The sequence below is a fragment of the Odocoileus virginianus genome, chromosome 3, assembly GCF_023699985.2.
Source record: "Odocoileus virginianus isolate 20LAN1187 ecotype Illinois chromosome 3, Ovbor_1.2, whole genome shotgun sequence".
NCBI lineage: Eukaryota > Metazoa > Chordata > Mammalia > Artiodactyla > Cervidae > Odocoileus > Odocoileus virginianus.
In genome coordinates, this window is record NC_069676.1 from 24298125 (window position 1) to 24528364 (window position 230240).

At 42.5% G+C, this 230240-nt stretch overlaps 2 protein-coding genes, 2 long non-coding RNA genes and 1 pseudogene across 11 annotated transcripts; 4 read left to right on the forward strand and 1 right to left on the reverse strand.

The window, feature by feature from the left end:
- Positions 1 to 6660: 6660 nt before the first annotated feature.
- Positions 6661 to 9398, reverse strand: LOC139032201 (uncharacterized). The gene is made up of 3 exons (XR_011484725.1): positions 9338 to 9398; positions 8293 to 8366; positions 6661 to 6997 (listed from the first exon to the last, which is right to left on the reverse strand). It is a non-coding gene; the product is annotated as an uncharacterized lncRNA (long non-coding RNA).
- Positions 9399 to 9501: 103 nt separating this feature from the next.
- LOC139032203 (uncharacterized) lies at positions 9502 to 17111 on the forward strand. Its single transcript, XR_011484727.1, has 2 exons — positions 9502 to 9803; positions 16814 to 17111. It is a non-coding gene; the product is annotated as an uncharacterized lncRNA (long non-coding RNA).
- A 3553-nt stretch (positions 17112 to 20664) lies between these two features.
- C3H5orf63 (chromosome 3 C5orf63 homolog) lies at positions 20665 to 47827 on the forward strand. 8 transcript variants are annotated; one of them, XM_020902971.2, is made up of 5 exons: positions 20665 to 20753; positions 23131 to 23176; positions 39222 to 39342; positions 46463 to 46519; positions 47188 to 47827. In XM_020902971.2, exons 3-5 carry the CDS (start codon positions 39229 to 39231, stop codon positions 47362 to 47364), a joined length of 348 nt encoding a protein of 115 aa, XP_020758630.1. In that variant the 5' UTR covers positions 20665 to 20753; positions 23131 to 23176; positions 39222 to 39228; the 3' UTR covers positions 47365 to 47827. The 8 variants fall into 8 exon arrangements, with proteins under 8 accessions (XP_020758630.1, XP_020758629.1, XP_020758634.1 ...); XM_020902970.2 differs by lacking the exon at positions 20665 to 20753 and adding an exon at positions 21568 to 21663; XM_020902975.2 differs by lacking the exon at positions 20665 to 20753 and adding an exon at positions 21608 to 21694.
- A 98-nt stretch (positions 47828 to 47925) lies between these two features.
- LOC110143374 (transcription factor BTF3 pseudogene) lies at positions 47926 to 50221 on the forward strand (annotated as a pseudogene).
- A 21573-nt stretch (positions 50222 to 71794) lies between these two features.
- On the forward strand, positions 71795 to 216519 carry MARCHF3 (membrane associated ring-CH-type finger 3). Its single transcript, XM_070465086.1, has 5 exons — positions 71795 to 72030; positions 178645 to 178888; positions 181805 to 182009; positions 209049 to 209258; positions 215572 to 216519. Exons 2-5 carry the CDS (start codon positions 178701 to 178703, stop codon positions 215728 to 215730), a joined length of 762 nt encoding a protein of 253 aa, XP_070321187.1. The 5' UTR covers positions 71795 to 72030; positions 178645 to 178700; the 3' UTR covers positions 215731 to 216519.
- The last annotated feature ends 13721 nt before the right edge of the window (positions 216520 to 230240 follow it).

Below are 230240 nucleotides of genomic sequence, written 5' to 3' on the forward strand. Positions count from 1 at the left end.
TGTTTCTGAGATGACATTTACTTCGACTTTGCACAAATTGTGGAGTCATTAGGTATCTAGCTCTTCATGTCAATGAAAAAAAGTGCAGAGATATACAACACCACGGGTGTCCAATGAGATACTCTCACTCCCTCTTCATAGTAATCTCCACCACTTGCAGACATTTCTTCCTTTGTAGACTTTGAACTGGCAGAAGAAGGTAGATTTGCCTATTTAAGCAGCCTATGCCAGAGGAGGCACCCTGTCCTGGAGCTAAACCTGAAAAAAGCCAGGGGGAGGAATCCAGAACAGAGGGGTGTCTGGGGGAAAGTGACTTACTGCTCCATAAAGAGGTTGTGTTCACAGCACCTTCTTGGATACAAGAGAAAGGACCATACTGCCCCAAGTCCAGTTGCAAACAGATAGCACAGGCATATGTTGAGGAGTCCTGAGAAATGACAACTTCTTCAGTGAGGAAAAATAGATAGGTGATATTTACTGAATATTCACATGATAAGAACTATAGTCATTTATTAAGGACATATGCAGACTCTATGCAAAAATTACCTCATTTATGTGCACAGTAACCCTATAACAGGTGCTATAGGTATTGGTTTGCTAGGGCTGCCATAAAAAAATAGCACAGACTAGGTGGCTTCAACAACAGAAATACATGATCTCACAGGTCTGGAGGCTGGAAGTCCAAGAAGAAGGTGAGGGCAGGTTGGTTTCCTCTGAGGGTCATAATAGAAGAGTCTCTTCCGGTCCTCTCTCCTGGGCTTGCAAATGGCCACCCTCTTGATGCCTCTTCCCACAGACTTCCCTCTGTGCATCTGCATCCCTAGAGTCTGTTTTGTGTGTCCAATTACCTTTTTCTTATAAGGTCACCAGTCAGATTAGATTAAGGTCTACCCTAACACCTTCATTTTAATTTAATCCCCTCTTTAAAAACTCTATCTCAAAATCCAGCCACATTCTAAGGTATTGGGGGTTAAGACTGTAATATCTGAATTTGGTGGGGAGAAATAATACAGCCCAAAACAGGTACTATGATTCCTGTCTTAGGATTTTAAAATCTGCTGCATCGAAGATAGCTTATAAATGGTAAAGGCAAGACTTGAATTTGGGACTAACATGAAAGTCTGTTATCTCTACCATGTAACACTGCCTCTAAAAGTGGATGAGCAGAGAAGACACAAGACTACAAGTGACTTCAACATCTGTATTTATATGCTGTCTTAAAGGTTTTGGTAGATGGTTTTCTTAGAAGCTTGCTTTGAAATGCATAATAAGTGTTAAGTCCTACAGTTGTGGGCTAATTTACATTGCGTTCCTCTGTTACTAAAGAAAATTTCTCTAAGCAACAGAAAAATCTGTGATCCGCCCCTGCATAAGCACATACCTGCCCTGGCTAATTATTTAAGACATTGTTCAAAGCTATGCTCTTAATTAACACTGTGCATTGCTTATGCCAAAACACAAGCCCAGCATCTCTCACAGTTTGTAGTCCATCTGGTCCCCAGGCCCATGCTGCCCGTGTCAGGTGTGGCTGACGGTCGCATGTCACCTCCCTTCCTGTGTGGGGTGGGAGGAGGGATCCATGGTAGGTAATGAATCAATAAGGCTCAGCCAATTTTCTAGACTCTGTTGACATGCATGGCCAGTTTTCTGTTGTGATTAATTACACTTGCTTCTGCAGGAGGATTAATTTACTTTTCTGGAGTGCTTTTCTGATTTCTGCTGTTAAAAATCGAATCTTCACAATCTCCCAGCTCAGAAAGAATGGAGTCCAGTTCAGGGTGGGTGATGACAATGGTCAAAATCCAGAGCTTGAAAGGGTTACAAATTGAAGGATGTATGTATACGTATACACATGTACATACATGAGCATAAACATAAATCTTGTATAATTGTGATGATGTCTCATCAAGGTGACTATATTCCCTTTTTTCATGGCTGCCACCTATTCAAAAAAGCATACTAAAAATGGTACAAGCACATCAGATACTGCAGATTTCAGATAATAACACAGAAAAGAAGAATAGATAATTGGAGACGTATTCACAATTAGACAAAACTCTCTTCAAACAAAGAAGTGCCCCCAGTTAATTAATGTTTGTCAAGCACTTTAAAGTCATACAATTCAACATCCTAGACATTCCCACCTAAACACTGGAAGACAAAAGGTGGGTGCTCAGGGAAGCAACTTAGGATGATTCTGTCCTTCTCAGTTACTCATCAGATTTACCAAAAATGGGAGGAATAATATTACAGAGACACGCAAAGTAGCTAGAGCTAAATTTCCTTAAAAGCTATTGCTCTGTCTCTACCTCTCATTTTTCTTCATGAGTAAATAGGGGATAATTCTTCAGAAAATCATTTCACAGGAGCAGTAACATGAAATCTTAATTATTAATATCACAATTTGTTATTTATTGGGTATCCATAGTGTATTAGATGCTGCACAAAACTCAGAGAGCTCCAAATCATAAATCAAATTGACTCACTCAGAAATGTGGGCCTTTAGCATTTGTTTTCTGTGTTTGGGTTTTTTTTTAATGGGATTTGGGACAGTGAGCTGGATAATGAGGTGCTACCTGCCCTAGGGGAAACAGTCTTTCTGGCACTTAGGTTTTATCACCTACCAAATAAGAGCCGAGAATTTACTTGAGAATCAAAGATTCCAAATTAGGGAATGGACTTTGGAGGGTGTCACAGCCAGCAGTCTCCAAGCCTTCAACCCCCTTCCAAACTTGGCTGACTATGGGCCCATCTCAGTAAACAATCTGAACAGTCACCATGTTATTTTTATGCATTTTTATATATTTACTTAAACGTTTTATACATACACACACACACACACACACACACACACTATTGGATGAATATATTACAATCTTTAAAGTGTGCAAAATGAGAAAATTCTTAAAGAGAACATGAAGATAGGGGCTTCCCTGATGATCCAGTGGTTAAAAAGCTACTTTGCCAACAATGGTCCATCTGGTCAAGGCTATGGTTTTTCCAGTGGTCATGTATAGGTGTGAGAGTTGGACTGTGAAGAAAGCTGAGCACGAAGAATTGATGCTTTTGAACTGTGGTGTTGCAGAAGACTCTTGAGAGTCCCTTGGACTGCAAGGAGATCCAACCAGGCCATCCTAAAGGAGATCAGTCCTGGGAGTTCATTGGAAGGACTGATGTTGAAGCTGAAACTCCAGTACTTTGGTCACCTGATGCTAAGAGCTGACTCATTTGAAAAGACCCTGATGCTGGGAAAGATTGAATGCAGGAGGAGAAGGGGACGACAGAGGATGAGATGGTTGGATGGCATCACCGACTCAATGGGCATGGGTTTGGGTAGACTCTGGGAGTTGGTGATGGACAGGGAGGCCTGGTGTGCTGCTGTTCATGAGGTCACAGAGTTGGACACAACTGAGTGACTGAACTGAACTGAAAAGCTATTTCTAATTTTCTGTTTGTGATATGGTTTTTAAATTTACACACTTATATACAGCTTTGGCAACAGAAATAATTTTAATAATGAAAACATTTTCAGTCATTATTTTTAAATGCTTTCTCTCAAAAAACAACCAATTTCTCGTTTTAGTAAATTAGTTGAGTGATTAAAGACCATGTAAATTCCACTCTTTAATTAACTGAGTGATCTTGGGGAAGACCCTTCACCTTTCTATGCCTCAGTTTCCTCATCTGTAAAATGGACTTAGTAGTCTCTACCTTCTAAGACTGTGTGAAGAGTCAGTGACTTAGTTCATTAAAATAGAACATCTGGCTCATACTAAACCCTATGTAAATGGAATGTGTTAAGTGATAGTTTAGTTTCACAAAAATTTCTGCCAAGAGTTCTATTACCAATAGCTACTTGTCATCACAGAAGATCAGCATAATTGGACATATGTCTTTTTATTTTTAAAAAATATATAACATTATGTTTGACTATGCCTTAATTATTCTGACCCAAGATAACCTACAAACCTCTCTATGACACAAAAGATTGCCATGGTTATTCCCCATTTCATTCAAAATACTGTAAAGCCTCTACTCTTTGCAGTTCTGTTACTTAATATAATATTGCCCCAAAATTCCTTTAACAGAATACAATAAACTACAACATATGGAAGCATCCTAATATGTGTGAACAATGAAGATAATGCTGCAGCTTTCAGTGCTGGGGTTCTCCTGTCTGCACGCAGTGTCCTATGTGACATCTCAGTCATGAGACGGGATCCGATTTACTAGATCTCAAGTTCCAGTGAGCTTGCTTAGTTTTTGTTGTTCAGTCAGCAAGTCATGTCTGATTCTTGGCAACCCCATAAACTGCAGCACTCCAGGCTTGCCTGTTCTTCACTATCACTTGGAGTTTGCTCAAATTCATGTCCACTGAACCAGTGATGCTATTTAACCACCTCATCCTCTGCCACCATCTTCTTCTTTTGCCTGCAATCTTACCAGTAAACTTGCTCCCTTTTTTAAATGTTTAGATACAAGTAAATATAAAGGAGATGTCCTTTTCATTCTTTCCTCCACTGTGGAGTCTACTTACTTGGTCCAGTGGTTTCCCAGCAGAGATTCCACGCAGAGCTGCTGAATCAGAACCCTGGGTGCGGTCTGCTTCTCAGCCGGCTCCCAGCCAGGGATGGTCTGACAGCTGATGAATATCTAACCTCCTCACGAGGGAGCCTTCCTTCCTGTAGCCTTGACAGGTGGTCATCTTCTTGCACATTTCCAATGACCAAGAGTTTATTACCTCCAGTTCAGTGCAGTTCAGTCACTCAGTCGTGTCTGACTCTTTGTGGCCCCATGGACTGCAGCATGCCAGGCTTCCCTGTCCATCACCAACTCCCGAAGTTTACTCAAACTCATATCCATTGAGTCAGTTATGCCATCCAACCATCTCATCCTATCGTCCCCTTCTCCTCCTGCCTTCAATCTTTCCCAGCATCATGGTCTTTTCAGATGAGTCAGTTCTTCATGTCAGGTGGCCCAAATATTGGAGTTTCAGCTTCAGCATCAGTCCTTCCAATGAATATTCAGGACTCATTTCCTTTAGGATGGACTGGTTTGATCTCCTTGCAGTCCAAGGGACTCTCAAGAGTCTTCTCCAACACCACAGTTCAAAAGCATCAGTTCTGGGGCACTTAGCTTTCTTTATAGTCCAACTCTTACATCCACACATGACTACTGGAAAAACCATAACTTTGACCAGATTGACTTTGTTGGCAAAGTATTCTTTGCCTCCCAGTGTCTAGAATGCCTCCCACTCTATTACCTCCCAGTGTCTCTGCTTTTTAATATGCTGTCTAGGTTGGTCATAGCTTTACTTCCAAGGAGCAAGCATCTTTTAATTTCATGGCTGCAGTCACTATCTGCAGTGATTTTGCAGCCCAAAAAACTAAATAAAAAAAGAAAGAAAGAAAAATTTTTTTAAAGTCTTTTACTGTTTCCATTGTTCATTCTATTACCTCCCAGTGTAGCTGATATCTCATATACGTAGCTAATATTTTGCATTCCTATTATTGTCAGAACACGTTTGCTTCCACCTCACTGTAATTTTCTCACTGGTGTATTTTACTCTCTGATGTCACATAGAAAACACTTCACACCATCTCTCCCCACCCTCATTTCTCCTCTCTCCTTCCCAGACTCTTTAATCCATCCCCATGTGACTTGGTTTCTGGGATTTCTTCCCTCCCGATTCCCTTCCCCTTGCTCCTCTCCTACTTGGGAATGTTGCTCAATATCCCATGTGTCATCCGACCAGGTCAGGGTGCTGTGAGTGTGTGACCTCCTCACCCCTGCTGTGGTAGCATCTTCAATGCCAAAGAAATTCATCATCACCAGTTAAGCTTCCCATGTTAACTTCATATGGGTCCTTCATGTAGCTGCACCATGTACATTCATTGATAGTAGAAACACCTTTTATAATTGAATGGAGGTACTCTCAATTCTAGACATTTTCATCTAGAATTTCAAACTCTCATCTCGACATTTCTTTTATGTTTTCTCTTATGTGATATACTGGTTTGCATTGCAAAATCTTAAAGATTTGATATCATCTATTTAATCTATCATAGTCTTATTTTATACCATAAAAAATATGGCATCAAGAGAAATACTGAACCTACAAGTAAGGTCAGCTGCTACCAGGTAGACCCAGTTCTGCTGAATAACATGTTTTAATATTTATTCTTATTTACTTATTTGGGCTGTGCTGGGTCTAGTTGTGGCACATGGAATCTCTGATCTTCATTGCAGCATGTGGGATCTTTAGTTGTGGCAGGTGAACTCTTAGTTACAGCATGTGGGATCTAGTTCCCTGACCAGGGATGGAACCTCAGCCCCTGCATTGGGAATGTGGAATCTTAGCCACACTGGACCACCAAGGAAGTTCCTCCTGAATAACTTTTAACAGGTCACTTCCACTTTCTACATCTCTCTGCACTCACCAATAAAATGAGAATAGAAATGCCTACCCTCCTGAACTCAGAAAGTTTTAGCAAGAGTTAAATGAGTTACAAACTGAGAAAGCCTTTTAAAATGGCTTTTAAAATTATACTATATTATTATTATTACATGCAACTTGTAAGCATTTAATACATATTGATGGGGAAATGAAACAGATAGATAAATGATGTAGAGCAGACTGAATAATTACAAAAAGGCAGGATTAGAGGGAAGATAAGATGTAACATTAGTTCAAGCTCCTGGCATTGTAAGCTAGTGTCGTCACCAATGGCAACACAGACAGAATCAATGCTTAAGTCCAGTGCAGTGTTTAAAGAATGCAGGGCTTAGTTTCTGGTGAGAGATTATCTCACCTATGATTTCCATACCTCTGTGCAGTTAATGAGGCATCTAGTAGCACCTGTTCAGAATTTACCCAGGAAGAGATGAAATGGTGGGAGGCAGGAGCCAAGAGGCAGGGCTCACATTCATCAGTGCACATTGCTAGTCTTCCGGGGACAGCGACATATTTAACTGCTGAGCGGCAAATCCCATTTGACTGTTTAAGTAAAAGGTAATGATTAATATCAAGCTAAAAGTGTGTGCCTTTCTATCTTTTATTAAATAAAATACACTCAAGGCATATGTATGAAACGAAATTGCATTTTTAACAAGTTTTTCATTCTCCCATGAATTTGGCGTCACGGGATATTTGGTCCTGTGCATTTAGTCATTCATCCATTTATTCAAACAAACATCTCTTAAGTGAATTTTATGTGCCAAGTTTTCTCACAGATAGAGCAGAATTAAAAGATGAATAACCTCACAGCCTGAGGTCCCAGGGGTGGTGGGAAGGAGTGGGAGAGATGGAGAGAGTGAATGATTTAAATGCAACATGATGTGACAGAATATGGACTGACTCGGCATGCACTGGGCTCCCAGGTGATCTTTGAGCAGCAGATGAGTTAGGACTCCACTGCAGAACAGAGAAACCACTCTAGCGAGTGTAAGTAGGAAGAAATTTAATACAAGGAACAGGATGCTAACAAAATCAATGAACAGTCAGAAGGAGCCATCTCTATGCTGGGCCTGGAGAGAAGAGCTCTAAAACAACACTACAGAAGTCTCCCCACCCCTTTAAGGGGAGTGCCCTCTCTGCCAAACTCAGGAAGCTTGGAAATAAGAGGCTGCCAATGCAACATTGTCTCCAAGAATAGGAGGCACCAGCAGCTCTCCAGGGATGACAGCTGTTGGCTCCAACTGGGCCATTGTTGGGAGTCAGGGGTGGTGGAGGCTAATATGCCTCCATTGCACTCACCATTTGACTCAAAGCATGTTCTAGAAACCTGCACTTGTGATACAGACATAAAGAAATGAGCGAGCCAGAGCTCTGCAGTTTGCCGGGCCTTGTACTCAGCCCTTGGTGGCCCAGATGCTAAAGAATTCACCTGCAATGCGAAAGATTGGGCTCAATCCCTCAGTTGGGAAGATCCCCTGGAGAAGGGCAGGCCAATCCCCTCCAGTACTCCTGCCTGGAGAATTCCATGGACAGAGGAGCCTAGTGGGCTACAACCTGTGGGGTCGCAAAGAGTCAGATATGACTGAGTGACTAAGCACAGCACATAATCAGCCAAGGTGAGTGTCTGGCAAATGGTGGATCTTCCATTCAGAAGTTTTCATGAATATGTAATTCATCTATTCACAATAGATGTATTTCATGCAATTTGGATAGCCACATGTTATTTCCTTGCAATAATGGCCTCCTCTGCCCCTGCTCAGAGAGGAAGAGCTGCTGAAGGCCAGGCTACACTGAGTTACTGAGTTATAGCACGCAAACAGTGGCGTGCAACTCACCTGCAAAAGTATAGGTGCTATGAGGTGGCAATAAACTTCAAATACCTCTCTCTCTCTCTCTCTTCCTATCTTTCCTGTCCAAGAGGAAAGAAATTCAAGCAAGCTATGAGAGAATATACAATCAGATAAGCTTTTCAAATAGGTGATGAGCAGAGAAAAATGCAGTGCAACATGAACTGACCATTCTACTTACTTAGGTTCTACCTCATTATCTACACTTATGTGACAGTCAATGATGATAATACAGGAGACCAGTGCTAAACCAAGAAGTCACAGATAACCCTAGAATTAGACACTGGGGGGCAAAAATCCGTAAGTAGATGTCTTCACAAGCAACCATCTACTTCATTCATGGTAGTGGAAGCAAAGAGTAACTCTGAGTTATGAGCTTTCCCCAGATGAATGGAGCTAGTAATTTAGGTCCCTGCTGTGTTTCTGTTTATACACTGGCGCACACACACACACACGTGTGCACACATAGGAAGAAAGAAATATCATAAAGATGATCTACGCTTTAACCAATTAACAGTTACAAAATAAGACATGTGACTATACTATAATTGAATTGTCACCATCAGTACAAGAGGGCAATGCCAAAATTTCCTTGTACTTATAATGAGTTTTTTTCTTCTATTAAATATCTTTTTTTCCACCAAGCTTATGCCAATTATACCTCTCTTGTCTCTTTGACTAATGGGAATAACTGATCCCCACTTTCTAACATTTGTATCTGCCCAAATAATGTATTCTTCAGTCTTCCTCCTTTGCCCCAGAAAGTAGCTAACACTCTTGATTTTAGAAAGAATCTTTTAAAATGTATCACTATTTCAAGAGATTTCTGGATCCTGGCCAACTTGACTTGCTGTTATTAAAAAAAAAAAAAATGAAATGTTTAAAACTTAAGAATACTTTATGCCTGCAAGGTAACTAGCACCAATGAGCTTGTTCAAGGTGAGATTTTTTTTTTTCTCTGCTTTAATCTTTTGAACATGAATTAGCCACTGAGAGTTTGTATAGAGTTATGAGAAGATGGACTGGGGCTTACAATGTGGCCAAAACATGGATGTCTCAGAAGACTGGCATTTCTTATACCTGCTGAATAATTGTCATGAAAGGGTTGCTGTGAGAATTAAGAAGGGCAGAGCAGGAACTATGGAAACAGAACCTTACAGAGGAATTAAAGAAAAGAACACTATCCAGAACTAAGAGCCCAGCACACGGCCTTGGCCTTGGGTCCAGCCACAGAGGCCGCTCCTCTGGCATTCTCTGGGACGTCTCAGAACTCCTGGCCCTAATGTGGAGGGCACGTCCTCTGAGGGGGACATCTTTCCTCTGCAGACAGGAGTCATGCAGACACAGCTGGACTCAAGGGGGAGACAGGCTGGTTCTCAAAGGCTAAAGGGGATGACTATCAGGTTCACCAAGAGAGTTCATCTTCCCTTAGTGTCCAGAAGACAACTATTTCAAGGCATAATGTGAGGAAAAGGATGGGTGAGCCAATTCCTTCAAGGGTAAGTGAAAGTGAAAGTCACTCAGTCGTGTCCAACTCTTTGTGACCCCATCCATGGGATTCTCCAGGCCAGAATACTGGAGTGGGTAGCCTTTCCCTTCTCCAGGGGATCTTCCCAATCCAGGGATCGAACCCAGGGTCTTCTGCATTGAAGGCAGATTCTTTACCAACTGAGATATCAGGGAAAGAAGAGTATTATCCAGCTACTCCAGCCAACAAACAACTTATGCAGGATTCACAAAGTAAGAGAAGACCCTAGAGATCTGTTGCCTAAATATCCAACCATAACTTCATATGGTGTTCATAATCTCTGGATAATTGCTCTGCTTTTTGCTTTATTTTGCCTGAGCAGCCTCAGCACTCATGAAATACCTACCATAGTGCATGAAAGCCTGCACAGAGGCATGATGGATTAGCCACAAATAATGCCTTGGCCGACTGCAAAATTTCCCGTTTTCTTCAAGCTTCTTATGGTGGGGGGCGGGGGGGGGATGGTGCAGGAACCCTGCTTTATGAATTATTCTTTTGCCAGCTACTTAGGTTTTAAAGGGGCTTTTATGTATTCTAAAACCATGTTTATGTTAAATACCAGCGTAAATGAAGCACAGAAATAAGCAGCAATGCTATCTTGTGGGATCATAGTTCATGGAGATGGTGGTTCTTCCCCCATTTCCACTGTTTCACTCAGAGGACATTAAACTATTATCAAGCTTGCCTTCCCTTCCAGGCCTCAAGGACGGATTTAATTTTGTGCTACACTTAGACTTGATGGCTAAGAGCAATAATGCTAGTACAAACATCTGGACTCACTACAGGAAATCCTCTCCCTCATTTTAAGAGCCGGCCACCAACTTGAGTGAAAGGCGGGTAAGAGGCTTCTGCACCTCAGCCACCAACAGAAAACTGCAACTGAAAGGTATTCTAGGAAGGAAGAAGGGAAACTGACAAGAAATGAGAACTGAACTTCAGAGAACATTCTAGAATCAAAGTGACAATCCATGTGGAGTTTTTATATTTAGAAAATGCTAGGGCAAGAGATACAGAAGACAGGGTTTTTTATCTTTTTTTAAAAAGTAACTCACAAACATTCCTAATTTAGCTAAAGTCATGCATATACCTTGAAAAGGCTGACAGTACAAAGCGAAACATGAGTTTTCATAATTGTATTTGAAATCCTGGTGCTAGCTCACTAAGATAGAGATAAAGTTGACCGAAACCCTCATACTAGAGACTGGGGAAGTCTAATAGTTCTCTGAGTATTTGGGGGTGGGAGTGGGGAGGAGTTATAGTCACAGAAGTACTTTTTTTTCCAGCTTTTCAGACTCTATTGAATTGTTCTGAGGTTTCCTATGTGGTGGCTCAGACAGTAAAAAAAACCCGCCTGCGATGCAGGAGACCCAGATTTGATACCTGAGTTGGAAAGATCCCCTGGAGAAAGGAATAGCAACCTACTCCAGTATTCTTGCCAGCAGAAACACATGAACAGGGGAGCCTGGTGGGCTACACTCCATGGGGTCGCAAAGAGTTGGATACCACTGAGCGACTAACACTTTCACTTTATTTCATTTCCTGTGTTTACACCCTTGACCCAAACCTGGGACCCAAATCCTTCTCCATGACTCCACTTGTCATGTGTTCCCTCCCCTCTACCACCAAAGCATCAGCAAACACAGGTACCAGAACTTCCCCCGGAAAGGTGGGAGCCTTTGGATACAATGGGGGAGATGCTTTGCAGGCTGCTGCATCTTAAACTGTAAGAAAAGCACTTGAAAACCCTGAGTGAGTCCCTTCCACCATCCTTGCACCATCAGTTTCTCAGTAGCTGTGGCCCCTTAGCCATACGACCTCCCACCATTTTACTAAGCCTCGCACCTCTCTCCCATCACATCTATTATGGGATGAATTATGTCCCCTCAAAGATACATTCAGGTCCTAACCCCTAGTATCTGGGTATGTGACCTTATTTAGAAATAGCATCTCTGCAGATGTAGTCAAGTTAAGAAGAAGTCATGAGGGTGGGCCCTAATCCAATATGACTAATGTCCTTATAAGAAGAGGAGAAGAGGCACAGAAAATGCCATGTGACCATGAAACCAGGGACTGGAGTGATACAGTTGCAGACCAAGAAATCCCCAGGATGGCCAGGCACCACTAGCCTCCTAAGAAGCTAGGAAGAGGCAAGGAAGGATTCAACCAAGAGCCTCTTAGCAAAAGCGTGACCCTGCTGACACCTTGATATCGGATTTCTAGTCTCCCAAACTGTGAGAGGATAAATGTGTGACACTTTAAGCCCCATTCTGTTATGACGGCCCTAAGAAACTAACACAATATCTAATTCTTCCTTCTTTTTCCCTTCCTCCCACTTTCTCAGCAGAGATATATTGCATCTCGTATGATCTTGACACCTATCCTTATATCCTCAATTTTGACCCACTAGTAGTTGTGAAAAGTGAAAGTGTTAGTCACCCAGTCGTGTCCAGCTCTTTGTAACCCCATGGACTGTAGCCCTGTAGGTTCCTCTGTCCACCAGATTCTCTAGGCAAGAGCACTGAAGTGGGTAGCCATTCCCTTCTCCAGGGGATCTTCCCTACCCAGAGATTGAACACAGATCTGCATTGCAGGCAGAGTCTTTACTATCTGAGCCACCAGCAGTCGATGAGTGTATTTTCCTATTCAGGGACAGTTTTATCCCTAAGAGATAGTCTGGTGCCAGAGATTAAGAAAATATTTTTTTTCCCCTCCACTATCTGTAGTGTATTTAGATTGTAAAAACAAATAATCCAAAGTCCCCTAATTAGATTTGGAGGTCAAAACTCCACAAACTGGCAGCTGCTCTTGATCACAGAAGCAGACTTTTGCTTCATAACCATTGACAGCTTTCCATCGTCAAAGGGGAGGAAGGTCTTCCTGCTTTTCGGAGCTTGTGATGCTGCTGTGACCTGGCCTCTTCCTCCCCGCACCTCACCCCAGAGCAGCTCCCCAGCCTCCGCTCTTGGCATACTGGCTTCTTTCACTTCCTCCTTTTCAATCTGTGCTCCCTCCGCCCCCTCAGCTGCCCGGAACTCTTTTTCTCTGGACCCCTGCCCCAGCCCCTTTCTGAGCAACCACCTAATCCTTTTCTGACCTCACTCAACTGTCAAGCTGTCTGCAAGGCCTTTCCTGACACCCGGAGACTGAGTCACATCCCCCAGTTACAGACTTCTACGGCACCCACTGCTTTTCCTTACTGGTGTTTATTAGTTTTTAATCATAATAGAAACACTTTTAATTGAGCTCCTCTGGGAAATTATCTGATGTTTTCAAATCCATCTGGAAAACGTATTGACTGATTGCCGGAGTATGATAAATGCTTGTGACTTCTGCTGCGTAATGCCCTCATCACTTCTCCCCCGCCTAGTAGTGCCTTAGAAGAGAGGGTTGTATTTGTTCCCTAACTTGTTTATGGCAGTTGAACTTGATTACTATAATTACATAGTTTAATTAAATATCACATAAGCTGATCAAATGTGAGCATAAAAGAGAGAGTCACTGTTTCTATGAAAACTTAAGTTCAATGCTATTGCTATGAAAAGACTTGAAAAAACTGGGGGAAAATTGCTCTTAAATTGTAGGCAAGATAAGTATAAAAGATTGGGGGAAAATAATAAGTTCTAAATGAATTCAAATTACTTCACAAGTGTCTTTAAGTTCTCCCTCTACTTTAATGTGTTTGAAGCTGGAAATTATAGATGATATACATTTTGAGTGGGCTTTATGCAAGAAAGATGATGTTAACCTTCAGTTATCAGACTGATCCTCAAAAGAAAGCACCTGGGCCCTACCAAATTCGGCAGATAAACATTTGTTTACACATTTTAAGTAAAAAATAAAACTGTTCTGTTCGTGTATACATATATACACACACGCTCCTTCTGTCTGCATTTCCCAATCACCTAACCAGCTACTAGTCTTGCTCTCTGGATAAAAGGACTTCTGCAGTCAAGATCAGTAAATATTTATTGATGAGATCATTTGATTAACACCCATCTCCCCCACTTTGTGAATTCCATTATAGCAAGGGGCATGTCTACTGGGTTCAACCCGAGTTCTAGTGCCCAACATTGGCATGTAGTACCTACTCAGTAAGCATTATTCTGAATAAATGAATGAAAGATAATTTCCCTTTACTTGGTGTTATGCAGGTATAGTAGATAACTTAGCAAAATATCTAAACATATTTCTAAAAGATGCTGAAAGCAGTGGGAAAAAAGTATCCCTCAGAGTTCTTTTAAGCAATAAGTGTTAACTTCAAGTCTGTGAAAGACTGCTCAGTGTGTTGGGGCGTGTTTCTTTCTGACCAATGGGCTGTACAGGGCTCCCTGGATAGGTGTAGATTGGAAGCAGGGAACGAAGGAAGCACTTTTTACTCTTCTCTGCTCTCTTTATGTTCTGAGAAATCTATTCTCTTCCATGATCGAGGTTTAGTGAACATAACAGATGGGTTTAATCCATAAAAGTGAAAAACTTTTCCCATTTCAAATCCATTTCCTGCTTCTCTAGGTAAAACAAAGCTTTCCCTGAGGAAATGATGTAAATACACTCAACTGTTCTTAAAAGATGCCACATAGCACAAAATATTGCTATACACTGAACCATGTTTTTTCTTTCATTTACATTTAAAAAGAAATATGAATTGTGGTAGTGGAAAAGCAAAATACAAATAAGAGTTAGGACAGGTTTTTCAATCCCTGCTTCATTGTGTTCTCCCTCCCCAAGCAAGAATTTCCTAGAAAACAGGTTTGGTAAAAAAAACATGCCCTACCTCTGTTACAGAATTCTTGCGAAGGATCAAAATAAATCACATACACGAAAACCTCCAAAATACTACAAAAGGTAAACACACATATCCTGTCATTGTCACTATAAGCTCCCCACACCAGATTTCTTCAGCAGCGTCAGTCTCTGCCTTTCTTTGTGCCTGGCAGGCTGCACACCATCCACTGACTTTTGCCCACTGCCTTTTGCCCAGACATAGGCTGTCTTCTGTTACTACATTCAAGAGGTACTGGAGTGTACCAATTGGGGGTAGACAGTCAGGTCCTGCTCCAGCAAACCTTGTGGGGAAATCCATAGGACACTCAATCCACATCTCCTCCCATAGTCTTTTCAAGACAGATATAGAGAGGCAGGGTGGGTCCAGGTTCCTGTGAAAACCATAGTTTCATTGCCGGTGTGGGTTTAAACTTTAACAGCTTTGGTATCCATCTGTAAAATGTCATTTCTCTTGGTTCCATCCTAGTAGCTCAAACAATAGAAAATCACAAATCCACCTCCCTTGATAAAATGTAAAAGACTGTAGTCTCTGATAATATATGTGCACTCAAGCTACACTAATTTATTCTACAATTACTTTTATTTTTTAGCATTTTTATTTGGCTCTTATACTACATAATTAATGGTGTTTACATGGAAAGGTTCTTTAACTAATGTAAATAGCATAAGTGGATTACTGAGCAAGGCTTAAAACAAATAAACATTTTTCTCCTTTTGAAATTTTCTTCACTCTCCTCTGAATCTCTGGCATGAGAGCAGAATTTTTTAAATGTCAAGAGGAATATAGAAATCAGGTACCTGACACCCATTGTCCCCTGGTAAGACAGACTTATAATTTTCTTTCCTGTAATGGTTGGCCTAGGGGAGTCAACAGTGACCCAGCTGACCCAACACATCCAGATTCAGAAGCTCGTCTTTGGGAAGTTGCCACTCTTCTTTTCAATGACCTTAAAGATAACACAATATCTGGTCCCTACAGATGATTCCTGCAGAGTTTGCAGTACTGGGGATGAAACACTCAAGAGATAAACAAATCAGCTCACTATAATGGCCAGAAAAAGACCAGGTTTCTAAACACCTCTACCATCATGATCACATCGCTAGTTGGGGCAGTTATTAGGGCTGTCCCTCCTAGTCAAAGTTCAAACTACATCTTTCTTCAGTGACAGCGCAGAGCCGGGTTACTGTAAAATAGAGTTGGCATGATAGTCACTAACTGTCAGGACTTAGGTTATTTTTCTAAGGTGTTCTCCAGGGAAGGCACTAACATTAAAAGCCATTTCTTTGCTCCTTCTCTCCCAGAGGCAAAGCCTGGCATATGGAGGGAAGATGCTTCACTCTTCACCATACATCCAGCCCTTAGGAGGCCTTAAAAGGAAGCCTGGCTCCAGGCCATCTCTGGAAGAACAGGCAATGTGTTTTCTAAAGCATCCTTGGAGTTGAGGAGCTGTGCACCAAGCTATACCAGCAGGCTTTCTCTAGAGCAGGCTTCTGTCTCAGAACTGATCACAGAGCTGGCAGGGTCTTGAGACGGAACAGACAATTCAACCCAAGTGAGTTCTGACCGGACATTCCAGAACACAGAGATCCTTGCACCACTTCTATCCAGATTCCAAGAGCATAGCTTGGAACTGCAGTCCAGACCCAGATGACAAGATCAAATGCCTATGACAGGACTTCCCTGGTGGTCCAGCGGTTAAAAATCTGCCTTCCAATGCAGAAGATATAGGTTTTATCCCTGGTTGGGGAACTAAGATCCCACATGCCATGAGGCAACAAAGCTTGCCCACCACAATGAAGACCCAGCACAGCCAAAACTGGAAAAAAAACCACAAAAATCCCCATGACAAGCCAGTTTTGAGTGAACAGAGTTGCTTAAGACCCATGGCTGCACTAAGACCTTCAGATTCTCTTAAGACTCTTCCTTTCACATCACATGAACCATGTTAAAATCTGTATACATCCTACACTTCATAATTTCACTATAAGATTTTATAATTTTACTTTTGAAATTATTTAGCTAAAGTAACTAAAATATGCTGTAATTTCTCAACACTCACTCAGGAAGAGCATCTCATCTAAAAACTGTTTTCAAATATAAAGAAATTGTTATGAACACTGAATCCAGCAATCAATGAACATGACACAATACTGCAGTTTGTAATCATTAATAAATGTTTATTAATTTTGCCTTGGCAGATGTTTTTTATTTTGGAGACAATTCTTCCTGGTGAGACTTCAGACATTTTCTCCAGCTTAACTCATATGCCCAGCACTGTGAGTCCTACTCCTAGAGGTAAACTGGTCCTCTGAGCTCCTGGCACTCAGCCAAGCCCTCCTGGAGTGACTGGGCATCAATTACAGCAAGTCAACAGGGATGCCCAACCATCCATGGGACTTCCACTCTCAACTAAAAACATCATGAGGAGGTCTCATACCATCACCTGAATGACCCAAGAAATTCTTAGTAATTAAATTCTGCTTCAGAATTTGTGAATTTTGGGCTCCATGGAGATATTTACCTTTAACCAATACTAAAAGCCTTCACTGTTGGCTTTTGGTGGAGTCATTCTTCTCATTCAGCAGATGAAATCAGGTTTCACGAATCCAATTATATTTCCATTCTCCAAGAAATGAGATTTGGAAGCTGATTTGGAGTTGCATTTCTAGGAAGTTTTCCTACTACACCACAAAATGTGAGTTACACAGATTCCACCAAGGTGTTTATAACTAGACCCAGGATAACTTCTTTAAAGATAATATATCAGCAACTGTTAGGTGAAGTATACTTTGTCGACTGACTTCTTTTTCATTTTCTTCAGAAAGACTGGGTCTTATCAAAGTGTATCAACTCAAAAATAATCATAGGTAGTCTTAATGGATTGTTCTCAGGATCAATCAAGTTATAAGTGTAAAGCTGTGGTGAACAAATCAACAAGTGTTAGCTTTAAAAATTATTATTATCCACCATTTGATCACTATTTACAGTAACAGCTTCTAGAACTAACACCAAAAAAAAGATGTCCTTTTCATCATAGAGGATTGAAATGCAAAAGTAGGAAGTCAAGAGATACCTGAAGTAACAGGCAAGTTTGGCCTTGGAAATACAAAATGAAGCAGGGCAAAGGCTAGCAGGGTTTTGCCAAGAGAATGCACTGGTCATAACAAACACCCTCTTCCAACAACACAAGAGACGACTCTATTCATGGACATCACCAGATGGTCAATACCAAAATCAGATTGATTATATTCTTTGCAGCCAAAGATGGAGAAGCTCGATACACTCAGCAAAAACAAGACGTGGAACTGACTGTGGCTCAGATCATGAGCTCCTTATTGCAAAATTCAGATTTAAACTGAAGTGCAGAAAACCACTAGGCCATTCAGGTATGACCTACATCAAATCATTTATGATTATTTAGTGGAAGTGGTAAATAGATTCAAGGGGTTAGATCTGAAAGAGTGCCTGAAGAACTATGGATGAAGGTTCATAACACTGTACAGGAGGCAGTGATTAAAACCATACCAAAGAAAAGAAATACGAGAAGACAGAATGGTTGTCTGAGGCAAAATGGCCTTACAAATAGCTGAGAAAAGAAGAGAAGTGAAAGGCAAAGAAGAAAAGGAAAAATATACCCAACTGAATGCAGAGTTTCAGAGAATAACAAGGAGAGATAAGAAAGCCTGCTTAAGTAAACAATGCAAAGAAATAGAAGAAAATAATAGAAGGGGAAAGAATACTACAGATCTCTTCAAGAAAATGAGAAATACCAAGGGAAAATTTCATGCAAAGACAGGCACAATAAAGAACAGAAACGGTAGGGACCTAGCAGAAGATATTAAGAAGAGGTGGCAAGAATACACAGAAAAACTGTACAAAATAGGTCTTAATGACCCAGATAACTACCATGGTGTGATCACTCACCTAGAGCCAGACATCCTGGAGTGTGAAGTCAAGCAGGTCTTAGGAAGTATTACTATAGTTAGTGGAGGTGATGGAATTCCAGCTAAGTTATTTCAAATCCTAAAAGATGATGCTGTGGAAGTGCTGCACTCAATATGACAGCAAATTTGGAAAACTCAGCAGTGGCCACAGGACTGAAAAAAAGTCAGTTTTCATTCCAATCCCAAAGAATAGCAATGCCAAAGAATGTTAAAACTACCGCACAACTGTAGTCATTTTACATGCTAGCAAGGTAATGCTCAAAATCCTTCAAGCAAGGCTTCAAAAATATGTGAACCAAAAACTTGCAGATGTACAAGCTGGATTTAGAGAAGGCAGTGGAACCAGAGATCAAATTGCCAACATCCGTTGAATCATAGAAAAAACAAAGGAATTCCAGAAAAACATCTACTTCTTCTTCATTGACTATGCTAAAGCCTGTGACTATGTGGACCACAACAAACTGTGGAAAACTCTTAAAGAGATGGGAATACCAGACCACCTTACCTGCCTCCTGTGAAACCTGTATGCAGGTCAAGAAGCAACAGTTAGAACCGGACATGAAACAATGGTCTGTCTGGTTGAAAATTGGGGAAGGAGTACGCCAAGACTGTATATTGTCAACCTGCTTATTTAATTTATTTGCAGACTTGGAGAAGGAAATGAAAACCCACTTCAGTATTCCTGCCTGGAGAATTCCATGGACAGAAGAGTCTTGCAGGCTGCAGTCCACGGAGATGCAAAGAATCGGACACAAAACGCTGGGCTGGATGAGGCACAAGCTGGAATCAAGATTGCCGGGGGAAATATCAACAACCTCAGATACGCAAGCAGATACCAGCCAAATAACAGAAAGTGAAGAGAAACTAAAGAACCTCCTGATGAAGGTGAAAGAAGAGAGTGAAAAATCTGGCTTAAAACTCAACAATTCAAAAAATGAGAATCATAGCCTCCAGTCCTACCACTTCATGGCAAATATATGGGGGGAAAAATGGAAACAGTGACAGATTTTATTTTCTTGAGTTCCAAAATCACTATGGATGGTGACTGCAGCCATGAAATTAAAAGATGCTTGCTCCTTGGAAGAAAATCTATGACAGATCTAGACAGCATATTAAAAAGTGGAGACATCACTTTGCCAACAAAAGTCCACATAGTCAAAGCTACGTTTTTTTCCAGTAGTCATGTATGGATGTGAGAGTTGGATCATAAAGAAGGTTGGCACAGAAGAATTTGTTGCAGGGAGGGGGACCCCTTCCAGGGCCCAAAACTGGGCGCTTGTCTAACACTCGGAAATGAATTGTCTGAGGAGACACACATGCTGACAAAGCAAGAGATTTTATTGGAAAGGGCACCCGGGTGGAGAGCAGTAGGTAAGGGAACCCAGAACTGCTCTGCCTCATGGCTCGCAGTCTTGGGTTTTATGGTGATGGGATTCGTTTCCGGGTGGTCTTTGGCCAATCATTCTAATTCAGAGTCTTTCCTGGTGGTGCACGCATCTCTCAGCCAAGACGGATGCTAGCGAGAGGGATTCTGGGAAGTGGACGGACACGTGGTGTCTCCTTTTGACCTTTCCCGAACTCTTCTGATTGGTGGTGGCTTATTAGTTTCCATATTCCTTATCAGGATCTCCTGTCATAAAACAACTCATGCAAATTGTTACTATGGTGCCTGGCCAGGGTGGGCGGATTCAATCAGTGTGCTTCCCCTAACAAATTGATGCTTTTGAATTTTGGTGCTGGAAAAGACTCTTGAGAGTCCCTTGAACAGCAAGGAGATCAAACCAGTCAATCCTAAAGGAAATCAACGCTGAATATTCATTCAAGGACTATGCTGAAGCTCCAATTCTTTGGCCACCTGATGGGAAGAGCCAACTCATTGGAAAAGACCCTGATGATGGGAAAGATTAAAGCAGGAGGAGGAGAAGGTGGCAGAGGACTAGATGGTTTGATGATATCATCAACTCAATGGACATGAGTTTGAGTAAGCTCTGGGAGATGGTGAAGGACAGGATAGTCTGGCGTGCTGCAGTCTATGGGGTCACAAAGAGTCCAACATGACTTAGTGACTGAACAACAACTATAGTAACACATTCAGGCCACCAGACCTCACTCCTAGACTATTTATCACATCCTGCCTTTCCTGTTCCAGCTCTGCTCTCCTCTACCCCATCCCCTTCACATGCCCTCCCTAAAGGTGAGTGATCTTTTCATAATGGAAAAGCAATCAATTCAACCTACAAAAGCAGTAAAAAACAGTAAAACAAAAAGTCCTCCAGCTGCCCTTAGCACAAAGCTGAAAAGGCCTACAGGGTCTACTCAGGCCTATCCTTTCCAGCTTGTTTCCAACCCGCCCCCAACTCCGGGACCCCTGCCCCCATCCCTCAAGGCTTCAGCCTTGCTAGTGCCTCTTCTGTGCATTGCCCACATTCCTGCTCCCTCAGTGTCAGCAGTCCCTAGGCCTGGAGAGCACAGTCCCTGCCCAACCTGACCCTGTATGTTCCAGTCTAAAAGTTACTTCTTTACCTAGAGTACATTCCTGTTCTTCCAGAGGTCCCTTTCACAACAGTTAGCCACATGACTTGTAAAGCTCAGTTTCCAAATGTTTGACTTGCCTACACAGCCCTGAAGTTTGGGTGGGTACAGGTGCCCAAAGGGCTGTGTAGGCAAGTCAAACATTTTGTTCATCATCCCCGTTCCCCATAACCTAGCTCAGCCGGGACTCAGAGAAAGAGGGCAGTAAACAATAAATGAATGAATGCGGGGAGAGGGAGTTAAACCGGCCTTCACTGCACTTTCTCTCACATCTCGTTATTAAATGGTTCCCAAACCTGCCAGGTCACTTTTCCGTGGTCTTAAAAAACAAAGAAAAAGAACAGTGTGGCCTTGGTTTTCGCGCGTTAACAGCCCAGGCGCGGCCACCGTTCAGAGGGGCGATTGGCTCGGGTTTGGCCTCCACTGACACACTCCCTAACGGCTGAGGGCCGGGGCGGAAGTGCGGGAGCCGGAGGGCGCCCGCGGCTGGGGCGGAAGTGCCGGGCGCGGGGCGGAAGCGGCGACAGGGGCGGCTGAGGCTCTGGTGGGTCCCAGCGGTCTGGCGCCGGCAGGTGGGCGCTCGCGGTCCCCAGCCCGGAGCCGGTACGCGGGCGGGAGAGGAGGTCACAGGAGCTCCACGCTGTGCCGCACGCTGCCGATTTCGATTGTCATTACAGGAAATTTAATTAAACCGGGAGCCATAAATCCGTGAACCTCCGCGGGCAAATTATAAGCGTGTGTGTATGTGAGTGCGCGCGATGGCGCTTTGGGAAGTGAACACGGGTGGGAAGAGGCAGCTTTTTAAGAGGAAGCAGAAAACATCACAACTTCATGCCTCTTCCCTGATTAACAGATGCTGTGTTTCGCATTTAATTGAGTTCTGTGAAGTGGCAATGTAATCTCAGTTGGCTGAGATGACTGCCTTTTGAAATAAACGTTTTTGAGCAGCCATGTTGACCTTTAACTGAGGGCCAAAAGGTTTAATCATGAGTGCTGTGGGGAACACTGTGAGTCCTGGGGTTTTCTGGAGCTCCTCTCTTCCTTTGCTGGACAAACGCAGCCTTCTGGGTGCTGAACTATGAGAGAATAAATCAAAGCCTATACAATTCTCAATAAATATTTAGCCTTGTCAGTCACCCCTGACAAATATGACTCATATTTTTTTTTTTTTAAAGAAGTCCAGAGTTACAGAAGTCCCTACTGGATTGTTACTAATATGAATAGGCAAGTGTCTTTCTAAGGTTGTCCTGTTAAAGAACAAGGAGTTATTTTTCTTTTTTTTTTAAACCTGGCTGATCTTTATTCTTCATAGAAAGTATTTTATGTAGTACTTTGTATTTTAGAACACTTTAAAAAAAAAGAAATTCACAGTATGACCCAGCTCAACCCCAAGGTTCTCAGCTCCTGTAGCCCAGAGCTAAGAGCTGTTTCTAAGATCTGTTATGCCCCCCACACTCTCTGGCACATTTCCCAACATAAGTAGGTTTCCTTAACCACACACTGCCTTGGTTAAGCAGCAAAGAGCTGTTTCAGTTTGTGACTGCAAAAAGATGAGGTGGCTAGTTATCTCAGGAATTCTGTATGAAAGTGCTTATAATGCTAGCAATATTTGGAGCTATACACATTGAAACTGAAAACACTTAGAAAAAGAGATGTGCCCTGGAAATACTGAGTGGTTATAGTAATGTTGGGGGTAAGGCAGAACTAAATCATGGTTCTGTGTGAAATGTCCTAACCTAATAACCTGTGTCTTGCTCTGCCAAGGAACTGCCTGGAACCAGAACAGGTCCTGGTGTGAGAATTAAAGCTGGTGGGCCTGGTGTTTTAGATAGGCAGACTCCCCAGAGTTTTTTCTTCATGCTTACTGTGGTCAGTAGTAACTGCCTGCCAAAGGAGGATCAATATTTTTTTTGTCTCCTTTACCAGAGGAAAATGTGGCTATGTGGTTTTCTTTAGATGGATTGATGGCAGGTAAGGAAATAGAAATGAGGATTTTCCAACTTGGGAATTTATTGGACTGTATTTCTATTTTATTCCAGATGCCTGTTTCCAGCAGACTCTTAAATACTCAGAGGCAGTGTGGAGGTACGCCTTCAAGATAAGTTTTCTTTTTCTTGTTATTAAGGTTTTTGTATTTCATAACATGCAAACTCCAGGTGGCTGATGCCTTTAGTTACTCTAATGCCAGGGCTCAGGGTTGCACACAGCAGGACCTTGAGGTGAACTGGTACAAGTAGTAAGGTTTTTTATGTTCCTTATTTTAAATCTAATTTTGCCACTGCTTTATTCAAGGGGTGTACATCAGAGGAAGCCAAAAGCCAGCTGGAATAGTTCCTGCTTGCAGTTTTAATCTTGTTTGCAATTATTTTGAAGGGAGAAACCATCTGGATCCAGGGATGTGTAGTTAACCAGGTAGCAGGGACTAGGTGAGCTTCCATCATCCTTCCCCTAGTATCATGGCAAGTTCTAGAGACAAAAAATTATTTGAGGAAGAACATGCAAAGTGGAAAGTTTTGGCTAAGTTTCACCTAGATATTATTCCACATCCCTACCTCCCCATCTCAGTTACAGTGGCAGGGAACTGGAGGCATGAAAACGTTACTCTCTTTTTATTCCAATCCTTACCCAAGATAAGATTTCCAGAGATAGAAGTAAAACTCAAAATATCTTCTATTTTAAGAAAGTATCCATCTCCAAGGATTTCAAAGCATTTTACCAATATTTAGTAACAACCATTTTACTGCTGTAGACTTCATCACTGTGGTATTGTATTATTTGTTTGTAAATCTTTCGCCTACCCAAGGTGTGAGTTCTATAAAGGCAGGGAAAGTATCTGAATCACATTTATATTTCTAGTACCTGGCCCAGTGCCTGGCACATTACAGACACTGAGTACATGGTATAAAGGGGAGGCTGGATCTGTAAGGAATATGAAAGCATCAGTGGGAATCAGCAATGTAGAGAAAAGAATGTAAAACAGTAATCTTTCAAGGGGCTACCAAATGCAGTTTTAAATGCTACAGTTAATGCCTTAATAAATAGCTTAGAGTAAGGAAGGGTATATTTGAGAATCTACAGATGGTCACCAAACTGCCATCCAAGGTGATCTAGTCTGGTGAGTTGCAGGGTCTTTCTTATACTGAACAGAATATGCAAAGTAAAGGACCCCACCAGCCCTATCTCCATTCTCTCTCAAGGCCTGCAGTGTCCAACTCCTCACTCAAACACCTGTTGAGTGAATATCTGAAAAGTATCCATTTGAAGGTATACTAAATTATTAGCCTATCTAAGCCACTAATATCTTGGTTTGGTCCTGCCTTAAGGATAAAGGATTTTGTTCATTATTTTAAGGCTAGGTTACCCAAATAATATTGAAGGAAAGCCACATCATCTTTTCTACTTAACTGACATTTCAAAAGACTTCAAACTTGTCAGCTTTTTGTATTGTAATAGGGCAGGCATGTGGTCTATGTTGCTTCCTTCTGTTGCCAATGGGAGTCCAGCAGAAACCAGAATGTTACTGCTGGAAACAGATGACCTTCCTCTCATTGCTCCTGTACTTTTTCATATCAATCATGAAATAATGGGGAAGTGGCTTCTAGTTTAGTCAGGGGTAAGGACATAAGACTGAATTATTTGATTTTTTAAAATTCGTTACTTCTTAAAACATGTAGTTCTTCCAGTCAGCCAAGAGAAAGGATACTGTTATTTAATAGAAATTCAGGAAAAAGAAAAATTAATAGAAATTCAGTCAGCTGAAGCAGCTTAGTTCATAGACTGAAAAAAAAGAGAGAGAGAGATCTAAATTCACCTCTGTTTCTCCAAGTTCAAAAATGAAGTTAATCTGTATCATCTTAGATTTAGAGATCAGAACCTCATTCTTACCGCAAAGGAACTCTGCCATCTGAAGCTGAGACTTTTCCTCATTCTCTCCATCCTTAAATCTTAAACAAAATGTGGTATCCATTACTTAGTATACTCTGAGGATTAAGATATAAAGCTTTTGGAGACTTTTTGGAAAAAAAGAGAGTTGACCTTGGAGATCCCTTTCTGTTCTGAAAATTCTGTGCTGGTCTCTTATGAAAAATAAGCATTGTTCAAAGAGAAAATATAGAGAAAAAAATTATGAAAGTCTTTGGTAAAATTTCTTTATCAAGCACAGGCATCTCCAAAGTCCCCTGGAATCCAGCTCCAAAATATTAAGATTTTCTATCAATGTCAGCTCCTAAGTAACCAGAATAGGACTGAGAGAATTGAGGAATCTCATGTATCTGAAGGTTACTAGAGCAGGACCTCAAGAGTGGATAGTCCCTAATGTTCTGGTATTAGTGTCACAAGTCCAAAAAAGTGATGGATTTAATATCTCAAGTGTTCCAAAGCCATTTACTACAAAATGGCTAAAAATGAATGAAACATCTTTCAGGTCTTGTGTGGTCATGTGGATAACTTCACCTCTTTTGCAAGATGAATTGGAAATGGTGGAGTATTAGCGACAAATAGGAGACATTGCCTGGATGGATGGAATTTGAATTGCAAACAGTTGTTTTTAGAAATGAAATCGTATGCTTTTTAAATAGCAAGGAAAAATGGCATTACTAGCTGGGTACAATAAGACTTAAGATTTTTTAATGAAATTTCCTTCTTTCTGGGTCAGTAGTAAGCATTAGAGATACCTTCAAAGGGAATGGGTCATTTTGGTTAAGAAGGATAATATGGAAAGGAGTCTGCATAATTCCTTATGCACTTTATCCCCAACCCTTGAACTAGCATGATTTTGCCCTCATCTTAATGCTATCTTTATGGAATGAAGGAATTTTCAAATTGGTTTTTAAACTCTATTAAGCCCTCATGTATGATATAACCCAACCACATTATTCAGGCTTTCTTGGCTTTCAGGAACAGCTTTGCAGCCATTATGTCCTAATTGTACTGAACATTGTTGCATGCTCTGAATTCAGAATATACCTCTGGCTCTAGGCCAGATGCTGAGTCAATAACTTTGGAGTTGAGGATGAGGGGATGGGTACAGTGTGTGCAAGCCCCATTGTGTTAACAAGAATTAGTCTGGAATCCCTTTTGGACCCCTGGGTGCTAGAGAGAGGGGTCCTCCCTCTACTACTATTCTTGATCAGCATCTTCATTTTATTTTTCTTAGCTAAATGTTTTTCTGGTAACTAACCCTATTACCAAGTAGGCTCTTCTGAAGCAACGATATGGAAAATGTGACTGCTAAGGTCCAAAGATTCTAAAACAAACTCTTGCTTACTCAGAAGATTCCTCCTCCCTCCCATTTCACATTTGTCAGCTTGCTATCGGCCTCGGCAAACACAGCCGCACTTCTGGAAGTGGAGGAGAATGCCAAGATGATGAGGGTCTGTCATTAAAAATCATTCTTTAAATGTGTCTGTCAATAGGAAACATTATTCTTATTTTTGGAGGCACATTCTTTTTTTTTTTTTCCATTTATTTTTATTAGTTGGAGGCTAATTACTTTACAACATTGCAGTGGTTTTTGTCATACATTGAAATGAATTAGCCATGGATTTACATGTATTCCCCATCCCGGTCCTCCCCTCCACCTCCCTCTCCTCCCGATCCCTCTGGGTCTTCCCAGTGCACCAGGTCTGAGCACTTGTCTCATGCATCCCACCTGGGCTGGTGATCTGTTTCACCCTAGATAATATACATGTTTCGATGCTGTTCTCTTGAAACATCCCACCCTTGCCTTCTCCCACAGAGTCCACAAGTCTGTTCTATACATCTGAGTCTCTTTTTCTGTTTTGCATATAGGGTTATCGTTACCATCTTTCTAAATTCCATATATATGTGTTAGTATACTGTAATGGTCTTTATCTTTCTGGCTTACTTCACTCTGTATAATGGGCTCCAGTTTCATCCGTCTCATTGGAACTGATTCAAATGAATTCTTTTTAATGGCTGAGTAATATTCCATGGTGTATATGTACCACATTTTCCTTATCCATTCGTCTGCTGATGGGCATCTAGGTTGCTTCCATGTCCTGGCTATTATAAACAGTGCTGTGGAGGCACATTCTTGGTATACTTTTTGGAGGTACTTTTCCATCTCAGATGCTTAAACAATGCAAGATCAATGTCACCTCCCCCATTTTCCTGCAGGGTATTTTTGGATGCCAAGGCTTCCCAGTTATGATCAAGGAGCTAGAGAAACAAGCTTGGGATCAGCAAGCCCACGTACGCTTCTGCCCAGATCTATTTGAATGAATTTTGCCCAGATGAATTTTGGTCCTCTTTAAATGGGCTTAGCATTTTAGACTCCTACAGCTGACTACTTCTAAGGCTTTCTTTGGAGCCTTTTGACATCATGAGCTATTGCCACAGCATCTCTTCTGTATGTGATTTCCCCTTCTCTGATCTGGAGGACATTTGAAAACTAGGACAGTTTCTCCTAGTCTCTGTAAAATGAGAGAATAGGACAGGAGATCATAGTTCCATATTACAGTTGATGAAACTGAGGCTTAAAGAGACGAGGAATGGCCTAGCATCAGAGAACTAATTGGTGGAGTTGTCTGTCTTTGGGGTTTAGATTTATGAAATGCTCATACAGGAATGCACCCAGGAATTTAAACGTGCTGAATTCCAACTGAAACTCTATAAGAAAGAGTAACTTTAAAGATGAAGAATCATGCCATTTGTGCTTAATTCCCCTGACTGATGAGTTAGTGAAAGCTATATTCCTTTACATTTACTTTGACCTCTCTACACATTTATTCAAAATACTTTGGAACAAGTTTTGTCTTTAAAGATCATTAATAAATCCAGCTTTACCGCTGCCTAGGCAGCTTCTGTTTTGATATACAGGAGTTGGGTTGAGGATATCATTGATAAAATAACAGTGGTACTGAATTTTCCCTTCTTTGAAAATATAAAGGCAAGTATTAGGAAGGAATAATGGGAAAGGAAGTGACCTTTGTTCAAAGCCCATCAAGGGAAAATCTCTGCCTCTTGCAAAATGAATTTCATTGTACTGTGTGGGGCCTGAGTAAGCTAAGCCAGAACCTGGTGCCAGGGTATTTGCTGGTCAAGATATTAAGTCTTAGTGGAAAATAAATGGGCTTCTCTGGTGACTCAGACAGTAAAGAATCCACCTGCAATACAGGAAACCCAGTTCAATCCCTGGGACTGGAAGATCCCCTGGAGAAGGGAACGGCTACCCACTCCAGTATTCTTGCGTGGAGAATTCCGTGGACAGAGGAGCCTGGCGGACTACAGTCCATGGGGTCGAAAAGAGTTGGATACAACTGACCAACTAACACCAGAAAATAAATATGTTGGGTCTTGAATCAGTTATATCCTGTCTTAGGAATTCCCATTTAAGTAATGTTCACAATCTGAAACTTTTCAGCTATTTGTTTGAAATGTTTTTCAGTTTTCAATTCCCTGTTTCTGAAACTATCACTCCTAGAGTTTTAGATCCTCCTTCTGGGGCCAGTAAAAACACATTTCAGTCAGTAGACTCATCATCATCAGTATTATTAATAACAGTACCTTATCTTTGTATTTTTTCATAACAAATAGCTAAGCTTTATTTCTCTATTCTGCTTTTTAGCTTGTACAAAGATTTTTATATTTATTATCCCTTCTTAAGTCATCCATCCAACTTCTGCTTTTATTCTTCTCCTTACCCCACTGCCTCCATCTTCACCAGAAATATCTCCTTTTGTTTAAGAGGTGAAATTAGGCAGGGATCAGACAAGGCCATTCATTTTAGGGGTTGGCATTGGTTGTAAGATTTCATTCCTTTGGAGGGACATCAGACACATCTTATCTGATTCGTGGTAGATTCTTTGACTGTCCCTTTTCCAGTCCAAGCCCTCATCACTCTTTTTGACAATCTGCCACTCCTATCTTTCTGGACACTTTCTTCTGCTGGCTTCCATGACAACCCACTTTTCTGATTTTCCTCCTACCCCATCAACCTTTCTCTCTGCCTCCTTCACTGGCTCCTCTCCACACTACTTCTGAATGTTGGATTGCCTGAGAGGTCTCTCCTGGGCCCTTTTCTTTTCTTAGCTATTTAGATGATCTCACAATCTCAGCTGTAATAGGAGCCTTCAAACTGAAGGAGTCTTGAATTTTATCTTCAGTCCTGGTTTCTCTCCTGGCTACCAAACCTGTACATGCCACTTTCTACTTGAGCTCCAGCCTGTCCCTCACTGAGCTCCCAGACCCATACCCCACTCAATCTGTTCCTGCCTCAGCATCCCTCATTTTAGTAAACTGGCACCACGACCCACCCAGAGGCTCACGACCGAAACTAGGATAGTCCTTACTGTCATTTTTAATTACTCAAATCAAGTTCATTGGCAGGTCCTTTCACGCCTGTCCCTGCAACCCACCTTTCTGCCCTGGACTACTGCAGTGACCCCTAACTGGCTCCCTGGTTCCACTCTTGCCACCCCAAGCCCATTCTTCACACAGTGCCAAGTGAAAGTGAAAGCCGTTCAGTCGGCTCCGACTCTTTGCGACCACATGGACTGTAGCCTACCAGGCTCTTCTGCCTGCTCTTCTCCAGGCCAGAATACTAGAGTGGGTAGCCGTTGCCTCTCCAGGGGATCTTCCCAACCCAGGGATTGAACCCAGGTCTCCTACATTGCAGTCGAATTTTTGACTGTCTGAGTCATCAAGGAAGTCCACACAATGCCAAAGTCATCTCTTTTTTTTTGGCCGTGACATATGGCTTGCCGGGCTTCCCAGGTGGCACGAGTGGTAAAGAACCTACCTGCCAATGGGGGTTTTCTGTCTCCTGACATAAGAGATGTGGATTCATTCCCTGGGTTAGGAAGATCCCCTGGAGGAGGGCATGGCAACCCACTCCAGTATTCTTGCCTGGAGAATCCCATGGACAGAGGAGCTGGCAGGTTACAGTCAGACATGACTGAAGCAGCTTAGCACTCACATGTATGTGGCTTGCAGGGAATCTTAGTTTCCCAACCAGAGATACAGCCTGGGTCCCCAGCAGTGGAAGCACTAACCACTGAACTGCCAGGGAAGTCCCTACAGTCATCATTTTTAAATGTACATGTGATCATGTAACTTCCTTCCTCTAAATCTAATTATGCTTAAAACCTCAATTCTTTAACATAACCCCCGAGGCCTTAGGTGTTCCAACCCCTGCTGACCTGTCTCCTCCACACTTCCCCATGCTTACTTGCTTTAGCCACACTGTCCTTTCTGTTTCTTCCACTAAATCAAAGTTGTCCTCAGCCTAGCACCTTTGCACTTTCTGTTCTCTCTCCCACAATGCTCTTCTTTCAGATCTTTGTGCCTTCTTAACCTTTAGTCTCAGCAAAAATGACACCTGCTCAGAGCACCTTATTTAAAGGCCTGCCTTGGTTGCCGTCACATCAGCCTGGTTCACTCCCTCCCCTCTGCTTACTGCTGTCTGATGTCATCTGACCTAAGGGTCTCTTTAATGTGCCCCGTGACAGTGGACCCCATGAGGGCAGGGACTTAACTGTTCAGTGCACCACTGAACCCAGTACCTAGGAGTATCTCATACGTGGAAAACAGCAGGTAATTGTTGAATGAGTGACTTTCATCCCACACCTAGATTTTCATAACTCTTTCCTGCCTCCATTCTTCTTTCCTTTGCAGTCTATCCTCTCGCTGCTGCCAGATCAGTCTCCTAAAATACTGATTTTTCGCATCACTGTCTTCTTTAAAACCTTTCTTTGGCTCCCATCCAAAAGGCCACAGCATTCGTACCTCATGCCTTTGTGTCTAACCCTGACTTCAGAATGCTTTCCCCTTTTCTATGTATCCAAATCCTATATAACTTCGGATCCTTCTCTCGTGAAATCAGTTCCAATGTCAGCCCACAGTACTCTTCTCTACTTTTCTCTATGACATCTGAAGTTGCCCATTAGATGCCCCTGTTGTGATCTCTCCTGTATTTATATTGTTTCAGTGAAGAATTTAACTCCCTCCTAAATCCACTGCAGCGTGTCTCTCTCTAGTTGCTTTTATCCAGAATGTAGAGTTGATTTCTCCATGTGAGAGTTTTATTTGGAGGGAAAGAAATGGGCTAAACACCAGACAGGATGAAGAAAAAACAACAGGGGCTTAATTTTACTGATAATTTGAAGGGAGTGGGATAGAGGAGCAGAGTGAACGTACTAAGTGATGGACATGTGAATGCCATATACCTTTGGAGGAGTTGTAATCTTATTGGCCAGTCCAGGGCCCACACTTCAAACAGTTAAAAAACTTTTTGTGCAGACCAGTGTGTTGAATGTAAATGAACGGAGCACCCATTGCATTCAAACAGTGGAGTGGAGACATCCAGATACTTGGAAACCCCAGAGTCATAGTAGTCATTTAAAAGAAAGTTAGAAAGGGGGCTTTGTCTCTAGGAACTCATGTGACCAGTCATATCTTTCTGGAACTGCTTATCTCTGCAGGCTTCTCTTTCCCCCGTGTGATGAACCTGTTGCCACTGAATCCTAGAAATAGAAGCTACAGGGAGCAGGGTGGATGTGTGGGTGTGTCTGCTCAGGATCTCATGTGTTATGTGGGATCAAGTCAACAGTCCAGATCACAGACAGATGAGGCTGTGATAATCATCTCACAGTATGTGCAAATATCAAATCAGTATATTTTATACCTGAAACTAATACAGTGTTACATTATTTAAAAAAAAGAATGGAGCTGAGCATGAAGCCATGTACAGGTGGCCCCGCAGGTGCATGGTGAGCCAGGGGTCCTTGTTGTAACATCATGTCTGAGTTGGGGCTATCTCCTTGGCAGTTCCCCTGGCCAGTTCCACTGACGGCTGCAGCTGAGGTGCTGAAAAGCACCTGAGATCCCACCCAGGGAGTGAGGGCCCCCCTCCAGGCGGCCTGCCACCCCCTACCCTCTGTTTCTGTTCTGCAGCCTCATTCTAACCCTGCTTACTCTTGGAACTGACGCCTCAAAGTATCAGCTCCATCTGCAGCTTTGACTGTGTCCCTATACACCGCCTCACCTTGTCACTCTTGGCTCCACCCTTGGACCCCAGATCCCAGGCTAGGCTCCCACTTGTTTGGGAGAGAGGGAGCTTTGGACACCGCTGACTGACCACAAGCACATAAGACCCCTGGGGAGGCATCATTCATCCCTGTTTCTCTGGATTAGGGAGAGCCCAGTGACCCAGATGAGTGGGTCACTTTCACCTCATTACATGAGCTCTCAGTAATCTAAAATAGTGGATTCTGTTCCCAGTAGAGGGGTGTTTATGTGGGCCTGTGTGTATGTGTGTGTGCACACACACATGTGTTTCTAGTCACTGGATAACAATAGGAATGTTATACTTAGATGGTAGTGAATGTGAAATGGAGCACTTAACATCTCACGTGGCATGAATGACTGAACAGAAGCCCTGAGCCTCTCTTTCTGGAACTCAGGTCCAGCAGGAGCGACGGTAATAGTCTTAGGTTAATTCCAGCTCAGTATTAAATTTACATTATACTCTTGTGAAGAAGCTCCAACGTTTGGCCTTAGAGAACAAAATGAAGCAGGGCAAAGACTAGCAGTTTTGCTAAGAGAACACACTGGTCATGGCAAACACCCTCTTCCAACAACACGAGAGACAACTCTGCACCTGGACATCACCAGATAGTCAACACCAAAATCATATTGATTATATTTTTTGCAGCCAAAGATGGAGAAGCTGTATACAGTCAGCAAAAATAAGACCAGGAGCTGACTGTGGCTCAGATCATGAACTCCTTATTGCAAAATTCAGACTTAAATTGAAGAAAGTAGGGAAAATGACTAGATCATTCAGGTATGACCTAAATAAAATCTCTTATGATTATACAGTGTAAGTGACAAATAGATTGAAGGGGTTAGATATGATAGATAGAATGCCTGAGGAACTATAGACGGAGGTTCGTAGCATTATATAGGAGGCGGTGATCAAAACCATCCTCGAGAGAAATAAATGCAAAAAAGCAAAATGGTGGCCTGAGGAGGCCTTATACATAGCTGAGAAAAGAAGTGAAAGGCAAAGAGAAAATGAAAGATATATCCATCTGAATGCAAAGTTCCAAAGAATAGCAAGGAGAGATGAGAAAGCCCTCCTCAATGATCCATGCAAAGAAATAGAGGAAAACAATAGAATGGAGAGACTGGAAAACTCTTCAAGAAAATTAGAGATACCAAGGGAACATTTCATGCAAAGATGGGCACAATAAAGGACAGAAATGGTATGGACCTAACAGAAGCAGAAGATAAACTAAGAAGAGGTGGCAAGAATACACAGAAGAACTATAAGACCCGAAACAGACCCTTAAAGACCCAGATAACCATGATGATAGTATGATCACTCACCTAGAGCCAGACATCCTGGAGTGTGAAGTCATGTGGGCCTTAGGAAGCATCACTACGAACAAAGCCAGTGGAGGTGATGGAATTCCAGCTGAGCAATTTCAAATCCTAAAAGATGATGCTGTGAAAGACCTGCACTGAATATGCCAGCAATTTTGGAAAACTCAGCACTGGAAAAGGTCAGTTTTCATTCTAATCCCAAAGAAAGGCAATGCCAAAGAATGTTCAAACTACTGCACAACTGCACTCATCTCACACTAGCAAAGTAATGTTCGAAGCTAGGGTTCAACAGTATGTGAACTGAGAACTTCCAGATGTATAGGCTGGATTTAGAAAAGGCAGAGGAACCAGAGATCAAATTGCCAACATCCGTTGGATCATAGAAAAAGCAAGAGAATTCCAGAAAAACATCTGCTTCATTGACTACGCTAAAGCATTTAACTGTGTGGATCACAGCAAACTAGAAAATTCTGAAAGAGAAGGGAATACGAGACCACCTTACCTGCCTCCTGAGAAATCTGTAGGCAGTCAAAAAGCAACAGTTAGAACCTGACATGGAACAACAGACTGGTTCCAGATTGAGAAAGGAGTACGTCAAGGCTGTGTATTGTCACCCTGCTTATTTAACTTAGATGCAGAGCACATCATGCGAAATGCTGGGCTGGTGAAGCACAAGCTGGAATCAAGATTGCAGGGAGAAATATCAATATCCTCAGATATGGAGATGACACTACCCTTATGGCAGAAAGCAAAGAGGCGCTAAAGAGCCTTTTGATGAAAATGAAAGAGGAGAGTGAAAAAACTGGCTTAAAACTCAACATTCAAAAAATGAAGATCATGGCCTCCAGTCCCATCACTTTGTGGCAAATAGATGGGGAAACGATGGAAACAGTGAGAGACTTTATTTTTGGGGGCTCCAAAATCACTGCAGATGGTGACTGCAGCCATGAAATTAAAAGATACTAGCTCCTTGGAAGAAAAGCTGTGACCAACCTAGACAGCACATTAAAAATCAGAGACATTACTTTGCCAACAAAAGTCTGTCTAGTCAAAGCTATGGTTTTTCCAGTAATCATGTATGGATGTGAGAGTTGGACTATAAAGAAAGCTGAATGCCAAAGAATTGATGTTTTTGAACTGTGGTGTTAGAGAAGACTCTTGAGAGTCCCTTGAACTGCAGGGAAATCAAACCAGTCAATCCTAAAGGAAATCAGTCCTGAATATTCATTGGAAGGACTGATGCTGAAGCTGAAGTTCCAATACTTTGGCTATCTGATGTGAAGAACTGACTCATTTGAAAAGACCCTGACGCTGGGAAAGATTGAATGCAGGAGGAGAGGGGGATGACAGAGGATGAGATGGTTGGATGGCATCACCAATTTGATGGACATGAGTTTGAGCAAGCTTTTGGAGTTGGTGATGGACAGGGAAGCCTGGTGTGCTGCAGTTCATGGGGTTGCAAAGAGTTGGACATGACTGAGTGACTAAACTGAACTGAATGAAGGTGGTACCTGAGCTTAGATAGACTTTTTGATTTTGCCCATGAACTAACAACACTGCAGCTTGCTGATAAGAGATCATGTGAGCTTGGAGATTCGGTTTGCCAAAGGATTCTTTGAATGAATAAAAATTCTGATCTGTGAAGGTCAGTTTCTCTACTCAAGTGAGAACAATGTTGTTTGCCTTCTAATCAGACACACACAGCATTTAAAGAATCCAGGAGCCCCACAAAAGTGATGTGCAGCCAGGGCATGGGCAGCTCCTTATGCAAGAAATGAGTAATCCTTAATAAAGGTGCAAACGACCCTGGCTTTTTTCTGTCCTGTGATCAGTTGCTTTAATGATATGCCCTTCAGTGCTTCACAGGGAAAACACTATAAAGTTTCCTTTCTTATACTGCTTCAAGGAGGACGGAATTGAGTCCAGTCAGCCCTCCCCCATGCTGTATTTGATTAGGCGATAAGACCACTGAAGTTGGCCTCAGTTTTGTTGAAAAGCCAGCATTCCCTCTCTCTTTTGGGGTGATCCATGCCTTTGAGCAGCCATGTACTTGAAACAGCAGGAGTCACCATCTTTATCGTTAGGCTGTGGAATTTGTTTTAGACAAATTGTAAATCCAGCCTTATACTTTTTTTTTTTTTGTCTGTGACAAAGGTGACCCAACTGTGCTTTTTTGATATTGTGCACACAGCTCTTTTTGCTTATATTACAGAGACATGTAACAGAATACAAAGGATAAAATTGTGTGTGTGTATGCGTTTGTGCATGTAGTAAAGACACACATTTCATGACTAAATCCAATGACATAATCAAAAAGATGTTGTCCTCCTAGTCATGAGCCAACAGGTACAGATCACCTTTCAGAACATTTCTTACAGTGCTGAGATACTGTTCAAAAATAATAGAACTATGAAAACATCACATTGACAGAGTAGTCCATATTAAGATTTTACTTAAAGAAGGCATGATTGGGTGAATATGACATTGACAGCAATGGCATTAGGGTTTACAGAGTTAATAAAATATTCTAAGAAGAATATTATAGGATTCCAATTGGAGTGTACCATTTTTCATTTTCCTTTTTATTTCTAAAAGTAAGTGAACTCCAGTGGTCAGAACTTTTGCCTTAATACCTTATTTCTGCCTAGGAGAGAGAGGTATAGGGAATTTTTTTTTTTTAGTATATATCAGACTCCAATATAATTTTATAATACAGTGCTTACAAAGAAATAAGTTAGTTTAACAGTGTGGTAAAATGCATGTGCCTCAGGGCATTTGGAAAATATGCAGGTAGTAAAACTGCATAATGCTAATGCATTCCTCAATAAACAAATGTTCCATGTTTAAGTGATTAAATTTACATGGGAGAAAAAAAGGAGAAATGGAGACTAACATGGAGAAGAGAACTAGTTTAGGCAGAATGGTAGTGGCATCTCTGAAGACTTTATTTAGCTTTCTGGGTTAGTTGAACAAGTATTATTGCAAATCTGAAATGAATAGCAACTCTGTTTACTATGACAGGTTTTATTTGTCTTGGGTGCAACCAAGACCGCATGCTGTGTTTTGTCATGTTGGAAATACTAAAGCAGATTTCCACTGTGACTGTGATTTTTTTTTTTTTTTACAAAAGCCTTAACACCTCAGTCTCAACTTAGCCAGCTAAAAGCAATAAGTTTTCTATTCCTTACCAGACAGACATCAATAAATCTTAAATCCTTCCACTCAAAGCACACAGCTGCTGTTCACTATCCTGGTTGTCATCTTAGGTCACTGCCTTACATGGCCTGCTCCTTCTCATTTCCAGGGCTGCCTTTCTGTTTTTACTCTCACAAAACTGATCTTCAGAATTTTCTTTCTCTTTCATTTAATACAGCTTCTTTACCTTCATACCCTAGGAGGGTGTGTCACTATTAGCATAATGCCTTCCCCAAACCAATGACGCAGAAATTTGTACCTAGTGTAAACATGGCTAGCATTCTACTTTCCCCCTTCATTTATATCCTCTAGACAGAGACATGTTTTGAAGCTACTGTCTCCAACCACATTCACCTATTGGAGTGCTGATTCTGCTGAATTTATGGAAAATATATACACTGGGGCTTATCACTTGGTTGAGAGTAGCACAGCATATTGTGAAACTGTTTAGATCTCCTTTCCACCTTAGAATAATGCTGGATCCTTGCAGAATTCTTATCACATTCTTTTTTATGCATTATCAGATTCATTTAGTTAGCAGGGAGATCCAGGAAGAACTGGAAGACTAAGAGTGTAGGAAAGAAGGAAAGATTATTGTTTCCACAGGTCAGAATTCAGTCCTTTTGTCTGTCTTTACTCTAGTTTGATATGGGTTCAGTGCTTTTAAAGTCATATCATTCTGTTTGAAATGAGTTTGAAGCTAATGTTACACTGAAAAGCCTGGTCACCAGTAGAGACTAGAGCACGGTTAATACAGGCATGCCCTGTGGAGTCGAGCAGAATGAGACTGAGACGGTGGGGAAGGGCTGGGACCAGCTGCAGTGCCCTGCCTGCTTCTTGTGGACACGCGGAGGAGCGCTCACCTTTAGTTATGATATGAGATCTCCCCAAACAGTGACTGCTCTGCACCCTGAGTGTCTGATGAGGGGCAGAGGTGAAACTGGAAAGGGGGATAAAAAGTGTTAGTCCTTCAGTTGTATCCAACTCTGCAACCCCATGGACTATAGCCCGCCAGGCTCCTCTGTCTCTGGAATTCTCCAGGCAAGAGTACTGGAGTGGGTAGGTAACCATCCCCTTCTTCAGGGGATCTTCCTGACTCAGGGATCGAAGCCAAGTCTCGCACATTGCAGGCAGATTCTTTACCGTCTGATTGACCAGGGAAGCCCCAGTGGGGACAGCTGTGCACACTGGGTGTCTGATGAGGGCTCGAGGTGAAACTGGAGAGGAGGAGGAGGCTCACTCTAATACTGCTGACATTCAAACAGCTATTTAAACAGCTGCTGCATACCAGGCTAGCGGCAGACACTCGGGGACTGCTGCAGTGAGCGAGTGTCTGCTCCTGTGGAGCGCATGTCGCAGCAAAGGGAACATACAGGTAAAGAAGCAGTATTAGATAGTGAAGGACAATAGAAACTAGAGCAAGATATGAGGAAGGAGAGTGGTGGACGGGCCCATGTTGATACGGCAGTCACTAAGAGGTGACATGTGCCCAGGCCAAATGAGAAGCTACTTGAGAGTTTTTCACACAGGGAGACAGGAAGTGCAGAAGTCCTAACAAACACATAATCTCTGGTTATTCAAGGCACAGAAAGAAAATCTTTGCTCTGCAACTCACCAACATAAGGGAGGGGAAAACTGATATGTGAAGTTGGAGAGATGGAGTAAAGAGAAGTTAAGAAATGAAGATCCCAGGAATGAATTCATGCTAGGAATATTGATAAGCAATAAAGTCGACAGTGCATATGTTTTAAAAGTAAAATGATCATATATGTAGTTTAAAGGACAAAGCTGGAGGCTCAGAAGAATAACTAGAAATAAGTAGGGTGTCTTATGTCATGCAAAGTAGCAGGATGAGAGAACTTCAAAGCCTAGTGTTTGACATGCTGCTGTTACCGCGCTGTTCTTATTGGAATATCTCCAGCAGAAACACTAGTACATTTGTGGATGTTTTCACAAATGATGGCAATCTCCTTTTAAAATACTTCTTAAAAGAGTTGAGTAGATTTTTGTGTTTGACAAGTTAGCTCAGCCTAATTCTCCCTCTAAGTTCCTCTGAGTAGCGCTCTGTTTCCCCACCTCTTGCAGCAGAGCACAGATCTCATAAGTAATAGCCTTAACCTTCAGCTGGAGGCGTGTGCTGCTTACATACTGTTCCTTTACCGTGAAGGTGGCTGGGCACTGTTGATGCCCACCAATAAGATAAGCTACCTCTGCAAATAAAAACCATCTCAGGAAACGTCCACATTTTAGAAGATCATCAGGATGCTAGCAAAACCTACAGGTGCAATTTAATTTTTTATTCTAATTAACACATGCATGCAATTTGCTTACAGAAACCAAGTGATTAGACACATAGTTAATTCATACATTTGGATTTTTCTCCCTAAGTTCTGTTTTCTTTGGAATACAGTGCATATTGAGGCATCATGGAGACGTGCCAAACATCTTGGCCTCTCTGCCACTCTTGGACTCCAAGAAGTACATCTGAAGTCTTCAAATTCCATTACAGACTTGCAGCTTACTGTTCCTATTATAAAGAGCAATGTCTAGGGCACATAAGTTTACTGCTCTATTTTTCTTTTGGCAGAATTAAGATGCTCTGGTTTCAAGGAAATAGCATGCAACTTGCCAAACACTCCTTTCAACTGCTCTTGAGAAATCTCTCTGCCTCAAAGACTGCTCTGCCTGTGCTGACCTTATTCACAAAGGTACAGAGGAAAAAGTAAAATTACTACTTTAAAAACATAAAGTATTCAGATGTTGGGGAAGAAAGTTGTACATTTAAAAAAGGGGGGAAATGTTGAAAGGAAAGCAAGCAATGGTATAAGTTTTCTTCAGACTCTCTCATCAGTTTACAACAGTGGTAACTCTCACCCTACCCAGATACTTCATTGTCTCACTGTTTTCAGAGAGTAAATTAATATATGTGTCATCTAATCCTTACATTGAAAGAAAAGAACTGATGTTTACAAGTGTATCATTTAGAAATATAGTCAGTTCTTGTTATTTGTGATAGTCATAGTCTATAAAGTCGCTACAAATACTGAATTAGCAAGTACTGAACCACTGCTCCTAGGCTGACTATAGGGTTAGAGTCCTTTGAGCATCTGGTCACAAAGGTTTGTCAGCTGATCAATACATAACCTTTGTTTTAAGGAAGATGGTCGGCTCTGCCAAATACTGCTGGTAGTTTGAAAGAATGAAGTCTGCAAACTGACCAATGGATTTGGCAACATGAAGGTCATTGGAACTTACGAGCATTTTCAGAGAAATGATGAGGAGAAAGCTCTAGGGAGTTGGTCAAGAGAGGATAAGAGGAGGGGAAAAAATACATAACCTTGTTTTAGGTGTGTCTCTGTTTAAAGGCACCTTATTTAATGAACACTGTTGATCCATTACCACCGAGCTCAGGGCCAGCAGCACCATAACACGTGCCTGAGCGAAGCTCATCGGACACAGCACTTTCTCCCTGAGGCACAGCACAGCCTTCTTATGCTTAGAAACAATGGACAGCACTTCAGCACTGCACTTGGGCTATTTTAAATGGCAGGAAAACACATAAATGCAAGAATCATGGCACTCAGTAGATCATGATTTGGCCACCTGATGCGAAGAACTGACTCATTGGAAAAGATCCTGGTGCTGGGAAAGATTGAAGGCAGGAGGAGAAGGTGACAACAGAGGATGAGGTGGTTGGATGACATCATGGACTCAATGGACATGAATTTGAGCAAGCTCCGGGAGTTGGTGATGGACAGGGAAGCCTGACATGCTGCAGTCCATGGGGTTGCAAAGAGTTGGGCATGACCGAGTGACTGAACTGAAGTAGATCATGGAAAGGTCACTTGTTTACAGTATGAGAGCTAGAAAGAGCATCATCTTGTTGCAACTCAGCTGGAAATGTACACTTTGGGCACTCAGATTTTTTACTGCTCTATGCAACTGCACATCCATGAATGACTGCAAAAGTTTGGGTGTTAATTTTAGGGTTACAAATAAGTTTTAGTGAATAGATGAATTTGCAGATACAGAATCCACAAATAATGAGGACTGACTTGTACTTATTTTCTTATCCCTAACACTAGTTTTAAGTCTAAATTTGGCAATAAGGAGTTCATGATCTGAGCCACAGTCAGCTTCCAGTCTTGTTTCTGCTGACTGTATAGAGCTTCTCCATCTTTGGCTGCAAAGAATATAATCAATCTGATTTTGGTGTCAACCATCTGGTGATGTCCATGTGTAGAGTCTTCTCTTGTGTTGTTGGACGAGGGTGTTTGCTATGACCAGTGCGTTCTCTTGGAAAAACTCTATTAGCCTTTGCCCTGCTTCATTCTGTACTCCAAGGCCAAATTTGCCCGTTACTCCAGGTGTTTAGTGACTTCCTACTTTTGCATTCCAGTCCCCTATAATGAAAAGGACATCTATTTTGGGTGTTAGTTCTAAAAAGTCTTGTAAGTCTTCATAGTACCGTTCAACTTCAGCTTCTTCAGCGTTACTGGTCAGGGCATAGACTTGGATTACCGTGATACTGAATGGATTGCCTTGGGAACGAATAGAGATCATTCTGTCATTTTTGAGATTGCATCCAAGTACTGCATTTTGGACTCTTTTGTTGGCCATGATGGCTACTCCATTTCTTCTAAGGGATTCCTGCCCACAGTAGTAGATATAATGGTCATCTGAGTTAAATTCACCCACTCCAGTCCATTTTAGTTCACTGATTCCTAGAATGTCGATGTTCACTCTTGCCATCTCCTGTTTGACCACTTCCAATTTGCCTTGATTCATGGACTTAACGTTCCAGGTTCCTATGCAATATTGCTCCTTATAGCATCGGACCTTGCTTCTATCACCAGTCACATCCACAACTGGGTATTGTTTTTGCTTTGGCTGCATCCCTTCATTCTTTCTGGAGTTACTTCTCCACTGATCTCCAGTAGCATATTGGGCACCTACCGACCTGGGGAGTTCCTCTTTCAGTATCCTATCATTTTGCCTTTTCATATTGTTCGTGGGGTTCTCAAGGCAAGAATACTGAGGTGGTGACATTGTACAGGAGACAGGGATCAAGACCATCCCCATGGAAAAGAAATGCAAAAAAGCAAAATGGCTGCCTGAGGAGGCCTTACAAATAGCTGTGAAAAGAAGAGAAGTGAAAAGCAAAGGAGAAAAGGAAGGATATTCCCATTTGAATGCAGAGTTCCAAAGAGTAGCAAGGAGATATAAGAAAGCCTTCCTCAGTGATCAGTGCAAAGAAATAGAGGAAAACAACAGAATGGGAAAGACTAGAGATCTCTTCAAGAAAATTAGAAATACAAAGGGAACATTTCATGCAAAGATGGGCTCGATAAAGGACAGAAATGTATGGATCTAACAGAAGCAGAAGATATTAAGAAGAGGTGGCAAGGATACACCGAAGAACTGTACAAAAAAGATCTTCACAACCCAGATAATCACAATGGTGTGATCACTCACCTAGAGCCAGACACCCTGGAATGTGAAGTCAAGTGGGCCTTAGGAAGCATCACTACGAACAAAGCTAGTGGAGATGATGGAATTCCAGTTGAGCTATTTCAAATCCTGAAAGGTGATGCTATGAAAGTGCTGCACTCAATATGCCAGCAAATTTGGAAAAGTCAGCAGTGGCCACAGGACTAGAAAAGGTCAGTTTTCATTCCAATCCCAAGGAAAGGCAGTTCCAAAGAATGCCCAAACTACTGCACAATTGCAGTCATCTCACACACTAGTAAAGTAATGCTCCAAATTCTCCAAGTCAGGCTTCAGCAATACGTGAATCGTGAACTTCCAGATGCTCAAGCTGGTTTTAGAAAAGGCAGAGGAACCAGAGATCAAATTACCAGCATCTGCTGGATCATCAAAAAAGAGAGTTCCACAAAAACATCTATTTCTGTTTTATTGACTATGCCAAAGCCTTTGACTGTGTGGATCACAATAAACCGTGGAAAATTCTTTAAGAGATGGGATTACCAGACCACCTGACCTGCCTCTTGAGAAACCTGTATGCAGGTCAAGAAGCAACAGTTAGAACTGCACATGGAACAACAGACTGGTTACAAATAGGAAAAGGAGTATGTCAAGGCTGTATATTGTCACCCTGCTTATTTAACTTATATGCAGAGTACATCATGAGAAATGCTGGGCTGGAAGAAGCACAAGCTGGAATCAAGATTGCTGGGAGAAATATCAATAACCCCAGATATGCAGATGACATCACCCTTATGGCAGAAAGTGAAGAGGAACTAAAAAGCCTCTTGATGAAAGTGAAAGAGGAGAGTGAAAAAATTGGCTTAAAACTCAACATTCAGAAAACTAAGATCATGGCATCTGGTCCCATCACTTCATGGGAAATAGATGGGGAAATAGTGGAAACAGTGTCAGACTTTATTTTGGGGGGCTCCAAAATCACTGCAGATGGTGACTGCAGCCACGAAATTAAAAGACACTTACGCCTTGGAAGGAAAGTTATGACCGACCTAGATAGCATATTAAAAAGCAGAGACATTACTTTGCCAACAAAGGTCCGTCTAGTCAAGGCTATGGTTTTTCCAGTGGTCATGTATAGATGTGAGAGTTGGGACTATGAAGAAAGCTGAGCACCGAAGAATTGATGCTTTTGAACTGTGGTGTTGGAGAAGACTCTTGAGAGTCCCTTGGACTGCAAGGAGATCCAACCAGTCCATCCTAAAGGAGATCACCCCTGGGTCTTCATTGGAAAGACTGATGCTGAAGCTGAAACTCCAATACTTTGGCCACCTGATGTGAAGAGTTGACTCATTGGAAAACACCCTGATTGGGGGCAGGGAGGAGAAGGGGACAATAGAAGATGAGATGGCTGGATGGCATCACTGTCTCGATGGACATGAGTTTGAGTAAACTCCGGGAGTTGGTGATGGACAGGGAGGCCTGGTGTGCTGTGATTCATGGGGTCGCGAAGAGTCAGACACGACTGAGCGACTGAACTGAACTGAACACTAGTTTTAAGTCATAAAGCAAGTGTAAATTTTTTAAGAGATTTTTCCTGTAAAACTTATAACACAAGCATTATGGATTTCCTTTTACTAATTAACATTACTTTGTGTGATTTATAATCAAAAAGGAAAGTGCTGGATAACAGAATAACTTTAGTGAAAAATACTGCAATTCAAACAAAAAAGGTCTCTTGTTTAATAGACTTACTCAGATTTCAGGCATTTTAGGAATTTGAATATATCTGAAAATTACCTAATAAAATTTTAAAGTTAATTTCTTACTGAAAATAATCTTAACTACTTTTCATATTCATAATAATATATTGCACTATTATGGAACAAAAATATTTCATAATCTGTGTCTACTATGAGAAATGCATGTGAAAATTAACCACAAAAATAAAATAATCCATTAAGGTTAATGGTGCTCATTCGGCCTAACTATTCTGCACAATTTTTCAGTTTGAACAACAGCCAAGTAAGCCAAGAAAGAAAGTGAAGTCACTCAGTCATGTCCAACTATTTGTGACCCCATGGACTGTAGCCTACCAGGCTTCTCTGTCCATGGGATTTTCCAGGCAAGAGTACTGAACTGGGTTGCCATTTGCTCCTCTAGGGTATCTTCCTGACTCAGGGATCGAACCCGAGTCTCCCACATTGCAGGCAGACTCTTTATCATCTGAGCCACCAGGGAAGCCTAAGTAAACCAAAACATGTGCCAAAAAAAAAAAATTCCACTAATCTTCTGTTCAGCTTAAAGCTTGTACTGAACCCTTCATTTGTGTCAATAGACATACAAGATATTACTGTCACCTCCAGGAGTTCCCAGTTCTCTGAAAGAAAGTACATATCAGGTCTCTTCCATTTATAAATAATAGAAAGTACTTCCCAGAATGGCTTAAACGAAAAAGGGATTTTATGGGTTAGTCTAGTTTCAGAAGTAGCTTGATTCTGCAACTTAAGCATATTACCAATCTCTTCAGCTCCACATTCTCTGAGTTAAATCAGTGCACACTCTGGCTCTTCAGATGGATAACTGCAGCAATCCCAATCCCAGATCTCACATTTCAGGTATCTACAGAAACCTCAGCAAAAGCCTCACATTATCCATTGTCTATGACTGGCCAGTCCCTGAGTCATCTGTAGTCGAAGAGCTAAGGTGTGTGTGTGTTAATTGGTCAGTTGTGTCCAACTCTTTGCAACCCTATGAATCCTGCCAGGCTTCTCTGTCCATGCAGTTCTCCAGGTAAGAATACTGGAGTGCACAGCCATTCCCTTCTCCAGGGGATCTTCCTGAACCAGGGATCAGACCCAGGTCTCCTGCATTCTTTACCATCTTGTCATTTTTCAGTTCAGATTTCTTTAAAATTTGATGAACACTTCCTCATAAAAATACATACACATGTGATAATTTGCCCAGACGTCCATGGTCCCTGGGTTTTAAAAAAAAAAAAAGTGATCGTAGATCTACTAAAGTTCTTTATTATAAAAGCAAGAACTTCTGCAATTTCACTGGTTTTTGTTTTGCTTTTGCTTTTAAGATCCTCTCTTGACTTTTTTGAACTTTTTCAGAAAATTTTAATGTGGTTATCTTAAAAATCACAGACTACCCATCATCTGTTTATTATAATGCTAATAATAACATAATGAGCCAAATTCTCTGAAGCAGGAAAATAGGGCCAGAAAGACCTTTCAGAAGGAAAATGTCTTTTGATGATCTGGGCTCTTATTTCTAAATATGGTGAGTTAAGCTGGAGGAAGGGCCTCCGTAACAGCTCATTGTTTTCTATCCTGTTAAAAAGCAGGTTTTATATAAGCATCAGTATGATATCAGTATGTTGATATATAAGCATCAGTATGTTGAATCCGTTTTTAGCTCATACAAGAGAACCTACAGTAGTCCTTGTTCACTGAGTTGGGGACTCTTAAGCCTTTAAAATCTGCCAATGGTCCATAGCATTCTCAGGAGACGTCTCCTCTAGACAGAGTGCAAACAACAACAGCCAAGAAACTTGCTTGTACAGTGGAGTGACTCTGGGAAACCTACTGCTGACACTTAGAATGAGAAAACGGACAAAACATTACAGACTTGGTAAAATCAGCACCCAAAGTAAAGAGATTTTTCCCTTCTAAAGACGGGGCAGTAACTATCTAACTCCATCCCACTGGGTTACTAGGAAAAACAGGCTGGGGACTTCCCTGGCAGCCCAGGGGTTAGGACTCCATGCTTTTGCTGCTATGGGTCCAGGTTCAATCCCTGGTCAGGGAACTAAGATCCCTCAAGCCGCATGTCATGGCCAAAGAAAAAGAAAGATAAAATAAATGGAAAAACAGGCTGGCAAAGCTCAGTGCCCCCTGTCAAAACAGATTTTAAGAAATTCTGGCAATGTCAGCCAGGCCTAGAAAGTGCTCCTCATCTAGGAAGGACAAAGCCCTAAAACTATAGATGTTTTGAAAATGATCTTCCCAGGTATCAATTATACTAAGCCAGTAATAAGAACATATAAACATCTAAATGTATTGTGTGTACATATATATATATACACATATATGCACATATATACATATCTATGTGTGTAACATGTAAGCATCAACATTTATTAGATAAATATGCTTGTAGAGAAGAAAATCAAAACACAATTAAAAATTGCCAAAAGCCCATTTACCATGAAATACCAGCTATTTATAAGATTCTGTAGCAGTGTTTTGCTTTGGAAATAAAACAGTATTATTAACCTGGGAGAAAATAGTCTTTTAAATTAAGTATAATCTGCTTCTTGTGGCTTTTGTCAGGCTGAATGCCATTTCTCTGGGATTAATGGCTTTTTTCTTCCTATAGGATCCATGTCCCCTTTGTGATGAAGCCAAGGAAGTACTGGGGCCTTATAAAAACCGGGTAATATGATACACTATAGCTTTATGTATATGGAATGGATAGTATATGTAGTATAAGACAAAGCATCTGTCTGGATCCTTTCTTTAGGAAAAGACATTGAATGATTTTTCATTTAAATTTTCTTTCTGTTCTTTAGAGAGACTTTAGTGCTGATTTCCATAAAAGTCATTACACCTAAGTGTTTTTCTCTGAGCAGCATTGGTTTTCTTACTCTGACTGTTAAAATGAGTCAAAGTTAACCAGCAGGTACAGTATTCATGCTTTAAGCTTTTGTCCCTATTCCTTTTATGTTATTTTGTCATTTCCATGGAAGTGTTTTCCAGTTGCAAACTGTGACACCTTTCCCAATCTTCCAGTCCAAACATGTCTTTCTTGAGTCTCAGGCAGCTTCCCAGTTGGGGACATAGTTTATTTCATTTCAACTGAGTAGTAATGCTGAACCTCACAGATAGAACAGAAAAGTAGCGAACTGGAGAATTAAGGAATATAAAGAAATAAATCAGGTTGGGGAAATCAAGGTCATTAGATGACTGTGGACCTCAAGTAAACAACAACAGTAAAAAAAAATCTCTGAGTGTTAGACCTGGTCTGGGGATCAGTTTGTCACTATAACCATTGCATTGTTCCATGTTGCTGAAAAATAGAGCTTTACTCTGTCTCTGTTTCAGTTTATTTTACAGGAAGTGGACATCACACTTCCAGAAAACTCTGCTTGGTATGACAGGTATAAATTTGACATCCCCGTCTTTCATTTGAATGGCCAGTTTCTGATGATGCATCGAGTAAACATCTCAAAACTTGAAAAACAGCTCCAGAAACTTGAGCAGCAAGGTGCAAGAGGCTGACAAACACCCTTATGATTTTCTACCTTCTCTGTCCAGAACGTGTTTTCCTAAGGAAATGACCGTGGCTTCAAACTCCTTTTGTCATTTTCACACAGCTCTACAGATGTTCTGAACTCAGTGGTGCCAGATAGTGATATTCCTCTTGTGATTAATGGAAGTACCAATGTGGGAACTGTTTACGTGCTGGCATTTTATAAAATAAGTGGAGTGTATTGGCAGGGAGGGGATAATGGAAGGCAGGAGAAATCCACTTGTTCTATTTATTTTACTCTTTTGTATTAATATGGAAGCATCTCACTTTCACCGGACACAGCCGTTTATAAGAAGAAGGCTCTGTGTCCCTGCTGCTGCCCTAAGGGCTTAACTTTTTAATGAAAGAATAAATGTTCTTCCACTTGGTAGATAAAGTGAAATGTGAATTGCTAATAAGTGTACACAGTCAATAAAAGGATGTTTTAACAAATACATCTGCATGAAGTCTATTTCAGAGGAATTTAATAATACCTGTTTAAAATTAGAGCTCATTTTTTTGGACAGAAGAGAATAAACTATCCTAGCCAAAGACATTCCATTTGAGAAAAACAAAAGGCTTGAAGCCCAAAATGTATGTAAGGATTTCAACATATTTTATACATAGTCAGTGAACTGATTTGTAATATTTGAGTACTGCCTTTCAGAGTTTTTCAGTTATTATCAATTGAGTTAATTGAGCATATTTTAAGATAGTGGTTTTGTCAGGTTTTAATATCTTGGGGAAAATTCACATCTGACCATAACTGAACAGATATGTCACCTAAAGACAAGATACTCTTTACCACCTTATGTAAAGTATTAAAAATGTAGTTTTGTTCTCTTAATTTGTAGTCAGGTTCAGCCGATAGAGGAATCAATTCATTTAGAAACATAACTGCCTTTTTCTCTTAAAATCACATCATTGCAATTTCATCTATAATGAAATTCTTTTGTGAACTATGTCAATGAATTTGGGTATTGTGAGTCACTTAGCTGGATTTTAATTTTATCAGTATAAGTTAGTCTTAGAAATTAGAGAATTCTAAAGCTGGCCAATCTTAGACATTGTTTAGATCTACCCCCCTCATTTTATACACGAAAAGGACTCTGACATTCAGAGTTTCAGGAAGTTAACTAAGTCACACAGCCAGTCAGATGTTAGACTAGGTCTTGCCACACACCCCACATCTCTAGTACCACCTGGGTGGGGGCCTTGTGTTCTCTCAGAGAAAGCATTCTTAACCATTCTGGACCAACACAAATTAAGAAACTTTAGAAACCTTCCAAAATAACAACAGGAAAAAGAAACCTTACAATTGAATGTCAGTGTTCCTAATTTATAAATTTTGGAACATATGTCATTTGATTTTATAAATACTCATTGAGCCCTATGGTAGACAAAATTCTAGGAGGACCCTAATGAACCATTTACCCTTGTATTCTCTCCCTTTTGAATATGGGTGAAACTTACAGATAGGATGAAATATCCCTGCTGTGATTATGTTACATTACAGGGCAAAAGGAAGATGAACTAGGGTGAGCCTGGTCTAATCAGGTGAGCCCATTAAAAGCAGCCTGGTTCTCTCTGGCTGGTTGCAGAAAATGATATCAAAGAGATTTGCTCCCTCTCTAGCTGCCGTCTTGCGTCCCCGCATGTGTGTGCCTAACCTCAGCTGATCTGCCCAAGACCACCTGAGCACCAACCCTAGTCCCATGCACGCCCCCATTTCCGCTCCAAGAAGATGAAAGAAACTATCATGAATCAAGAGAAACTCACCAAACTGCAGGCACAAGTGTGCATTGGTGGGAAAGGAACTGCTTGCAGAAAGAAGAAGGTGGCTCATAGAACAGCCACAGCAGATGACAAAAAAACCAGTTCTCTTTTAAAGAAGTTGGGGTAGACAATATCTCTGTTACTGAAGAGGTGAATATGTTCACAAATCAAGGAACGGTGATCCACTTTAACAACCCTAAAGTTCAGGCATCTCTGGCAGCAAACACCTTCACCATTACAGGCCATGCTGAGTCAAAGCAACTGGCAGAAATGCTCCCCAGCATCTTAAACCAACTTGGCACAGACAGTCTGATCAGTTTAAGGAGACTGGCGGAAGCTCTGCCCAAACAGTCTGTGGATGGAAAAGCACCACTTGCCACTGGAGCGGATGATGATGATGAAGTCCCTGATCTTGTGGAGAATGTTGATGAGGCTTCCAAGAGTGAAACAAACTGAACTGAGTTAACTTCTGAAGAAAAGAAATCTTGAAGAAGTTACTGGAAGCTGCTATTTTATATTATGACTGCTTTTTAAAATTTTGTTTATGGATCTGATAAAATCTAGATCTCTTAATATTTTTAATCCTAAGTCCCTGGACACTGCAGCTCTTTTCAGTTTTTGCTTATATACAATTCATTCTTTGCAGCTAATTAAGCTGAAGAAGCCTAAGAATAAATTTGAAACAAAGATAATAAAATTCCTTGCCTAGTGAAAAAAAAAAAGAGAGAAAGAGAAAGATGTGCTGCTACCAGCCTGGAAAGAATCAGACATCAGTGTTGTGAACTGCCAACAAAGCAAGGAACTGGGCAACCTCTGGGAGCTGAGTAGTACCTGGCAAACAGCCAGTAGGAAAATGACATCAGTCCTACAGCTTCAAGGAGATGAATCCTGTTAACAATCTAGAAGAGGCCCATGAAACCCAGGTGAGAATCACAGCCCTGGGTTATTTATATCTTGGGTTCAGCTCAGTGAGAATTTGATCAGAGAATTCAGCCACACCATGCCTAGACATCTAGGCATCTGATCTACAGACACTATGAGATAATAAATGTGTATTATTTCAAGTGCTAAGTTTGTTGTAATTTTTTACACAGCAATAGAAAACTAATAGAAGTCCTTACAACACTGAAGCTCAGTGGGAGATGGTAGGAGTATAAAAGTGAATCAGGCACAGTCCTTGTCTCAGAGACACTCACTGTCTCGGGCAGCAGCGAGAGGCAAGTTAACGAAGCACTACGATGTAGCATTGTGAGAGCTGGAGCTGAGACGTGAAAAATGGTACAGCAGCCAGATGGGGAAAGTGGCAGGAAGACATCACAGAAAATTAGACTTAAATTAGGTGAAGAGTAAAAGAGTGTGGAAGGGCATGGCATATTTAGAAAATGGCAGATGGCTTTGTGTGGCTGGCATGAAGGGGAGGGAAGTGAAGGGCATAAGACTGATGAAATAGATAGAGGTCCACATTGTGAAGGACCTCAGGTAAGGTGGTGTTTTCCCTGCAGCAGTGCCCTCCCTTCCTCCCTGCCCTCGCCCAGAATCAGCCCTTCTGGCTCCTGAGTCCTCAGAGGTATCTGGCCTCTCTACTCCAGCCCTGCTCAGTCCTCAAGCATGCTAAGCTCAGAAGTCCCCCGAGGAGCCCTACAGGACATTGACATCTTCCGTACAACCAGGGCTGAGGGGGCCATAGACAAGATTGCCCTCTCATGTGTCTGGGCACCTGTGTTCCTCCCTCCCTGCTCCAGGCAACTTGAAATCTACACGCCCGTGTCCTAGGACTGTTGATCCAAGAGCTTCAGGCTCTGCTGAGCTAAGAGGGAGAGAATCCACTGGTTCCCTTCAGAAATCGGGGCTGGCCAGAGACCCTGGAGGTTGTTCTCTTGGACCACTTTTTGCTTAAGGATAGCCCTGTAATCATAGGCATGGAGGATCTGCAGGGACTTCATCCAAACAACACATTTCTGACATTAGGATTTCAAACAAGCAAACAAGAGAAAGGATATTTGGAGGATGTTTTAAAAGAAAAATATGCTCTCACTTCCCACCGAAGTAAAAAGTTGGGGTCACATATTGTCAAGAACAAGGGACATAAGTGCAATTCATCAGAAAGCCTAATATATGTCCCTGGGTAGGAAGAACACAGTGATCTAGTTCCCTTTTGGACAATCACGTGAAAGAAGAGCTTTCAAGCATTTCTGGTGTGGAGTAAAGGAGGACAGCTGCTGCCCCAAGTTTGTCCAGGGAAGAAGGGGTAGGTGGGTGTATGTTCAGGGATCAGATGTGTGCCAAACATGAGAGAAGGCGGGCTGGGGAAAGCCTTGGGCACAGGCAGGCCTCAGAGGAGGCCAAGCGGAGGGAGAAGACTGGTTCCTCGGGCTGAGGAAGAAGGTGGCTGCTCAAGTGGAGAGCGCATTTGCCTGAATCAAGGAAATAGCAGGTGAATGATACCAGCTAGGATTGCAGCCTCCCACAAACCTGCGGAAGTCTCTGTGAAATGTCTGCACCACAGCTCCAGAAGGGTCAGAACCTGGCAGAAGCAGGAAAAGACCTTCTCCTTCCTCAGCTGACTGACGACACGTGCCTTCTCGCTGGGGTAAGACGTAATTTTAAACCAAGTTCCACATTATGCAACATAGGAATTGATGCACTAAAGGTGATTTAGAGTGACCAAGGATTTTCTGTTGCCTGTTGTTCAGTCACTAAGCTATGTCCAACTCTGTGACCCCATGGACTGTAGCACGCCAGGCTTCCCTGTCCTTCACTGTCTCCAGGAGTTTGCTCAGATTCACGTTCACTGAGTTGGTGATGCCATCCCACCACCTCATCCTCTGCCATCCCCTTCTCCTCCTGCCTTCAGTCTTTCCTAGCATCAGGGTCTTTTCCAATGAGTTGGCTCTTTGCATCAGATGGCCAAAGTATTGGAACTTCAATTTCAGCATCAGTCCTTCCAATGAATATTCAGGGTTAATTTTCTTAGGATTGACTGCTTGCCTAAGATTTCTGTTGCCTAAGAATGCTCAAAATAGTCCTAATACTACCTAGTTTTTATTTTGCCCTAAACAGAGGAAGAAACTCCCAATGAATACATTTTATAGGGATAGAGGGAAACATAAATAAACATGCTTTCTAATTGTATTCCATATTCAGAGCATTGATTGCATGTACCTAATGTTTTTTACCGATAGATCTTCAATGAATTTAATTATGCTTATTTGAGAGAGGAATCCAGTCCTATGTCTAAGATTCCTGGAGAGCTTCAGTAATCCCTCTGGTCTCAACAGCTGGAAAATCGAAAGGCAACGCTCTGGAAACATGTCATCTAATTATCCCACCATTGCTAAGCATCAGACAATGTTATGTCACTTATTATAGTCATTTTTGTATCATATTTGTAGCAGCAATTACTTTTCCTTTCTAAAATTATGTTTAGGGATCAATTTCTTGACTGATTTTGACACAAGAAGCTCATAATATTCTCCCACTCCCAGAGGAAACAGTGAAAAACCTCCTCTTTTTTTCCTAAACTAATGTTTAAAAATGAAGTGGAATGAACACTGGGTTTGGGACTGCACATTGCTGCTTTTGGTTACAGCGCTGCTTTCTTCCAGATGTCTCATCAGAACACGGTAAAGGCTTACTGGAACACATAACTCTTGGGCCAATTTATTGAAGGAAACAGGTTCACTCAGACTAGGGTTGTTGGTTTGTTTATAATAATGTCACGACTCCTGAAACTCTGACAATAGGAATGAGAGTAGGGACAGGCCCCGGGAGTTACTCTTAAAGAACCACCAGGCTTTTACAGAGATGTAATGTACAACATGATAAATACAATTAACAGTGCTGGATGTCACATACGAAAGGTGTTAAGAGAGTAAATCCTAAGAGTTCTCAGCACAAGAAGAACATTTGTATTTCTGCAGTTTTTTGTATCTATATAAGATGATGAATATTCACTAAACTTATTGTGGTAATCACTTCATGATGTATGTAAATCAACATGATTCTGTATGTCAACTGTATCTCGGTAAAAACTAGAAAAATAAAGCACTGGATTAACATGAATCTTTAAAATTGTATTAAACATAAATGATTTTTTTTTTAAAAAAAAAAGGATAGTAGAAACTGAGGCAGCACCCTGCTCACAGTGCCTCAGCTTCTTTCTTGCCCTGTTCTCATCTTGCTCACTGGCTTCCCTCCTTAGGTACAGAATCTGCTTTCTCATAACCATAGCTTGCTCACACCCGTCATTCCAACTGACCCTTCTATTCAGCAATGCAGTGATCCCAGTCTCTCAGCTTCTCTATTCTGGAAGTTCCTCCAAAGAAGGAACTTGACCAGCTTGTATTTTGCAACCAGCCACTCAAGTAATATGTTGGCTGATCAAGCCTATAGCAAGAACCACCCTTGGATCAGGTACCCATCCCTAGCCCAATCAGCTATGGGGACCAAGATCATGTGATGCAAATTATAGTCACTGCCCACTCAGCAGGGACTGAGAGCATGAATGGGGATCAGCAGCTCTGGTACACAAGCAAAGAGTATGTCATTCTACCATATTCAGGAGAAGTCAAGAGGAACAGTTTGGTAAGTTCATTTATCTCCTATTGTGGGAGTGACGAGGACTTGAACCATGGCAATGCAAGTTAGACAGAAAGAGATATCAGGAGATATTTAGCAGTCAGGTTGACACAACTTCATGACTGACTGGAGCGGATAGGGGAAGAGTGAGCAGAGAGAAAGTATGAAGTCTGGTATGGTTCCCAGTCTTCGTGCTGTGGCTATTAAGTAAATCCTGGTACTTCCCATTCCCTGAGAGAGACTATAAGGGGAAGGGGAGGTTAGTTTTTGGTGGTACTTGGTGGATGGGAAGGATGGGACATGGGGAATTTGCCATGCTTGTGGGAAATCCAAATTAAAGATTAAAGTTGGAAGTTCAAATCGGAGGTCTGGGCTTGTACAGATTTGGGAGCCCCCAGGATATGGTTGGATGTGGTTGGGACTGCATCTACCTGGCATGCAAGGAGAAAAGTAGACTAACACCAAGTCCTGAAGGGAACACCAATCTTGACTGAATGGGCAGAGGAAGGACCACTGAAGAAAAATAAGAATGAGATGTGATAGAACTATGAGTGGGAAAGTTCATCCAATTAGTATTATTCAATCTCTTTCATAGTAGTAGTATGTAGTACTACTATCTCTTTGATAGTAGTAGAGACTATTCTAATCACTGGGGATAGAGCTTAGAAACAAGAGAGCCTAAATTTCTACTCAGGAGCTTGCATTCTAGAAGGAGAGACAAAATAATATCAAACAAGAAGAACAAAATAACCCATATCTTGAGGTCAGAGGAGCAGTTTTTCCCAGAGTAACTGACAGTATCAAATGTCATTTGAGCAAGGATGGGAATAAAAAGAAGACACTGGGTTTGAACATTAGGAAATCAATGCTACAGTAGTTGAAAAAATGGCCTCCAAATACCTAGTAACTAATCCCTGGAATCTGTGAATGGTACCGAATATGGAAAAAGGACATTGAAGATGTAATTAAGGATCTTGAAATGAGGAAATGATTGTGGACTATCATGTGGGTTCTAAACATAACCCCAAGTGTCCTTATGAAAGGCACAAAGAGAGGGATTTGACTGCAGAGAGGAGGTAGGAAATGTGCCAGTGGAAACAAGAGGTTGGAGTGATGCAAGAAAGGGGCCCTAAGCCAAAGAATGCAAGTGGCCTCCAGAAGCTAGAAAAGGCAAAGAAACAGATTCTCCCCTAGAGACTTCAGAAAGGGCAAGTCCTGCCAGCCTCTTGACTTTAGCTCAGTTAAACTGATTTCAGACTTCTGGCCTAGAGAACTGTCACAGAATAACCTTGTGTTGTTTTGAGCCAACAACTCTGGTAATTTGTTACAGGAGCAATAAGAAACTAATACAAAAAGGTAACTTGACCTTACAGAGAACAATTTTGGTGGGAGGAAGACACAGACAAAGAAAACTACATATGGATGATGAGTGGGAGGTTCAGAAGAGATGGCAGACTAACTTCCAGGAAGTTTTCATACATACCTCAATTAATCCTCTAAGAAAAAGCATCAGAGAAGCGCTGAAGGCCTGATTAACTGATGAGCTCAAATCCTCAAAATGGTAAGCAGTGTTGGGAAGCACTATAAGCTTCAACCTATCTTAGAAGAGTTAAGCAGCTGGAGAGAAGAATTCAGGGGCTCCCAGTGCAACTCTGCCACTGGTAAGTGGACCACAGCACCACATTCTCATCTGCAGACATGCAACAGACCCGACTCCTGCTCATCACAGAGACCAGAATACTTTGAAACTGTGACCCGAAATCCTGCACCTGGCACAGATCTTATACTTCTCCATTAACACAGGAAGCCACACCAACCACTGATTCAACAGAGAATGGCCTCATCTGGCCAGTCTTCAATTTCGGCCCTGATGCTTTACACTTAGCCTCCCCTCTCAGGTTCAAAAAGGATGACTACCCAAGCCACAGGACTTCTAAATTCTAAAGCCTGAAAGAGCATGTAATTTCAGGAAAGGGGGGAAATACTAAAGTCATACAGAAGATGGAGAGCAACTCATACAAGCAGTGGCTGCCAATAGATTTAGACACCACAAGAGAATCCAGTGTCTCACACCAAATGTTGTATTTGAACTCTTGCTGGTGGAAAGCTTTCTACCCTCAGAAACAGGGTACACAGCATAATATCAATTTAGGATTTTAATGATTCAGAAACAAGAAGTAGAAAAGGCACAAGTTAAAGGCAAATTCTGCCTAAGGTCTCATTGTGCTACTCACCATGTACCAATGTGACCCGACTCCCCTGAGAAACACTGATGGCCTTACAGCAGCACTGCATTGAACAGACCCCAGCAATGATTCCATGTCCTCCTGACAAGGTCAACCCATGCTCTGCCCACCAAAGCAGGAGAAACAAATTGTAAGAAACACTCCCCTCAAAACTGGGTTAAACATGAGACTAGGTTAAATATCAGCTGAGAAATTCCCTTTTTCAGGACAACCTATAGCCTGACCAGGTAAGGAAGATGGTCTTGTACGTTCTTTGTTATGAATTTAATGTCGAGAAGAGAAAATGGGCATCTATTTATAATCTGGGTAATAAAGAGGCATTAGAAATTGGGAAGATCCAGAAGAGCTAGGTCGCTGGCAGAAGAGCTAAAATTCAGGAATTATTAATAAGTCCACCTGTCCCTTACTTCTCTTCAAAGTAAAGCCAGCATCACTCTTTTAAGATTGGAGAAGATTAAGACATTCGGAAACCACAGTTTGTGGGATTTATTCCCATTGTGATTGCTGACTTCCAGTATCGGCCTTCTGTTCTGCATGATAGCTCTCGTCTTGAAAACTAGCAAGACTCCTGAATTTGGCAAGGATCCTGCTCTGTGAAGCATTTCCAAGTTAGAGTTTTTAACAATGTCACATTTCTCTAATCCAATAATAAAGAAAATGTTGAGAGGACAAAGGATGCCACTGAGTTCTCACCTAATAGCAGAAAACAATCTCCCAGCAGGCAGATGCAGGCCATGACCTTTGAATTACAAAAGTTTTTTTTTTTTTTTTAATTTCTTTACCTTAACAAATGACTTTGATAGATAAAACTGAATTTAGAGATCATCCCTCCTCCCTTTTGTTCTATTCATTGAAGGTGGTATTTTCTATTTGTATATATTGTGACTACATGAAAAATACAGTATTTCACTTCTTGATATGTTTTATAGCCTGTACACAAAGTGAAGTCAAAAGGATGCCTTCAAGAGAAATAAAGGATACTACAATCACTCTATGGAGGAGGAAATGGCAACCCTCTCCAGTATTCTTGCCTGGGAAATCCCATGGACAGAGGGACCTGGAAGGCTACCATCCATAGACTGCAAAGAATAGGACATGATTTAATGACTAAACAACAACAATAGTCACCCTAAGTAAATTTTCCAGGAGGAGGAAGGAAGAGTGGAACAGATGATTACAAAGACTTAGGAAGACGCATCACCTTGCCAGTGGTGCAGAGCCTACAATTATGTGCAATTCCCTGTTTAGACTTTTTAGTTTTGCTGAATATTGGAAAAAGCTAAATGATGGGGAGAAGAAAGAAAGGGGGAAATTTAAGCATTCTCTGTAAGGCATTCATTTAAATGGAGATAGCACTTCATCATAAGGGGGCAGATAATTCTGCTGGTATCCTGTTATCAGGGGCTTCCCTGGGAGCTCAGCTGGTAAAGAATCTGCCTGCAATGCAGGAGACCCCAGTTCGATTCCTGGATTGGGAAGAGTCAAACCTTTTTTTTTTAAACCATGAATTTGGGATACTTAAAAATACTCTGTATAATTTTGAAGTTAAGATTGGTTCCTCCTGCTCACAAAACATGATCACTTTTCATTGATATTTTTTAATGCTTTGACTGGTTTTGCATAGGCAGAAAAGATAAATCTTCAACTCTTGGAAATAAATCTTTTTCCTCCCTGCCAAATCCATAATATGATCCCAGTCTATCAATGACAGCACCATCAGATAAGTAGATGTGTCTTGCTTGGTTAGAGGTGTGCTGTGGTTTCCAGCAAGAACAAGACTGTAGTTAGAGATCCAGACTGAGACATGTTCGGAGTACATTACAAATTCTTTTCAATTCTATCCTAAAAGTATCTCCTGGAGCCCCAGTTTGACTGTGTGACTCATTCAGGGCTGACGTCCCCTGGAATCGAGTGTCTCAGGGAGGGGAGAGAGGAGGCCTTTGGGACTTGGGCTTCAGGAGGTGACATTGCAATTCATGACCAGGTAGCTGTAGACCCTTGGCTCTTTACATTCCTGGGGTCTTCTCCACCCTCAAACTGAAGATGAGTTTACACCAGAATTGGTGCTCTGAGGAGGGAGAGGCAAATCTGAAGACAAGCAAACCACAGAATCACTCAGAGGTATCTGAAAATGTAGTGTGAGATTCTACAACAGGCCAGGCTTTTTTTTTCTTGTTCCCTTTCATCATTTCTAAGTAAAATGTGGAACAAGCGACAGGAAATAAGCTACACTACCTAGAGTTATATCATATTTTCTATGTTCCCCCAACTTTTATTTTTAACATATGTTTTTCTTTTCCTTCTCAGAAATCCTGAGATATAAATAGGGCCACTATTATTATCTTTATCTTTGAGATGAAAACAGTGAGGCCCAGAAAGCGGAAGTGGCCTCCATCAGGTCATGCAGCCAGTCAAAGGAGGCCCAAGGAATGATACTCAGTTCTGCTTTCATTTAATCCAGAACAGTCACCCTACCAGCTTTCAGCCTCCCTTTCCTCCTTTTCCCTTTGGAGGTTTTCTATTGAACGTGATCCCTCACCAACTGAGGAGTGAAGATAGATCTGTGTTCACAGCTGCAGAGAACTGTTGTTTAAAGGTCCCCCAAGGGGCCTGTTTCCATTGCTTACCTGCAAAACCAAAGTTTGAATGTGTGACGAAAGACCCTTAGAGGCCTCTGTTGGGCTTCCTCCCGTCGGAGACTGCTGCAATTAGCTCTGCTAAAAACTGTGACGGAACACAGCCCCTTGCAGCCATCGTTCACTGGCAGGCACAGATAAGGGCGCATGTCAGCAAGCGGTGTTCTAAGTGGCGCGCGCTCCCTGCTTGGTTAAACTCATGTAAGGCACTTATCAGAAACGCTGTTCCCAACTTCAGCTGACAGCAGGCAGTGTCATTGCAACGCCTTCCAAAGCCTCCAAAGGAGACCTCCAGTGAGCATAGCCAATACCAGGCAGTGGGAGAGACTTGGTCGATTTTGACCTTGCCCGGGACCTGGCTGCCCTCCTTCTAATGGAAAACATAGGTGGGGCCCTGCACAAATATGAGGAAAAGCAAACTTCATCATCCTTAAGACTCCCACAGTCTCAGATCTCCCCTGTAAGAACACTGGTAAGTGAAAGTGACAAATGTGTGGTACATTCAGCCTATGCTTTTCAGAGGCTGTGCTCTCATTAGAAGCAAAACAGAACGCTGCTTGCGAACACCCGCTGGTGAGGGCAGAGCCGAGAGGCAGCGTGGGCGTTGGAGGGGAGGTGTTGCCCTGGCAGTAAATCCAAGCTGCTCACACCGAGGGAAGGGTTTCCAGGGAAGTTATCTGAGCAAGAGGTAAATAAATACTTAGTCATTCAACAGGCCATATGTGCCTGCTTCACCTCTAAGGTGGCGAGGTCTGATTCCAATGAGCTCCCAGAATGAGGGGATAGCATTTCTTTTCCAGCCACCCTTTATTCACAATATACATTCCTTTGTTAAGAAATGGAAGAATCTCTGTAATCAAACCCTTGTTGACAAGGTGTTAAAGAGCTACAATTTGGCTGGTTGGTGTTATTTCAACAATATGAATTATGATTCTAAATTATATAAAAGGACCCAGCCTTTCTGTGGCCCAAGATACCCTGTTGTATATATCCTGTGCCTTCTCACCTACTCCCCAGTGTCACAAAATTCTATGATTCTACTTCTTAAATGTTTTCTCAAATCTGTCCTTGTTTCAGTGCTCACTGCTGCTGTCAGAGTTGAGGGCTGCACCATTTCTTGTCTACACGCACTAAACTAGCCACCTAAATGGTCTGCCCTGCTCACTGCCTTCCCACCCCATCTCCCAGCCACCTCAGCACCACCTTCAATTACCCTTCCAAATCACAGCCATAATCAAACCACGCACAAACCAGTCACAGTTCTATAAAAACGAAACCAGTAGTAGAACAAGTATGGTAGTGAACGCCGTGCATCTAGCCCCCATCGACTGTACCCTTCATGCATCCCAAACTGCATCTTTTCCAGATAACTTGCCTTTGCATAAAAGTATCATCACTCAACTATCTTTGAGCATGTCTTCCCTCCTTACAAAAATCACTGTTTTGACTGAGCTCAAATGCCATTTCCTCCAGGAAATTTTCTACTACCCTCTTCCAGTCCAAATTAATTAACCACTCTTCTCATTAAGTCTATATAGCACTGTATACACACACACACACACACACACACACACACACGGACTTCCTACATGGTGCTAGTGGCAAAGAACCTGCCTGCCAATGTGGGAGATGCTGAGGAAATGCAGGTTCGATCCCTGGGTTGGAAAGATCCTCTGGAGGAGGGCAAGGCAACCCGCTCCAGTATTCTTGCCTGGAGAACCCCATGGACAGAGGAACGGCAGGCTACAGTCCATGGAGTTACAAGGAGTCAGACACAACTGAAGGGACCTAGCAGTAGCCACATATATATATATATATATATATATACACACACATATATATACACACACACACACACATATATATATGTATACACTTTACTGAGATATGATTCTCATACAATTCGCTCATGTAAAGTATATGATTTAATGGTCTTTTAGAATAGTCACAGAGTTGTGCAGCCATCACCACAATTTTAAAACATTTTAATCAACCCCAAAAGAAACCCTGTACCCGCTAACAGTTCCTCCCCACTCCTCCCCGACAAGCCCCCAGCCTTAGGCAACCACTAATCTATTTTCTATCTCTATAGACTTGCTTATTTAGGATATTTTATGTAAATAGAATCATACAGTATGTGGTTATGACTGGATTCTTTCATTTAGCATAATTTTTTTAAAATTCATCCATGTTGTAGTATGTATCAGTACTTCATTCCATTTTATTGTTGAGTGATAGATAGCTTATTGTGTAGACATACCACATGTTATTTATCCATTTATCAACTGATGGACATTTGGACTGTTTCAACTTTTCAGCAACTACGAATAAGGCCTCATATACACTTTGACTATCATTTAACATGTGAAGCTTAGTATTATAGGATTTTGGTTTGTTTGGCCTGTGTCTATTTTATCACTTGATTATAAACTCCTTGTGAGCCAGGACCATTTTTACTCTGCAACTCCACATAGTAAGTATTCAATAAATGTTTGAAAAATGGATGAAAAGATGGAGATTATAGGTTCTTAATGTGCTGATTATCATACAAGGTGATCAGAGTAAAAACATTAGGGTGGACAAAATAATAATCCAAGAAAGGATCCAGTAAGTTTACCCAACAAATTATAGCATTCAAACCATATCAGTTCTCATGTAAACTTTCATCTTTGTGTTATTTCCTGGAATTCCACGCATGGATACTACAGTCAACTATTTCATGGAGGCAGTTTCTTTGCTAATAACCTTTGTGAACTGGTGGATAGAACCTGGGAGATTTCTCCTAAATTGACTCCACAGTGTTACTGTTATTGTTATTGTTGCTTAATTGAGATTATTATTCTGATCCAGAATAGTGGCTCTCAACCTTAGCTGAATATCAGAATCCCCCTGGAGCTTTTTCAAGACACAGATCACCTGGGTCCTCTGCCCAACTGTGATTCTGTTCTTCATGTAGGAGGCCAGGTGCTCACATGCTCTCAGAGCTATAAAGATGTTTCTGATACAAAGCTAGGTTCAAGAATTCCTATTTTGAAAGTTACTCTGTGGTTAAAAAGAATTAATTTCATAGAGCATGTATAGCACTTTACTCCTGGAGTGTATTTTACTCATCCTGGGATCATGCCCATTAATATTACCTAACAATCATAAGGCACTTTTTATTTGGAAAGAGCTTTGATGTTATCTTTTACTAGCTAAGTTAGCATGCTGGGTGACCTTGTACAAATCACATAATCCCTTAGTGTCATAAAGTTTCTCAACTGTAAACTGTAGGCAGTAATACTGACCCACCCTCAGGGGGTATTGTGTAGACTAATGGAAGACTATAAGGCACTCAGCAAACATAAAAATGTAACATGCATGGTTATTAGACAGATATGAAGTCCCAGTCACAGTCTCTTAAGATGAGACAAATACCAAAATAAACTGTTAAACAAGACTTCCTGCAACCTTCATTGTCAACCAAAAAAATCCTTTCCCAGCACTAAGATACAGCAATATTTCCAATATTGCTTTCCACCAATATTAATAAGCAGATATAATTTGCAGTCACAAAAAAAGAGCTAATAATGGCAGCAAATAAATATATAAAACAGTCCTGAAATATAGTTTGCTAGCCTTGTTGTTTATCATTCACAATGCAATTAGAGATTGTATCTATAAATACACTTTTCTGAAAAATATTCTTAGAAAATATTTGTACATGTTCACACAAGTCTTCAAGCTGATACTACATACTCACTGTTGGCATTAAGCTTGAAGTTGTTTTTGCTGATAGTTATCACGTGGCTATATTTAGCTTCTCCTCATTTCCACCATGTAACTGGAAGAATATATGGTCAAAATGAGACTTTGAGATCTATCTCAAGTTGGGGGTGGGCAAAAATGGGGAGGCAGAGGAAGAGCCTCCAATCTTGGAATCAGAGACAAGTCTCATAAGGATGATAACCCACAACTAAAGACTCCATGACACCATATTTTCAGCTTCTTGGTAAAGGGGGTCAGAAAACAGACATGGTTTTCCTTTTATTTTCCATTTTACTTCGAAAGGGCCACAAGATTTTAAAGGGCCAATTACATATTCCAGTTCATTTACAATTGAATGGTTTCTGTGATTCTGAACTTGAATTTGTGTCCTCATGCCCGCCACAGCTGATCTGAACCAGGAATCCTAAGCAAGCGTGACCTGTCTGGGGCCACTTGACATTTGACTATGCTCTTTCCTCTTTGCGCCTTCTGAGGGTTTTGGTTTTGTTCACAGGGGAAGTTGTCTATATTGATTAAGCTTACCACTTGCTAACAACTAAACTTACTGCACACTTTTATCTGTGGATAATATTACAGTGCTTACTGTGGAGGCTACCAAGAGTTCCTTGAGAGGTTTACAGGATTGCTAAAACTCCATGACCTTGGATCCTTGAGTCAGGACAAGACCAACATCCTCCCCACAGAGACGCCTAAGGTTTGGTCAGCTGACATGCTGGTTTCTTGGGGACTTCTGGACTGGCCTTCACCAGCAGACATCAGGTTGAAATGTCATTCAGCTTCTCACACATTTTCCTACCTGTGATACCCCATTAGACTTCACTAGAATTCAGAAGCTCTTGTGAACAGCCTCTGTACAGGAAGCCTGTTGGTTGGGGAAATTATCTATTATGCATAGTTATTGTTTTTTAAATAAGGTTAATTCCAGCATGTGTCTACCCCAATAAGCTGGGAGAGTCTCAGCATTTTTGCTGAACATCTTAAGGGAAGAAAGAGCCATGTAAGCTTCATTTCAAAAGTTAGGAGAAATTAATGTTAATACGTACCTTCAATGGGATTCACTTGGTACTCTGAACCCTTTCTTCCATCAACATGGAAAAATCCCCAGACATACACGCTGTGGATTTTTCCTCTATAAAGAGATGCAAATGGTTACAGTAAGTTGTCTGATTTCCTCTGAGTCTTTCAAAGTCCTGTTTCCTCCATAAAAACCCCTGCTCTGTGGATCTAGAAGTTGAGATTCTGTGACTTAGTTTCATTGTGTTCCTCAGTGAAACACAGGCCACCACACCTCAGCCCATTGCTTTCCTTGACATCAGAGGGAAAAGCCATGCATTTTAAGACAGAAGAAACCAGCTACAATTTTCTGGTCTAGTGTTTGTTTTCCATATCTTTCACAGGGGAGCCTTACGATCTTATGATCTGAGATGTAATTTAATCATTCTTACCTGTTAGCTTTACTTTCTTTCAACTTCTTAAACACACACACCAAACATGAAGAAACACTCAACCATTTACTCATGAATCTATGAATTGGGTCATATAATACAATCTGGGCAAAGCAAACAAGGCACCAGAGGGTTGAGAAATAGGAGAATGTTGTGCATTGCATCTAGAATTTTAAAATGTCCCATTTTAGTGGTTCCCATTTGTTTTCAGGCAGAAAGTTAAAATTGGCCTATCATTGGTGGTAGATATTTGGCCTAAAGGAAGACTTCCCTGACTAATCATGAATAGGCATTTTCGAAGAAAACTCTCCCACAAAACCAAACTGATTTAAAAAAAAAATCACCATGTTAAAAGTTTTAATTTTTAATTTTTATGTCACCTAAACATCCACCCACCCCCTTAGAGCACTGCTTTATTCCTTTATAGAAAGACTTAAGTAAGCAATCTGCTTCCTTTCTAAATATTTTTGGGTTAACAGTCATTCTTCTCTCACTTGTATTTTAGTCCTGATAATTAAACAGTAAAAATGCTAATTAGTAGCCTGTATCTGGAGAGAAAAAAGCTTATTTCTTGATGAGCAAAATTCAAGCTGAAATGGAGACCTTACAGGGCACTAAGATAAATGGGTTAGGTTACAGGCTAAGGGGAAGGAATTAGATCAAATTGACCAACTCCAGAAAGAAATTCTGGTTTAGTAGAAACACTAAGTAGAAGTCAAAATATATTAAAGACACTTACAAGACTAAAGTTATAAAACTTGAGGCATTTGTTGTTAATTGTAGGGCAGAGAAAATAGGAGAACACACCGTTTGTCTTTTAACCTGGAGCTAACTTTATAACATAGAATAACTTACATGTTAAGAAATTAACTTTATTTCTCTCTTAGGTATTTTTGTTTCTAGAAAGACAATGAGCTAGAGAGAGGGGCATACTATCAGCTGGCTATCTTGAGTACATTGTCCGGAACCTGCACTTATTCTTCCCATAAGTACATACCCATGAGGAAGTGAAGAGTGCTCCTTTCAAATTCCTCATCTGTCATTACCTACATGATCATTTTTTCATCCACTTAAGGAAGAATAATAACTTGTATCTTCCTGGAATGCTATGAAGTTTAGAAAAGCTGATGTATGGGAAAATATCTGGAGACTAAGCACAAAATAATAGCACCCAGTACGTGTTAGAATAATGAGTGAATGCGAGAAGTCATAGATGAGTCCAGTCCCCATCACCCACAAACTAAAATCTTTAACTGGGAATTCAGCGCCCTGGAAAATCTGTTCCTTTCCACTCTCCAGCCCTTTTTCCTCCACTGCCCTGCTACAGCCAAACATTCTCTAAAACATCTTGAATTTGCCCATCTTTGTGTCTCTCTGTCATTCCCATCACTCTCAGTCTCTATTTTCCAAAATTCTACCCATCTTTCAAGGGTCTCAAATCCCATTATCTCCTGGAATCTTGGGAGACTCACCTCGTCCTCCTCTAAGCCCTGATCCTTGCCATCTAGATCGTTCCGGAAGACATAATCCACCAACCACTTATTGCTCCAGCAGATCACAAGCTCCTGCAATGCCGGGGCCTTGTATACAATACCCACCTCTGCACACCACAGACCGTGGTGCCTTGCCAAGAGTAAGTGCTGAATAGACCCGTGATTGAATGGATGTGTGATTTGTCACCCTGCCCCTGTTGTGTTCTTGGACAAAATGCTTTGCCTCTTTGAGTCTCAGCTGCCTCAGCTGTGAACAGCGGATAATAGCATGGAAGTACTCCCCAGGTGTGCTGTGAAGAATAAACCAATGACTGAAAAGCAATTTGAAAATGTGAAATGAAATGCTATATATAAATGTTGCATAATCAAAATCGTTTCCCTCTGTATTATGTTTTATTTGGCTTTATATCTTGGAATCCTTTGTGAGTTCCAGAATTTCACAGATGCAATACCATCCACATTATCACCTAAATTCTCTTGGGTAATAAATGATTGTGTGTATTATAGCTCACGGCTACTTTTCTCTGGCATACTTATCTGTGAATTTTTCATAATTTGGGGTATTCATAATAACTAATGAGTGAATTCATTTTTAAGGGATCATCCATTTTTTTCCTTCTTTGGCTAGCCAGTTATGATTCCAACATTGTTGCCTCAAGGGAGCTAACTTCCATTAAACCAAAACCCAGATGATGAGCACACAGTTGAGAAGCCCAAATCTTTTAGGAGATTACAAACCAAAGACCTGGAAATTGATTTGGAGTTTTGAAGCACTTGTTTTCTATGGCCCTTTTTGTGCTAAACTCTGAATTCCTCATTTGCTTTGCTATAACATATGTGCCACAGAGTTTCATGGTAGCCTCATTTTCTGGATACCAGGAAAGGCGGTATTAGACCACTCCACGTGAAAGCAAGACAATGGTAGTTTTAAATGTTATTTTCTTTCTTAGTATGCTCAAGAAAGAGGTTGCCTATATAAAAATAAATTTTTTGGACTATCTCCAGTACCTATAAAAAGAAGATTTTGACTTTTACTGCATAGCAGGATACTATTCCTAGAATAGTCCTTCTACATAGACAGAAACTGAGGAAGAGATGGCAGTGACATCAGTTGCAAGGATTAAGTGAAGTCATTAGATGAAAAGGCTGAGAACAGTGCACAGCACTAAGTGTTGCTCAATAAATATTAGAGGTTATTATTATTGGTAGAGGACCCACTGGTTTGATCTCCTTGCAGTCCAAGGGACTCTCAAGAGTCTCCTCCAGCACCACAGTTTGAAAGCATCAATTCTTTGGCACTCAGCCTTCTTTATGGGCCAACTCTCACATCCATACACGACTACTGGAAAGACCATAGTTCTGACTATAAGCATCTTTGTCAGCAAAGTGACGTCTCTGCTTTTTAATATGCTATCTAGATTTGTCATAGCTTAATACCAACCAGAACATCATCAACCCTGAATATTCATTGGAAGCACTGATGCTGAAGCTGAAACTCCAGTACTTTTGCTACCTGATGTAAAGAACCAACTCATTTGAAAAGACCCTGATGCTGGAAAGAATGAAGGCAAAAGGAGAAGGGGGCTGGCAGAGGATGAGATGGTTAGATAGTATTATCGACTCAACTGACATGAATTGGAGCAGACTCTGGGAGATAGCAGAGGACAGAGGAGCTGGCATCCTAGAGTCCATGAAGACACAAAGAGTCAGACACAATTTAGTGACTGGACAACTAGAGGGCCCACTAATCAGCCTGGCCCTGCGCTCAGAGTTTGAGACTCATAACAAACCAGTAAGAAAACCCTTATCACCTTCCACCCCCACTCCATCTGGCTCCAAGAGACTATTACTTATCCAAGGTCTCAAAGTGAGGAAGCAGTGGAAAGAAAATCCAACCCTCGGTCTATGGTATTTCCAGAGCCCATATTCTTTGTCCAGTTTCTAGCCTCACTGTTCTTAAATTTTACGTATGTTGGGAGTCCATTTTTCCTTCCTGAACACATGGTCCTCCCTTCCCCAAAGTCTAATTCCTCGGTTTTACTCATTTTGTTATGAAACGTTTAAATTAGGACTATTTTTTCTAGACCAATTTGTCTAATTTTTATGTCAGGCCATTTTTCCATAATCTTTCTTGTCTTTCATCAGACTAGTGCTCACTCAGTGGCATTCATTTTTTAAAAGTTCAATGTAGTTCTTCTTCTGGGGTATGTATGAGCAAATCCCACGTTTCTGTGGAATAGAGGCTTTTCCCTTCCCCACCCATGTCTGCTATCACATTTTTACTTAGTTGGGTCTGTGGCAATACACTCTCATATGGAACAGCGGCACTGTCATTCAAATGCAATGAGACATCATTGTTTTTTAGGTGGTATTACCCTGGCCACAGATACTATACCAGAACACTCTGTGTTACAAAAATATCTCCTAGTTGTCGTGTACAAGCTAACACCATACTTCAGTTTGCCAAAAAAATCTACATGATATTTTGCAGTCTACACTACAATTAATATTGCAAAGTGCCTTATCATTTGTTATCTTCTCCTACCTTTGTGATATTAATCAGAAGTATCACTGTAGTTTCATAGATGGGAAACCGAGGTATGGGGAATGTTAATGGTTTGCCTAAGGTCTCAGAATGAACTCATAGCCTAGCTGGTATTAGAATCTGCTACTTCTGACGGCATTTCTTTGCTCAACCTGTTCAAATTCTGACTAAGTTTCTAAGTTAAATATATGCTGAAAGAGGTGGTAGACATGGGAAAGGGGGAAAATACTGTTCACTAAGTAAAACTTTCAAAACATTTAGTAATCAAAAAGAAGGACTGTGAGGGCCCTTTGCCCTCATTTCCATTTGCAGAATGGAAGAACAGTAATCCAATGAGATTAAAATGAATAGAAATTGCAAGTGTAAAAGGGAATTGTTCAGACCACACTATTTTCCCATTTCAACATTGTTTTGTTCTCCTTTTCAGCAGCCGGTACTTTTACAGTGCTGTGTCACCATTGGCATGGTGTCCGCCTTAAGGAGATAAATACAGTGGATTCAGCCATTGCTGTTTTACAATCAAGGAAGCAAGGGTAAACAGAGGTTAAGTGACTGCCAGGAGCACTCACCACAGCAGTCACTCAGACTAGAACCCAGTGCTCCTATCAGTCACACCCTATTGAAATTTAGGAGGTCCCAAAATATTCTTTGTGTCAGAGATGGGTGAGAGTGCCTGAAGGCAAATTTGCTCACCATCCACAAAGGGACCAGACCTGCTTGCATGGTCCCACCTCAGTCTTCTCATTCTTCCCTTCTCAATCTTCCAAGCCATTCCACAAACTTCCTCATTCTTTTGAGAGAGACAATATTTCTTTTTGGTGAAACAGGAAGAACTAAACAAGAGATTTCCAAGTCCAGATTTCCACGGTTTTGTTTAGTTTGTTTCATACAAATAGGACCATAATGAGTTCTTAGGCAAGTAATAGGTTTACTTTTCCTTGTATTAATAGAATAAGGGGATGACCCCAACTCAAGAGATCATTAGGGGGACTGGCAACTAGTGAAGTAAGTCTGTGCCTGAGTGGTAAGCTCCTGTCAAGTACCAATTATCACAGAACATGGCGTGGAAATATGAATGCAATCTAGACGTGCTCTGCCTCTTCCAATGTCATCCATCCTATAAGGGAAAACAAGACCAGTTGCTTGTCTACGAATTCATGGACGGGAAGGTCTCTGTGAAACAAACAAACAGAAAACCCTGGAAATTGGGACATGGAAGTTACTTGTTTGGTTGTTAACTTATTTCATGAAAAGACATTTCCTATTTCCTTTTTTCATCATTTAACATAAATACTATATCAAGTGTAGTCAACAGACAATATTTGGCTCCTATTACCAAGGTGATTTTTAAAAAAATAATTATTAGCATCTGTGCAAAACCTTCACAGGGTATGATAAACACTGGTAGAAAACTTTTTCTCCAGTCATCCAGGAGTTGAAAAAAACATCCAAGGAAAGACATTTTTCCTGTATCTCCCATCCTGACCTCAGTATAGACAGACCTAGTATATATTCCATTCACATGGTCTACATCTAATTCCTTGTAGGAAAAGGCCATTCTCCACAGTACACTAAACAACTGTTGGAACTGGATGGAATGGTCTTCCTTGCCTGTACCAGTCTTTTGGTTCATTAGATGAAAGTGGAAAAGTGAAAGTTGCTCAGTCGTGTCCTACTCTTTGTTACCACATGGACTGTAGCCTGCCAGGCTCCTCTGTCCATGAAATCCTCCAAGTCAGTACACTGGGATGGGTAGCCATTCCCTTCTCCAGGGGAATCTTCCCAACCCAAGGATCAAACCCAGGTCTCCTGCACTGCAGACAGATTCTTTACTGTCTGAGCCACCAGTGAGGAAGGGCTTAAATATGCACAAGTTCTGCATGACTAATCTACATTTCAGGGCTTCCCAGGAGGTGCCTAGTGGTGAAGAACCTGCCTGCCAATGCAGGAGACATAAGACACACGGGTTCGATCCCTGGGTTGGGAAGATCCCCTGGAGAAGGAAATGGCAACCCACTCCAGTATTCTTGCCTGGAGACTCCCATGGACAGAGAAGCCTGGCAGGTTACAGTCCATGGGGTTACAAAGAGTCAGACATGACTGAAGTGACTTAGCACAATCAATCTTTCAGGGCCTACTAAGGACTGTCCAGACCCTGATTTTCTTGCCCCCCTGACAGCCTGCTTTCCCCACTGAGATGGGGAGATGAAGTGAACCAATTTGAAACTCAGTCCAAGCACATAGCTCCCCTCAGAGTTGCAGCCTTCCCTGCTAGAGGGGCCATTTCACTGCTTTTCAGCCACAGGCCTTTTCCTTCCTTCCTTGCCAATGACCCTCATCAGAACCTGCTCTTGAGAGGTGGGCTACTTATGATGCAGGTCCTTATGGGGGCCAGTGAAAGTTACTCAGTCCTGTCGGACTCTTTGCGACTCCAAGAACTGTAAGTCCATGGAATTCTCCAGGCCAGAATATTGGAGTGGATAGCCATTCCCTTCTTCAGGGGATCTTCCCAACCCAGGGATCGAACCCAGATGTGTGGGAGACAACAATCAGTGATGGAGGTGAGTGTCAGGGTGCCAGGGAGCTTGACCCCCGTTCTGCCATGCACATCTTCATTTCACTAACATGGGTTGGGTGTCTACCTGTGGAAGGCATACGGAGGTTGCTCCCCACGAACAGCTTACAGTCAAGGGCTTGCTAACATTGTAGGCCTCAGACTGGAAAGTAGCACCCAGCTCTGCTTTGTGACTCGACACCCCCAGCTCTGTATGTAGGTGTGCAGCAGAAAAGGCAAGGACTTAAAACCCGGCTGAGGAGCTGATCGGCCGAGAAAATGAGCGACAGTGACCTGGCTGTCCAGGGAGGGCAGAGCCCACAAAGCCTTCCTTCGAGGCCACTCAGCCACGGATTGACCCAGCGAGCTCAGAATGCCCCCAAGTCCAGGCCCTACAACGGTGTCTAACTAGGACCTGGGACTTCCGAAGGAGAGGGGGCAAGAGCGCGCAGTCTGAGACAAGCGGGGCTCGTTCTGCCCCGTTCCTGCTCGCCAAGATGGTATGGTCCTGGTCCATCCAGCAGACCCCAGGGACAGCGGCAGGGGGAGCCACCTCTGCGGAGGTCATTCCGCCAGACAGCCCCACTATCGAGCGCCCCAAGCCTTCCTTTCGCCCCCGGGCCCTGTGCAGGTGCCAGGGCGCCTCGGGTCGGGAAGGGAGCCTAGGCACCTGGTCAAGTCCCTGCTGCCGGTAGTGTGGAGGGTCGGGATGAGGAGGAACGGTGTCGGGAACTCTCCGCGGGGTTGGCGGAGTTGGAGATTTATTTCGTAGATAACATCAGACCTTAGTCAGAACCTTTTCAGAAAACCCGGAGCTCGCAGTTCCCGTCCCGGATGTCCACCGGCGGCTCCGTGATCTAGCCCGGGCTTCATCATCTTTGGGTCTCAGTTTCCTCCAGCTGACCCCCTTTGGGAACGCCAAGTTCCGCACCTCCTGCGGGCGCCAGGGGTGGACGGTGTCGACCCAGTCTCAGCCCACGGGGCGCTCGGGCTTCCTGCTCCACAGCGCGCCAACTCAAGGTGGTTCCAGGCGGCCCCAGGCCCACAGGAGCCCTCCGGGGCCTCCACTTCCCTTGCGATGCGTCGGGATCCAGCCGCAACCGCCCCCACAGCGCCAGCCCGCAGTCTCGGCTCCACACCTTTGCCAATTTCCCCGCCGCGGGCGCGTAGCCCAGCCAGCCCTCAGCTGCGGGCGATTGGACGGCGGCGGCAGGGCGGAGCCAGGCGCTCAGCAACGCCCGCGGCCTCCCCGGGCCCTGACGCAATTGCGATTGGCTGCAGGCACCGCCAGTCACGGTTGGCAGGGCGCCCCGCCCCGCGGGGCTGGCCCCGGGTTGGCTCCGCCCCGCCCGCCTCCTGGCCCCGCCTCCCTCCGGAGCCGGGTTGCCTCTACGCGCCTGTCCGCCTCATTCCCAGAGCAGGTCCGTGAATTGTCGGCGCGCTCCGGGCAGCTGCTGAGCCGGGGCTACCATCGGGCTTGTGCTCCCTCCGAGGTGCCTGCCGGAGCTAATGTGCCCTGGTCGGCCAGGGCGAGAGCTGTCGCCGGTTCGGGGCAACTTGGGATTCAGGACTCGCAGCAGGGGCGTCGGTTTGCGATCAGGACTCGGCTACGAGGGTGAGTGGCCGCGCGCAAGGAGAGCGGCTCCCCTGGCGTCGCTCGGCGACCGGGGGACGGCGGGGTCCTGGACGCGTCCTGGCGCGCGTCGATCTGTCGGTGCGAGCGTATCGGCTTGTTGCGAGGTTAGGGCTTGGCGGTATTCGCTCCTTGCCAGCACCCCCCACTCCCGAACTTCTTGTTTCAAAGCGTTCCAAATCGGCCCAGGACGCGGCTCTGCGTCGGCGAAAACTTGGTGTGTTGTAATTGCCATCATTAGATGGGGTCCGAGGACGCGTCCCCTGGCCCCCACCGATGTAGACATCGGTGACACGCGCGCTAGGGGCTGTCTTCGCGTCAAGTGGCGTGCGGACAGTAGTTCCTAGATGCTTGAAGATGGGTTCCTGAAAAATTACGCGCCGGAGTCGGCGGGAAGAGGTAGCCCTGTGCCTGATGCCAGCGATCATCCGGCTCGGGGTGGGTCTTTAGGGCTCAGAGAACTTAAGTACCAGCCAGGTTCCGTGGCAGCGGCTTTAGTGCTTTGCAGTTATTCAAAGGAATTGACAGCGCAGATATAAAACTTTGTAATTACTTTCCATTAGCACTTGAATCCACATCCCTCATGAGGTGCTCGGACCTCTACATCCTTATGCAAGGTGTGCCCGAAGGACTTCGTTAGGACCGGGGGTAGCTGCTGTCTGTCCCAATGCTGAGAGGCCCCGGGGAATCCAAAAGACTGTGAAAACGACCACCAGGCTGGTCGGTTGGTGTTTGAAGTTGTGACAGGAACTGACAGCAGAAGATTCAAGGTTAAACCTAACACTTAATGTCTGTGACTCAGTCTGGGATAGATTTCTTTTTCCTTCTGGTTGATAAGGGGTAAAAGCAGCTGTTTTTGTTTTGTTTTTGAGGGTGGTTACATATATGTGATTTATATTATGTGTGGACTAAATAGAATTAATTATCTTCTTGTAATTATTTAACATGAATGAGAGAGAGCTTATTGAGAGTACTAGGTAGAGACTTAGGGACAGGATTGGAGGATATTTTGATCCTTGAGAATGTATAAAAACATTGAGATATATAGCTATCCATGCATATGTAGATGTGCCATGTATGTGTGTATTTATATGTGTGTGTGTATAACTGATAAGCAAATGAAAGAGATATGGAGGGGGAAACTGCCTTGAACGTTTTCTGATCTGTGGGGTGTATGTTGAGTGTGTGTGTGTTAGCATGTCTGGATCTGCCTAGTCTGTCTGGGTCAGCGTATGTCCATGAACTTTATGAGCATTCAATTCAATACCACTCCAAGCAGATTCCCAGTTCCTGTTTTATAGCCCAGCAGTCGCCAGCCGGCCCATCTGTTAAAACATAGCATGTATACTTCCCTGGGAGCTCTAGGGTGGAACATGGGTAGGGGGCAACCCTTAGTAGAAATGACAGGCTACAAACAAAGCCTCCTCTCAGGCCCATTTTCATTCACAGTTCAGCCTGAACATGTGATTTTTGGTGAGGGGGAGAAGGAGTGCTTGATTCTTCAGAAATGGCAAACTGTATTTTGTGAAATAATTATAGGCATGGTTTGGAAAGGAGGAGTATATAAGGAAGAAAAAAAAAATCCCTCTAGAAAAGAAATGTGGAGCTTGTCACATAACCATGCAACACTGGTTTACTGCTTTGCAGTAGCATGTATATCAGAAACTGTTTCCTTTTGCTCCTAAGAGAATGAATTAAAACTGAATTGTTTTGCACCCCCCCCCAAAATCTTAATAGAAGTAAACAGAACGTTACTATAGAGGCTATTTAATCTACTAGCTCTGACTGCCTTAATAATTCTAATGAAACATATTTTTAAGAATGTATCACTCGGATATAAACTCATATTCAGCCTAATCACTAGGTGCAATGGTTCACAATTTATACTTTAATAATAACAAAAAAAGCCTTATCACTAAACTTTTGATGACTAAATAGCTATAGGAGGAGTGGAACAGCTTATTAAGTTCCTGCAGCCAAGTGACTGATACTTAAAAAATCTATAAATTCCTTTAATAGCATAATTACTTTTGGTGACAAAATAAAGGCAGTGTTTTTGAGAAGCAGGGTTGATATTTTACCCAATAATTTTTTGCTTGTAATCACATTTTAATAATGGTGCTTATTATACATGGGTAGAAAATACTGGCATGGTTCTTAAGAACTTATAACAAATATTGTTTTCATTTTTATGGTACTTACACATTAGGGGGAAAATATCCTAACCCCTAATCCATACATTTCTGATGGACTGCATAGACACAATAATTCTCCTGTCTTGATATGGGTCATCTGAGTTAACTGGGCTTCTCCTTAAAAATTCAGTTCATGGGCTGGACTTCAGTCTCCAGGGTTAGATTCAGGAATCTGGGGTGGGGCTTAGGAATCTACATCTTTAACAAGCACCCACAAGTTACTCTGATGTCAGAAATCCTCTCACAATATTTTGAGTAACACTGCAACGGCATTTATAATATAAAAGAACAATTACAGTCTGTGAGTTGATTCAATAAATAATTGTTCCAAAATTTCCAGGTGGCATTTACTAGCCGTGTGAAATTGATAGGTAAATTTATAGGTAAACTCTTGTGTCCTCAACAAGGATACCTTTTGTCCTATGTTCACAAGTGTCTGGGGACTCCTTAGGAATCCCTGTTCCAGGTTAGCCCCAATTCTGAGGAAGTCTGTCTTGGGAAGCAAGATAGTTTGAGACCTCACCCCAGCTGGATCCCTTCCCTCCTCCAGGTCCAGTGGGTTCCTGGGGTGCTCTGGGGTAACCTTACGAGTCCTAACTCACATTGCTGGGCATTTCTCCCTGGAGGGTACAAGGCTTCCAGTTCTTAAGAGCCACCTTTGACTCACTCCAAGCTTGGGAGCTGGAACCTCAGTGGGGCTACAGCAGACTTGTCTGAGGTCAGAGATCTCCTTAGGAAACTGTAGCTGGTCTGCCTGTTGGTCAGGAGAGTGTCCCAGGCCACAAGCCAGAGGCTCAGGGAGTCTCGGTTTCAGAAAGTCATCTTCAGTATTTTGAGGTATCCAATTAATCAGGTACACAGATTTTCTTAGATCACAGGGAGAAGGATTGAGAACTGACTGCCACCTCTCCTTTCAAATCAGTGTGTGGACCTCCCTTGTGGCCCAGTGGTAAAGGATATGTCTGGCAACACAAGGGTGTGTGCGTGCTAAGTCCGACTCTTTGTGACCCTATGGACTATAGCCTGCCAGGCTCCTTTGTCCATGGAATTCTCCAGGCAAGAATACTGGAGTGGGTTGCCATTTCCTTCTCCAGGGGATCTTCCCGACCCAGGGATCGAACCTGCATCTCTTAAGTATTCTGCACGGACAGGTGGGTTCTTTACCACTAGCGCCACCTGGGAAGCCCACGGGGCAAAGGATGCAAGTTCAGTCCCTGGTTGGGGAACTCAGATTCCAAATGCCATGGAGCACGAAGCCTGTGGGCCACAGCTACTGAAGTCTGTGCATTCTGTACACTGCAGTGAAAGACACCACGTGATTCAACAAAGATCCTGCATGTTGCAGCTAAGACCCGACAGAGCCATATAAATAAATAAATTAGTTAACTTTTTAAAAAGCAGTTGTTAAAAAAAATCAGTGTGATTTTGATGTATTAATCATTGTCAATTAGCTTTTCTGTATGTAGTTTGATCCCTTCAGATTCTGTTCTTCCCTTTCAAACTGGCACAGTTCTCAGTGTTTAACACTCCTAGGTAAAGTTTAAAAGAGAAAAGATCTGTTGGAAGTTGCTGCCCTTCCCTCTTCCTACCCTCCAAGTACCTAAATAACCAGCTGACTTCTCTGAGGTCAGATGTGCCCAGAATATTTATTTCACTGCTGACAAAAGGACCTGTATAGGCTAGAACACTGAACTTGGATTCTTCCAGGCCACCGGATCGTTACTGGTACTTTTATGGAGCAATTTATGTTCTGAGGAACACTTGGCAGGCATGTTTATAGGTTGCTTATCTTAACAATCCTTTGTGTGCAAGGATTTTTTCCCCACTTCGTTACAGATGAGCAAACAGCCGCCACAAAAGAATAATAATACAGTCATCCATCAGTATCCTCATGGGATTGGTTTCAGGACTCCCACCCCTGCAGATACCAAATCTGAGGATGCTCAAGCCCCTTATTATAAAGTGGCATAGTTCAGTCGGCATTCCATATCCACGGGTTCCTCATTCGAGGGTTCCTCATCCCCAGATACCAAGAGCCAACCTTATTTAGATTTTTTTCTTTCACATCCAAAGATGACACCAATAACTGAGAAGTTGGTCTTGTATTGGAATTGTTTTTATGTAACTTTGTGATGAGATGATAGAGTCATGCTTAGTCATTCATATCATCTAAGGTTTTTTTTTTCACCTCTTCAAATTTTTTATATTGCATGTTACCTTGGAACAATTTTCTTTCTAAAGCTAACCAGCCACACACCATACATTAATATGATAATAATTCAATGATCCTGACCTTAACCATCTAGGTTTGACCCAGAATGGCAAATAATTTGCAAAAGGTCACAGAACCCAAATGCAGCAAAGCCTGTATGTAGAATTTGGGAGACTTAATATTTTAGAACTGTACTATTTTAGAACTGTATGTTGCCTATTGAGTCATGTTGCATGGCTAATAATGTTAAGCTGGCAAAAAGAACTTGCCCAGCTTCTGTGTGATTGGATGGACCTAGAAAATGTCCAAAGCCTAAGGTATAATCACAGCCCCTGGTTCTACAATGGTATTGATTTATGCCTAGTTAAAAAACTACAGTAGAATGCTACTTTTCTTGAAACTGGCCATAGGTCGTTGCAAGGTTCTAAGCAACAGTTCTCACAATTTTTTTTTTTGGGGGGGGGTGCCCATGACACACTTTTAGCAAAATTTTTTGGCAAAAAAAATTTGACAAATTCAACTTTTCGACTTTTCTTTTCATATCCTTATTCCCATGGTGAAATCTACATATAAAAAATTGACTTTTCAAATCAATCTGCCTTTTTAACATCGCCTAATACTTAAACCTTCGCCATTTTGACTTTTTCTCCTCCGTAATGCCCCCTTAAGTTCCTACCTTCACTTTGGTTTTTGGATTCAGTAATATCTTCTAATAATAGAATGGTCATTGAACTATGGAAGTTCTACTCTAGCTTTAACTTTTGTGGATTAACTATAACAATATTAAGAAAAAAGAAAAACTAAAAAGGATAATATGAAAGTCATGTTGTTACAAGTATCTTATTAAATATTCCCAGCATAAAGTTTCCATGGGAAATTTAAGATCCAGATGAATAAAGTGACAGATTCACTCATCTGTGTCCTTACATAATACAAGCTGAGAAATATAACTGAATACAGCATCCTGGGTTAGAGAAGAAAAACAAATGTTAAGCTCTGAGAAAAGAATTGGCAAAGAAGTGAAGGGTCACAGTTGGGATGGGATGGAAAGAAGGGTGGGAAAGAAATACCTCCAGTAAAATGCCAGATAGGATGGTAAGAAATTTATAGAGGTGCTGATGGTTTGGGGTTTCTTGGGGGCATTGATTCTGTTTTATATTGTCTTCACAACCCACTAGCCCTGCTTGCTTTAAATAATTTATTATAGCACAAGCCTTCCATGGTTAGTTTCTTTCCCTTTTTATAATGTTTTCCTCCTCATCTCTGAGTCTAATCAGAGGCATTTATGATAGTATGGCTGTTCTAAAATACTTTGGAAAATCCATGATCAATATCCCTACATTATAAACCCAAGGCTGTTCTGTTCTCTTTTGCAGTGTTTTCTTCCCTGCTATATTAACTCAGGACCTATGTTTTAAACAGTATTTTATTAATCTTTGCACAATGAGACTTCTGGGCTTGTTCTTCTTGGCTGGAACTATCTTTTGAGTAATCTATCATCCAACCACCATTGATCTAATGATGTATTTATTGCTCACTATTGCAGCACTGGCAGGAAACCCAGTATGATTCTAAAAATTTGATTAAAAAGAAATCAAGTTTTTGCAAGGCGTAGCCACCCAATTATGTTAGCAGCTGCCAAGTATATTTTATGCTAAAATATACACACATATTTCAAGTGAACAAAATGTGATCTTTTCAAAAGCTTTTAAAACTTTTTGCCATGAAATAAGTATAATGAGAAGACGTCTTGTAATTAGAAAAATTACAAGTGCACTCCTCACCTCAGCCAAAGATAAGGTATAGTAATTTTCAGATTATACCCATAGACACTAAACCAGATAGGTTTATCTTTTTGATTCACAGTATTAAAAACAATGGTGATAAGAACTATCTCCTAGTCCTTGAACAATCTTCCAGGCAGTCCTCACAAACCAAAATGAACAGAAACAAATTAGCAAGTAGTAATTGAATGTCTATCACAGGTAGCGCCTGTTCTCAGCTTAGCCAACTCAAAATGCAGTTCAAGTATAAGCACCTTTGGGAACCTTTTCCATGCGCCTCTTTGGCCTGGTTGTATACGACCAGCAGAGCCCTTACCTGCTGTAATCCCTCCCTCCAGCCTGGGAGCCCATTAAGAGCAAGGACCACACCTGGCATCTTCTAGCTTCTCAAGAGATGGTATTCAAGAAAGAGTTGCCAGGTGCACTAGAGACTATGAAGAATTATAGGTGAATACCTGCAAGGCCTTAAAAGGACTTGCACAGGCTATTTACCCAAAGTCTGCATGATAGTAATAACTGAATTGTAGTCCCAAACTTTCTGCTATAGCCCAGTCTTAGAAATTCATAAAACTGTCATCCATGCCTGCCCATTGCATCCTCAGGGTCTCTCTGCTCCATCCCTGCCTTGCCTTCTTCTCTTACCACCTCCCTGTTGTGTCTTTAAGAATGTCTCCAACTACCCACTGCCCCAACCAGGCCATCTCCCCTGGCTCCTTTGATGTTCCCATACCCGTTGGCATATCTTGACAAAGCAGCTGACTCATGGGTCCCACTTTGAGACTAGGGACAGCCTCACGCTTGCACCGTTTGAAGTCTCAGATGCCTTGGTCTCTTGCCATCCAGTGTAGGTGACTGTGTACAGTCACAGTGTAGGTACAGTGTAGGTGACTACCTAGGTTTGGCCATAGGAGATTCAGGGGTCTTGCAGGAACTAGATGGTGCTGTGCCTAGAGGCTGCTAGTATTAGTAGTATGCTAGTATGCTAAGCCCAGCATCATGGGGGAACTTGGCATTTGAGTTAAGCTTTTTTTTTTTAAATTCCAGCAGATTTTTATTTCAGAAATTAACTTGCATAATATTTTTCATTGATAAATCACCCTTTGTTCAGGAAGCATCGTCCTTACCGAGTCAGGTTTATGACACAGTCTGAGGACTTAGATAAATGCCAGCTCTCACCTCAGAGCTGGGTTACTAAGGTGGTATACATACTGTGTGTCCAGGCAGTTTATGGATCAGCTGAGTTAAGCATAACTGCCTGAGGTCAGGGCCTGTTAGGATAGCCCTTTTATGTTAGATCTTAACGGGCTTTAAATGACTGCAAGAGATCAAGGACCCCTATTTTCCATCTCATCGGGGAGATTAAGCCTCTCTTAATATAGGTGCTTTCTTCTCATACCTGCCAAGAAAATATCACTAGAAAATTGAGTGATTACATCTAAAAGTTATTTCAATGTTCAAGGCAAGAGAGAAGATGACCACCCTAGATTAAGTCATGGACTCAACCACTGGTTTCTTTTGGATCTTGTGTCGGGAGCACCTGTCCCTGCATACCCTGGGGCTGTGGCCTTCCCCTGGGAGCCGGGACCTGGGATGACTTGCAGAAGGCTTGGGTGGAGGGGTGGGGGCTGAGGCAAACCTGAGTGCAACACGCAGTTCATCCCCTTCCCCACAGTCAGTGTCGGTTCTCCCTGTGTGCAGGGCTTTGGCATTTTCTCAGATCTGCTTCTGAGCATCTCTAAGAGCCAGTCTTCTTTCCCTTACACTTTGTGAGTGTGTTACCCAACAGAGGTTCTCACATTCCGCAAGTTTTTATCCTTAACCTTCTAAGTTTTCCTAATTTCAACTTCTCTCTCTCCTATAGCCCCACCCTGCAATAATGTTTTTCTTTCTTTAATATTCTCTTTCCCTTCTGTTCAGGTAAGAACTCTACGTTATGAAAGTTCTTCTAATCAGTGTTACTATTCATCTTTTCCCTGCAGGAGTAACTGCATTTTTGACCATTTTCAAAGGAATTTCCTAGAGCATTCCGGTGTGTGTGTGTGTGTGTGTTTCTAGTGCTAAGAAAAAGATCACAATAGCACAGCTCCTCCTCGCTGGGATATTATAGCCTTCCACAGTGCAAAAGTAATTAGCCTCACAAAACCTCACTTTTCATCAGCTTAACCCATGCTTGCCAGTGACACCCTCCCTCACCTGCCTGATCACTCTTACCACCTCCTGTTCACTTTTTCTATCATTAAGAAACAAGATCACATCTCTATTAACACTAGACATATTCATTACAACCAAAGAGATGAAGCTTTCCACAAAAGCCAAACCTGACGTACTCAGAATAGGGAAAAGAGGGGTAGGGTCACCCTGATTTCTTTAAAAGAAGGGATATGTGAACTGATGCATCTTTTATTAAGTCCTTAATTTGTTGTTGTGACAAACCTCGGCCTGTTTCTCTTTTGAGGCTGGGTAACTGCCTTATGGAGAAGGAAATGGCAACCCACTCCAGTGTTCTTGCCTGGAGGATACCAGGGATGGGGGAGCCTGGTGGGCTGATGTCTATGGGGTCGCACAGAGTTGGACACGACTGAAGTGACTTAGCAGCAGCTGCCTTATAGCTAATGTCAATAACTGTCACTTTTTTCTTTCCCTTCAAAATTGTTGCCTGCAACAGTTTCAGTTTTGTCGCCTTCATTTATTTAATTTTTATTTTTGGTGTTTCAGGTTATTTATCGTGACCTACTTAACACATGTTGTTTCTAACTCCTCAAGATATCTTTCCCCCACTTTCCTGCCCCTGACAATGTCTCACAGCTAAACCTAGTCCTTATGTTGAATGAATTCCCATTTTTGCTGCAGATTAGTAATGAAGACATTAAGTGGGATTCTGATAGCAACTCTTTCAAGAGCTAAGGCACCATTTACTATTCTGTTTTAATTATAATCTTTTAGCAAATTTTCACCAGTTATAATGTTCACCCCATTTTCTAAGTAATGTTTCTCAAATACTATGCAACATTATGAAATCTGTGTGCATTACCCTTTCTGTTCTCCATTATGAGCTAAATTTATAATTCTATAATTTTCTCATAGGAAAAATGCCTATTAGATTGGAATGGTTACTTTGGTTTCAAGCCATACTGCTTTTTTGCTTATTGTGAATCATTGTAGACATTTATGTAATCTTTGTTTTACTTCATTCCCAACCCCCACCAGCACCTCCATAAGCTGTAATCCCACTGTATCCCTTCCCTACATAGTTAGTTATCATCTGGGCCTTTTTTCCAAGATGAATATTTTATTTTATGGGTCTTTAATATTTTCCATTTAAAAATAATCCTGCACAGCTAAAACAAAAACAGGCAGGATCCTATCATGGCCATAGCATTTCCTCCTTCCTTTTCAGGACAAACCCCCTGCCTACAAATTGCCATAATGCACCTCCTCTAAGTGACTAAGTCAAGTCCAGTTCTTTGTGACTCCATGAACTGCAGCACACCAGACTTCCCTGTCCTCCCCCATCTCCTGGAGTTTGCTCAGATTCATGTCCATTGAGTTGGTGATGCTATCCAACCAACTCATCCTCTGCCACCCGCTTCTTCTTTTGCCTTCAATCTTTCCCAGCATCAGCGTCTTTTCTAGCGAGTCAACTCTCTGTATCAGGTGGCCAAAGTATTGGAGCTTCAGCTTCAGCATCAGTCCTCCCAACAAATATTCAGGGTTGATTTCCTTAAGGATTGACTAGTTTGATCTCCTTGCGGTCTGAGGGATACTCAAGAGTCCTCTCCAGCACCACAATTTGAATTGGGATCTGTGTTCATCCTGCATGTTCTCTGCTCATATTCTTGTATTAGATAAGGGTTCACAATCGGCAGCCTTATTGGGGTGGGGGGGGCAGGGAAAGCCAGTGAGAGCTGTGCTTTATTTGGGTCTTGGGGAAAAAACAGTTGTCCTAGGCAAGTGGGAGATGATAGTCAAAGTTTTTGAAAGATTGGGAAAGCCAGAGGCAGGCCATTTGGTACCAGTTATACATGCCCAAGTACTGTCTTCCCGTGGTGATTTCTAGGGTGTTTTCCCCTTGAGCTTTTCTAGGTGACTATCCCAGTGTTGCATCAAAATTAAAATGCTGTATCAGCTCATATCCACGACGGCTGGAGTCCACTGGGCTGGAGTCAGAAGTCCTAGTTCCATTTGCAGACCTTCCCAGAGCCAAAGGAAGGAGTGGTGTTTCCAAATGGAAATGTCCATGTGGAGATTACGTGCTTGGAGACCTTCCACACAAAACAGAATTCCCTGACCCAAACGGACCTACGTGGTAAGGCAGTGTATTATATCATATGAGAAGCAGGTCAGGCGGCAGGACTGGTTGACTCAGTGACACAAAGACAGTGATACAAGCTTTATTCATCTCTTTCACCTTTCTGCCACTGTTGGCCTCCAGGACCGTAAATTTTACCTAAGACCAGTCCTTTTCTTCTGCAAGATGGTAACAGTAGTACTGACATGTCATTGCAGGCAGGACAATATCTATGGCACGGAAAACTGATCCCCCCTTCCAGGTTCTTTTGGAGAGCATGGAAACATGACCCAGAAGAACCCAAGAAGACCCGTCTTTTCTTCTCATTGATTACAATAGGATTCTATGCCCCATCTCTACATCAGTCACTTGCAAGAGGACAATATCAGGATTCTGTTAGTAAGAAAGAAGTATGTGTGTGGGAATGAGGGGGCAGTGGAGGCTATCAGGCTGTTATCACCCACTCCAGTACTCTTGCTGGAAAATCTCATGGACGGAGGAGCCTGGTAGGCTACAGTCCGTGGGGTCGCTAAGAGTCGGAGATGACTGAGCAACTTCACTTTCACTTTCACGGCACTCAGTGGCTTGAAAAATAGCTGTGAAATTCGCCCTTATGACTGTTGTGTAGGTGATAGATACCACTGAACTGCTACACAGTTCTGGATACAAAATGACAAGGCTATAGGTTGACAAGGAGAGAAAGCCACAATGCAGACTAATTAAGGACAGAACTGAGCCAAGATCAATAATTATTCTGATTAGAACCACAATAAGCCCTAATGAATTTGAATATACTAATTTATGTCTATTTGTCCTCAATAAGAATATGATCTTTACAAAATAAAAAAGATTTTTTTTGCTTATCTCTCAATAATTCTGTATTTCTGATATATCATTTCACAGTATAGCCTTATTTGAATGGAAAAAAATTTTAACAACTTTATTTACATGTCAGAACAGTAACAATAATGATAATTATTGATGATTATAACTGGTCATTATGTGTTGAATGCCTTTTATAAATTAGGAATTTATTAATAGCATCTAAGACACGCCAGCAAGTTGCTTATGCCACATAGTGGGCAAGCTTGGATCGAGACTCAGGTTCATCTGCTCATGCTTCTTCAGCTCTGGGGCTTTCCTTTGCCTTGGAGGACAGTCTCAAGACTCTTGTAGCCTGCAGGGTCCCGCCCATCTCTGTGGCATCCCCACTTACCCTCTTGCCCTCACTCAGTTTTCCAACCACACCAGCTTCCTTGCTGTCTAATAAACCAGTCTCACTCCCACCTCGGACCCTTGGGATCTGCTGTTCCCTCTGCTTGGGTCACATGTCCTTCTTTCACACAGCTAACCCTTTTCCGTTCAGGGCTTCTCATCGCAGGCACCTCCCAGGACTCTTCCATCTCATCTGTTTAGGGCGCCCACTCAATTCCTTGTTTCTGTCCCATTTTTGTTTCCAATATGGCTCGTGACCAACATTAGGTAATTAACCAATTTGTCTACTTGTTTTTGTCTGTTTCCCCCATTAACTAAGTTCCATGAAGCCAGAGGTGGTATATGTAAAAAGAATGATCAGGGGAGTAAGTTAATGAAGGAATTAATGTTTAGAAGTCTTAACCTCTAAGAATCCATGGTCAGTCTTTTATCTCCTACACTAAGAATAAGGTAGGATAGTAATCATCAGTGAGCTAGGTATGTACACCTTAGGTTTTTTTCCTGTAAAATTTGAGAACTGAAAAAGTCTACTTTTTTTCCCTTCTGTCTTTGAGGGAAAATAAAATATAGATATCATAGGTTTTTGGAGAAAAGATAGATTTACTATTACAATAGTATTACATAAAAGTTCAAGAGCTTAATCTAAGACAGAAATCTGAGTAATACTCTTAACTCTAGTTTTTGTATTGATTTTAGTTTTATGGACTCCAACTCCTTTCATTTTAGGGCATGAAAACGCAAAGTGTTAGCCTCTTGGTCGTGTCCAGTTCTTTGTGACCCTCTGGACTGTAGTCCACCGGGCTCCTCTGTCCATGGGATCTCCCAGGCAAGAGTACTAGAATGAGTATGGTAGGAAATGGAAGGAAGGAAGTACTGGAAGGAAATGGCTATTTCCTTCTCCAAAGGATCTTCCTGATCCAGGGCTTGAACCCTGGTCTCTTGCATTGTAGGTAAACTCTTTACCATCTGAGCTGCCAGGAAGCTCTAGGGCATAAACCCTTAAAAATGAAAGTATACATATAAGGCTAGGTTGTAAATAGGGAGAATAATAATTGCATGATAATTTGGAGTGGCAAATTCACTTAAAATTGTTTTCTCTGCTTACACATAATTTTTCATTTGAACTCATGTAACTACTAAAATGATTTATTCTTAGAACTGTGTTATTAATTATCCTGAGGTAATTAGGAAGGTGCAAATTGAAAAACAGCTTTCCCTCCCATATTAACTTGGATGGGATTGACAGAAATGAAACAAGAGTGCCTTCCTCTGATCTTTGGCTTTTCAGCATCTACATTTGAGAGTAACTTTTCATCTAGTTCTTTCAGTTTGTTTTGTTCTGTACCAGAGACAAGTCAAAAGGCAGGTGGAGCAAGGAGAAAAATGTTTTGATGCTGTTCACATCGCACTTCCTTGGTGTGTATCCTGGCAGGGACCCCTTTCTTCCTCACTTTGTAACCTGCGTAGATTTGGGTGTGTGATTGGGTAAGAAACCATCAGGATCCAGGTGACAATGGGATCAGTAATTAAGGAGCTGGGTCAGTGTATCATCATTACTAAAGTTAGACAGGTGCATGGTCTGTATACACCCTTGAGAGCCTGCCTTCGATGGGGTAGTTTTCATATACAGTAGATTGGCCCTTTCATGGCTCAACAAAGGCTTCTTTCTTTCTTTCTAAGCTGTGTGGGTGGGAAACAGCATGTGGTTATAGAAAATGTATAGCGAAAGCAGTAGCAATGAGAAAGAATCCATAATGGGTACACACACATAGCTGGAATATTTCCCAAGGATATGTTGGGGGGGGGGGGCGGGGAGGGCAGGCAGTGAGGTTTCTTTGGCAGAGGCAAAGTAGAACATGTGCTTTTCCATGTGTGAACACTGGGCTTTGAAAGGTCCTTTATGATTCACAAAAGCAGCTGCTTTTGAATTGATATAGCTATAGAGTTTGGGAAATTCACTTTAAAAAGGTGTACTGCAGACTCCTGACATGTGTTTTGGAGACTTGGTTGAGTGTTGGGAACTTGCTTATTCACAAGTGACATGGCACGAGTTTTCATTAGAGTGTTGGATCCTTTGTTCATTTCTTTAGGGTGTGTGGATCAAAGCTGACAAGACAAGACGTAAAATTTTGAACAGTCATTTGCTATGTTACATACACACTTACATATATTTGCAATGATGGCTTTTTTCTTAATTTATAAAACTATGCATGGCAGTTTTACTTTGCCTAGCAAATCAACTTTCCTGAGTTACTTTCAGACATTTTCTGTTGTATTATAAGGCTTTCTTACTCAGTATTGGTAATCTTAACTTGCATTTTTTTTGGTGACTTTTAGTTTTACCTAGCAAATTCTGTGACTCTTTTTGTATACTTCTGTTGCATTTCTAGTGTTTCATCATCATTATTAAGTTATTTCCACTTTTCTAAGAATTTCAAACCTAAATAATACCAGCAGTGTTGTTTCTTGTCACTTCCAACAAGAGCCATTTGTGTCCAGTTCTTCAAACAAGATAAGTAACTAGGACATACGATTCTTTTACTTTCTGCTCATTAGTTTTCAATTTATTAGATACTGACATAATGTGGCATTTTCACATTTAAGAATAAGGCAAAAACTTTATTTTTAATGTGTTATAACTGTTGTTATTTTCCTAAATGACAAAGCAAAAAAAGATTACCACCAAATAAGATTACTGTGGATATCTTGAACTAGAAATCATTTGAAATGTTTCACAGCTACACTTTGTGCTAAATATAAAAATAATTGTGTTTCCCATGTGTGAGCATTAAAAGACCCAGTTGGAAAGTCACATAGTATAGCAAGTAGGTCACTATTGATGGTAGAACATGAGACAGGAAATGTCACAGCTAAGATTAGAGGCCAAGCAGTATGTCTCGCCATGCTCACTGCATTGTTCATCCTAAGAAGTGGAAAAACTCAACAGGGTATAACTAACTTTAGCCCAATTTAAAAGTATTAACAAGGATACCCTTTTAATCTGTCATTCCCATTTGTTTCTATATAACTCACTTTCCCAGTTGGGCAGACTAATTGAACTGCTTTGGTTTGCACATGAGCAGACCTCTGAATACCAATTATAATGGTAGCCTTCACATTTTAGAAGTATAAATGGGAAGCAGTAATCAGCTATGTACAGTTATAGTAAAAGGTATACCTGGTGTTTGAAATTCCTAACAAGGAGTAAGCAGTTAAAAATGAATTCTCAAAAAAAAAAAGAATTCTCTTAAAATCTCATTTATCTTCATCTTTGCATGTAAAGTAGTATATGGATACGGGAGAAAAGTATACTCTTAGGGACTCCAGTTGCTTTTTACTTTTGTTTTTGGCATCATATGAGGAAGACCTGGGCTTCCCTGCTGGCTCAGATGGTAAAGAATCTGCCTGCAATGCAAGAGACCCTGGTTTGATCCCTGAGTTGGGAAGATCCCCTGGAAAAGGGAATGGCAACTCACTCCAGTATTCTTGCCTGGAGAATTCCATGGACAGAGGAGCCTGGCGGACTACAATCCACGGGATCGTAAAGAGTCGGACACGATTGAGTGACTAACATTTTTATGAGGAAGATTTAATATTTATATGTAGAAATTTTCACCACAGAAAGTACCTAATTTTGCATACATTTGCATATTCTAATTTCAACAGAAGATTAGGGGGGAAAAAAGCAGTTCCCCCTGGCATCTGCCCTACACCTTGTTGGGAGGGGCCAGACCAAGATGGAGCCTTGGATTATGAGAGAAGCCATACCCTCATGCTAGACTGAAAACTGAACACAAGCTCAGAGTGCCAGCACTTATTTGGATGAATAGATGGAGGCATGCCGAGATGACTGAATTTGAATCTGTCTTTAGAGCACTGAGGATTCATTTACTTCCAGCACAGAGTCCTTCACAGAAGTACCCTGGCTCATGGGTTCCATATATTCTGCGTAGATCATTTCACTGCTTGAATCTCAAGGTCTTCCTAGACTCACCTTTTCAAAGGTCATTAATGCAGATTAATACGCTCTGAACTAGGATTATTTCAGGCAGGTTGTAACTTTCAAGAGGTGAGCTGAGTGGTGTGGAGGCTCAATGAAAAAAAGTACCTTAACAGTGTTTTTAGTCTTTATTCCTTCTCAGCTTAAGCACAGAGTCTACATTTTTATTCCTGATCCAGGGGAAGTATGTTGGAGAGGGGTTGGAAGCACAGCTCTCACAGATTCCCCTCTGGAATGAAAATTCTGGGAGTGGTTTTCCTTTGGCAGGAAGAGGTCTGTTGGCTTCTGATTGAAGCAAACACAAGTGATGTGGCCACGGGGTCTGGTTGCATCACTCTATGTGCCGGGTTCTTGCCCAAAATGATGCAAGCTGATTGTGAGTGGTAAAGTTAGCTCATCTTCTAGGCCTCTGTTGACAGAGGTTGGTGGGAACATCCTAGAAAATATTTAGGCGTGCCTGAAATAGATTTTTGCTTTGAAAAATCTCTTTTCTAGTTTCAAAAATGTATGAATAACTAATAAATATTTAAATCCTTACGTGCATTGTAGAACTCCTTACCACCTTATGAAATTGGTTATCTAATTTTAGGTACTGCTACATGAGATTCCTCTTTGATATCAGTGTAAATCACCATAGAGTCGGGTATACCATTCTAATTTGACCTCAGTCAGAGCCCTGAGCCTGCCTGTCACAAGAGGTAAATATAGAATAAGTTCCTAGGATCCTTTGTAAACCTTGTATCCATCTTCTAGGAAAGGAACAGAAAAAGTGGATCATTTCTATGGACTTGTTCCAATCTAAATAATTTATGATATTATTCATCTTTCAAGTCTGTTTGCTTATTTTTCCTTTCTGTAGTGAGAAATACATAAAATTTTCTTGTTGGCAACTTTTAATTGTAGCGGCAATACTCATCAGGCTACTGGTTGTCTTTCTGAGTGCTTTTTACGGCTGTTTCTTTTATCTGTGTTTGATTTTAGTGTTTATTTATTTATTTGACTGTGCTGGGTCTTAGTTGCGGCATGGGAACTCTTAATTGGGATCTGGATCCCAAGCAGGGAATCAGACCTGGGCCACTCACACTGGGAGCACAGCATCTTGGCCACCGGATCACCAGAGAAGCCCCAGTGCGGATCACCAGAGAAGCCCCAGTGTTTTGTGCAAGAGTTCAAGTACAATCTGTCTGATCACAGATTTCAGCAAGGTTATCGGTAGGCTTTGCATTTTAACACAAGAAGGGCATAGATGGGGGGAAAGGTGGGGTGGTTGATAATGGTGGGGTGTGGAGGGCCTAGTTTCGTGGGGAAATACAGAGAGGGAATCCATTATGCAAACATGTAATAGGAACCCAGTCACGATCCACACATTTAATAACCTCTGTCCCCACATATAGGAAATACAATACCAATGCTTATAAACCTGTGTGCAAGGAAGTGGCACAAATAAAAGCTTCATTTATAAGAGCCATCTTGTTACTTTCTAAAGGGCCTACTGAAAAGAGTTTATATAATATTAACTGAGATACAAATAACCCTTTACGTTATCTTAGGCTTTCTGATGATAGATAACATTGGTGGAATCTCTAAAATACAGAAAACAACCTATACTGGATTATTTTTCCTGTTGTCTTTTTGTCAACAAAGCTTTCTTTGCAAAGAAAGAAAGACTGAACATCACCTGTAGTCTTTACACCATCCTGTCCTCAAATACAGACATAGCCAATCAAGGTTACTTTCATAAGTGTGATTTATCCTTAGTTTTTCTGAAGGACTCTGTGGTTGTGAGAGTGGTTAATGTCTGAAAGGAATTAGAGGCTTTGGAATCTCCTCCTTGGGAGTTCTCAGACAACACAAGAGAAGCTAATTTTCAGGGAGGAGAGTTGACTGGACAAAGTTCCAAAGATCATCTTTTGGTCCTGTCTTTATTTGAAAACCTACCTATGTTCTTGAGATTTTACTTAAGGGTAGCCAGATCTTGGCACTGTACAAATAATTTCTTCTAGATGTTTATGTGTGTCCTTCCAGACTCTTGAAACAGGCTCTGGGCTCTGAACTGGGTTGTCTGGCCCGCTGCCCAGCGGATGACTGTTACTGCTGGCTGCAAAGAACACACTAGAGTTCCGGAACTCCTACCCCTCAGCGGGGCAAATGTAGAAAACAAAAATAATCCAGGTGCTAAAAGATTCTAAATTTAGAAGACTTTTCCCTTCCACATAATAGAGTACAGTTTGTTTCTTCTTCCCACACAACCTGGAGCTGTCCAGAACAACCATGAAAACACATGACCCCCCATCCCGTCCCTCCCGCTTGCAGCTGTCCGGGCTTGCAAGTGAAATTTGTGTGTGCTGAATTATTTTGCTTGGAGACACATCACAATCACCTGTTTTAATGTTTGTGGAGGCTGAAAACTGCCAGTTCATTTGAGGGGTACGTGACTGTAGTCTAATCGGGAGACAGAGACTGGCCAACCTTACCTGGTTCTTCTGGATGAATTCAAGAAGGCTCTTTTCCAAGTGACAGAAGACGACTCAGCCAGGTAACCCATCTTCATTCCTCAGTACACTGTACGTGGTGGGTTTTTCTAGAGCTACCAAGAAACATGAGTTTGGGGGTTATCTGGGAGTTGTTTGAGCAGTCAAACAATGAGAATACCTTTCTAGCAGAACATCCGTTAATTTTTAATTTTTGAGTTGGAAGTGGCACTGGAGATTGTCTGAATCAGGGTTTAGAAAGTGAAATTTCCATGATAAACCAATGGAGCATGAAGAAGAAAATACTAGAACTCCTATTCACCTTTTTATGTTCCAAAAATAAGAAAAATTAAATTTTACTATGATATATGGATTTATATGTTCACCCTCCCCTGTTGTTCAAGTCAGGAGACACTATATTCTGAAGAAGGAGTAAGTTTCCCTCAACATACAAGTGTTGTCTGGCCCCATTTGTCTATAGTATGTTGCATTGTATTGGTATATGTCCAGTTAATTTGCAGAATATTCTTAGTTTCAATTAAACTACCTTTCAACAATAACAACCTGCTCCCCACCATAGCCAAAAAAAAAAGGCAGGTAGCTTAAACAGATTCTGACAAAGTGTGAATTAAAGATATCACGAATTTGAAAGCAAGCACAGGGGAACAATATGAAGATGGAGGAGCTGACGCTTCATTCCTGGACACGCTCTTTGATAGCTGCATTGTAAGTTAAAAACAGTAATGGTATGATCCGTTCTGATCAGAAACCAGCCCTCAGATTTCAAAACAAATAACTGAAATATGGGCTGATAGCTACTATCATTAAGAGTGAACACTTTAGAAGGAGGTGTAGACTTTGCCTTGAGAAATTTCCCGATGATAAATGAAGGTACCATGATTAGAACAACTTGGAGGATAACCTTTGCAACTTTTTTAAACCAATGTTTATAAATTCACCTACTAATCTTTATGAAATTTCATTAAATTAAATGGTGGTTTGAACTTCTCTTGACGTCTTTTACTTGTACCCAAAAGTAGAAAAGCAACATATCTTTAGGAAACACTGGTTCTTCCTCCTAATACAAGACCAGATAAGATATGTTGAAAACAATCTAAGATGAGTTTCCTTGTCAGAAAATACTGCTGAAAGTATTAGTGCAAATATTGCTGAAGAAGCAAATGCTGTATTAGAACAAGTTAGGGGTAGCAAAAGGCTTGTTCTACGTTAGTAAGATGTTAGATCTAACCTGTTGTATTTGTTCATTTCTCTTTAACTGATGACATATACTAAGTGCTTCTATTTGGTGAGCCACCACTAGGTGAGATTTATTCATAATCTTAATGAAAATATTTTATGAAAAAAACTGAGTAGCGTTTCCTCTTAAGCAGCAGCTGTTGCTTAGAGAAGGATTGCTGGGTAAGGTTACAAGAGATAAATTCATTCACTGCATCATTCATAAGCAAGCAGCCAAGTTGTTGAAGCCAGAAGAACACAGAATGCCACAGGATGCTACTTTGTAGTTAACTTGATAAAAATAAAAAGCCTTTAGTATACGGTATAGCAGAAGCAGTACAATATTTTGTACAAGGTTAAGAAGAGACCATGAAAGTTCTCTACCTCACAGAGCTTTGCTGGTTATCTTGTGGGAAAATACTTCATTGTCAAACTTACAGATAAGTTATATTCATTTTTATTTTATAAAAAGGAAATGGCTTTGTATTTTGTAACCACTTCTGTGATAATAGGCAACTTGGATAGTATGCTACCTAGAGATCATTAAAAAACAGTTAATTTGTTCTTTCAAAATAAAGGTATCTTACTAAGTAAGAAAATAACTGAATTTGAAAGAAACTCTTGTAGAAAAAACATTGTGAAAACAGTGTTTGGAACTGTTTATGTTGTTATGTGATTTTATTGCTTAAAATTATGACAGCCAAAACCCATCTTTGTAAAATAAATTGAAGTTAAAACTAGTCCTTCAAAGTAACATATCACAGATAATAAAATCTAGATTTTTAAACACAAAGTACATTCAGTCATACTACCCTTGACAAAATGATGATTGTTTAGTAAGATGAAAAAAGTTTTTACTCTTAGATATAAAGAAAATATTCTTTATTTCATATTTACCTTGTACATCTGTCATTTTGATGTTTATTTTATAATGTACCTAATATAATACATGTGTGCATACCTAATACATGATTATGGTGTGCATGTTCAAAGGCTTTTTAGTGTTGGAATTCATGATTCAGTAATTTTGGAAACTATTGCTGGGCTAAAGATTTTTAATCTTTTGGGGGCAGTAACAGTCACAGAGTCTTTGAAACAATAAAAGATATGCACCTTCTTCTCAGAAATATTATACACATATTCTGCCAAATAAAATTTTGCCCAGAATTTTAGGGCAGTCACATGCCTACTGATGGTTATTGTCATGGACTCCATTCGATCCCCAGGATGAGGACATGAATAACCTAAGGAGTTATGCAGCTTACCCACAGTCACCCAGTGACATGATCTGATCTTTCAATCAAGACTACCTGAGCATATGTCATTCTAGGCTTTGGTCTGGTTGCTGAGGATGCAGACATGGGGGTGGAGTTCTAGTTGGGCTCCCAAGAAATTCACAAGCTCCCTAGCAACTCCAGCGTGCAACAAATAATCATGATACAGTTGATGTCTAGGAGAAACTTGTTTATTTGACTGGCCTTAAATAACACTAACTATGTGAGGGCCTTGTGTTGCACTCCATAGGAAATGCAGAGATGGGCAAGATAACCCTTGTAGAAAATCAGGTCCCAATTACTTGCTCCAGCTTCCAGGGCTTTTTCTAACGCACCTTTTATATTGCTCAACCCAGTGATGCTACTCATTGGGGTTTTGCAGCTTCGTGCACTAAATGACGATGTACAAGTAGAGAGGTGAGGCAGCAGGGTCACACTCCTCCCTATTTCTAAGCAACCAAAGGCTCTCTTTTTTAGCTTATGTGCACTAAACTGCATGCCTTTGTGCAATAGAGAAATGAATTCTTAAATAAATTGGCAAATGGAAGAAAACAGGGAGTAATAAATGAGGTATAGAATTTTATAAGCTTCATGATCTCCTTCCCCAAAGGCCTGAATCTATGTAATAGGGTAGTAGGACAAAGTCCTGCTGAGTCTGAATTTATTCCTATAAAAAAGGGAATGATAGAAATAAAGTCAGTGTACATTTTTTTTTTTTCTGCCTAGGTCATTAGTTAGTAATATTCTTGAAGGTGATATAGAGTTTTTTCCTACAAATATTGTGCTATGTGTAAGGACTAAGAATAAACAGAGCAGCACAGGGAAATCAGCAAGCATTATTGATCGCTGTCAGAGCCATTTCCACTTTAATGTCTGCAGAAGGTACAACCTGGTGTTGCAAACCTATTTATAGGCAGCAGTTCGTCCATTGGTCTATATGGGTGATAAAAAACAAGGTGAACTGTCAGGTAAATTTTGGTTTATATTAGGAAATAGAACTAGAAGGGATCTCTTGCAGAATTAGTGAAGAGGGCTCGGCCCCTGTATTCCTGTGGAACAAAGGAAAGACCTGTGGAGTCTGGCTTCGGGGGCTCCCAACCCGAGTGCTGCCTCTAGTTGGACTTTGCTCCATGGGCTGCACCCAGCCTCCCTCAGCTGCAACTTGCCACCTCCTGTCCTGGGAGCGGGCTAAAAACCAAGAGGGCGCCTCCCAGACCCCTCCTTCCCTTCAGTGCTTCTAGCAAGCTCTATTCCCCATTGGTGTGCATGCTTGTGTGCACAGGTGTATGTATGTGTGTGTGTGCATACCTGTGTATGAATGGAGTGTTTTGTAGGACCCTCTCTTGACATTTGGTTCTCCATTCATTTTTGGTGAATTTCTGTAATCTTTTTTCTTTCCACTCATTTCTTACCAGAGTCATTTAGTCCTCACATACTCCTGCAACCCTTATTTTTCTAATTTCCTTCCCACCCTACTCACCAGGCTTCCACCCTTGGGCTTCTTCTTCTTCATTTTTTTAACAAGTGTCAGTTCAATTCAATAAGCGTTAAGTGAGGGCTGGTCACAGCTTCGAGATTTGAGGCTAAACAGACAAGGCAGAATCTTTGTCCTCAAGCTGCTCGGTCTGGGGGACTTGTGGTCTGTGCTCTGCCTTCTTCTCTCTACTCTACTTATTGATCGCTCCCTCTAGGCAGAGTTTCTTGCCAGTGTACTCCACTGTAGGAATAGCTAAGCATTGGTTCAGTAGAAATGAATTCCATCTAAAACCCCCGGTGACATCTGATTTGTGAAAAGAACTGGCTTGTAGCAGGCTCACCCACCTTGAAATGTCATTTAAGAAGGGCTTGGATTCTATGTGTTAAAAATGCCAAAGGGATGCTAATAAGCCTGACCACCTTCTACCCCTCTGCAGTGATGTTATTTCACTTGAGGGCATGGCTGTCCAGGCTCTGGGAAATGGTCTGTGGACTGTTTTCACTCTGATGTGCTGGTTTTAGTGCTATCGCAGCACTGGAATGCTAAAATAACTAACCATTTTTAAAACAGTACCAAAAACAGACAAGCAAACCAACTCTGATGCTGGGAAAGATTGAGGGCAGGAGAAGATGACGACAGAGGATGAGATGGTTGGACAGCATCACTGACTCAATGGACACGAGTTTGAGCAAGCTCCGGGAGATGGTGAAGAACAGGGAAGCCTGGTGTGTTGCAGTCCATGGGGTGGCAAAGAGTCAGACATCACTGAGTGACTGAAAGACCAACTCTGACTGTGCGTGGGAACAGTTTACTTCAGTTTGGGGCTGGGAAAATTGCTTTCCATCATCTCTATCCATCTCTTCCCTTTAGATCTTTTCTAAGGTCCTCTGTTCATCCAAAAACAACGTCAGTTTATTTTCAATGAAAGGGGCACCAAGATAGGCAGTTCATCTTCCACAGTCACAAAACTATGCCAGTTGTATATAGGCCAGACTTCAAAGAAGCAATAGGGATGGAACTTGAAAACTAATAAACATCTTAAATATAACCCTCATCTCTATTCCTCAGTCTTTCTGATAATCTCCAGACAAACGTTATCAGGGCTATCAGGGCTAAGATAATGTGAACTCTTTACCCTTCAGGGCCTTGCTGTGTGGATGGAATTCTTAACTGGTTTCATCACTCATGACAGGGTTAATATCTTTCTTGTGGCTGGGTATTGTTGGTTTCCCAGATTCATTCTTGAAATCCTTTTGCACCATGTCACTCTTCACTAAGTCTACTCAATTCATCCTTTGTCTTCCTGTGTTTCTCACGCCATACCCTCTGGAATATGTCACTGTGTGTGGTGTCCATTCTCTCATGTCTCTGAGTGGCATGCCTCCAAATGATTACAGCTGTCTTCCTAGAACCTTATATAGAGTAATTCATTCTTGCCTCTTTCAAAGAGCAGTGATGCTTTGAAGTCACTGGCATTGCCAACTCCAAATTATTCCTCATTTTCCTTCATGTTATATCACTGCCCAGCATTCCAGACTAATAAAAGTTGCTGGGGCCAAATTCACCACGATTTCCTTGCATGTTATAAGCACCCTGATCACTGGTTGTTGCATGGCAAGTAGACTATAGCTGGACAAAAGTGGAAGCAAGGCAACCAGTTAGGTGGTTACTGCAGTAATTCAGGTAGATCTATCAATGGCTTGAATTAGGTGACAGTAGTGAGGCTGGAGAGAAGTGTGTAATTTCAAGGTGGCAGAACAAACAGGCTTTGAAAGTGAACTGAATATGTGGCATGAGGAATGGAATGAGGAAGCAGGACACCTCCTAAGTTTTGGGGAGAAGGAGGTTAATAAAGGGGCATGTGCTGAAGGGAAGGGGAATAGAGTTAGCACAAGTAAAGTTGGTGAAATGATGTTAAGGATCTCTTTCAATTCACTAGTGAGAATTTGACTTAAGATCATTAATATTGAAATATATATATTAGCCTCTTGAAATCTATAAAGTTGAGAATGACTCTGAGGCATTGTTACTATTTTGCTTTGGTTTCATAATATGGCTGCCATGGAGTGGGCTGATTTCTATGCAGTGTGGGGCATTAGTGATGGGTAAGTTCTTTGAGGCTGAGAGCAGGCCTTATTTGTTGTGTCTTCAGCACCAGGAGTCTTAACAATCATAGGAACTTCCACTTCCACTGCAGGGGCCACGAGTTCAGTCCCTTGCCAGGGAAGTAAGATCCTGCATGCCACATGGTGTGGCCAAAAAATAAAAAGTAAAGATCTTACTTAACAGTCTTACAATCATAGGTGTTGGAGGTCTGTCGAAATAAATAAATTAGGTTGTATATTCGATTTACAAAGAACTTGACCATCTAAACAAATAGCATGTCTTGAAAATACATCTCTTTGAGGGGAAGTAATGCCCCCCGAAACTGCCAGGGACCAGAGGACCAGGGGCTGAATCAGCAGGGAGTCATTACTGCAAAAGGACTGGCTGGATAGATGCCGTAATGGGGTAAATTTAGGCCAGGAATAGAATAGTGAGGGCCAAATCTGAAAGTCGGTGACAGAGTAGCCTGCAAGAACAAGGATTAGAGTTTGGAGCTGGGAGGCCCAGCATGTAGGTCAAGTCATCCAGGACCTTGCCCTGTAAATAGCCTCCCTGTCCCCAAGGTGTAGGCTATCCACGAGGTTGTGCTGGGCTGGCTGCTTCTAATGGGCTGACTTGGGCATTGTATAAGGGGGGAAAAAAGTCTGCTGTCTGGAAAAAAGGAAGAAAATGAACCCATTTTCTGCAGCATATACGTTAGATAAAAATTTCTTATCCCCATTGGCAATATTTTATCTGTTTGCCCCAACTGAGGCCTACAGCTCATAGACCTGCCAGTATTATAGGATCAATATAAAAATCCCTGTTGGTTTGCTGACTTCGGGATTATTTGAGAGACAGACCTGGAAAGCAATGATATGGCAAATTCAATATGCTAGTTCTCCTTGAAGAGGGTCTCTGAGAGAGGACTTTCTGGGGGACCCTCCAGTTTTCAGTTCCTCCCCATGTCTGGTGGCATGTGGTAATGTTTCTTCCAGTTCTTAGTTTTTTCACTTCAGTCCATCACTTTGGGGCCTCTTTAGGTAACATCCACAAATATCTTGGAGCTCGTTCTTTTAACCAAGAATCTTTATAATATTTCAGCTTGTTTTGGCATGGTCTGGGGATTGACACAGAAGAAATGGTGCAGGGGAACAAGTGAGACTATTGTTTTTTTAAAAAATGGCTTTTCTCAGCTTGATAGCCAGGGGAATACCCATTTGTTGTCTCCTGGCATAGATGTTAAAGTTGTCATGAGGTTGCCTTTTCTCCATCCCGTTCTTCACTTTTTTGCACCTCATCTTCCCACCTGTTCTCCCCACCGTGAGAAAATATGTTTCAGTGGAGCCATCTCCACCTGATGGCGTCCAGGAGTGGCCTCGGCCATGTGCCCTTCTGGGGTGGCTGCTCTGGTTTTGTCCGTGACCCAAGCTGAAGTACGTTCTCCAGGTTGAGGAAGGCCAAGGAGTGGCTTGAAAAAAGAGCCGGAACTTTGTGCTTTATTCTCAGCTATGAGAGCCGAATTCTGCCTCACTGTCAGCACTTTCTGCTTTCTGATCCGCAGGTGTAGCCAGACCTGGCTGATCCCTGGTTACCCAGCTCCCTAGCTGCCACATGGGCCGCTTGGAAGCTACGATGAATACTTCTGCACTTCCATGCACCCTCCTTCACTTGCACATGACGTTTTCTAACTTCCTTTGGGACCTACACAAAATAAAAGAATAACCCACTAACACCCAAGATTTCCCATGTTGTGAGATATATTATTATTTCCTGCCATTCAAGAGATTGTTTTATAATGCCAGCCAGGAGAATTTTTAGGAATAGGCTAACATTCTTTTTTTTTTGTCCTCTCAGCATTTCCTCATTTAGTCTTAGATTGCCAGCAGCCTCCAATGGGTTTCTGTAATAAAAGTTCTTCAGTGTTTTCTTTGCAGTGATAAATAAACAATCAGCCAACTAATTTGTTTTCTAAAGTCACCGGCAGTGTTCCTTTGCTATATTGATACCAGGGTACAAATGGTTAATTCCCCAAGAATGGTAGCAGTGAAGCCTAGGCTGATCAGATGTAAGTGGACACAGGGGATGATCGCTCATCTCACAAACGTTCTTCAGAGAGAGCGAGCTCTGAAAAAAATGATCATCTTACCAAAAAATAAGGTATCCAGTCATCCTGGCTAAGCTGGCATTTAGAAGAATAAGCTGAATAGGTTATTCTATAATTTCTGTTAGAAAGAGAATCTGAACTCACAGGAAAGGCTGCCCTGAGTCCCCTGACCCTTCCGCTTTGGGGTACCAGTGATGGTGAGAAAGAGTAAGCCTGTCCATCAGGGCAGAGGGCTTCCTCTTCCTACTCCTGTCCCCACACTTGCAAAAAGAAGAGTGTTTCTCGAGAAGGTTCTTGAGATAGAGCACCAGGCATATACACTGGTAAAGAACAATCATGTGAGAGACTGGCTGCTCTGGTTGAATATTATTCATATATGTACCAATGCTTTTTTACCACTGACAAAGAAAGGGAGATGAGAATGTGTTTTAAAGCGCCCATGTACACACTCCAGCATGTTCGTGAGGTAGTAGTTCTTTAGTAGTATTTTATTAGTAGTATTAGTAGTATTTATTTAGTAGTATTTTCTCATTACTAATTCCAGTTCTTGGGTCTTGGTCCACATAGCTTCAGTTTTTAAAGCCTTTGATGGAAAAATATTAGCCCTTGTGACTGAGAGGGGCTGAGATTTTCAGATCTTGGAATTTCTTCTTGCTTCTAATACTGATCAGATCCAAAACAGAAATAAGAAGGGCAGATGCCTCGATGTCAAGTGAAGGGCTTGCCATAGTATTGTTTTCTCATTCCTGCTCTTTTCTTGCTCCTTCTGCTTCACCCGTTCAGACCCTAAGCCATGCCTCCACCAGGAAGTCTCCTCTGCCTGGCTTTCCCACACATTCACATTATGTCTGTTGTGTTTCTCCCTGTCTTAACTCACTGCTGCACTCTACTACTAGCTGCTCAAGAACTAAAACAATGACATATCCAGTAACCACTGCTTAAACTGTTTAATAATTATTGAAATGAACCTCTAGTCTCTGAATTGGCCCTCTAACAACAGTAGTCAGTGGTCTTCACTTTATTTTGCAAGTCAGTCCAGGAACCATTATAAGTATGAATACTTTATGTGGTCAAAATTATCATCATCTGCACAAGTAATTAAAAACAAACTAAATAAACTCAGTTACAGCAGGGTAACAGACTGGTTCAAAATTGGGAAAGGAGTATGACAAGGCTGTATATTGTCATTCTGCTTATTTAACTCACATGTAGAGTACATCATGGAAAATGTTGGGTTGGATGAAGCACAAGCTGGAATCAAGAATGCCGGGAAAAATATCAATAACCTCAGATATGCAGATGACACCACCTTAATGACAGAAAACAAAGAGGCACTAAAGAGCCTCTTGATGAAGGTGAAAGAGGAGAATGAAAAAGCTGGCTTAAAACTCAATATTCAAAAAACTAAGATCATGGCATCTGGTCCCATCACTTCATGGCAAATAGACGGGGAAAAAATAGAAACAGTGACAGACTTTATTTTCTTGGGCTCCAAAATCACTGTGGATGGTGACTGCAGCCACAAAATTAAAAGAAGCTCGCTCCTTGGAAGAAAAGCTATGACAAACCTAGACAGTGCATTAAAAAGCAGAAAAATCACTTTTCTGACAAAGGTCCATATAGTCCATGTGATTTTTCCAGTAGTCATGCACAGATGTGAGAGTTGGACCATGAGGAAGGCTGAGCACCAAAGAACTGATGCTTTTGAGCTGTGGTGTTGGAGGAAGACTCTTGAGAGTCCCTTGGACTGCAAGGAGATCAAACCAGTCAATCCCAAAGGAAATCAACCCTGAATGTTCATTGGAAGGACTGATGCTGAGGTTCCAATACTTTGGCCACCTGATGTGAAGTGCTGACTCATTGGAAAAGACCCTGATGCTGGGAAAGATTGAGTGCAGGAGGAGAGGGGGCAGACAGAGGATGAGATGGTTGGATGGCATTATCAACTCAACAGACATGAGTTTGAGCAGATTCTGGGAGATAATGAAGGACAGGGAAGCCTGGCGTACTGCATGCAGTCCATGGGGGTGCAGAGTCGGATACAACTGAGCAATTAGACAACAACAGAAGGGTATAAATTGAAAAGTAAACATTTCTCTTTCTCCTACACTCATTTTTCACTCTCCAAATATAACCAATGCTAACAGTTTTTATGTATCCTTCTAGAGGTTTGTGTGCAAATGCAGATATAGCAGGGAGTCTATTATACATACTCTTCTGCACCCTGACTTTTAAATAACATGAGTAATTTATCCTAGAGGTCTTCCTGTCTCCTCACACTATTTTTTCTTACTGACTATAATATCCTATTGTGTAAATGATCAGTTATTGATTTAAGCAGTTCCCTATTGATGAACATTTAGATGATTTTCATCTTATCAGTAATGACAGTGCTGCAATGAAGTTTTCCCTGCATTGATTACTGATGTTTCTTGCCAACACCACTCCCCAAGGAGATTGAAGATCCTGGATCCATACCCCACTGGAGAGGGACAAGGCTCCACTTCCTCTTGAAGCCTGCCACCAGTGTGCCTTCTTCTCCCTTTCCCGTTCATTTTATTTTAACTTTTCACTCACCTCTTCGTAACTAGCTACTCAGCCACAATCAATCCACTTAAATGCCTTATAGAGAAGGCAGTAACTTAAGTACATGAAGTTGTCATGTGTGAGAAAATAGGGTGCATTGGGATTCGTGGAGAAATGGAGAACCCCAAGGCCTCAAGACATGGCAATTCCAGAAGAATTTTAAATAGTCGTGGTTTTCAGGCTCTAGGACGCTAGCTGATGATAACCGATTTGAACAAAGTTTCTCTTACAGGACCCTTTATGCTAAGTAGTTCCTCAGCCTGGACTCTCTGCAGTCTCAATCTTCTCCATCCTTCTGGGGCCCAGCTTAAATTCCACTTTCCCAGAGGGTTTCACCTCACCCTTGCTGCCTTAGCACGGTATTTTAGCCTCTGCTTGTAACACATCACACTCTACCTTCCATGGGAGGTTTTGAATAGCTTGATGTTGGCGATCCAAGAGCCTGGGTCTTTGAGTTTCTTATTCTGTCTGCCTGAAGCATTTATTTCCATCGAGTGGACTCCTAACAGATGTCAGGAGAAGGACAGAGAAGAAATAAAGCCTAATTTTGGAGACAGTATATTATGGTCAGGGCATCCAGGAGAAAACCAAACAAAATCCTTTGACTATCATGGACATAAATATTTTTTGGCCAAAAAAAATTCTGTACAAGGAATCACTAAATTAGGGAAGTCTGTCTTCTTTGTGTTATGTCTGGTTGAAATAATAAGGTTAATTTTCTTTATCATAGAAAACACAGACAGAGGGCAGGCTTGGATTCTCAGTCTGAAATAACTTTTAACTGAAGTGGTGATAAAAGCAGTGACATCCAGGCAGTTAGAACATTAGGCAAAGCAAGGTAGGAACACAGGCAGCACCCTGCAGTCAGCAGTACCTTCATGTCCAAATGTCAGAAGCTTTCTCATGAAGTACAGGCTTGGAAACATCCTAAATGAGTAACCCTAGACATGGGGACATGCTGACACATTGACTTTATTGATTTACGTATTAGTGCTTTATTTATGTGTCCAAGAGTGAGTGCCTGGTTTCTGAGCACCCCTAGATCCATTTTGGGAGAAGGCCCCCAGATCCTGATATAGGTAGGAAGTTCATCAGCAGTTTTGAAGGCTGCCTTTCTTAATCATTGAACATTTTCTACTGAGATTGTATATTCAAGTTGCATTTTTTGAGGCATAATTTCCATACAGTAAAAGTCACTTTTTAGTGTATAGAACTATGCATGTTTAACAAATACATATAGTCATATAACTAACACCATAAGCAAGATATGGAATGGTACTATCATCTCCCCAAGTTCTCTTTTTTTTGTGACTATTTTTGGTAGTTGAGATTTTATTTCTCAAGCCCTTTTATAGTCAACTCACTTTTACTCCCAGCCCCTGGCCACTGGTGACCTGTTTCCTGACCCTATAGTTTGACTTTTTCCAGGATGTTACATACATGGAATCAGGTGATATGTAGCCTTTTGAGTCTGCTTTCTCTCATGCAGCAAAATATATCAAGATCCATTCATGCTGTCATGTGGATCAGCAGTTATTCCTTTTCTGTTGCTGAGTAGTGTTCTGTTGTATGGATATACTGCAGTTTATCTCTTCACCAGTTGAGGGACGTTGGGGTTGCTTCCAGAGTCGAGTCATTGTGAGTAAAGTCACTATAAACATTCACATACCATTTTCTTTTGGTGTGAACATATGTCTTCATTTCTCCTACCTAGGTGTGGGATTGCTGGGTTGAATGACAAGTGTGTGTTTAACTTTTATAAGAAACTGCTGAATCATTTTCAAAGTGGCTGTTCTATTTTGCATTCTGAGAAAGGTCTAGAATTAAGGTTACATCTATACCATCTTAGATCACTTCAGTAGGATTATATATTTCATGAGGATTAAAAGTCACTTAAAGGTGTCCATGAGGTTGTTCTGCTTCAGCTGTGGTTGAGTTGAGAGGAAGGGAGAGAAGTGGAAGAGGGATGTAGACCCTATCTCAGTGGGTTAAACTTTTTATTTATATACAGAACTTCTTTTTTTTTTTTCCCCTGCCTGAAAATGATTAAAGTGAGTGAGTGCTTGCTTGGCAAGCCACAGACCTGATATTCAGGGAAGATTAGAGCAGCTTTGCAGATAAGCTCAGAAAATCTACTGGGCCACACAGTCATTTCCCACGCCCCTCTGGGCAGTCCCCAGTGTCCTGCTGTGATGATATTGGATAACGTCGAGTACTGGGAACCTGAAGATGGCGCGTCTTTTAAGGATGATTTTCCAAGTTTTATTCAGATTTTCAATTGCCTGGTAACTGATGTAGCACTTCACCTAAATGCTTTCAGATTCTGACCACTGGGCATACTCTCTGCAAAAGGCTACCTATCATCTAGATTTTATGTGGTTCGTATAGGGGAAGTGTGGATCTGGCCTCTCCCACTGGCCTTGGAGCCTCAGCCCTGACTCCTGAGAGCTGTTTCTGTGGGCTCTCTGGCTTTTGCTGTCATCAGCAGTGCTGGGCTCAACAGGAAGATCAGTTCAAAGGCTCTTCAGGTTGGAGGCCTCGTCCTCCTACGGCTTGTCAAGGGTCATGCTGGTTTGCTTTAGAGTCAGCTGGGCATCAAAAACAGGAAGGAAAAAAAAAAAAAAATCAGTGACGTGGGGACCTCTAATGCCCTTTTGTAACCTTCAAAGTTCTGTAGTAATTGTATCCAGCACCTTGACCTGGAAATCCAGCCCGTGCCCTCTGGGGACCAGTTCCTTGCAGTGTTTGAGTAGGAATTAATGCAATGATCCTGACTAAAGGCAAACTTCCATCTAAGGACACAATGGGGGTTTTGTATTTTAGCTCAAGCTTCTACTGGAACAAAACAGAGAGGAGATGGAAAAGCAAATGGAAGGATGATTTTTCTGTCTGATTTTGCTTCAGGGGGACTGTCCGCTCAATGCTTTCCTCTTGGGGGTCACAGCTTCCGGCTCCCCTTCCCTCCCTGAGTCTGTGTGTTCAGAGGTGCTGTGGAAGGTTTTTCAGCATCAGTTGGCAGGTCTGTGTTTTTGGAGCTGATGTGACAGTCTTCTTAGTGATGCCAGTTTGAACAGAATGTTAAGGACCAATGGACATGATACCTGAGGTATTGAGAGGAAGCAGCTTGTTTTCTTTCCACTATAGATGTGACTGCAGGTGAGCTCTTTGGAGTTGAGTTATCAGAATTCGAGAGAGAAGCTGGGGCAGTGCAGGAAGACAATCACAGGTTCTGATTGTGCTACATACCCTGGAGCACCCTGCAGCTTTGTAACTTTTCAGTTGGCATTAACTAAACCCACAGGATGGCTTTCCCTATTATTGTCCAGGAAATTGTTTCCCCAGGGCTGCTGGTGTTGGCAGCCCCAGTGAATGGTCCAACTTTGTGTACTGCACGTGGCCCAAGAAAGACCCAGTTGGCAGGCCCTACACATCAATTCCAAAAGGCAGAGAGTAAATGGAAACATCTTTGGGGACTCTTGCTTGCTAGGCATATGGCGAGTTCACAAAGCTAGGCATCTTATCAGGCCAATAAAGACATTTGCCAAGGAAAAGAATACAGTGCTAATGGATGTGAGGGAGAAAAAACTCAGAGAAGCAGCCTGATGCTGCTAAATTTCATTCTTAATAAGGGAAGTTGCTATCAGTGCAGGAGACACTGAGGATGAGAGCATAATATCATAGGAAGCTGTTCATAATTATCGTTGATGTACTTTAAGTATTATAATTAATATATTCATACTTGTTCTATCAGTAAAACATTTCTCTCCACGATGTGTATTATAATTTATGGTTTGCTAGGTCACAGTAGTGCTGAATACTCCACAAATCTCATTCCTCAGCCAAGAGATGGTGTCAGTAGACCAGCTTATAGGAGGTTTGGTCCATTTTTCTGCTTAAATTTATGGTGGACCAGTGCTCATACACTGACAAAATCCACAGCATCTGGGGGAGAGAGAGGGGCTACTAAAGTGCTTTTTAAAAAATTCCTTTGCTTTTTGACAAAGAGGATGGTTCAGAAATTTCCTAATCATCTTCCTGTTTGAACTTCTCAATCTGCATTTGAAATTGTTTCCCTTTGGTCCTATTATTATAGGCTTTTTTTCTTCTACGATGCAGTGTGTTAGCGATGTCAGTGAGTGTCACCTACATAAAAAACATCTCATTCAAGCCTGAAAGAATATTTTTGAAGAAACTCCTTTTAAGTTTTTATGAAAATGATACATGTGTAAGTTAAAAAATAGAATATCACAGAAATGCTCATATGAAAAGCCATGTGCCACCTCCCAACCCCCAACACTAAGAAGGGGCTAGATTTTAGACAGGAGTTTGGAGGTGGTATTCCAAATGTCCGAGGGAGGACTTTATTCTAGAATGTTGGAACACATGCTAGCCCTCCTACACCTTTCCAGACCATATTTTTAGGGTTTTATTTTGAACTAATTTTAGACCTAGAGAAAAGTTACAAAAATAATAGAGTTTCTGTACATTCCTCACTCAGCTTCCCCTAATGTTAATGTCTTACATATAGTACAGTTTCCAGGCAGTTCTAAGTTTTCTCTATAGATCAAGAGTTCTCTGATAGTTTGCACAAGTCAGTTTTTGAGTTTCTAGCACAGCGTGTGGACCTAAGGCCCGGATGGGGAGGAGAGTGAGGGGTACCTGCAGGCCACAGGTACATCATTGTTGTTTAGTCGCTAAGTTGTGTCAGACCTGCGACCCCACAGACTGTAACACACCAGGCTTCCCTGTCCTTCACCATCTCCCGGAGCTTGCTGAAATTCACATCCATTTAAGTCAGTGATGCCATCCAAGCATCTTATCCTCTGTCGCTCCCTTCTCCTCCTGCCCTCAGTCTTTCCCAGCATCAGGGTCTTTTCCAATGAGTTGGCTCTTTGTGTCAGGTGGCTAAAGTATTGGAGCTTCAGCTCTAGCATCAGTCCTTCCAATGAATATTCAGGGTTGATTTCCTTTAGAGTTGACTGATTTGACCTCCTTGCTGTCCAAGGGACCCTCAAGAGGCTTCTCCAGTACCACAATTCAGAAGCATCAGTTCTTCAACACTCAGCCTTCTTTATAGTCCAACTCTCACATCCATACATGACTCCTGGAAAAACCATAGCTTTGACTAGACATACCTGTGTCGGTAAAGTGTCATCTCTGCTTTTTAACATACTGTCTAGGTTTGTCATAGCTTTTCTTGCAAGGATCAAATGTATGTTAGGTAGATTCAATGAACTTTTCTGTTTTTCATCCCCTTCAAAATCCCAGTCTCTGTTGCAGCTGCCCAGTGAGCCTGGGGTTTTTACCGGTACATTGCCAAACTGCTCACTCCCACCCTCCCACTTATCCAAAGTTTTCTCCTACATGTTCTAGACTCTTATATTCTTTTTCCATATCAGTCAGGGTTCTCCAGAGAAAAAGAACCAGGTAAATACAGATATACATAGAGTGATAGACGCAGAGGTTGATTTATGTTAAGGAATTGGCTCACATGAATGTGGAGGCTGGGAAGTCTAAAATCCACAGGTCAGGCAAACAGGCTAGAAATTCAGATGAGTTGCTAGTGTGGTCTTAAATCCCAAATCCATAGGGCTGGCTAGCAGCCTGGAAACTTGGGCAGGATTTCTATGTTAGTGTTGAGGCAGAGTTCCTTCTTCTCTCGGAAACCTCAGTTTTGGATCTTAAAGTCTTCAGTTGATTGGTCAGACCCTGTCTCCCCTCAGCCCACCACATTATGGATGATGATCTCCTCCACAGAAAGTCACATGATCATCAACACTCATCACGTCTTTAATAGTAACATCTAGACCAGTCTTGTTCCCCAAACAACTGAGCACCACAGCCTACCCAAGTTGACACAAAAAGTTAACCATCATCTGCCCAGTTCTGTCTGCCATCGTCTCCTTGACCTCCAGAAATCTGTTGAAATCTTTCTTCTTTCCCTGATGTTTCTTTCCTGATTGCTCCACTGTTACATCCCTCTTCCCCCAGTATCATTTTGCTAGCGTCCAGAGAGACAAATGCTTGTATATATTCTGTCCAGAGCGACAAATGCTTGTATATGTCCCGCTATTAGTGGACACCCAAGTTTCTCTGTCAGAGACTAACGCTCATGCAAGTTCCTGTGCCATATACTGGCCTGTTGGCAGAGATCAGCAGCCCTCTTAAGGTGAGAGGGGAAAAAAGGCATCACGATTCATCTCAAATTTATTTGCTTTACACATTACTCGATTTACTAATATTGATTCTTAGTTATCTATTATATTGTACTTATTTAGATTTTTTCAAGTATTTATTTTATTTAATCTGAACCATCTAAGTGAAATTATTTATTTTCCTGTTCATTTGGCTGTAAGTCCACCCAACTTTGAAATATATGAAAAAAAATCTTCATAATGTGAATTCTGACCCTTAATTTTCTTATTTTAATTTTTAAATCATAAGCAAAGCTCTTTGAAGGACTTATATTCACCTCTGTAATTCATAAGACCTAAAAGTACTTTATTCAAAATAGGCACACAAAAAATTTTCAATATGTCCTTTAGCTTTGTATAATAATGTCATAGTTTCATATGGTACTTTAGAGATGTCAAATGTTTTAATTTCTGATATTTCATTCACTGGTCACATTTGATACTGCTGGGGGTAGGGAGGTTGCAGGCATTTTTAGTCTTACTTACTGGTAGGACACTTGTGAAATGGTTAATAATTTGCTGAGGTCATGTAACTTACAATTTAATTTCTGAATCTGCTTGACACCAGGTCTTCTGACTCCCAGTTCTATGCTCTTTACTTAGGATACATTGCGGTTGTGCTATATACATCCTAATGGGAACATTAAACAGTGGGCATATTTCTATAAATCCTAGTGCCATGAGATATGCTTGTGATGGACTCATACTCAGGGAATGTTCTGCTAATGATCTAAACTATTTCTTTCTTTTGTAAGAAGCTAAATTTCCTTGGACAGTCAGTCCCTCTCACTGTGTCCTTACATGTTCTGTACCCATGGACCAAATAGAGTCATGCATGAAAAATGCTCCTAAGGTCAGACTCTCTCAGAGCAAAGGCATGTTTAAGAGTCAAAAATCACTGTGTTTTCTGAACCAGACCCTCCTTGCCACCAGCAAAAATTCATCCATACAAGAAATGCTGTAGTATTAAGACAAAAACATCCAATTAAACCCATCACAGAATTTATGAACAGAAAACAGACCTGCAACTCTCTTCCCCTCAAACCTTCCAAGATGCAGCTTTTCAAAAATAAGGTTGTGGTTTAATTAAATGAGTAGAGGAAAAGTATCAATGCCTTGTTCAGAAAAGAACATCATTGCAATATCAGTATAGGCTCACTGGTGCAAGTAAATATTCTCTTTTTTTTTTTTTTTAAAGAAATACCATGTGTTACAATTTAGTATAAAGCAAATGTGACAAAGGCCAAGAATGGTTCCTAAAAGCAGAGTCCCATCATGCAGGGCCATTTACCATTGTTCTGAATAAACTTCTCCCACCACCACCTGGGGATAAATGAGGGCGTATTTTCCTTGCAAAATACTCCCTACCTCTGGTTTCCCAATTTTTCTTTATTCCACTTTTTTTCAGGGCTGCCTCTGACACTTCTCTCCTGCCCTTCCAGTCCCCACCTCTCCACTGGACTCATGTACTCACCATCAGGTGAAGTATCTTAACTAATCCTAGTTGTAAATTATGGATTATTCGGACCAGTTTCAGGCCAGGTCTCATATTATTCCACTGAGTCTGGCAGAGGCTTAAAGGATTAAACAATCCTTCAAGTATTTCCTGTTATCGCTCCTCTTCTTTCAGTGTCTAGGATCATCCTTAGGGCCTGGGGCTCATAACCATGGATGGGTATGAGACTTGGCCTATGGTGACCTGTGAATCTCTAGACGTGAAGGTGGAATAACATGAGCATAAGTACATTTTCCTGGGAACTAGATCTAGTGTTTTCCTCAGATCCTAAAAGGGACCCATGACCCAAGAATATTTAAGAAGCACACCTGGCTCTCAGAGGCCTGTGAGCTTCCTCCAGCTGCTCCCGTTTTCACTTGAGGCCTGGGCTGGGCCCTGGCATTGATCCCTCGGGCCCTGGAGCAGCTGCCTGTTTGCCGCCTCGTTTCCCCAGATGTTCTGGGCTTTGCTTCCTGCACTTTCTCTCCAGTGTGCTGCCTGTTGGCTAGACCTAACCTCTGCCTGACTTTTCTTACTCCTTTGCACATCCCCCCTGTCCTGGTGTAGAAGGTATTTCTGCCCAGTTTCTTTCCCAAGTAGTTCTACTCCAGCTTGGTTATCCTAGAATATCTTTTCTGAATATAGAGCATCACCAGGAGTTTTCCTCAATCCTCTGCCCCCTGATATGGCTCAGTTGGTAAAGAATCCACCTGCAATGCAGGAGACCCCGGTTTGCTTCCTGGGCCAGGAAGATCTGCTGGAGAAGGGATAGGCTACCCACTCCAATATTCTTGAGCTTCTCTTGTGGCTCAGCTGGTAAAGAATCCGCCTGCAACATGGGAGACCTGGGTTCAATCCCTGGGTTGGGAAGATCCCCTGGAGAAGGGAAAGGCTACCCACTCCAGTATTCTGGCCTGGAAAATTCCATGGACTGGATAGTCCATGGCATTGCAAAGAGTCAGACACAACTGAGTGACTTTTACTTTTCACTTTCACTGCCCTCATCTGTTCCATCCCAGACCCACCGCCCTCCTTAAGGGTGACACATAGGGGCTTCCGTAATGGTTCAGCTGGTGAAGAATCTGCCTACAATGCAGGAGACCCAGGTTTGATCCCTGGGTTGGGCTGGAGAAGGGAATGGCCCATTCTTGCCTGGATAATTCCATGAACAGAGGAGCCTGGGGGGCTACAGTCCATGAGGTTGGAAAGAGTCGGACACAGCTGAGTAACACTTTTACCTTCTTAGGGAGTCTTACTCCAGGGATCAGCAGCCTCCCCTTGCCCTGAGAAACCCTGGCACTGGCTTCCCTCCTATCTCCCTACAACTGCAAGGTCCTACACTAACATTATATAACATCCTGTCACTCCCCCCCGCCCCCATCAGTCCCATCCAGAGTCAGCTGCAGGTCACAAACAGGTTTTACCTTGCTTCAGCCTCACTTTAACAACTTCTTTCTCTCTTGGTTTTATGATAGCAGTTCTACATTTTCTGGTTAATTTTGGTTTTTTTTAATGTTCAGGATTGGAAAAAATAGCCAACACTGATTAAATTTGAAAAACGGGAAGCTGGACAGAGATAAAAGATGAGAAAAAGATCAAAGAACCAGAGAGTTGAGTGCTCTCCTTTGGTTAGGGTCTGTGCCCTGGCTTGGGCCTCTTCTAAGAGCCCCCTTCGCAGGCTGGGCACCTTCTGGTCCGCCCCCCGTGAAGGGCCTGGCATACAGAGGGGGCACAGTTGGAAAGGAAGCTGAGGGGTCTGGCTCCTCGGCCACAGGAGCCTCAGTGGACGGACCCCAGATCATAAGTCTCATTGGCAGTGAGGAAGGTTTGGGGCCCCAAGTAACCGCCGTTCTAGTCCAAAGTGGCTCCCCGCGAGGTCTGCCTCCTGAGCCTGCTGCCATCTCCCATAGCCAGCCTGTGCTGATTCCCAGATGAGAGAATTCCCCCTGCCGTCTTTAGATGCCTGCTGTCAGTCAGAGTTCTGAGCTGTCCTTTTGCTGCTTGTGATACTCGACCCCCAGCCGAGGAAGCGAGCCGCCTGTGGCCTCACAGACTCACAGGAAAGCTGAGTCATAGGCACAGGGCGAGTTCCTGTCCTCAGACAGCAATGGGGGTGCCACGGCCCCACTAGATCTCTTGCCCAGGCCTTCCCTCTCACCCCGAGGCCGGCTTTTCAGAAGGGATCATCTGTCCCTTCACTGCCGAAAAATGAGCAGTTTTCTTGGGAAGCCACAGCCATCTCCTCCTTTGGGGCGTGTGGCAGCATCTGGGCCATCTACTTCTGCATTTCCTCCATGGCTTTCTTCATCCAGTGCTTCTCCTGCCCAGGGAGAAGAATCAGGTGTGCACAGCTGGCTCCATGAGAAGGCTTTGTCACCGTTAAGACTTGTTAATGAGACCTTGCAAAATAAATGAGAGCCCATGGCTACCAGGTATCTCAGTTTAGTGTATACAGTGAGCCCATGGGAGGAGAAAAATGATGATTGCATTTAGTTGGCTGTGGAATAGGGTGTCAAGAACAACCTGAACCGTGTGTGCCCTGAGCACGGATCACCCTCAGTTCTCCTGTCTCATAACCCGGTGGCCCTCTGCATACCACACTGCCTGCGTGACCGCGCCGCCCTGCATTGTAAAACACTGATGCCAAACGTTGGGGCTAGGCCCTGCACCTGGGCTCAGATCACTTTAAGAGCCACAGTGCCCTCAGCCAGCTGTCACGTTGCCTTTCAGCAAAGGAGTCACCCTGAGGTAGGCCCTTGTAGGAGACATGCAGTGGTTCTTGGTTGGCACTAGCCATCCGTGTATTCCCTACTCTGCTGTCCACTTTCTGAGCACCTTCTATGTGCCAGGCACTCGGCTGTGTGCTTCATCTGATTTCATCCATACTCAGAGCAGTTCCATGGAGAAAGTGTGTTTAGCCCATGTTACAGGTAAGAGCATTGACAGCACAGAGTTAACATGCCCCAGATTTCACAGCTAACCTCTGGTAGACCAAGGCCTTCTAACCCAAGAGCCCTTGCTTGTCCTACTAACACCATGCTATTGTGACAGTCTGTAAGATCCCAGAATGCACGTGAGAGTCACCTGGGGACTTTGAAATTAATGTCAGAGCCTCTTGGGATGGGGCCCAGGCGAAAGCTACCGAATACCCAGCTTCCTCTCCAGCACTGAGAGGCCAGCCTGCCTCACTGTCGCCCCAGGCTCAGCATAGGTCTGTGCAAAACCACCCGCTCTCCTGCACTTCCTCCCCTCTCTTTTCCCCTAAGACAAAGCCATTCAGGCCGTCGTTAAAAAGTCCACAAGCAATAAATGCTGGAAAGGGTGTGAAGAAAAGGGAGCCCTCTTAACCCTGTTGGTGGGAATGTAACTTGGTGCAGCCACCATGGAGAAGTATGGAAGTTCCTTAAAAAACTAAAAGTAGAGTTGCTATATGATCCAGCAGTCCCACTCCTGAGCATATGCCCAGACAAAAGCTATAACTCAAAAAGATACTTAGCCAAGAGCAGCACTACTCACAATAGCCAAGACATAGAAACACCTAAAGGTCCATTGACAAATGGATGGATAAAGACGATGTGGTACATCTATACAATGGAATGCTATTCAACCACAAAAAGAAATGATATAATGCCATTTGCAGCAACATGGATGGACCCAGAAATTATCATAAAAAATAAGAAAAAGACAAAGATCATATAATATCACTTATATATGGAATCTAAAATATGACACAAATGAACTTATCTATGAAACAGAAATAGACTCACAGATACAGAGAACAGGCTTGTATTGCCAAGGAGAAGGCTGAAGGGAAAGGATGGGGATTAGCAGATACAAACCATTATATGTGGAATGAATAAACAACAGGGTCCTACTGTATACCATAGAGAACTATATTCAATATCTTGTGATAAGCCATAATGAAAAAGAATATGAAAAGCTGTGTGTGTGTATATATGTGAGTCGACACATACATATGTATGCATTATATATATGTATATGTGTGTATATATACATATATATGTATGTATATATGTATATGAATCACTTTGCTGTACATGGGGAACTAACTCAACATTTTAAATCAACTATACTTCAACTGAATACATTTAAAAAATTAGATCCATTCGCTGCAGTTCATTCAGGCTAGGGCTCAGCCATGGTGCAGACTGCAGCAGATGACTGCAGGCGGAGAGCCAAGGAGGGTGGCCGTGAGGGGGCCTGAGACCGGGAGTGAACCTGAGGACGCAGAGGCAAGCAGGCAGGAGAGGCTGTGGAGGCATCTGGCACAGGGATGGATGCATTCGACTTGAATGAGCGGAAAATGGCTGGGTGTTCAAGTTTGTGTGGGCAAAAGGCTTTTCATTAACAAAGATGAGTGGACACAGAAGAGTGTTATGTTTGGAGACGGAAAGTGCTGAGGTTTTATGGTCCACCCTGAGTGTGAGAGGCTGTGAGAACCAGACCAGAAGATGGCTACTCACAAGTGAACATCTGCAGTGAGAGACCACAGGGCCTGCTTGATTTCCTAAATGCACTGAGATGTGATGCAGTCTCTGGAGAAGGTGAGGCAGTTATCAGCAGGACAGTGCTGCCCAGGTGCTTCTGGAGCATTCAGACAATACTCTTGTGTGTGTAACATATGTATAGATCTCTTAGAAACCTTATGACAAGTGGAAAAAACAAACAAGACACAGAAGGCTACATATTGTTGATACATTGTATGTAAAATGTTCACAATAGCAATCCATAGAGACAGAAAGTAGGTTTGTGATTTCCGGGGACTGGGGGCAGAGAGGAGTGGAGAGTGACTGCTGATGGATGTGGAATTTCTTTGAGGAGCGAGGAAAATGTTCTAAAATTGATTATGGCAATGGTTGCAGTACTCTGTGAATATACTGAAATCCACTTAAAATCGGGGACTTGTACATGTATGAATTATATCTCAATACTCATATAAGGGTATATACATATATTCTGTTCAAATTGTCATTATTTGCTTGACTAAAAATAAAATCCAAACCAAAAACTAGTTCCAAATGGTATCCAATCTTTAACTCAAGTATTATATGGGCATCTTGATTTCTTATGCAGAGAAAATACACATCCTTACTTCCCTTTCATACGTTACCTTAATTGTCAGAGCAAGAAGCAAAAACCTGTGAATTCGGAGATGGGAAAGCAATCTAAGGAATAATTGGATTCTTTATTTAAAGAACCAGAGTTGCTTGCAGGAGAGAAAAGCCCATGATCCTTTGCTGTCTTGTTTGTTCCCTGGGAGAACCATTCTTCTTAGCCTCTTTTTAACATATATGCTCTTACATATTTATGATTTGAAAAAGTGAGATAGAAAAGGAGAGATTGAACAGATTCTGTCTTTGAGATTTACACTAAAATATGTATTTGATCTTGGTCCCTCATTTTTAAACCTGCAAAGTACAGATACTTGGACAGTGGTATCAGATTTCATGATCATTGGTATTTCCTTATAACAGGTTGGGACTGGGTATGGGGAAATCTGAGTTAGCCTCAAACTTAGGCACAATTTATCAAGTTGACTTGAAAGTGTTAACCAAAATGGAAAGTACTGTTTGGAAACAGCCTCGGATATTTCACGAAAAACCTTGGGAATACTCCAGGATAGGGATTCTAAATACCACAGTAGTCGAGTCATGTGCTCGCCTTGTAAAATGAAAATGAGCCTGCCTGGCAGCCCATGAAGAACTAAGCTTCACTCCAAACATAATATTTGATACTGTCCACACTTTAGTGCTTTGTTACTGTTGGCCCAGGTATCTGATATGATATTTTCCTTTGTTGCTGTTCAAAGAAAAAATGTTGGAAAATTCTCCGATTGCTGGTGTGATGGGAGGGAAGTTCTGTGGGTGCGCAAATAGAAGTCTGTCTCCAAACTAAACACGTACAGTATACAACATCTTCGGTATGGAGAGAACACTGTGTTCAGTATTACTTCCCAAAGCCTTGCAAAATACATTAATATGCTCCTTCCATTTCACTAATGTATTTGAAGAGAAGGTGGCTCTAAGAAGTTTTCTCCACATACAAGTCTTAGATCTGAAGTGGGACCTGATGGAAACTAATGCTTAAAGTTCTCCAAAATCTCATCTTCTTTGTTATGTTTTGGCATGGTTTCTTCCATCAGACCTTCAGAGGCTTTGCTGTCCGGGAAGTAGGGTGAGGCCCCAGGTGCTCCAATGCTAGAATAGTTGATTCCTGAATGAGCCTAGATTTATTTTTCATTTTGCACAGCCTGGCTTGACAAGAGAATAAGGTATAGTAGGGAGCCATCTTTAAGGAGAAGGTCCGTTCTTCGGAAGGGCTGGTCTTCCTCACTGGACTGTGACTAACTGGAGAAGTCCTGGAAAGACTCATTTGTTTGCTGCTGGAGGCTGATCTGCTGCCCTGCAGAAGCACACACAATGCAAGAAGGCCTCCGGCGGGTCGTGGGTTTTTCTGCAGATTCAGCAGAGTGCTGCATGCTAACTACCAGCTGGAAGAGTGCTGAGGTCACATGTCAGTGCATCCGAGGATGAGCCTTGCCGTGGAGAGCTCGACTGGAGCTTAAGGAAGTCACACACAGCTTGATTTTCCATTTGGGGCCATGGATGGCTTCTTTCAAACCCACAGATGGTCTGAAACTTGTAGCCTCACTTTTAACCACTTCCCTTACAAATCTTTCAATAAAGAATTGAACAAGCAGCAGAACTCAACTCCCCTCCATACACTCAGTCTGCCTGACGGGATCAGACGAGGGTCCCAGATATTTCCCAAATGAAAACCAGGTTTGCATACTGGTGGCTCACAGGCCCACCCAGCCATAGATGATGTGTTTTATTTGGCCTATATAATGTTCTTTAAAAAATACTTGAATGAGTTGTCAACATCTAAAACTCAGGAAATTCCATATTTAATCTACGTTTCTGGTTTCTCTTAAAATTCGGAAGATGTGACCATCCCAGGCCAGTGTTCTTACATGACGGTGATGTGGTGAGTCCAGGGGGGCAGTTGTGGCCTTCGGATTAGATATGGCTCCCTTCTGGGTGCCCCAGTTCTCACCCAGCCCACTTGCGGCACTTCCATTATCTACTAATCCCTTTAGATGTTCGGGTTTGGGACCACCCAACAAGAAAAGTCACCTTGTTTCTTGATGTTTGGACAGTGGTACCAGATTTTTTGACAAAGTGCCTGTCAGTATGAAATCTGATCTAATGATAAACAAGATTATCATACACATGCCTGAGTCCTGAATTCAGAGACAGGTAAAATGAGTTCAATTTAGGATATAAGGTTCCACACTCAGGTCTAATAAGGTATAAAAACTATTTCAGACAAAGAGATGCATATGGAAAGGCCTATAATAGAAGACAGGTAACCTGAGTTTTTGACTCAACTTCCCATGCCCCATGCTGACAGAGCTCAGCTTTCTTACCTTCATGATGGAAGCATTTGTAACCACCACCGTTATTCTCATTCAGCATTCGTTCAGTGTTTATCGAGTGCACATGACATCGAGGCTTTAGAATCTTGCAAACACGGATCTGCACATAGGACTTCATTTTCCTCGTCTAGAAAATAAGGAACATGATACTAAACACCTCTGTGTGAGCTTCAGGACCAACTGTATGCCAAGCTGGGTGTCAGGCCTTAGAAACATCAGATTTTTTTTTTAAAGAGGAGTTCCATATCAGACTTCTATATCAGAGGTCCTTAGGGGATCAGCCCATTGATCCTTGAATCAGAACATGATCCCCTGCTAGAAAGTTGTCCACACAAATAGTTTGCATGACATTCCAGGGGTTGGGGAGCCCACCCATGCGGCCGGCTTCATCTCTAGAACCTTCTCACTGGGTTGGTCACACAGGATGTGGAAGCAGCGGTTCCAGAAGAGACAGAGCCACATACCAGCAACAGTCAGACAGGGCAGCTCTGGTGAGGGCAGGGGGCTGAGGTGCACAGAGGTGAAGCGGGCAGTGAAGGGCATTTTCCGCGAAGGCGTCATAGCGTTCTGTGTATCTGTCATGCGAATGACCGTGGCTCCTCTGGCACAGTCACAAACTGTGATCCTTTCACAGTTTTTTCCTAAATTGCTATTCGTCATCCTGGGTATGAAAACTAACCTCGGTATTTACTAAGTCAGAACGCTGCTTCTGCAGAAGGCTGGTTGACATTACTGTATTCCCCGCCCACCCTATATAGTTCCCAGTATGTCCTGGACTGATTGCACAGGAGACCTGGTTATCTGTTGATGACCCAGATGGTCACTCTTGGTGGTCTTTTGACCCTCTCTGACCTTTGGGTTGGATACAACACTTTATCACAGTCAGCACTGGGAAACAGGTAGGTTTTACTGACAGTTTGGCAGACAGGGTGAAAAGAAAACTCATCGCACTTCACTCCCAGATTCCCAACAGACAACTCTCAGCTGCCAAAGCTTGTCTCTGTCAGAGGCCAGCCCCCTCACCTTTCCTCTTCACCCCTCCTCCCCCTATAGCAGGGGCTAGTAAGTCAGAGAATGGAGCTCCCTGAGCTTCTAGCGTTGCTTCCTCATTCCTGTTATCTAATACTGCCCTGAATATGAGAAAGCCTCTGTGCTGAGGCTCACGGCTCTGTTTATACCAGGCAGCCAGCAACAAGTCCTTCTTAGTGTTCATTCTGTCTGTGGTGGGGTTGGGAGAAAGTTTAAATAACAAATATAGCCTCCTCTTCCCTCTTGCCACAAGGTAGTTTTTGTTTCCCCTTAGCACGTTAAAGACATCCTTTAATGGGTTGAGCATGTAAACTCATCTCTCATTTTTTAATAGCGGCACAGTATGCCATCGTATACAGCAGCATGATGTGTTAATATTTCACCATTACCGAGCATTTACTTTATTTCCTTTTTTTCTATTACAAACCGTGCTACAGTCAAATAAATATTGTACACTTGTGTGTGTCTGAAGGATGAATTTCTGGAATAGGTATTTCTGTTTCATGAATATGTACATTATAACATTTAATAGTTATTGCTGTCCAGAAATTTATCTTCCCACCAACTGTGTAAAAGAGACTCTTTCAAGTTGCTGTAAAATTACCTCATTCTGCATGTTTGTTTATACATATCCCACCTTGATTCAGGAAGGGTTTAAAGTGGCTAGCAGGGGAGGTAAATGAGAGGTAGATGGGAGGAAACATGAAAAACAAAGATAAAGACATAAAATGGACTGATGAGTAAGGTTATTATGAAAATTCATTCAAACTCATGGTATGCCCCAGGCAACCCTTGTGTTTGGCACTAAGCTTTCCAGTAGCCAGTGCAAAGAGGAAACCCTGGTCAATTATAGAATCCACACCCGAAAACAAAGTCACAGCTTGGCGGCCTCATATAAAGGACCTCGTATGGCAAGACAGTGTTCTTAGCAGTGCAACCTCATGTGACCCCAACAGCACCCCTGTGTCTGCCCATTTTTCTCAGACCCAAAACACGTTGCCCAGGAACAGAGCCCTCTCTTAAGGTGCCCGTGTGCTGATTATGTTGGGTGGGGACCAGGCTGGCCAAGACTGATACGCCAAGCTTCTGCTCTGAACGTGGCCAGATAGCAAGGCATTCAGAGCAAGTGTCGTCACTCAAACACGCAGACCTTCCTTTCTCCCAAGAGCTTCTGGGAATTGCCTCGGAGCAAGAGACCAGAAGCGAATCTGGGCCAGTGTGCGTAAGGCTAGTCAGGAAAACACTCCAGGGACAGCCCCCGGGCAGGACGCATGGGCTGCCTGCCAGGCAGGCGGGCAGGGTGCCAGCCGGCCGTGTCTCTCTGTGCTGCCCAAGGCTGAGGGCGAGGATCCCGGAGGGAGTGAGGAGCCAGGGGCCGCCAGTGCAAGTTTACCCTAAGAGTGGGCTCATGAAGGGGCCGGGGGACATTCAGACCTCAGACCTTGGAGAGTGGAGACAGGAGGAACCCGAGCGAGCTCACCCGGGAGGGAAGACTGTGCTAATTAGCCCCCCAGGTGTGGAGCCGGCGGAGAGCAGATGGAGGATGTGAGGAGGCCTGAATGGAGAAAGGAGATGAGCTTCCCTGAAATCACCAAGGACCCGAGTGTCCCTATGCAGATGGTCAGATGGCTCTTCAAGGAAGCTCCGACCTAGAGCAGAGGGAATGAAGCTAGATACCCAGCCGCAGGCTTGCTAAGAGACAGCTGGACTTGGACCTGGCTTTGAAAGGAGGGCAAGCTAGCAAGAAAAAAGGGAGACTCCAAGGGTCAGGACTGGCAAAATATTTAGAAAGCAAAACTGATTGAGTCACGTAAGACATTGTCCCCAAATCCCAGTGAGTTCTGGATAACTTTACCCTCAAGGTACCTGCAGTATAGTCCGGACACCCAACCACATCCCATGGAGGACATATCAGGAATATATCAGGGGCAGGAAAAGAGAATTCAGAACACGTACTACAGCCCCATGAATGCAGAAAGGGAGATACCTTCTTTTGTCATTCCCTGGTTGACAAAGTAGAAAAAAAGGAGGGGAGAGTTATCCAAGGGGAAGAGAAAAAGACAGTGAGAACCTGACTGAGGGAGCTTTAAGTGTTGCCCTGGGGAGTCACAAAAGAGAGATAAGGATGTAAGAACAGCGGACACCTCCGAAGGCAGTAAACAAAACCAGAAGAGAAGCTGGGACAGGCCTGCTGGGGATGTGACATGGCACAGGGAGAAGAGGAGGCACATTTCTTGTCTGAGAGGATTCATCTATTCGAGGGGTATTAAATTTCCTTGATTCCTTTCAGGTGCTTCCATGTGAAAATTTGCATTTCAAATCATCCTGAGTCTCGGCCAGTCAAGTTGTTGGGTTTGAGCCTCACCCACATAGACCCTGATCAATTATTTAAAAAACCTACCACCTTTCGCATCAGTTAGCTAACATACTGCTTTTGCTCTTCCTGGGAGAAAGGCTTCCCCATTCCCATATTCTGCGTCCCTCTGTTGTTGTTTTGTCCAGTTACTAAGTTGTGTCTGACTCTTTGTGACCCCATGGACTGTAGCTCACCAAGCTCCTCTGTCCACGGGATTTCCCAGGTAAGAATACTGGAGTGGGTTGCCATTTCCTTCTCCACAGTATCTTCCCTATCCAGGGATCAAACCCACATCTCCCGCTTTGGGAGGCAGATTCTTTACCACTGAACCACCAGGGAAACCCCTGGTGATAAAGAGCTTCCTGGGATATCTGGCTTACTGTATTGGCAGAATGTGGTTGATGAGAAAATATGACCCCAGTTTAGGTTCTAGTATATTTCTGGTATAAGTTTACCAGAAATATCATACAAGTGAAAATATAATGTGAACCTATATACGGGAAAACAGGAAAATGTAATAATAAAGTTTTAGTGTTAGAATACCATATTCTATTTTAAAATAGATATAAGGGTGTGGTTCAGTGGTAAAGAACCCACCTGCCAATGCAGGAGACATAGGAAACATGGGTTCAATCCCTGGGTCAGGAAGATTCCCTGGAGGAGAAAATGGCAACCCACTCCAGTATTCTTGCCTGGAAAATTTCATGGACAAAGGAGCCTGGTGGGCTGCAGTTTCTAGGGTCACAAAGAATTGGACATGACTGAGCACACAAACAGATGCAATGATAACCAAATGACTTCAACTGTCACATATAACTTAAATAGCTTTTTGTTAAGGCTTCTAAGTCTTAGGTAAAAATTAATTTTTTGTAATAAAGTAATACTCAGGATGTGACTGAATATGCAAAAACTTAGTAAATGGAGTGTGTCTTATGAAAAGATACCCATTTCCTTATTGTCTAAATAGCCAGTTTCCATGAATTTAATGTGACCTGAGGTCTTGGTCAGGACTCCCTAAACTCCGTTTGCAAATGGGCTCATCATATGAACACTGCTACAAAGGTGCCACCTCTGATTGGTGTAATGCTTTTGATTTGAAAACCCCTAATTAAGGACCTTTATCATTTCCTTGGTAACAGAGAGTTTTGAGCAAAATACCAGAGCAGGAATATTATAAAAAGGTTATTTATTTTTCCCTCTGCCTCTCATTATCCAGAGAATAACACTGCCCAAATACGGAGGAAAGCAAGGCCTCTTTGGGCCAAAAGAATAGAATTCAGAAGCAGAACATACTGATGAGGCCTCTCCCTCCTAGGGTGATGGCTTCCAGGAATTTTTTTCTTCTGCTCAGTGGGGTGTAACTTTGACAGAGTAAGGTGGGAGCCAGAGGCCTGGACTGCCATCCCCAGCAATCAGACCATTTTGGAGGGCGGAGGGTTCCCTACCCATCTTTTCTTCATTCTAAGCCCCCACCTTAAAAAATATCTCTTGCTCTCTTATGAATATGAAGAATATATTCCTCTAAGACATCCTTCAGCCCCCCAAATTACAGTGTTTTCAATGAATAGTCTTTTCTGCCATCAACTTTAGCCACCTTTGTGTAGTGATTAACTGCAAAAACATATACATGTTCTCACTAATAGAGATCACTTTATATTTGATAGCCATAATCCATACCCCAACATTTCTTTTCTAGCGCTGGAAACTGATAGTCATTACAATGTCTTTTAGGCAAAAGGGATGTGAGAGTTGAGGACTGCTTACTCCGGCTCTCTCTGTCGCCTTCTTCAATCTCTCTGGGATTGCCTGCTTTAGCCTCTGATTAGGAGAGAGGCACAGAGTCTTGTGACCTCCAAGCTGCCAAGTGTGTAGGTGCATTCCCCTACAGGGAGAAGCCTTGCTTCCTCTGGCTCACCCCAACTGGCAGGGGCCCCCCAGAGGTGGAATGCACTGGGGTGCCCTCACTCAGGCCTCCACGCGCTACAGGCTACACAGAATGTGTTTACCTAGTTACAGCGACCCCACCTGCAAACATGTGGACACAGAGTCATCCTAACTCCCACAGCAGCCTGAAGTATGCAGGTCAGGTTGTGAAATAGCACCCCTGGTGATTTAGAAGGGCGTTAGGAATTCACAGGGAGGCTGGTTTTGTTTTAAGCTCTGCTTAACAATAAATATTGAATACCCTTTCTTCCCCCTAACATTAGTGATTCTCAAGGGAGATGCTTGCAGTGTTATTCTCCAGGGAGCCATGATGACATGGACTTAGGTCCTGTAACCCGGTATTCAGCAAAAATAGCAAAATAAAGAGCCTGAAACATATTGAAATTATAAGGGAAAGTGTGAAAATACAGTTTTGAACAAAGGTTTCATTTGTATTCAAGGCAAAAAGAAACTATTTTAAAAGTGACATGATCATATGATGTAGAGAAATAGGTATATAATTTCTGCTGGGTATGGGGGAAAGGCAGTATACAAATTATGCAGGAAACAAATTTTCTCCATTGCCTGAGGGTATTTGGGATTCATCTCTAAATCCTCTTGAATTTGCAAGTTTTATTTGCGGTGCTGTTTCTCACATTCTGTCTCAACAACTAGGTCCGAGTCATCGGACCTCCTTTCCCACGATCTGGATACATTTTCTTGCTCTTCTCATTTGTTCCAGGAGGCCAATGAGGGCTTCCCAGGTGGCGCATTGGTAAAGAATCTGCCTGCCACCGCAGGAGACACCAGAGACAGTTTCGATCACTGGGTCAGGAAGATCCCCTGGAGGAGGAAATGGCAACCCACCCCAGTATTCTTGTCTGGGAAATCTTATGGACAGAGGAGCCTGGCAGGCAATAGTCTGTGGGCTAACAAAGAGTCAGACACAGCTGAGCACAGCTTAGCAGCAGCAACCGGTGAGAATGAATTGGAGCGTTCAGTAGTAAAAGCCTCTCTTTCCCTCCCCTCACGTTTTGACAGCAGTCCCAGAAGATGAAACCTGCTAGGGATGAGCGTGGTTGGTAGTAAGGTGGCACCAGGTGGGAGGAATATGCTGATGGAGGAATCCGGCCCTCAATTAATGAATGACATCAATGCCTTTCATGTTGAATGGCACACCCGAGGGCTATGTGAGACAAGCAGGCAAGAAGAGAAAGATCATATCTTGCTAACTGACCTAATCACACCTCCTCCCCAGAACTATGGATGATTTATAATACGGAACTTCCTTTAATTTCATCAAACCGCCTCACCCAGAAACGAAACACGGTAGTGATTATGAACAGTGATTACAGACAAGAAGATATTTTGCTCCTGTCTCTTGCCATTATTTCCTCTATGAGCTAACTTTTTTTAGGGAAAGCTGAAGTGAAGCTCATTTCTTGTTTTGTTTAGGGTGGGGTGTTTTTTGTTGCATTTTTTTTTTCTTTTAATTTTAAGCAGCCACACCCTTTGTTCCAAATGGAGTGCAAATGCCATCCCTTATATTCTTGGTGTTATAAATGCCGGGCTCTGCAAAAGTAGCCACAGTAATGGTGGAACTGGTATGGATAATAAAAACTTTGGGTCTTAGAAAGGAAAAAATGAAAAGACCTGTTCAGAATCACAGGGCCAGGGAGTCTGGCAGTTTTTCCTCATATTTCTAGATGATAGACAAATTGTTAGTTACCAAATGTATAATTTATTAGTAATTGCTCTAATTTGCTTCAGGTTTCTAAATTGCCAGTTCAATGAGATCAACTATTTAGTACCCATAAAATAGGAATCATGTGGTCATTAAATGAAGTAGCTAACCAGTTGGGGTGATTTCTGTGCGAATGCAGTTATTGCCATTGTAATTTAGAAAAGTGAGGGGGGAATAACACAATCAACTTCTTAGAAGCCTAGTGACTAATACCACTCACTGGGATTAAAACACTGCACATATGTTTCCCTCTGGTGGATGTATATCCGGATACTGGGATGACTGGTTTTCGTTGGGTTGTGGTCTATTTAAAATAAAAAGCTTCCTTCCTCCTTGAGAGGGTTGCTATGGGGTGGAAGATGAATCCCTCCTGTGGGTGGTTGGGTAATAGAAGGCTTGAGAGTGTGCAGATGAAGCTTGGAGCGGAGCTGGGCATGCAGATGTTGCAGACAGGGTTGGCATAGAACTTTTGTTTCTTCTCAAAACCAATGTCCCATTTATCTCAAAACATGATTAACAGACTTCAGGGATTGCTATAAGAATCTAAATGCAAAGTGTCTTCTTGTGTCCAGCCTGTCAGATTTCTCTCTGTTCCTGGATCACCTCGATTGACCAACAGAAACATTTTCTACTTACCTTTTCTGCCAAGAAGCCAAATAAGCTGAGGTCTCATTCTGCCACCCTGCAATCAGCAGAACTGTAAACTCCCTTCTGCTTGCTGAACTCTGCCCCTGCTGATTTGTGAGAGACAGGAACACAGCTTAACATTCAGTTCTCAGGTTTAAGCTTATGGTCCTGGAAATGGCAGAAAATAGGGAAAAATGAAGTTTTTAGCTGACCTTTCAGAAAGTAGGAAGTACAGGTGACAGGGTAAATGTGGATTGTGCAGGACATTTTAGAAAGTCACTCTTTCGCCCAGCTCAGCTGGCAAACATCCTGGGACTGATAAAATTCCTTTGCAGTTCATCAGAATTTAACTTTGGCTCAATCTGTCAAAGTCACAACCACATCTCTCAAGAGTACTGTTTGGCCGTAGGTCAAATCCATTATGGCAAACACAGTGAATGTTCTTGAATAGCGTTCCTAACCACAGCTGACATATACATGCATCAGGCAAATCAAATAGCAAAGAAAAAAAAAATCAGAAAAACAAAATAATTTAGATAATCCCTGCTAATTTTATTGAAATCAGGATGCATTCAAATCGGGATGCATTCCCAAGTGACCAAATGGCATTTGGAAAAATGATCAGATTCTTGGAACCTGAAATGAGACTTTCAGTGACTAAGAATTTAAACCAAATTTGGAAAGTATACTCACAGCCTCGTGACTTCCTTAGTATACTATTAGCATGTGCCTGACCGAGGTGGAGCACAGCGGAGTCTCCTGGCTTAAAGCTTGCTTGCTCAGGGTTCACTAACCAACAGGGCGGGATGGGCAGTCCATTTACCCTCAAAGTGGGATCTTAGGGCCAGAATCTCCTAGCCTATCAGAAAGGCACATTTTGGGGCCCTTCCCCAGCCCGCTATCCACCATTTCTGGGTATGGGACCCAGGAATCTGGGTTTTTACAAGCTCTCCAGGTGATTCTGATGTTCATTTAAGTTTAAGAACTACTAGTCTCAGGGTCTAGAACAAACTGTCTACTAACAACTGTGAAGGTTTGTGGATGTATCTGGGTGAACATGAACTTGGGCAAACTCGGGGCAATGGTGAGGGACAGGGAGGCCTGCAGGACAGGCTGCAGTCCACGGGGTCGTGAAGAGTCGGACATGCCTGGGCGACTGAACAACAGCTGGGTGTCTTTCTACAGTTGAAAAGTGTGGCCATCATGCTGTCCTCTGTGGTTAGAAGCTAGGTCCCAGCTGCTGTTTTTTGCTTTCTTTTCTCCCCGACATTTTCCAATATGTGGATCAGAACAATGGGGCACCCTGCACTGAAAATGACTTTAAGATGATAGTCTGTGTTTTTAAACTTGGAACTATATGGAGCATCTCCTAAATATATTTGCACTGTTTTAGCTTTCTGGTACTAAGAGGTCACCATACACTTAAATAGTAGTACACACTTTTCCTGATTCAGCTCTCCGCACATCTCAACATTCTGCAATATAGCAAAACACCAAAAAGGAGATTAAAAAGAACTCTCATTTAACTTTTTAAGAAAACTGTGCATGAAAGTTCATACTTAAAAAAAAAATTCTTGGAGGCTGCCAGAATCTACTTACTCTTACTTTCCAAAACTAGTTGTACCTCAGAATCACACAAGAAGCTTTTGAAAAATTCAGATGCATGAAACCTAAATGTAGGAGCTAAAACTATGAAACTCTTAGAAGCAACTTAGGTGTAAATCTTTGTGATCTTAGATAGGTAACAGTTTCTTAGACATGGCACCTAACTCACAGGAAAACTAGGAAAAATTCAGTTCAGTCCCTCAGTCGTGTCTGACTCTGCAACCCCATGGACTGCAGCACACCTGGCCTTCCTGTCCATCACCAAGTCCTGGAGTTTACTCAAACTCATGCCCATTGAGTTGGTGATGCCATCCATCCATCTCATCCTCTGTCATCCCCTTCTCCTCCTGTCTTCAATCTTCCCCAGCATCAGGGTTTTTTCAAATGAGTCAGCTCTTTGCATCAGGTGGCCAAAGTATTGGAGTTTCAGCTTCATCATCAGTCCTTCCAATGAATATTCAGGACTGATTTCCTTTAGGATGGACTGGTTGGATCTCCTTGCAGTCTAAGAGACCCTCAAGAGTCTTCTCCAACACCACAGTTCAAAAGCATCAATTCTTCAGTGCTCAGCTTTCTTTATAGTCCAACTCTCACATCCATACATGACCACTGGAAAAACCATAGCCTTGACTAGACGGACCTTTGTTGACAAAGTAATATCTCTGCTTTTTAATATGCTGTCTAGGTTGGTCATAACTTTCCTTCCAGGGAGTAAGCATCTTTTAATTTCATGGCTGCAGTCACCATCTGCAGTGATTTTGGAGCCCCCGAAAATAAAGTCTGACACTATTTTCACTATTTCTCCATCTATTTGCCATGAAGTGATGGGACTGGATGCCATGATCTTTGTTTTCTGAATGTTGAGCTTTAAGCCAAGTTTTTCACTTTAATCAAGAGGCTCTGTAGTTCTTCACTTTCTGTCATAAGGGTGGTGTCATCTGCATATCTGAGGTTATTGATATTTCTCCCGGCAATCTTGATTCCAGCTTGTGCTTCCTCCAGCCCAGCGTTTCTCATGATGTACTCTGCATTTAAGTTAAATAAACACAGTGACAATATACAGCCTTGACGTACTCCTTTTCCTATTTGGAACCAGTCTGTTGTTCCATGTCCAGTTCTAACTGTTGCTTCCTGACCTGCATACAGATTTCTCAGGAGGCAGGTCAGGTAGTCTGGTATTCCCATCTCTTTCAGAATTTTCCACAGTTTATTGTGATCCACACAGTCAAAAGCTTTGGCATAGTCAATAAAGCAGAAATAGATGTTTTTCTGGAACTTAGACAATTTAAAACTTTTATGCTTGAAAGGGCACTATCAAGATACTAAAAAGATAGTCCACAGAATAGAAAATAGTTGCAAATTACATAACTGAAAAGAGTCTAGTACCTTGGTTTAAAAACTCAACAGTGAAAAATAAAACTCAAATAAGCCAATTTAAAAAGGGGCAAAAAACCTGAATAGATATTTCTCCAAAGAAGATATGCAAACGACTGATAAGCACACAAAAAAGACACTAAGCACCATTTATCACTGCTGCTGCTAAGTCACTTCAGTCGTGTCTGACTCTGTGCGGCCCCGTAGATGGCAGCCCACCAGGCTTCTCCGTCCCTGCGATTCTCCAGGCAAGAACACTGGAGTGGGTTGCCATTTCCTTCTCCAATGCGTGAAAGTGAAAAGCGAAAGTGAAGTCGCTCAGTCGAGTCCAACTCCCAGCAACCCCATGGACGGCAGCCCACCAGGCTCCTCCATCCATGGGATTTCCATTTATCACTAGAGAAATGCAAATCAAAACCATGATGAGATACCACTTCACAATAGGAATGGCAGAAATCAAAATGACAGCAAGCACTGGGAAGAATATGGAGAAATTGGCAGCCTCATTCATTGCTGGTGGGAATGAAATGATGCAACCACTTTGGGAACAGTCTAACAGTTCTTCAGAAAGTTAAACATACAGTTATCATCTGAACCAGCAATTCCACTTCTGGGTGTATACCCAAGAGAACTGGAGATATAAAAACTTGCACATGAATGTTCCCAGAAGCCTTGTTCATAACAACTGAAAAGCGGAAATAACCCACATGTGCATCAACTGGTGAATGGATTAATGAAATGTGGTGAATTCTAGAATGGGATATTTATTCATTCAGAAAAAGGAGTAAAGTATTGATACATGCTACTACATGGATAAGCGTTGTAAATACTAAGTGAAAAAGCCAGACACACAAAAAAAAACTTGCATATTGTGTGATTTTCTTTATATGGAATGTCCAGAATAGGTTAAGGCCATAGATGTGGAAAGTTGATTCGTGGTGATCAGGGCCTGAGTCATACTACTGGGGATGGACCTGATGATGATGCTGTAGAAGGAGATAATGGTGAGGATTGTACAACTTTATAAACTAAACCACTGAATTATATACACTTAAAAGGGTGTATTTTATTGTGAATGAATTATATCTCAATTTTTTTAAAACTTGCAGCAAGTTGGATTTGGCCTGTGGGGCCAACTTTTTGTTTTTTGTTCAAAAAAAAAAAAAAACATGGGGAAGGAGCAGGTACATGGAAAAGATCAACAGAATGTTAATAATTGTTGAGCTGGATGATGTAGAGGTGCATTGCACTGTTTTTTTCTACTTTTGTGATCAATATACACAAGCATATTTCCATAATTTAAAGAAAGGTGATATGGGATGCATCCTGAATTAGATATTAGAATCACTGAGGAGGGTGCCTGGACATCTGCAGTTTTGACAAGTTTCCGGGGATATATTTGAAACCAGTCAATTGCTGGTTTGTAAGTCAATAGGTGGGAACCACTGCTCTATACATATATGTGCTGATAATTTGATTATCTTAGAAGTTAGAAGAGAGGAAAGCAACTCCTACAGAGACACAAATAGGCAACAGCAAAAAAAGAGAAAAAAAAAACAACTTGCTGATAGCCCAACAAGAGAAAAATAGGAAAGAATAAGATGCAAGCACAAAAACTTAAAAAGCTCAGTATTCTGAGGCCATTTAGCATAGAAGCAAATAGTTCTATGTGCAATAACAAACTGAAATCATCACTGTATTACAGAATAGCACAACTTTTTATATTCATAATGATGACCTTGAGGCATTCAGAGAAGATTAAACTGTATTCAGTAAATGTTATTTAAGGCATATGGAGGTAAATATTCATTTTAGAAAATAGCATTTTAAGAATACCCTGAGTGGTAAAACTTCAAATATAGAAGAAATCTGATTATCCAGGTAAGAAGTTTTAAAAATTCTAAATAGCTTTATTTTTAAAGTCTAATAATTTTTTTCCACTTGGCTTTTATGAACAAAATCTAACTTGCAACTAAGGAAAAATAACAGGATATAAACTTCCTGAAACATTCCTGTAACATTCTGGTTACAGAAAACATTGTGGAAGAGAGAAACTGAGATGGAGGTATTTTTGTTTTTTAATGCATGCTCTAAGCCAGTAATCTTTTTTTTTAAGTCAACTTTATTGAGTTATAATTTACAAACAGTTTAAGTCTATCATCTGAATACCTTGACTCATGTAACCACCACCCCTTCAACACTCAGAACATTTCTTGGCAAAATTCTGTGCCTCTTTGCAGTCAGTTCCACACCCCAATACCCACCTTGCCCTGGCAAACCACTGAGTATGAATCAACTGTCACTGTCTATTATTTCTGCCTCTAGAATTTCATACAGACTTGTACTGTATATATTGCAGTGTCCAATTGCTTTCAGCATGATAACTATGAAACACATGTATGTTGCTGCATGCTATGAGTTCATTTCAATTTATTGCTAAGTAGTATTCATTATGTGAAAGTGAAGTGAAAGTGCTGGTCACTCAATCGTGTCCAACTATCTGCGAACCCAAGGACTATAGCCCGCCAGGCTCCTCTGTCCACGGGATTCTCCAGGCAAGAATTACTGGAGTGGGTTTCCATTTCCTTCCCCAGGGATCAAACCCGCATCTCCTGAGTCTCCTGCACTGGCAGGCGGATTCTTTTTCACTGAGTCATCATTTTATTAGGCGTATATTAATTATATACAGTTTTACTTATATGTATGTTTCCAGGTGGCTCAGTGGTAAAGAATCCACCTGCCAATGCAGGAGACACAGGTTCAATCCCTGATCAGAAGGATCCCACATGGCGAGGAGCCTGTACACTACAACTATTGAGCCTGTGCTCTAGAGCCTGAGAACCACAACTACTGACATTTTCATGCCCTAGAGCCCATGCTCCACACGAGAAGCCGCTGCAATGAGAAGCCCACACACCACAACTAGAAAGTAGCCTTTGCTCATTGCAACTCAAGAAAAGCCCACACAGCAATGAAGACCCAGCACAGCCAAAAATGAATAAATAAGATTATTTTTTAAAACAACTAAAATTTTAAACACAAAATATTTTTCCCAGCACTGATAGCCAAAAACTGTTTCTGAAACAGCATGTATCTTCCTTTCTAATAAGTAGGCAATGACAACTATTTAAAATCTTGGCAATTTATGTTATTTATGCATTTGAAAGTCGACTTTCTATGGAACCCAGGGTCTCTGATCATGAAAGAAGAGCAGTGCAGTTTAAAGATAAAGAGCTCTAACTTAAAGATTGTCAGACCAGGGTGAGAATCTTGGCATCTTTCAGGAGCACATTCTTTAACATGCAGTCTCAGTTTCCTCATCTGCAATCTGGGGGTGGGAGGTGGGACTCATAATTATACACATCTCACATGGGTGTTCTGAGGACAGTGATCTTGTGTATATAAAGCCTTTGGCAGTATTCCTAGTCCATATTTATTTCTCAACAAATGGAAGCTTTAAAAAGATGTGTTCATTGAAGAAAAGCTCATTAAAAAGATGTGTTCATTGAAGAAAGGCTCATCACAGGAAAAGACAAGAGGTTCTCTAGAATGTGAATTCTCTCTCTTCCTGGCTTTGACCAGGATCATGTTCCCTCTCTCCCTTTAGAAGTCAGAGAGACTCTGATTCCATTAGCTTCCCACAAGCCTCACCCTCAAGGTCATTCCCTCCCAACCCTCTACTCCTCCTGGGGCCATTTCGACTGAGGCGGGGGTGTGACCCTTTTCTCACCAGTTCCAGTCTGGTTCGCCTGCTCAGAAGCCTGGATTCAAGGCTAGCTTACCATGTTGCACTCTGCCTCAGCTGTTTCAACTAATCTCACACTGAAACATCCTGCTTCCTTCCAGAATTCAGCCTTAAGTAACATCCCACATGTTCAGGAGAATTACACGGGATTTGTATGCAGCTGCTATGTGGACCCCAGCCTCAAACAACCATAATAGGACAATAGGGAAAAAAAAACAAAAAACTCACTGGACTCACATCTTAAAATTCCAGAAAATCTCTTTTTTTCCCCCCTCAGTTTAATTTTCCAAAGTCATGAACCATAAGAAAGGAAAACTTCCCAGTCTCAGGCTTTCAATTTAAACTGTGTGCATGTGTGTGTACACGCACACAGGCTAAGTCATGTCTGATTCTTTTGCAACCTGATGGACTGTAGCCCTCCAGGCTCCTCTGTCCATGGAATTCTCCAGGCAAGAATACTGGAGTGGCTTGCCATTTCCTGCTCCAGGGGATCTTCACACCCAGGTATCAAACCCACGTCTCTTGTGTTTCCTGCATCAGCAGGCGGATTCTTTACCACTATGCCACCTCAGAAGCCCAATTTAAGACCACTTGGTAAATGTTTGTCTTTGCATCTGCACATAGGGCCTTTATGGAGTAGCCAGTATTGCATCTTCCCTAGCTCCTGAGTCTGGAGAAACTGAAATCTGTCAGGAGGTGAATGAATCATAATAAGGAGTAAGTTAATTAAGAAACTGTGTGTGTGTGTCTATGTCTGTGAGTCTGTGTCTGTGTGTGTGTGTATATATATATATATATATATATATATATATCAAGCAAATAGAGTAACGAGAGAAATCAGGTTGAACCAGCATTATGACATCACACTACTCGTTTGAACCTCCTATTGAGGCAAATTTTGTCATCCTCACCTTTGTGTGTGCTGTACCCTGCACCCTAGGGTGTTAATTCCACCTTCAGGCCAATGACTGATGAGGTGCAGCACAGAGAAAGTGGGGAGGAAGGCAGAGGTTATGGTCTGGTAGTACTGGGGTGAAGTCATGCTAACCTTAGGTCACTAGTCAGTTCAGCTCAGTTCAGTCTCAGTCGTGTCCGACTCTTTGCGACCCCATGAATCGCAGCACACCAGGCCTCCCTGTCCATCACAAACTCCCGGGGTTTACTCAAATTCATGCCCATCGAGTCTGTGATGCCATCCAACCATCTCATCCTCTGTCGTCCCCTTCTCCTCCTGCCTTCAATCTTTCCTAGTATCAGGGTCTTGTCCAGTGAGTCAGTTCATTGCATCAGGTGGCCAAAGTATTGTAGTTTCGGCTTCAACATCAGTCCTTCCAATGAAAATTCAGGACCGATTTCATTTAAAATTGACTGGTTTGATCTTCTTGCAGTCCAAGGGACTCTCAAGAGTCTTCTCCAACACCACAGTTCAAAAGCATCAATTCTTCGGTGTTCAAGTTCTTTATAGTCCAGCTCTCGCATCCATACATGACTACTAGAAAAATCACAGCTTTGACTAGATGGACCTTTGTTGGCAAGGTAATGTTCTGCTTTTTAATATGCTGTCTAGACATTTTAAAGACAGCATATAGTCTTAGCCACTGGACAACCAGTGAAGTCCCTAAAAATTTACTAATTTTAAAACTAGTTTTTTGTGAGCTTCTAGTTCTAAAAATGTTTAGTGTCTAAGATCGAATTTATCTTACATTAGTTCTACCTAATAAGTCAGTCTCTGTAGCAAACATCTTTTATGTCATTTGTTCAGGCAGAAAATGTATGTGCTTGGTTTAACTTTCTTTTCCTATGTAGCATTCCCCCTTCCACCTTTTTCTCCTCCAATTGTTAGCAATAACATTCTTAGGTTGGTTTGTTTTTTTTCCCTGATAACTTTGGCAAGTTACCTAAGATTGGTCATATCTTCCATTTTGGTTTATATGGATATTAAAATCAATACTGTCTGGGCTTATCCTACAAAGTAGCAAAGTCAATGTGTAGTTACTCTAGTTTATCTTTTAAAGGAGGATTGCATTATTTTAGGATCTCTTCTTTCTGTTGAAAACATGTATTTCCGAAACTCAGATGCTGCTTCTCTGAATAACTGTAATTCATTAAAAAATATTTTTGTAACAGTTCATAGTTTCCCTTCCAATTGGATAATCATAAGACTACTTATTCTTTATTTACTTGTTTTATAAACAAAATAGAGAGGGCTACAAAATAATATTAAAAATGTATCAAGTACTTACTGTGTGCCCTGCACTAGGCCAAATATTACATATATTATCTGGGTAATACTCACAACAGGCTATAAACAATGATATGTGCTATTATCAACTTAATTTATATAAAAGGAAACAAAAGCTTGGAGAACGTTAACATGCCCAGAGTTACCTGGGCTGAAAGAAAATCCTGTTATTAAAAAATAATAAGCCAAATAACAAGTTACAGAATCTCAAGCTCATATGAGTTTTAGTATTATTGCTGTTGTTGGAAGCATATATATATATATATATATATATATACACACACATAGGCACACACAGAGATAATCCTTGTTGTATAACCTTAAACTGGAAAGGAAGGCAACCTCTTATACCCTTGTTTTCCAAATGATGAAGTTAAGGTTCCTGCAAGTGAAATGACTGGCCCCCAGGGACACAGCCAGTCACGTGAATTTCACACGTAGTCAGCACATGTGCATTGGTACCTCCTGTGAACACGAGTTCCCCAGACATTGTCAGTTTGTCCAAAAGTTCCTTCCTTCCCCGAGTTCTCACACTGCAGAATCACTGTGCTCACGGCATAGACCCATCCTTGTTTCTTCACATGCTGCCGCCTCCCTACCTCGATGGACAAAGGCACATAGTGCATGCTGCTGTGCCTTGTTGCAGATGCTTGTGGGTTTACATTGTCAAAGAGTAACCTGGGCAGCTTCAAGGTTCTCACCATCCAGACTATCGATGTAATTGTATAGTAGTATCACTGGAATTGGGAAACAAACATTAATATCCACTCCTTGTGTTTATATTTAGCAGTGAGTGTTAATGGTGTGATTATCGAATGTAAACAAGCTCCACCCAGAACGAGACTGGATGACTAAATGATTGCCTGGGGGACTTAGGTTATCCAGTGCATATTGCACTCTGAAATGAAAATATCCAGCATAGACAACTTTATTATGTCTATAAATTTGGCTTCTTACTATCACCATTTCAAGCCAAATTATGTATGTTTGATGAGGCATAATTTCTTATTAGATCGAGAGAATACCAGGGCAGAATACATCACGATGGAATTATAATTTGAATTTTAATCAAGCTTTGTTCATTTACCAATACTAGCTAATGAAATAAACTCAATACTGTAGTTATACAAATGAACAGGGGAAAATACATAACAAAAAGGGAGCAAATCATACTGCTTACCATAAATATTTTTTATAACAGTAAGCATAACTTTTGGCATTTTTTCCCCTGACCTTTCCATGAACCCTCTTTCATCAGCCTTATGGTAGTCACTCCTGAAAGACAGATGTCTGACTCTGGGTTTTGGCATCTCTGATTAAGGATTTAACATGCTGTATTCAGCCCTTTAATGATTCTCTAAAATTTTATTTTGATAACCTCTATGTAAACCCTACATGCAGATCAATGTTTCTCATTTCTGACAAAGAGAGTATGTTGAAACCCTTCCAACAACACATCGTTAGTGAAGTGGAGAGGGAACTGATGTGGTGGACTTTGGTTTGCTTCATTCTGCTTGCTGTTTCCTCTCTTCTCTTCATCCAGCACACCCGAAATTCAGATGTTTGAAGCAAGTGTTTATAACAAGAGATGCCATTGGATGAATGAAGTCATAGCTGGAATTGCCTCTAACACATCATTTAATTGTCTGTACTGACCACACCATCAGCTCCATAAGAATGATATAAATAATACAAAATTCAGTTATCTGAATAATGAGCCATTTTCCCTTATTCCTAGGCACTTCAATTTAGTCTGGTGAGTAACTTCTAACCAGAGTATTTATCGCCTGGTCATTTTTCTTAATCAGTATAATAAATTTGAGTATATGAACAATTAGAGTTTTGTAAAGGTTAAAGATTCAAGTGGCCAACAGACACAAGTTGATATAATTTTGAATATTAAAACTGTGGTATTTGCCACATGCCAGACACTTCTCTCTTTAATCGCAAAAAGCAGGAAAATATCATTGCTGTAAATGGCTTGGGGGCCTGTTAAAACGTTGTTTTTCTAAAATATTTAAGTCATCAAACAGGTAGCAGGAGGTCAGTGTCTAATAATGTTGCTTAATAGCTGGAGGCAGATCACAATACGCTTAGATTTCTTTTTCAAAACATTTTCACAAGGGCAAATATTAATAAAAAATGTAAAAGCTTTAGAGTTTGCATAAAATAAGCAGAAATAAGATTTACACTTTGCCTCTGTAAGGGTGTTGAATATCATTTCAACTTGCAAATATTGGTACAACTGTCATATTATTTTCACATTGTGACAGTTTTGCATTTTCTTCACTTGAAACATTGTCCCGGGGGCATTGTGATTGTTAAACTAATCTTTATTCATGATTTATGCAGCCTTAACTCAAATCTCTGGAACAAAATTAATAAATCATGTGTTGATAGAATGGCAGAGACCATAGATAATTTGATGAACAATTTCTATGTGATCAGTACCACTTATGCCAACTTATAGTTTATGTAAATTTTTTCCATAAGATATAAAAACTCTTAGGATCTTCTGTAAAGTATAGATATTCAGTTTCTTGCCTGATTTACTTTCAGATGGGCTGAAGCCAGGCTGGACCAAACCAATGTATGGTCAACTCACCCTTAAAAGATTAACTAGCAAAGAATATCACATAACTTGAATTCACAGCATACCAGAACTCTTAACTCAAAACCCTCCTGCTGCAATTTATGTCCATTTGTTCTTGCTGTTGTCTCAAAGGAGCTCTTAACAGTATAACTGAGTACCCTCTGTGGAACTATAACTAAGCAATAACCTAGGAGAAAAGGTGCATTGGTAATTAGTCCAGGAAGTGATGCTGGCTGGAATACCAAGCAGGGCTAGCTGTCTGTTACTGAGTTTTCATGCCATTATAATAATTGCAGCTTTAAGGACACCCAGGTATTACTGGGTATAATTACTGAAGGTAAGATTATTTTTTAAATAAACTTTTAGAATAGTTTTATATTTACAGAAAAATTGCAAAGATATTACAGCATTCCCATATATTTCGCACCTGGTTTCCCCTATTATTAACATTTTACCCAGCTGGACAACTTGAAAGAAATGGATACATCCTTAGAAACATACAATCTTCCAAGAGTGCATCATAAAGAAGTGGATAATCTGAATAGAGTAATTACTAGTAAGGAGATTGATCAATAATCAAAAACCTCCCCAAAAGCAAAAGTCCAGAACCAGATAGCTTCATCGGGAATTCTACCAAACATTCAAAGAATTAATAGCAGTCCTTCACAATTCTTCAAAACAACTGAGGAGGCGAGAATACTTTCAAACTCATTTTTACAAGGCCAGCATTACCGTGATAACAAAACCAGCCACATACATCACACACACACACACACACACACACACACACACAAAATTGTAGACCAATATCCCAGATGACCATAGAAGCAAAGATCCTTAGAAAAAATCAGTCAACTGAATTCAGCAATATAGTAAAATGACTATACACAATGATCAAGTGGAATATATTCCAGGGATGCGAGGATGGGGTCAACATCTGCAAATCAACCTGTGTGGTACACACATTAACAAAATGAGTAATAAAAATCTTATGATTATCTCAATAGGTCCAGAAAAAGCATTTGGCAAAATTCAACATCCACTTATAAAAAAAAATCTCAACAAAGTGGGTATAGAAGGGACATACATCAACATAATAAAAGCCATATATGACAAGCCCACAGCTAACATCATACTCAATGGTGAAAACCTGAAAGCATTTAAGATCAGGAACAAAACAAAGATGCTCATTCTGGCCACTTTTATTTAATGTAGTATTGAAAGTCTTAGCCGCTGCAGTTAGGCAACAAAAAATAAAAGGCATCCAGACTGGAAAGGAAAAAGTAAAACTGAGATGATTTAAGGATGACATAATTTTATGTATAAAAAACTTTAAAGATTCCACCAAAAAAAAAAAAGTTAAAACTAATAAAAATATAGTAAAGTTTCAGGATACAAAATCAATATGCAAAAATCTATTGTCTTCTAAAAACTAAAAGTAAAGTATAAAGATAAGAACCATAAGAACAATCCCATTTATAATTGTATCAAAAAGAGCAAAATACCTGGAAAGAAATTTAACCAAAGAAGTGAAATACCTATACACTGAAAACTGTAAGACATTGATGAAAGTAACTTAAGACAAATAAATGGAAAGATATTAAATGTTCATTGATTGAAAAAATTAATATTGTTAAAATGTCATGGGGATGGACAGGTACACACTGCTATATTTAAAATGGATAACCAACAAGGACCTACTGTATAGCACACAGAACTCTGCTCAGGTTAATGTTGGGCCTGGATGGGAGAGGAGTTTTGGGGACGATGGATATGTGTATATGAATGACTGAGTCCCTTTGCTAGTCACCTCAAACTTATCACAACATTGTTAATCAGTTTTAATCCAATACAAAATAAAAAGTTTTTTTCATACTCCCCAAAGCAATCTACAGATTCAGTGCCAATTTCCCATTTTTCATAAAAATAGAACAATCCTAAAATTTTTATGAAACTACAAAAGACCCCCAAATAATCAAAGAAATCTTGAGAAAGAAGGACAAAGCTGGAGGCATCATGCTTTCTGGTTTCAAACTATATTATAAAGCTGTCATAATCAAAACATCATGGTATTGGCATAAAAACACAGAATAGAGTCCAAAAATAAACCCATGCATATATGGTCAATTAATTTTTGACAACGGAGCCAAGAATATATAATGGGGAAAGAGCAGTCTTTTTAATAAATGGTATTGAGAAAACTGGGCAGTCACATGCAAAAGAATAAAACTGGACTACTCTTACACCATACACAAAAATTAACTCAAAATAGATTAAAGACCTGAAACCAAAGAGCTCTTAGAAGAACACCTAAGCAGTCAGCTCTTTGACATCAGTCTTGGCAATCAGCCTTGATTTTTAATTTGACACCAAAAGTGAAGATAATAAAAGCAAAAATAAGCAAGTGAGACTTCCTCAAACTAAAGTTTCTTCACATCAAAGGAAACCATCAACAAAATAAAAAGGCAAAATATGGAATAGGAAAAAATATTTGCAAATCATATATCTTACAAGGGGCTAATGTCCCCAGTATAAAGAACTCATATAACTCAATAGCAAAAAAGAAAAAAGAAACAATCTGGTTATGAGCAGAAGATCTGAATAGACAGTTTTCCAAGGAAGACATACAAATGGCCAACTGGCACATGAAAAGATGCTCAACATCCCTAATCAGAGAAATGCAAATCAAAACCACAATGAGATATCACCTCATACCTATTAGAATGGCTGTTATCAAAAAGATAACAAATGACAGGTGTTGGTGTGGATGAAGTAAAGGAACCCTTGTGCACTGTTGATAGGAATGAATTGGTGCAACCACTATGGAAAACAGTGTGGAGGTTCCTCAAACAATTAAAAACAGAACCACCATGTCATCCAGCAATTCGACTTCTGGGTATCTATCCAAAGAAAATGAAAACACTACTTTGAAAAGATCTATGTACCCCCCACCATGTTCATTGCAGTAGTATTTATAATACCAAGATATTGGCTAAGTGTCCATTGATGGATGAATGGATAAAGGAAATATGGTATCTATACTGGAATACTACTCAGCCATAAAAAGGATGGAAGCTTTCCATTTATGACTACATGGACAGATCCTGAGGGCATTATGCTATATGAAATAACCTAGAAAGACAAATACATATGATTTCACTTATTTGTGGAATCTAAAAAACAAAAAGAAAAAAAACCCAAGTCCAAAAATATCATATGACATCCCTTAAATGTGGAGTCTAAAAAGACTTGATACAAATGAACTTATTTACAAAACAGACTTCACAGACATAGAGAACTTAAGGTTGCCAGGGGCATTGGAAGGGATAGTTAGGGAATTTGGGATGGATGGGTACACACTGCTATATTTAAAACAGATAACAAACAAGGACCTACTGCATAGCCCAGGGAACTCTGTATAATGTTATGTGGAAGCCTGGATGGGAGGGAATTTGGGTGAGAATAGGTACATTTACATGTATTCCTGAGTCCCTTTGCTATCCACCTGCAATTGTCACAACATGGTTAATTGGTTCATACTTGAATTCAAAATTCAAATTCAAATTCATACTTGAATACAAAATTAAAAGTTTAATTAAAAAAATAACAACAATAAAAAACCAAGCCCATAGCTACAGTGAACAGTGGTTGCCAGAGGGGAGAGGGGTGAGCAGATGAAAGGAGTAAAAGGGTTCAAAAGATACAAACTGCCAATTATAAAATAAATAATGTACAGCATGGTGACTATATTTAATAATACTCTATTTTGTACTTGAAAATAGCTAAGACAGTAAAAAAAATCTTATATTAGTTGTATATTTGTTACAACAATCAACCAGCATTGATACATTATTACTAACTAAAGTCTATACTTCATTCAGATTCTTTAGTTTTCGCCTGATACCCATTTTTCTGTTCTGAGATCCCACGTTACATTTAGCTGTCACGTCTCCTTAGGTTCCTCTTGGTTGTGACAGTTTCTCAGACTTTTCCTTGTTTCTGACAACCTTGACAGTTTTAAAGAGCACTGGTCAGGTACTTTGTAGAATGTTTCTCAAGTGAGATTTGTCTAATATTTTTCTCATAAATGGACTGGGGTTATGAGTTTTGGAGAAGACCAAAATAAAAGTGTCAGTGTCATCAAATATGAAGGGCACATACATTGATGCTTATCTTGATCACCTGTCTGAGATGATTATTTGTCTGGTTTCTCCAAGTAACGTGACTGCTACATACTCTCTGGAAGGAAGTTGCTAAGCACTGCCCACACTTAAGGAGTGGAGAGCTATGTTCCACATCCTTCAGGTGGGAGTGTCTACATAAATTATTTGAATTTTCTCTGCACAGGAGATTTGTCTCTTCTCTTGTCCCCCTCCCATTCATTTCTTCAATCAATTATTTATATCTGTATGAACTCTTAAACTTTGGGTTATAATGCAATACTGCTTCATTTTGTTTCTCAGATTATTCCACCTTTGGCTACTAGAGTTCTTAACACTTGGATCCTACATCTCTTTGACATAACCCCTCACACTGTGGGTTTTTGTTTTTTGTGGGGTTCTAGTGATTTGTTTTCAAGTTAATTGTTTCCTGCACTGAAAATCAGTTGAATTGGTATTTACCAACTTTTCTCCTGTATTCCAGTATTCAATCATTTTCTATTCAGGTAAACAAGTAGGATTTTTAAAAATCAGTCATATTTGATTAATAATCAGATTATTCAGTACCGTTGATCTTTCTCCTCCTTGTATATACTACCAAATCATGAGACCCTTTTTGGATTTAAAGATTCATTATTTTAAAAGCAGTGACAAACAGATTAGATCAGAAGTAAATAAGGACAAAAACTGGAATATGAAGACTCAGATAATGAAAACAAAAACAAACAAAAAAATAGAATACAAAAGCAATGGGCTTTTTCAAGTAAAAAAAAAGGAACTCTGTGAAAAATGAGCTTAAAATTCAAGATAAATACCCTAGACCATTTATTAAACTAACATACATCTTAATATAATCAAGAGTGTCTCAGCCAGAGAAACAACTTAGAGCATACTGAATGGTAAGCTGGAGACACTGCATTAAAATCAGGAGTGAGACACTTTTCACCATGATCATTCTGTATTCTACTGGAAGCTACAACCCCCTCTAAGAGAAATCAAAGGAAAGGAGGAAAAAGATAATCATTGTTTGTATGTTATATTTCTATTTATCTAGAAACTTAATAGAACAAAAATAATAAATAAAAATGTCTTAAAAAATTAAAATCTATATACAAAATAAACCAAAATCAGTAACTCTTCTTATGAACAATAAGTAATTACAAAATATAATGGAAAAAAATCTCATTTACTAGAGTATAAAATAATAAATAGTAATAAATTATAACTTGGAAATTAAAATACTTTATGGGGAGAAATAAAAGGAAATTTTGCATAAATGCTGTATTCCTAAATGGGAAGATTAAATCACATCTTGAAAATGGGGACTAAAAAAAAAAAAACGGCAAGAATAAACAGAAATGATCAGTAAAGTCTAGGGGACAAGAATGTTGGAGATCTTCCTCTACTAGTTATTAAAATGAATTATAAAGCTATAATAACTTTAAAACATGGTATTTTACGAGAATGGAGATTACTGAGACAGAACATAGGAAGAGATTCTAGTATGTGTAAGAACTTACTCTAGATAAAAGTGATACATAAATGAAGAAGTTATCAATAAATAGGATTGAACCAACTGCTAAACAATTCATAGAAAATGAAAATTAGATTTTGACATCATACCATACACTAAAATAAATTATAAATGGATTGAAGAGTTTATGAAGTCATAAAAGTTATAGAAAATCTAAGAATTATTATTTGCACTTGGAATGAGAAGACCCTTCTAAGTAGAGGAGTAATAGAGGAAACCACAGAGAAAATAACTGATAGGTTTAAATTCTAAAACCTCCAAGTCAAATAGACTATAAACAAGATTAAAAAATAAATGACAGGATCTTTTTTAAGTTAAACATATATGGCAAAAAGTTACTTTCGTGTGTGTGTGTGTGTGTGTGTGTGTGTATACATATATAATTTCTAAACACCACTGATAAAAAGGCCAAAAAAAAAAAAAGAATAGAAAACTGGGGAAAAGGCATGAGTAAACAAATTAGAAAGACAGAATACTATGGGCCAAGAAGTTTTTAAGGAGTATTTATTTACTTGATATTTGTGTATTTACTTATTTATGTCAAGAAATTAATAACGAAATACTATCCTTAATCTGCCAATTTGAAGAGATGTTTTAAAACAATGGAAACCCAGTCTTGGCAAAGATTCAGCGAAATGGGCAATTTCATTCACTGCCAGTGGAAGTAAAACCTTGACAGAAAATGGAAATTCATAGGAGAGGTAGTATAAGTGGAAAGACGATTGGAATGCAGGCCGAGATCCTCCTCTAAGCTTCTGTCTTGCAGTGTGAACCTAAACAGCAAGTATAAGATCTCTGCTTCTTTGTTTTCTCATCTGCAAACAGAGAGGTGGGTTTAAAAATATTGTCAGTTTAAGTGAAGACAAGAGAAGCACTGATACTGGGGAAAAGATGGGAAATTTAGAGATCAGAAGAGAGAATCTGTTTGGAGAGGGAATCTGACTAAAATCTCAGATCTATTCATTATAATAACATAGAAACCCCAGAAACAACTCCCCACATCTATGAGGGTAAATTAAAGCATTAAAAATAAGTGGGAAAAGGATTGTTTGATAAATTATTTCGCTCTCATTATGAAGAAAGAAAACTAGATGTCTCACCCCATACAGATGGATAATTTTAGATGGATTAAGGGCCTGAGTGTGTAAAATACACCCTTAAATGTTTTACAAGGAAATACAAAAGGATATTTTGATGACTCTGGGGGATAGATTATTTCTCAGTCAGTACACAGAAAGGAAAGTTCATAAAGGAAAGAATACATTAAGAAGTAAAACTATTATGCAAGAGCCACTACAAATGAACTTAAGGACACAAACCCTGGACTGGAAATATATCATGTTAACACATAAAGCATAAAGTATGTTGGTTTCCAGACTATATAGGTGGAGAATCCTTGATGAGTGAGTGAGTGAAAGTCACTCAGTCGTGTCCCACTCTTTGTGACCCCATGGACTATATAGCCCGCCAGGCTCCTCTGTCCATGGGATTCTCCAGGCAAGAATACTGGAGTGGGTTGCCATTCCCTTCTCCAGGGGATCTTCCCACCCCAGAGATCGAACCTGGGTCTCCTGCATTGCAGGCAGATGCTTTACCATTTGAGCCACCAGGGAAGCCCAGAGAATCCTTTCAAATCAGTATTAAAAAGACAGACAACTGGCTACAAAAATGAGCAGCAAAGATACTTTCAGGAAGCAAACAAAGGAGGAGATTTAAAGGACAAATACATATAAGAAGAGATGCTGAGCCTTACTAACAATTAGGAGAAATGCTTACTAAAATAGGCACCATTCCTCACCCATCAGAATGACAAATTATGAAGTATGACTGTCCAAATGTTGGGCAGGATGAATGGAATGGAGCATTTTCTCAGCTTGCTAGGCATGCAATCTGGTATACCTTTTGGGACAGCAAGCTGACAGTACCTGCTAAAGTTGAAAATGTGGTCTGTTGAGCAGCAGTTTCACCCCTAAAAATATTCCCTAGAGAAGCGCTTGCAGCAGAAGCCCTGCAATAAGGACATTCACTTGTCACAGCAAAACCTACTGTCTCTTAATGGAGTAAAGATGAAATAAATTATGCTACGTTCGTGTTTTGTTTCCTTCGTTGCTGTGTCCCTAGCCACCAGAATAATACCAGGAGCACTGTTGGTATGCATAAATATTTCTTGAATGAATGACTATGGAGGACACTTCCAGCATTAAAAATTAATAAACTAGGCCCATATGTATCAATATCAGTAGAGTCTAGAAACAGTGTTGGGTGGACAAAATGATTTTTGAACTTGCATATTGTACAAATTTAGTACACAGGAAACAATATTACATAGATACCTACATATAGTAAAACATAGTCTGGAAAATAAACACAAAATTTTCATGGTGGTTGCCACTGGAAGAGAAGGGAAGGATGATAGCAAAGAGAAAAGGAGAAGAAGGAATTTGAGAGTAGGAGCTGGGAAACAAAGGAGACTTCAGTTTACCTCTGTGGTCTTATTTCTTCTAATAAAAATTCATCTGAAGCACAAATGACAAAGTGTAAACATTTAAAAAAAAACCCTGGCTTGGAAATACATGTTTATTTTCTCTGCTTATAAAACTTTTTAAATAGAGAATACTTTTAATTCATAAAACAAGAAGAGATAACTATATAAATGGGAGTAAGGAAAAAGAAACAGTGGATATTCAAAATACAGTAGATGAAATCAACTCATTTACTGAGTTTAAAATAAAATCAAGTAAATCTCCTAGACTTTAGACCAAAAAGACAAGAAGATAGAATATACAAGAGAAAATATAATGGGCACGGACACTCAATCCTAGAAGTCTAACATCTGATTAAAAAGAGCTCCAGAAAGAAAACAAAGACAAAGGTGAGGAGGTAACAGGTATTTAAAGAGATAACAAAACATTTCCTAGAGCCGAGAAGAAGCAAGGGCCCTCAGATTTAAATCAGAAATCATTGTGAAATTGGAAACTCAAAGAGAATATGCTAGTAGCATTCAGAGGAGAAAGAGAAGTTACTTACAAAGAAATGAGAATCAGAGTGGCATTTTATTTCCAATCAGCAACACTTTAGAAGAATGAACTCACAGTTCTTAGGAAAAATGATATTGAACCCAGGCTTTATATACCATTAAGCTATTAGTCAATGGAAAGGCAAAATAAAGATTTTTTTTTGGAAGATTCAGGAATAAAGCTCTCCAGGGGAATACTTGTTTGAGAACATTTTCTAGGAGAGGAAGCAGGGAACTTGAAGGAGAGAAAAAAGAACATCATTTGAAAAAATATTGACATCTCTCTCAAAAAGTACAATGAAAAGAAACCCAAAGTTGTGGCATGTTTAGATAACACTATGTCTGAATTACCGCATAAAGTCAGAAAGCAACAGGAAATCCTCAAGAAGAATGTGAATTTTCTGTATTGATTTGATTAACCAGCCATATGAAATTAGTATTAAGGCAAAAAATAAGCTGCTTCTGTCAACAGAATAGAAACAAAACAAAAATAGAAGCAGTTCATACTGTCAGGAAAACAAAAAGCTTCACAAGAAATATAGTCCAACTATGAAACAAATGAAAATGTGATTTGATTTTGAGCAACTGGTGGAATATAATACAATTTTTTAAAGTTTTGACCTTGAGGCTCAGAAGATTCTCTTTCAAGCAATATGGATTAAGCAACCCAGTATCGTCTTTTCTCAGGAGCTGAAGTGAGTAGTATCTATAGAACTGTAATACTGAAATGTTTTTTCTTGGTTTTCATTTTCTGCAGTTTTATTTGTAGAGAATTTGTGGAAGGCAATTAAGGCTACCAACAATTTAATTATAAGCCCTACAATGCAAAATGTATGCTATGGCCGAGAGAATTTAGGTGATGGAAGAAGAGAAGTGCAATGGAGGGAAGTGCAATTGTGCCAGTTCCCTCGAGATACACAATTAAGAGATACTGGTTTAAGTTGATGGATTAAGAAATAAATGTTTAGGCATGTTATTTAAAGTTCTAAAGCTAGCAAAGAACTTAGAAGTAAAAAATGTAGCAAAATTTGGGGAAAGGAGGAAGGAGGGAAGGAAAAGGTAGTGAGCTAGATTTCTAATTTCTTAAAAACAATACTAATTGAAACTGCTAAAATTTGATAAATCAAGAGAGGAGGATGTATAAGTACTGCAAGAACAACTGAAACCAGTAATCCTAGCATCTGGTCCCTGGGACTAGGGGTGGTATATAATCTGGAGGTGTTATAAATATCCTTCTTTAGTGAGTGAATTTGTATAACCATGAAAGTTCGTTACTTTTATAATAAATTTTAAAAAGGCGATAAAAAAAATTGTAAGGCTCCCTCTGCCTTGCTGATGCCTCCAACACCACTCCAGAAGAGTCCAACCAGAGGAAAGGGCAAGAGCTTGCTGTCAAAGTTCTTTGTGTTATAACTTCTGTAGTCTTCTTAGAGAGTAAAAGAGCCTTGATTACAGTTTGGCCAAAACTCAGAAATCCTAAAGCAAACACTGAACAATGTACAAAAATGTCCAAGAACTCTAATGGAAACATTTAAGGTCACTGCTTTACAGACGATGCTCTTAGTGGTACATCTAATCCACTACTCTTATCCAGATGCATCAAACGTTACCCAAAACTATCAGGGAAAAGAGTGAGTTCCAGGAACCCAGACAGCAGAGAAATGGATGGACGATAGTATACAATAATAACAAAGCTGAAACTCTATACTCAAGTTCATTGTTCACTCAGAGGAAGTCAAAGCATGACTCAAAATATTATTGTGAAGAAACCTCCACAAGTAGTACAACATTTTGAATTCCCTTAAACATAATAGCTAACATTTTACTAAACGCCTATTATATGCCAAACACTGTGCCGAGTGCTTTATGTGTATTATTTAATCTTCAGAAGATTCTAATGAGGTTAGTACCATTATTATTCCCAATTATAGGTACGGAAGGGGCTTCCTCCGTGGCCCAGCCGGTAAAGAATGCGCCTTCCAGTGCAGGAGACATCAGCCCAGGGTTTCACCCCTGGAATGGGAAGATCCCTTAGAGAAGGAAACAGCAACTCACTCCCTGGCAGGCTACAGTCCCAAGGGTCACAGAGAGCCAGACTCGACTGAGTGACTAAGCACGCAAGCATAGATAAGGAAACTGAGTCAGTGAAGGTTCAGTAACTTGCTCAGAATTACACAGACAGTAGGAAATGGAACATATGTCCCAAATCTGCCCAGTTCCTCTGAGTTTAGAAAATATGAACACATTGTTAAGAAGTGAATTAATAATTATAATCCAACACCCTGGGATTTTTATGTACTTTTATACATCTCATCTTCCCAATGTATTTTCTGAGTGTGATGCATTTTCTGTTTCTCACCAATTTGGGGGTCATGAATCTCTTTCTGTACTGTGTGTGCTGTGCTTATTCGTAGCTGACTCTACTGTGACCCCATGGATTGTAGCCCACCAGGCTCCTCTGTCCATGGGATTCTTCAGGCAAGAACACTGGAGTGGGTTGCCATTTCCTCCTCCAGGGGATCTTCCCGACCCAGGGATCAGAACTTCATCTCCTGAGTCTCCTGCATTGCAGGTGGATTCTTTTTGGGGTTTTTTTGCAGGTAAATTCTTTACTGCTGAGCCGCTGGGGAAGCCCCTTCTATACTATATAGATAGATGGATAGATTTCTATATCTATCTATATCTATATATAGTGTGTGTATGTATATATGTATGTACAGATATACACACACAAAGTATATATTGTTCAATAATCTTTTTTCACTTAAAAATAATTGGATATTATTCCATATGATTCCATGGTCTTCTGCAAATCTGCTTGGTGTTAATTTATTCATTCACTCGATGTTTACTGATGAACAAGACACTATTCTAGACACTTGTATTACACAAGTGAACAAGCACACACAAGTCCCCAAATTTATGAATTTATGGAGTTTACATTTCACTGTGGGGAAAGACAGGAACAGAGTAAGTGACGTGTATATTATGTTGGAAGCTGAAACGTACTATTGCTCTTAATCCAATATATGGATTAAAAGCTATAGCAGGATAAGAGGGATCAGGAGAGCTAGGAGGGTGGTAAGGTGACTGAAGTTTTCATTGAGAAAATGACATTGGAACAAAGTCTTGAGAGAGGTAGGGGGGTAACCCAGGCAGCTATCTGGGGAGAAAGCTCTTATAAAATTGAGATATAATGCATGTATGATAAAATTCACTCTTAAAATATATAGTTCAGTTTAACAGAAAAATTAAATTCTTTAGGGAGGATTAATGTGAGACACTGTATCATTTACTAGCTGGCTAGTGCTTTCTTTTAACATACGTACATGAAGGAGTTGGAATATGGATTTGTGTGTATTTATACCTTTATTTGAGCTTCCTGAGTGGCACTAGTGGTAAAGAACCTGCCTGCCAATGCAGGAGACATAAGAGATGCGGGTTTGATCCCTGGGTTGGGAAGATCCCGTGGAGGAGGGCATGGCAACCCACTCCAGGATTCTTGCCTGGAAAGTTTCATGGGCCTTTCCAGGTGGGTTACAGTCCATGGAGTTGCAAAGAATCGGACACAGCTGAAGCGATTTAGCAGGTACGCACAAATACCTGTGTTTGCCTCTTAAGCCTTGTCTTTTAAGGTATTTCCTCCACCGGGATTTGCCTTTAGAAAAGCTAAAATTGACTTCAAAAGAAAGAATTCCATTATGCTGCTATCAGCCTTGTTGATGACCAAGTAAGATTTTCCTTCATGGTGGGAAAAAGCCTTTCTGCCCTTTACATGGCCACATTCCGAGTTATATCTGCCTCCCCACCTCCCCAGCTGCACACCAACAAAGGCACGCGCATGGAACATGCACAACAGATGGTGCCAAGTCAAGAAGCCCGCCCTCACTATGAGCGCTTCCTCAGCCTGCTTCCACCAGGCACAGATACTGAAGATACTGACTTAGGGAGGATCCATCCACCTTTATTAATTCTCTCTTTTCCCAGTGTCTCCTCTGCACACTAGCGTCTGTCATCCATAAGTGTCATCAAGTTCCAGGCTGCTGGCCTGTGTCACAGACATGATGAAATCCGTGAGCACTTAAGAGATAACCCCCACTGGACCTGGCTTCAAGATCATTATGCAAAACGGCACATAACAGAGAAGCTCCAATACCACAATTAGGGACTATTTTTAACTGTCTCATGCATTCTTTCATTCCATGTGTTGTTTTTCCAAGGAGCATAGAGATGAGCAGGGCAGCATTTTCTCTGTGTCTTTGTGCATTTCTGCATAAGCCCTGGTCTGGTGCACAGAGTGGATGCTCAATTATTAACAGCCTTGGTGAGAAACTGGGCCGTCCCACGGAAGACAGCCCGCAATGCCTTGCGGTGGCCGCCTGGAATCGGGCTACAAGGGGCTGTTCCTGGTGCTTGGGGAACGCAAGTGGGCAGTTCCTGGCCTGGCATTATTTTGTCGCTATAGGATGTATATATTGCTTTCTCCCTCCACCAAAAATATTATTTTGGTGAGTGAAAAGCCTTGCAGGAAAATGCTGTTAAGCCAAGAAGTAGGTACCTGCAGACACTGCTGAAAATGTCTTCTGACCACATACACAGTTGTCATGTTTAGGGTGTCTGCTATCCTATTGCTGATGCCTCCCCACATCCCCACCCGAGAGAGGTGGTTTCCTGATAGCTATGGTTTCAGTGACTGTCTGAACTGGGCACGTGAGAGCTTGCACACAGGGAAAGATGTCCTTCTGTTCTTTTGCTCCCTCACCTTCCTCAGTGGAATCAGGGTTTAAGAGGTTATTTTTAGCCACTTTTGTCAGAAGGAAAAGGCAAAGTGAGGAAGCCCTGATGTGCTGTGGCAACTTACTGTAAAGAATGGGCTTTAAAAAACATCATCGGTGAAGATTAATTCCTTTGTCGATAAACGCCGGCAGCTAATCTAATGCCGATTGCATATGCCTGGGGAATGAGCCCTGTGGACACTCAGGAAACTAAATCATTGTGTGATGCAGCACTTGTTTTTTCTCCCAAACCCTAACCAGGCATCTGCCATTACTTTCCATTTTTTAAATTGCAGAGCAAAAAGAAATGCCAAGCAGTTCTTGCAGCTCCAAAGGGCAAATTGGATATGTTTTGACATAGGGTGAAAATAAATTATTCTAAAGTCTATTCACATAGAGAATTATCTTTCCAAACTAAATATCTGTTTCACCTCTCAGTTCCTTTCTGCACCAAGCCTTTGGGCAGCAACCTGATTGGATGGTGTTAGTGAGTTTGACTCCTTTAGGGCTGAGTTTAGTGACCACAGGGCAGCTGGCGGCCCCGAGTACCCTTACCCCCCAATTCACACGGCCACTCCTGCTTAGAAGAAACACTCCCTCCCTGGTCTTTGGCTTGTGGTCACTTTCAGGGGCTACTAGACAGCAGACAACCTAGAGCTAGGGTCCCATCTGGGACCACAGTGCATCAACTTTTACTGGAAGCAAAAAAGCCTTGGAAACTCAAGGGAACAAACCCCTAACTCAGGCAATCCGAGCTCCTGAAATAGGAGAAAGCTGGGCTGGCCCTGTTTTTTCTCATCCTGCCTACACTAACCCAGAAAGCTCACGGGAAGTTTCCTGTGGAAAACTTTCTTACTTTCTAACTGTAGTCCTCAGGAATAAATTTGAACAAGGCAACCCAGTACACACAAACACAAAATAAAACTTACCTTGCAACGTACGGTGGGCTCCAGTGCTTTTTTTTTTCCCTAGCTCCAGTTAATTCTGATTTCTTTTTCTTTCCTTTTTAAGTGCTGCCCAAGACTCACTAAATTCATTTCACAACTCACTAGTGGGTCACCACCCACAGTATGAGAAACACTGTCCTAGACGAGCAGTGTTTTGAGGTGGAGAGAGCTGCAGACACAGCGCCTGTCCTAGAGAAGGTGCCGTCTGCTCTTGTGTGAGCTGCCCTGTGCTGGGATGCCTGCCCAGCAGTTGCGAGGAGCCAGGCCTTGTGCTGAGCACCTGACCTGCAGGGCTCCAACTGCAGGAGGTCTGAGCGCTGTAATCACTCACAGATGAGGCTCAGCTGAGCTCAGATGCTTGCCCGAGGATCCCCAGCTGGTGGAGCCAGAATTCAAATGGCATGGCTCCGACTGAACCCCACACTCCTAACCTTGACCCTGCCCCCAAGCCCACTGGTTGCCCTCGGGATCAAGTTGAACCTGTTACCTGCTCCAGCTTCATTCTTTTTTCCTCCCTCACACTTTGCATTGTAGACCTTTCTTCAGCTGCTCTAACAGGCTGGGTCTTTACACAAGTTGTTACTTCTGGAATTCTCTTCTCTCCCCTTTGCCTGCCTAGTCTCCCTCATTATTTAGGTCTCGTTGTTTATGTAAACCTCATTTCCTCCAGGACACCTTCTCTGGATGCCCTGCTCACTGCCCTGTTCACAATACCAAGTGCCTCCTTTAGGCTCCTAGGTCACTCTGTACTTTCTCCACCCCAGCACCTGTGCTATTTTATTATTTTGCTTCTGTATCCAGTGGTGTGCTGGCAAAAAGTTCAACAACCAGCTTCTGGGGAGTGGGGAAGAAAGGAGAAATTTGTAGCGTTTGCCAGTTTCCATAGTGTAAATACTTCCACTGTTGCTAATTTCAAGCTACCAACATGGCTTCACTGAATATGCAGTTGGAAAGAAATTGGTGAGAGCTGTTGGAAAGAAGCCGGCTCCAGTCCAACACTGGACATCTGTCTTGTCTTCTCTGACCGGGGGGAGGGTAGAGATCCTCTTTGTTTTGCTGACCCTTGTGTAACTCCTCCGTGGATAAAAAGAAGAGGAGGAAAAGACTGGCAGGAAAAGGGACTGATATTCTGAGAAATACTAAGATAGTCACAACAAGTAAAGAAAGAATGAGAGATGAAAGGATAAACGCTGTGTGTGCTGAAAATAACCAGCAACAATAACCCCTTCTTTGTAGTTTATAGAATGCTTTCCACATGCTTCGTGTCATTTGGTCATATCACAGAATATTAGGTTAGGTGCTACTCAGGAGATGAAGAAACTGTGTCTCTTGGAGGTAAAGTGATCTATGTAGGGGGTCACACAGTTCACACCTGAACTAGAACCAAGGTCCCGAGTTCCAGCCCTACATCCCTTTATTATTTAGGGTGACTTCCCACATGAACATACCTGCTCACAGCACAAAAACAGATAGCCAGACACATGCACGGACTGGAGTGAGGCAGGAAATGGGGCAGGGAGAGGCAGAGACTGTCTGGGAATGATGAATGCTGCGTGTGTACGCATGTGTGCATATGTGTGTGCATGCATGCACGTGTGTGCGGGCGTGTGTGTGTGTGTGCGCACTGGGGCCAGTGACACAGTATCTTGGGAAAGGAATACCAAGGGAGTGACAGCTATTAGTGTCAGATACCCTGTATTTGAGAGGTGGGATTGTGAGTGGCTAAGAGCAAAGGTTCAGGAATCCGATACCTGGATTCAAATCCTATTCCACCTCTACACTGTGGGATCTTGAATCTGTAATATTTTTATGTCATCATTTCCTGCTACTAACAATTCTTTTAAGAAGTAGTGCCTCCCTCCAAGAATTGATATGAGGATTAAATGAGATAATTCGTGCTAAGTAAATAAAGCACTGCTTCTCCTAGAGTGAGCACTCAGCGTTGTTTCTATATCTCTTGTTACCTTCCCTTTATCAGTCTTTATTTTTTATGACCCTGAAGTGGTTATGCGTCTTTTATTGATGTAACTTATAGGAAAAGAAAGCCTTGCCAGCAGTGCAGTGCTGTTAGTAAGGCTACAATGCCACCCAGCCTTCCAGCTCAGGAATGTCTTACTGTGTTTCTGAGGAAGTTTCAAAGCATGTCAAAAAAAAAAAAAAAACTGATCTGAGACAGTCACAGAGTTAGAATGAAATCCAGTGACCACTTGGACTTGTCTCGTAGAAAGCTCTAATGATTTCCCTTCTCCATGTCAATTCACCAGTGGCTTTACAAGGCTTAAGACATGCTTTGCAAAGTACCATCCTGAGTAAAACATACAGAACCATTAAACTCCATCGAATACAAATGATTTACCCTCTCCTGTTTTCTTACTATGTCTGGTGTATACTTATTTCTCTGTGTCTTGTTTGTTTCTCTGTGCTCACCATCATCACTAGATATTAAACTCCTAAGCAGTTAGACAGGGACTGCGTTTGAGTTTTTGAACCAAGAGTATGTGTTTACATTCTTAAGTTATTTTTAACAAAACTAAAACAAAAACTACTATTTTATGATATGTGACTATCACATGAAATTCAAAACTCAGTGTCTATAAGTAACATTTTCTTTAAAGGTTTTTCATAGCCATGCTTATTCATGTAGTATTGTCTATGACTATTTTAATGTTACAGTGGCAGAGTCAAGCAGTTGTGACGAGTTTGAATGGTCTGCAAAGCTTAAAATATTTACACTTTGTCCCTACAGAAAAAGTTTGCTGACACTTAGCCTAGGATAACTAGCACATACGTGCTAAGTCACTTCAGTCATGTCTTATGAACTGTAGCCCACCAGGCTCCTCTGTCCATGGAATTTTCCAAGCAAGGATACTGGAGTGGGTTGCCATGCCCTCCTCCAGGGAATCTTCTCCACCCAGGGACTGAACCTGAGTCTGTCTCCTGCATTGGCCGGCGGGTTCTTTACTGCTAGCACCCCCTGGGAAGCCCAAGATAACTAGTAGACCCCTTAAAAAGGTAAGGTTTCATCAGCAAATACCATGATGGTCATATTGAGGCTTTCAAGATTTTCCCTGCTTCTTAAACATGGGGCATGGTGGAGACTGTGCTGTGATGCTGTCTCTTTTTAAGCCAAATGCGATTAAATAGCTCAAAATGCTCCAGAAGGCTTGCTTTCAGAAATACCTGTGAAGTTCGTTTTCATTAAGAAGCACAAGGCAGGAAGCCTGCAACATTGAATTTCAGACAGCCCCGGGATTCCACAGGTTAGCAATAATAACTGGTACCGCACAGGGCTGTTTAGAAGATTAACTGGGGTGGTCTGTTTGTTGTTATAACAATTTTATTTATTTATAATATTATAAACCCTCATTGTGTGCTCACACCTTATAGCACTTAACTCTCCTTACTGTCCTGAACTTCTTCCACGAGTGGGGTGCCTGGGGATCTATCTGGGATAAAACAATAGCGGGGGAGTGGGTCAGGGTGACTGTTGGCAGTACTACCAACAGAAGGACCCTGAGACACTTCCTCCATGTGGTTCCTCCAATGATCCAACTAATGAACGAACGGATGTGCTTTCCTGGGGTCAGGGCCCAAGTGCAAACAGTGACCCTGCCAGAATCTTAACTCTGTCCTAGACATAGACACAAGCCAGTCCTGCCTTATTCAGGTTCTACTCCATGGGACACTTAGCACACACAAACGTGCTTTGGCTTAAGTTTTGAAAACCCAAGCACAATTCCGAAAACTGTTTCTAACAAATGTGAATTTTCCCACCTGGTTTGTTTTTTGGTTTTTTGGTTGGTTGGCTGGGTGGGGGCGGGGGGGGGGGGGGGTGTATTTGTTTTTCTTATTTATTACACCTGCTTATTGAGTAGATGGTGTCAAAAATTTTCTCCACAGTTAGAGAAGATAACAACTTTTAAAAAATAGGTTTGAACTTCTCATCTTGCCTGGAGTGTTAGAAAGTTCCTGAAATGCAGTTCAGGGTAAAAGGTTTAAGAAGACCAAGGCCTCGTTCTGATATGTTCAGTTCAGAATCTCTCCCTTTCTAGAACATTTAGGAGTTGGTCATGATTCTTCTACAAAATTCTGAGCATACCATTTCTGAACCAGAACAAGTTATAATGCAGTACTGGTAGTTTTACTTGAATTACAAAAATTGACTGCTGTATCTTTTCAAATCAGAACTCAGATTCAACACTATCTTTTACTGTAACAGGGTACTGGAGGACATTTTGTGCGCTTGTAGTTTTATACTTTCTACCACTCACAGTAACACTCATTAGTTTTTCAAAATCAAATCTAACATTCATCTACTTCAAAAAATAAAATAAAAACAAGCATATAAATAATATACAGTTGCACTACAATTTTAACAGCCCCCAGCATAAAGATATTTTTCGGTGTTCAGCATGAGAAATCACTTTAATTGAGACTATCAGTTGTTAGGAGAAAAAGAAATAAACAAAGCATGATCTGCTATTGCATGAGAGGCAGAATTTCTACATTTGATCCTTATTATTCATGGATTCCATAGTTGAGAATTTACACCTACTTGTTGAAATTTACTTGTAAGCCTAAAATCAATAAATGTAGCATTTTCACTGCAATATGCAGGCATGCACAAAGAGGTAAAAAATTTGAATCACTCTCTGAGTATTAATATATTCCCAGTCACGGTCAAACAGGCAACGCTCAGCTCTGCCTTCTTGTTTCAGCTCTCATATTGTATCTTCTTTATAATATACTCCTGTGGTACTTGTTGCTCCTTTTGCTCTTTAAAATGGCCCAAGCACCAAAGATCTAAATAGACATTTCTCCAAAGAAGACATACAGATGGCTAACAAACACATGAAAAGATGCTCAACATTACTCATTATCAGAGAAATGCAAATCAAAACCTCAATGAGGTAGCATTACACTCCAGTCAGGATGGCTGCTATCCAAAAGTCTACAAGCAATAAATGCTGGAGAGGGTGTGGAGAAAAGGGAACCCTCTTACACTGTTGGTGGGAATGCAAACTAGTACAGCCACTATGGAGAACAGTGTGGAGATTCCTTACAAAACTGGAAATAGAACTGCCATATGACGCAGCAATCCCACTCCTGGGCATACACACCGAGGAAACCAGATCTGAAAGAGTCACATGCACCCCAGTGTTCATCGCAGCACTGTTTATAATAGCCAGGACATGGAAGCAACCCAGATGCCCATCAGCAGATGAATGGATAAGGAAGCTGTGGTACATATACACCATGGAATATTACTCAGCCGTTAAAAAGAATTCATTTGAATCAGTTCTAATGAGATGGATGAAACTGGAGCCCATAATACAGAGTGAAGTAAGCCAGAAAGATAAAGACCAATACAGTATACTAGCGCATATATATGGAATTTCAAAAGATGGTAACGATAACCCTATATGCAAAACAGAAAAATAGGCACAGATGTACAGAACAGACTTTTGGACTCTGTGGGAGAAGGCGAGGGTGGGATGTTTCGAGAGAACAGCATTGAAACAAGTATACTATCAAGGGTGAAACAGATCACCAGCCCGGGTTGGATGCATGAGACAAGTGCTCAGGGCTGGTACACTGGCAAGACTCAGAGGGATGAGATGGGGAGGGAGGTGGGAAGGGGGGGTCAGGATGGGGAAAATAAAATAAAATAAAATGGCCCAAGCAGAATGCTGAAATGCTGCCTATGTGTCCCTGAGCACAAAAGCTTTGTGATGTGCTTTATGGAGAAAATACAAGTTAGATAAATCTCATTCGGAAAAAAAAAAAATCTCATTCGGGCATGAGTTACAGCATTGTTGGTACTGAGCTCAATGTTAATGAATCAACAATATATGCTAAATAATATATCTTGAAACAAAAACACACATAAAACAAGGTTATGTATTGATCCATTGATAAAAATGTGACCAGAGGCTCACAGTAAACTGACCCTGTATTTCCACTAGGAGCAAAGGTCTGCTCTTCCCTAATTCAGTGTTCTCAACAATTTATAGAACTAACTGCCTCAAATAACAAGAAGCAGCTGCTTTTGGATTTATTTTCAAGTCTTAGATTTGGAGCGTATGTACTGTTACTCCAAAAGAATCTCTGGCTGTTAAAATTATAACTATATTTTATAATTACAACAGTTATTCTCAAGGCACTAACAGGAATTTCTTCCAGTCCTTCCGAGATAATTACAGTTCTCTATTTTATTAATATTGTACCATGTTCAGAAAGGAATCATAGTGAAGGCTGAATGCCCAGCACAGATGATATTGAAAGAGGTAGGGGATAAGAGGGAAATGAAGAAATGAGTGGCAGCGAGGGAAGTATTAGTAAGTGATCTCCCATCCCAACCACTGCTGAGACCTTTTGCCCACCCTGGCCAAACAGTTTATACCACTAGGAAAGCTTTCCTGTCAGGAAAGGGCATGAAGGGAAGGATTATATGGATGAGATGTTGATCCAACCTATTCATACAAGGAAAGTATAGCCAAGAGGATAGATTTGTCAATGAATAAGTAATAGTGTTTAAGTTGTTAAAATCAACCCTAACATAAGGTTATGTTTGTAAAAGAACTGGATGCTAACAGGAGTTTGTACATGCACTGTTATTACACAGTATCCAAAAAAGTGGAAACCTCTGGCTATCTTTATAAGCTTCTCTAAGAAAAAGAGCCATTTGCAACTTTAGTGATTACCATATTCACGGAATTCACTTTCATTCAATGGAAGAACAATCTGTGATTTCCAGCCCCTACTCCCAAAATACCTGATTTGAATAGCAAAGGAGATCAGTGTGGACTTTCCTTGTTGTATGTAAGAAAGGAGAAAAATTTATTTTGGCTTCTGTGAAACTGAGGAAATATTACATTTTCTTCATTGTAATGCACATGTGACGTTATTTCCCTCAAACCAGATTCTAATTTTCTGTAATTCAGTAGGACAGCTCACAGAACTTTGTAGCCTACAGTTCTGAAGTGCTGTGGGGAAAATTAAATCATTGCACAAGATGGGAAGTAGATGAATTGTGATGCTTATAAAAATGTGTGATGATTCACAGATAAGAAGAGAAATTTCATCCGCAGTGTGAGCCTTTGGGAATAGTAAGGAAAGTGATTCAACTTCAAGGTTTTTTAATTTATTTTCTACTTTTGTGCCCTACTCATTAAAAAAAAGTTATATAGAATCAGATCAACAGAGCTGAGAATTATGTTCTATTCACCTCCAAGTAAAATGTGTTTTGAAAACACCTGAGGTGTACATCAATGTGATAGCCACTACAACTGTCTATCATAAGATTTAATCATGAAATCTTGCAACCATTACACACTGCCTTGCCCAACCATTTGAAATACCAGGAATTCTTCCAGTTTCCAAATTTGAGCCTAATCAAAAGAGCATGTACTTTCCCTTGAAGCATCAACCCTACTCAGTGTTATTAGGATACTCAGGAATTCTTTTGTGGAATATGCTTGTCGTAACTGGAGAAATCACCTACTTTGTTAACTTTAACTTTGGGGAAAAGCGTTTTCACTTTTTAATTTCCTTTTTCCTACTCTTCCTTCTCACCCACTCTCACCCCAGCTGGAATGACTAAGGGTGCAGAATATGCAGGCATGCTCAGTCATGTCCGATTCTTTGTGACCCCATGGACTATAGCCCCACCAGGCTCCTCTGTTCATGGAATTTTCCAGTCAAGAATACTGGAGTGGGTTGCCATTCCCTTCGCCAGGGTATCTTTCTGACCCAGGAATCAAACCTGCATCTCTTGTACCTCCTGTATTGCAGGTGGATTCTTTACTGCTGAGCCAGTGAGTACCTTGCATCATATATGCATTTGATCCGTGTTAAATAACAATAGTGGTAACAAGGCATAGAAATGGGAGTCAGAGATGGAGTTATCAGATTCTTCCATTAACTGGAGGGTACAGAGAAAATCATAAAATTCCTGTGCTTTGGTTTCCTCATGTAAGAAACAGAGGTGAAAACGCTCACCGATTCTCATAAGGCCATGTGGCTTAAATATACAATTGATGGCCAGGCAATTATATCAGTTCCAAACAGGAATGATAAATGATGTTTTAGAAAAGCTTGGCTGGTTATTACAGCTTCTGTTTATACATTTGTCTTCTCTAGCAAGGATATGACTCACAATAAGTATATGGGGTTTTAATCTAAATTGGCATGTTTTCTGGTTAAAAAAGAAAAAAGTCAACCAAATGTTCATTTAGGGCACGTTATATTTGTGCATGAGGGAAAGTATAGAGAGAGAGAGCATCCTGTCTGGGTCATTTTGTGTCTCCACTGTTGACATCTGTGAGTGGCACCAGGGGAGAAGGAGGGGCCGTCAGAAGATTCAGTCGCGAACCTCGTGGTGGGGACCAGCGATGACTGTCACACCGCAGGGCTTTGTACTTGGGAGTATTTGTGAATTTACTACTTCATTTTATTCTGACAAACCCCACTGTAGCTCATAGAAATGGATTTAGTTCTCATGTATTCCTGATGAGAGAACCGAAACGGAGGGAGAGTAAACGACACGCTAGTGACCCAGCCAGTCAGCAGCAAAGAGCCTGGGGCCTCTGAGGTCCAACCCAGGGGCCTTCGCACTAAACTAGCTATTTCCTAGGGCAGGCTGCTCTGGACAGGGGTTATCTAACTTTCTTCCCTGGAGATCTGTAATGTCACGTCTGCACCTATGGAATACAGGAAATCTTTCGAGCTGCTTTTTGGATTATTTATGAGGAAGGTATGTGGTTTGGGGTTTTTTTTGTTTTTTGAGTTTGGATTTGGCTGGTTTGGTTTTTATGTTTATTGTTTACTTTCTCAGGAGGTGGTTTAATATACTTCCCCACTTGAGGGTTCTAAAATGTTATTCACTTGTCCTTTTGTTCTAAATAAGATAAAAGTATTTTTTATTTTAGGAAATACAGAAAGCATAAGCATTAAAAATAAGAATGACTTATTACCCAGAAAGAATCACTGTTCACATTTTGATAGACCTCCTTTCTGTCCTTGGTAGTTGAAATCATCGGTACCAATAATTGTATAGTCCCCTTGCCCCCGCCGTAGCCTTATATAGTATTTTCAGTGCCACTACACAATTACAACAGTAATACTGATGGCTCCACCAGCGGTTCATTTTTGGATGTACTCTATTAGTTTAACCTTTCCCCAGCTGAGAGACGGGCTTCCCTGGTAGCTCAGCTGGTAAAGAATCTGCCTGTGATGCAGGAGACCCCAGTTGGATTCCTGGGTCAGGAAACTCCCCCTGGAGATGGGATAGGCTACCCACTCTGGTATTCATGGACTTCCCTGGTGGCTTAGATGGTAAAGAATCTGCCTGCAGTGTGGAAGACCTGGTTTCAATCCCTGGGTTGGGGAGATCCCCTGGAAGAGGGCATGGCAACCCACTCCAGTATTCTTACCTAGAGAATCCTATGGACAGAGGAGCCTGGTGGGCCCCAGTCCATGGGGTCTCAAAGAGTCAGACACGACTGAAGCAACTAAATACAACAGCACAGTTGTAGGGCTGTGGTCTTGCATTACTGAAAGGAATCCTGCACTGTATAAAAGAGCATGCAGGTTGTGCCTAAGTCCTTGTTTGCATTTCTCATTATGTCACTAAAATAGATTCCCTAAGAAGAGGTTCAAACATTATGTCTTAAAAATAGATTCCTAAAAGGAAAGCCTCAACCATTTTAAGACCATTGAAACACACTTCCAAATTGCTTTTCAGTGTGTGTGAGGGCTCATCACATGCTGAGAAGAACTTGTGTCTTCTCTGCCCATCACATCCCTGTTATCCACTCTCTCAGTGTATGACTGGGATCATGGGTTACGTTTTTACAATAGCCTGAGCATCAACAAAATAGACAGAAATTTGCTTAGATTTTGCTTCATGGATTTTAAAGCCATAAAGGTCTATATAGTCAAAGCTATGGTTTCTCCAGAAGTCACGTATGGATGTGAGAGTTGGACCATAAAGAAGACTGAACGCCAAAGAATTGATGCTTTTGAACTGTGGTGTTGGAGAAGACTCTTGAGAATCCTTTGGACTACAAGGAGATCCAGCCAGTCTATCCTAAAGGACATCAGTCCTGGGTGTTCATTGGAAGGACTGATGTTGAAGCTGAAACTCCAATACTTTGCCTACCTGATGCAAAGAGCTGACTCATTGAAAAAGACCCTAATACTGGGAAAGATTGAAGGCAGGAGGAGAAGGGGATGACAGAGGATGAGATGGTTGGATGGCATCACCCAATCAATGGACATGAGTTTGAGTAAGCTCCGGGAGTTGGTGATGGACACGGAAGCCTGGTGTGCTGCAGTCCATCGGGTCACAAAGAGTCAGACACAACAGAGCAACTGAACTGATTGATATATATATGTATACACATATACATACACACATTTATCTATTTTTAGGTTATCAGTTCCTTGGTGCTTCCTGCTATGTTAGTCAGTATTCTCCAGAGGAATAAAACCAATGGGATAGGAGGAAGATAGAGATTTATTTTAAGGAACTGGCTGACATAATTATGGATGCTGACAAATATCAAGATCTACAGGGTGAGTTGGCAAGCTGGACACCCAGGAGAGTTGATGGTATAAGTTTGCTTCCAAAGGCTGGCAGGTTTGAAACCTAAGGAGAGCCAGTGTTTTATTTCAAGGCTGAAGGCAGGAAAAAAAATGATATCCCAGCTCAAAAATAGGCAGGTAGGTAGAATTCCCTCTTATTTATGGGAGAGTCAACCCTTAGTTTTATCCAGATCTTCCACTGATTGGATGAGGCCCACCCAGATTAGGAAAGACAATCTGCTTGTCTATCGATTTAAATGTTAAACTCATCCCAAAATAACCTTCAGAGAAATACCGAGAATAATATTTGACCAAATATCTGGACATCCTGTGACCCAGTGAAGCTGACACATAAAATTAACCATCACACCTCAGGTGACTTATAAAATAGGAGCTTTTTTTTTTCTTTAGGACAGTAGCTTTTTCTGGTGATTTTGCTACTTCACATCATTCAGAAAGAGAATGGGCAAGCCTTCCTTAACTTGTGAACATGGGGTGTGGTGACAAAAAGAAACCTGATGATGTGATGGTTTCCAACACCAGCTCTTAAGAGCCCAATCACGTAATAGTGTTTCTGAATGTGAAAGTAAGGGTACCATTTCAACTCTAACTAGCCATTTTATCTCCACTGGGAAAATGTACCCTCAAGTTCCAAATCAGGATGCCAAAAACATGCAGCCTGCACCATGCTTCTGCCTCACGCAGCAAATCAAGCGCACATAGACAGGATAGGATCGTTGACCTGAGATCCCCCTTTTCTGCACTTTCAAAGTGTCCTGAATTGACTGGGAAATAGAGATTGCTTTACCTCTAAGTATTAAGGACCTGTATTTACTCATTCAGTCCTTTCTTCACTACATTAATTCTTTAAGGATACTTATTTCTCAACAGTATCCTCCATGCCAACTTCATACTACATGCCTGGGGCAAGTGGGGAAGGGGATTAGAAATTCTTCATTTTAGAGATGCTTGCAAGTCATATCCAGGTTAAGAGTTCAAATTCATGGTCTGCAGGTTACTTTTTCTAAACAGTCTGTAGATTTCAAGTTTGGTAATAAAGATAAGGATTATCCGAAATTCAAGAAAAAAAAAGTTAAAATATAGGTAACTGTCAAGTAATAGAGGGGAATGCTAGACTGCTTGGAGGTTAAATGAGATAGAGGGTATTGTATTTCTAAATAAGAGGTATCAGCCTTGATTTAGAAATAAGAGGTATCTGGATCCAGAATTTGATATCAAGATAGTGAATTCACTTATTCATTGAATGAGTCAGCAAATATTATATGCCAGATACTTGTGAAAAAGAAGTGGGTTTTAATAATATTTTTTAAAAAAGGAAAGTAGAGAGAGGCTAGAAGGCAGCAGGAAGATCTATAAAACATACCTTTTAATTCAGTCTTCCCAATGACCACATTGCCATTAAAGAAGATTGCTCATGTAAGGAAACTGCGTATGTTTTGTAGTTTAAAAAATAATGCAGTTTACTGAAGCAGATTGGAGCTTTATTCCTTGGAACTAATAAAAGAGGCTTATGGGAGTTGGAAAGAAATAAAGAGAATGACTTTACAATCATTTGTAGATACACAAGTATCTTTAAATGGCCTTTTTACTCTTTATAATGAAAATATCCAAAAGCCTCCACAGTAATGGGTAATTCACCTAGGAACTCATCTTCATTATTTGTGTAATTTTTAATTCCCCCAGCTTTTACCTTCATGTACATCAGAACCACTTAAGGGCTCTAAAAAGTTACTAAAGAGAATGCCATGTTTAGAGCAGAAAATTTTGTTATTGAATTTACCATAGTGATCATCGTTTGTAAATCTAAGGAATGAGTCCAATTTATGAACAGACCAAGCTGGAGAAATCAACATGCCTCATTTTGCATCCGTACACACTGTCATCGTGGATTAGGTTTCATTGCATTTTCTCCCCTAGCAGACACACATATTTTATGTCACCTTGAAAGTAGAACTTAATAAAAACCATGAGGCAGTATATTCTAACCTCTTTCAAGTGTGCAGATCCTTATGACCCCAAAATCCAAAAACTTGTAAATTTCTCCATCCACATATCCCTCTTTTATTAAAAGAACATCCCTTTCTTCCTAATGTACCTAGTAAACATCTGAGCGGGCCTTGTGCTGAATACTGTGTAAACAAGATAAAGACCGTGCCAGTTCTGGGAATGTTGACATCAACAGATGGAAGTGGAATTACAAACTCAATTTGATTCTCCCTTTATTGTTAGGAAAGTGCAAAGACACATCTTCCCCAGAAAAGAATGGGACCATTCATTTCTCTGTATCCATGCTGAATACTTCAGAGTGGCTGTATCACTCTAGGGCCAAAATGGTCCCTGGCTCCTTAATAAACCCAAGGAGGATAAAGGGAAAGTTCCCAGAGCTGTAGTGGGCAACCTGGCTCCCCAAAGCCTCCTACATGCCCGCCATATGAAGGGAGACAATCTTACATTCTGTGTTCTATTGATGCAGTGTTTTAAGATAATAGGCTCTGCACACTTCACTTTCCAGTAACACTTAAGTTCTTTAGACTGCTGATATGCCTGGGGATGTGTGTTCAGCCCCACCCTGAAGTTCCCCTGGCAAGTTCTGGCATGTCCATTACAATATCACAGCATCTAGTGCAGGATTCATCAGGCCCACCTCTGTCTCTCTCCAGAGCCTTATATATTATTCTAATAATTCTGGGAGATACTACTGAGTGGGCTCTCACTGGGTAAGGCTGTGGGCTCACCACACAATGACTGTAGGAAAGTCAGCCACCCTCTCCCTTTTCAAAGATGAGCGGCTTGACCTGAAGAGAAGCATCGTATCTAAGGTTGAACCCTGGTAACTGGTGGCAGGAGCCAGTATTTAAAGCCAGGTGCTTGATTCCTAAGCTCATGTTTTTTCTGCTTCTCCATTTTGCCTCTCGGTACTGCACTGCTTCCCATATTACAATCAGTATTGTGATAAATTGGAAAAGGAAATGGCAACCCACTCCAGAATTCTTGTCTGGGAAATTCCATGAACAGAGTGGGCTACAGTCCATAGCATCGCAGAGTCAGACACAACTGAGCGATCAAACACACACATGGTGATAAATGTCTGTTGGCTTGAGCAGAAATATCGAATAACATAGATTACCCTAGAGACATTTGAAGTTGCTGTGGCCCTAGCACAATATTGCGGGTAGCAGTGTTTGCTCTGTGCAAAGCTCTATGTTAGGCACTTTACATGCATCATTGCACTGAATCCTCAAATAAGAGATGGGCACAATTTTCTTTCCACTAATTGGGAAGATAGAACTGATAGATGGAAACTCTAGGATTCAAACCAAAGGTGTTCAGTTTTCTGGCTCACATGTTGACTCGTTGAAGAAAATAACCTTCCCCCACTTTGCTTTTAAGAAAGAAAATTGTAACACTGCGTCACTGGTGAGGCTAGTGATTTCTGGTTTCTCTCCTAGTCAAGCTGACTGCCGCCCCTGGACACAATGGCACCTGTTTTCCTCCTACCCATGCCCATCTTAGAACTTTACGGTAGGAATTATACTTGAGTGGGCTCTAGGTTCCGTGGCTCAATCCTGGATGGTGAGATTTTACAGTGAATTGTTAGCATAAACGTGGCATTCTATTACAATCATTAATTGAATAAATTAAAGTTCCACTGGATTGAAAAAAAAAAACAGTATTATACAGGGCGTGTGTGTAGGATATGTGTGTGTGGGATATGCTTTTATTTGCATTAGCCAAGAAGTCAGGACCTGAACATACAGTTGGAGATTCAAATAACTGAGTAATGGTATTACTTTCTGACAGAGAACTATTTACTAGAAAGATTCTCAGTAGGAATTGAATTGCTTTTATTAGTTTATTTAAAGTGTGCAGTTCCCTTTTCACCTCCTTTTCAAAAGGAAGTATTTATGCTATTTCAGAATGTGTGAACATCCTCCATTTACAGAGCCACGGAAGATGTTTACTGCCCGTTCTGTGGTTCAGCAGCTCTCAGAGAGTTCCAGTGAGGCAAGGGAAAAAAAAAAAAAAAAAAAACCCGCTTTCATCCTGCTCATCCTCTTTGGCATGCATTTCCTGACCAGTCCCTCTCCTGGGCAGAGCAGCGGTCTCTGCTGGTGTCTGCAGGGCCATTTAGGAATTTCTTCTGATCCCTTGTCTCTGTTATTTCTCTTCTCACTGCTTTGGTATCCTCCACTCAATTTCCAACTTAATAGAAATGCAGATGGGCACATAAGTTTCTAGGTTTCCCAAAATACACATTTTTCATGAACGCTTCCTTCTTGAAGTGTGTGGACAAGCCGTTATCTTCCCATTATCACTGTGTTTTAATGTCTAACTGACAGATGCCTGTCAGTAAAACAAGGTGATAATGGGCAGAAAATATCTCTGCTCCTAGAGAGCAAAAAAGAAAGCTCCTGGATTCCTGTCAGTCTCAGAGACACTTGTCAGCCGTCATTATGGAAGACCTATGAAGGGCCCAAGTGTTTTCGCCCTTATTAGTGAGAAAACAAGAAGGAGCTGTTTCTAATACATGTGCAGAGTTCACCCACATGTAGTTTCTTCCCCAGGGGAAGCTTGCCCAGTGTCTTAAAGCACCACCTTTGCAGCCTAGAGCTGGGTGTGGTCATGCCAGATGGCACCTGAAGGCTTTATGGGACGGGAGTGGCTTCCTGATGGATCATGGAGAAAGCCCAATAATGTGATTTTTTTTTTACTTGATAGCCTCAGCTATTCAGTCTGAAGTCGTTCTGCTGATTGCTTTCAGACTGGAGGCATCTTCTGATGTGTTTAGTAAATACTAGGATGGTGGAAATCCACAGGGGCAAGTTGACACTAAGTCATCTGTGCCACAATTAGCAGAAGAGGGGAGATTTTATGATTGTTCTCGTTTTCCCAAGGGATCAGTAAGGCAGACAATCACTGTCTGCAGGGAGTGTTCAGCCAGCTCGGGAAAGACTTTATCAGACCTAAAGAAGAGAGTCATATACCAAAGCAGGCAAGGGAAACAGTGCCTGGCCCTCCCGTCAGAAGACAGCTACGAGATGACAGGGATTTGTGCTCAGACTTAATTTGTGTCATTGTAAATTACAAATCCAGATCTCTGTACTCAAGCAGAAGGGTTGGTTATAGGGTGGTGGTTTGATTTTATTTTTTTAACTTCAGTAAAAGCAGATGGACCTTTAAGGATAATATGAAAGTGAAAAGTGAAAGTTGCTAGTCATGTCCGACTCTTTGTGACCCCATGGACTATACAGTCCATGGAATTCTCTAGGCCAGAATACTGGAGTGGGTAGCCTTTCCCTTCTCCAGGGGATCTTCCCAACCCAGGGATCGAACCCAGGTCTCCCGCATTGCAGGTGGATTCTTTACCAGTATAGACAACACAAAAACAACTTAATAACAGGATATACATAAAGCACCAATCCCTTACTCTGAAAATTGGCAAAGGAAGGAATGAAGAAATGATTATGCCTTTTCTGTGCAAACTGTTTTTCAGAATAACCAGATTGAAAGGATTGATGAAGGGAAGTTCTTCTTCACATGAGAATTCTAGCCACTAAATGTGGAAGGGAAGTTAGAATTGAAAAGGCATAATTTTGTAGACCCCAAATGAAATCATTGATTCAAGCACCTGTCATGCAATCTAATGCATCTAATGGATGCAATCATTAGACCATTAGAAACATCATGAAGAACTCCACAATGCAGGAATCAGCCTGCCATTACCTGAAGCCACTGAAAATGGATCATTATTATATTAGGAGCCTTCTGCAATGATGCAGTAAATAAGTACACAGTGCCACCAATGAGTTATTGTTGCAGAAGAGTTGACAGTAAGTTTCCAGAAAATACAAGGGATAGAAGAACAAGTTAAATGATACTACAAGAAAAATTAAGAATGTGGCTATTGAGATGGGCTCGTGTGGAGCCATGCATGAGTTTCTTCAGTGTAGAGATAAAAAGAGAGGTGACTGTGTGCCAGTGAGAGGGACTTAGATGTATCAGATGTTGTACCTTGTCTGGATCATTTAAACAAAGCAACCATAACCTACTGTATAGCACATGGAACTCTGCTCAGTGTTATGTGCCAGCCTGGATGGGAGAGGGGCTTGGGGGGAAATGGATATATGCGTGTGTGGCTGAGTTCCTTGAAACCACAACATTGTTAATCGGCTCTGCCCTGTGCTGTGCTTCGTCACTCAGTCGTGTCCAACTCTTTGAGACCCCATGGACTGTAGCCCACCAGGCTCCTCTGTCTATGGGGATTCTCCAGGCAAGAATACTGGAGTGGGTTGCCATACCCTCCTCCAGGGGATCTTCCCAAACCAGGGATCGACCCCAGGTCTCTCACATTGCAGGTGGATTCTTTACCATCTAAGCCACCAGGGAAGCCCAAGAATACTGGAGTGGGTAGCCTATGCCTTCTCCCTGACCCAGGAATCAAATTGGGGTTTCCTGCATTGCAGGCAGATTCTTTAGCAGCTCAACTACCAGGGAAGCCCTGGATATACCCTAATACAAAGCAAAAAGTTTAAAGTTGGAAAAAAAGATTTTTCAAGATAGTTGGAGAAATTTGAGTACAGTTTGGATGACAGATGATACAAAGAAATTATTGAGTTTGCTAGGTATGATAATGGCTTTGCAGTCCTGTAAGATATGTCCATGTTTTTAGAAATTCATATTGAAGTATGTAGAGGTACAATGACAATTTCTGAGATTTGCTTAAAAATTTTAATAGGAAAGAAGGAAGGATTTAAGGGTGAAATGAGTGTGGCAAAATCTTGATTAATTATTAGACTGAGATGATGGAAAACATGTGGCTTCCTGAATTCTATTTGTTTGAAATTTTTCATGATAAAAATATTTTAAAAAGAGTAACAGCTCTCTCAGAAGGTGGTGGGGATCCACTGGAGATGTGATTAGAGAAAGATCATTCTCTAATGATAAAAAAAAAATTTTTTTTTAACATCCTTTATTAAAAAAAAAAAAGTTTTGTTAGATTTCGGAGGTAGTTACTAGAAACCAGTTTCATCGCTTTATGTCAAGCAATTGGAGGAGAATTTGGGAGACAGATAGTCCCCTGTGTGAAAGTGAATGCTGATCTTAGCTGGAATAACTTGCTTTCTTCAGCATCTGCAGTGTCTGGTCTCTAAGCGCCTATCTGGCCACATGTGTTTTTCACATTTATTAGTGAAATTGGAGATTCAAGAGTAAAACACAGTCCTCGGGAACATTGTGTTAATTTGTGACACACCAGAGATTTTTTAGCCCATAAAGCAAATGAATGAGCTCCGTGGGGGTATAACTGTTATTTTCACCCTGGAAGGCAGTAAAGACCCACTGTATTTATTAAGTACTTAGAGAATGGAAAGTGAATAGTGCTATGAAAATAGAAAAATACACTCTTGCCATTAACAGTGTAATTTTTTCGTCTGTTCTGAAGGAAAACTACCATCAGATGAAAATTTGCTAAACCTCTGTATATTTCGTTGTTTGATCTTGGGTAATAATTCAGTGTCCATGTAAAAGTTGTTTTTGTTTCTGTCAAACAGGTGGGATGAGGTTAAGGAAGCTCACCTGTTATTTTTGCAAGGATGAATATACAAAGAAATGAACAGATCAGATACTTCATTTAGGTCCTTCCCTCTGAGTGGTTGAGGGGCCTAAGGGAAGACATCCCTCTGTGTAAGCTGATGCTCTGGGGCGTTTCTCGCCAACTGTGAAGGCTCGGCTTCCCTGGAGGCTTAGGGAGAGAGTGGGCTGGTTCTCACACTGAAAAAGTCCAGGTGAAGCTGGTGCTCAGGTCGGGGCTGTGTAAGATGCAGGGACCAGTGTATCCATCAAAGTCAGGATGCATGGCAAGATGGGACAGATAGCCGGAGAAGCAAGTGCAGGAGGGGGCACGTGCTGGTCTTAGAAAACATAAGGCCTCGGAGGTCCCTTTGAAGGGGTTCAGAAGTGCTTTGCATTGAGGTAAGTGGGAAGCAAGCACAAATGAGGCCCCAATCACCACCAACTTCATGGTCCACAAAAATCTAGGATATACAACTGTGAAGAAATGAAGTGATAAAGACAGCTCAGATAACTTGGTCCTGGGCTAAGTGTTAGTTTTTTCCCATGCTTGTTTATATCTTGATGGTTTAAAAGACTGGACACTTTTAGGGAACCAGTGAAAAGAAACTGGTTTTTGTGTGTACATGTGAGTGTGTGTAGTGAAAGGATAGTGGTGTCCAAGAGCAGAGTAATTCCAGGGGACATTGCTGTGGTTTTTTACCTCTGTTCATACAAGACTGTCAAAGCATTTCAGCCCCTACAAGACATTCACTTGGGAAAATGGAAGGGAAGTGAGGAGGACTGCAGAGAGGTGGGCTCGGCAAGGGGACTAGAGGTAGGGTCTGGAAGGGACCTCTCTTCCTCACCCTGGTCCTCAGCTGTTGTGAGATGACCCTGCAGCCCTGCAGTCTTTTTGGGGGGGAATGGTTGCTTCACAGTGTTGTGTTCGTTTCTATTGCACAGCAAAGGGAATCAGCCATAAGCGTACATATATGTCCTCTTTTTTGGATTATCTTTCCATTTAGGTTACCGCAGATCACTGAGTTCCCTGTGCAATACAATAGGTCCTCATTGGTTATCTATTTTAGACATAGTGTCAATAGTGTATATATTGAGGTCAATTCCAACCTCCCAATTCATCCAGTCCCTCCCTTTCCCTCCTTGGTATCCATGCCTTTGTTATCTTCATCTGTGTCTCTGTTTCTGCTTTGTAAATAAGATAATCTATAACAATGTTTTCAGATTCCACATATATGCGTTAATATGCAGTATTTGTTCTTCTCTCTCTGACTTACTTCCCTCTGATTGACAATCTCTGGGTCCGGCCATTGCGGTCTTAAGCACTGCCCGTTACCAAGTGAGCACCCCAGGCCAGGCACATGCCTGCCCCAGGGCCACGGTGTCGGGAAGGAAGCCGAGGCTCAGTGCCAGGTGGGTGCTGGGTGGCAGTTCAAACCCTCGACTCCTTGATCCGCAGCCAAGGCCCTGTCCCCTCCCCCGCAACGTCCCCCAGAGCGTCCTCTGAACCCAAAGCCAAGGGTGTACAAAGCTAACACGAAACACCTAGAGACTCTGACCATGTGAGAAAGAACCAGTGGGGTTTGGGGGCCTTCAGCAGGATGAAGCATATGATGGGGAGCCTGCCCGTAATGCCAGAGACACAGCTAAAAAGCAAAAGCCGAAGAGCGTTGGTCTTTGCCCTTGCCTCGCTATTCCTCGCTAGCTGAGTAAGCTCGGACATCCTCATGTGTAAATGGAGGTCAGCCAGCCACGTCTCCTGGGGCTCCAACAAACACTGCCGGGAGGCCTGGGCCCCCGAGCCTGGCAGAATGCGGAGCTTGGACCCTGCCTCCTGAGAAGGCAGGATGGCAACCTCCCCGTGCCGTGGTGACATGCAGCCCAGGAAAGGCCTGGGGAACGCTGGGGTTTAAAATAAGTCCCAGCTGGCTTGATTCCAGGCTGCGGGAGGCTGGGGTCAAGTTGGAGCACATCTGTGTAGCTAGTAGGGAGTTGTTTGTACAGAGGAGAGTGAGACACCAGTTTGAATGAGTCTCAGCTTCCTTTAATGATGGGCATTCAGTTGGATGCTGGTGCAAGATGTGTATGAACCTAATCACAAATCCAGAACTTGGAGTCCTCAGAGCATCTTCAGCCCTCACTTGTAGCTGAAATAGCTTCCTCCCGTATCCTCAGACATCCTGGTCAGGGTGCCGGCCCCTTCCTACCTTCCTTATGCCAGACAGGTAGCCTTTTATTTGGCACAGGGCATACTGCATGTCATCTGAACCACACACTTCTATTGCTCACCTCTGAATAACATCACATGAACATCTCATTCTACTTTGCCTGCTCCCATCTGTTTTTCAAACTTGACATTTAAACTTTTCTGATGTGCCCTGATGGTTGACAAGCCCCCAGAACTCAACCGGGCAGCTCTGTTTCCCCTCGGTTCCCCCAACTCAGCGGGGCATCCGGACAGGACCAGTTGTTATTTACAAGTGTGATTCAGCTGTCCCTGTGTCTTTGAACACACAGGGTTGTTGCTGTGGGATTTTAATTGCCATTTTCCTCTGTATAATTAAAATAAAATAAAAAAATGGGATAGTCTCCAAAATCTGAATTAATTTCATGAGGACTTCTTGAGGGGGAAAATACGTACAAATATGATAATTGTTACTTGCCTTTAGCAGAACTAGAGAATGTTACCTGGCTGAAAATAAAATATAGTCATTTTAAATAGAAGAAAAATTAGTCTGATACTTTGTGTGGCTGAGAATCAGAATTAATAACATGGATGGGAAATGATAAATAATTCTGGATATAAGTTTCAAATAGAACACAGGGAACAAGCTGTAACTCTCTCTGGAGCCAGCTTGCCTTATGCTGGTCTGGGCTTTTTTCTCCCCAGGGTTCATCGTTGGTATTTACACATTTCTCAATAAAATGCCATAACCCCCAAATCAAACATTCCTTCATGCTTGGAAACAGGCATTTCACCTGCTTGCTCTGCTCTGTAAGTGTGACAATGAGCAAGTAGCAGAGAAAAATGAAACGACAAAAAGAGAAGGTTTTTTTTTTCTTTTCTTTTTTTAATTCACTGGGCCCCTCGTGTTTGACTCTGCAGACTTACCAAGCACCTGATGGGCATGTTTATAAAGACTTGGATGGTCACTTTATTTGGAATGACAAACTCTCCGCTCTACATAATGAGGTCAGTGAAGCATCCAGAAAAGAAATGTATAATTTGGTAGCTTGGGTCTGTAAGCACAGCCCTGCTGTGGCTATTTAAGTTTAATGAAGCAGCTACTTTGCCGCTAACACGCTCTTAGTGAATAGCCTCCTTGGCATGTTTTTGAAAACTTAAATGTTGCTGGTAATCATGTCCCAGCCATCTCCTTGGAGAGCCTTTGTGCCCTGTTCTCAGAAGAAATATGCTGCTTTTTACATGTTAATGGTTTTGAAATTAGTCATTTGCTCCATTTTCATTGGAAAGGAAGGTCAGTGTGTGATTTCCTGCCTGCCTTCATTTTCTCTGAGCATTCAGGATTCTAAGTCAGTTCATCAGCCATGCAGTGCACTGGTTACAACATGCCTGAAAACCCAGGGAAATATTCTATCAAAGAGTGTTCCTGTTCTCAGAGACTGTTCTTAGAATTCAACTCACAGGGGAAAGTTCCTAGACAGGTCATTATTGCTATTTTTTCCCCTTTCAATTACCAACCGACTTGTGTCATCCATTCCTTGGCCTCATTAGAGGAGGACTTGCTCCATGAGTATACAACTCCTAGAAGAAGGCTAAGGGACACTTTAGAGACCCTTTCTGAAGCGGATTTGCTCATGTAAAACTAAAGTCAGTTTCTGAATCCTGGATCAGCATTAACGATGCACACAGCACTGTGGGAGCAGAAAGCCACCTAGCCATGCCATAGTTCTGCAATTTCATTCCCTCAAATTTAGGGCATGGAGTGGTGTCCTCTGAATTAGCAAGCACATGATTGCTAGTGTTGTTATTGTCGCTCAGTCACGTCCGACTCTTTGCAACTCCATGGACTGCAGCACACCAGGCTTCCTTGTCCTTTGTTATCTCCCGGAGTTTGCTCAAATTTATGTCCATTGAGTCAGTGATGCCATCCAACCATCTCGTCTTCTGCTGCCCCCTTCTCCTTCTGCCTTCAACCTTTCCCAGCATCAGGGGCTTTTCCAATCAAAAAGTGAGTCAGCTTTTCACAATAGGTGGCCAAAGTATTGGAGCTTCAGCTCAGCATCAGACCTTCCAATGAATATTCAGGATTGATTCCCATTAGGATTGACTGGTTTGATCTCCTTGCAGTCCAAGGGACTCGAAAGAGTCTTCTCTAGCACCACAATTTGAAATCATCAATTTTTTGGCGCTCAGCCTTCTTTATGGTCCAATTCTCACATCCATACATGACTACTGGAAAAACCATGGCTTTAACTATACAGATCTTTGTCAGCAAAGTGATGTCTCTGCTTTTTAATATGCTGTCTATGTTTGTCATAGCTTTCCTTCCAAGGAGCAACAGTCTTTTAATTTCATGGCTGCAGTCACCGTCTGCAATGGTTTTGGAGCCTAAGAAAATAAAATCTGTCACTACTTCCACTTTTGCCCCTTCTATTTGCCATGAAGTGATGGGACCAGATGCCATGATCTTAGTTTTTTGAATGTTGAGTTTTAGGCCAGCTTTTTCACTCCCTCTTTCACCCTCATTAAGAGACTTCCTCTTCACTTTTTGCCATTAGAGTGGTATCATTTGCATATCTGAAGTTGTTGATATTTCTCTCAGCAATCTTGATTCCAGCTTGTGCTTCATCCAGCCCAGCATTTCGCATGATGTACTCTGCATATAAGTTACATAAGCAGGGTGACAATACATAGCCTTGACATACAGTGGACTCATGTACAAAGCCCACTCTGTCAGACAGAGCCTCATGGCTCTGCCGCCTTGGAGAGAGTCTGGGAAACACTCCAGACTGTTTGGTGACCTGTGCTTTTCTTTGGGAAATGAAAAGCAGGACTTGAAATGGTTAGACTCCGCACCACCAGAAACTTCATAGGAATACACCGTAAACTCTCAAAAAATGCTTGTTTGAATGCATGAAAGAATGAGTGAATCCTTTTATTGAAAACTCTGGTTGCGGAGATGATACAGGACCCTTCCAGGTGTATTGTGACCTGAGGAGCCTATTTTTTTAAATCTCTGGAATTATCATTAGGGTTGAATTTGGAGGTCCAGGCTAGCTCTGGAATGCCCCTCTGAGCTTAGGCCTGTTCAGCCCACTACCCAGGCAGCCTACATGACCAGGTTAGTGCCAGCGTACACACAGCATTATGCTCATTTACACCTTTAAATCCTGTGGATAATTTTTATACCCAAATAGAGTTGCCGACATACCAGCTACCTCCCCCAAATAACTTTCTCATCTTACATCTGAGAAATTAAAGTTGACTTAGCACTGAAAACACAGTTCTGATAGAAGCAGGCTTGAAAAAGTATCTGGAGTGGCTTGTGTTTTATTTTTCACTGTATTTATCATGCAGTAGATTAGCTAAGATAAAGGTATGCATGCATTCTAAGTTGCTTCAGTCATGTCCAACTCTTTGTGGCCCTATAGACCATAGCCAACCAGGCTCCTCTATCCATGAGATTCTCCAGGCAAGAATACTGGGGTGGGTTTCCATGCCCTCCTCCAGGGGATCTTCCTGACCCAGGGATAGAACCTGCATCTCTTATGTCTCCTGTGTTGACAGGCAGGTTCTTTACCACTAGTGCAACCTGGGAAGCCCAAGATAAGGGTAGCTACTGTAACAAATAGATATGAATACCAAACATAATAGCAGTTTTTCATCATGGATCTTTACTAAACATTTTCACAGAAAAGTGCAACCTGTGTAGGGGCCTGTGGAAGTGACAGGTCTCAGGAGAATGAGAAGTTGGGTGCAAGGAAGATTCCCTTTGTACTTCCCACTGGGAGAAGACAGAGTGGTACGAAGTCAGGGCTCAAGTGTGATCTAAAGGATGCAGTGGGTACAAACTGACCAGTGATGGAGGAAGAAAGTTATAGAAGACAGAAACAAGACGTAGCTCAGGCCAGACAAAGAACAAGAAAGACGGCTCATGTAGTAATAAAATGTGCATATGCATAGCTCTGAGTGCAAGGCTCATCCAACTTGCAGAGCACGTTCACGTGTCTCATCTTATTTTAGGCCTCACAAATAACCAGAAGAGGTGGCTCAGGAGGTATCAATACTCTGATTTCAAATGCAAGAAATCTCAGCAAAGTCTGAGAGACTGTGTGGTTTACCCTGGTGAGTGATGAGCCAGGGCGCAGGCTTGGGTGTCCTGCTTCTAAGAACAGAGCCTTTCCTGTAACTCCATGATCTTTGTGGAGGTTCCGGGGCTGTGGGGCACGAAGGCTGCAGAGGTGAGCACGGTTCGCTTCCCTGCCCGTCCCCCACATCCTCTGAATGCATCCTCATGATGCCAGCCATGTTCCCATGGAAATCACGTACCTTCCGCAGCCTGTGCAGCCACGTGTAGCTGCAGCCTGGTTGGGTCCGTGCTTTTATGAAACTGTACTCTAGCCTTTAAAGGGGTCACAGTTTCACAGACAGTCCTTTTTATCTTCACAATTGTCTAATCAGGCTTTCATTTCTGTAGCCACTCCTCCCTTTTTTATTTGTCTCCCTCTCACACACCTATTCCCAGTCCGCCCAAATTTGGCCAGTGCCAAATCATGTTTTATTCTCAGCCTAAGGAATTATATAAGGTGTCAAACCTAACCAACAAAGAACTCCCATCAGTGTAATTTGAGGTTTCGCTTTTACAGGGACACTGCTCCCTCCCAGCATCAGTGTTTTTGTCCTGAGAAATCCAGAGAGCAGAATTCTTGGGGGAATTTCCTAGGAGCAGTATTGATTTTAACAACAACAATAAAAAAAGACGATCAAATGGCACTTGAAATTTTTCAGGAAAATCAGTGGAAGATCAGTGCTAGGCTACAGACCCATAGCTTGACTATTTTTAGCATCCTCAGCAATAGCCTGCTGTTTTCCTAGGTGGCTCTGGAAGAGACAGGGCAAGGCAGTGGGCCATTTGTCACTGCCCCAGGTGCAAACATGTGCATGCCAATTGGTGCCCGCAGCCTGAGAGAACCACTCCTGCCCCATGCCTTGATCTCAGCCTCAGGGCTTCTTTTTTACTGAGGTTGGGGAGACATGCTCCCCTCTCTCTTCTTCCACCTGATTAGACTCCCTGTTCTGGGGCTGGCACCCACTCAGCCCTTCCCACCAAGGTCAAGGTGCCCATCCTCCATGTAATCACTCCCGCCGCAGTTGCAATTCAAGACACAGTCTTTGAGGAGCATGGGGACTCACCTCTGGCACGCCGGACTTAGTACGTCAGGATTATTCTGGTATGTGGTGATCAGCGGACGTGCCAGTGTGTTCTTCAGCCAGTGTTGGACGCGAGTATCATTTCAATCAGGTGCTAGGTTGGGTGCAGAGCATGAGGGAAAGAGCCAGGGCTTCCTTGCAGGAGAAGGCAAAGCAGAGGAGGAATCTTTTTCCTTTATGCCCAGTTCAATGCCTGGTGCTGTCTGTGAATGGAATAAACTCATTAGATGGTGGGTAATAGCTCCATTGCCTTTGAGAAGGCAAGTGAAATGAAGAATATCATCTCAAAGTAAAATAATACTTCTAAGGAAACTCTACTTCCAGAACTGTTTTAAGGGCAATTTTATTGCAGATTTAGGTCATACATTTAGAACTACTACCTCTGTGTGTGTGTGTGTGTGTGTGTGTGTGTGTTCAGTCACTCAGTTGTGTGACTCTTTGTGACCCCGTGGACTGTAGCCCGCCAGGCTCCTCTGTCCACGGGATTCTCCAGACAAGAATACTGGAGTGGGTAGCCATTTCCTTCTCCAGGGGATCTTCCAGACCCAGGGATCAGACTGCGTCTCTTGTGTCTCCTGCATTGGCAGACAGGTTCTTTACCCCTAGTGCCACCTGGGAAGCCCTCAGTGAGGGCTTAATCTAAGTTTATAAGTAAATGAACTTGGGGACCTCATGTGTCTGAGTGGCAGTTCCCTCAATAAGGGCAGCCTCAGTGCTGACCGGCCTGGCCTCCTTTTCTCACTCTGCATCCCTTCTCCTCCTCCTTGCAGCTCCATGGAGTAGAGGGAGGGAGTGCTTGGTCCTCTGAGTTGGAGTTATGCAAAACCCGAAAATAGACTCTCAGCACGCACCCAGACATAATGATTTCGTGCGGCAAGAAGGTCACTGTGTCTGCTTTTCCTGCCAACACACCCCTGGCTCTTAATCTATGACTGCCTTGTGAAGCAAGAGAGCTGTGCCAGGAAGTTACACTTTGTGACTGTCAGGCATTATGAGAATTTAAAATCATGTCAATGGGGTTTTATCAGGGCAGGCCAAGGAAAAGGGGTTAGACATAGTTTTCGAAGCTGACCTTTGAACATCCTTTTTGTTCTGCGGTCTGAAAACTTTGGGGAAAAAAAAAAAAGATAAAACTATCTGACCCCAGTTACAAATCAACTCCACCCTGCCAATCCTGCCAAAACTTAAAAAGCTATCCACACAAAAAGTTTACTGTGGTTATTCAAGTGGCGGCATTTTGAGTGAGTTTTATTTTCTTTGTGCTTTTCTGTACTTTCTGTAACATATATTTCTTGATCTTGTAATGTGAGAAAAAAATAAAAGAGACAAATCCTATTTAACAAGCAACACTATACTAGCTAATCAGCTCACTGGGTTTCTTGAATGCTCGGTACCTGGGGGTTGAGAAGGCCCTAGGGTCGTGAGAGCAGGAGTTCCTGCCACTGCCTCACATCAGGCCTCAGAGCATGGCTGCTGTCCACAGCCCCGGCCACACTGCCAGTTTTCAAAGGGCTCCTGGGAGAGGCCAGACCGCAGACCCCGCGAGGGCTAGAGGCAGCCAAGGAGGACAGGAAAGGGAGGCCAGCCAGATCCTCGGCAGGAAGGAGAGGATTCCATTCCCACCCGCTGGTCAGGGCTGCGGATATGTGCTTGTCAGCAGTGACCGCGTCAGCTCAAGTTCTTCTGAAAACCCGGCATTCTCCTCCTGAGAATGTCCAACGGATGGACATTGTTGGCAGACCCTATTTTCCAGACCTGTAGGAGTCAAGTAAAATGTAATAAATAGAGACAAATATCTAGTAGAAAATAACCCTTAGAGGAATTCCAAAAATCTCTTAGGGTTGGGAGGCAGATTTATTTACACTTGGGGCCTTGACCACCCAGACTACTAACTCACAGGAACTTAGTCTGTCTGCCAGCCCTGCCGCTGCCCACTGGGTCCAGGCTGTGCTGGGCTCAGAAGCTCGAGGTGAGCAGGCTGGGCAGGGACGGTGTGTATGGACCGTGAAACTGTGTCCTCTCATCTTTAGACATAAAAAATGCCTCCTGCGAGTTTCTCTTAAGGCCTCTATTTCTTACACATCACATGCAAATCTATTATTGGATGCAGTAGGGTTCCTTACTCCACTGGGTCTGAATGCTTTGAACTTGAGGTCAAGTTGAAGCTTACACCGCACAAATTGGGAACAGAATTTCTTGCAGTCTATGTGACAGGCTATATGTCAGCGAGGTTAGGTCCTTATTAAGAATGGATTATTCTTAATAGGTGGTAGAGACCTCAATCGCCTATGCGATCTCCTCTGAGAAGGCAGTGTCCCTAGATTTTAGGTGGTACACAAAAAGAACCAGAAGCTTAATGTCCATTAAAAATATATATAGGGACTTGCCTAGAGGTCTAGTGATTAAGACTTTGCCTTCCAATGCAGGGGGTACTGGTTCAATCCCTGGTTGGGGAGCTATGATCCCACATGTCTCACCACCAAAATACCAAAACATATTTTAGCAATATTGTAGCAAATTCAACGAAGACTTTCAAAATGGCCCACATCCAAAAAAAAAAAATCTTTAAAAGAAAATTGGTATAACAAGCTCATCAAACTCATCATTTCATGAATAACTTTAAGACAAGGCTAAAATAGGTTAACTTTTTAAAGGAAGCTAATTTTCAAGACACATTAAGTAGATAATTTTGTTACGGAACACAGATATGGGAAAAGTCAGAAAGGTGGTTCATTAATTGAGTGATTCATGTTTGGCAAATACTGCCCAGGAAGGTGCTACCTGGCCAAATTCACATGGGTTGTGTTTTTTTTTTTTTTTCTCCTTTCTTTTGCCTTTCTTCACTCTCTCTCTCTTTTTAATCTTAGCATCTCAGAATGAAGCTGCATAGAGAATAAATTGCTTCGAAGAAAAAAAATAGTTGCCAACGGTTTTAATAAAGGTTCTAGTAACTCTGAGAGAGTGTCAACAAAGACTTATTGCCTCTTTGGCCCAGAGCGGGAGAGCTGCTTATCTTCTCTCCAGATCTGGCTGCCGGGCCCACCACGCCCTCCCTTCTCCGGTGTTCACATACACTGACACGCTCACTGTCCTGTTCATAATAACCATATCCGCTGTTTCTCGTGGGCCCAGTGTATGCATGTGCTCGGTAAATGGTTGCAAGATACAGTACCACCTGTTATTTCTAGTAAATCATGACACGATGATGGTGGCCATAATTCTCCGTTTTCTATTAAGTACCCGGCCCAAGTAAACTGTTTTCTGATCTCTCTTAGATGGAAATCCTGTATGAATGTGGAAGCCATTAGCAGAGTAATTGCTGTCTGTTACCATGACAACCAGCCGCTGCAGTCACCTGCCCGAAGTGCTGCCAGACTGCACCGGCCCCGCCGCGCCCGTGGTGAAGACCGTGGAGGCCTGCGGCAGCCTGGTGAATGGGCAGCCGCAGTATGTCATGCAGGTTTCCGCTAAGGACGGGCAGCTGCTGTCAACAGTGGTGCGGACCCTCGCCACCCAGAGGTAGTACCACCATTAAAGTCAATGAATCTGCAATTGATCCCGAGCGCTTTCTGTCAGACGTGAAATGCTGAAGGGAGTGTAATGAGTGCTCAGGTCTTTGTGTCAGGTGAGAGGAGGTACTGGGGAGAAAAAAACAAAAAAACTACACAAGTTCTGTTATTGCCGTTTCTATAGCAATGGCATAAAAAGCTAAAAACTCACACTGGAGTTTTCTGCTTAAAGTCACACTCGCAGAGAGCCAGGCAGAGAAGGATCCCACAAGGCGCCAGGGTCACTTGCTTAACATTTGTTATTTTGACCTTGCAACGGTAATGACTTTCTTGTCGACTTCAGGTACTAACAAAGGTAGCCCCCTTTGTTAGGACAGAACCAAGGAGGCCTCTGGGTCTCACGTGACTGAGCCAAAGTGATTGGATACGTGGGTAAAACTTCTGAAGTGACGTTCTGGTGTGCAGGGTAGTCAGCACCCCGTGACGGGGGCCTATTCAGCGCAGCTTCCTGGGGGACTCCTCTGGCACGTCCCCATTTGGGAACCTCTTCTGCTGCCTCATTTGCCCTCCACATGCCCCCTCCACGATGCTTCACACACACCCTGCCCTGTGAAGTACTATCATTAGCCGCCCGCAGCGCGTCTCCCCTGAGAGATGAACCAGGGCCAGACTGAAGGCTTGGAGCAGCCCAGACATGGTTTACCCAGGCCAGCCCTGTGTCCCTGGAGCTCTCCTCCGGCGCTCTTGCCGCCCAGTGGAAGGTGGAGAGCCACAGGCTGCCTGGCCACTAAGTGCTCCTCGGCTTCTCCATTTATTGCAGAATGAGTAAGTGGGACCTGACTTATGACTGTAAAACGTGTTTCAATACTAGACATGCCCTATGATTTCACTGCTGACACGTCTGACCCTGAAACTTCGGGTCAGTCACTCAGACCTTGACTGCTTACCTTGATCTGAGCAATTCAGCCAACTCCTCCAGTGCAGATACAGGCTCATCAACCCCTTACGTGCAACAGGACCCCTGGGGACACCACAGCACTAATACCACCCCCAACCCCCTGGCCCCACATGTGGTGGCCGCCAGACATGGACTCACCCACCCACACCTGTTATAAACATTATCCATGTGCCTTCTGCTGTCCATCTGTGTGGCTTTCACAAAGGGAAGGGGAAAAAAAAAAAAGGTCAATAGATATTTTTCTACCTCTGGGAAAACTTGTAACAATTGGTTAGGACTCAGAATACAAGGGGGCAGTGAGTGTTAGCGCTCAGCGGTGAATGAGACAGATAGTTATCTGTCTGCATGTGCCCCCGTCACCCTCGAGCCATCAAACACCTCATCTGATCAAGAAGCACGGACTGCAGAACGGAAACGACTGAGAGCTGGGAGCCAGCGTGTGTGTGTGCACACGCGTGTGTCAGGCATTCTTACATGTTCTCCTACCATACAGTAGTGTAAACCAGAACTTTTACAATTTTATAAGCATTTGGCTCAGTGTGAATGATGGAGGCCAGGGATGATGAGAGAAAAAAGTCAACTCTTTCAACTTTCTTTTCCCGCCCCCCTGAGCATGTGGGGCTCCTCTTGGCAAGGGGGAAGGAGCTCCTTTCCTCTTTTAATCCCCTTTTAGCCTTCACTCAGTCCCAGGATCATCCTCAGAAAGGCCTTTGGGAAAGAGCAGTGTTTCCATGGCTGTTTCCACAAAGATGGAGCCAGTGAGATGGGGGTGAGCATAAGCTTGGGTCACTCTCCGCTTTGGGGGACAGGAAGAAGTGGGGAAAGGTGGGTAAAGAGGCTGGTCCTTGGGTTGGCCCATACAGTGATGACATTTAAAAATCGAATACCCTGTAAGGACCTCTAGCAATATGAGAAGACATTGATCAGAGGCAGATAGCCCTCCAGTATCCATTGAGAACAGAGGCCGTCTTGGAGCTTTCCCTTGGCCTTTGACATATGTGATGAGGGCCACGTCATTTGGTTTTCCCTGACCTGAGTTTTTCTACAAGTGAAAATAGTGAGCATTAACTAGGCACTTTACTACATGCTGGTCCCTCATCCAAGCCTGTAACCTGGATTACACTTGCTCATCCTCACAGTCACCATATGAGGAAGGTACCCTGCTTTATGCCCATTTTAAGCTAAAGTCCAGAGAGATGACATTACTTGCCCAAAGTGAGCCAGCTCACGTGCAGCAGAGCTGGGGTTTGAGCCCAAGTGGCACGACTCCAGAGCCTGCCTCACGAGCCACAACACCATGCGTCCTCACAGGGGTGACGTTTCCAAGTTAAAGGCCAAGCCCTGGACGGAGGCCGCCTTGGTAGGACATACCTTTACCAGCTTTCTGCTGAGTGTCCTCAGCAGCCCAAAGCGCAACATCGGAAAGCTCCAGCTCTGTGCTCCGGCTCAGGCTGCAGTTCTGCGTGGCAGCTTCAGGGCCGGCTGCCCATCTGTTTTCCTCCTCTCACTCTCCCATCCCACTAAAAAGAGAAAGGCAAAGAACCTCTGGGTATTCAAAAGTGTCCCGGCCTGGTTCGAAAGACTCAGTTTGTCTAGAAACTATAATCGGTGCTGGTTGCAAACCATTTCTTACTAGCAAAGGATGATTTTTATTTTTCGATTGGTAGTTTGCCTGAACTCCATCGACATCCAAGGCAAAATTAACACATTGCTCCTTTGCCCTCACTATATCCCTGGGTCCGCCTACTCTGGTATTAGCCACCCCCTAGTTCGCTGTTTTGACAAAAGTAGATGCCCAAGGATCCCGGCCCCCACTGCCAAATGCCAGTGTCGATCTCGGGTTTTAAAGCAGATGTATGTTCTGAGCAGCTGCCGCGGGGGAGGGTCCGAAGGCCCAGAGCCGGAGGACCGTGGCGTGGCGGTGGTTACCAGCCCGTGACCAGCAGGTCGCCCCTCCTTCTCTTGCAGTCCCTTCAATGACCGGCCGATGTGCAGGATCTGCCACGAGGGCAGCAGTCAAGAGGACTTGCTCTCTCCGTGTGAATGTACAGGGACCTTGGGGACAATTCACCGGAGCTGCCTGGAACACTGGCTGTCGTCCTCAAACACCAGCTACTGTGAACTCTGCCACTTCAGGTTTGCAGTCGAGCGCAAACCCAGGCCGTTAGTGGAGGTCAGTAATTGGGGCACGTCTTGAAAACTTAGCTCTAATGAGCAAATGATGTCTGCTTTTATGCCCAGCTCACAGACCCTGTGCCGCTTCATTGAAGCATGGTAATACTGTGTGTGTATGTGTGTGTGCGCACGCATGCGCGCATGTGTGTGTGTGTGTGTGTGTGTGTGTGTGTGTGTGTGTGTGAGATGTGAGACACAGATTCAGCACTCGGGAGCCAATGGCAGAAAGGTGACCTCTATGAAGTGGAGATGAGAGAGTAGAAGAAATCAGTGTGAGGAGATAGGGGACGTTTTAGAGACTTGATCTCCATGTTTCCATTCCTGTGACACGGAGCAAGCAGATCAAACACTGTTCTCTTTGCACACCGTTGCTCACCTTGAAGCAACAGATAAATGGGAATTTGGGTTGCCTAGTCTGAGAAATCTTTGTAGAAAAGTATAATGGCATGTGTGCTCAGTCGCTTCAGTCATATCCAACTCTTTGTGACCCTATGGACTGTAACCTGCCAGGCTCCTTGTACATAGGATTCTCCAGGCAAGAATACTGGAGTGCGGTGTAGTATAACGCACAGAGACCTACACTTTTGGGTTTGACTAGTTCTACACCTTAGGTAAGTGACTTCACCTCTTGGAGTTACTATGAGGGGTAAATGAATTAATATTTATAAAACACTTGTAATCTTAGGTATACATGCAAGACTTTGAATAAAAAAACAATCTCTCCTAGGAAATTACACACAAGCTTTTTTCAACTAATAACCTAGTATTTATCTCTTTTCTTAAAAGTGATGCTGTCAACCCAGCCATTAAAATGGCAGGACATTATCTTTCCTATTTTAGGAGCCACGCGATTCTTCTTTAGACCCAGGGTCTGGTCTTATATTATTGTTGTTAAGTTCCTAAATTGTGTCTGGTTCTTTGCCACCCCATGGACTGCAGCATGCCAGGCTTCCCTGTCCTCCCCTGTCTCCCAGAGTTTGCTCAAATTCATGTCTGTTGAGTCAGTGATGCTATCTCATCCTCTGCTGCCTCCTTTTACCTTCAGTCTCTCTCCACATCAGTGTCTTTTCCACTGAGTTTACCTCTTCACATCAGGTGGCCAAGGTTTTGGAGCTTCAGCTTTAGCATCAGTCCTTCCAGTGAATATTCAAGGTTAATTTCTTTTAGGATTGATCTTGTAGTCCTAGGGACTCTCAAGAGTCTTCTTCAGCACCACAATTCAAAAGCATCAATTCTTTGGTGCTCAGCCTTCTTTGTGGTCCAGCTCTCACATCCATACATGACTACTGGACAAACTATAGCTTTGATTATATAGACCTTTGTCGGCAAAGTGATATCTCTGCTTTTTAATATGCTGTCTAGGTTTGTCACAGTTTTCCTTCCAAGGAGCCAGTGTCTTTGTATTAACTGGAGAAACTGGAAAAAGTTATTAGAATATTTTTGCCTTCTCTCCTACTCCCCAGCTGCCAGTCAATCAAAAATTGCATATTGGCAACAGTAAATATTCTAATACACTTGAACCAGAGCTAGCTGGAAGGGGCCAAGACATTGTGCCTATAATCCAGTTGGGCTGATAACCTCATTTCAGCTGACTCAGTGGAACTTTGACACTACACTAAAGCTAGAAATCAAGAAGCCCTTCTTGGAGGCTATTTAAAACAGCATGTTAGCGTGTTGGCACTAAGGTTCTAGAGTGCTCTGTTTATACATTTTCTTGGTTCTGACCTTGAAAATCTAATCAGGATCTATAACTGGCGGCTGTTTTAGCTGTGACCTCCTTGTCAAATGGCACAAAATTTATTTGACTTGCCCCAATAAACTCAATACTCCTTTTAAAGATTCTAGATCAAGTGACCTCTTAATTTAGGTGTCTTGCTGCTTGACATCTACTTCCAGAAATTCATTTTTGCAGAGTGCCATGAGTATTTAGCTCACTACCACATTCCTTGGTATTTTCATTTCAGAACTTCTCTGCAGAGGAGGAAATATAATTAAATAATAAACAAAGGAGGCAAAGATTTTCAAGCCCAATAGCAAAAGTTAAAAAGAAGCCTATTTCTCCTTTCCAGAAACTTTGTGGAACCTCCCCAGCTTGATATTGCAGCTCTTTCCAGGGCAGTTGGCTTCCCAAAGTAAGAAAATCTTGCTTCGAATTGGGCTATATCCAGTGGTCTTTTTTTCAAACTGGTCTCTCCCCATTAGAGAAGACTTTTTACTTGGCAAAAACCCCAGTGTGTGTATGCATAATAGCTAACAAAGGCTGGCGTTGGGGGTGCATGCGTGTCAGATAACACACATGTGTCAGGTCATGCAGTGAACCCTTGCAGGCTCAGAGAGGCACATGGACCCCCACTCAGAGGTTTCTTCAGAGCCACGGGTGTCAGGCTATAGATGGACTCTTGGATCTCAGGCCACTGTCATTAAACAAGGAAACAAGGCAAAAGACCTTGAGAATGTGTGAGGTGCTCTGCAAGATTTAGGACCTCGCCTACAAAAACTTCACCCAAACGGTCACTGGTGGTGAAATTTTCATTGCACAAATGGAATGTGACATTTTTCAGAGTTAATGATGATTGAACAAGTTGAAAGTGAAAGGCGGGCCTTCTCAAGCTGGGGGAGGCTGGCCGTTTGATCATCCGATGGCGAGATGAACTTGTTGTTTGACCACAAGCAATAAAAAGAAGTTGTCTTTGGTTTCTCAGCTGGAGGACAAATGAGAACCAGGTGCAGGCAGATTTTTAAACAAATGACATTACTAATTGACTTTTCTCCTCTTACCAAAGGGCAAGTTTATTCACAGTGAGCATCGCTTCTCAATATGTTTACTTCAAGATGAAAATGAATCTTTTCAGCAAATCAGCAAAACCTGCCTATTTGGGTTTCACCATTAGGAGTATTGTTACCTTATTTATCATTTTCCCTCTTTAATTGCTTTAATCATTACTTTATTTACCAGTTGGTTCTGCCTTCTCATTAAAGCAAGAAAATTCCATAACATTTCATTTCAAAATCAATGTGATAGTAACAACTCCCATTGCTAGAGGAAGCGGTTTAAAAAGCCATTTATAAATTTTATTTGTCAGCATCCAGACATTACATCAGTCGGAATTGCTTAACTCCACAGACTCCCATTCTTTAGGTAAACTCTCAGTCCTTCCCCCACCGCAAGCCTTCATCTTCCTCAGTCCCATTCCGAAGATACTTCTTCTTCTATTGTTTCTTACACTGTCTGCAGCCAGCAGCTGGATGTTCATTTTTTAACAGATCAGGAACCCAAAGCTATCTTCTACACAGGCTGCTATTTAAAGTCTTTCTTCCCTCTCCTTGCAAAGAATGAGTTTCTACTCAAAATGGCCAAGTCAATAGACTGATTATTAATAGTATCTCCAAACTGGGCATCACTTCTCCACTTTCCACTGACCATCTGGGTGACATACCTGTTTCTCTGAGCTGCAGTGTGGAGGGTGAACTGCAGATTCCCCGTGATCTCTTTGGTCTCTAAAAGGCTCAGATTCTTGTGCAAAAAAAAAAATACATTCTACACTTAAAATCAGCCCACTGTAAGATGAGTAAATTATATTGTGTTGGCCAGAAAGCCCATTCCGATTTTTCTATATGCTGTCACAGGGAAACCCAAATAAACTTTTTGGCCAACCCAGTGCTTCAGTAAGTTGCTGTGTGTATCTACTTACCTACCTTCCTAGATGGCGAGACTAATTCTTTTCGTCTTTTTAATTCATTGCCAGTTTTATACCCTAAATATTTTCTTGGTGCTAAGTAAGCTAGTATAACAAGTTAGTTTCAACCCAAGAGAGTAGGTTGGGTTTAATCAATTATGGGTGGATTTCCTCTATGGTCCAGCTAGTGTAAATCTCCTAAAAGATCTGTCTACTTGGGCAAAGTTTGAAAGGAAGGCATTCGAACTGTCCATAGCAAAAAGGAAAACAGACATAACCCATTTACATTTCATACCTACCCAGCCAGCACTTCTCTCAGGGAGGCTACATATTTTTGTTGATGATGGAAAATGTGTCCAGTGGCAATTTGTCAGATGAATTAGCCCCAAGAATATTGACCTTGTAGAATGCAGTAAATAGACATCCACTAACCATAACAGGGTTCACAGAATAACCAGCCTGGGTGGTTTTATGGTCTCCTCTCTACTCATTTTCAGTTTTCCTCATTTCCATCTGTAAGATGAACTCTAATACCTTTCTTTTATAAGGGCGAAATACAGCAAACCAATAAAAATAGCACAATTTGTTCCCAAAAATGTGTGCCTTGACTTCCGCCTTTTGCCGTGATTGCATATCTGATTGAGCAGTTTGCCAAGGAAGTCCAGCTCACTATGTGCAGATAGCGCGCTTACAACATCAGCTTCTAGGATGGGAACATGTGCCACTGGGCTTTCCTAAGACGTATATCAGTAACACCTGCCCTTGCCCAGGAAATTCATGAGGTAATAGATCAGCTCAACAATGTCAAGATTAAAATGAAACAGCCAGGAAATGGTGGAAATCTGCAGGAAAGGTTTCCTAGGATCTGATCTGTCTCCAAACAGGAAAACATGGTGATTTTTCACAGGAGTGATTAGGTTTCTGTATTCCTATTTCCTTTACACAAGCCCAACTGATTGATAGGAATTGTATGAACAATTTAAAAGCTGTTCCCGGTTGAGTCTGAGGTTGAGCTAAATTGAAACTGAGAGTGTTTTCACACATATCAGTTACTCAGAATAATGGAATATAAAGCTTGGGAGATGAGGATTAAAGACTTTTTTTCCCAAACTTTTCATTTATAATTTTTCAAGTCACTGGAGGAAAATGGTTTTAAAGTGTGCCTAGGATTCAATGTCATCTTCAGCTATACAAAAGAGCAGAGTTGAACTGCTGTGAAGAAATGACTTTGTACCTTGGCACTTGGCTATTTAATAGATTTGAGACTTCACTGAAACCCTCCTGCTATGTTTCTGTCAGGCTTAGGAAAGGATGTTGCTCACTTCATCGTAGTGGATTTGGGTTTGTTTTGTTTTTTTTTTACTTTATTTTATATTGGAGTGTAGTTGATTAACAATGTTGTTAGTTTCAGGGGCACAGTAAAGTGATTCAATTATACATATACATGTACCTATTCTTTTTCAAATTCTTTTTCCATGTAGGTTATTACAGAGTAGTATTGAGTAGAGTTCCCTGCGCTATACAGTAGGTCCTCGTTGGTTATCTGTTTTAAAATACAGCAGTGTGTACATATGTATTCTTCTAGGTGAAAATGTGCTGGCATGCTGCAGTCCATGGGGTCTCAGAGTCAGACATGACCGAGCAACTGAACAACAAGTTTAAAATGTGAACTTTTGGTTTCAGAGTGTTGTTTTCATCAGCAAAGCCCTGTAGCCTTGGGATAATTCAGGAATGACACCAGAGAGGATAGGAACTGATGGAGGAAGCTTCCCAGGCATGAGGACCCCTGCGTCCTCAAAGGAAGGCGGGCAACCTCCCCTCTGCATTCTAGCCAGTGAGCAAAGCACAGCCCAAGAGTAAGGTGGCTGGACTGTAATCACAGCATGTGACAGGCCATCACAAAGCCTCTGTTCATTAAACAGACGGATAAATGGAGAATCTTCCTCCCAACTGCAAACCATATATCATATTTGGAGCCTGTGGTGGTACATCAAAGAGAATGACCCTTTGCCCTTCAGTTCAAGACAGACACAGTTGGACAAGGGCTTGTATAATACAAACCAGCACCACTGCTTTGAGCCACACAACAAATGTGGTGATTCTGACAAATTCTGCCTGCCTTCTAGTCATCAGTCCTCCGTCAGGTTTTCAGGAAGGCAGGTGGCAGGAGCCCTGTTCCACCAGCAACCAGTGAGGAGAAAACTTGTGCTTCAGAGCTTGGCCAGGAGACGCTGACCAGAGTTAGAGGAGGGAGACTGGAAGTGGGGAGGGTCAGGCCGACTGGGAAGATCCAGGCCCAGCTGGCCTTTGTCAAGCTTTTTGGAGTGCAAGCTCTGGACAAGCAAAGCCTTCAGCATGGTCTGCAGGGGAAGAGATGGTCTTGCCCATGTGGTGGATGAAGACACAGGTTTGCCATGGGCCTCACTGGTGGCTCAGATGGTGAAGAATCTGCCTACAATGCAGGAGACCCAGGTTTGATCCCCTGGAGACGGCCATGGAAGTCCACTCCAGTATTGTTGCCTGGAGAACTCCATGGACAGAGGAGCCTGGTGGGCTACAGTCCATGGCATCACGAAGAGTTGGACACAGAGTGACTAACACTCACTCACGTGAGGTCAGAATCCCCTCACGGAGCAAGGAAGGTCTCAGGTACCGCTCTCAGGGCTTGCTCTCCTCCTGTGTTCTGGAGGGATGAGGAAAAGCCACATGCAGTGTCTGAGCGGTGGGGTGGGGGATGGATTTACCTGAATCCACCTGGAGCTCCCACCTCCCTCCCTCCTGCCCACCAAGCATGGGGCCTCAGCTTCCCCAGGGCTGATCAGGCCCTTCCTCTCCAGCCCTGTCTCCCGGAGGCAGCTCTTCCAGCCACTTCAGGCCAGGTTGAGGCTCCCGAAGCCAAGAGCGAAGGAAAGGTTACGTAACAGAGAGGGGGCGTGGTGAGAGACTCTTGTGTCTGTTTTTCAGAGAACACAACCAAAGCCCCTCACACTGAGTGACATCTGTGCTGGTGACTTTTCCTAGCAGGGCTTACCACCCCGGCTGCGGCTGCAGTTATAGAACCACGAGACAGCCAGCTGGCCGCCCACCGCCTCAGTGAGAACCTGAACAACCATTCCTCCTCTGAATGCGTCAGTCTTCTCCCCAGTAAAACAGAGTAGAACTAGCCAACGGGTGACCTCATTCTTGCACACAGGTGTGCTTTATTGAATTAACATTCTTTTTTAAAAATTGAATGCCTTCAGGTTGGACATGCAGGCACTGTCTAGTTCCCGAGGGTCTTGCCTTTTACTTATTCCCACCCAGTCCTCTTCACCCTCTGCAGCCTGTGCCTGCTTTTTACATTTGAGATTCCAAAATTGGGTGGCATCCCCTACCTTTAAAACCTAACATTAGACAGTGTATTAAAAAGCAGAGACATCACTTTGCTGACAAAGGTCCGTACAGTCAAAGCTATGGTCTTTCCAGTGGTCATGTATGGATGTGAGAGCTGGACCATAAAGAAGGCTGAGCACCAAAGAATGATGCTTTCAAACTGATGCTGGAGAAGACTCTTGAGAGTCCCTCGCACTGCAAGGAGATCAAACCAGTCAATCCTAAAGGAAATCAACCCTGAGTACTCACTGGAAGGACTGATGCTGAAGCTTAAACTCCAATACTTTGGCCACCTGATATGAAGAGCGACTCATTGGAAAAGATCCTGATGCTGGGAAAGATTGAGAGCAAGAGAAGAGAGTGGCAGAGGATGAGACGGTTGGATAGCATCACCAATTCAGTGGCCATGAACTTGGGCAAGCTCCAGGAGATGGTCAGGGACAGGGAGCCATGGCATGCTGCATGCATTGAGTTGCAGAATCAGACATGACTTAGCAACTGAACAACAACCCCACCTTTAAAAGAATTTGCTAAAAAAAAAAAAAAAAAAAGAATTTGCTAATGGTATGTGATTTCTTGCTACCAACATCTTTCTCCCAAAGTAGTACAGACTGAACTTAATGATCTCCTCCCATTGTCCCCACATTATGAGTGAGCTGAAATGGCTGGTTCAAAATCACACAATTAATGAACCAGTACTCTTACTAGCACAGACACTGGTGAGAACTCCCGTGCACCGCAGCATGCCTTAGTGTTGGCCAGGCACTTCCTTGCCTTCCTTGTCACCAGCCTCCCTATCTTTTGTCCAGTAGTTGAGATGACCTGCCTGATGACTGAAGTCTAGAGATGCTTAATCCTACAGTTGTTCGGCTTTGGATTTTTCTCTTGATTCTGGTGGCTAATTTGGCAGTTGCTTCGTTACTTAAAGCTTAGTTACAAAGAAGCTGTTTTAAGGTATCTATTAAATTCACAGCTTGCTTCATTAAAAATCACTTCATTAAAAAGGCAAGCCAACTGAAGTGTTCACATGGCCATGCCAGATGGAAGGGAGCTAACTGCCTGGTGCCTGGGTGTTCAGCCCATCCACTGCTGGGAAAGGACTAATTTGGAGGGGAAATCCTGTTTCATGCATAAAAAGAATTACAGGACCCATTCTAGCCTTTTCAGTTGTATTGATACTTGCAGTGACTAGGGTTGAAATACAAATCAGAAATCATGCTTTCAAAAGGACCTTTCTCAGACCTCTGTGGTGGCTCAAGTAAATAAGAATCCACCTGCCAATGCAGGAGACACAGGTTCGATCCCTGACCTGGGAAGATCCCACATGCCTCGGAGCAATTAAGCCCGAGTGCCACTACTATTGAGCCAGCAAACTGCAACGACTGTGCCCACGTGCTGCAGCTGCTGAAGCCCATGCTCCACGACAAGAGGAGCCACCACAAGCAGCAGCCCAAGCACCGCAGCAAAGAGTAGCCCCTGCTCACCACAAGAGAAAGCCCGTGCGAAGCAACGAAGATCCAGTGCAGCCAAAACCAAATTAATTCCATTTTTTAAATACAAATTTTAAAAAAGGACCTTTCTCAGTCCTGGTAGCTGCCTTCAACCTCTCCCTATCTGAGGGTCCCTGGAACAGAGGCACAAAGATGCAAAACACTAGGAATTGGTTCACACAACTTTTTGATTTTAATTATTCTATGTTATAACACATAGAGAGGAGGGGGAAAGAAAACAATATATAAACAGGTGTGTATCCACCACCTAGAACTAATGAATATCACCATTTTGTGAGCGACATGTCTTTTAAAGAACAGCCTCTTGAGAGGGCAGGGAGAAAATGTCTGTAGTCGTCACTAACTTGGGCTTCTTTTATGGCTTAAATGGTAAAGAATTTGCCTGCAATATGAGAGACCCGGATTCGATCCCTGGGTCAGAAAGATCTCCTGGAGGAGGGCATGGCAATCCACTGCAGTATTCTTGCCTGAGGAATTCCATGGACAGAGGAGCCTGGTGGGCTACAGTCATGGGTTGCAAAGAGTCAGACACAACCAAGCAACTAACACACTTGTCACTAACTCATCCTCAGGTAGTATCAAAAACAGGAGAAGATTGAGCCAAGTTTCCCTGAAGCACATCTGGGCCAAGAACAAGCAAACAGAAGGAGACAGAAAATCCTGAAAAATCCCAGCCCCTTTGAGCTCCCTCCACATGTAAGAACAAATAGTACAGTAGTGCTGGCCAGCAAAGGGTCCACTTCTTTGAAAGGCAGACAGTTGGAAGCTATTATATGGGAGTCTAGGGGGTTGTCGGGGGTAAAGGAGAAAGTGTCCCTGGGCAGCTGGCCAGAGAGCTTTGTAAAGGCGAGTGTGATCAAGAAGCAGTGAAATGTCACTGCGTAACTACACCAAGTAATCATCTCTCCGCTAAGTCCTGCTGAAATAACAAGGCACAGTTAGCCCAGAGGAGCGGCCCTGTGCTGGTGAAGGCACCAGGTTGAACTGAAGGGAGACATAAATTGCATGAGCCCTGATGCAAATTTCAGACAGAGTTATCAGATACGCATAAAACTCCACACTGAGGGCATCTGCCCGCCCTCCTCTTGCCTTTTCAGTTTTAAGTGTCAACACCTGACACTTTTAGCTCCAAAGAAAGAATACACATTTTGAAATACATAATGGTCTGAAATATTGTGAGCAGTACATGATTATGGTTAAATGGTGCCTAATGGACAATTACATTCGAATGAGCCAAGTAGAAAAGTATCTTCAGTCAGGCAGTAGGAGCCCAGTGGTCATTTATTCACTGAATAACACCCTTCTTTGCCCATTTATGCGAAGATCTCCATTTTCTAGCATAGGCACAGATCTTGACATGATATTCCAGTCCAGTGGCATTCATTAATTTCACTTTGAATCCATCTATTTTTATCCTTAAGATATTCACACCCCAGACTTATCTCTTCTTAAATTATTTAACCATTTCCTAGTTAAAGGAGAGATGTGTATGGTGTACATTTTATATAGCCATCTTATTTCAGAGTATCTGGTATCCTATAATAGATATTATCCCATTTTATAGATAAAGAAGCTGAGAGTCTGAGATGTAGTCACTCCTCAGAGATCTTAAAGACTTTTGGCCACAGGGCAGTAAGCAGAGAAGGCAGAAGAAGAATTCAGGTTCCTCTGGCTCCAGAGTCCATGCACTTGCCACCATACCTGGCTTCTCCCTTCCTGGCTCAAGAGGTCTTTCTTCCACTTGTTCACTGACATGTTAACACAAGCACACACGGAACTGAGGGCTTCTCTGCCAATAGCCAGAGTTTCTAAGGCACTGTATGTACTTTAGAAAGGGAAGCATGAAAAAAGTGATGACTAAAGCCCGGATGTGCCTCTTGACATTGACCCCATCTATTAAATACAGAGCTGTTAGTGAGGAGGAAGAGATAAGCAGGCAGAGCAGAGAGGATTTTTAGGGCAGTGAACCTATTCTGCATGATACCACAATTGTGGCTATGTGTCATTATACATTTGTCCAAACCCACTGGGTATACACCAAGAGTGATGTACATTTATGCTGCTGTAAACTATGAACTTTAGGTAACAATGTAGGTGCATCAATTGTAACAAATGTAGCACTCTTGACATGAGGATGTTGATAGTGTGGGGGGCAGGGGATATATGGGGACTCTGTACTGTGCCCTCAATTTTGCTGTGAATATAAAACCACCTCTAAAAAAATGAAGTGTATTAAAAACACAACAACAACAAGCTGTACCAGACTGGGTGCTGGGCAAGTGGAATGGCATTTCTTCTCTGTGCTTCTGATGCTCTGGGCTCATTGGGAAGCAAAGCTTGGCGGTACGCCACCCTATTAGAAGCCAGAGAAGTCATTCTTCATTTCCAAGGGACTTTATATGCCCTGCCTTTCTCTCTTTTCATCTAGTTACTCTTTCTCTGCATTTGTCTTCATTTCCATGAATCATAATGTCACTCACTTCTTCCGAGGTCTCTACTAGGAGAGATGTTATTAGAAAGCTTGGTGAACCCAAAATGATTAAGAGCCTTTTCCCTCCTTTCAGGAGCAGGTTGTGAAGGTTAATTGCTTATAATATGGTTGTACACACGTGTGAGGTGAATTTCTTTAAACACTGTCATCTACATAACTCAGATTGGTGAAACTGATTTTGCAACTCATGAAGGAAAACATTGGTCTTTCTCTTGAATTATTTATATAATTGCCTCTGTTCTTTGCTTCCATTTCTTGACAGGTGCAGCAAATTTGGGGAAAGATAAGAAAAACCCTGTCAGGTCTTGTGGCTTTGTGTTCCTCCTCCATTGTTCACTAAATGTATATTCCCATGCAGTGCCTCGTGGCTGCCTGCCTTCATTCATAAAGAAACAGGGACCCTGTGAGATTGCCTGGGATAAAATTGTTTCTTTGCAGCCCATTATTACAAAGCTAGAGGGATAGGTTTATGCTGTGATGGATATATGAGAGCAAAGTTATATTTGTGTGTGTCTAACATGAAAGAGAAAGAAAAACACTTTTAAAGCTTTTAGTTTAGAATACTGAAACACAGGCTTAATTCTTAGGTGTGCCACTTATTAAAATGTGTAAAAGATCTTGTTTCTAAAGACTGAGGTCAGATTAAAAGAAGAAAATGAAATATTTTCTAATCATTATTTTATCATCACTTCATCTCCAGTGATGCTATTAGAGACAGAAAGTTGGCATAAATGGTGAAGTTCAAACTCTTTTAGGGCTCTGAGGAAAAATGGCTAATGTAGTATATATGAAATGCTGCTGGCAGGTAGGAACTGCGGGAAAGTTGTAAAATAGAATTTATAGGCATTAAGGACTTATATCTGGGTAGAATCAATAAAAGCAGAAATCAGGAGATGAAGAGAAAATATTCACCATCCTAGAAATTTATGCAACCTCTCCTAACACTGTGCTTACTTCGAAAGGCTAGCTCTTTGCATTAACGCTGATAGATGATGGGAGAAAAGGGATGAGAGATGAAAGTACTAAAATGGCCCTAATATTTTTCTAAACACTGGCTCATCTGCTTAAAAGCTATGACTTTAATGTTGAAACCCAGAAGTCATTCGTTCATCAAAATATACACATTTTCAGCTGTTTGTAAGACATACCTGACAGATACATATATCTGAAGAATAACCCTATTAGATGAAGTTGTGACAAGCTGGAAAGAAATACCTGTGAATCAGAATTCATGCAAGAGAAGGGATTCTTTAGGGAAATCTACAGGCCACTTCAGAATATTTTTACCAAGGGTGTTTTCAGTCTCAGATTTTTAGAACACTTATTCAGATACAATTCATATACCATATAGTTCACAGAAATTTTAGAACATTTTCATCACCTGAAAAAGAAACATCACACACTTCAGCCCTAACTCTCCAGTCCTCATATCTCTCCCTTCACACCCTCCCCCAGCCCTAGGCAACCAAGAATCTATTTTATATCTCTGTGGATCGATCTGCCTGTTCTGGATATTTCCTATAAATGGAACCCTGCAGTTGAGACTGGCTTCCTTCATGCAGCATAAGGTTTGCAAGGTCCAATGTCAGAATTTATAGAAAACATATCTTAAGCTTCCTTGCTATCATTTTTTACTCCTTCTGCACATTCTATTTACCTTAATATACTGTTTCCTCTTCTACTTGCTGTCATTTACTGAGTCTTTAGCCTATGCCACTGTTCTAACCTGTACCACTTTCCTGTTCAACTATTTGTATATACAAACTTCTCCATTTGTTTTTTTGGTTTTTTTTTTTTGGCTGCACTGGGTCTTCATTGTGGCACAGAGGTTCAGTAGTTGCATTGTGCAGGCTTAATTGACCTGCAGCTTGTGGGGTCAAACCTGCATCTCCTGCTTTGGAAGGTGGATTCTTAATCACTAGACCACCAGAAAAGTCCCCAGCCTTCTCCATTTTAGAAAGGAAGAAAGTGGCACAGAGATGTGGATGGTTTATTGCCCTCTTAAAGTTTTGCCTTTTCCATATCAATATTTATGTGATGAAACCCTGTTCACTTTTATTGGGAAGAAATAATTAGGCATTGATTTTATGTTGTCTGAAGTTTTGCCATCTTTGCCCAGTAAAAGTCTTTTTTTTTTCTCTTAAGCCTTTTAATTTAGTTGTTTTCATGATTCTGCTGCCCTATAACCACACAATTTATTTTTTAAATATCACAGTTTGTGCCCTAGGTTGATTTTTGTCTTAAATCTGGGTCTAAGGAGAGATTATGGATTCTCAGAAGGTAATCAACATCCTACTGCCCATATTCTGAAATTCATCAAAGCTCAGAAAGCTGAACCAGACCAAAGAGTGTCTTGAGACAGTTTAGGAAAATGTGCTGGAACAGTACTGCTTCCCCTCAGTCATGTTTGAAAATAGGATCAAGGCTTGAATTCTCTCCCCTGAAATGCACAGACACCCCGTGTTCACATAAAGTCACAAAGGGGTCACAGATGTTCTGAAGCCCTGCGCCCAGGGTCAAACATCCTTGACCTACACAAACAGTAATATAGGCTGCAAGGGAACATGTAGACTGTCCAAAAGTGTCTCTTGCACCCTTAAAAGGGAAACTTCTCATTGCTTCACTGCAAATTCCTTCTTCTTTGAGGAGGCCACATTATAATTCTGCAGATATCCACAACAGTGGGTATGATTTGCTAGTGTTAAGGGGACAGATGCTGATTCCGTTCTGCCCACACACAGCACTGGGCTGGTTATTAACTTGGGTCCTCCCATGGCTGGCTTGGTTCTGCCACAGGGACACATGTCTCAGGGTCACTCAAGCTAGAAATGTCCCCTGGTTGCGGTCAAGCTTTCCCACAGACAGCAGCTGTGTCCTTCCAGCCGGTCTCCTGCTTGGCCTTCTGTAAACGCCAGTCCCCGACATCACGACCCCTGACATTCAGCCGTTGCCACAAAGAATGGCTTCCCTGAAGGCAGCTATGGGAGATTTGTAGCAAAATGGCCTACAAACACTGAACATAATCAAAACAACTCATGCCAAAAAAGGAAACTGGCACCCTCCCCTCATGTAACGCCATGGTGTATTTTTACTTGGTGGTCTGATGTTGTGGGACCCGCTCCTGATGAAGGATATCAGAAGAGCCCAACGTGTGTGTGCTCAGTCGCGCGTGACTCTCTGCGCCCCCATGGACAGTAGCCCACCAGGTTCCTCTTGTCCATGGTATTTTTCAGGCAAGAATACTGGAGTGGGTTGCCATGCCCTCCTCCAGGGGATCTTCCCCACCCACGGATGAAACCCAAGTCTCTCACATGTCTCCTGCATTGGCAGGTGGGTTCTTTACCACCGCGCCACCTGGGAAGCCCCCTGAAGAATCCAAGGGAACCAGAAAAACAGGTGACTGCGGTGACCTGGACAGAAAGAGGGAGACTCTTTCATTTGGATGTGAGGATAAGGAAGGGCATGTCTGAAATCGTACAGATCATGAGAAACTTTGATAACATGAGCATGGAATTCGTAGCATAATCCAAATTACTTAGATTGTGGGCTGGCGGGCTCCCTTTGAAATTTGAGGGCAGGAGTGCTGAACAAAAATAAAGAGGTTCTGCCAAGTACTGCAACTTGTAAACTTAAGCCATTGTCTCAAGTGGAGCCTTGAAGGATTCCAGATCCATTGGTTGCCAGGATGTGTCCAATGTCAGCAAGATCAGACAGGCCCTAAATATTTGGGGAACTTTTTGGCAGCAAAACATTGGACTGTAAGCACTGTGAATCTGAAAGTTCCTCTATTCTCATAGTCGTCCATCTAGCAGAGAGTTCCTCTTCTCAAAGTATTCCCATCCTTGCTGACTTTGGGAATATATGGTGTTGGTGAGAATGTCTCTTCCATCCTTTATTTTGCACATGGATCATATTTCACTGAAATTCCTCCACCACACTCTGCTTGGAGAGTTTTCATACTCATATTCTTAATACGTGAGGGTTTTTCAATGTGGTCCCATTTTGAGGATCTGCTTATAAATTTGATTTCTCCCTCTGTATTCCTTTAAACATCCCCAATTCTCAAAATAGGTATTTATTATTCTTATACATGTTATTTATCATACCCTCATACTTTGTCCAGTGTTCCACTGAGGGTCTTTACTTGGTACCCTGTCATGGCACCATTTACTCTGTGATCCTGTCTTTCCCTTGAAAGTAATTACTTAAAGCTCCAGAATCCTGGGCTCCAACCACAGGCCAGCAGAAGGGCTGTTAGATGCCAGCAACTTCACCAGCTGGAGGGCCAGGGGTCCCATAACAGCTCCAGGAACTTGGAGCTGCTATATGTGTCCTATTTGTAATAGATTATACAGTATAAAACCACTGTCTTCCAGAGTAATCATTTTTATTGTTGGCCATATGCTTTTTATTAATTTCCTCTGCAAATTTCTGTTTTCTTGCTCTTCCTGCTCTCTTGGTTGTTTATCTCATCTTCTTATGTTTCTGGCTTTATATGAACTACATATGCCACATAATTCTGCAGTATCTTCTTGTATTTTAGATAAACAATCTGCATTTGGCTGTGATCACTTCTACACAGTGATATAGAGAAAAATGACTCCCCATTTTACTTATATCTGAAATTGCAAGTGAATATACAAAATTATTTTACCATCTAATCCTGCTGTGCTGCTAATCTTATCTTTGGAAAATTTCAAACCATTGGTGTGAGTGTGTGTAGCAGTTGTTCAAATAATGCTGAAGCCAAATTATAATGTTCCAGACACAAATATAGTAATTTATGGAGCATTATAGCCCTTTAATTGGCTTATTGGCCTGAGTCCTCCAGGGAGCATCACAAATCTCTAGGGTGTCCTTGAATATGATGTATACTTCAGCCAATTCATAGCTGTGAAGGCCAGAACAACTGCTAAGCATGTGTCTAGGACAAAAATTACTTTACTGGATTTGATCAGAAGAGTCATGGGGAGTGATTTTATATATGTGTGTATATATTTCAGTTAAACTCATCTGATTTCTACTAAAAGCGATCACCGAGTTAAGAAGGATTTATGTATTTCTTCAACTAACATTTATCAAACACAGATATTTTAGAAAATGGGATAGAACCGTGAACAGGCCAGAACACTGTGTGCTAACAGAGTTTACCTGCTAGGAAGGATGACGGAATAAAAACGTATATAAAAAGATTATTTCTGATAGTGATGCAAGTTACAAAGGAAGACACAAGCTGTCATGTTACAGGATGACTGAGGAGAAGGAATTTGGTGATGTATGAACACCAATTTGGTGATGTAGGAATTTGGTGATGTATGAAGGAAGAGGTGATGTGTGAACAGAGGCATGTCCCATGAGAAGGAGCTAGATGTGGGAAGAGTGGCAAGCAGAAGGAGCAGCCAGTGCAGAGGCGCTGAGCCAGGCCAGCTGAGTATTTTCTGAAACAGGAAAAAAAGAAACAGCCCTGCAAAGAAGCACTGTTTGAGGGGCCAAGGGAGCTAGGTTTCAAGGTGCTTCAACTTTTCTGTCATGGATCCCATAGGCAGATCCAGTCTGCCTGTGGATCCCTTCTCAGAATCATGTTGTTCATCATGTAATATACAGGCCTCCCCAAATGGCGCTAGTGGTAAAGAAACTGCCTGCCAGTGCAGAAATGTAAGAGACATGGGTTCAATCCCTGGGTCTGGACGATCCCCTGAAGGAGGGCCAGTATTCTTGCCTGGAGAATCCCCTGGACAGAGGAACCTGGTGGGCTACAGTCCATAGGATCACAAAGAGTCGGACCCGACTGAAGTGACTTAACACACACAATATAAAATACATAGGAATGCAAAGAAAACCAATTACATTATAATACAGCTATAAAAATATTTAAAAGATAAAGCTATGACATAAAATATACATGCTGCTTCAACATGTCTTGTAGCAGATCTAATGACTGTGAAGTATAATTTGTCAAGATACCTGCAACAGTTTTAGTGTGAGATATCTGTGGTTTCTCTAGGTGACGGTCACAGGTACTGCTCACATCACTAAGATTTTCTGCATAACTCAATGAGATACTAAACTTCAGTTAGAGGCTGTGAAAATAAAGATGTGATTTTTTTCCTCCCGTCAAAAAATCACAGATCCCATGAATCATATCCTTGGACCCCTTGGGGTCTAAAGAGCCCAGGGTACAAACAGTGGGGCTACAACATGCAGGCTTGATGGGCCACAGCGAGGCGTGAGACTCAGTGCAATGGGAACCCACTGGGGAGCTTTAAGCAAAAGAAGTGATGTGATCTTGCTGCTTTTTATATAGAACCTGGATTCTAGGGTAACAGGATTAGAAGGGTGAAGTGACTATTACATCATTCAAGTGAAAGATGAGGGTGGCTTGGAAAAGAGTAGTGGCCCTAGAGAGATGTGAATGTGTTCAGGACGTGTTCCAAAACATCAGGATCTGCTGACGGGTTGGGTAGAGGGAGCAGGGAATGAGGAAAGGGAGAATAAGAATGAGGTGGAGGTTGTTTGCAGGAACCTGTGGGTATTGGTGTTGCCACGGGCTGGCGTGGAACCACCTGGGAGAGGAACTGGAGTCAGTTTGTGGGAGAGTTGGGGTGGCGGTGGTGAATCCAGTGATGCACGTGGAGCTGGTGAAGGGTGAGATGCTTGTTACACAAACAGAGAGAGATTCAGCGCGCAGTGGGATCCACGAGCCTGGAGCTCAGAAGACAGGAGGGCTGAAAGATGACATATCCACTCTACAGCTGGACCTGATGTTTTCAACAAAAGCGGGACGTTAAGACAACTAGCAAGGGGTGTTCACCATCCCCTCAAAGCAGGACCATCCTTACTCCTTGGAAGAGGACCCCCATTTTCACTCCCCCAGAGAGGTGATGGAACTTAATCAAGTTCACACAGCAAAAGGGGGAACCAAGAAGGTACACCTGGAAGCAGGGTTCTGTCTCCTGCTTCCAATCCCATATTTTATTGCTGCTCAGCGCTGCGTCTCCCGGAGAAGGCAACAGCACCCCACTCCAGTCCTCTCGCCTGGAAAATCCCATGGACGGAGGAGCCTGGTGGGCTGCGGTCCATGGGGTCGCTAAGAGTCGGACACGACTGAGCAACTTCACTTTCACTTTTCACTTTCATGCTTTGGAGAAGGAAATGGCAACCCACTCCAGTGCTCTTGCCTGGAGAATCCCAGGGACGGGGGAGCCTGGTGGGCTGCCGTCTATGGGGTCGCACAGAGTCAGACACGACTGAGGTGACTTAGCAGCAGTAGCAGCTGCTGCTTCTCCAACCTTACTCATTGTGAGAGCAAACAAAAATTAGGATCAAGGTTTTCTGCAGTACAGAAACAAGCTGAAGGGAAGATATGAAAGAACAGTAGGCTGGAGATTTCAAATACTGGCTCCTCCACCGTGTAACCTTGAACAAGTCATTTAACCTCACTGAGTCTTAATAACCCAACTCAAAATGGGAATAACACCACCATCTGGTGTCATTAAATTCAGTAGAAATAACTGGCACATAATAGGCACTAGGCACCTATTTTTAGTTGAACTCAAGTTGTATAATTTTTAAATGGACACTTGGTATTGTTTTTTCTCATATATTTCAAAAGACAGTAAGTGTGACTAAAACAGTACAAAGGACCTTGAATAATTTACTAGATTTCTCATGCTATTTCATGACATATAGAAAAGTAGATGGTATTTCATGATTATTTACATCTTAGGGTAAAAATATGACTTGAACAGAATCTACAGGATTTTTCACCTTGGAGCAACAAAACACTAGATACTTTCTTGGCAACTGAAAAGGAGTGCTATATAAGGAATTCTATCTCCAAACTAGAAGGCTAAAAGCAGTGAACTTCAGGACTTCATGTTTACCAGCCAACACAGTTTCTTCTCACTGACCGGTTTAATTAGTTTAACATATTGTAGGGTCATTACTGGTCAAGGCCATTGGCATCTCAGATGTTTATTTATTCGTTTTCATGAAGCATCTACTATGTTCCAGTACTGTTCTTGGATCAAGGCATACAAGAATGAACAAAAATGAAGTCCTACCATCATGGAGCTCTCATTGAAGTGGGGAGCAAAAAAATAAACAAGCAATCAGATAAATAGATAAACAGCATCATTTCATAGAGTGTCATGCACTCTATAGAAAATATAGCCAGGTAATGCTCAGAGGTGCAAGGAGTATTTTTTACCTAAATGATGAGAAGGAGCCAACCGTGCAAGAATATGGGCAGAGCCTGTTCCCCTTATGGGAACAGCCACGTATAAATTTGGAAATGAAGGGGGAGAGGTTGTAGGAGACACACAGAAGAAGGGCAGAGTTTGGACTTTATTCTAAGCATTGGAGAATTTTAAGCAAAGGAGCAACATGGTCTGGTTTATGTATTTACAAGGTCACTCTGACTGCTGTTTTGGATCTGGACTAGAAGGTGACCAGAGTGAAAGCAGGAATGCATTGCCTCCCAAAGAAGAGGTGACGGAGGCCTGGGGATGGCAGCAATGGAGATGAAGAAAGGAGCACAGATTCCAGATATGTGTTGAAGGAGTTCTGACGGGGCTTACAAAAGGACTAGGTTTGCAGGGTACGACATAAAAAGGAAACAGGATTAATGAAGCAACTGGGTGGTTGGTAGTGTCACTTACTGATAGGGAGTCTTGCAGAAAAGAAAGGTGGTGAGGTCCATGCTAAATCCAGTGTTCAGCTTTGAGGACTTCCCCTGTGGCCTAAGGAGTTTGAGTTGTCTATTAGTCATGTAAGTGGAGCTATGGAGTGGCCTGCTGAATACTCACATCTGGAGCTTTGGAGAGAGGCCAAGGCTGGAGATTGGCATTTAGGGTCATGAGCAAATCATCTGTGATGTTTCCGTTTGAGGTGCGTTGCTTGCAGCTGGGGTTGATGGACATTTGGAGCGAGCATCTCCTTAGCTTCCCCAGAGTCAGAATCTTTTTCTGAGCAGCTTCAACTGTCCTGGAAATTCACTGACAGAACTGCAAAGTTCAGGGATTTAAAACACTGGTGGGAATTTGTTTGGTTTTCTTCTCTGCTGTGTTTCAAGTTAACTGAGGTGTGTGATTTTCAAGTTTCATCTTCAGTTCTAAATCATGCAGAGGACCTGTCATATGTCTTCTGATCTTTGCACTGCCCCTTTCCCATCGCAGCTCTCTGGGCAAGCCAGACAGCTCAGTACAGGCAGTGTTGTATTGGGCTTCAAGAAGAAGCCTCATTCCAAGAAAGGCAAGCGCTTGGTGAATAACTCTGCCAAGTGTCAGATTAACAGGAGACACTCAGGCAGATAAACCCAAGTGAGTAAACATTCTGAGATCAGGCCGTCTTTTTTCTTTTTTTTTCTACCCTATAAAATTGTTATGGTTCTATCGGTTGTTATCCCTCTCTATCAGTTTCTTTCGTTCACATGATGGTTCCTCATTAAGGAGATTCATGGGGAAGGTTGTAATCGATCGGAGCTATTAGCCACCAGAGTGTAATCTGGTTCCAGTACAAACTGACCTGCACGATGTCCCGTCCACCTTGGGGATTAAAGCCGATTAACTCAGAGTCTGGGAGGCAGAAGCTAGTGTCCTGTAGCACTGCACCCCCTCACTCCCCCCCAGCAGTAAGGGAGTTAACAAATTGACACTGTAATTAGAACAGAACCCACAGTTAACCTGCCTTGCAAATAACCACTAGTGCCTGGCTCAGCTTGCATATCCGTTTACAGCCAGTGAATGTGTCCCTGGCAGCGGAATTCTGCTTTGATTCCCTCTGCTGTCTCTGCTGTCTCGGGCCCTACACTGCTGATTACCATGGAGGTTCCTGTTTTATTTCATTTGGTTGGTTGGTTGGTTGACTTTTGTACCCATTTCCAAGAGTAGATCTATCTATCTATCCCAATCATTGGGAACAAGCCAATGATTGGAATGAGGGCCCCACAAAAAAAAAAAAAAAAAAAAAAAAAGCCAGCTCACTGCTAGGGTTTTCAACAGCACAATCTCTCTGCTTTATGATTTTGATGGAATCAGAGAACAAAAGCCAGGAAGGTGCCCCGGGCTGCCCACAGATCCCCTGGCAGCCATGTAGGTGGGCCTGCCAAGGCGCAAGAGGCGATACAAATGAGCATTCTCCATCACTGACCTCCGCTCTTAAAAATACAACTAACCACCAAGTACAAGTTGAGGACTAGGGTCAAACTAAAGACTCGTTAAGAATGATATTTTAGGGAATTTCCTGGCAGTCCAGTGGTTTCACTCTAAGCTTTCACTGCAAGAGCCCCAGGTTCAATCTCTGGTTGGGGAACGAAGATCCCACAAGCTGCACAGATACCCCTCAAAAAAAAGAAGAAAAAAGATGACTAATTTAGCTCCAAAAATTGTCCACAAGCAACAGGATAAATTAATTGGTATTTCATTCCAGGGGAACCATGGAGAAGGAAATGGCAACCCACTCCAGTATTCTTGCCTAGAAAATCCCATGGACGGGGGAGCCTGGTGGGCCGCAGTCCACAAGGTCACAAAAGTAAATATTCCTTCTTGCAGTAATAAAACCAGTTAAGGTGTAGACCTCCTCCTCCTCTCCCCTTCGTCTACCCACCCTCTCTGCCCCAACCTTTTTTTTTTTTTTTTTTGAGAATGAAGATATAATAGGAGCACAATCTTTGGAGCTAGACTACATAGATCAAGACAAGGTCACACTTCTATAACTTATTTAACTTCTGCATGCCTCAGTTTCCCTACTGATATAAAATATTAATGTTAATAATGGTACCTCTTTCAAAGGTTATTGAAGAGTGGATAAATTACTACATGCAGCAGATGAGATAGTGCTTGGCATATTGTAAGGTCTGAATTAACATGTAAATATAAGTTACTGTCATTCATTCAGCCTCTGAATGCTGAATGTGCTATAAAATGCCAGTGATATAAAGGTAAGGGCCACCTCAGGTCACTGGGAAGACGACATACAAACAAACCTGCTGTTCTGCCTCTGTCTGCTCTTTACTGAATGTTTGGGACACAAAGATGCTACTACAGAATAGGGATAATACTTTATGTTAAATAAGTATAACTGGTGAGAGAGAGGCAGAAGACATATAAAAGGCAAGAAATGCAATTGAACAATAACTGAGATCAGTCTTTTGCATATTATGAATTAAGCTAAAATGCATGATAATGTAGCTGAGATTAAACACCCAGAATATTGTGGCGTGGTAAAAGAATTAACATAGAACAGAAGAGCAGCCTAAGCAAATTTTATAAAGTTACCACGATAACATCCTGGCCTGCCAAACCATTCAGTTACATGATGTACCAAGAAAACAGCAGGACTTACCATATCCCACCTAGCCGAAAATCTGCAAAACATCCAGCGTGTACATGTGCAGGTGTATACACACACAAACACACACACACTCATGCACACATGCAAATATCATTTGGAGCAGAAAGAACACATACATATGGAAAGCAAGGGTCAGAACAGTGAGGCTGGTTTCACTCTCAACACTTCCTATCTATCCTTAGGTACATTGCTAAATTCTGTTCCCCAGTATTTGTATCTGTAAAATGGGGATAATATTAGAATTTGCCTCACAGGGTTATTGACTCAATGAGCTATTGCACAAAAAACTCCAAATATCTAGCACTGGCTTGTCCCAGCCTTGACTCAGTTTATTTTATTGCTATAGTTTGCTGTGTTCTAAACACCTGCCTTGCCTGACTTCCTCCTCTCTCTTCATCTCTCTCCCTCCACCCCCCCTTCCCTCTCTCTCTCTCTCTGGATGTTTTGTACATAACTGCACAGGTAATCCATGTTCATTTTAGAAAAACATGAATATACATACAAAAAGGAAAAAAGTTAAAGACGATTCTGATTCCACTACCAAGAATAGCAACTGTTTTGCTAGGATCCTTCTGGTCTTTGTCTATGTAAATTCACTACATCTATGTAAGTATAAATGTTCATGTGCATGTATATATATCACCACCTATATATATCCTATATATATAGGATCATACTGTAATTCTGTCTAGTAAAATTCTTTTCTTGTTCAGCAATATATCATGTCAGTAAATACAAAATATACATTATCACTTGAGATCACTCCATAGAAGTCTGTTTTAAGAAAATGCCATATTGTATTTACACAATCCCCTGTTGCTGGAACTTGAGACAAAATCACATTCTCTCTGTTACAAACTGTTTAAATATCCTGTATCGACTTATTTGGACACATTGGCAAAGGGTCTTACCATGGCACAGGGCAAATTTTTCCTCAACAACAGATATTGCTAGTGATCTTATTCACAGGGCCTGCATTTGTGGGAGATAAATTATCCTTAGGATTCTGAAGAAGTCACAGATTTTAACATAACAGTACCTGTTTGAAGAACTTCATACTAGGCTTCCTTGACAGGCTAGTGGTTAAGAACCTGCCCGCCAAAGAAGGGGTCATAGGTTCAATCCCTGGCTTGGGAAGATCCCATATGCCTCAGAAAAACTAAGCTCAGGCATCACAACTAGTGAGCCCGCATGCTGCAACTGCTGATGCCTGCATGCCTACAGCCTGTGCTTCCCAACAAGAGAAGCCACCACAATGAAAACTAGAGATCAGCCCCTGCTTGCCGAAACTAGAGAAAGCCCGGGTGCAGCAACAAAGACCCAGCAGAGCCAAAAATCAGTTAAGTAGTTAATTTTTAAAAAAGAACTTCATACAAACAAGACAAAGAATAAAGTGAGCAAAAAAAAACCAAACGTAGTGTTAATAATATGCAGAATCCAGGTACTGGTGGTCATAGAAAATGACCCGGAAATTTTTTAGGAATATAGAAGGTCAAAGAACAATTAGAAAATAGGAAACTGGGAACAAACAATCGTAATTTCTAGTTTGCCTCTGCAATTTATTGTGCATCAGGCAGAGCCCTGCAGTGATCCATGATCACCTCCTTGCACACCTGAGTCATTTCAATGAGCCGTGTCAAGGGCCACATAAAGTGTTAAGTCAGGTTTGATGAAACATGTTCAGAATTCCCAAGGAGCAGAAACTGGGGAGGTGCAGGGGGGTTCTTAGCCAATGAGGGAAGCTTGTCTGCGCACCTGTCACAAATTTATTGAGGACTTACTCTGTTCCATGGAGAAGGAAATGGCAACCCACTCCAGTATTCTTGCCTGGAAAATCCCATGGACGGAGGAGCCTGGTAGGCTACGGTCCATGGGGTTGCAGAGTCGGACACGACTGAGCGACTTCACTTTCACTGTGTTCCACCGAGTGGGGGCACAGAGGAAAACAGCCCAGCTTCCCAGATCTGCTTCCTGGGAAAATCTAAGCTACCAGGGGAGTCAGGTTACTGCTAGGTCAGCACTAGTGTTTAAGAATCTGGAGTTCTGAATGCCTTGTCACTTCAGTTTTTAAATATTTCACTGGCAGGACATCTGAACAAGAGTGGTGAGACCCTGATCCCCTCTCAGTATCACCCGGAGCAGTCATTCTCCCTTGCCGAGCCTCTGTAAAGTGGGGATAACCCTATCTCGTTTCTGCTCTCCACTTCACAGAAATATTGCCAGTATTTAGATAAGAAAACATTAATTACTTAGAGCTCTTTGAATTTCTTTGAAGCTACTGAGATGTCTGAGGTAGCATGACAACACGTAGTGAGGTTAATACTGTTTGCACTTGATCGTTTTGGTATTTTTATTAAATTTTTATAACACTGTGTTTATGTTCACAGACAAGCCAACTCCCCAGTATCTATGTTTTAATATTTATTCAGGTCCACTTTTGAACTGAGGTGACTTCTTTCAGCATCTCAGCCATTTTTAAAGTGGAATGTCAGGGACTTCCTTGGTGGTCTAGTGCCTAAGACTCTACACTCCCAATGCAAGGGGCCAGGGTTTGATCCCTGGTCAGGGAACTTGATCCCCCATGCCACAACCAAAGGTTGTGCGTGCCACAACCAAGACCTGGCACAGCCAAATAAGTTTAATTAATTGATTTTAAAAGTGAGTTGTCACTGGAAAGGGGTAATTTAGGCATTTGGGGTCCTTTACTGTTTGCCTCAGGCAAACATTCAAGGAAAATTTGCTGCTTCCTTGAACAGAAAATTGCCTTCTGTCCTTCTGACCTTCCACCTCTTGAGGCTTCTGCTGGCCTATACACAGCTCTGGCCTCCGTTCTCTCACCCTCTTTGCAGCTCCCGTGTCTTCTGGGTCTGCCCTGGAGTATAGCCTTCCCTCTCTCCAGTCTCCCCTGTCACGGTCCCTTCCCTCCCACCAATGGTTTTGTAGGAATCACTGTGCTGGCCCCTGGGGTAACTTTTCCGCAGCCCACAGCACTGCTGGCCCCTGAGAAGAGGCGGAAGAGAGCCAGCCAGCGTCTCTCTCACCTCACCTGACTCCTTCCCTGGACCCCTTGGCCTCTGTCATTGCTTGATGGGGTAGTGAGATGAGAAAGTACTTGGGCAGGTTTCCATGACAATCTGAAGCAAAGCAACCTGGCCTTGTTACCAATATGCACTGACACCAATACGTAAGCATGACTTTTCCTAGATGGATTACGAAGACATCTCAGCAGACATTCAGCAATCCCCCAAGCGGGAGGACAGCCTTGTTCCTGTCCTGCGGGAACGCTCATCTCTAGGCTTTCAACAAGCTGATGTTTTCCCCACCCTTTGGGGGATTGGTTCAGTCAAGATGGTAGCACAATTAAGATGTCAGAAAGTGAAGTCGCTCAGTCGTGTCTGACTCTTTGGGACCCCATGAACTGTAGCCCACCAGGCTCCTCCGTCCATGGGGTTTTCCAGGCAAGAGTACTGGAGTGGGTTGCCATTTCCTTCTCCAGGGGATCTTCCTGACCCAGGGATCGAGCCCGGGTCTCCCACGCTGTAGGCAGACGCTTCACCATCCAAGCCACCGGGAAAGTCTAAGATGTCAGAGACAGTCCTAAGTGGGAGATCCAGGCTCCTAAAATACAAGGGAAGGGGCATAATGGAGTTCATGGAGTAAAGGTGAGTCTCCTTCCCCAAGAGCACCCTCAGTGACTGACTAGGGCGCACGAGACCCAGAAAAGCTCTTACACTCATGGTTACAGTGAATGACAACACAGGGATACCAATTAAAATCAACAGAGGCAGAAGGTGCTGGGACAAAGTCCAGGAGGAACTAGCCACGAGCTCCCAGATGTCCCTTCCCAGCAGTATCACACAGATGTCCCTATAGCAATAATTTATAACAACATGTGCAAGGTATTATCAGCCACGGATGCTCACGCGAACCTTGGTGTCCAGGGTGTTTATTAGGGTCAGTCACGTAAGATATGCAGTGCCCACGTGAAAGACCTCAGCTACTCAGACTCCAGCCCCTGGAGCAAAAATAGGTGTTCAGCATAAATGACACCATTGGCATAAACTAACTGCTTACCCTGGCACCATGTGGCCCAAGGCCTTGGGCATACAAAAACACTCTTATCAGGCACATTATTACAGGGACTCAGAGCTCGTTTCTTAGGAGCCAATCTTAAAAAAACAGGTCTTGGAAACGTGTAGGATTTGAGCAATATGGGCACAACGTGGGCATGCTAAGTTAACCCTTTCCTGCACACATTCCCAGGGTCAAGACACAGGAAAGCTCTGGCACACTACAGCACTTCCTGCACCTCAATTACCTTTCAAAGATAACATTCTCTCTGCCTTCCCCATAGGGTCGCTGTGATTCATAACAATAATCATTGAACTCTTTCCAAAACCAGCAGGACATCTACAGCAAGGATGCTTTTATCATTATTACTATTATCATCATCACTACTGTTGACGGGACAGGGCGGGGAATGAGCCCTTACTCCTTCCATGTGATCTCAGAACAGGTCAGAAGTGCCTTTTCCAGTTGCTGAAGACAAATACAACCTCAGAGCAGCATGTCTGCACCCCTCCCCTGGTGTTTAACCTTGTCCCTGCTTTTCTCTGTCTCCCTTCCCCCGGCAGTGGCTCAGAAACCCAGGTCCCCAGCACGAGAAGCGGACTCTGTTCGGAGACATGGTGTGCTTCTTGTTCATCACCCCACTGGCCACCATCTCGGGCTGGCTCTGCCTGCGGGGCGCTGTGGACCACCTGCACTTTAGCAGTCGGCTCGAAGCCGTCGGACTGATTGCACTCACTGTTGCACTCTTCACTATTTACCTCTTTTGGACACTAGTAAGTATGGCCCGGGGCCCGGGGATTGCGGCCGGTGGGAGCTGGCAGCACCCGGCTGGCATGGCTTTCCCACTTGTCTGGAGCTCATCTCACCTGCCTGGGAGCACACAGACCTTTAAGTGCTGAGAATAGTGATTCGGGGTGTGTATGTGCGTGTGTATGTGTACATGTATGTGCACTGCTGGGAAGAACAGAGGAAGCAAAGAAAAAGCCCCAGCTTCTGAGAGTTCATCAGTCAAAGGCATACACCCTGGGCATTCCTCCCCTCTCACAGCCAAGCACTCCTCTGTGAGCAGGCCTGGCATCTTCTTTCTCTTGTTCATGCTCCTCACTTTTGCGAGGATTATAGTATATGATGTACATGATGAATGACGTGCTTGGCCACTGTTGCTGTTGCTGCCCACACAGATCATGAATCCTCCTGCTGGTTATTTTCTCCTTTCGTCCTGACAAGGCCTAAAGTCTTTGTTGGACGAGGAGATGCACTTCGCCTGCTGATTATTCTGGGTTGGGACATTGATTCTGCTGCCCATAAAACCACTAATTCATCTAGCTGAGAAGCTGCCACTAAAGAAAAACCATTTCCCAATAAGTGTTCCTGCTGGATAGATAGAAGGAAAAAGACTTTAACCCTCTCTGGGTTTTTTTATTGTTCTAATTAACCTCGTGATTGCCTGGGTGCCAGCTGGCAGCGCCCACAAAGAGGGGGCAGCATTTGCTCTCTCTTGACACTTCCCTGTGAGACCTGCAGGGAAGAATGTCATCGTCCTCTAGAAGGTTTTCAGACACCGGGCCCCCCTGCTTCCCGGCATGTGCCTGCTCATCTCTAATCTGAGCACGCTCCGCTGTTATTCAATATGTCTCTCCTGTCTAGGCTGTCCCATTCCCATCTCTGCAGCACAGTGTCGGCGTGTGAAGCTTACCTTCACACATGCTCCCTTCCCTCCATCCCAAGCCCTGTGCCACCAGCTGCCATCCCTACCACGCTGACCACAACCCCCGGCTCCCTGCACTTCCCTCCTGTCCCCCTTGTGCCTCCTCTCAGGTGAGAGGTCCAGATGCTAAGTGGGGGAATGCATTTCAGTCTCAGTAAAAGGGGCGTGACTTGAGCCTGGGTAAATAGGGAGTGTTTCAGTGCCTGGAACTTTATAGAAGTCTTCTGGTTAAGGGAAGCATTCATTTTCCCAGCCTAATAAAGCCCTCAACCAAAACTTTTATTGTCTCCTCTAAACATCTACGCTTCTAAACTGTGTCTTGATTCACTGTGAATCAAGCAATCAGGCCGACTCAGAAGCTGCAAGGACAGTTTTGTGGGAAGAGGATTATAAACAAGAAACTAAATTGTCTGTCCACTACTGTCTTAAGTCCTGCACCACCTTGGAAAAGTCAGTTCACTTCTCTGAGCCTCAATGTCCTCATCTGTAAAGTGGAGATGAGAGTCATACCCATCCTACCAGCTTCTTCTGGCCTTAGACGATTGATGTGAAAGCGTATGTGGGAGAGCACTTTGGAAAACAATGAAGTGTAAGTTTTACCATGTTTAGAAGTTTGCTAGTCTCTCATTTTTCTTGTACAAGTTCCTAAGATGAAGGCTGAATGAAGATGTAGTCTTAAACACTGGACATTCAAATTAAGTTAAGGCCTTTTTGAAAATCTGCTTTGTCAAGCATACACTTACCTAACAGGAAAAGAAAAAAAAAAAAAAAAAGACGAGGGAGTGAGCAAAAAGAAGGAAATTAAAAAAGAGATTAACTAGAGAAAAATGGATGTTATCCTGTTTCATCTCTCATCTCAGGTGAAAGGAAGGTTTGGGTGGGAAAGTACCTGGAGTGGCTCTTTCAGAAGACTGATGACATACTTCACTCCAGAAATGCTGCCAAGAGGCAATGCTAAGTGGTTAAGGAAAAAAAAAAAAAAAAGCACATGCCTTCAGAATCCAAAGGCTCTGTGTTTAAACCCAAGATTTAGCATCCAAATAGCTGTGTAACTTCAAACAGGGTCCCTAACCTCTCTGATCATCCCTCTCCTTATGCACAGACTTGACCCCTGGGTCAACTGTTGTGAGGATGAGGTGGGATAACTTCGGGAACATCCATCGGGGCACTCAGCAGAGGCATGGGCTCTCTTCCCCCAGCTGCTGGGCTCCCCCATCTCACACTGTCCCTCCCCCCTCCATAAAACGAAGAGCAACTGGAGGGAAAGACAGGCGTTTCTCACCCTTGATGTGAAAAACCCGCAGTGGCCACAGCTCAGCGATGGGTTACTGAATCTAGACTAACTCCTTCCCAGATAAATGCTGTACTGAGCAGGCCTGGCAAGAGCCGTAATTCAGAAGCTGACAGCACTTGGAAACTGCCCTCCAGCAGAAACCCATTGTAAACAAGCTGTCAGACTTAAGGAGAATATGCTGTGAAAATGTCTTAGATAAACAAACACGGTGTCAGTCCCAGACGGGCTCTCCCCAGAGGAACCTTCCCGGAAGGGCCTCGCTGGCGCTGTCAGAGGGACCCTCGCCCGAAGGTGCGTTTGGAGCTCGGCGCCTCCACGGGGGCCAGGCTTGACAGACTCAGGGAGTTCTGCCTTCTGGAATCCACTGCTCGGACACACAGGTGTCTGGCACCCAGGTGGCCAAGACCTCGGTCACCTCCACCCGGACAGCTGGAGGGAAGAGGTGCCCCAGAAACATCACTGTGCATGCCACAAACCATCTGAAGTCCGTGGACAGACACGAGTAGGTGAGAACTGAGTCCACGTGAAGAGTTCAGAAAGTGTCCACATCGATCTGCAGTAGCCAGCTGTAGCAGTACCCACGTGCAGTGAGCACCGCCCCCCCAGGAGGTTCCGCCATCTACTGAGTCTCTGGCAACTGATTAAATCACCAGACGAAAGGAATGAATGAGCCAGCCCTTCTGGCTGACTCCCAGTCCCGTGGGTCAATCATTTAAATTCTCTTTACAGAGGGGAAAGCTTGAAGAGAATGCTGTCCTGGCAAGGCTCACGGTGGGTTCAGACACACCCTGAGGGTGTCCAGCAAGACCCCGTGTGGCTGACTCAGTCCCCCGCCCTCTTGTCTTCCACAGGACCACCACAAATCAGAGGTCAGGCCCCATTCTGGGAAGACAACTTCCACAGCCCTGGCATCATCCATATGCTTCAGTCACACCATGAACTCCAAAGAGAAAGGGCAGAATCAAAATGCCTAATGAGATTTCCCAAATCATACCATGACTTTACAGCAAACGTTCGGCCTCGGGCAGTCACCTCCCTTGGGGAGCTATTGTTGTTTAGTCTCTAAGTCCAGTCTGACTCTTTTGTGACCTCATGGACGGCAGCCCACCAGGCTCTTCTGTCCATAGGCTTTCCCAGGCAAGAATTCTGGAGCAGGTTGCCATTTCCTTCTCCAGGGGATCTTCTCGACCCAGGGATCAAACCCATGTCTCCTGCATTGGCAGGCTAATTCTTTACTGCTGAGTAACCAGGGGAGCCTCTCAGGGAGAAGTGATGCTAATACGTGCCAGCCCTCTGTGTGCGGCGCACGTGACTGCAACTCTGTACAGACCGTGCCCGTGGCTGGAGGTTAATAAATAGCCTTTGGATGAAAAAAGTGAAGACACTTCAAGAAACCATCCCATAAAGAGCAGTTTTTAGAACAGTGGCCCTGTGCACTTCTTTCCTCCTCTTTCTTTAAAACCTCAGAAATTTAATAAATATGTAAATGAAGTTCCCAGTGTTACTACTGCAATAGCTTCTTTTTACCTTTATGTTGTTTATTTTTTTCCCTCACCGCCTCTGTTTCTCTAAATCAACCCTGCCTTATTCTTCTTCTGTTCCACTTGAGGGGAGGGAGTGTCTTGGTGCTCTTAGAGCCCAGAGCCAGAACTATGCCGAGCAACTGCAGACCCATCATCCCTGTGCTCTGCGCCTACCTTCATGATCTCCGACGCAGCGTCATCTTCACATGATGCTTTCTTATTGATTGAATTCGCCTGCAGACCGTGGTGGTGAACAGCAATTAAGATAGATGAATGCGTAGTAAGGTCTCATTTGTTTGCCTGAACAAGTGGGTCTTATTTTTGTACTTCCCAGCCAAGGAACTGGGAGACCTGCTAAGTCATGGACTCCCTGCGTTCCTTGAAGCAGTGCTTCTCAGGCTTGAATGTACATGTGAATCACCTGGGGATCTTGTTAAAATGCACGCTCTGATTCCCTATGTCTGGGTGGAGCCCACAATTGTTATCTTCTAACAAGCTCCCAGGTGGTGCATCCTTCATGGTCACACTGAGAGCAAGGCTTTAGAGGAAATAGCCCAACCTCTCTTTCTTTTTTTCCCCCACCTTCCTGTATCTAAGAAGGAGTGTTGCAAAATTATCTTCTTTTCAGATTTAACCCGCCAGAAATAACAGGCCAAGAACACTAACATGTGGCAATGGTACTGTGCAGCGGGCTTTTTATGCATTATCTCTGATATCATTATTCACATTTTACAAACGAGGCATCCCACGGGCGGCTGCGCCTGCGCTTACTGAGCATGCGCAGTTCATGACCATCCCGACGGAGGGCCTCGATTTCAAGTCCAGATTTCCTGTAATATTTCCAGATTCCAGATTTCTTGTACTGCCCCAGCTGTTCACTAGTACTCGTCTGTTTCCTACCCCTTCCCTGCCCTTGGTCCTGATCAGCACGTTTTCCAGCCTGCCTCTTACATTCATGAGTAGCACCAGGCAGTGGCAGGACAGAACAGATATAAGAGAATCAAGCTTTAAAAAGAAAGAAAACAGAACAAAACCTCTGATCCACTCTGGCATGTTCAGAAACTTTTGGAGAAAAGCACATCTGTGTGAGTTTAAAAGCTTATATTTTCATACTGAGATCTCTGGCATTCTGTCTGTGGTATTTGCTTTCTACCCTAAGAAATTTGAGTGAGTGGCCCTGGATTTCATGATCCTTCCATGAAGACAAACAAGCCCTTTCTGATCAAGAGCCTGCATTCTCTTCCAGAAACACTGAGCTCAAACCATAGGGTCAGTCCACTTTGGCCAACGGGGACCCTGTACTAGGGTCAGCATGACTCACCTACCCCAGGTGGTTAATACAGTCTGTACCATGAATAATTTGTCATCCTGAGGTCATGGGCGCCTTCTTCCCCAGCACTTACCTAGACATCTGGATATGCTCAAACTAGAACCTATACTTCCACTTTTAAAGGCAGTTTATACATCTTCAGAAGAATTGATTCTTTGAATTTCCTGGGCAAATTGATAAACACTTTTCTCCAGTCTTCTTCAAAGCAAAGCCATAGAAGCAAGCAAGCACCTCATTCGAGTACATTTACTCAAGAAGCAAGCACTTTGGGGGCACAGTTATGTCACAGCTGATGATGCGTTTACTGCTCGTCCTGTGCTGTATTGTGTAAGAGAGGCCCAAGTCTAAAAGCAGTGGTGCGTTTAGGAGGTAAGGATATTTATTCACTCATCCATTCACTCAGTGAACTTAACTGAGCAGCTTCCTAAGTGCCAGGCACTGTGACAGGTGCAGAGCATGCGAAGATGAATACAACAGAAGCCCCTGCCCTCAGCAAGATGCTTCTAGTGCAGGAAGAGGGAGAAACAAGGGCAGTGGTGTACAGGGCGCTGATGCCATGCTGAGGTGGGTGCAGGTGCTGGCTCAGGAAAAACTCATCGGGGGAGCTTGTGCCCATGCTGAAGCTTCTCCACTGGGAGCCGTGGAGCTGGGGGCAGTGGGGATCACTCACAGGGGCTGCCAAGTACAGTGGTGCAGATTGTCCATGTCACAGTACAAAGGGTGCCCTTCTTGTCATACCGTGAATGGGGTCCTTTGAGTTGTGCAGTATCCAACCTACAGAAGGGTGTGTGAAGCCCTGGCATCCCTCTCGTTTAACAGAGAGAAACTCAATGACCAAAAGGGCATGCTGCCTAGTCCCACAGCTGCGTGAAGACTGGTGCTGTACCACTCTGCCCACAGCCCCCAACCAGCTTTCTTCTCCTTTGGGGTCCAAACCACTACTCCGAAAATAAGCCCAGACTCAGGAGGAACGTCATTTCCTATTAATACTATAATTTGACCCAGTGTGAAGAGGCATGAGGGGAGCCCTGCCCCTGTGTTCAGGGCACGAGTGCCCTTCAGTTGAACCTCAGACTCAGCATGCATCTACCTGTGACAGCAGTTTTGCCCCAGGCTCTTGCCTGGCTGTGCTGATGTTTGGAACTGTTTTAAATGGCACATAGGTTGTTTGAATTGATAACCAGCTTCCATTACCTGAAATCTTCTCTTGTCTTTCCTCTCCCCACCCCAGGTGTCGTTTAGGTACCACTGTCGATTGTACAATGAATGGCGTCGGACCAATCAGAGGGTGATTCTCCTCATTCCAAAGTCTGTCAACATCCCTTCCAACCAGCAGTCCTTGCTGGGCCTCCACTCTGTCAAGAGGAACTCAAAGGAGACAATTGTTTGATGTTTGTGTTGTTTGGTTGGTTGGTTGATTTGTTGTTTGGGGTTTGGAAGTTTCTGCACTGGGGCCATGCACTGAGCCACTCCCAAACCCTTCCTCAAGCCTGTGGGTCGAAGAACATCCAGAGCCATGCAATCACATGGCCCTGACCAACGGACTCCGCCCGAAGAAAGCAAATGCTCTTTGACTTCAAATCATGGATGCTGCAATCATATGATATTTGCTAAGCTGCCAAACATGTTTATTTAGCAGATACTATATGGAATTTTCTGAACACCTCTTTCACATGTGAGGAAGGTTGTCCTGCTAAGGATGCAATTCAATTCTTCCTTTTTTTATTACTATTTCAAATATAAAATATATATATATATATATATTAAACTTAGATGATAATCAAAATTGAAAAGCCAATGTTAAAACTGGTTTCCTGGTTTAAATGGGTTTTGTTTGGGTTCATTGGTTTGGTTCCCAGTTTTTACTGTAGATTATTTGGGGTAATTTGATAGCTTGACTGGTCTTTTCCATCTCTTCCAAGTCCCTTACTCAAGGGGACAGCATAACTGCAGGACAAATCATATTTGAAGGATGTTTTGTACTAAAATCCATTTAATTATTCAGTTTTTAAAGAAAAAAAAAGGCGTGACAACTCTCCCCACAGTGAACTGTTTATTTAAACTTCATTAAGGAGAAAAACAATTTATGGTGAGAAGCACGCTCCTTTCAACTTGTTTGGTACTGACAGCTGATAGAAGCTATTTTCTAATAATAAATACCCAGTGTGTGAAAGACAAACCCCACTGATGGCTATACTATTTTTTTTTTTAATCATAAAACCTGTGAGGTTTCCCAAAGTCGATTTGAAAAAGGAAAGATAAAAAGAAGGGAAAGCAAAAAGGTTGGTGTTCTTACTCCCGTTTCACTTAGCGCAGGTCTTAATTCTGCATTCACAATGAATTGGAGGATCATTAGACATTTCTAGGAACTCTGGACCTGTTTTGCATATCAATTAGCACTCCCATTGCTCTGCTGAATTTCTAGCTTGACAGGTAGATATAGCAAAAAAAAAAAAAAAAAAAAAAAAGCCTGTCCGAGCAGTCTAAGACCCCTTTGTCTGATTTTCGAAAAAGAGCCCCATGCAGTGCCTTCCCCCAACCATGAGCCAATTCTGTCACAGGCTGAAATAGGCTTCCTCTATGGACTCCCTCTTTTATCCATCACAATGTAAAAGGTCTAGACTTCCCCTGCATTTGGGTGTCCACCGAAGCCAGGGAGCAGATGTGCGTCCGGGGAAAGGCACTTGCTCACAGTGGCACTCAGGCTCCCATCCGCCCACTCACCCACATGCCCTGAAGAGAAGGTGGAGCCCAGCCTTGGGGGAATGCTTAAAATATGGATTTCCAGAACATGACCCACATTGTGACTATCAACTTCAGCGTCTGCCTTGTGCTCCAGGAAATGCAAAGGAGCAGGCAGTGAGGAGGGTAACAATTTTGCCTGCAGACTGATCAAGCCATGCAGGTGTCGCCTTTGTCTGCCAAGCCCTCTGTTCACAGGCCGCTCCCTTGCTGCCTGGGGAGGGAAACAGCTGTACTGCTTTCCGCTGCAAAACTCAGATGTGCTTTATGGCTTGTGACAATAGATTTCCTCCCCACCACGCTTCACTTCGACACTTCAATTCCAGTAATATACGTCTCAGTCCTTCTGTTTACTCGGCCCTGCTCACTCCCTTGGGCTGTCATGAGCTGCACCGCCATCAGCCGTTTCTTAATTGACCTTTTTAAAATGCTGGACACCACTGGCTGCACGCAGCTGTCACACATTAAATTTCCAGAGCCAAGAGTCCAACTTGGTAGCTTGCAAACTGCATCCCTGTACTACCGTTGATAAACGACGTCCACCCAGCCTGGGTCCCCAAGCTGACAGGTGACCCAGTGACACCTCCCAACGGAGTGGCACAGACGCTCCTGAGAGGGACTTGTCCTTCCTGTGTTTTCCATGAATTAAGGAAGAAGCAGCAGATTCCTGGGATTGTTTCCTGTTGAGGTTGATTGCAGAAAATTCCTGCTGTCTTGGTTCATGAGACATAATGAAGCCAAATAGCAAAGGCAGGCAGGTTCCGGCATCTCGCCGGGGCTTCCGGACCGGGGAAGGTTGGCAAGGTGGTACTGTGGCTGGGCCACGCCCCTTCTCTATATGGGCATCTCCACCCTGGGAAATTAGAGTTCACATGTGAGGAGTGGGCTGCATGTGGGGTGGTGGCCAGGACACCTTACCAGCTGAGAGAGGCATCTGTGCCTCCCTGCCCAGTCTCCGCCTGTGAGACTGATCCCCTCAGCACCAGGGCCCGTCTGGAATTCTGAAAGTTCTTGGAAGACACTTCATCCCCTCTTGGCCCTTTAACCCGTGGTCCTTCGAGGCAGGAGAGTCCAGGGAACTGCAATATGAGCACACGACATCGGCCAAGAGGACAGAGGCAGTGGGAGCTTTGGTCCAGGCTCCATCTGTCACCAAGCCCTGCTGCATCTTCTAAAGCTGAGGCTACTCCTAACTGGAACAAAGGTGCTGCCTGGGTTACCGGTGGCCCTGCCAGCCTTGTACTGCACTCTCTCTCTCTCTCTCTCTCTCTCTGCTTCTTTCTTTTTGAAACAGGAAAAGGCAGAGGCGAGCAGGTAAAGGATCCTGCTGGCTCACTGCTTCCCTCCTCCGACCCCTTACACAGTCCTCTCTCGGCACCCCTTGCTGTATCCTCTCCTTGAGAATCTTAGAGAAAAATGTGTGTCACAGCGATGCCAGAGGGGAAAGGAACAGCTGAACAAGTCCAGGGCGCTCTCGCCATCCCCGTGTGTCGTCACCAGCTTCTCCTCTGGGGAAGGACAGGAACCCAGAGCGTGCACCCGAATCCTCCAGCTCCTCGGAGCACTGAGCAGGAGCTCAGGTGAGCTGTAAAACCCAATTAAGGAGACATAAGCAGCTTGGCTTAGAAGTTGCCTGTAATTGTCTTCCATGTACAGGTCTTCCTCCCTGGACCCCCAGTGCCACGGTGGCTGCTTGCACGCGGCTGGGCTAGTAACTCATCTGAGGATGCCGAAAAGCCAAAGAATATGGAAGTGAATGGACAGCCCAGCTCCCTGCACTGGGGCCCCAGGCAGCTGGGGACTCCCTCCCCTCAGACTTCTCTTGGCCCTGCCTGGGTCTGCCTAGCCCCAAAGCTCCATGCAGCTCACAGAAAGGCCTGGCGTGCATGAAACCTCTGTCTTCATCCTGTCTCCCAGGAAGAGTCCCCAGGCTGGAAGACCCTAAGGAGGAAGGGGAGGGAATAGGCACGTGTTCCCACTCCACTTTCATCCAGTGTCTTCCCAGAAGCTCCCGGCAGACCAGCCATAGGGTGGGCAGAGCTCAGGCTGGAACAGATTTACAGGTTATGATTCTGAAGCCTTAAGTGGGATGGGAAGTGGGCCAGTGGGTGGGGACAGGGTCCAGGATTATTTTAGGTTGAGATGTTGGGACCAGGACAGACCTGGCTGGACACCATCCCTCCCAGCCAAGCACCTGCAGGATCTTGCAGGCTGCCAGCCAGAGGCTTCATGCCACGAAGGCTGCAGTCATGAGAAATCAGCTCTAGGTAATGATAACCCGGGAAACTTCAGACCCTCTCCAAAATGTGTCATTTCTATTAGGTCCCACGATCTACCTTTTCTGACTTTATGAGTCTTTGTGTCGAGGAGCTGGCTTTGGGCCACTCTGCCTTCCCCTCACTATTGAGCTGCCCTCGGGTGAGCCTGACTCTTGGCTTCTTGGTGGGACAGAGCGGGAGAGGACCAGCTATGAGTCTGTCTCCCTGGGTTGGCAGTGTACCAGCGGTGGGCTGTGGGCAAGGCTCCCCCCTATGGAGGCCTCAGTTTCTGCATATAAAATGGGGATAACACCTACCTCAGAGAGTCCTTATAGGATTTTTTTAAGGCGCCCAGTAGGCAGCTCATGAATGAGCATCAGCACCCTTCCTTCCCCTTCCTTCTATTCGCTGTTGCTAACGTCTGGCTGATTGCCTGGGTTTTAACAATTTTGATCAATAAAGAGAACCATAAAGAAGTTTGAAGAACCATAAAGAATTTTAAATCCTTTTCAAAAAGACGAGGGATTAAAAAAAAAAAAGACGAGGGATTAATTTCAAATAATCAACACATATTTATCCAGCACACTGTGCTTGGGAGTAGAAAGAACTGTGAGAGATCCTCCTGGAAGTTGAAATGACTGACTTGATTGAGATCTCTGAATCACACATGGATTTCAATTATCTTGGCATTTCCTGATACTGGAGCCTATGGCTAATTAAGAATTCATCACAGATGAAAAATGTGCCAGTTCTGGATCTCGCGCTACAGAGGAAAACAAATATAGTCCATCAGTTGTCTGTGTTCCCAGAAATGAGGGACTCGTGAGTCACTGAGCTCATACATCTAGTGCCTTCTTAGAGGTTCTGAATTCCATGCACAAAGACAGCAAAAGATGGCTCAGGAAGTTTTACTTCCTTCTGAAAAATGCTTTTTTGTCTTTTTTGGATACACTTTGCACCTACTGGGCCATAGTTACCCATCAAGGAAATGATGATGGACCTATAAGAGGCTTTATTTTATCTCATTTGTGGGCGCCAGGTACAAAGAATTGTGTTATTCATATATTTTAGTCCATGACACAGTTTCTGTCACCATAAGCCAACATAGGTCCCTATTCTATTTTATTCCACAAGTGTGTACATAGTGTCAAGCACTTCCCACAAGCCATGCACTGTTCAGCGCTTTGAAGATTACCTCCTTTAATCCTTACAACGACCTCATCCATTGTTACCTAACAAACCACCCTCTAATTTAGTGATCTCAACCTCATGCGTTTTGTACTGTGGGTCATCTTATTTACATTTTAGAAGTCCTTTCTCTTTCTAAAATCACAAAGATACTCTCCCACATTTTCCTCCTTTATCTTTCTGGTTTTATGGATCACCTTCAGGTGTTCCATTGATCTAGAGTTCCTCTGTATTTGGTATAAGGATCCAACTTTATCTCCCTGAGGTAGGTGGTTTGCCATCACCATCTTCTAAACAGTCTCCCTTTCTTCATTCACTGGTGTCACCTGGATGGTGTATCCTCTTCCACATAAACACTATCTGGTTTCGCATACTCAGTTTACGACTTTAACCCGTTTGTCTGTTCCCTTGTTACCTCATTGTTTTTCTTACTAATGGCTTCATAATGTGCCTCATTATCTAATGGAATGAGCAGTTCCTCCCCAGTCCCCCACCAACCTCACTCTATTTTTCAAAACTGACTTAGTTACTTGGGAACAGGCTTTTTATTCTTGTGTATACATTTTAGAATAATTTTGGTAAGTCATTTTAAAAGTCTTGATGGACTTGTGATCAGAACTGTAGTGAATTGACACAACGATTTCATGAAAATTACAATCTTTACAAATCTTTACAGTTTTTAGCCAATCTCATATGATAATCATAACGTAACACCATTTATTCAGCCATTCTTTCCATCCTGAAAATAGAGGTCTAAATGTTGTCAGTAAATTCTTGTGTGTCCTTTGTTAAATGTCTAAATAGTTTACAGTTGTGTCGCCATGGTACAATAAGTGATGTCTGACTTTCTGTTCTAATTTTTCACTGGTTACCCTCTCACTTGCACCTTTTATGACCTCTGCATGCGTTCTCACAGTTTCTGGATCCCCTTCCAAGCCAGCTCACTCCTGCCCTAGTGGGCCGCCAGGCCCTTCCCGGAGCCCTGGGTTGCTGCAGGGGACAGGGCATGGGAAGAGTGCCCACAACCTCGGCCCTGGTACCCTAGCCCCACCCAGCCACTTTACCTTCGCTTCATGTACTGGGGATCTAGGCTAGATCTCACCTCACTGCTGAAGTCTTGGGTCCTTTTTTACTCTAAAGTCCTGAGTAACCTCATGTGGTTTCCTGGCTCTCGGGGACCCTGGGTTTACAAAAGGTGATGAAGTGCTTGGCAGGAAAGGATCTGTGCTGTGAGCCACTCCTGTATGAAAACTCCTGGTTCACAGCAAGAAGGTATCTGTGACTTTTAACCCAGCTGCAAATAAGTAATACTTAGGAGACATATGAACTGCATTTTATTCTCAGATAAAGCTCAAAGCCTGTTGATGTTAAGATTTTTTTTAAGTCAATCTGGAGATTTGTAGGAGAAAATGCCTAGGAGTGACTGGGAGGCTGACTGTGCAGAACACCCATCACAGACCTATTAATACATGGAGGCCCTTCGAGGCCAGGAGGCAGTGAGCAAGCCTGTGATGGTGGGTGGCCCCACAATGGGCCAGAGGCATCACTTCAATCACACAGCAACTAGAACTGTTTTCCTGCCCCTTAAACAGGAAGCTCAGACCGGCACTGGAGAAATTTGCAAATAACTTTTATAACATATAAATATACTCCTACAGAGCTTGAAAATGTCACTGGCTTTTCTCTATCACTTACCTTTCTTCTCACTGTCCCTGCCGAGTAAATGTGGGACCAACCACATCTGATGCCTCCAGCTTAGCAGCTGAGGGTACCAGGCAATTTGGTGACATCCACAGAACCCTGGCTCAGAGCTTACCCTCTGCAAGACCTCTCAGCAGTAAGAGGCCAGCAGCACCCTGGCCCCAGACCACAGAGAAAGATGGAGAGTCTATGAGCAGTGATCTAAGCCTCTGTCATCTGGGTACCACTGGATCTCTTCTGCCGTCTGTGAGGGCACAGGACCCAGGCTTCATGGACATCTTACCACAAAATTACAATCCTGAGTTAGGAGGTCTGTGTATGCCACAACCTGCCCGAGGGCACATACGCACTACTCTGGAAGGGGTGGGGCAGCCTGGCTGGTCTCACAGAACAATAGCTGCTCTGCCCCCAGCAGCCTTTAAGGCACAGAGGACTGGAGAATCCTCATCCTGACCATCTCGTCTCAGAAGCCTGTGCTCATGGAAGGGCAAGAAAAGGTCGAATGCTTGTGGGTATATCTAATTCATCCCAGGAGGAGGGCTGGGAATCATACTCAGGCAGGGTCTGCAAAATCATACTCCATTTGAGGGAGCTCGGGTGGGGTTTATTTTGTTTAATGAACCTGGTGGAAAATGCAGTGGCTGTCAGTCATGCTCCTGCACACCACTTGGGTCCCCTCTGTGTATAGAGATCTCTTATAAGTGCATTGTTATTTATGCAAAGCCTTCAAAAACTGGGCATAGGTGGTTGTGGTTTCTACATACTTTTTCCTACTAAGACGAATCAGATCTTCTCAGAGAAATGTCTGAGTCTAGGTCAGAGACTGGGAACGTGTAAGATGAATGTGGAGCACCTTATCATACCAGGAAGCAAGGGGGACTCCTGTGGTCGTGTCCAGAGGACAGAGGATAAAACCCAAACAGGCTCCCCCCAGCCTAAGGTGAAACAGTATGAGCAGCACAGAGAATAAGACTGCACTGAATTGTTACACATAATCTATGTTAAAAGTCACAAGTTTATAATATGCTAAAAAAAACACAAACACTTCACTGGCCACCTTTGGAGCGTGCTAAAGAACTGAGCCATTATTCCAATAATGGCTTTTTTAAAAGTGTCTTGTGTGCTCTGTACCTTGGGGTATAATTGATGAAGGAAAGTTCTTTAGAGAAGACTTGCACCTTAAAAATGTAGAAATAACGACAGAATCTAAATGAAATCATCGATGTGCCTAATGATCATTAGCAGGTGCTAAAACCATTAGCTGATGGGACACTTTATACAAGATGTCAGACCCTCATCACCCAAACTCACAGATGGATCTTAACATCATGAGAAGGAGAAAATCTGACACTGGGTACCTCCTGATGTGATGAGGTAGGAACCAGGAAATATTCCTGCAAATAACTGAACCTGCGTATGATCAAGCACGGCTGTCTATCAGTTTACAGGAGTGAGAGGGATCAATAGTTCATTAAATGACACTGACATTTAACAGCAAAGAGCACCATCACTATTGACACTTTCAGGTGGATAATTCATTTAGACTTTAAAAACTGATACCAACAAATACAAGATGTGGACCTTGTTTGGGATCCTGATTCAGAAAACCCCCAAATTTTTTAAATTATGAGACTATCAGGGAACTTTGAACAGTGGATATTTGGTCATATTAAGGAATTGTTTTAGGTATGGTTACAGAATGATGGTTATGTTTATAAACATAAGCATAAGCCCTTGTCTCTGGGTTGGCCAAAAAGTTCACTGGCGTTTTTCCACACTACATTCTGAAGGATTTATGAAGTTGTGCAATATCTGAGATTCCGCTGGATAGCAGAGCAGAGTGCATGCCTATGAAACACACAAGACTGACCGGAAGTGGCTCATTATTGAAACTGAGTTCACGGGGTTCATTATACTATTCTCTCCACTTCTATACAGGTTTCAACTTTTCCATTGTAAAAAATTATTTAAAAAAAGAAACAGAAAGTAGGGCACAGCTGCCTGACACGAACTCCCTAACAGGCCTCCCCGCTCTGCCGGGAACAGGGAGCTGAGGGAGGGCGGGCTGAAGCCAGTGCCGTAGGAGTGAGAGGCTTTGCAAGAACGCAGAGACCAAGGAGGGGCCTGAATCAGAGGCTGCAGGGCCAAGGCTGGTCATTTTTCCTAGCGATGTTACCCAAGGCCAAATTAACTGCTTCGTGGTTTGACCTATCCCCACCCGGGACAAGGAGGATGTGCCTAGTGGGTCCCAGGGTATAACAGAGACTTGCCACCCAAAGGGCAAAATGAGGAGAAAGCTTTGTCAATCAAACCCTCTTTGGGTCCAAAATGAGTTAACAACACCTAGACCAAGAGCCAAAAATGGAGTTCTTCTCCTACAGAAAAACGAACTTAACAATTTAAAAAGTACTTGTGAACCAGAAAGTACACACTCCCATAGACCGACACATGCATGCACAGGTGCACAGTAAAACCCCATCATAAAGAGAAAGACAAATATCCTATGATATCGCTTCTTTGTGTGATCTAACCCAAAAAAAAAAAAATTGTTCAAATGAACTTATTTACAAAACAGAAATAGTCATAGATGTAGAAGACAAGCTTACGGTTACCAAGGGGGAAGGCAGGGGATAAACTGGGAGATTGGGATTGACATACAGACACGACTACATACAAAATAGGTAACCAATAAGGACCTACTTTTTAGCACAAGGAATTCTACTCAATAATTTGTAATGACCTATATGGGGAAAGAACCTAAAAAAGAGTGGATATATTTGTCAACTGAATCACTTTGCTGTACACTTGAAACTAACACAACATTGCAAATTAGCTATGCTCCAAATAAATGAACAAACACCCTGGAGAATTCCTTCACGGTCCAGCCATTAAAACTCCGTGTTGCCATCACAGAGGGCACGGGTTCGATCTTTGGTCAGGGAAGTGAGATCCCACACCCCTCGAGGCACAGCGAAAAATAAATTAATAAATAAAAACAGAATTCCCTAAAAAAAAATAAAAAACACTCTGTCACACACACAGCATTAAGAGAATCCTGGGATAGGCCAACTCTTTTTGCTGTCAGTATCAGAGTGTCTCAGGGTGACATCCTCTGAAACCCCTCCTCCTTCTTCCCCACCCACACACCTGAGTTCAGCACCACTCAGGAAAGAAGTACCTGGAACAGGGTGATCAGAGGAGGGAAAAGAATGAGCCAGCAGGTGTGAGAAGCAAAAGTGGACCCTGCAAAGAAGACATGGGAAAGAAGTAGCCCTAAGCCCTGCCCAGGACAGGGGGTGGGAAGAGGGGAGGACACTTCCCTACCCACAACTTCCAGGCAGCTCTTCCATAATAGCCTTCAAATGGGGACAGTTGTTGTGTAAGTCAATTAATGGGGAGTAGACAAACTCAAGTTTCTTGCTCCTCCCCTCTTTTCCTGGAATTGAACAAGCCTCCTCAAACAACAGCCTTCCAGAATCCTGTTGGTTTCCTCACTTCCCCTGAGACAGAATGCATGAGCCATTCACTTGTTCCCCACTTATAACAACCCAGAGTCACTCACAGGTCAGCTCATACATCCTGAGTCTGTTGATAATAAAACACTGGGGAAAAAAAAAGTTGCTAAAGAATAGCACGGCACCCTGTGATACACCATCACAGGGATGAGCTCGTTACCGTAACTTAGCATTCAAGAGCCAAGGATGACAAAAGCACCCCAACTGCCTTCCTCTATTTCATAATTCAGTGTTTCCCAACCTTCATCATGCAGTTTGGAAAAGAGCAGACAAACACCCATAGTTACTCCTTCCAGCAAACTAGGCAGGGAGTCGGGGCTCGGTCCCCCTGGTTTGCCCCGTGCAGCTTTAGCATCCCAGGGAGGCTACGCCTGGCGACGCAGCCGGCCCCTCTCCCAGCTGAAGGCTGGAATTACTTAAATGAAAATTTGAAATCAACCTAGAGCCACCAGATTGAAGACAAGAGGAATCCTGTCATCTCAGTTCCCTGGGTCAAACACAGACGAGTTGGCGCACCAGCATTCACGTGCAGACAGCTCAGCTTCGGCCACGTGCAGGCCCCACGCTCGGAGGGCACTCGGAGAAGGGCGGCCAACCGGCAGCAGCCGAGACTTCTCAGCGATGGGGTCTCAGTGGAGAACTGGGAAGTGATTGCCCAGCACGTTCCAGAGATCCTCTCCCTTTCCCATTTGAGCCCTGAACCCAGAGCCACCTTGACAGTTTTGACAATCTGTGACAGGCTGGCCACGCTGGCACCTTTGCCCCTGTGGTTTCAAACCAGAGTCCACGAGTGCCTCCTTCCTGCCTCCTCTTAGGGGAGACCAGCTGTGTGGGGTGCCTTCCTTTTAGAAGTACGCTTACTACAGCTGTGGTTTTCCGTCTTTGTGTGATTATGTGATTGAGGCCCACGCTGAGCTGTAAAGCTCCTTCAGAGTCAGGACAAGATTTCCTTTTACTCAGCACTGTACTGAGCATTTGCCAGCACTAGAACACAGGAGGGCACTTGGTAAATGCTGAATCAATCTTTGCTGAAATTGGTATTTATTCACAAAATGAATAAAATGTAGCACTCACAGTAATCTCAATGGTTTTCCTTGCTTAACCATTCAGTCAAGTGTTAGCTCTGACCAACAGCGTCTGTACTTGTAGACTCACGTGTACTAAGAACATTGAATAACCTACCATTTCAAAACCAAAGTCTCACCTTATTTCCCAATTCTCATCAAAAATTTTGTAGTCATTGGTTTCATATTCCTATGTATTTATTTAGACCTACCATATTTGTATATCGTTCTACATGTTCTAATATAATTCTACCATCAGCTAATAGAATTTTTTTTTTTTTTAGCCTCAATTTACAGATAAGGAAGCTGAGCACCGGAAATGTCAGGATCTTACCGTTAAGTGACAGCGACAGTGTCACGAACACTGCTCCTATCCAGGGATTTCCACTCACAGAGCTAGTTCAGAGACGGAAACAATGCTGCTTTTTCTTCTATATACAGCCTGTCTTGTGGAGAAGGACAATCCATGTGGGAAAGTACAAATTTGGGACATAACCCATGACTACACTTGGAATGTTTTAAAGAATAGTTAGTTCTCTATAATAATAATAAAAAAAAAAAAACCTCCTTTGTAATCAGAGCTGAATCACAGTTCCAGTAATTCCTGTCATTCACAGTCCCTTACTGCCCGCTAGGATGTGGGAAATATGTGAACACTCTCTAGGCTACTTTCAACCATTCCCAGGTTGGGCACTAACATTTTGGTTTACTGAGGCCCAACCTGCTCTTTTAAGCTGTCCATCACCTCTGCTTAGCTTACCTGATGCTGACCCCACAGGAGACTTTAAACCAGAACAATTAATCAGCTCCCTCATATCAGGGAAGATGCATCCTAAAACATAGCCAACTCAGGAAAGGGCAGTCCACCCAGGCTGTGGCCTGCCATCTCATCTGACAGAGTAGAATGCAGTGCAGAGGGAGGCAGACAGAATGAGCCCAAGCTCGAGCTCTGGAAAGAAAGCAGAATCCCTTCCTGGCTCCTGACTAAGACATGTCACCTAATCTACATGAAAGCATTTCCTAACCTGCAGCATGCAAATAATATTCATTACATTTGCGATTAATGTAAAGAACATCAGAAACACCAGAGACTTAAAATAGGGCTTAGGGGGTCATCTGATAGTTGGGATTATTCCCATTCATTGATGCCAGTGAGTAGCACCGTTGTCACTGGTATACTAGCTATGTACGTTATTTTCCAACAGCTTCCTGGGACAATGGAATAGGCAGAGCTGTCAAAGATGGTGGCCTGGGGATTGCCCTGGCAGTCCAGTGGTTAGGCCTCCATGCTTCCACTGCAGGAGCCCAGGTTCAATCCCTGGCCAGAGAATTAGGATCTCACAAACCACAGGGTCAAAAGGAAAAAGAAAAAACAAAAAAACAAATAGTGGCCTGGGCGATCAGACTGAGTTCCCAAGAAAACCACTGGATCTCTCATCTTGGTGTTCCAGGTGCTTGCTAGGCAATGCCTAGCAAAACTAAATAGCCAGTAAACGGTTGTTGAAGGAATGAATGAATACATGACTTAACCTCTGGGCAAGTTGGGGCTTCCCAGGTGGCACCAGTGGTGAAGAACCCGCCTGTCAGCGCAGGGTTCCATCCGTGGGTCAGGAAGATCCCCTGGAGGAGGGCGTGGCAACCTACTCCAGTATTCTTGCCTGAGATATCCCATGAACAGAAGAGCCTGGAGGGTTATAGCCCAGGGGATCACAAAGAGTTGGACCAGCTGAGCATGCACTCACACTGGGCAAGTTGCCCCATCTGCAAACAAGGGTGACATCACTTGCCCAGAGTGGCACTGTGAGTTACCATTTGCTGTGACGCCCCTGAGCAGACTGCCTGGCGGTGTGAACATTCAACAAACACCTGATCCTCTCGCTTTCTCCCTTCTTCCTCCTTATGGTCTTTCCTTCTCCTTTATGAAACTGAAACTATTCCATGAGTAAGCACGAGACCAGTGTGGTATTCTGTGCTCCCCACAGCGTCAGAGCAGCACTGCATGTCCAGGACACTGCCCTTGCCCGTTCTCCTCGGTTGGGTTCCCAAAGTTCCCCAGGTACCTGACACAACTAAGGCCCTGCTTTAGGTTCCAATAGGAATTTCTGCTAAGAGGCACCCTGAGTCACCCCAAGTCTGATGCCCGCTCTGATGCCCAAACCCTTCGTTCTCCACAAAAGGTCCTCTCCCACATGGATGAACATAGCACAGTCCTAGTCACCCCACGCTACACCCCCAGAGCTCAGCCCTGGCCCACTATTTCTTTCACAACACAGAAGAAGAAGTATGCAACAGGCACTCAGGGAATGTTTCAGCTCGTTTTTCCAATGTTCAAACTTCCTAACATTTTTTTTTCCGCTAGCAGGACAAATACAGGCACCTGGGAAAATGATTCAGAGGAAAATTCTGGCCCTCGAAAGAGCTTGGGTTTAGCCCTCTTAACACTGGAAGGCAGCATACCAAAGGACTGGGGAGCTGGTCGCGAAGAGGAAGGCTGGGTCACCACCCCAATTTCAGAAGAGAACAGACCAGCTGCCAGGGCCTAGGTCCAAAAGCAGTGCTTGTTAAAGCAGGGGCTGAGCTGGGAGACTGCCTGGCTCACACATAGAGAAAGGAGGGGAAAGAGAAGGGTGAAGGGAACAGGTACCTGTCTGGAAAACAAGACAATGATCCAAGAGTGCCACTAAGATCACTCTCGGCCACTAAGCGAGAAAGCCCGTTTCTGCCACAGTGAGACCTGCTATCTTGAGACGCGTCCCTCCGGTGTGTTCACACAATGGACACTTAGCTTACACTCATGGCTCATTTGTCATAAGACAGGATTATATGGAGGGGGCTATGGAAATACCCACGCTTATTTAATAGACCAAATCAGACTGTCTGAAATAGTTACCCAGATGGAGTCACAAAGCCCGGAAGAAAAACAGACTAGGGGAGGTATCAGACACTGTTACAGGTGGATGGGGAACTGCCCCAAGCCGGATGTGTGGAGAAAGTCTGAAGGCTGGCAGATGCTAGTGGCAAAGAGGATTAGGGCACATGAGTTGCGGGTCAAGTGGGTCATGAAAGAAGGCTTAAAAGGCAGGTGAGGATTCTATTTTAAACCAAAGAAGTCAACAGCACACAAAATGCATACAAAATGCAGAGAATTATTAAGGTACATGGGCTGGGGTACTCATGTAATTAATCCACAGGAATATGTGTTTTATTGCTGTAAGTAATCAAGCTACTGAACAGGCTGTCTCCTTAAACTGAGAGGTGCATTTTGTCTCTTGAGAAACATCAGCAGAAAACAGGATTTACTGCGCTGTTAAAGAGAAGGAAAAATTCGTATGGTGGAAGTGAGGGTAGGAGGTAGGGAGCGAGGTGACTCCCCACTGTTGATGCATGTTTCCAGGGTAAACTGGCTCCCAGGGGACCTCAGTGATTGTCCTC

Excerpts from the sequence above, each read along its gene's own strand:
- MARCHF3 (XM_070465086.1), top strand. The coding sequence starts at position 178,701 with ATGACAACCAGCCGCTGCAGTCACCTGCCCGAAGTGCTGCCAGACTGC. Across the intron at positions 178,889-181,804 it reads CGGACCCTCGCCACCCAGAG|TCCCTTCAATGACCGGCCGA; the intron begins GTAGTACCACCA and ends CTTCTCTTGCAG. Across the intron at positions 209,259-215,571 it reads TTTACCTCTTTTGGACACTA|GTGTCGTTTAGGTACCACTG; the intron begins GTAAGTATGGCC and ends TCCCCACCCCAG.
- C3H5orf63 (XM_020902971.2), top strand. The coding sequence starts at position 39,229 with ATGCTCTGGTTTCAAGGAAATAGCATGCAACTTGCCAAACACTCCTTT. Across the intron at positions 39,343-46,462 it reads TGCTGACCTTATTCACAAAG|GATCCATGTCCCCTTTGTGA; the intron begins GTACAGAGGAAA and ends TTCTTCCTATAG. Across the intron at positions 46,520-47,187 it reads TGGGGCCTTATAAAAACCGG|TTTATTTTACAGGAAGTGGA; the intron begins GTAATATGATAC and ends TCTCTGTTTCAG.